At 37.9% G+C, this 288,358-nt stretch overlaps 1 non-coding gene across 1 annotated transcript; it reads right to left on the reverse strand.

The window, feature by feature from the left end:
* Window positions 1-97,071: 97,071 nt before the first annotated feature.
* On the reverse strand, window positions 97,072-97,207 carry LOC114222407 (U4 spliceosomal RNA). Its single transcript, XR_003611937.2, has one exon. It is a non-coding gene; the product is annotated as a U4 spliceosomal RNA (small nuclear RNA).
* Between the last annotated feature and the right edge of the window lie 191,151 nt (window positions 97,208-288,358).

Raw genomic sequence — 288,358 nt, forward strand, 5'->3', positions numbered from 1 at the left:
AAGTCTGGAGCCACAGAACTGAATGAAATCACTCAAGGAAAGAGTAGATAATGCAAGTAGATAAAGAAGGGATGCGGATCCAGGAGCAAGCCCTGGAAGATGAGTCAGAGGGAGATTGGCAAAACATGCATGTTAGGTAAAACACTAAGTGGGTGTGGAGGGGAGCTTGGAAACTCAGGGAAGAAAGGAAACAGTGGTCCACCAAGATTTAAAAAAAAAAACAAAAACTCCTAGAGGTTGAGCAAGATGAACCCATTCACTTTGACCTTGATAATAGCCACCATGGAAGAGTGGTGAGGATAAAAACCAAAAACCCGGTTGTATTGAGCTGAGCAGAATGGCAGATGCACCCTTCAAAGGCGTTTGCAGTGAAGGGAGCAAGGAACAAGGAAACACGGTGATAGCTGAAGGAAGTATGAATTAAAGGGAACTTTTCCAAAAAAGCCTAGTATGAAATGAGCTTGTGTATAATTTAAAAATGAAAGGACTTCAAGAGATGTTTTAGTGATATCACCCTATATCTGTACCAGTTATCTCATGCTGTATCACAAATTACTCCTAAACTTACTGGTATAAGTATTTATTATGCTCAAGTATTTTGTGGGCTGGAAATTTGGATTGGTCTATACAACAGGGATTGGCAAACATTTTCTTTTCTTTTTTTTTAAAGCGTTCCTAAGTGGGGTCCCAAGTTCGTTCGTTCGTTCTCTTTCTTTCTTTCTTTCTTTTTTTCTTTTTAAGATTTTATTTATTTATTTGACAGAGAGACACAGTGAGAGACGGAACACAAGCAGGGGGAGTGGGAGAGGGAGAAGCAGGCTTCCCACGGAGCAGGGAGCTCGATGCGGGGCTCGATCCCAGTACCCTGGGATCATGACCTGAGCCAAAGGCAGACACTTAACGACTGAGCCACCCAGGCGCCCCAGCAAACATTTTCTGTAAAGGGCCAAAGAGCAAATACTTTAGGTTTTGCAAGCCCAGTGATCACTGTCACAACTGTTCAACTCAGCCATTACAACATGAAATAAAGAAGGTAGTTGTGTTCCAAAAAACTTGCCTTACAAAAAATAGGTGGTGGGCTGGATTTGGCTTGCAGGTCCTCGTTTGCAGACTCCTGGCGCAGAATGTCTGAGGCCCCACCTTGACAGCTGGCCTGGAATGCTGTGGCTCCCCAGGTGTCTCTTTCTACTTCAGTGTGATCTTTCTACATGATCACTCAAACATGGCAGCTTCAGGTTAGTTGCACTTTTAAAATGGAGGCTCAGGGCTTGAAAGTGACTGTCCCAGGAAAACCTGGCAGAATCTGCATGGCTTTTTCGAACCTAGGCTCGGAACTCATGCTGGGTCACTTCTGCCATATTTTGTTTGTTGATGTAGTCACAGAGGTGGTCCACCCAGGTATAAGGAGAGGGAAAGGAAGGAAATGTCTGCCTCTTCCTGGGAGGAGAAAGAATGTATGGACATGTTAAAAAACCTCCATACTTTCTAAGAAATAAGCAAAAGGTCAGGAGACTTTTTTTTCTAGAAGGGAATTTTGAAATTTCATAATGACTCGTGATTTCAAAATATTGGTTGAAAATGGAACATTGTGGACAAACCGTCATTTTTAAAATTTTCTTGGGAACAGTACTGAAGAAAAAAAATGGCTCCTTGCATAATTCAACTATGATGGTGCTTAATTGCATTCAGACTGCCTGTTTCACTAAAAAGAGTACATATGTAATTGGCCTCCTTATCTTTTGAATGTGTAAATCTCAAATTACTTGATATGTTGTGGTTTTGGTTGGGCCACTAAGCATGAAAATGGATATCTGACTCTTAGAAATTATAAATAAATTTATTTGGGCACCTGTGGTAAGCCTAATAATGGCCCCCAAAATGTCTGCATCCTGGATACTTTCTATGGCCAAAGGACCTTTGCAGATACCATTTAGGATATTGAGATAGAGAAGTTATCCTTGATTATCCAGATGGGCCTTAAGCATAATCACAAGTGCTCTTACATGAGGGAGGCAGAGGGAGACTTGACTAGAAGAAGATGTAGGAGATGTGATGATGAAAGCAAGAGGTTGGAGCAATGCAAGGAAGAAGCCACAAGCCAAGGGTTGCAAGTAACCCCTAGAAGATAGAAAAGCCAAGGAAAGAGATTTTCCCTCAGAGCTTCCAGAAGGAAACTGCCCTGCCTATACCCTGACTTTGACCTAGTGAAACTGACTTCAGACTTCTGGCCTCTAGAATTGTATTAGAATAAATTTGTGTAGTTTTGAGCCATTAAGTTCGTGGTAATATATTACAGTAGTCATAGGAAACTAATGTAGCCTTCTATAGAAGTTCATGAAACATTTGGCTGACGTGTGTTTGCACATGACATAAATTATAGTGAGCTAGGAGTGCTTGCTCATAGCAGTTGCTCCAAAGATACAAGTCAAATAAGATATATGTTAAGTAAATGATTAGAAAGTAGGGTACATGGTGTGATGTGGTGAAACCAGAAGGTGAAACTGGTAAAAGCCACAAGAAGGAGAAGGCACTATGAAGCAAGGTTGAAACTGAAAAGGTCCAAGGGAACTGAAAATGGAATCTCTCCAGGGAGACTGAAGTGCATATCTCAGGGTTCATTGGAGGCAGGATGATGATGTCCTACCCTAACACTTGAGCCAAGCCCCACTATGGGGTGGAAGGATAAGGTGTGACATTTATTCATTCAATCCTAATGGCTCACTGTGTCCCAAGCACGGACTCTCTCTAGTTCCCAGGGCACAGAGTGAAGCAGGGTTGGCCCCAACAAATACATAGGGAGGTCAGAGTCTTCTTGAGTATCCTCACTAATTGAAAATTGTTTCAGTTCTTTTTACATGGCAGTATATTAAATGCCAAACACTAGCTTTAATGCTTTAAGGATATTTTTACATGGTAGCTAATTAAAGCTAAAGATTAAAGGGGAAAACACTTTCAGGTTCATAATACTTAGGTACCTTACAGCATCTTTGTTTACATTACATCAGCTGTCTCCTAGAAGCAGCAAAGCACAAGGCCCAATAACATGGGTTCTGAAGCAGGAATGCCTGGGTTTGAATCCCAAATTTGCCATTAGATTGGTGACTTTGTACAAATATCACTCAACTCCCTCATTTGCAAACAGAAAATAATAGCATCTATCACAAATTCTCATAAGAACTGAAAGGGTTAATAATTGTAAAGCACTAACAGTATCAGCGCACAGTAAGCGTTACATATTTGTTGACTAAAGATATTGAAAACTTTATGTCTTTAAGGTATTAAAAACTTCGTGAATGGAGTTCATAATAAATCACATTCATTTGCACTCTGTAAATTGCTTAACTTTTCCAGTGGTTAGTATTCTCCATGCTCACTTTCTCAAAGTCCCCATGACGAATTTCCACTTACCATTCAACAATTGCTGACAGGGCTCCCGCCTGTGAAAACCAGTGAACCCCTATGTTGCAAATGAGTGTCAGTAATGGCGATAGTAAGGGTTTCACAATCTGTGAGTGAGACTAAAGCTCACAAATGCAATCGGAAATGAGGCACTTCTGCCACTTCTAAATCACTTCAGACCCTTTCAGGCTATAACAAAGTGCTGGGGATGTGACTCATAGCTTTTGCCTCAGGGTGGAGAGGTGAAAAACTTACTGGCTTTGCTAGTCTGACAGAACTGCATTCAAATCCTGACCCAGTCCTTACTAACTGCAAAGCAGGCAACTTAATGAAACTTCCTTAATCTAAAAGGGCCACGTTGGCTGAGTCCTAAAATACGCATATATGCAACCCCATAATTTAGGAAATGGTCACTCTTCTTGGCTAAGTAGCAACAGACAGTATGTAGTTTGGGTGTTCAGAAACTGGAGTATCTAGGGATCAGATACACACATTTGTATTTTTCAGTGGAGAAAGGAAAGCAGTGCTACCTCAAACCTGTTTTTTTGGAAGCTTTTATTGGCCAAAGCTTTCTATCTTTACTTCTGTTTAGCCTTTTAGAAGTTGATAACATTCAGGCATTTCCTTTGGCAAATCTGGCACATACTAAAGAAAAAGGACATACATATTTTTCAGTTTTTCTGGTGAAAGTGGATGTGCAACATATAAAAGAATGGTGACTAGTCAGACACCACTTACCAGTAACAAGATGCCAGGCACCAATTACAGAAGATACTATTCCCTGCTTACTCCACCACTGACCCCAGAGGAGGAACTGACTCTGCAAACAGCTAAAATCATAGTCATTCTCTTCATTTCCTGTGTGGCACCCCCCCACCCCCCAACACAGGAATAATCCCATAATCAGTCAGTGTCAAGGTCCTGGGTTTATTTCGTTCCCAAGGAGATTGATGCCTGAAAGAGTTGTCTTTTAAATTTTGGCCTCTTCTTCCTAAATGAGAAAGCTTTTTAGAAAGACAATCATGGTATCAGGTTAGTCATCTAAACATGTGATTTCACCCTGGATATAAAGGAACATGAAAGAGGGCTAAATTAGGATGAATTACTATGGAACACCTCATTTTTTATTACTTTATATATTCGGTGATAAGAACGGTCTGTAACCTGGAGGTACAAATCATTGTTGGACAAGCATTATTATCCATATAAATGATTTGTCTATGGTCACAAAGCTTGTTAGTAGCCAACTCAGAACAAGAACCTAGGGTATGGGATTGCAATTTCTGGACTGTTTTTCTTTGCCATTCACTCTTGGTAATTAACATAATCAAAATCTACTTAGAGATAAGTGGGTACAACAAAATAAATTATTGTTCCTTTTGTTGGATGAGTTTGTTTTGACCTGGATATTAAATTTCCCCAAATCCCACTGTCTTTAGTTATGTCTGTTCTGATTTTTATTTTTTTTAAACAATGCTTATAGCTTTTAGACTATTGATCTGTATTTAGGGAGATAGCTTTAGTAACTACCAAACAGGAAGTCATCCAGGTAAATCTGGGACACCTGTGGAACTCAGAAGCAAGGCTAACTAAGCACTTAAAATATGCAAAGAATGGAGGAAGCTGAAAGCAGACCATGTGATTTGGTTTACTCTTGGTTTTTCCTAAAGGAAAAAGAATCCCACCTTTTTAGACCCAATTTGGCTCTCATCTGTAAAGGTCAGAGATCCATCCTGCCTGCTTCTTTCCAATAGCATACTCTCTCTACCATAATTCACTCTCTTCTTTATTATTACATTTTTGTCTTGTTCTATTAAATAAGGGACTTTTCCTTTAGTCTTCTTCTGATATCCCAGGATCAACCAATAGTGATATAAATTGGCAAATGACCTTGGGTCCAGAGGTCTGGTGGGTCATTCCCTAAGACTAAAGTCAGGATAACATTGATGTGGCTATTAATCTCCTTTACAGTCCAGGTAAGAGGCTGATGACACCTTGGAATAGCAGGTAAGTAGGAAAGTAAATGAAGATTCTTGGAGAATTCTGAATTCCCAAAGCCACGTCACTATATTCTTCCATCTCTTCCCGTAAGTCTGCTCCTTGTCACTGTTACAATAACACTTTCCATTACGTGAAACTAAAACGGGAGACAGAACATTGCCACATTATCTGGGGACACTTTGTCTAGTAATGGTTGTTTAGTGTTTTGTTTTGCTTTATTTTGAAGTCTGGGCTGGGTGGTGAGGGGGTGAATGAATGAATGATAATGTCATTAATTATGAAAGAAATCTGACTTATTTGTTAATGTATATCCAGCTAAATTATGCAACTAAACTGACTATTTGTAACTCATTTATTTGAGTATATATTTTATAGATAATGTATTAGTGTGTAGTAAAAAAGATCTTGTACTATAAACTGTAGTTATGATTTGAATGACTGGCCTGAGCAGGTTGTGAAAGAAGATCACATATCTCTTGTTGGTAGCCCCCAGGTCAGCCTAAAAAGAAATAAAATTTCTTAAATCTTGGTTTGCAGTAATGGAAAGGATTCAGAGTAAATACAGGGTCTCCTATCTGAGTAGTGGAGTATTGTTAATTTATTGTTAATTTAGTATCAATGTCTTCTCCTAAGGATGCTGTAAATTGAAGACCCTTTAATGGATTTTTTTTAACCCATGGGTGTTAAAGAGTAAACTTACAAATCAGGCTCGATCCTGTTCTTGATAATGTTATGTTTTGAGACTAATTTTTGCAGATAGAGTGGAGTATAACTCACCACCATATTTTCTTCCTCACAATTTGGATTAATTCTTTAAAATGATAAGAAAAATAATAAAAAGTAGCCCAACCAAATACTCACTTCTTCACTTAATATTTTGTTGCTTGGCAGTTTTCTTCACTGTCATTTTTCAGTGGAAAAATACCTGAAATTTATCTACTGAAATTCAGCTGAACAGAGTAATTTAAAAAGAAACAATAGCATACTAATAATAAGATAAACATTCAAATGCAGTACAGCATTTGTTTCTAATTACCACTTCATCAAGTCCTAGTTACAAATTAAGTCGCTTTTATTTCAATTAACAATTTAATGGTGCTTTAGAGAGATAAAGAATGTTTTAAAAAAGAAACCAAACCTCTGATAAAGTACACCCAATTTTCTCCCAAAAGAAAACATGGTAAAGGTATCAAGCTATAAGAAAAAGCCTGGGATAAATGATTTGTGGACTGTACTGTCCACCACAGGTAGGAGATGTAGATAACGTAGATAATGTTTTTCTTTTTTGGGGGGGGGGGGTTGTTTGTTTGTTTTGTCTGCTGAGAACTTCTCTCCTATTCTGCCTAAGTTGTCTCTTCTGATATCCTACATGGGGGAAAGGCCAGCTAGGCAGCCATGCATCTATCTAACAAATATTTATTGAGCATCTACTTTGTGCCAGGCACTTAAGTGCCAGGTCATGAGGATTCAGTGATGAATAAAATCTAGTTCCTTCTCTCAGGAACGTCTCTTGTGTAATGGTAGAGACAGATATATAAACTAATAGTCACAGTGTAATGTGTCTAAGACAATAACTGAGTGAGAAGAGCTATAATGAAGATGGATAAATTCATTTAATCTAATGTGTTATAGGATTTCATCCAAAGGTTATTTTTTAAAATTTTTAATTGTTATGTTAATCACCATACATTACATCATTAGTTTTAAATGTAGTGTTCCATGATTCATTGTTTGTGCATAACACCCAGTGCTCCACGCAGAACGTGCCCTCCTTAATACCCATCACCAGACCAACCCATCCCCCCACCCCCTCCCCTCTAGAACCCTCAGTTTGTTTTTCAGAGTCCATCATATCTCATAGTTCATCTCCCCCTCCGATTCCCCCCTTCATTCTTCCCCTCCTGCTATCTTCTTTTTTTTTTCTTAACATATATTACATTATTTGTTTCAGAGGTACAGATCTATGATTCAACAGTCTTGCACAATTCACAGCGCTCACCATAGCACATACCCTCCCCAATGTCTATCACCCAGCCACCCCATCGCTCCCACCTCACCCCCACTCCAGCAACCCTCAGTTTGTTTCCTGAAATTAAGAATTCCTCATATCAGTGCGGTCATATGATACATGTCTTTCTCTGATTGACTTATTTCAGTCAGCATAACACCCTCCAGTTCCATTCATATCGTTGCAAATGGCAAGATCTCATTTCTTTTGATGGCTGCATAATATTCCATTGTGTATACATACCACATCTTCTTGATCCATTCATCTGTCGATGGACATCTTGGCTCTTTCCACAGTTTGGCTATTGTGGACATTACTGCTATAAACATTGGGGTGCACGTACCCCTTCGGATCCCTACATTTGTATCTTTGTGGTAAATACCCAGTAGTGCAATTGCTGGATCGTATGGTAGCTCTATTTTCAACTGTTTGAGGAACCTCCATACTATTTTCCAGAGTGGTTGCACCAGCCTGCATTCCAACCAACAGTGTAGGAGGGGTCTCCTTTCTCCACATCCCCGCCAACATCTGTCGTTTCCTGACTTGTTAATTTTAGCCATTCTGACTGGTGTGAAGTGGAATCTCATTGAGGTTTTGATTTGGATTTCCCTGATGCCGAGCGATGTTGAGCACTTTTTCATGTGTCTGTTGGCCATTTGGATGTCTTCTTTGGAAAAATGTCTGTTCATGTCTTCTGCCCATTTCTTGATTGGATTATTTGTTCTTTGGGTGTTGAGTTGGATAAGTTCTTTATAGATTTTGGATACTAGCCCTTTATCTGTCATTGGCAAATATTTTCTCCCATTCTGTCGGTTGTCTTTTGGTTGTGTGGACTGTTTCTTTTGCTGTGCAAAAGCTTTTCCTCTTGATGAAATCCCAATAGTTCATTTTTGCCCTTGCTTCCCTTGCCTTTGGCGATGTTTCTAGGAAGAAGTTGCTGCGGCTGAGGTCGAAGAGGTTGCTGCCTCACATCTAGGTCTTTCAACCATTTGGAGTCTATTTTTGTGTGTGGTGTAAGAAAATGGCCCAGTTTCATTCTTCTGCATGTGGCTGTCCAATTTTCCCAACACCATTTGTGGAGGAGACTGTCTTTTTTCCATTGGACATTCCTTCCTGCTTTGTCAAAGATGAGTTGACCATAGAGTTGAGGGTCCATTTCTGGGCTCTCGATTCTGTTCCATTGATCTATGTGTCTGTTTTTGTGCCAGTACTATACTGTCTTGATGATGACAGCTTTGTAATAGAGCTGGAAGTCCGGAATTGTGATGCCGCCAGCTTTGCTTTTCTTTTTCAACATTCCTCTGGCTATTGGGTCTTTTCTGGTTCCATACAAATTTTAGGATTATTTGTTCCATTTCTTTGAAAAAAGTGGATGGTATTTTGATGGGGATTGCATTGAATGTGTAGATTGCTCTAGGTAGCATTGACATCTTCACAATGTTTGTTCTTCCAATCGATGAGCATGGAACATTTTTCCATTTCTTTGTGTCTTCTTCAATTTCTTTCATGAGTATTTTGTACTTTTCTGAGTACAGATCCTTTGCCTCTTTGGTTAGATTTATTCCTAGGTATCTTATGGTTTTGGGTGCAACTGTAAATGGGATCGACTCCTTGATTTGTCTCTCTTCTGTCTTGTTGGTGTATAGGAATGCCACTGATTTCTGTGCATTGATTTTATATCCCGCCACTTTACAGAATTCCTGTATGAGTTCTAGCAGTTTTGGGGTGGAGTCTTTTGGATTTTCCACATAAAGTGTCATATCATCTGCAAAGAGTGAGAGTTTGACTTCCTCCCTGCCGATTTGGATGTCTTTGATTTCTTTTTGTTGTCTGATTGCTCTGACTTTGAATACTATGTTGAAAAGCAGTGGTGATAGTGGACATCCCTGCCACGTTCCTGACCTTAGGGGGAAAGCTCTCAGTTTTTCCGCATTGAGAACGATATTTGCTGTAGGTTTTTCATGGATGGCTTTTATGATATTGAGGTAGGTACCCTCTATCCCTATACTCTGAAGAGTTTTGATCAAGAAAGGATGCTGTATTTTGTCAAATGCTTTCTCTGCATCTATTGAGAGGATCATATGATTCTTGTTCTTTCTTTTGTTAATATATTGTGTCACGTTGATTGATTGCGGATGTTGAACCAACCTTGCAGCCCAGGCATAAATCCCACTTGGTCATGGTGAATAATCCTTGTAATGTACTGTTGGATCCTATTGGCTAGTATTTTGGTGAGAATTTTTGCATCCATGTTCATCAAGGATATTGGTCTGTAATTCTCCTTTTTGATGGGGTCTTTGTCTGGTTTGGGGATCAAGGTAATGGTGGCCTCATAAAATGAGTTTGGAAGTTTTCCTTCCATTTCTATTTTTTGGAACAGTTTCAGGGGAATAGGTATTAATTCTTCCTTAAATGTTTGGTAGAATTCCCCTGGGAAGCCATCTGGCCCTGGGCTTTTGTTGGGAGATTTTTGATGACTGCTTCAGTTTCCTTAGTGGTTTTAGGTCTGTTCAGGTTTTCTATTTCTTCCTGGTTCAGTTTTGGTAGTTGATACATCTCTAGGAATGCATCCATTTCTTCCAGGTTATCTAATTTGCTGGCATAGAGTTGCTGATAATATGTTCTTATAATTGTTTGTATTTCTTTGGTGTTGGTTGTGATCTCTCCTCTTTCATTCATGATTTTGTTGATTTGGGTCATTTCTCTTTTCTTTGTGATAAGTCTGGCCAGGGGTTTATCAATCTTAATTCTTTCAAAGAACCAGCTCCTAGTTTTGTTGATCTGTTCTACTGTTCTTTTGGTGTCTATTTCATTGATTTCTGCTCTGATCTTTATTATTTCTCTTCTCCTGCTGGGTTTAGGCTTTATTTGCTGTTTTTTCTTTAGCCTTTTTAGGTGTAGGGTTAGATTGTGTATTTGAGACCTTTCTTGTTTCTTGAGAAAGGCTTGTATTGCTATATACTTTCCTCTTAGGACTGCCTTTGCTGCATCCCAAAGATTTTGAACAGTTGTGTTTTCATTTTCATTGGTTTCCATGAATTTTTTTAATTCTTCTTTAATTTCCTGGTTGACCCATTCATTCTTTAGTTGGATGCTCTTTAGCCTCCATGTATTTGAGTTCTTTCCGACTTTCCTCTTGTGATTGAGTTCTAGTTTCAAAGCATTGTGGTCTGAAAATATGCAGGGAATAATCCCAATCTTTTGGTACCGGTTGAGACCTGATTTGTGACCTAAGATGTGATCAATTCTGGAGAATGTTCCATGGGCACTAGAGAAGAATGTGTGTTCCATTGCTTTGGGATGAGATGTTCTGAATATGTCTGTGAAGTCCATTTGGTCCAGTGTTTCATTTAAAGTCTTTATTTCCTTGTTGATCTTTTGCTTAAATGATCTGTCCATTTCAGTCGGGGGTGTTAAAGTCCCCCACTATTATTGTATTGTTGGCAATGTGTTTCTTTGCTTTTGTTATTAATTGCCTTATATAATTGGCTGCTCCCATGTTAGGGGCATAGATATTTACAATTGTTAGATCTTCTTGTTGGATAGACCCTTTAAGTAGGATATAGTGTCCTTCCTCATCTCTTATTACAGTCTTTGTTTTAAAATCTAATTTGTCTCATATAAGGATTGCCACCCCTGCTTTCTTTTGGTGTCCGTTAGCATGGTAAATGGTTTCCCACCCCTTCACTTTCAATGTGGGGGTGTCTTTGGGTCTAAAATGAGTCTCTTGCAGACAGCATATTGATGGGTCTTGTTTTTTAATCCAATCTGATAGCCTGTGTCTTTTGATTGGGGCATTTAGCCCATTTACATCAGGGTAACTATTGAAAGGTATAGATTTAGTGCCATTGTATTGCCTGTAAAGTGACTGTTACTGTATATTGTCTGTATTCCTTTCTGGTCCATGTTGCTTTTAGGCTCTCTCTTTGCTTAGAGGACCCCTTTCAATATTTCTTGTAGGACTGTTTTCGTGTTTGCAGATTCCTTTAGTTTTTGTTTGTCCTGGAAGATTTTTATCTCTCCCTCTATTTTCAATGACAGCCTAGCTGGATATAGTATTCTTGGCTGCTTATTTTTCTCATTTAGTGCTCTGAAGATATCATGCCGGTCCTTTCTGGCCTGCTAGGTCTCTGTGGATAGGTCTTTTGGCAGTCTAATGTTTCTACCATTGTAGGTTACATATCTCTTCTCCCGAGCTGCTCCAGGATTTTCTCTTTGTCTCTGAGACTCGTAAGTTTTACTATTAGATGTTGGGGTGTTGACCTATTTTTATTGATTTTGAGAGGGGTTCTCTGTGCCTCCCGGATTTTGATGCCTGTTTCCTTCCTCACATTCGAGAAGTTCTGTGCTAAAATTTGCTCCAATATACTTTCTGCCCCTCTCTTTCTTCTTCTTGTAGGATCCCAATCATTCTAATGTTTCGTCTTATCATATCGCTTATCTCTCGAATTCTGCCCTCGTGATCCTGTAGTTGTTTCTCTCTTTTTCTCAGCCTCTTTATTTTCCATCATTTGGTCTTCTATATCGCTGATTCTCTCTTCTGCCTCATTTATCCTAGCAGTTAGTGCCCCCATTTTTGTTTGCACCTCATTAATAGCCTTTTTGATTTCGACTTGGTTAGATTTTAGTTCTTTTGTTTCTCCAGAAAGGGTTTCTCTGATAACCCCATGCTTTTTTCAAGCCCAGCTAGTATCTTTAAAGTCATGATTTGAACTCTACGTTCGACATTGTACTAATGTCCGTATTGAGTAGGTCCCTGGCAGACGGTACTACCTCTTGTTCTTTTTGTTGAGGTCATTTTTTTCGTCTTGTCATTTTGTCCAGAGGAGAATAAATGAATGAGAAATCAAAATGGTAACAGGGTAACAATGTCCCCAGAAAATATACTCTAATCAAATCAGAAAAGACCTGAAACCAGGGGAAAAGAAAGGGAAAGAAAGAAAAAAAAAGAAAAGAAAAAGATAAAAACAAGAACAGAACACAAGAAAAAAGAAACAATATGATCAAATATGATCAGGCTGGTGCCTAGATCAGTGCCACACACTAGATTTTCGGTGTATTTTAGTCTGTTAGAAGAAAGTGCCTCCTAAAATTTTAAAGAAAGAAAGACTTATATGTGCACAAGATAAGGGTTGATACGATGAAGGGATGGAATATGACTGTAAAGATGAAAATTATAAAAAATTTTAAAAAAGGAATTGATAAGATATTTGAAAAAAGAAAGAAGAGGATTAAAAAAAAGGAAAGAAGGAAAGAAAAAAAAGGGGGGAGAGACTGTGATCAGGCAGGAGACTAGAAGAAAGCCATACACTAGAGATTTAGGGTATATTTTGATCTGTTAGAAGAAACTGTATCTCAAAATTTTAAAGAGAGAACAACTTACATATATATCTGCCAAAAATAAGGGTAACTACTATGAAGGGATAGAATATGACTCGAAAACTAAAAAATTTTTTTAAAAAGGGATTGATAAGATGGTTGAAAAAAGGAAAAAGAAAAATTCAAAAAAAAAAACCAGTTAAAAAAATTAACTTTGAAAGACTAATGAATCATTGTAAAAAAGCCATGAATTCTATGTGCAGTATTCCCCTAGCGCTGGAGTTCTGCTGTTCTCATTGATCGGTAAACTTGGTATTGGCTGGCTGTTCTTGCTGATCTTCTGGGGGAGGGGCCTGTTGCCCTGGTTCCCAAATGTCTTTGCCGGAGGCGGAATTGCCCCGCCCTTGTCGGCCATCTGCTCGGGTTTGCTCCTGGGAGCTTTTGTTCCCTGCGAGCTTTCCGTACAGCGTTGGAGGATGACAGTGAAAATGGTGGCCTCTCAACCTCCAACCCGGAGGAGCCGAGAACTTGGGGCCGCGCTCCTCAGTGCACCCCCATAGAAGAGCAGTCAGTCACTCCTGTCTCACTGGTCTCTGGCCGCACTCCCTGCTCACCCGACCTGTGATCGAGCGTTTCTATCTCTGGCACCCCACCCCGTGTGGAGTCTCCAAACCCAGCAGATCCCTGCGGTGCGCTCCTGTGCTGCTCCTCCCAGGGTAGGAAGGGAAATCTCCCCAGATCTGCCACTTGTTGGGTCCCTGCTGTAGGAGCAGTGGCCCGACTGTGCCGCGGATCACAGTTTATGGCAACCCCAGCTGAGAGCCCACGCCTCGGCTCCGTCTCTGCAGCTGGCTTCCCCACACCAATACCTGGGAGCTCTGCTGCACTCAGACACCCCTGGTCTTTCTGTGACCCTGAGGGTCCTGAGACCACAGTGTCCTGCGAGGGTTCTACCCCCGCTTAGCCACTGGAGCGACGTCCCTCAGTGGAGCCGACTTCTAAAAGTTCCGATTTTGTGCTCTGCGGCTCTATCACTTGCCAGAAGCAGCCAATGGAGGCCCCCTCCCCCGCCGTCTATCCTCCCGAATATCGCCTCGGATTCACTTCTCCTCACGTCCTACCCTCCAGAAAGTGGTCGCTTTTCTGTTCAGAGAGTTTTTGCTATTCTTTTCCTCTATCTCCTGTTGAGTTTGTAGTTGTTCAGAATGGTTTGAACCCTATCCAGCTGAATTCCTGAGACCAGATGAAATCCAGGTCTCCTACTCCTCTGCCATCTTGCTCTGCCTCTTCATTCAAAGGTTTGTAAATGGACAGGGGAATATTCCCCCCATCTCTCTCTCTCTCTCTCTCTCTCTCTCTCTCTCTCTCACACACACACACACACACACACACACTGCTGTGGGTGAAATTTCAGGTGTATTTGGTGAAGTTGGTGATATGTTGATACTTATATAGGGAACCGGAAACACTAACTGTCCATAACACTGAGCTTATTACAGATTTGAATTTCAACTATTGACTGGATAAAGCCATAGAATGTTAGAGCTTCAAGGAATTGCTGAGTATATCTAATTGACACATTTTATGGTGAGGAAACTGAAACCTAGAGAAACTAAGTCATTTGCTCAAGAAGACCTAGATAATCATTGGAAGTCAACATTAGAGATCAGCTCTCCTAATCCTTAGTACAACATGTTGGAGATATTTTGTCTTTATTCACAATGCAGGCATTTGCTTGGCAGTGTCTAATTTGACCTCCCTACAGACTCAAGATCCATAACCCTTATTCTCTCTGTTATGCTCATGAAACCTTCCATGTCAGCAGCCACATCTGCTAAATGAAATTAATACTTTGCATTTTTAAAATGGGAGCAGAGAAACTCAAGATAGAAAACAATTCTGAAAATTCTTGAGTAGTGTCTTGTAGCGTTTTTGAAGGGTGTCATCAACCTGAAATAAATGTCTACTGGGCTTGTATTGGTAATATATGTCTGATTCATGGATAGTGTATTAGTTTCCTATGGGCACTATAACAAATTATCACAAACTTGGTGGCTTAAAACACTAGAAATTAATTCTCCCATAGTTCTGGAGGCCAGAAATTTGAAATCAGTATTGCTGGGCTAAAATCAAGCTATTGGCAGTGCCGACTACTGGCTATTGTGTGGAATATGGTCCTTGCCACTTCCTGCTTTTGATAGCTACTGCTATTCCTTGACTTGTGGCCAAGTCACTCCAATCTTTCCCTGTGGTAATATTGCCTTCCCTCTTCTCTGGAGGACACATGTAAATACCCTTAGGATCCACCTAGATAATGCAGGATTATCTCCCCATTTCAAGATCCTTAGCTTAACCACATCTTCAAAGTCCCTTTTTGCCAATAAGATAGCCCCAGTTCCAGGTTTTAGGATGTGGATATCTGTGGGGGGCCATTATTCAGCCCACCAAAGGTGGCTAACTGGTTATCCATTCTTCAGTCAGAGACCATGACACAGAATTTCTTCTTGCTTTTTTTTCTCATTCATTTTGCACATAATTATTTTGCTTGGATCTTTCAGAGACTTTTACTAGATTTTTTCTTTTTTGCTACATCTCTCAAAAATATCTTATGATTTTTCTCATAATCTGTCATTCATGAATTTTTTTTCTAAGTGTTTGGCCATCTGTCTTGGTCAGTGCTCTAAAGTAATCAAAATCACTTTGGAACTGAATAAGAAATCAGGAGGAAGAATCAAGAGATCTGTGTGTTTTACATGTTAGAACTGTGTTGTTGTTTATGTCTATTTTTAGAGTTGGAGGTAATCTGCTGACCATGACTACTGTTTTCAAGGAATCAGTATTGTTATTCCCAGCCACATAGGCAGATAAGATGGCTGGGTGCTTTAATAATCACCATTGATTCACTGTCAGATGGATCCATGCTCTATGACAACTTTTCAGTATTACAGACTTAACCAGCTAAAAAGGCATCCCCTCTTCCTGTGTACAGAAAAAACATTGGTGAATGGGGACGACAGCCAGAAGCCCTGTGGCAGGAAAATAAATTTAAATGTGCCCTTTCATGCTGTGTAAGAACTCCTGTGCTAGAGGTGGACTCTTCAGTGTGTCTTGTCTGGTTTTCTGATTCCAGTTGATATCTAGGCATATAAGGCAGCTTTGTTATAGGACCAGAGGGCACCACAAATTGTTACGCATGAAGCATGGAGTTCAGCACACAGACCATTCAAGAATAAGACTTAGTATTGGTCAAGGACATTGGACTGAGAACCACCATGAGAAGAGAGATGCGGCCAGTTCTGAGACTGGTTTCCTAAGCAGAGCGACTGGGTTCCATCCTCACAGGTGACCTCTGGCCCAGTTTGGAACAGAGCTCCCTGCAAGTGGCAAAGACAGAGAGGAGTTATTGGGAAAGACTGAGAACCATGCCTTTATTGACTGCATTAATCCCTACAGCTGTATTCCCCAACTTCCTACTGATTTTGTTTGTGAAACAAGTTCCACTCCTCCCTAAGAGGGAACATATAGTAAATTCATCTTCATTCACAGCAACTCAACTCATACTGTAAAAACTTAGTAGTGCTGTTTGAACTTTTTAATTCCTTATCAAATTTGGCTGCAAGTTCATTGAACGTAGGAAAAAAATAGCCTAGGACTTTAACATTTCTTCAGACAATGGAGAACATACAAAGAAGTTATTTTTGATGTATCTACCACACCCTCCAAATATGATGGTGGATATTTTTCCTATATAAATTCCTTTCCTATATAAATGGTACTTAATCTTTTCTTGAAGGGTAAAGATACGATCATATTCTTTTTCCTCCAGTCCAAAGATAACCAGATTTCTTTCAGATTATAAGTAATTTAAATTTGATATTCTTTCAGGAGAATTTCAAGAATGATAAGCGGTAAGGTCCTGCTGCTGTTTTTACTTTGGAACATGACAAGCGATAAAATGAAGGGAGAAGAAAGGTTGATTGTGGTCTCTGAAAAGAGAGCTTTAGTATATAGCAAAAAGCATACTAGAATGACTAGAAACCTTGGTTACCTGCATGACCACAAGGGTTAGCCGAGCATCTGTGTCCTGATAGGTTAAATGTAAAATAATACTGAACTTGCTGTGTTGTAAGGATGCCATCTGTTTGTAAACTGGAAATCCATGTTAGATGTTATCTGCGTGGCTTAGTTATAATGGAGAAATGGTCTTCAGCTCTGTGATGATCCTTTTATAAATGAGTAGACTAGATCAACATTTACATTCAGGTTCTAGCTTGCCCATAATTTTCCTGGCTCCTTTTCCAAATCAAATGTGGCAGCAGTTGTGACTGAATTAGTCTAACTGCTCAGACACCTGCACTTCTGTTTGGTCACCCTTGTCTCTTTTCCAAGGCCAAGTGCTGTGATCACTTATTCTCGTCAGCATTGGCTGCTCTTATTGAGCACTAATAGGCAGGACATCAGCTCGTCTCTCAGAGAGCAGCTCCAAGGTCGGTACCCTGTTATAAACCTACCAAGTCAGGAACACCTTCCAGGCTTTCTTCTGTCAGAGGCTGGAAGAAGAGAACAAGATGCTCAGGGCTGGGAATGACGGGCTTCAGCCCTGCACAGTCTCTACCCTTTGCTTTATCCTTCAAAGGGATAAGGAATGTTGTTATTGCTGCTATGGCCACTCCTCTCTTGGCTTGTTCTCAGGGCAGATTGGATGCAATATATATGGCCTTACTGGTTGTTGAAACAGATATTCTTCTATAATGGTTTGTAAATAACTGTTGCCTGGTGCTCTGAGTAACTTACACTACCCATGTGGTAATTGCAGCTTCTCCAGTCCCTCCTTCCTCTCCAACAATGCAAAGGTCAGCCTGGCACAGTAGGAGGTCTCCAGACATTTCTGGTGGCCCTTTCTGATTGTAAATGGTGATTTGAATACCTCTTCTAGCTGTGTCCTTGGGCTCTCAGGATAATGCAGGAAATTTCAGGATAATATAGAGGATATATTGCTTTCCATTTGAAAATGTTTAATTTCCACTCAAAAATAAATATTGATCAAGAGCTTACCATGTCTTAGGCATTATTCCAGGTACTAGTGATTTTTCAGATCTATATCTTGTTGTTATTACAGGAGAAGACTTTGGCTCAGTCCACCTTGAACCAAAGGGAAAAAAACACCTCACACAAAGATTTCTAAATCTGGTCTTTTCTACTGATTATGTTAACCTCTGTCACATGACAAACCACATTCATTAACTAATGAGGTCAGAGGACAGCTTCACTTGGACCTTTTATTTCTTCATCCCTGAAATCATACTTTATGCGAATTTATGTTTTGAAAAGTCTAGGTAGTTTAAAGTTCACATATCATATAGAAGTGAAGGGACAGGAACTTAAAGCCCTATTTTCCTGGGAAAATGTAAAATACAGTGGATGTGTTCCAAAGCTATTTTAGGGAACAGAAAGATAGCCACTATGCATCCACTGGTCAATGCAACATTAATTGCTTCCTTCAGAAAACAAGTCATATCCTTTGTTCAACCTCAGAAAACTAGAAGTATGGTGATTTAATAAGTTTCCTGCCTGTCCTCGTATTTCCCTCTATTTTTTTATGGTGCTAGATGTGTGCAAAAGTAATACTCCTTAACACTCTGTCACACTTGGGCAGACACTTTGTGAATTCAGATGCCACACAAATTCCAGGTATATTGTGAGGTCTCTGAGTCACTTGATAAGATTTGTATACGGTTCACACCTAGTTAATATATGATTAAATAAATATCCAGTAAAATACAAACTAAATTGGCTTTCATCCACAAACAACAATGTTGCAAGAATAACTTATAAAACCTGCACATAGGGAAAAAGAGCTTTGTCACAGTGAGTGTGTTTGTCAACCTTATAGCACGTCATAGATTTTCTTTTAAGATTGGAAATATTCCAGTAAAAGAAACAGTTTGGAAGGCTATGGAAAACAACTGGACTATCTCAGGTCTTCAGAGGCAACATTGTGTTCAAAACCTTTGGGTTGTTTTAAAGATGTGTGCTGGGGGCTGAGGGGTGGGGGAGAGAGAAAGAATGGAGAGAAGGAGAGACAGAAAGAGAAAGAAAGCATGCACGCTCAAGTCTCCTTCATTTAAGCCTGACGTCCTCAATGGCATCATGGATGCCAAACACTATGATATCCACTGCATTTTAGTCAAGAAGTTACAGACCAGCCCTTAAGAGTCTCATTTCTTTGTTTGACTATTCGGGATGTGTCTTTATGACACAACAATTTTTTTGCCACGTTTATCCAGTGTTTTTCTTTTTCTCAAAGGGAATACTATTCTTTTGCTCTACAGTTGACACAGTGTTCCTATCCCCTGTGGCATACAATCCTTATCTTAGAGTTACTGTAGGTCTCTTTGGGCTGGTCATAAAACTACCAGTAAGCCTGAGGGCTTTTTGGCTCCATGGAAGGTAACAGTTGAGCTCATCCTGGAGCTCAAAGCTAGAGCAGGACAAAGCAGGGCAGCTGACTTTCTGGGGTTTTGCCAACCATAGCATCCTTGGCTGATTGGATTGTTATTGGGAATCTTCTGATTCAGACATAGAACATCATTGTCCAAAGCCTCACAAAATCAAATGTGGTATAAAGTTTTTGCTTTAGAGCTAGAGCATGGCTCTTGTAGCGTTAAGGAATAGATACATTTATTGTCTCAAAGAGCCCTTCTTGCGGGACCCAGAAAGTGGTTGTGGTAAAATTGAGTTATGCCATAGACCCAAATACTCTATGCAGCCAAGGCTAAGTCACTTCAGTTATAGCCAGTGTGACTGCTCTCCTCACAGGACTATAAAAATTAAGGAATCATCAAGAATTCGCAAACATAGGCTCGTGAAAATGTCTAACAGATATGTCAAACATAAATGATCTTTTTCTGGTAGGAGAATGAGAAAGAAGCATATTTTATTAGATTCTTATGACCACTGAGAGCCTAACCAGATTGTGAGTGCCTGGCTTCCATTCACTGAATCACAAAATCTCACAGCTGGCAGTGGGTACCTTGAGAGCATCTGGTTCAAATAACTTACATTGCAGATGAGAAAACAGAGGTTCCAATATATTAAATTACTTGCCTAGATCATACAGCTTGTTTATGGCAGTGTCAACACTAGAAGCCCAAGTTTTATGGTGCTGTAACTAGTTTCTTTCCTGGAAGTCCAGATGGACCTATAACCTGGAATTAGTATCTAGGAGAAAGATGGTAAAGATGTCACCCTGAGTCTTGACAGATTGGTAGGGAACCCTGACTGCCTGGCAGGGAATCCTGGAGTTTGTGTTAAGCAGGATTTTGGAGCCACATTCAGGTTTATCATAAAAAAGCTCCCAACGTTAAATACAATTTCTGTCATGGAAAAAAAAAAGGAAGAGAGGCCAGATGCGACATATTTCTGATGTTAGAGCACCCAGTTTTCTTATAGTCATTTTCAGATGTGTTTAAACTATATGTGATAATTGTAAGAATTGATTTTATAAAATTTTAATGGGAGGGGACTGCAAGGAACAAGTGTCGACTTAAAATTGGTGATAAAATATTGTCAAGTCACAAGTGGCTGCTGTTTGCTCCAGCCTGTGCTGGGAACTGTGAGAGCTACAAAAGAGAGTAGAAGAAAAACGTTTATTTTCTAGTAACCTATACCATAGCAGAGGGAAAATCATTTAGTCATCCTAATGGTATCATGGAAATTTTATAGCAACACAGTTCTTTACATTTTCAAATTGCTTTCAATGCACTGTCTTATTTTATATAGAGAGGACAAAAGAATATATGATTGTGTGCTTAAATTTCATGGTCCTCTAAATTTTGTGGCATTTGTAGATGTTTTAGGGGAGAAAAGGTTTTGAAGGGGGGGAGAGAAGGAGGAAGGGAAGTTTGCGTAAAGTATTCAAATGAGAACTTCGTCAATAAAAAATGAATAAATGGAATCAATAAATTTACTGTATACATTTTATTTCTCAAAAAATTGTTTTAAAATTCTCTTCATATCTCATGGTTAGTTGCTTGGCAGTCTAAGTGATGGAGTGGCACGATGCCTTTAGAGTTCTCCACATGCCTAAATGAGAAGCCAAAGTTCAAATAAAGCCATCCAAGCTTTATTTGAATCATTTGAAATGTCCTCAAACAATTCTCTGTGCTGCTGATGTCAGTCATTCAATGAACAGAGAAAAAGAAAACGCAATTGGATCTGCATTTCGCTTATTTTCCATTGAATGCAAAAACTTCCTACTGCCTGAAAAGCATGTCAATACCAAAATTTGCCACAGAATGCATTTCACCAGGAGTTATTATCACTGTGATCTTCTCAATGGCCAGAATGTTACAGGGAATGAGCTGCAGTCGGTCAGTGCCTCAAGTGGGTCCAGTAGATTCATGTTTCTCAGGATACTGTTCCCAAAGTCACTTGGAGTGCTTTTCCTGCTGAAAATGTTAAATTCACTGGATCGGGACCTCTGAAGGTGGTTTCTGGGAATTTCATATACCCCCCGGGGATTCATATATCCATTGAAGTCTGAGAACCATTATACTAATGTCTCCTGATATAGTTTGAGAGATCCCAAAGATGCTAGCCAGGCTCTTGTCTTCCCTACTAATATGATAAATCAGAAAAATGGCCAGTTTTCTGCATGTTCTAAAGCCTATATATAGATGTAAGGCTGGGCATTAGTCAACTAACAGAACCAGAGGTGTCATATTTTGTTTCCTAAGATCACCTCTTCAGATGAGAAGAAGCATGCCTTTACCCTGAAGCAAGTTATGAACTAGCAAATCGCAGTCTCTTGCAACACCTGCAATCACTGATTTCTTTCTTTTCTTTGAATCCTGGCCTCTAAATATTCTTGATATGATAGATAGATAGATAGATAGGAGATAAATAGACAAAGACAGATAAAGACACCTTACCTCCACTACCAGTGACAAAACTTATTTTGCAACCCAGAAACTACTCATTAGTTTTGTTTTGTGAGGGTTCATTTGAATTGCCCACTACTTTTTTCTTTTTTTTTTTTAGAGAGAGAGAGCACTCATGCGTGAGAGGGTGAGGGGCAGAGGGAAAGGGAGAGAGAGAATCTTAAGCAAGCTCCATGCCCAGTGCAGAGCCCAACACAGGGCTCAGTGTCACAACCCTGAGATCATGACCTGAGCCGAAATCAAGAATCAGACGCTCAACTGACTGAGCCACCCAGGTACCCCAAATTGCCCACTACTTTTAAAGGGAAGCTGTCACACTCTGAATATCCTGAATTGCAGGGCTGTTGCTTTTCTTACTTCTTCATTTTTCTTCTTTTCTCTTACTTCTCTGTTACTGAATAATATTGTATTGAACCAAGGAACCCACTTTTTAGCAAAGAGGGTGTATAGTACGGTTCTTTAGAGAAACAGAACCAATAGGGTGTGTATGTGTGTGTATGTGTGTGTGTGAAAGAGAAATTGATTGATCAATTATAAGGAATTGGCTCACACAATTATGGAGCCTGGCAGGTCCAAAATCTGCAGAGCTAATGTCCTCGTTCAACTATGAAAGCCAGCAGGCTGCTGTAGGACACCAGAAGAGCTTGATGCCCCAGTCTGAACAACTTCAGGCAAGAAGAAACAATGTTCCAGTTTGAAGACCATCAAGGCAGGAGAATAATCTCTTACTCAGGGAAGGGTCACCTTTTGTTCTTTTCAGGCCTTCAACTGATTGGATGAAGCCTACTCACATTAGGAAAGGCGATTTGCTTTACTCAGTCTACTGATTCAAATGTTCAAATGTTCGAATGTTAATCTCATCCAAAACACCTAACAAACAGAACACAGAAACACCTAGAATAATGTTTGACCAGTGAAATTGATGCACAAAATTAACCATCACATAGAGTGTAGCAGTGGGTGTATAACCATAGGATCTACATACACACAGAAGCTGTCAGCTGTATAGAGGGATAGATAACCTTTTGACAGAATAAATGAGGCATCACCTTGAAGATAATACTCTGCAAAGACAGAGTACAACCTTAAATCAATGATCTTTATGGGGTGCTATGTTCCCAGTAGACTATCTGGGTACAGAGACGAGTGGTGTTTTCAGGGACCCATGTTTTCTATCACTTAAACTTAGGGAATTTTGGTTTAGAAGTCCTGGTTCCTTTGTAGGAATAATGTATCCTCCAGAGATAACTGAAAGACTCCTTCTATTAAACTTTAAACATGGTTGCCTTTTGGTCATTTCAGACTCTTTATACCAAGAAATCAGCAGGCTAGGAAAGAAGTCACCTGGAAGGTAATTGATCCTAGTAATCAGGTATAAGTGAGTCTCCTACTGGGACAAGAAGCCCTACATGGAAGCAAGGAAGAATACATTGACAATGGAGTGATCCACTGGAGCATATCTCGGTACTACCCTGCATGATTTTTATGGTAAATGGATAAGTGCAACAGTCACGGTATGAAAGGGCACAGTGACAAGGGGCTCAGACCATTCATGAATGAGTCTGGGATGCCTCAGTAAACAAAGTGATGTAATAAATGAAACAGCTCTTTTCATATCTGTAATCCACAGAGTTCTTAATGCAAATGTCACATATTAAGCAAAATATGGAAGTAGCCATGCTCTAAGTAGATCTCACATGATTCATATAGTACTCAGGGTTTTTCTCAAGGCCATTCTGAACTAAGGATTTGCTTAGGTTTGTAGGAAAGACGGATTTTGGAGCTAATGCTGGGTTCAATTTATGTGTCCAAAATAGAGCAAGCTCTCTTGCCAGAAGCATTTAGAAATATGGATATGGTTTCCCTCTTTCCTAGGGGCCAATTTATTGGGTCTTTATCAACATATACGGGATTATTTTGTAGTCCCAAAAAGGGAGATGGGTAAATCTCACAGTGTTCGAAGTTTAACAGATACCTCAAACTGTTTTTCAAATTGACTGCAAACATAAAGTCACAAAGCCTTGAGGCAAATGTAAGCTGAATCTCGCTGACTATTTTTAAAATACAATACATCCAAATACTGCTATTTTTTAAAATGTCTGGGACAGCTGGAGATATTTCAAGAGGAGAATTGGAAAGATATTTTTTTATACCTTTAGGCAAGAGTGAATTATTTCAAACACCAAGTGGTTCAAAATCCCATTGAGTTCAAGAGGCTAGCCTTTCTTGGATTTCTAGTGGGCACTGCATTTGGCATAATAAACTTCCTCTACTGCTTCATTTCCTTTGCCTCAGATAGCCACATGCCCTCTAACCAGCCCTTGAGACAGACCTCAGTTCTGAATGATGGATAATCGTCATTTTCACCAATTCGCTTTAAGAACTATGTTTAGTTTCCAAGTACTAAAGCAACATGAACGGCTCCCTTAGGAAAACAGTAAAAATACAATCAAAACAGTTTAAATTTCAAAGGTCAAATTCATAATTCTACACTGCAGCCTAGTTTTCTCCCCATAGGCAATGTGGTATTACATACACTATGAAGCACTGCATTCACACGTAAGGATTAGTCATAGGCTGTCAGAGCTGCCAAGGACCTTGGAGATTATCCATTTCTATGCCTTTCTTTTACAGATGAGACAAAAGGCTCTAGGGAAGTGATAGAATGGAGAGGAAAAGAGACAGAGTTAGATACACAGAGTTCTTAAGTTTGTAGACAAGTTGTAAGCAGCCTACTTAATTGAGAGAATTCTCATATGCAGTGATTTTTTCCATTTCCTTCCCTTGTGCTCTACCTCTCGCCCTCATTCCCACCCCACCCAGCCAACCCTCAACCTTTTTCTGCCTTTCTCAGCAAGCTTACATCTCTGTGAAGGCTTAAGGTGTTAAGTTAGGACAGTTCTTGGGGGTAGTTACCACTTCTATTTAAAGATCTTTTGCATCAACCTCGTTTACATAAAATGGTTGAGAGCAAAGCCCCACTGATGCTGGCTGGGCCTGTAATACAGAAGCAGGAAGCTGATTGTGTCTCCTCTTTGTTAATTACCTTGTATGTGGTTCCCAACAGCAATGCCCTCCTTCTCTTAGGCAGAACTGAAGAGGTCTCATCATTATTTTCTAATCTAAATCCAAGCACTGTGATGCCTGGGTTTACCTACTCTAACCTGTCCTGTAACACTTTGTTCTTTCTAAGACTTCCTGAGCTTTCAACATATCAATTGGGATATGTCCCAATATCCCTTCACCTCTGTTCCTCTACCTCAACAATATTCTTTTCTCAGTGACAAAGGTCATGTTTCATTTTTTTTAGTTCAGGGAAGTCTTAGATAAAAATCTCTTGTATTCCTGGACAAAGATCTGGGGTCTCGGGGTGGGAGACTGGGATCTATTCTAAAATGGAGGGTTGAGGGGTCCCTGGAACACTGAGACTTCTGTGAAAAAGATCAAATCGTGAGAGGTCTTCTATACATATTTTTCTAATGTTGCAAATTTTAAATGCTTTGAAGTTGTGATTTCACCACAAAAAATAGTTTTCTATCAGGCATTTTGTATGGGGCAAATAGTGAAATGTAGTGAATAACCAAATAAATAGATTACACATGTTTTCTTTATAACAGAGACTTTGTCACATGCAAAAGAAGGACTGTTTGGCATTGCTACTTGTTTAATAAAAGAGCTGCTGCAGTGGTCATTGACATAGCAGATCCATTTAGGAGGCGTGGATGAAAAACCTGTGCTCTAAAGGCACTGCCGACAGGAGGGAATGGTGGATAAAAAGCAGGGGCCTTGGAGGCAGAAAAATCCCAGGGACCAAACCTAATTCAACTACGTCTTGCATAACCTTATACAAACAGTGGAACCTCGCTGAACCTGTTTTCTTATCTGCAAAATATTTTAACAAAACCTACCCAGTGAGCTTGATATAAGGATTCAATAAGAATCTATATGTAGGGGCGCCTGGGTGGCTCAGTTGGTTAAGCGCCTGCCTTCGGCACAGGTCATCCCGGAGTCCCGGGGTCGAGTCCCGGGATCGAGTCTTGCATCGGACTCCCGGCTCAGCGGGGAGCCGTCTTCTCCCTCTGACCTTCTCCCCTCTCACGCTGTTTCTCTCTTGCTCGCTCTCTAACAAATAAATAAAGTCTAAAAAAAAATCTATGTGTAATAATGCTATATGTAAAAAATTTTGAATTTTACATAGATTTATGTTTTATAAAAATATATTTTACATATAGGCACATATATTAACATATATATATTTATGATGTCTATTACATGATTTATAGCCAATAAATGGTAACAATTATTTTTAGTAATCAAAATAAGTTTTTAGAGATTCAGGTTAGCATATACAATGGCAATACTTTGACAATCTTAAAACTATACTACAAAATAAATTTTTAAGGCATATTCCATTCTTTTTTCCTATCACTATCAGTGCCACATTAAAAAAAAAAGAACACAGTTGTTTTTCTTTTGTTTCCACATCTGCTATGGGTAAACAGTCTGGAAGAGAAGAGCTGAAGTCTAGGAAACTCACAGGCTAGATAATTAGGTGGTGAATAATTGAGAGTCAACTGAGATCAATATGATTTTTTTTAAGTGACATCACACATTGAGATCACATCTACCAATCAGATCATAATATCATTCAGTAACGCATTTGATTTCAATTAAAATTTGAGGAAAAGTCAGGTAGATGTTCTCATTCACTTTGTAGATGAGAAATTTGAGGCTGGATGAGACTGTGATTTGTCCCCAGTAAAAAGGCTTGCTAATGCAAGATAATAGGGCAAGAACTCAGATTTTTGTAAACTTTTTCTTGAGTTAAAACTTATCTATAGAAAAGTGTACAGACCTTAAGTGCACAGTGCAAAGAAAGGTCTTTCATAAACTGGGTCCCCACTACCTAGATCAAGAAATGGAGTATAACTAGTACCCGGGGGATCTTTTATGCTACTCCCAGTCACTATACCTCAAATCCTCACTTCTATCACCACTCATTAGTTTACATGTTTTTTTTTTTTTTAAAGATTTATTTATTTTTTTGACAGAGAGTGCAAGCACAAGCAGGGGGAGCAGCAGGCAGAGGGAGAGGGAGAAACAGGCTTCAGGCTTCCCGCTGAGCCGGGAGCCCGATGCGGGGCTTGATTCCAGCACCCTGGGATCATGATCTGAGCCAAAGGCAGACCATCAGTTGAGCCAGCCAGGAGCCTCTAGTTTACATGTTTTAAGAATTTATATAAATTGATATAAATGTACTCTTTGATGTCTCATTTCTTTAGCTCATCATTTTTTTGAGATTCACCCATCTTATTACATGTACCAGTTTTTTTTCAAATTCACTGCTGTATAATATTCCATTATATAAATATACTGCAATTTACCCATACTTCTATAGAAAACATCTGTGTTATTTATAGTTTTTGGTTGCTGTGAACATTATTGTATATCCACTTTGGTGTATATATGTACATCATTTCTGTTGAGTATATAATTAGGGGTACAATTGCTGACCAATGAGGTATGTATAAAAGAAGCCAGATTTTTTGACTTTGGAATCAATCTCAACCTATAATTATCCTCAGTGTAACTGGACTTTCTTCTGATACACAGAGTGACAAGATCTGGAAGTGAGGAAGCTAAGATGGACTGAAAGTCTTTTGGATGCTCTTGGCACCGAGTAGTAATACAGGGCAAGTACCATAGAAAGAACACTTAAAAAGGTCCTGGGAACCAGTTTCTTATGCTGGTCTGATGCTTATTAGGTGTGCCATCTTCAGTAAGTCTCAGAGCCTTCACAGTTGTTCCCTTTGTCCAGATTGCTCATCCCCTTCCTTTTGTCTTGAGTAACTCCTACCCATCCTTCAGGACTCAACCTAATTCTCACTTCTTCAGCACAGCCTTTGCTCATTTCCCCAATCCAGATTCAGTTTGCTGTTACTTTGTTTCTCATAGAAACCCACACTTCCTTTTTTTTTTTAAATGTATTTATCTTAATTGTAAGTTTCTAAGTGATAATTTTTCTAAATATTGGTTTATCTTCTACATAATTAGATGGTAAGTTCTCTGAGGGCAGAACCATCTCTTTCTTGCACACCACATGTATTTGGGGTCCCCAGTGCCACCCTCTGTTTCAGTAATTTGCTAAAAGGACTCACAGGACCCATAAAATGCTACCAAGCAAATCAGCAGAGGGAAAACCAGCCACAAGCTTCCTTGCCTAGTGAATAACACAGGTGCAGCTGATTTCCCCAGAAATGTGCTGTTGCAATATGTAAGGTGTTACCAACCAGGGAAACTTATTAAATAACAGTGTCCAGGGTTTTTATTGGGGTAATGTAGGTACCCTCTGCCTGGCACATACCTAAATCTCAGACTTCCAGAAAGAAAGCAGGTGTTCAGTATAAATCACATGGTTTATAGAAATAGTCAAGTTACAGTGAGCTACTCTTACCAGTTCAGGGATAGAAGGAACCATCCCAAAATTCAGGTTCCCAGATACCAGGAAATCAATTCCTCTAAATAAGGGTTTAGTTCAGGAAAATATCAGGAGATGTTGGTTAAAAAAATTTAAATACTCTTTTGGCCTTTTTTTAGTTGCAGGAATTTCAGAACCTTTAAGTTGTATAAATCTGCAAGGTGGGGTGGGGAGATCAATATGTAATGTGTCCTCAATTCTAAGTTCCTTGACCATGGAATACTTTCTTTCCTCTCTTATTTTTAAAGGATTAGTGTTCTGTGAAGAACACGCTGACAAATGCTGTTCTAATTCCAGCCCTTTCTCTCAGGCCAGTCACCTTTCCACCTCAACATTCTGCTGACAAGGCTCAGGATGCAACAGTCCAAAGCACACCTTTCAGGTTTCATAGAACATATTAGAGTTACAGTTGTTTGGCCTATTAATTCTCTTACTTCCTTCTCAGCCACTTGTAATCATGACCTTAACCCTGTAACACACATCAGTGATTCTGAATCACAGATAATGGAAAATTAAAGGGGTTAAGCATATATATTCACTGATAACAAGACAGTATTTATTCAGCATCCCACCTTCTATGACCCAATATCTGTTTCTTGGCAGAATTTTCCAAAGGTAACTTAGTTTTGCAAAGGTAACTTAATTGAAACTCATTAGCATGTTACTGACCATACAGCACAAGTAGTGTAGAACAGATGTAATTAAACACAGTTCCAGTTGAAAACCTACATTCAGTTCCTTTTCTATTTTCTTCACAGCTTTTGGAGTTGAGACTACTGAGGTGAAGACTGTGTCAAAGAGGTCATAAATAAAGCCACTGCTTTGGATAATTAATATATAGTGCTATGATACTTTTCAGGTTGAGACTATTAATTTTTGATAAAATGCTATGTATATTCATACAGGAACTCATTTAGAAAAATGGCTTTCATACAAACATTTGAGGAACACCTTATTTTCCTTCTCAGCTTTAATTGAATAATTTTAATACAAGCAAATTAAGTAAAATAAGGTCTAGGCTTCTTTGCAAAGCAATAGTTCACTAAGTTTAGCTAGATGTATGCTTAATGAAAAACCTTAATTTTTTTCATAGGTGGAGAAACTGAGACAATAGTTGTTTATGAAATAATTCAGACTACATATTTAGATTTCCCAGCCACTTCTGAATGTATTAGTAAGTTAGCTGGCATGAAGTCTCAACCATGAGCAATGAAAGAAAATGATGCCCCAAAGACTAACAATTTTTTTTTCCAGGCCTAAAGATAAGGACCAAGGCTTATATTTTTATAATGAGAATAAAAAAGAACTGTCTCAAAAAATAGTATTTGGTTGGAGTCTCTTTTTGCCACTTGTATGACCTAATCACTTACCCAAGGCCCCATCTCCTAGTACTGTCACATTGGAGATTAGGTTTCAACATATGAATTTGGTAGTGGCAGGGTGGGAGGGGACACAAACAGTCTGTAGCAGGAATGGTCTACAAACTTGGTGCATCAGAATTAGTGGTATTTTGTTTTAATGGAGGTATGGAGCCCCATTCCAGATCTGCTTAATCAGAATCATTGGGAGTAAGGCCTAGGAATCTACAGTTTTAGTATGCTTTACATGTGATTCTTATCACATAAAATTTGGAAGTAACCTTTTCAGATGACCACGGATGGATAAGATCATATCCTATTTTCAGGGCCATGTTAGATGATTTGTAGCCAGGGTTTTGAAAGTGGGGATGACTTGAGAGTTAAAACTGAAAGGCAAGGACATTCTAGTTGGAAACAATGGCATGGGTGGACACAGGTAGAAAAATTATATTTATTGAATGGTGAGAAGACCAGTTTTGTTGGGGACAAGGTAGAATGTAGGGGAGCAGTGAAAAGAAAACTGAGAAAGCCACAGCAGTCAAACTGTGACTGGTTGTCTTACTGGAAAGCATCCCCTTCCCATAACCAAGAAGACACAGAAGATCCCTTGGGTATAGCTGACGTAGGCAAATGAGCAAACTTTATAGGTTCAAAGAAGGAGATTCTGTTTGGGGTTGGGGCGGGGGGCAGTGAGGAGAGGAGAGTTTTCTGTGGAGCATGCTTTGCTTTGTTTTGAATTGTCTGTTTACTTATTAATATTCAGCTTTGATCCAGAAATTTAGGAACAAGCTCTGATGATCTAATTTTGTTCACGGAATTAATAAGTGAGCCTTGTTGATGTGTCTGCATTCTAACATCCTCTGATAAAGCACTGCTAATCGGCTGCTGTGGTGGATGAAGATAAGCACACAAAGACTGTGATATAGTTGCCCTCTCTTTTTATAATTAACTTTTGAATTTGTTGTGCTTTTTCGGGTCTAAAATAAAATGGTAGGCAGTGAAAGTTTGATCATCAATCCCATTTAATGGTGCCAATGAATAGTTGGTTTTGCTATCCTATTTAATATTTTATTTTATTTTTTTAACTTTAAACTGGTGATCCCATCAAACCCTACATTTTCATGCTTTTTCACTCTTAAACTGCTGTAGCTCTAGATTCAGGAATGTTTGCCGATTACTGTTATTGAGCGCATGGGTTAAACTTTGCATCAGCTGTCTAGGTGGGAGGCCTCTCAGCTGTGAGAACAGTGCAGAGCCGCAGGCCGCTGTGGCTGCAGTGCTGGAAGGACCCTGTAGCCACACTCGATGATTTTTCCTTCTCAGATACTTTTTGCATCAAGCTGTGTCCGCACTGCAGTGCTCCCTGCCGCCTCCACTGTTCATGGCACACAAGCCTAAACCAGTGTGAGACTAGTTGTCTTTGTTCAGATGCCGGCATGAGCACGGGTTCTGGGTTGAGTGTGGAAGAATAACTCCAGGTCATGTTAGCACAGAACATGGCTCCCTATAGAAGTAATCACCCCTAGCTCCTCTGGACTCTTTTGTAAGGGAGTTGTGGGCATGATAGTTTACACTGCTGGCCCTTCCTCTGCAGGATATTAGATATTCAGCACAGGAATCTTTAGACTCGGGCAATCTTTATATAAGAACTGCATACTACATGCTTAAAAAGAGAGACAATTCATCCATGCTCAAATAATGAGGGCTTGATTTTGGAAGTTTGACCATGAGTGACTGAACTCTAATCCGTTGCAGAGAAGTGGCACTTATCTGATTTGAAGCATAAATAGTGGTATAGGAAACGATTTCAGGTTTAAATTTTGTGGTATCAAATTCAAATTTATCAACAAAATATATAAAACCTCCAGGATGATAAATCTGTGTGAAGCTCAATCAGTAGACCATAGAGAGCACAAAATTGAATATCCAAGCCTGAATGCAAAAGTGACTCCACAGCTCCAGTGCTTCATCCCCCAAATAGAAAAAGTGAGATTAAGCAAGTCATTATGTGGCTGGAGGACCAGGTCCTTTTCATCACTTCCAGGGATTCTTAGCCACTCTTACTGCAGTGTCGGGTTCTCAGGAGCCACTGCCAGCAGCAGTGGAGCCTGGGCCCTGGGCTTCCATGGCGTCTGCGCACAACCCAGGGATGGCACAGTGCAGAGCACTCCAGAGCTCGCATGGCTTTGCGCTTTCCCTGCTTTCCTACCACAGTTTCGCTTCAAATTTCAGAGCCTTTGCTGATGCTAATGTTGTTGTGACTGAAACAATTGATGAATGATTTGAAGCCATTTTCGAAAAGCATGAAGCAGCTTGTCATTCTGGTTTAACACCCAAGCTGTTATTTGTAAAAACTACTTTAACCTCCTGGTTCTCTCCATATTTTCTCTCTGCCCAGAAGCCACAATCAACAGGGAGCAATCTTTCTGTGTCTCCCAGTGTATTTATGTAATATCTCCTGCACCAGGCATGGAACAACTCCATTTCTACCCTCATGACTGAGGGAAGTGTGAATTTTAGACAGACTAGGCAGAAGTCTCCTCAAAGAGTATATTTTCCTTGGTTCTGGTATATTTTTTTGTTCAGGACTGCCCCTGCCAGGCAGGTGATTTCTGCTCCTCTTTCCCTATACTTAGAAAGAAGCCTGAAGTGGCTCGAGGGAAAATCATGCAATTTAAGATCTAGCTGGTGAGCAGGTATTAGTTGTGTGACTGTGAGCACATTGTTAAACTTGGTTGCATTTCAGTTTTCTCCTCTGTGAGACTAGGACTGGGTGTGAGAAGTATCGAATGCAGTGCACAACACAGAGCAAGTACTCTAGCGATGGCTGTCGATGTCCGCATTATTGTTATCTTTACATATTAGAGAGAGGGACTTAATTTTTAGAGAAGCTGGACAGCACCTGGGAGTCACCAAATCCCCATATCCTGCATCCCACAGATCTATAAAATAAACCATCTCGGGTCAGCTGTGGGGTAGATGGAGTCCCTGAACTTGTTCTGGCCCCTGAAGCTGTCCCAGAAATTAGGGTTGGGTTGGAAGAGATATTGGCCAGTTAGCAAACAATCTTCCTCTATGTTGGGTGGGGTGTCTGAATGCCTGGGTTCTAATGGTGATATACTGGTAAACCTGATGTTTGGGGAAAAAAATGGTTTGTAGTGATTGCCAATTTCTGTGGTGTAAATATTCCCACAGTGGCTTATATCAAGCTTTCAACCTGACATTGCTAAGCACAGGATTGGAAAGAGATGAGCACCCTGGTTCTTGTGAATTGGTACAAACCAACTCTAACACAGTAGTAGTTCTAGATCAGCTCTGTCACCTCTAAAATGTGTTTTGTGAACCAAAAGTTACTGTCTGGGTTTCTGTTGTCCTTTCTGTACAACAAAATTAAGCCACACTAAAGTTTCCCAATCTGGATAATAAACAAAAAATAGGTTCTTGGCTCAAAGAAACTTGGGAAACTGGATTCAGCAAAGTAGGTCAGTTAGAGAGGTTTCTTTATAACAGAATGCCTTAGAGACTTATTATGACTTTAACATTTATACACAATAATTTATTGTGACTCTGTCAGAGGGAGCTGTACTATTTACCTTTGCCCAAGCATTTTTAAAGGCATAGCTATTTACAATAACCAGAACTCTGTCCTAGATGATATTCTTGTAGCTCTAAAATCAAAAGGAAGAAAGGAAGAAAAAAGAAAAGAAAGAGCCCTTAAAGTTACCACCTTCTCCCTTACTCTTACCTTTTAACTTCATACCTCACTTTTTAAAAAAGATTTTATTTATTTATTTATTTATTTATTTGAGAGAGAGAGAGAGAGACAGTGAGAGAGAGAACACAAGCAGGGGGAGTGGGAGAGGGAGAAGCAGGCTTCCCGCCGAGCAGGGAGCCTGATGTGGGGCTCGTTCCCAGGACCCTGGGATCATGACCCGAGCTGAAGGCAGACGCTTAACGACTGAGCTACCCAGGCGCCCCATACCTCCCTTTTTAAGGTAAGGGAACTAACCTTTGTTGAGTGCTTACTCAATGCTCAGTATGAAACTCAGCTATACCAAGGTTCTCTAAAACTAACAACTATCCTAAAAAACAGGCATGGTTTCCTTCTATCCAATTTCCAGATTAGAAATCTGAGACTTACTCAGGGTCAGGTCAGTTTGTTTGAAATGAAGGAGGCAACTAATAGTGCCAATCAGAAAGTGCCTTTTCCAAAGACACTCCTTAAAAACAAAATGAAAGCCATGTTATATATACATAATAACAATTGAGCCTGTAGGTGGAGATCTATTTTAGCAATAGTGACACCTTGTGGCTACATCTACCTCAACTTAATAGCCGGAAAGAAGAAAAAGATCCTTTCCTAGGCAGGTCACCCCTTGAGAGCAGAGAGTAGCAACAGGAAGAGAGCTCTTGAGAATTTTGTGGATCATCATTTTGTCATTTCAGAAATAACCCAAGATGAAAAGAACCAGGGCTGTCTTTTCTCTTTGTCCCGTTTTTCTTCTGTCCACTTCTTTTCTTTGATTCATATGATAAACTCAGAAGCAAGTAAATTTAAGTCCTACCCCACCCATAACCAAAACAAAATAGTACATTTTTAAATGCATTGATGACTCTTTGATGTTATGAAAAACGCTAATGGGCCTTAATTTTAATGGGACTTTCAGATTCTGGGAGGCCCTCTGTATGTTCCTTTCATGTGTTTTCAGAGAGGTTTCAGATGCTTCTTAATGAGATGGAAAAACAGACACATTTTTCTAAAGCAGCCAGAGTAATATTAGGTTCTTAGAAGATAACAGGGCTGTTGTCAAGTCATTTGAAGAAAGAAATCTTACAGAGATATGAGGGAAGAAAGGAAAGCCCAAATGGAACAATACAGTGAAAATGGAAGGAAAACAAAAAAGATTTTCTACTGGCCTTTTATTATAAAATCAAGGCCACCCACGGGATCCTCAGATCCAATGGGGAGCCAAAACATTGTGAAAAGTTCCATTTGAGGGGTTGAAGAGTAGAGAGTTGGAGATGCATGTGGACTTGTTGCAAACTTTCAAGGGTTCAGGTGGTGGGGAGAGGAGGTGTTTAATTTTTCAGAGGCACCGTGATTCACAAGGCAAAATGAAGTAGAAAATGAACATTTGTGACTCATACTTATGTCATGCTGTATCCATATCAACTTTCAGAGCTTCTGTTGTGCCAGTTACAGGAAAGAGATGAATACTGGAGAGTTAGGAGAGTTATTCTAAAGACCACCTTGAAAGTACTTTGTTTTGTAGGAAAGCTTAGACTAGCTTGGTGGTCTGGTAACATACCTGTGCCTTATCCCTTTAGTCTGTAGGCATAAGGATGAAGTAGGGAGCTCACAGTAAGAAGCCATAAGGTTAGATACGAAAGTGATGTGGTTTTGGAATGTAGATGAGGTTTGGTGGGGTGGGGTCTAGAGCCGACAGCCAAGAAAGAATTCTTGAGATGTCTTTGGTGCAAAAATGTGGTTTTATTAAAGCATGGGGACAAGACCCGTGGGCAGAAAGAGTGGCTACCCCGGGGTGGTGAGGGTTCGCTGACTTATATACTTGGGAGTTGAGGAAGGTAAGGAAAAGAGAGGTTTCAAAAGGATTTTCACATACTAAAGAAGAGTCACAGGATACCGGAGCCCTTGCCATTGTCAAGTTAAGGTTGTTTTTCCCTCTAGGAAGGCATTAACATTAAGACAGTTGGGAGCTTCCAGGATATGTCACACATATCCCATCCAGGAGGAAGGAGGTTGTGGGGTGTCAGCTTGTGCTTTGTCCTCAGTTAGCTTTCTGCTTCTTCACCAGAAGAATGGGAGTAAGGGAGAGAAGCAAGCAGATGCAAGTTCATGAACAACATTAGAGTTAGGAGATCAACTAAGCTGTTTTCACCAGGTAAGTCTTGTTTTCAACTACCTGTACAGAAATCCCTCCTCAAAATTCCTGGATAAAGGGGAAGTCAATGAGTACAGGAAGTTGGGCAGGGATTATATATCTCTGAGCTATTGCACATGTTGGGTTTTTTTTTTTTTTTTTCTTTTTGGACTAGAATTTCCAGCCCTCGTCTCTGTTTCTCTAGTGGCACTTCACCTGACTATAAGCTCTCCCATTTCACACCACTGCATATCCCTTCTCCTAAATAATGGCTTAGCAAACACTGCTTGCCAGACCTGCATGAGGCACTGGGATGCAGAGAACATGAAGTCACCCCTCACTTTGTTAGGAGCACCCTGGGTGTGTGTTGTGGAGGTAGTTCAGAGGGGGAAATTCTCTGATTGTCCTTTTTTCATAACACATTGCTGCATTTCTCTTGCTGTGTGTACTATTATCCTTCACAACAGTTGCTCTGTCCCCAGGACAGGTCCCAAAGTACCCAAGGGCAGAGACTATGTTTCAATTCTTGCATCTCTATACTCTCCCAGGGCTGTTACAAGCAATAGATAACCTACTAAATGGTCATTTAATTGAGTTGAATATATCCGACTGACTGAGCATAGGACCTATAGCTGTTGCTTCCATTTCAGCCTTTTGAGATAGAGGTAATATTTTTCTGGCTGGCTTTTGGCTGGGAAAAGCCAATGTCCAGCCTGCAGAGATTTAGTAGAAGGGTCACCTGGGAGTGTCATGGGGAAACAGGTCAGTGGGTAGGTAGCATCAAGTCTGATTAGGAGGCAAACAGAAAGGGAAGTGGACCCAACCAAGGGCCACAGCAGGGATCCTGCCTGCCTTTGAGCTTGATCAAACCATTCATTTCCTCTTCTCTTGCTAGGCCCACTCCTTATGCCCAATCCCCCTAGCCCGTACTCTTGGTAGAATCACTGCAGCTGCTATTCCAAGTATTGGAAGCTGTCTTCTAAAGAGTAATTTGCCCATATCAAATGTGTAGGACTAGAAACAAGGCAATACATGATAACTTAATTAACACATTTTCAGATGAGACAGCCATATTTTAAAATAACTAAAAAGAGGAAAAAAAAGTCTTCATAATTCATTCCTGGAAAATGAAGCTCCTTATAACAAGACAACCAAGCTATCTGTCAGAAGGTGCCTTTGCACCGCTCCTTAATCAGAATAGGTGGAAATGGCCTGTGGGGGTAAAGAGCACAGGCAGACTGGCTTGTCAGTAGATCCCTGAGCTTTCCTCAGAGTGCAGTGTTTACCCATCAGTGTTTCTCTGACCCTGGTTACAAATCTGGCCTCCAAGATTCTCTTCTCTCCCATCAGGAAAAACATAAACTGATAAAGTTAATTCATTATATTTTAAAAGAATTTCTGGGATTAGTAGCGGAGAGAAAGGAAATGGCAAGAAACTCCAACACCCCCCCCCCATGCTATTGTACCTGGTGAAGGCTGACCTCATTTAGTCCCTTTAGGGTATGTTACTCCCCTGAGGAGGGTGAGCCTAGATTAAATGGGTCTACTAGCTGTGTTTTCAGCTGTTTCCAGCTTTTTGAAGAACTCAGTTAGCTCTGCCCTGCCACTGCATTGTCCAACCGTTTCTTTCCTGAGTACCAATATATTTGTTCCTCTTCCCCATGCAAGATTCTCAGAGGCATTGCCTGTACTTGATGGAACATTTTATACTATTTTAATTGGTATCTAATGATATTTTCACACTGTCATTATATACTTTTCCCTTTCTTTTTAGACGTCCTGTAATGATGTTTCTATGCCTCTTAGTCATTATTTTGTTTATAAATTGTTATAAATTAGAAATATTCATTCTAGAAAAATGTGAATCTTGAAAAATAATAACATATAGTGGAATATGAAACTCGCCCCAAATCTCACCACCTAGAATGGAGAGTTAAAGCTACTAATGTTTCTGTAATTATACTTCAAGCCATCTATTTTCTTCCATGTATATATGATATATATATAAGTATATATATATATTCCATATATGTAAGTATGTGTACATATATGTATATATACACTTATTTCTCTATCTCTGAAATTGCCAAATGAACATACCTATCCAGTCTCTGTCTCTTACAGAGTTTGCTAAAATGCACTTTATTGAGATACAGGAACACGGTATTGGGCACCAAGAAAGGTTTTAAAGCCCCTTTACTCCTGAGAATCTCCACTACGAAGCAGGTTTATGAGGAAGCCACTCTTCAACGCAACTACCATTTAGGAATTTCTTACCCTATTTAGTTCAACTTCTCACTGGCCTCTTGATACCAATGAACAAGTTGTTAGGAAACAAAACTGGTATGACTGAACAAAGTGACAGGTGCATAAAGTACCAGAATATCTCAAAGTTCATCAAAAATACTGTCTCGCAAATGGAAATGAAATCCATTTTTCCTTCCCAGTGAATATATGGCAAAAGAATTTCCTTATCAAATATTCATTTTGAGATAAGGAGTAGTGAGACAGAGATCTATAAGCATTTGATTTTGGATGGGTTTTTTTGAAGGTTACTTTGGTGGAATTGCCTACTTTAAAGCTATGACAGTCCTTTATCAGAGCACAATGAAGTAAATGACAAGCAGTCATGGCAGAGAAAAATTTGCAGTCATAGAAAAAGGAAAAAAATGTACAGAGATACACTGTAAGAGCAGACTGGGTAATACTGGGGATTCTTCTCTTCTAGTTATCTCTTAAAGCGAGGGCAGTTTACTTGTTCAGGCTTTTTTAAATCAGAGTTTTTCAAATTGTCAGGGAGGGAAAGAGAATAAGTCTTCCACAGACAGCATTCCTATCCTTTGGTTTATTATTATTAGCATATATAGTTTTAATAATAGCAGCATAGAATAAAAGATTCCTGGGGAGGGGATATAGGAATTAAGTTAAGGAAATAGGTTTTTGTGATGTCAGCCTAAAGCTGAAACCAGGTTCCCCATATTCTTATCGAATTACCAAGTTGACTGGCCTTGATCTCATCTGTATAATGGAAAGAAAAAGCTCCAAAGCTCTTGTAATAACTAAAGGTGGGAACCTAGCTGATTCAAACTCTCCCCCACCTTTTTGAACGCAAGTATCCACATATCTGTAGCATTTGCAAATTTAGGTCCACAAACTTGAGTGTACAGGAACAATTTTCCTTATGTCATCCTTCAGGCAGTAGAGAATTTTATTCCAGTTTATTATAGGCTCTCCTTTTGTCCCCTCTTCCTTGGTCATACCAGACTCTCAGAGGTTTGTGTGGTAGCTAGAAATGGGAGTGGGCTGCTGATGTCCAGTATATCCTGGTTGCTACTGACTTCTCATGGTTTTTGCCTGCTGTAATCCCTTGATGTTCCCTGACTTATTGTACTCCTACTCATGTAGATAGAATCTTAGCTAATGCTGGAAACCCTATGTCAAGGTTCCCTTCCTGAGATGCCTACTCACTTAGAGTAACAGCTCCATCTCAGAGCCCTTTGCTCTGCTACAAGCTCCCTCTCCTCTCATCTTCTGGAATTCTAGCAAAATATCAACTGAAGGCTTTTCATATAGAGACTGCTTTGGGCTTTTTCTGCCTTTTATCCTACTCAAATTCTGAGTAGGGAATTTGGGAGATGGAAAAGCTTAGGGATGATAGGACAAAGTAATACTTCAGTTAATTATCTTGCCACATACACAAGATACCATCAGGATTTTTAACTCCAGGGTAGTCAAATGGGAAATTTCTTCCTGCTGCATCCAACCTTGAAAAAAATATCTTCCAAAGAATGTAGTATGAGAACTCCTCGTGAATGTATTTAGCCACTTCCTATCCATATGCCTTGTGGGTCTGCTGTCCTACCCATGGACTCCCAGCACACAGGAACACACAAGCTTCCGCTCACTCATCTCTCAGTTGCAGGGGCATTTACTTTCATCTTGTCTCTAACCTCTCTTTCTTAGTTCTCAAGCCCTGGAACAAATGCCTGCTGCCTCTTCCATGCAGTCCTTTGTAATTTTCACATCATCCTCTTCAGTTATAAGGAATCGCTTCTCTCCCCTGCAGCTCTGTATTTACACCACTATTGAGCATTTATGCCTTCTGCATCTTGGACTACTTAGTTTTTGTTTCTGCTTCCACAAGGTCATAGCACATTGAAAGCAAAGTCTTGACAAATTTTTATTGAAAAGAATTTAAATCAATTTATATTAAAGTAATAATGTAAGAGAATGGGTTGCTATGGAAGTCTGGTAATTTTCTTTACATTTAAAAGGAAAGAATGGGGGTGGTGAGGGGGGTTGGTATTTGATTTTATTTTTTATGTTTTTGGTATAAGACAATGATTCTCAAACCTGGTTGCAGGATAGAATAATCTATATAATTTTCTGAAAATAGCAGTGCCCGGGCCCTACCCTCAAAATTCTGATATAACTGGTCTGAGGTGGAATGCAGACATTGGTATTTTTTAGAAGCTTCCCAGTATCTGAATGTATGGACAGAGTTGAGAAGCACTGGTGTAGAGATTAAAAAGCTAATGGTGGGATCCCTGAACCCATTTCCTGGTTATTTATTTAGGATTTTTATTTATGTTTCTCATTTTTGTATCTCCTCAGTTTCCTGATTTATCATCCTTTTGTATTGTGTGCATTTTTGAGAGCCAACTCAAATGCTTTTGGGAACAGGCAGAGTTTAAATAATGAAGTCACTAGAAAGATGAACCAATAATCACCAATCCAGGCTACCCAATATACTAAGATGTTTTCATGGAATCTTAAGGAAAATATGAAAGTCTCAAAATAAATTTTATTTAACTATAAAACTTATTTATCTCTCTTGCCGTTTCCTTTTGCTAAAAGAATCAGTGGAGGTATGGGCTGGAGGGTGGGGAGGAGAGGCAATGGTTTTTATTCTTTAAAAATAATAGGTGTATATCAAAACTTCAAGAAGTTTGGATGTTTTTAAAACTTGCATAATTTTCCTAATTCTTAGTAGCCTAAACTTTTGAGTGTAGAGTTTATTAATTTATTGACTAAGCTCTTTATGAAGAGGGGAAAGCTGCATCAGAATTGGGTTACTGCAGTAGCACAGCTATAGCACTTCTAAAATTGTGAGATGGAACTGAATTGAGTTGAATCACATGGTTCAACCTGTGTGTTTGGTCAGAACTCCCTGTTATATAGTCAAGTCTCTGATTAGTAATTAAATATTACAGTAATCTACTATAGTTTTATCTTAATGAAATGTGAGTATATTAAGCAATTAGAGCACCATGAAATCTAATACAAGTAGAAAAATTACATAAAATCTTCTGTAATTGATCAGATCCAATTCCATAGCACCAGAATTTACTACTGTAATTGAATCAGGACATAGATAGGGTGACTGCCTTTTGAGCCCTTCAAAACAGTCTAAATATAAAAGATCACAGTCTTGACATAGCAAAAGGAAAAACTGCTCTAACTGAAACTCTGGAAGTCCAGTAATACTTCACTTATTAAAGTTTATATTTAATTTTAATTTCTTCCCTGTTTAGATTGCACAGAACTTCTAACACCTGATGTTTTGGCTTCGTTTCTGACTGTGCTCAAGCATTATCCTAAAAAACTACTAGAAAATAAATCTTTTGAAAACTTAATAAACTATACTTTTCAGAACAAAACAAAATAAAGAAAAAGATAGACCATTTTCCTGCCAGAGAGCTCACAGGGATGTAAGAGCTCCAACTTGATCATATTTCAGGCTTGCTGGCGAATTATAAGATTGCTGGAGATGTCACAATGTCTTTGTGCTATGGTCTCTCCATTTGTGAAATAGAAATGAGAGCATCTTCTACTTCCCTCTAGCTGACATGGAAGTTACACAATATTGAACTCTATTCTTTTTGGTGAAGAAAGAGGAGAGAAGGAAGAGTTGTCAATAGTCGTTAATTTATACAGTAAGAACTTCACAAATATCAAAATTATATACATTACAAATTAATATTTTTAAAGCTCATTAAAACGTTTCTCCAGTATGTGACTATCTTTGTATATATAAGACTTTACTTTTAAAATTACAGTAGCAAGTTCAAAGATGAATTCATTTTCCCTCATGTGCTCCATCTTGTAACCTCTGGGATGCAGCACATTTCTATTTCCCTGAATTGCTTTTTTTCTTTTCTTTTCTCTTTTTCCTTAATTGGCCTCTCTGGATAATTCCACAGGATAAAGAGGAAAATAGTCTCAGGGATTAGTAACACTGAACAGGTGCAAAATGTACCATTTAAAAGCTAGTTAAACCTCAAAGGTGGAAGCTCCAACTATAAATTAAATGAGAGACACATAGCCTCATCAGTGCCCATATGTTGGTCAACTGGGGATGCTCTTATCAGAACAATCTTTGTAAATGTAACAAGCCTGTTTCAATGCTACCCACAGCATGAAGCTGATTTCTATTTTACATTGTAATAGATTATACAGCTTTAATTTTCGATGGACAAGCCCTAACATATTGGGTCTCTCAGGAGACACAGCAGTGGCATTGACAAGGAGGGACAGAGGGTTAAGCAGTATCATGCAATATTTAAAATGTTTTTTCTTGACAACCAGCAAACTGTGATTACCAAATAGGATGATTCACCACTTCCAGCTGTCAAAAATAATAGCCTCTCCTATTAGAGACTTGTTACAGAATGACCATCTAAATTTCCAGTTTCTAAATATGTGTATTCACATATTGATTATAAGATAAAATATTTAACTTGTTAAGTATGGGAAAAGATGTTGCTATATAGATTTTCTTTTTATAGTGAGAAATAGGGTAAGGGAGAATGTAGCATCAAGAAGCAAACTCAACACTGCACTACAAAAAAATCAAGATAATACTTGCTGCTGTTATATCACCTTTGTTAGACTGGTCTTTAGGTAGTCACTGAACTAAGCTAGAATTTAGTTTGCCCAAGATTGAGTGGTTTCCTGGGACTCAGGACTTTCAGTGCTAAGATAAAGAAAGTCCCAAACAAACAGAGACAAGTTGGTTAAGCTACTAGAAACTCTTTACTAAACATCAGTGTACACTTCGATCTGAAATAATGTAAAACCATATATAATTACCCAGCAGCTGACAACTCTGCTAGGTGACTCTGGCATTTAAAGGAAGACAAATTAATAGTAGACAAATTAATAGTAGAGTCTCTAAGATTACCTAACTGCTGTATTTTGGCAAAAAAGTTAAGGAATTCTGTCACTGTTTTCTGAGTGTGTGTACTAGAGTTTGGGTGCCATGATCTCTGAGGTGAGTGGGAAGACTTAGCAGTGTGATTTCATATCAGACAAAAGGAACCTAAAAGGGTATTGGGTTGGGCTTGACTCATCTCATTTAGATTAAATTGTTGATGTGACAATCTTAGAGTAATGTAAGACCAGATATCATAGACTTGAAAACTGTACTGCATCAGACTAGGACATTCCAAGAGAATTTTCCCTTTGGAGGCCATGAGGCAAAGTCATACACTGAGCACTGAACATCTGGAGGGAGTGGGAATTCCCATGGTCAGTCACCCTGGAAAGTGGCAGCTCCAGGACAATGAATGAAATTGGAAGGGAGAAATGTGAAATCTAAATCACAGACATGTCTAGAACTCCTGGAGAGAAGGTAGTAACATGGATGAGAAGAAAGCTGACCAGGAAGTAGGCAGAGAGGCACATTGTGAGGTGCCCTAAGCGAGGGTTTGTTCTGAGTGGGGCCATATTTAGCACTCTCCCAGGATATCCATCTTCTATAACCTCCCAAGTTTTTGGTAAATCTTGTAAACACCTGCGGGTTGGTCTCAGGCTATGAAAAATTAAGGGAAAGGGCTATTTCTATACTTGGGATGAAAGGTTAGAGCAGTGTTTCTCAACCTTGTTTTTGTTTTCCTTATCAACTCACTAAGGAAACTCGTTAGGCATTTTTCCCCCAATTACCTCCCTCCTCATGAAATTTTAATACCACAGATAGACCATATGTATATCTGTTTATGTACTATATGCATTTCTGTGCTTTATACATTAAAAGAGCAAGATGAGTAAGATGTTTTCACCCCCCAAGAACCAATTTTCACCCCTGTGGCGCAATATCACTCCCATAGAGAATACATGGAGAACGGATAATAGCTTGAGAGATGCTGCATTCTGACTATCAAGAGGTGACCTGCATAGAGCAAGTAGCAACTCACTGGGCAGAGTAGAGATTAGAAAGCTGATGAGACCCAGGATAGCTTGGATACATAGAGAACATAAACATTCCCAAGTAAGAGACTGGATTCCCTGCACATGAATAGAATGCCAGTTCTAAGTCATTGTATGGTTATTAAAGAAGCGTAATTTCATTTTGTAGTTGTAAGCTGGTAAGGCCAGGGGACATTTGGTTTACAAATGTAAATAAAACATATTTTGAGAAGAGTTGATGAAAAAGATGGGGTTTAAAGTTCTTAGTGAAGATGGAATATCATATACACTCAAATCTACATACAAAGAGGCACGTATGATGAAATACAGACAGAACGTAAGAATTAGGATGATTACTGTCTCTGAAAACAAAGGTCAGAGTTTAAATTATTAGCTGATAACAATGCTGTAGAGTGTCTCAATGGCTGAGGCTGGACTGGTGTTATGGTAAAGAATAACCAGAGACAATAACATAAGAATCAAAATGCACAACAAAGATGCATCTAGTATAAACTCTATCTACTTTCAGTCTTTTGCAGTCTTTCAATCTGGAGACTATGTTGCCTTCTCAGCAGAAAATAGCATGTTGCATAGGGGGAAATGGATTTTGGTCAGGAGATCTGAGCTCTGTTTCCTGGTATGTTGCCCAAGGCTACCCTAGGTTCTTCACTTGCTGGTCATGTCCTATAATCTGTAAAGTGTAGAAGCTAAAGTAGAAGGTGTCTAATATACTCTTCCATTTCCTACGTTATTTGAAAATATAAAATTATATGCTTTGCTTTCCTATGCTTCAAATATTTGAATATTTGATGAGCAATTCAACAATCAGCCATTAAATATTTACTAAGAATCTCTTAACTTTCCACATTGTACTGAACACTGAGACAGGGCAGGATTAACACAACTCATTTGACTGACTCTCCTTTTCCTACTGACAAATATCTAAAATTTGTGCTATCCATAAGTAATGCAGGGAGAAGTAATGCAGTGGCTTAAATTCATACCAAGATATAAATGTCAGATCTTTTCCTAAGAGGAAGGTTTGCCAAAGAGAAAGGGGAGAAAGATCAGGAGACTCAGAACATTCTGACCTGGAGGTAGGACATGTGAGTAAAGAAGCAACTCTCAGGGAAGTGAACGTTGTTGCGCTGCTGATACCCTTGGCTTGATATATTTACGTATATCCTGAGCACCCCATTAGGCTAGTGTGACAACATTTTTGGCTTGGGTTTTATTATATTTAATGTACTTTTCTGAAGATAGACTCAAACCCTCAGCCACCATTCCAGCAGGGAGGGGGAAATGATGAGTTGGCTTCGATTGGTTAAAACATGGAGTACTAAATCTATGCTTAACATGACTTTCAAGCAAGTAGAACATATCCAAATTGATGAAGTTTATGATACAAAATCTTCCACATATTTCATTTCAAGCTTTTAGTTTTTTTGTAACACTAGTGAAAGTTGTATAATAGTAGGAGAAAGGAGTTTGCAGTTGAAACCAAAAGTATTAAATAACTAGAGAAATTATTTTTGACTTGGTAATTTTATTGGTAAATTATACCACTGGCCAGACTTGAGTTAAGATAAACAAACCAACAACAACCTGATTTATCTTGTTTTAATAAAAAGTAGCAAAAAGTACTAACCTAGCTTTTGTATAACTCCAGAATGTAACTAAAAAGAAAACCACCGTTATAGCCATCTTCTCTTACATCCTCCCACTGTGACCTCCAGCCACACTGCACAACTGCTTGCTGGTCTCCCAGTCCGTGGCCTGTGTTCACATGGCACAGTATGTATCTCTTATCACTTTGTACTACCATTAGTCACGTAACTCTCTGTTTCCCTCATGAACTGCGAGCTCCCCAGGGGCAGCGACCATGATTATTCATCTTAGTCTTTCCTGGCACCTGGCACAACATCTGCATAATATATATGCTTAATTAGTGTTAATTGAATGAAAGTAAACTATTTTATTTTCAGTGGCCTTATAATTATGTAAAGAAGTATAGCTATAATGAATACCAGAATCCTGCATGTACCATAACAGCATATCTCTGTTAGAAATTAAAAAAAGATGAATTTTAATCAAATACATATTTCTAATTTATATAAGCAGGAGATGTCCTTAAATTTTTCTAAGTTTCTCAAGCCTTTTTTTATGTGAATACATAGGAAAATGGAGCTTCTGTTAGTTTTTATTTGTTCTGTTTGGTTTTAATTAGTGTTGTTAACATAGAACAAAACATGCAAATTTAGGAAACAGCTACATGATGTATTTTTCATTTTTTTTATCCTCCCATTTGAAGGCCTGTAGATACAGCCAGTTGGTGTCTAAATATTTATTTACAGAGTGTCAACAGACAGAAAAAAAAAGTGTAAATAGAAATGCTAGTGATTTTAATGAGAACTAGCTCTGAAATCTAAGATTAACTAGGTATCAGATACTACAAATAAATACTTATTCTCCTAGACCAATACTTATCTGGATCCAACATTAAACACAGAGCTATAAAAAGCTTTCTTATGACATTTTCCTAAATAGTGGATAAAAAGACAAATATAGTGAAGGACAAATGTTAATGCTATGGTTCTGTTCCCCTCCCCTTCACTTGCCCAGTTCTGTATAATTTGTTACTTGTGTAGTGTCCACAGATAGTATCATGCACTAAAGAACTATGATGTGGTTTTGAAGAATTGTTGATAATGCTAGCTCAATTGTTAGACAAGGAAACAAGCTCAGGGTGGCAGGTCGTTTTACAGATCTCAAAAAGTTGTATTGAAGTGAAGGATCTGTTAAACTACTTTGGAATCTGTTGATAATTATATAAAGACTCGATCAGTTTCTGAATATTAATATATTAATTGACTTATCATAAAGTTGTAATGTTCAAATGTGTTTGTAATTCACAACTGTACTTCCATGAACAGTTGAAGTGGTTCATAACTAAAATACTTACGTGAGACTGTGAAGTGTGAAGTCAGAAGAGGTAAGCAATCATGTAGTGCAGTGGGCAGTTTGTCCTCCAGGGGACATTTGGCAAAGTCTGAAGAGTTTTTTGGTTGTTGGAGTTGGAGTGAGGGGAGCTGGGCAGGTGGATTGCTACTCGTATGTAGTAGGTAGAGGCCAGGAATGCTGCTAGATGTCCTGCAGCGCACAGGACAACTCCTCCTCCTTCCCCAACAAAGAATTATCTGCCCCAAAACATCAGTAGTGTCAAGATAGAGAAACTGTGATGTAGAAAAAGGAACAGTAATTATACTGGAAACCAGGTATAATTGATATAACTAAGCATTAAAGTTATCTTTCAGCTACTTGGCTCTTAAGTCACAATCGGTAGAATATTGATAGAAAATGATAATTTTTCAAAGATGTTGAAGTGTTCTCTGTTTTTTATTTTGTTATTGTTTTTGGATCTTCCACAAAGACAAAAACTCAAGATTAGTTTGTCAGTTATAAAAATACTAGAGAGCCAAAGTAAGATATTTTAAGGGTAGAACTTAGTAAGCATATAGTGATAGTTCTTGAACTTTAGTATACATAAGATTCACCCAAGGAGCTTGTTTAAGATACAATTCTAACTTCTTGGGGTTTTGTTTTTTAGATTATTTTAAAATTTAAACTCAGTTAATTAACATACAACATACTATTAGCTTCAGAGGTAGAATTCAGTGATTCATCAGTCTTATATAATACCCAGTGTCCATTACATGATGTGCTCTCCTTAATGTCCATCACCCAGTTCCCCATCCCCCACCCCACTCCCCTCCAGTAACCCTCAGTTTGTTTTCTGTGATTAAGAGTTTTTTATGGTTTGTCTCTCTCTCTGATTTCATCTTGTTTTATTTTCCCCTCCCTTCACCTATGCTCCTGTTTTATTTCTTAAATTCCACATATAGTGAGATCATATGATAATTGTCTTTCTCTGATTGATTTATTTTGCTTAGCCTAGTATGCTCTAGGTCCATCCATGTTGTTGTAAATGGCAAGATGTCATTTTCTTGATGGCTGAGTAGTATTTCATTGTGTGTGTGTGTATATACATATATACATGCACCCCATCTTCTTACCCATTCATCTGTCAATGGATATCTGGGCTCTTTCCTAGTTTGGCTATTATGGACATTGCTGCTATAAACATTGAGGTGCAGGTGCCCCTTCAGATCACTATATTTGTATCTTTGGGGTAAATACCTAGTAGTGTAATTGCTGGGTCCTGGGGTAGCTTTGTTTTCAACTTTTTGAGGAACCTCCGTACTGTTTTCCAGAGTGGCTGCACCAGCTTGCATTCCCACCAGTAGTATAAGAGGTTTCCCCTTTCTCTGCATCCTCACCAATATCTGTCGTTTCCTGACTTGTTAATTTTAGCCATTCTGACTGGTGTGCGGTGGTATCTCATTGTGGTTTTGATTTGTATGTCCCTGATGCCAAGTGAAAAATTGTTGAACAGTTTTTCATATGTCTGTTGACCATTTGGATCTCTTCTTTGCAGAAATGTCTGTTCATGTCTTCTGCCCATTTCCTGATTGGATTATTTGTTCTTTGGGTGTTGAGTTTGATAAGTTATTTATAGATACTTGATATTAGCCCTTTATCTGATGAGACATTTGCAAATACCTTCTCCCATTCTGTTGGTTGTCTTTTGGTTTTGTTGACTGTTTCCTTTCTGTGCAAAAGCTTTCCTTTCTATGCAAGTCCCAATAGTTCATTTTTGCCTTTGTTTCCCTTGCCTTTGGAAGTGTGTCTAGCAAGAAGTTGCTGCAGCCGAGGTCGAAGAGGTTGCTGCCTATGTTCTCCTCTAGAATTTTGGTGGATTCCTGTCTCACATTTAGGTCTTTTGTCCATTTTGAGTCTGTTTTTGTGTATGGTATAAGAAAATGGTCCAGTTTCATTCTTCTGCATTTGGCTGTCTGATTTTCCCAAAATCATTTGTGGAAGAGACTGTCTTTTTTCCATTGGATATTCTTTCCTGCTTTGTCGAAGTTTAGTTGACCATAGAGTTGAGGGACCATTTCTGGGTTCTCTTTTCTGTTCTGTTGGTCTATGTGTCTGCTTTTGTGCCAGTACCATACTGTCTTGATGATTACAACTTTGTAATAGAGCTTGAAGTCTGGCATTGTGATGCCACCAGCTTTGGTTTTCTTTTCAACATTCCTTTGGCTATTCGAGGTCTTTTTTCTGCTTCCATATAAATTTTAGGATTATTTATTCCAGCTCTGTGAAAAAAGTTGATGGTATTTTGATAGGGATTGCATTGAATGTATAGATTGCTCTAGGTAGCATAGACATTTTAACAATATTTGTTCTTCCAATCCATGTGCATGGATTTTTCCATTTCTTTGTGTCTTCCTCAATTTGTTTCCTGAGTATTCTGTAGTTTTTTGAGTACAAATCCTTTGCCTCTCTGGTTGGGTTTATTCCTAGGTATTTTATGGTTTTTGGTGCAATTATAAATGGGATTGACTCCTTAATTTCTCTTTCGTCTGTTTCATTGTTAGTGTATAGAAATGCAACTGATTTCTGTGCATTGATTTTATATCCTGCCACTTTGCTGAATTCCTGTGTGAGTTCTAGCAGTTTTGGGGTGGAGTCTTTTGGGTTTTCCACATATAGTATCATGTCATCTGTGAAGTGTGAGAGTTTGACTTCTTTGACAATTTGGATGCATTTTATTTCTTTTTATTGTCTGATTGCTGAGGCTAGGACTTCTGGTACTATGTTGAACAACAGTGGTGAGAGTGGGCATACTTGTGATGTTCCTGTTGAGAATAATATTCGTTGTGGGCTTTTCATAGATGGCTTTTAGGATGTTGAGGTATGTTCCCTCTATCCCTATGCTATGGAGAGTTTTAATCAAGAAAGGATACTGTACTTTGTCAAATGCTTTTTCTGCATCTATTGAGAGAATCATATGGTTCTTGTCCTTTATTTTATTTAAGTAGTGTATCACATTGATTGATTTGTGGATGTTGAACCACCCTTGCAGCCCAGGAATAGATCCCATCTGGTCATGGTGAATAATCCTTTTAATGTACTGTTGCATCCTGTTGGCTGGTGTCTTGGTGAGAATTTTTGCATTCATGTTCATCAGGGATATTGGTCTGTAATTCTTTTTTGTGAGGTCTTTGGTTTGGGGATCAAAGTAATGCTGCCCACATAGAAAGAGTTTGGAAGTTTTCCTTCCATTTCTATTTTGTGAAACACTTTCAGAAGAATAGGTATTAATTCTTCTTTAAATGTTGGCTATAATTCTCCTGGGAAACCATCTGGCCCTGGACTCTTGTTTTTTGGGAGATTTTTGATGACTGCTTCAATTTCCTTGCTAGTTATGGGTCTGTTCAGGTTTTCTGTTTCTTCCTGTTTCAGTTTCAGTAGTTTGTACATCTCTAGGAATGCATCTGTTTCTTCCAGATTGCCTAATTTGTTGGCATATAGTTGCTCATAGTATGTTCTTATAATTGTATTTCTTTGGTGTTGGTTGTGATCTCTCCTCTTTCATTCATAATTTTATTTATTTGGGTCTTTCTCTCTCTCCCTCTCTCTCTCTCTCTCTCTCTTTTTGGATAAGTCTGGCCAGGGGTTTATCAATCTTATTAATTCTTTTGAAGAACCAGCTCCTAGTTTTGTTGCTTGGTTCTACTGTTCTTTTGGTTTCTATTTCATTAATTTCTGCTCTAATCTTTTTTTTAAGATTTTTTATTAATTTTTTTGATAGAGAAAGAGACAGTGAGAGAGGGAACACAAGCAGGGGAAGTGGGAGAGGGAGAAGCAGGCTTCCTGCTGAGCAGGGAGCCCAATGCGGGGCTTGATCCCAGGACCATAGGATCATGACCTGAGCTGAAGGCAGACACTTAATGACTGAGCCACCCAGGCACCCCTATGCTCTAATCTTTATTAATTCTCTTCTTCTGGGTTTAGGCTTTATTTGCTGTTCTTTCTCCAGCTCCTTTAGATGTAAGATTAGGTTGTATACTTGAGAACTTTCTTGTTTCTGGAGAAAGCCAGATAGTATTGCTATATACTTCCCTCTTAGGACTGCCTTTGCTGCATCCCAAAGGTTTTGAACAGTTGTGTTTTCATTTTCGTTTTTTTTTCCATGAGTTTTTTAAATTCTTCTTTAATTTCCTGGTTAACCCATTGATTCTTTAGTAGGATGCTCTTTAGCCTCCGTGTATTTGAGTTCTTTCCGACTTTCCTCTTGTGATTGAGTTCCAGTTTCAAAGCATGGTTGTCTCAAAATATGCAGGGAATGATCCCAATCTTTTGGACCTGGTTGAGACCTGATTTGCGACCCAGTATGTGATCAGTTCTGGAGAATGTTCCATGTGCACTCAAGAAGAATATGTATTCTGTTGCTTGTTGTTGATCTGTCCATTGCAGTGAATAGGGTGTTAAAGTCCCCTACTGTTATTGTATTATTATTCGATGTATTTCTTTAATTTTGTTATTAATTGGTTTATACAATTTTCTGCTCCCATGTTAGGGGCATAAATATTTACAATTGTTAAATCTTGTTAGATAGACCCTTTAATTATTATATAGTGTCCTTCCTCATCTCTTATTACAGTCTTTGGTTTAAAATCTATTTTGTCTGATATAAAGATTGCTACCTCAGCTTTCTTTTGATGTCCATTAGCATGATAAATGATTTTCCACCCCCTCACTTTCAATCTGGAGGTGTCTTTGGGTCTAAAATGAGTCTTTTGCAGACAGCATATTAATGGGTCTTGTTTTTTATCCCGTCTGATACCCAGTGTCTTTTGATTGGGGCATTTAGCCCATTTACATTCAGAGTAACAATTGAAAAATATGAATTTAGTGCCATTGTATTGCCTGTAAGGTGACTGTTACTGTATGTTACCTCTGTTCCTTTCTGGCCTGTGTTACTTTTAGGCTCTCTCTTTGCTTAAAGGATCACCTTTAATATTTCTTGCAGGGCTGGTTTAGTGATCACAAATTCTTTTAATTTCTGTTTGTCTTGGAAGCCTTTTCTCTCTCCTATTTTGAATGACATCCTAGCTGGATAAAGTATTCTTGGCTGCATATTTTTCCCACTTAGCTCCCTGAATATATCATGCCAGTCCTTTCTGGCCTGCCAGGTCTCTGTGGATCGGTCTTCTGCCAGTCTAGTATTTCTACCCTTGTAGGTTATGAACCTCTTGTTCCGAGCTGCTTTCAGGATTTTCTTTGTCTCTGAGATTTGCAAGTTTCACTATTGTATGTCAAGGCGTTGACCTACTTTTATTGAGTTTAATGGGGTTCTCTGTGCCTCCTGCACTTGAATGCTTGTTTCTTTCTCCAGATTAGGGAGGTTCTCTGCTATAATTTGCTCCAAAATACTTTCTCTTCCACCCCCTCCCCTTTCCTCTTCTTCTGGGATCCCAATTATTCTAATATTGTTTTGTTTTATGGTATCACTTATCTCTCAAATTCTTCCCTTGTGGTCCAGTGGTTGTTTATCTCTATTTTTCTCAGCTTATTTATTCTCCATTATTTTGTCTTTTATATCACTAATTGTCTCTTCTGCCTCATTTATCCTAGCAGTTAGAGCCTACATTTTTGATTGCATCTCAGTAATAGCCTTTTTGATTTTGACTTGATTAGATTTTAGTTCTTTTATTTCTCCAGAAAGGGATTCTCTCGTGTCTCCTATGGTTTTTTTCAAGTCCAGCTAGGATATTTATAATCATTATTCTGAACTCTAATTATGACATTTATATCCTTACTGATTAGGTCCCTGGCAGTCAGGATTGCCCCTTGTTCTCTTTTTTGAGGTGAGTTTTTCTGTCTTGTCCTTCTTGCAGAAAATGGTCACTTTCTATTTGTAGAGTTACAGCAATTTTTTTCTTAGATCTCCAGTTGAGTATGCAGGTGTTCAGAATGATTTTATAGTTATCTAGCTGAATTCCTGGGACCAGACAAAACTAAGGTCTCCTACTCCTCCACCATCTTGGACTCCTCCTCCTCTAGGACTTCTTGTTGAAAGATTTTTATTTAGTGGGCTTTGGCTCTATAGACCATATTTTTAGAAATATTAATTTAGTGGAGTGAATCATTAATATAAACCTTAAACCAGCACTTCCCAAACCTGTACCATAAGTATTATCTGGGGAATGTTTTAAATTATAAAATATAAAACATATATGTATTGAAGTTATTCCCAGAAATACTGATTCAGTAGATCTTGGATTAGGACTTACACAGCTATGTATATTTTAAAGCCCCCAAGTTGATTCTTTTTATCAACCAGGGAATACATTTGCCACCATAGTCTATTATTTTAATAGAATTTGGCCTAAATTCATTTTTGACAGAAGCTAGATGAAAGTCTATTCAAAACTGAATTTCTGGACAGTGTGAGGGCTACATATAGGATGGGCTTTTGATTTATATTTAAACCCCAGTTGCCCAGTTTTCTAGCTGTGCGATCCTGAGTACTTCATTTAAGCTCTCTGAGTTTCCTCTTTAGTAAAGTGGGAATAACGATGCCCACTTTGCACTGACTTCTGTGGATTGGTTAGTAAAGTGCCTGGCATAGAGTAAGCACTCAATAAACAACTCTAAGCTTTAAAGCATACTAGTTGTCTAGATGTATATAGATAATATATATATATATATCTATACATCTATATGTGAGGTATTAGTTATTCTGGTATTAATATTAATACTCTTCATAAAAATTATAGAGCTTGAAACTATATCCTTGCTTAGAGAGTTTTATGTACCTCTATCAAATAGATTGGCTGTCAGAATCACTCCATAGAAAATATTCCCAACATATTTACAAGTCAGTTTGCATACTTCAACTTCAACATACACTGTGGAGAAATGAAGTAGTAATTAGTCTCTAAAATAGTCCTTAATGATTCCTGCCTCCTGGTGTTCACAGCCATTTATTATCCCTTCCCTTTGAGTGTGAGCTGGACTCACTTCTAATGAATAGAATATAGGAGAAGTGATGAGATATCATTTCTGAGATTAGGTTACAAAAAGATTTGGCTTCTGTTTCAGGTGCCCTCTCTCCCATCACTTGCTCCAACAGAAGACAGTTCCCATGTTGTGAGCTGCCCTACAGAGAGGCCCATGTGGCAAGGAACTCTGGCCAAAAGGCAGTGAGGTCTTGAGGACTGCCAATAGCCACATGAGTGAGCTTGAAAGTGGATCATCTTTCAGTCAAGCTTTGATATGACAGCAGTCCACCTTGACCCATTGAGTACAGCCTTATGAGAGACCCTGAGCCAGAGGCATCCAGCTAAGCTGTGTTTGAATTCCTGACCCACAGAAAACTGTGAAATAATAAATGTTTGTTGTTGTTGTTGTTTTACATATAGTAATTTTATTCATTACATGCTTTTTATTGAAGTATAGTTGACATACAATATTATATTAATTTCAGGTATACAACATAGTAATTAAACAATTATATACATTATGAAAATCTCATCACAATAAGTATAGTTACTGTCTGTCACCAAAGTTAACACACTATTTTTGACTATATTCCCTATGCTGTACTTTTCATCCCTGTGATTTATTTATTTTATAACTGGAAGTATTTATCTCTTAATTTTCTTACCCATCTCCCCATCCCCCTCCCCTCTGGCAACCACCAGTTTGTTCTCTGTATTTATGAGTCTATTTCTGTTTTTGTTTGTTTATTAGTTTTGTTTTTTAGATTCCACATATAAGTGAAATCTTATGGCATTTGTTTTTTCTGTCCGACTTATTTCACTTAGCATAATATTCTCTAGGTCCATCCATCTTGTCACAAATTGCAAGATTTCATTCATTATTATGGCTGAGTAATATTGCATTGTGTATATACACTCCATCTTTGTTATTTGTTCATCTATTGATGGATACTTTGGTTGTCTCCATCTCTTGGCTATTGTAAATAATGCTGCAGTAAACTTGGGGGTACATATATCTTTTTGAATTAGTGTTTTTTTTTTCTTTGGGCAAATATCTAGAAGTGGAATTATAGGTCATATGGTATTTTTATTTTTAAGTTTTCGAGGAATCTCCATACTGGAAGTTTTACATAGTGGCTGTACTAATTTGCATTCCCCCACCCACAGTATGTGAAGGGTCCCGTTTTTCAACATTCTCACCAATAATTGTTATTTATTGTCCTTTGATTTTTTAAAAAATATTTTCTGACTGGTGTGAGGTGATACCTTATTGTGGTTTTGATTTTCATTTCCCTGATGATTGGTGATGTTGAGCATCCTTTCATGTGTCTTGGCCATCTGTATGTCATCCTTGGAAAAATGTCAATTCAGGATCTCTGCCCATTTTCAATCAGATTATTTGGGGGTTTTTTGGTTCTAAGTTCTCTGAGTTCTTTTTATATTTTGGATAATAACCCCTTATAGGCTATTTCATTTGTACATATTTTTCCCATTTAGTGAATTGCTTTTTATTTGGTTGATGGCTTCCTTTACTATACAAAAGCTTTTAGTTTGATGTAGTCCCAATTGTTTATTTTTGCTTTTGTTTTCCTTGCCTAAGGAGACAGATGCAGAAAAATATTGCTAAAGCTAATGACCAAGAGATTGCTGTCTATGTTTTTTCTAAGGAGTCGTATGATTTCAGATAATACATTTAGGTCTTTAATCCATGTTGAGTAAGAAATTGGTTCAGTTTCATTCTTTTGCAAACATGCTGTTTTCCCAGCACTATTGAAGAGACTGTCTTTTTTCCCATTATATATTCTTGCCTCCTTTGTCGTAGATTAATTAACCATATAACTGTGGGCTTGTTTCTAGGCTTTCTATTTTTGTGCCAGTGCCAGACTGTTTTGGGCATTATAGCTTTGTAGCATAGTTTGAAATCTGAGATTGGGTTACCTCCAATTTTGTTCTTCTTAAGATTGCTTTGGCTATTCAAGGTCTTTTGTGGTTCCATGCAAATTTTAGGATTGTTTGTTCTAGTTCTCTGATAAGTACTATTGGTATTTTGATAGGGATTTCATTGAATCTGTAGATTGTTCTGAGTAGTATGGATATTTTAACAATATTAATTCTTCCAATCTATGGGCTTGGTATGTCTTTCCATTTATTTGTGTCATCAATTTCTTTCATCAGTGTCTTATATAAATGTTTGTTGTTTCAAGCCACTAAGTATCGGGGAAATTTGTTACACAGCAATACATAACCAATACAAATGATATTGATGTTCTGCTTATAAATAAATTCAAGGATGTAAGTTTAACCTTTGAAAGAAAAAGAGTTACCATGAAAGAGAATGTATATCAAATATTCCTGGATGAAACCAAAGAACCATCATGGTAATTTCATATCATTTGACATGATATAAAATTTATTATTTGCAGATGTGAAACATAAGGGCTATACCATAATAGCCAGGTCTGGGCCCAGTGGTAGATGTAGCAAATATGGAAGTTACTGTGGTAGTGCTCATAAGGGGCCACAACATAAGAAAATAGTTGGTTCTAAAAATGGCATAAACTGGTAAAGATTACAGTGATTTTTCAGGGAGTTGATAGCTAAATTGTTTGACATCAACAACAATGTTTTGAGATATTGGTGATTACAGAACCATTTAATGTCAACAGAAATCCTAAGGTAATCATAAAGGAATTTGCAACTTAAACAGGAAACTAGTTCACAACATTAAGAAATACCTGATATGAAATCTTTGACTAGGAATTCTTTCCAGTGTCTTAGAACTGGTTTTGTTGAGGGCACAAAGGAATGTGTTACTTACCAGGCCAGTTAACACACTCTTTCAAGTTTTGCCCTCCTCTCTTGTGGGAAATTAAAATTCTGTAGTGATAATTTGAGCCATATGGTTCCAGAAAGCAAATCTGCCCTTACTTACAGGAATATAAATTATCTTTGAAAATGCCTTATTACCTTTATACAAATAGTCAACTGAAAGGATGATGGAGATTGACCAACAAGATCTGATTGATTTCCTCCTATAATTTCATGTTCAACTGAGGGGCCAGTGTTAGTATTTCAACCACCATCTCATATTGGATAAGATCTTAAAAGACAACAGGCATATATTCTGGGTACAGCATGTGTACACCCATAGTTTTGCTCAATTTTAACAGAAGATGTAGTCTTGTTTGGAATGTGTGACACTGAACTACAGGGTGTTTCTTTTAGTGATTAGGAGTAGAGGTTTTGGGGGTGCCTGGGTGGCTCAGTGGGTTAAATGTCAAACTCTTGATTTTGGCTCAAGTCATAATCTCAGGGTCATGAGATGTATAGCCTGTGTTGGGCTTTGCCCTGGGCATGGAGCCTGCTTCAGATTTTCTCTCTCACCCTCTCCCTCTGCTCCTCTACCCACTCTCTCTCTCAAAAAAAAAAAAGTAGAGGTTTTGAAGTCAAACTAGTCCAACTACCTTTCTGTGTTTCCCAACTCCACTATTTAATCCCTTTAGAGTTTTGATATCACCTTACTTCTCTTAAGTTTTAGGTTTTTTCATCTGTAAAAGAGGGTGACTAATAGAACCTACCTCATGTAATCATAAGGAATAAAATCCAAATAATGTATTTATTATAATGTTCCCAAGTAACTGCTTTATAAATTCAAGTTAGCATAATAAAAGTAATAATTATTGTGTCATCTCAGATCAGGTGTATACATGAATTAGTGTACTTTCCTTTTTGAGCAACTGTGAATTGTTTTCAGAGTGCTAATGGAAAATCACTTGGAACCTAGAACTTCATGTAGCTAAAGGATTATTCAATTGAGAGAGTGATGAAAGTCGCAGAATTTATTATATATACAAAGTCACTCAGGGTTAAAACTGAAAGTCTCTGAAAGACTTACTAGAAAATATGCTCCAGTAAAATAAAATGAGTCCAGAAGTAGATGCAATAAGCAATGATACGTAAAGACTAGTAGAACTTATTTTTAATTTTAAATAAGTATGTTTTTAATCAGTATATTTAGCAGTATATTTAATAAGTGGATTTTCTGCCCTCTCCAATATAATTTGGTTCTTTCATGTGGATAGAGAAAAGATATGAGCCAATGTAGTTTATGAAGAACAACTGAATATTGATGTTTGTTTTTTTATGACATAAAAATATAAAAAGGAAAGTTAACCAGTACTCTTGACAATTCTCAAAGAGACTACCTTTAATATTTGTAACCATCTTTTCCCAATGTTCCATGTGTAATTTTAAATAACTGAGATGTATGTTATACATGCAGTATAAATATAAATTTCAGTTGCCACTTGGGAAAAAGAAATCCAAAAACTGTCAGCATGTGATGTTGTAGGGAGAGATGAGGGAAAGAAGAAGGAAATAAAAGCATACTAAGTTTCCTTTTCAGAAAAACAATATGGGGACTGGTGAAATGTTGATGTTGATTATAATGTACAGATTAAATTATGTGTTTTTAAAAGTTAAGAATAACTGCTAGAAAAAAATAGCTACTAGAAGTTTAGTAGTGTTCTAGTATATAACTACATAAAAGAAGTTTAAAAGGTAAAAGATGTATATACAATATTATACTGATAAGTATGAAATGAAATGCATAATTTACTAAGAAAATTTAAATTATAAAAACGGGCACAACATAAGTAGAATACCTGATTAGACCATCATCCATTGAATATATTAAAATCAAAATTAGGGGCACCTGGCTGGCTCAGTGGGTAAGAGTATGCGATTCTTGATCTCTGGGTCATGAGTTTGAGTCCCACGTTGGGCATAGAGATTACTAAAAATAAAAAATCAAAATTAAAAATGTATGTTCTGACCCTCAAAAGTGCTCAGTCCTAATTCCTTTGCAGGTGATGTCTACCAAACTTTCAAGGAATGTGGAATTTCCAACTTATACAAACTGTTCCAGAGAATAAGAAAAGATGGAAAGCTACTAAATATATTTTATGATTCACATAAAGCACTAGAATCACATCTGACTAATGTTAGCAAATTATAACAAATTACAGGATACTCTCATATGTACAAAAATTGATAGCTCATCTAGAGAGTTGCATAACCCATTATAAAGTATAAAAAGGAAAAATAAGCCATTTTCATAGGCACAAAAGCAACAAAATAGCTGGGAATATAACCAAGTAATATTTTAAAATCCATGGAAAAATATAAAGTGATACTGAAGGACCTAAAAAATGCTTTAGTATATGGAAAGATATATCAGATTTAGAGATGTGTAAATAATATTTCTGACCATAGATTCTCACCATATTAATTTATCAGTTCAATTAATCCCAAATAAAATCCCAATACAATTTTTCACAGCAGTTGAAAATTTAATTTTAAAATTCATGTACTAAAGTAAATGCAAAGCGGTAGCCAAGACAATATTTAAAAAGAAAAGACGGATTGTTTCCTATGTGATATTAAAACATATTATAAAGTATAGTAATTAAAACTATGTGGAATTGGCTAAAGAAAGACAAATACATCAGTGAAATTAAATAGATAATGCAGAGCCTAGTCCATGTATACTTGGGAAATTAGGCCATGATAGATGCAGTGTTTCATGTCAATGGAGAAAAGATAGATTATTCAATATATACTTCCAGGCAATAGTGTCATCATTTAAAAAAATAATTATATTCTTCCTTATGGCAATTGTAATATTAAATTCTGGATGAATTAAATAACTAAATATAAAAGACAACACAATGAAAATAATAGAAGAATGTATAAATGATTATGTTTACATCCTTAAAACAGGGAAGATCTTGTGACAAGACACCAAAAATTGATAAGTTTGGCTGTATCAAATGTTAGGACTTCTCAATGATGAAATATATCACTAATAGAATAAAAAGATGACATTCAGGCAGAAAATATTTGCAATGTAATGATTAGGGGTTTTCATCAAGTGTATACAAAGAATTTCTACAAATCAATAAGAAAAACAAAAGAAAGGGGCAGTTTATAGAAGAGAAAATATAAATGGTTAATGCAGGTATGTAAACTAATATTGTCCTCCAGGGAAGCAAATAATAAGGAAGTCCACTGCAAATTCTACATATGTAATTAAACATTCTTATTTTAAAAAAGCAAAAAGATGTATTTGGGCTTTAGATTTAAATCTTGTCACTTCCTAATAATGTTTTCTTAGACAAATTCTTCCCTCCAAATAAGTTGAACATCATAGGGTAATTTTAAAGGTTAAATAAGATTAGATATATAGATAATCTGTCTAGTACTTGGTATATAACAAGTGTTTGATAATTGTTATGTAGAGTTACTTGTTACTGTGCTAGGAATATGACATAAAGCTAACAACGCCCAAAGATACTGGTGATTATCACTTTGGTTATTAGGAGACAGTAATGTATAGCTGGTTGTTCTATGATTCAGTGCTAACTTTTTTTCCCCCCAGCTTCTACCATTTTATGGGGCAAAGATGATGATGTTGCTAGCCTATAGTAATTTGTCTACAATAAAGTCTTATTTCCCTGAAGGCTGCTTATCTCTTGCAAGAGAGGTTGATTACACTGATGGCCCAAATAATGGTCTCTCTATATCCATACCCTTTATGATGTGAGTTTGAAACTCCTCCCATTAAGAGGTGGAGTCTGTTTTCCCATCCCTTGGTTATGAAATAACCTTCTGATTTGTTTGGACAATAGAATATAGGGGAAGCAATAGTGTACCAGTTCCAAACCTACATTTTCAAGAGATCTCACATATTTCCACTTTCTCAAAACCTGGCTTCTACCACCACTAAGAATAGGTCTGGGCTAGCCTAATAAGGGACCATGTGGAGAAGAGCTGAGACCCTCCAATTTCTAGCCAATTGATGCTTGATTTTGCAATAGGCCTGGGCTAGTCTAATGAGGGACCATGTGGAGAAAAGCTGAGACCCTCCAGTTTCTAGCCAGTTGATGCTTGATTTTGCAATTGGTGCTTACCCAACCTTCTGCTGACTGACCAAAGATTCATGAGTGAATCTCTCTGAAACTAGAAGAATCGCCTAACTGCCATAGATGCTTGAGCAATAATAAATAGTTAGCTATACAGTGATAACAAATTAATTCACCTTGTCTATAATATGTACTGAACTTCCACACATTTGCTTTTTCTTGAAAAAAACATGTTCAGTTTCCCCATTTCTCTTCTGTAAGTCCTTCATTAACAATAAATATTTGATTTAAGTGAGTTATATAAAAATTCTAACAAAGTAGGGGATTAAATGGTATTCTCTAAATTTTGGTAAAACTAGCATCATCACTTTGGACCAACTTTTGGTGGGCATTTTTGAGTTCATAAGAAAAGGTTTGTGCCTTTTTCTTGTGTGTTTTTGTTGTTATTGCTGTTCAAGGAGAGTATAAATATACAAATAACCAGGCAAAATACGCATCATTTTTCTAAAAAAGTGTCAACCTTAAAAAAAAAAAAAAAAAAGAAAGAAAATAAATAATCCTTTGACTTACTTTCTTTCCTTCAGGAATTGTTTTGTTTTCCATCTGGGATGTTCTCCACAATTTCAGTTGGAATTGGTTTTAGTTGTATTCCCACAACATTTAACTCTTAGACCAGTATGTGACTGAGCATCTTCCACTTTAATTGATCTAATTTGCACACATAATTCTGATGGAATTATTCATTGTAAAGTGCACCTTTGGGCCTTCCAGAATTCTGCCTTTTTTCTGTGAATCCATTGCATTAATTTACCTGCAAATTCTTCCTTACTCTAGAGGCTTCTCTTGGTTATGTAAATACTTTTGTACAGATTTCCCATTACAAACTGTTCTGAGACACTGTTCTCTCATTTTTTTCCTGCTTAGATTTGAACATAGACCTTGGAAGCTTCATAGTTGCAGTTCTCAATGATCTTTTTTTCTGGTAAATCAGAGATATTTGTCATAGATCTGATTCATTAATAGCATGATTATTATAATAAACACTAAAATGTGGATAGAGAGTTCTAGCCTTCAAAGGTCCTAATTTCATTTCCAACACAATTTAATTTTTAGTTTTTTGAAGGTGCATTAGTGATAAAGATACATGTTTTTCAAGGTAATTTTACCCTGATTTATTTACCACGAATTAGAGTTATAACTGATTGTGAATAGAGGAAAGAGTTGTGATGGCAGCACAATTTCATTATTTTAATTCTGTGTGGCATCAGTATCTTGTCACTAGTAGCTGTTTCTAAGATATTTGAATTGTGACCTTATAGCAGCCTTGTAAATAGGCTAAAGTATGTGGAGACCAGCAACTACATTTGGCCTATCAATCATTATAGTTCACTTTTACTATTGCATCATCCTGTAATTCTTTGTTCCCTTGTTTCTCTCCCTCATAGACTGGATGCTCTCAGAGGACAGGGTTTTGCCTGAAATGCACTAGATAATTCAGTTAATTATTTAAGGAAACAGGGAAGGAAGAAAGGAAGGAAGGGAGGGACAAAGGGAGAGAAGAATTCAGCACATGTGCATACTGTGACTATAAGAAAATAATGAAAGAATAATCATATTGCAGATATTGCAGCTGGACTTAAGATCAGAAGGTTATATACATGAGTGGAGAGGACCAGTCTTTGGTAAAGCACACTGCAAACACCACTCTGAGTCTCGTGTTACAAGTTTTGTAGGCTGACGATAGTTTCTCAGGCAGGCAGAAAGGAGGGAGGAGTAAGTTGTCACATTTAACTGTGGAATAGCAACTGGATCCATACCTCAGGCTCCTTTTGGCCCTTGATGTTTACTCTAAGTCCATTTTTCCCGTCTGGTGGGAAAAGAATGGAGGAGATAGTTCAACTCTCATCCTCTCTTCCCTCTCACCTCGCTGCCTTCTTTCTCCCCTCCCTCCTCTTTTCCTTCTTTCCTTCCTGCTTGACAAATCTGGAAAAAGTCTCAGGATAGATAGTTCTGCCTTTATGTTAAATATACTGACTATATGCTCGAGAAACTAGGAAGTTCCTTCATATTACAGAATTACTATGATTTTATATACAGCTAATGATACTTGAATGCTTATGATCGATTAATTTTAGCAGTTTCTGATCCATGAAGAAAACATCCCAAAGCATCATTTATGCTTAGTAGAATGGACCTGTATTGAATAAATAGGAAACAGTGTAAATTGGTGAATTGTCCTCATAGTGCCTTCTGATCTATATTGGATTATATCTTGAAATATTAATATTCTGGCTGACAATGCAGTGTGACTCATAGGCTAAATTGAATATGGATGAGTTTTATTAAGGAGCTGAATGATTTGCAGCAAATAAACAGCATCATAAATGTTGGTGCTTATTTCTGGGACAGATGTAATCATCAGGAAGAGATAAAGCCAATGTGTATATTAGGAAGGAGGTAGTTTGAGGTATTGCTGGGTAGTGGCTCTTTTTAATTTACTTGATGATATGACATCATACTCTAAAATCAGGATAAATATCTAAAAGAAAATTCTCATGACCCCAACCTTTACTGGTTTGAACATAAGTGGCATGTTAAAATGCATTATCTTACTGTTTGTCACAAAGAAAATCATGATAATTCTTCCCATATGGTGCTGTGCATTTAATTCTCTTTAACAGAGCCACCTGAGTATGTACAAAGTGAGTGATGGAAATGGAAGCTATTTACTTTGACGGCATTACTCCTGAATCATTTATCACTGCCAATACTCCACAAAACTGCTGGGACCAGATCCTGTTGATAAGTTATTACATTCTGAACCTGCTACCTTATTTCTAGCATGCAATAAAAATGATCTCAGTATCTGTAACTTTAATATTAGTTTTCTTCTCTGTTGGTAATGGTTATCTTTAATGTTTACTACATAGAATGATGATTGTAATAAGCCAGAGGCACTCATCTTCTGCTCTGACCTTCTTGTCATCCATACACCATTGCTGCCTTGCAGCTCTGCTCCCCTACCTGGGGACCTCAAAATGCTCAGAGTGCCTTTACTTTCTTGGTTGTTCGCTTCCTTCCAACCTCTTCCACACTTCTGACTGCCTTCACCACCACTTCCAGAAATCTAGCCAGAGTCTAGGTCTGTCTTCACCACCTTTCTCTATAAGGTAACGACTACAGCATGGACCTGAAGGGAATCAGAGGGCCAGCAGTCATATTCCAATGGCTTAACGTTGGAACGAGCGATTTAGATAATGTGGCCTCAGATTATAGTGCTAATTCTAACCAAACATGTTAGAAAATCTTAGTTTTGTCAAACTGTTTTCTCTCAGCTCTCCTGTCTTCCCCTCTTCTATTTTTGACCTACAAAACTTAGAAATTTTCTATAGGAAAATAAGAGTATTTTTTGAGATCCTCTCTCCTTCTAGCATCAAGTTGTTCCCCCAGATTTAATAGTCACAATTCTTTTAGCTCTAAATTATCTGTACCAATAATAAAAGAGCAGGTAATTGAGAAGTTTCAAAATTTAAGTTGGAGAAAATATGTAAAAGGATTCTATTTCTGATAGCTGGAAACTGGTAGGGTAGTTACTATTGCCTATAATTTGGTAATACAAAATGTCTATTTAAGTCATTAATTCTGACACAATATCCTCAGATTGAGGGAATGTTTTCTTTCTTTTGGAGGTTAAAAAATGCTGCCTAGTGGCATGCCTGGGTCTGTGAGCTGTATATTAGATATGAGCTATAATTTATTCCTTTAGGAGCCGAAAAAAATTAAAGACAGGATTCTTCTGCATCTGTTACACATTTTAAACACATACTAATTGAACCCGGTGGTTACTAAGTGTCACAGAAATATTTATTGTGTTTACCTGCTTGTGGGATGGCTGGGGGCAGCGAGCTGAGGATAAACCCTTAAGTCTGAGAGACAGAGAAGTAATTACCTGTTTGCCTCAAAAGTGTATGAAGTAAATATGTGTGGAGTTATTATACTGTCTCAAAGTAATTTTGTTTCCTGATTGACGGGTGTATGATGAAAGAATTAAAATCCAAGGTGGAACACAAGAAAACTATGTCGAAAATGCCATTTCCCCAGGCTTACTACGTTGTGTTGAAAGGAAAGTTAGGTCTGACTGCCAGTAATAGTCTTAAAAAACAAAATAATCAAACAAGTGGGACTGGGGTGGTGGCCTCACATAGGTTTGAGACTGTTCGGTTATATGGGATGATTTAACTAATGATTATGATGCTGCCAGTGGCTGCTTATTAGTTGCTTACTCTAAGCTGGGCCCTACTAACTCATGTCATCTTGAAAAGAACGCTATTGGTAAGTTAGTATTCACCACTGGTTTTTTTTTTTTATCATTTCTATTTAACTAATGCAGAAATTGAGATCTATAGGATTAATCCAGGCCATGGAGTTAATATTTGAAATAGTCATTCTGACTTGCAAGCCCATATTTTTCAATACTATAATGTACTGGTTCTATAGCAAGATATTGAGAGTAAGTAACAGAAACAAAGAAAACCCCTTTAGTTGAGTAAATCAGTTGCCTTCTTTTTCTAATTGAAAATGGTATTCTTGAGCTTGATCATCCACTTCATCTTGAGTCATTTTCAAATGTTTGCAAAATCCATATCCATTTTACCACCGTTAAGCATAATCTGACAGAAGTCCTGTAAGCAGTAAAGGAAATTCCAAAGGAGCAGCGCCAAAGGTGTTTAAAGCATTTGTAGACAGGCACCCCCAAGGTGACAGTTTTGAGGACGAATATTCTGGGTTTTTTGTTTACATCTAATATATTGATTTAAAAAAATCAGTCATATTGTCTTATTAACATGACTTTTAGTGAAATTGTATATATAAACACCAAGGAAAAGCTACATATATATTTAAAAGTAAACTAAATGCACTAAAAATTTAAGTATGAAAAGTAAAACCTAGAAGAAGAAAAATAGCTAACAGCTAATAGAATAGCCTTGAGGTCTTGGTTTAGAGAGGCGGTGCTTTCCAAAATATTTGAAAAAGACCACAAGTGTATGGAGGTTGACAACTGATAAGTTGTATTACATTAATATTACTTAAACGTTCCACGGACATCCTTGTTAAAGTTAGCAGACAGGTGAGGTGACAGGCCAACAGAAGAAATTTTCAGTCTAAAACTTACAAGGATTTCATTTTTAGAATATGTGAGGGATTTCTTCAAACCTGCAAGTAAAAGACAATCAACCTAAAAGAAATAAAGAAATAACGGACGTAAATAGACACTTGAAAGAAGGGGAGATCCAGGTGGTTAATGTGTGTGTGTGTGTGTGTGTGTGTGTGTGTGTGTGTGTGTGTGTGTGTGTGTATGAAGAAATTTCCTAACTCTTAAGAGAAATTCGAAATGTCATGATCTACTCTTCCATGACCATCACATTAAGAAAAACCTGGACAACTGGAAAACATGGGCAGTGCTTTAGACAAGGATATGAGGAAGCAAGGACCCTTATCCAAGGTTGGAAGAATAAACTGGCACATATATTCTGAAAGGCAATCCAGTTGTGCTAATCTCTATTGATCAGGTATTGCTACATTGTAATCCACTACAAAACCCAAGGGACCTACAACAGACATTTATTCTTTATGTGATGGAGTGTCTGTTGGAGCAGCTCTGCTGATCTCTCCACTGGGCTCTTGTGAATCTGCCATTGTGAGTCAACTTATCAAGGCCGGGCATGGCTGGCATCCATTTGAAGCTGAAGGTTCTCTAGTCTGGGCTCTCACTATGGGTTGAACCGAGGTCTTCTCCAAATTTCTTTATCCTTCTTGGACCATCAGACCAGATGGGGTGTGTTCTCATCATGGCAATGGCAGAAGCACAAAAGGGCAAGTGGAAGCTTGGAAGGAGTCTTTATGCCTGGGCTTGAATTGGAACTGGCACACTGTCGCTTTTACCCACAGTCTCTTGGCCAAAGCAAGTCAGGTGATAGTACATACATTCCACTTTAAGTGGGAGGATCTGTTAAGTTACAAGAAAAAGGGTGTGAACACAGCGAGGAGCAAAAAATTGGGACCAATGAGCCAATGATTACATTTACCACAATGCCTTATGACTGGGCTGCCTATTTCTTGATAACTATTTCAGAGCAACTCCCCCCACATGTCTACAAGGAAATAAGTATAACAAAAATTGCAACACTGTTTAAGTAGTAAAGGAAACCCTTGCAGAAGGAGTGAATAGCTAAAGTGTGGTATATGCCATCAACGGAATACAATGCAACAGTCAGAAGTAATTAATTAGATTTAAATATAGTAGCATGAACAGATCTCAGTAACTTAATGTTGATTTTATTTATTTTTTATTTTTTAATGTTGGTTTTAAAAAACAATAAACAGTATGAAATTCATTATATAATGTCAGTTATGTAACCTCCATCCATATAATAGTACTCTATATTTTAAAGGTACACATATACCTGTTAAAAACATTTATTAAATAAATAAGAGTGTGTGCCAAGAGGAAGCAAGGAATAGAATTGAGTATGAGGAATTAAGGCAGAGGGAAAAATTAATAAAATAAAACAAAAATGGGGGCTTTGTAATACATTTAATCAAATCAATTTTGTGCCCCTGTGATTTTTAAACATAAAAAATTTCATAATAAAAGACTCTAAAGAAGTGAGTAAGATGAGCGTAGCACATTTGGAAGATTTGTAAAGAAACAAAGTTTTAAGCAGAGTTTTGGAGTTAACAGACATTCTAGTTTGAGAAAGGATGTTCCGGGGAGGAACATGTCATGGTCAAGGCAGGGACAAGAGAAGGATGTGTGAAAATTGTATGGGGCTTCTTCTGGCAGAAATTTAATGAAAGCTTGACAGGGTGTAACAATAGATGAAAGCATATTGCAGTTTCTTGTAATCTGTCATTGGGGCTTTTGTTTTGATCTTTCCATACTTTTGGAGGCCTCTGAAAGCACCTGGAAACAATTAAGCAGAGCCTGATAAAAATGAACCCTCTGGAAGAGAAGTTCTTGAACATTTGTATGCTATACCACTATCCTTCAGAAATCACAGCTATCAGAGGTTCTGTGATACTTTTTTGTTCTGAGACACTGATAATAACAGAAGTCTTCCAAGAGTATTAGGAATTATTCTCCCCCTGGCATATAAAAAACAAACCAACAACCACCAACAACAAGTACAATGAAACAAAACTTTTTGTTGGTGTTGCAGGGAACGATAACAGCTGTTCAGTCCACATCAGGAGAAATATTGAAGGGAAGGAATTGGAAATAGACTCTGGGTGGCTCTCTATTTTATTATCTCAGGGTCACCTAGCGTAGCCTCTCGAATTATTAACACCTTTTCTTTAAAGTAAAACCTTCCACCATTGGAAACATATTTGGGTTTAAAAACAAAATGTACTTTTAGTCACTGTTGAAGAAACTGTAAATTGGCAGGGAAAATTATGAAGGGTAATTTGACAATTTCTATTGTTTTAAAATATCAATATTTTTTAACTTAGTAATTTAACCTTTAAGAATTTTATAATTCTAATTTCTAAAGAAATAATTAAATATGCACAAAACCATATGTGCATAAAAATTAATCACAATATGATTATAATAGCAAAAAACAAAATCTAGTTTAATGAGCAAGAACAAAGAATTAAAGGAGTTAGGCACTTTTGTGTGATGGAATGGTACTAAGTCATGAAAAAACATCTCAAAATAGTAACATGGGAGAAACACTTCAAATATATTGGCATGTGAAAAAGCAAGTTATAAGTATATACCAAAATTGAGAAAAATATACTTAATACATTTTTTTTAAGATCTTATTTATTCATTTGACAGAGAGAGAGACAGCTAGAGAAGGAGCACAAGCAGGGGGAATGGGAGAGGGAGAAGCAGGCTTCCTGCTGAGCAGAGAGCCCAATGTGGGGCTCAATCCCGGGACCCTGGGATCATGACCTGAGCAGAAGGCAGATGATGCTTAATGACTGAGCCACCCAGGTGCCCAAAAACTACTTAATATTAATGGTGTTTATCTCTGAATCTGAGACAACATACATAATAATTTCTTGTTTCTTTTCCAAATTCTCTTAAGAAATTATTCGCTGCTTTTATAAGACAAAATAAATAATACGTGTTATTTATAAAACTGCACTGAATAAATAAGTTAAATATCGTTGAAACTGGTCGTTCAAATAACTCAAAATCATTCTCTCTATTTGTAAAAATGTATGTTTGAGTTCCTTCAAGCAGTCTTTAAGAATGGGAATTTTAGGTATACATCTGTATTTTGGAAATTCTCCAGGAATATTCGAGGTACATATGCTACCTGGACATAGAGGATTCGATTAAAAGGAAATGGCCAAATTAGAAGTATATTTTACATCCTTAAAGAAGTAAAGAAAGTTGAAAAGGCAACAAAAGCCATGTTTTTGCACAGGATAGTCAAGTACCTTTTTCAAAAGGGTATTTATTCTAGTTCATATACCAGGCCTCAGGATGGAATCACATTCTCATTCACTGCTCACAGTATCCAGGGCATTTCTCAAGCACCAGGTGCACGTTGTGGTGTTTTTAATAATAGATAGCGAAATGAAGAAGCAGCTCCAGCCGGAAATTAAGAGGGGAATTTAAAGAAATAAATAAAGCCTATGAAGATGATGACCATACCTAAACCTATTAAATGCCGGTCATCTCCTGTTTTCTCTTATCTTTTCCCCAGGGTGTGTGTTTGTTTTTTAACAAAATGTCCCCAACAACAGTTAATATTACATTCAGCCATGTAATCACCTGCAGAATTTCTGATTAGCAGGAATCAGAGTATATTTTCATTTGCAGGAACCAATCCTTTAATCCTCCAAACAGTAAAATGAGCCACAAAGTAGGTCAGACTGCAAACACAGTGTTGATTTTTCTTGCTTAAATGACAAATAGCCGTGGTCATCTAGTGTGATTTCATCAGATAGTTCTAGAAGGCTCACAACTGCAGTTGGATCATTAAGGTACTCACAAAGGAATGAATTTCAGTCCCGCATGTTCTTTTCCTTGTATTCAGTGTTTCCAAAGCCAAATGTGTGCGTTGCTGGGTTCCTCCGAGTATAGGAAAGTGGTAGAACTTAGTCCCATGGTTTGCTCCATCAACACCACGTGCCTACTACTTCCAAGACTGAGAATGCACCCTGTGTCCCTTCTTGGGAAGTTTGCCTCAGGAAGTGATCTCACGTCAAAGTACCAACAGATCTGATCCGACAGATACTCCCTATTCCCAAACAAAAGGAAGAGTGTTTCTCCTCACTCTTACTTGAAAATTACCAGCCAGAGATCACATGAGGATGATTGGGTTGCTTCATGATCTGTCAGAAGAAACGAAAAATAAAATCATTCCTTATGATGGGAATATTTGAATTGCATTTTCACACAAGTTTCCCAAATTGTAATACTTGCTGCCACAGAAGAAACACTTGCTAATTTACTGAGGAGTCTGAGGCCTGGAATGCACATTGACCTGTTCAAACTGGAAGTAGACATTTAGATTGGTGTTTCAAGTAAGTACCAATTCAGACTAGACGGCATAAAAACATACATTATAGAGGCCATAAAAACATCATTGGAAACCTAATAAGTATAAGATGGGTCAGGACTGACTCTGAGGTCTAAAAACCAAATGAGAATTAGCTATGGCATCTGCAATTTGTTTCTTTTTTAGTAAATGGGAATGGAATCACTATACTTGGGTGAGTAGAGCAAATATCCTCTGAAATGCCATCCTTGTTTTTTTCCCCAATATTGCCTTGGCATATTTTAGCTTTTACTTCTAGAGTTAAGTTTGAAGATCATCTAGGGTAAAAGCTGAAATGGATTAAGTTTTGACAAATAAGTGCTGGAGGAGGAAGAGAATTGCCCTGAACAAGAAAAGTAATCAAAGACATAGGGGATGGAACAGGATCTGTTTTCTATCTCTAGTGGAAACAGATAAAGAGAAAAGAATTTAACTGGCAATTGGAAGGTTTAAGTTAGATATCTTGAAGATTTTACAGGTTTTCCCGTTACTAATAGTCGCTACCTTTTAATAAGACCTAAATTCTTTAGATGCATTATAGGTATGAATTTCAACATCACAATTTCAAGTGTGCAGAAAATGTGATTTTCTTGATTGTCATAATTGTCAGCTCTCTGATCTGAGGTCCCAGCCTGCCTCATGTAGGAAGCTTGATAGAGTCATTTTTCTGATCTTTTTTTCTCTTTTCAACAGAGTGATTTTTTTTTTTTTTTTGGCCTATTCATACCTAGAGGGTCAGAAACCCTGTAGCTCAATCTTCCTTCCTGTTGTTCTGTCCCTTCTGTCACCCAAAAGCTTACAGGGACAAGAGCAGGGGAAGACTGGCATGCTCTGCACCCTTCCTTTGGTCCAAACAACTCCTCCCCTTTTACCCAGGGGCTGGCTTGGTCTTTGGCTTCCTAGGATATCTCCCTCTCTGTCCTTGGCTGAGCTCTCTACCTCACAGCCCATCTGCAATGTCCCAGATTCAGAAAACTGAGCTGAAACACTCCGCTGGTCCTGGAACATTTCCTGAACTGTTCTCAATCACACCTCTTTTATTTTCAAGCACTTTCCTACATTTAATTTTATTCAAATCCCATCCATTCTTCAGAGCCCCAAATATTTCTCCCAATCCCCTCACCTGAAGGGATTTTTCTTTTTTGAATTCACAGTCTGTTCCTCTCCTCTGACCTTTGTCACCTTTCATTGGCACAAACATTTGGCTGGCAAACACTCATACAGGTGAACCTGTTGTTGACTGTTGGCATCTGTACGATTGGGAGGATGTCTATTCTGATTGACTCTTGGCTATGTCCTACTGGTTTTTTGTTTTGTTTCATTTTTGCATTTTTAATTCCACCTCTGCCTTCTGCCCTAGATTATAATAAATTATATCCATGCTTTTCTCTTCCACTATAAACTCCTTAAGGAAGGAAATGTTTCTATTTGGTAGAGCTCATTCAATGCCTTGCACATAGTAGGCAATCAAAAATACTTATTAAATGAATCGTCAGGTAAAACTAGACGAGGCTACAACATTTCCTTTGGTGTAAGGATGAAAAAGACAGGAGGCATCATTCATCATTGGCATATAAATACAATTTACTTGCCAGCATTACTCTCTTCTGTCTACTCCCTGATGCCTACTCAAAGTCTCATAATTTTTAATTTGAGAAAAGAACCAGTGGGGTACTTTGGTTTTAATTTGTGGAGAAAAAAAGAAAATAAAATTATTCAAACTTTGCTCTTCTACCATTGACAGTTAATAATATCACTGTCATCACACTGAGCATTTTTAAAAGGCCTTTGAGAAAATCATCTTTTCCCTGATTTAACATTTTAACATTTTAATTTCAGTTCCCTCTCAGGAGTATTAAAACTCAGCAGCACTTTGTCACTTTTGTGCTCCTCCATTACTTTGATATAAAAACAGAAATAGTAAATACAGTTTAAGAATACTTCCATTTTTACAAGGACCAGATCCTGAGACCTTCATAAAATTTTAGATTATTATACAGCATCACTGTTCAAAGACTTGGCTTTATTTCAGAACTATTAAGTGAAAATAAAATAAAAAAGATCCCCTCCCGCCCTATTGTAGATAACTGAAAGACTGTTTGTCTTTTACTTTGGAACATTTAGTTTGTGAGAATAGAGAACAACAAAAAGCTTTTGAGATGTAGATGTTGGTTGAAGGGTTTACTCACTTCCTAGCTATGAGACTGGTGTTTATACCAGCTTTCTAGAATACAGATTTCATTTCCTGTCTTCACGAGTTACAGATGAATATGTGAGGTACCCATGAAATCAATTGTAAATTGTTGAAACTATGAATGTTAAATCCACAAATGCTAGAGGCCTGCTGTTAAGGCTGTCACCAACTTAGCTCTAAGTTAGGAGTTCTCCTTGTTTAAATGGTTATAGATACTACCACTGCTCCAATTTCCCTGATGACCCTCCAAACTCCTAGAGGAGCTGCCAACTCCTATGTCATCCTCAGTCTCCCCAGAGCCTAGTGTTCAGAGGAGCTTGGAATTTGGGAGTTTAGGATTTGATAAGATTCAGACAGCTCAATGTCTGGAAGGGGCTGGACTGTGGATTCAAGTTTATAGTCATGATTCTCAGAACCTGGGCCAGAGTCAAATGCAGATTCTTATTCTTAACACCTGACCTACTGGACTAGACTCTCTAGTGGGTCAGCCTGGGAATCTGCATCTTAAAATCCCTCCTCATATGATTTTTTTTAGATTGAAAAAAAGTCTCAGTGTTAGGGGCACCTGGTGGCTTAGTCGGTTAAGTATCTGCCTTGAGCTCAGGTTATCATCTCAGAGTCCTGGGATAAAAGCCCGGAGTTGGGCTCTCTGATCAGCGGGGGAGCCTGCTTCTCCCTCTCTCCCTGCTGGTGTGCTCTTTCTCTGTCTCTCTTTTGTGCTCCCTCTCTCTCTCAAATAAATAAAGTCTTTTTAAAAAAAACTCATAATGTTAGAGATATCATGTAAATTTCAGATTGCCCACAGTCCCAGAAAAAGGAGTTCCCAACATAAATAGCTTTACTGACAATTTCAGTCAAGAAACCAAGATTGCCTTCCTAAGTAGTGCTTCACCTGAGTAAAAACCCATGGATGGCATTGTAAACCTGCTTGTAGAACAAAATTAAATTTCTAATAATCTCAGTACAATTCACCAACATTTTTTGAGGAATATTTAAATGATTCCTTTGTCTCTCAAAATCCCAAGGAAAGAAGCCCATTCATCTGTTGTTGAACTAGAAACTGGTAGATCAGGATGACCCAGATGATTATGCATTCATGATGTGGTCTGAGATGGGGGTGCTTTTGCTCAACTCTGTCAGGTTAAAATTATTTGGATAACTTCTACACAAACGGCACATCTATAGTAGCTTTATTTATTGTCAGTAGCCTTGAATGATGATTGCGATAAAAACATACTCCTATCTGAAACCAAATAGAAGAGGCTACCGTTTTTCACTTAGCGCTGAAAGATTCTGTTTTAGAGAGGAATTGAAATCTTTTGTTTTTCAAGTAGCACATTATAAACATCACTTGGAGCATTTCCTTGTTCTGTTTTGTGCAACTAATAGTTTCTTCAAGTTAGTTAGGTGATTGCTAGCAATTAATTAGTAAGGTTAACATTGTTCTTATTGATCAGCCTGACAGCAGTGATTGACAGCATTAATATAATTGCTTTATTTCTCAGAAAACCTTAGCATGAGAACCTAATAGTAGTGGGAAACAGTTGGGAGATAAGGAAAAATAGATTATATGCTTTAGATTGGGCCAATTACCTTAACATGCTGCCAGGGCTTTGATAACTATATTAAGGGCTAAGGCTTCCTACCCTTAGGCAGCCAAGAGCTTATTTTCTGTCCTTCCCCTATACCTTGGATGACAATGAATCTCCACAGGGGCCAGAGAAGAAGTTGGTCTATGATCTGACATAAACCCTGCATTACTATTTCAGTTATAATCATGATGAGCAAATAACGGAATAGTTTGCAACCAAAGTTTGAAAATTCAAAGTTCAATTTTAACATCTTTTCTTATGTTAAACATCTTTTCTTATGAAATAGGATATCGAAAGGGAAGACAAGTTTGCTCCACTTTCTACTTCTCTAAAGTTCTAATAAAGTTACATATATTCCCTCCTAGTTGTCATTCAGATATGGAAGTAAGATGTTCCAGAATGATTCCAGATCTGGCTACAGTATTTTTCCCTTAAGTCATCCTTGTTCAAGGGATACTAGGAAGAGAAGATAAAACCTAAGGATCAGGGCCATCTTGTGACTGATCCAGAGTTCCAGTGTTTTCCCTGGGAACTTAATAGAAACCTTCAGTCCTTTGTTGCTTGACCTACTCCTGCAACGTGACTAGTTTTTGTTTTTTTTTAATAAAAGATTTTATTTATTTATTAGAGAGAGAGCACAAGCAGGGGGAGCCTGAGGCAGAGGGAGGGGGAGAAGCAGGCTTCCCATGGAGCAGGGAGCCTGATGTAGGGCTCAATCCCAGGACCCTGGGATCATAACCTGAGCCAAAGGCAGATGCTTAACAACTGAGCCACCCAGGTGCCCCACAAATGACTAGTTCTTTATTGTACTCAACCTATCCTTCAGAATGACTGTGTTAAACCTTCATAATTACCATAGCTGTCGAAAATTTTAAAGATAGCTTTTCTTCTTGTTAAAGTGATTAGGAAAATAAGTATAGGTTTTGTTTGGATATTTGTTCAGGATGTTATGGCTATTCTAAAAGATGTTCAAATACATGTTTCAACTTAAAAAAACATAAAATTGTAGATCCCTTTCATTAGAATTACCACTTACTGAGAACATTCTGTATTCTAGATAACTTTAAGGTAAAATAAGTACACTATCTTCAATTCTTACAGCAATATGACAAATTGTAGCCCCAGTCTGACAGATGAGGAAACTAATAGAATAAAGAACGAGTACAAGTTCAGGCAGGTAATAAGGGACAAAATTCAGATTTATCTGGTTTCACAGCCTGTGTCCTTTTTTCCATAGCAACTTCCACTTGGTGGAAGCCCTTAGGTTCCATTTAACCTTCCTACATTCAAAGGTATAATTGTTCCATTTATTATGCTCTAACAGAGATTTAGAGGTCACTCCTGTTGGTGTTGCTATCAAAAAGAAAAGTAATATAGTGGTTGAAATTTTAGGTCTATTGTCAGCCTTGCTGGGTCTGAATCTTGGCTCTGACCCTTCCTAGCTGTGTGTCCTTGTGTATATAACTCTATTTCCTCCTCTTTAAAATGAAGGTAATAGTACTCTACCTCACAATGTCATATAGATTAAATGAATATGGATTTTCACATTTCACAATGTCATATGAATTAAATGAATTAATGCAGTGCTTCTCAAACTTCAGTATGCATACAAATCATTTGGAAGCCTGGTAAACCTGTGGATCCCAGTTCCAAAATCTAGGGTAGAACCTGAGATTATGTGTACAGGATGCATAGAACAGTGAACAGTGGCTGACTCGGAGTAAGTTTTCAATAAATGTCAGTTGTGATCATTTAATGATCAGATGAGGGAGGGTCTCTTGGAGAAAGTACTACCTTTGAATGATTTTTTGAGGGAATGATAATTGAAGAGATCCTACATTGTGCAGGCCAGCTCACCATGCCAGAACCTCTAAAAGATTCCATCACTATGTGGCTAACAGGTCAGGTCAAGCCACCATCTTACTGGAAACTGTATAATTTTGAAAATTCAGTTAGGAAGAATAGGCTGTGATGTAGCCGCCTGAAAACCAACTCATTTATTGAACAAATATTTATTAAGCTTCTTGTGTTTTAACTGTAAGAGATTTGGGGTCAGTTAAGCATGGAGTGTATGTCAGGCATTGAACTTGACACTAGGAATACTTGGCCATGCCTTATTTTAAAACATTTTCCTCCATAGGAAATGCAGCATATACCTCCCAGCAATAGTTGCAAGGTAAATGGTTTTGTTTTATAGGGAGTATCTGTCCTTCCCCTGCTTCAGTGCTCCTTTCCACTTGATATCTGTCATTCCCAATTTACTCTCTATAGTGCCTCCATTTCAATCTGTTTATTGTAAGTATATCACTCTTCTGGATAATTCCTGAACATACTCATTTTCTCATCCACCCCACACATTTTTATTGAGTACCCAATTCATGTATAATCAATAGTTCTTAGCATTGTGTGTGTTGGAAAAAATAATGAACAGGTAATTAACCATAATTTCACGGTCTATAGTGTTTTTATTTGACTGCTACAAAATAAAACCTTGTTTGCTTGCATGCCTAGCATATCTGCAAGCAAATAAAAGAGAACTTCTAGCCATAAGAATATACAGTCCACCTTAAAATACACAATGATACTTTACATCCATGTTTAACTCTATAATATAAAGATGTTAGAGACTCAGCTGAAAACAAACTTCCTTTTCCCATGTCCCCAAATTGGGAATCCTCCTCTAGGAACTCAGCTGCCTCAGTGTTAACACTTTGCTAAGGGCAAAAGACAATCTTAGCCCCAACCCCCCAGGATCCTGTAAGTTTACTTGAACATATAAACATTCCTTTGGAAACTTCCTTTCTCTCTACCCCCCCAAGATACACGTTGGCAATCATCCCCCAAGCATATGACCCACCGATATACATCTGAAGGGTCTCGTGACTCTGGTTTTATTAGACAGTAATAAATGACCTTTCCCAACAATAGCTAGCCCCCTCAAGGTCCTGAAAACCTTGCTTCCAAATTCCTTAGAGACTGAGGCTATCCCTAACCCCCTCCCAACTTGAAAGTATATATATTTGGCCATTCCTCCTCCCCGGTGCTGCTTTCCCTGCCCATGGGTCCTGCCCCTATGCGTTAATAAAGCCACCTTGTTGACCAAAAAAAAAAAAAAAAAAACCCAAAAAAAACCACTTCCCAAGCAGGCCCTCTGGCTTGATAGATGCCTTTTCATGAAACATATTTATATTAATGTATTTTTGTCCACTTTCATTTGTCTATCCTAGATCAGCTTAATCGTTCTGGACATCATTCTTGTATTACTTCTTAGGAGGTAGTAATAATGGTTTCACATGTTAGAATCCCTAAGATTTTCTCATTTGCTATGGAACCTTTGGGTATTCCAGCAAGTTTTTGGCACATAGTCTGCTAAATGCTCAAAATAATAAAACAGAAGACAGCTGTTGTTTTTCCCCCACTAGCTTTATTGAGGTATACTTGACAAATAAAAATTGTATATATTTCAGGAATACAAAAAATATATACACACACACACACACATATTCTGAAATTATCACAATCAAGCTAATTAACATCATTTCACATAGTTACGATTTTTGTGTATGTAGGGAAAAAACTTAAGATCAACTCTCTTAGCACATTTCAAGTATACAGTACAGTAGTATCATTACTATTAAAAAATTTTGAGTATAGTTGACACAATGTTACATTAGTTTCAGGTGTATAACATAATGATTCAGCTTCTCTGTATGTTATGCTATGCAAATGTAGCTACTATCTGTCTTCGTACAATGCTACTATAATATCATTGACTGTATTCCCTGTGCTATGCGTTTTATTCCCATGACTTTCTAATTCCATAACTGGAAGCCTGTATCTCCTACTCCCCTTCACTCGTGTTGCCCATCCCTCCACCTCTTTCCCTTCAGTAACCATCAGTTGTCCTCCGTATTTATAGGTCTGATTCTGCTTTTTGTTTGTTTATTCATTTTTTTTAGATTCCATATATGAGTGAAATCATATCATATTTGTCTTTCTCAGTCTGTTTGACCTCACTTAACATAATATATTCTAGCTTCATCCATGTTATTGCAAATGGTACAGTCTCATCCTTTTTAATAGCTATGTAATATTCCATTACAATATAGTGTTACTAGCTATAGTCATCATGCTGTACGTTAGATCTTCAGACCTTTATTCATCCCACATAACAACCTTTGTACCTTTTGACCAACATTTCCTCATTTCTCCCACCTCCAGATCTTGGCAATCGCCATTCTACTCTCTGCTTTTTTTTTTTTTTAAAGATTTTATTTATTTATTTGAGAGAGAGAATGAGAGACAGAGAGCACGAGAGGGAAGAGGGTCAGAGGGAGAAGCAGACTACCCGCTGAGCAGGGAGCCCGATGTGGGACTCGATCCCGGGACTCCAGGATCATGACCTGAGCCGAAGGCAGTCGCTCAACCAACTGAGCCACCCAGTCTGCTTTTATGAGTTTTACTTTCTTTTCTTTTTTTTAACCTCAATCCATTTTTTTTAAATTTTAATTCCAGTATAGTTAACATACAGAGTTATATTAGTTTTAGGTGTCCAATATAGTGATTCAGCAGTTCTGTACATTACTCTGTGTTCGTCGTGGTAAGTGTGCTCTTCATCCTCTTCGCCTATTTCACCCATCCCCCACCCACCTTCCCTCTGGTAACTGTCAGTTTGCTCTCTGTAGTTAAGAGTCTCTTTAGTTTGTTCCTTTTTTCATTCATTTTTTTTGTTGTTTCCTAAGTTCCATATATGGGTGAAATCATACTTGTGTTTGTCTTTCTTTGACTGACTTATTTTGCTTAGCATTATACTCTCTAGATCTATCCATGTTGTTGCAAATGGCAAGATTTCATTCTTTTTAATGGCTGAGTAATATTCCATTGTATATACCACATCTTCTTTATCCATTCATCCAACGATGGACACTTGGACTGCTTCCATAATTGGGCTCTTGTAAATAATGCTGCAATAAACATAGGGATGCATATATCTTTTTGAATGAATGTTCTCATATTCTTTGGGTAAGTACCCAGTAGTGGAATTACTGAATCATATGGTAATTCTATTTTAATTTTTTGAGGAACCTCCATACTGTTTTCCACAGTGGCTTTGCACTCCCACCAAAAGTGCACAAGGGTTCCTTTTTCTCCATATCTCACCAACACTTATTTCTTATGTTTTTGATTTTAGCTATTCTGACAGATGTGAGGTGATAATCTCTTTGTAGTTTCAATTTGCATTTCCCTGATGATGAGTGATGTTGGGCATCTTTTCATGTATCTGTTGGCCGTCTGTGTCTTCTTTGGAACAATGCCTATTCATGTCTTCTGTCCATTTTTTAATTGGGTTAATTGTTTTTATTGTTGAATTGTATAAGTTCTTTATATATTTTGGATACTAACCCTTTATCGATATAATTTGTAAATATCTTTTCCCATTCAGTAGATTTCTTTTAGTTTTGTTGATTTCTTCCTTTGCTGTGCAAAAGCTTTTTATTTTGATGTAGTCCCAATAGTTTATTTTTGCTTTTGCTTCCCTTGCCTCAGAAGCCATGTCTAGAAAGATGTTGCTATGGCTGATGTCATGGAAATTACTGCCTGTGCTGTCTTTGAGAATTTTTATGGCTTCAGGTCTCACATTTAGGTCCTTATTCCATTTTGAGTATATATTTGTGTGTGGTGTAAGAAAGTGGTCCAATTTCATTCTTTTGCATGTAGCTGTCCAGTTTTCCCAACACCATTTGTTGAAGAGACTTTTTCCCATTGGATATTCTTGCCTTCTTTGTCGAATATTAATTAATTGACCATTCAATCGTGGGTCTATTTCTGGGCTGGCTACCCTGTTCTAGTGATCTGTGTGTCTATTTTTTGTGACAGGACCGTACTGCTTTTATTACTAAAGCTTTGTAGTATATCTTAAAATCTGGGATTGTAATACCTTCACTTTTGTTCTTTTTCAAAATTGCTTTGGCTCTTTGGGGTCTTTTGTGGTTCCATACAAATTTTAGGATTGTTTGCTTAGTTCTGTGAAAAATGCTGTTGGTATTTTGAAGGGATTGCATTAAATCTATAGATTGCTTTGGGTAGTATGGACATTTTAACAGTATTTGTCCTTCCAATTCATAAGCATGGAATATCCTTCCATTTGTTTCTATGGTCTTTAATTTCTTTCATCAGTGTTTTATAGTCTTCAAAGTATAGGTCTTTCACCTCCTTGGTTAAGTTTGTTACCAGGTATTTTATTATTTTTGGTACAATTGTAAATGGGATTGTTTTCTTAATTTCTCTTTCTGCTGCTTCATTATTAGTGTATAGAAATGCAATGGATTTCTGTATATTGATTTTGTGTTCTGTGACCTTCTTGAATTTATTTATTAATTCTAGTAGTTTTTAGTGGAGTCTTTAAGGTTTTCTATATAGAGTATCATGCCATCTGCAAATAGTGAAAATTTTATATAAGTTTGGCTTTTTTAGATTACACATATAAGTGAGATCATGGAGTATTTGTCTTTCTGTGTCTATCTTATTTCACTTAGCATAATGTTGTCAATATTCATCCATGTTTTTGCATATGGCAGTCTGTCCTTTTTTAAGGCTGAATAATATTCATTGTGTGTGTGTGTGTGTGTGTGTGTGTGTGTGTGTGTATCACATTTTCTTTATCCATTCGTCTATCAATGAACACTTAGGCTGTTTCTATATCTTGGCTGTTGTCAATAATGCTTCAAGGAATCTGGGAGTGCAGATATCTCTTCATTTATTTTGGATATATGCACAGAAGTGGGATTGCTGGATCATATGGCAGTTCTCTTTATAATTTTTTGAGAAAGCTCCATACTGTTTTTCTGTAAGGCTATCCTAATTTGCTTTCCCACCATTGTACAGAGGTTTCCTTTTCTCCACATCCTTACCAACATTTGTTACCTTTTGTCTTTTTGATAATAGTGATTCTAACAGGTGTGAGGTGATATCTGTTGTGGTTTTGATTTGAATTTTCTTGGTAATTCGTGATGTTGAGCCCCTTTTCATATACCTCTTGGCCATTCATATGTCTTTGTTTGCAAAATGTCTATTCATGTCCTTAGCCCATTTTTTAATCATGTTGAGTTTTTTTTTAATTTTGTTTTGTTGTTTTTGTTTTTTGCTATTGAGATGTTTGAGTAACTTATATATTTTGGATATTAACTTCCAATGAGATATGTGGTTTGCCAGTATTTTTTACCATTCTTTGGGTTGCCTTTTCACTATGTTGATTGTTTCCACTGCTGGCAAAAGCTTTTTAGTGTGATGCAATCCCACTTGTCTATTTTTGGTTTTGTTGCCTGCGCTTTTGGTGCCACATCTTAAAAATCATTGCCAAGACCAATGACAAGAAGCTTTTCTCTATGTTTTCTTTTCATAGTTTAATGGTAACAGGTCTAACATTTAAGTCTTTAATACATGTTGAATTGATTTTTGTATATGGTGTGAAATAAAGGTCTGATTTCATTCTTCTGCATGTGGATATCCCAGCTTTCCAACATGATTTATTAAAGAGACTATCTTTTCCCTATTGTGTGTTCTTGATACCTTGTCAAAGATCAGTTGACTGTAGATGTCTGGATTTATTTCTGGCCACTCTATTCTTTTCCTTTGGTCTGTATTTCTGTTTTTATGCTGGTACCATACGATTTTGATTACTATAGCTTTGTAATATATTTTGAAACCAGGAAATGCAATGTCTTTAGCTTTGTTCTTTTTGTTCAAGATTGCTTTGGCTACTCAGGATCTTTTGTGATTCCATATGAATTTAGGATTGTTTTTTCTATTTCTGTAAAAAATGCCACTGGTATTTTGATAAAGATTGCATTTATTCTTAATTATATAGTTGTTGTTAATTAAACCTTTTGAGCAACAGATTTCTTTGAGTGAGAAATTTGTGGATCTTTACCCCAGAAAAATAATCATATGCACATACTTGGAGATTCTACATATATATATATATATAATTTTAGTAGTTATGTAGACTTCCCAAAGCATATTTATTTGATGACTTTGGGTTGAGAATATTTGTTGTAAAAGTTCTCCAGCCAGTCTATAAACATCAGTATATGTTATAGCAAAATCCATTGCTCTCAGCCATTCACATAGGGAAGATGGGAAGGAGGAAGGCATCAAGTAGCTCCAAAGGAAGATAGGGCCACATTTCACAAATAAGACACAAAAACCAAAAACTGCAATCAAACAGTAACTTGACTTAAAGGATCTGAGAACATGGTTCTGTTAAACGTAGACCCATGCAAACATTCTCAGGGAAAAGAAACATAAGAGCAAATAGTCAGTGCTTACCAGAAGTCTTCAAAGAAAGGCTCTGGGCACATGGGCTTTTGTTTACACACGCACACATGCTTATGCAGGCACATCCTGCCGTAATGTCACTAGCACTTTCCTCTTTGGAGATAAAGGCATAGGTATAGCTGTGGTGTTAGGTGATAGACACAACATCTGTCTGTTATTAAAGAAAGAATTGTGACTCCAGGAAAGAAGCCAGGATTCTAATAATGATTGCTATTAAATCCACAATCTTAAGTCATTTATTTCCCTTGGCCTGAGTTTATTAATATGTTGAACTTGTGCAATGGCATGTGACTTTAATACCTTACATACTGTTCTAAGTATAAAAGCACGGGATACTCTCCCTCTGCCTGCCACTCTGCCTACTTGTGCTCTCTCTGTCTCTCTGTCAAATAAATAAATAAAATCTTAAAAAAAAGGCGGGGGCGCCTGGGTGGCTCATTTGGATAAGCAGCTGCCTTTGGCTCAGGTCATGATCCCAGGGTCCTGGGATCGAGCCTGTGTCGGGCTCCCTGCTCAGCGAGAGCCTGCTTCTCCCTCTCCCTCTCCCTGCCGCTCTGCCTACTTGTGCTCTCTCTCTGTCTCTCTGTCATATAAATAAATAAAATCTTTTTAAAAAGGGGGGGATAAAAGGCATTTTGGAAGAAGTACATAAAAACTTACACAAAAGCATCATACATAATGATTATTTTCAAAACACCATCAAAGTTGTTGGGAGACTCTTTTCAGTTCTTACTATTGATTCATGTTACTATTACTACTCTTACCACCCACAATATATTGGCAGGAAGTTGCTTTAATTGCTTTGATATTTAAGTTTCTCTGTTTGAAAACAAGGGTACTAGATGGAACTTCTCTTACATATATGTGGAACTGTGTTTTTAGGTCTCAAGAGTATGCTTTATCACTGAAGTCCTGACTGTTTTCTAAGTAGATTAAACTAATTTAGAAAGTATGTGAATGTAATGTTGAATGTATCATTCATTGTGATTAATAAAGAATCTTGAACCAAAGTTCCTCTTGATTGTGAGAAAGAATTTCAAACTCCAAATGCAAGTTTATCACTCTTTATTAGAAAAAGAAATATAGCAGAGATGTACTTTTGTTTCAAATTGCTTTTATAGTAATGGACAGATAAGTTTGACATTGTTCTGTTTTCATATTTTTTTTTATTGGGCCTTAGTGGGTGTAGAAAACTCCTGCTGTGTTACCTTATCTAACAAGGATTTTTAAAAAATATTTTTTTGGTTTTATTTATTTTAGAGAGAGAGTGTGCACATGAGCACAGGCCAGGGGAAGGGCAGATGCTGAGCATGGAGCCTGATGTGCGGCTCAGTCTCATGACCCGCAGATCATGACCTGACTCGAAATCAAAAGTCAGACACCCAACCAACTGAGCAACCCAGGCACCCCCTCATAAGAAATTTTTTAAAGGTAATGACTGTCATAGAGCCTGTTTCTCCAATTCAGAGTCTTCCCTGATTATTCGTCTAGTTTGGATTCTCTGTAATTATATGGCATTTATATTCTCTCCTCAATATACTTCTATTACTTTTATGTCAATTGACAGAATTCTTTAGGGCAAAATAAGTTGGGCCTTCATTTCTCTTTGCTGCTTCCCTAGTAATTGTTTGAAGAGTACTGTGAAGACTCTTTTTTAATTCCTCTCACTTTGAGGTAAGCCTTTATAAAGGTGGTCATAATGCAGAAAGCAGAGGCTTGTGCTGAGAATGACATTGTTTCATAAAAATGTCAGTGATTATTAATTCATAGAAGATTTGTGAGGCAAGTGGAAAGACCTGATAAGCCTCATTTCCTTGACCATATTCATTTTTCACCCTGGAAAATAAATTTTGCTAATCACTACTTAAAATTGCATTTGCCTTTTACCCATGTTCATTTTAATTAGTTCAAGTTTGTGGGATGTAAAAATGTTTTCCTATTCATCAAGATGTTACTAGAATAATACTGTCCAGAGTCCTAGGCATTCCTGAGAAAACAGGCTTCTAAGGGCACTTTCTCAAGTACGTGTACCAAGAGTCCAAAAATATGTAATCCCAAAGAAAATAACTTATTTTCAAACCTCTTATCCCTGAAAATCTAGTAATTCTAAGGAATAATTACATTTCCCTACATCTAATTCCCTAACATCCCTACTCTAAATTTTCTCAACCAACCTCCAAGAACACAGAGTGCTGTTTTAAAACAGTCCTGTACTAACCCAAAAGACTGTTAAACTGCAAGTAATATTTCTTTCCATACCAAATTCTCACAACTAGCTTTCAAATGCTGGGAATATCCTCTGAGGCTCCTCTTTGCATCCAAAGGTCAAGGAACTGACATTTCAGTATCAGCAACATAACTTCGGAAGCTAGGAGAAAGATAAACACAGTGAGTCACTTGTCCAATCTTGACAAGTAATATTACTCGTGCAATGTGAGGCATCCCAAGTGAAAACAACAGATGTTAGTATCTGCTTTGGGTAAGAGATCCTGGCAGGTTATAGCCAAGAATCAGAATGAGCATCTTGAAGTCCCTTAAAAAAAAAAAAAAGAGGTATCATGTTAAGAGAATCTAAATCCAGAAATTATATCTACCCATAGAATTCATATCACGAGCTCTGAGAATGGACAGAATTAAATGCCAGTCTTTGGAGACATTTTTCAGAACCACAGATATTTTTGTGTCAATCAGTGCTGCAATTGACTTTTAAGTGGATTTGAACCAAAAGTGGAGAAGAATTTTTAATGAAGGCTTTAAGAGGGTTTACATTTAACTTAATAATAAGACTTTCTCCCCAAACTTGCTGAAGTGGTCATTTAAAATACATATCTATTCAAATACCTCTTCCTAAAACAAAACTTCTTAAATAGGGTCTGATAAATTCTAAGCTTTTTCTAGGTCAAAGAGTTTAACTAACTCATCTTTCCCTCACAGCACTAGGCAAAATGACTTGTCCAAAATGGTGCTCAGTTCCTATATGTTGAATAAAGAATGCTTTTAACATATTATTCCCTTGATGAAAAACCCATAAGAGAACCCAACCCCATGCCTGTTCTCTTCAAGTTGTTTTGTGTCCTTTAGTGTTGTTTTCCACCACTCTCCCCTACTGTTGTGGAACTTGTTTCTTCATGAAATTCTTGCTACTGTGACTGTGTTCCCACTTTCCCTTTGTCTTCTCACTCCTGCTAGCCACCATCAAGTCCTGACTCAAGTCCTACTTTGTCCATAAATACTTCTCCTATTGCTTAGCCCACAAAACTTTCTGTATGATTGTTTCACCCTTTAGAGTCTGGTAACTCTCACTTAGATCTTCTCTAATTACTGAATGTATGTTAGGCTTGTGATACAATCAGAGGGTAAGGCCCAGATCTTCTTGGCTCTCTTTCCCCTCAGGTTCCAGACTAGAGTGAGGAATGAATGCAAATATTCATATGAATAAATAAGAATAAGGATATGATGGTATCCTGAAGCACTGGATTAAGAGAGTCTCATGGAGCCATGACAGCCCATGAGATTCAGTTCACTTCCGTTAATTAATAGATCAGGCTTAGATTTAGGCTCAGATCATCAGGGATACTCCAGACCCTCTCTAAATAGGACAAATGTGTGATTTTCTTATAGAGTTATTGCTAACTTTCAATAATATATGACCACAAGCCCACAAAACTCAATCTTTTGGGTTTATACAAATTCTGTGTTAATAGTTATCTCTCTGTCTCTCATTAAAAATCAGATGTGCCCATCTTTGTATTGCAAGAATGAATTGAGAGAGATGTGTAAAAATATCTCTTAAAATTATTGGGGACTGTGTGAAATTCCTTTTGGAGAATGAGTTTTGCATTGTTGAGATGTCTGCATTCTATTTCAAACTAGCTTCTGCTTGAAGATCTTCCAAAGATCATAGGAGGAAGAAAGAAGAGTTGCATTATAGCAGGTTTTCTTTTCCTGCTGACTCATTAAACTAAAATGTCCACATAGCAGGAGAGTGAGCCAGTTTCACTCAAACCCAGACATTTCTGACATTACCATTCACTAAAGGAGTCAACTAGACAAAATGGATCACCATCCCTACAGGAGGATAAGGACTGATAATTTATACACACTGGATCGATAAGAAATGCAAAAGAAAACCAGAAAGGAAGAGTGAGGAAGAAAAGGAAAAAGAGATACAAGATAAGAATAACATATGATGTGAACTAGAAACTAGCTCTAAGTTGACACTAATATATACCTCTGCATGGAGGCTTTGTATCTCTTCAGCTAATATAGAATAGGATCCAGTCCTCACTATAAACCTGTGTAAAGCTCCAATTTTCTCAAGTTATTTCAAACCCTGGATTTTAAGATATCATTCCCTTGATGAGAAACTCATGAGAAACCCCAACCCTGTGCCTATCCTATTCAAATCAAAACTCTCCTTCAGTTTTCTTTTCCACTACCCTCCCCTGCTGTTCCAGGACTTGTTTGCATATGGAGATCTTGCCACTGGGATTGGGCTCCCTCTTTCCCATAATTTTTTTCCCATCATTTTTTTTTGAACTAATAAGTTCTAAATGCTGATGTATCAGTGAATGAAACAAAGTCTCTATCCTCATGGGATTTATATTCTAGTGAATGACCAAAACCTAAATATCAGTCAAGATAGTAATATTCTTTAATTGAGCAACTTCTAGGTGTTAGATGATTATATGTCATTTTTGAGTTAATCCTCGAAATAACTCTAAGAAGTAGAGATATATCACTGTCCTTATATTTATAGAGATAAAAAACCCTGAGGTTAAGAGAAAGCTAAATAATCTCTGCAGTGTCACATACTTAATAAGAAGTGGAACTTGGATTTGAACCCATACTCCCCTGACTGCTAAGCAGGACAGTCCAAACAGGCTTTGAATACCAGGGTGCTAGCCTAAGTGATCAAGAATATTTTGCACTTTATACATGTTATGTGTTACAGTGAAAATCCAAACTAAGATATGACTTTGTATATTAAATTTATATCATGAGTTTTATTTCATATACAGCTATTGGGATAGTAAACGACAGGGTATTTGTTTTCATGTTAAGCCTTTTAATGATTAAGTTAATGCACCTTTTGCAGCTTCTCACAGTGTTCCCAAACTTCTATAAGGACAGCATTTTGCTTATCTACAAAATATAATTTAAAAACGTTTCTAAAAATTTTCAAATGTGATATGATATTGTAGTGATGGAAAAAGACTGTTGTACTCTTTTCCCTGTGAGTTCTCTTTGGCTTCCCTTTGGTTGGTTCTTACCCATCAAGTTTCAAGGCATCTGAGCCTCGGTCCAGGGAACCTACTGACTGTGGCAAGTGGAGCTCTCAGCGGTGCTAATACTCACTGCCAAGCAGGAAGCTGGCAGCTTGAACATCATCATTTCAGAAGTTTCCAGAAATGAGTGCTATTCTCCAGAATACTGGGATTCTTTTACATGGACAAGTGCTTAGCTGCCTGAGAAGTGTTAATGAGAATTTTGCAAGGGGGTGGGGGAGGCCAAACCTCAGGGTCTTTTTTTTTTTTTTTTTTAAACTCTCAGCTCCCAGGACTCACATATATTTCCTAGAAGCCCTGTGGGGAAATGAAAGACAGAAAGAGCCAGACAGTAAGACCTGATGAGGACCTGCAGCATACAGAACATTGTACTACAAACATAAGGAAAACAAGTGCGTTGTCTCTGCCCCTGAGGATTTTATATTCTAAAGGAGGAAGGGAAAACATTTTGAAATACCCAACTCAGTCAATAAGTCATATGCCTAATTAGAGCTATGTCACCACTGGAGAAATGTATAATAACTATAGCATTCTCCCTCCCTGACAGTTTCTCTCCAGAAACCACATAATATCATGATTGAAAATATGAACTCCAGAACCATATGGCCAGGGTTAGAATCCTTACGCTGTAACTGCTTAGTCCTCTGGCCTCAGCTTCACTGTATAATCTCCTGTGCCATGGTTTCCTTATGAGTAAGGTGGGGATAAAAATAGTATTTCCCTGTAGCATGTATTAAATGAGCTAATATATAGAAAGTGCTCGTAATAGTATTTGATTAAAGTAAGAGCTATAGTAAGTGCTGCTTCTAGCCAGTGTCACATTCTGTTTGTTTTTAAGACACAGTTGAAGATTGAGTGAGTTGTTTCTCCATTCTAATAGTAATAATAATAATTCTCCTTTAGTGAACGCTCAGTGTGGAAATGGGACATGTCCTATTTCATTTAACTGTCATAACAATCGTATGTAATCCATACAGTTTTAAACTCCATTTGAATACAAAGAAAACAAAGCTTGGAGAGGTTTAAATAACTTCTCAAACTCAGCTGACTCTTCTGAAACCCATTTTCTATTATGACCTGTTGGTTCTTCTCTACCGTGAAAGAATGTCAGAGAATAATATTCTGCTGTTTGAGATAGGTCATAATACTGAAAGGAATTTGGGAAGGGGGTAGAGGAAGGAATTTAACAGCTCTCTAAATCTTAAAATTAAAAGCAATTGAAGTGCAGGTGTAGCAGTAGAGTTTTGTTGCCCCTAAAGTTTTTTTAATAATATGAACCACACATTGGAAGTCCACTCAGATTATGTTTCCCATTTTTGAATATCTTTTACTGATATTTATTTGAAGAGGAGAGATTGATTTAAAAGTCACCATTTCTGAGACCACAGTTACTAGAATTTTACTCAGGTTTTGATCTGGAAAAATATAAAGACTGATGGAGTGATGAGAAATCTGTTGAGGCAAGAAAGAGGGAGAAAACGGATCTGTGTCCTAGAGACAGACACTCTGGGCTGTAATAGAGCAACAGGTGGCTCTTTACAATTGGTGACTGAATCCTCCATGGTCAGCCCAATCCAGTTTTTAAAAGATCTAAATTGAGAAGAGAGCTGGTGATGCTCCAAGAGGCGTCAAGATAATGCTGAAGTTTTAGTCCTTTGGGGAAGAAAAAAGGAATAGGTTTATTAAAATTGCCTCTGTATTATGCTATGAAAACTTCTACAAGGATGTACAGATGGGCTTCAATTTGGACAACTCTGTTGCTGCATATTAAAGGCCTTTGATTTTAATATCCAGTAATGAATAAAACTACTGGTGGGTGTCCTCCTGAGTCATAATGTAATCAGAGGAGAATGGCTAAGTCTGGCTCTCATTTCTTTTTGCTATTGGATATTTGCTCTCAGCCAGATGTACCTATGCTGAGAACACAACAACAAATCATTGTATATGTAGTGGAGGAAACCAAGGGGATTTTGTCAGAAGGGAAGTAAGAACTGATTAGAGTCAAATAAAAATATGGTTTTGACATTACTGAGTTTTCTAGAAGAGATCAACTCTAGGTTTCCAGGATCCTCTAAGCAAGTCAAAACTTTACTGTAACGCCCCCCCCCCCCCCAAACAAACAAACAAAAACCAAGCACATAGTTTTTTGAGAACTGCCAACTCCACTCTCTATCAATAGGCCCAACCCTATGCTGGTCATAGAGAATTCTAAAGGTAGAGCTTAACGCTAGGATTTAGCACTACCTACCTTTTTAAGTGCCCCATCATTGGCTGCTGATGTTGGTGATATCTGAGTTAAGGCTTTTCCTTCTGGTACTAAAGACATTGTTCCCTGAATGGTGGTCAAGATTTCTATGTGCTCTGCATCCTATACCTTTCTCACTTGGCAAACTGTGTTGTCTTGGTTGAGTTGGTTTGGAGTCAAATTTTGTTTCCTTCATATTTCTTCCTGTCCCCAAATAAAACCATTGTGTGGCCCCAATTTGTCACTCTTTCCTCTGTGCACATTCTTTTCAATGTGGTTTTACAGTTCCTCCCTTCAGATGGTGGAGTTTATTTCTCTACCCTTTGACCTGACTTAACTGCCCTTTTGACCTGTTTTTGCCAATAGAATGTAGAAGTAAATATGTAGAATACCAGCTCTGAGCATAGTCCCAAGAGGTCATGGACACTTTGGCTTTTCCCCCTCCTTTCATGATGAGAATAAGAACAGGCTAGCCTGTTGTAAGATGAGAGACCACATGAAGCAGAGCCAAGTGAACTCAGTTGTCCCATCCAATGTTCCAGATAGGTCTTCCCCAAATCAGGAAAATCACCCCACTGACTTGAAGCTGACATAATTGAGTACCATAATTAGCAGAACCACCCAGCCATCCTGATAACTCTTAGGGAAGGAGGGAACGATAGTTGTTTTAAGTCACTAAGTTTCAAGCCCTGCTTGAGTATGAGCTGGCATCTTCAGCTCCTAGCACAATATCTGACACTCAGTACTTTTCATAGCAAAAATACTAAATAAATGATATCTTGGAATTCACATCAGTGAACATTTGGATTTCTCTCTTAATTTCTAGTCAGATCTAAATTTATTTTTCTTATTTTTTTTAAAGATTTTATTCATTTGAGAGAGAGCAAGAGAGAGAGAGCAAGCATGAGCAGGGGGGAGGGGCAGAGGGAGAGGAAGAAGCAGACTCCTCACTGAGCAGGGAGCCCGATGCAGGGCTTGATCCCAGGACCCCGAGATCATGACCTGAGCTGAAGGCAGACACCCAAACGACTGAGCCACCCAGGCACCCCCCCCTTTTTTTAAATTTATTTTTCTTATTAATCAACATCCTCTTTTTTGGACTGTGTCACTTTTGTATTCTTAATTTGGTGTCCTCTTGGTTTCTGTTTTATTTTCACTTAGAAATGAATAATAAATTTGAGAGAATAAACTTTCTAAATGCCTTTGGTATTTTTTTGGTAGAGGACTTTAGAAAGTAAAAGGAACCATATGAAGAGGAGGACAAATAATTCAAAATCAAATGAGAATGGAAGATTTGCCTTGATCTTATGAATTTGATGATGAAATTCTGAGTCACAAAACAATTGTTAGGGGTATTATTGCATAACAACAAATCCTTGTATTTTTATTTATGTGATTTCAAATAGTTGCTACCTGTTCTACATTTTACATGTTCTCTAGTAGCTTTTGATTTTTCTTAAAACTTCATTCAGAAGCCCAGGCATTAAAAGTAACTGTAAATCTTTTTTATTTGGTGACTAGGTCTTTCTGGTTAGTAGAATTCAGGATATAGCTGTATTTTCTCCCATCTTCTAATAACTTGAGATCTTCAACCAAGGAACCACTTTTTTATGATTGCCAACAGTATTCATTTATAAAATGTGCAGAGATATTGGGCATGAAGTCTTCAGATGTGAGAAATTTAGGACGGGACATATACCACACTTTTTTTTTGGCATTACTTCTCCTTTGGGATAAAATCTATCAAATTCCAATATTAACTTTATGCCACAAGGCAATGAGCACTTTTCGATTATTTGCCCCTTCTCTGCATGTGAAGCAGTAGTAAAGTGTTAGCATTAGAAAGCTGTTGTACTCCGTGGAGACGTTGAGGATGTTGTTCTCTTGGCATGGCTGAGGACTGGCTGCTTGTTTCCTCTTTTTACAGAGACAAGTGATATTACGATCCAAATGGGTAACTCAGAAAGGGAAGAATAAAAAAGAAGTAGCCTACGTTGTTCTTTTAATTATCACATTAGACTGCAGCCATTTAAGGTTTAGCGCTTGATTGCATTCCTTGTCTCTCGAGGTGTAGGAACATTTCCCATCATGGCCTGGCTGTTGATGCAAAGATGCTGTGAAAGCCTTGTTCTTGTCTCATTCTTTCTCTGCCTCATTAACTTGTTCATTTTAATGATTACATCTTCATAAAATCTAACATTTCAATATCAAATGTTCCATTCTTAAATTAAGCATTAAAAAATAGGGAAGGGAAGGTTGATCATCATACACTCTGTCCGTATCTGTTTCAACACTTGCAATGATTCCGGTTCATTATTTTGGGGGTGTGCAGGGGCTGATGCATCCATACCTGTGTCCTTACTGTCTGTTAATACAACTCCATTCGTCCCTGTATTCAAAACACATTTATTGAGCTCTCTCAATGTCCAGGGCCCTGGAGAGAGGCTTTGAGGGAAAGAAACAGAAACTTCGATCCCGCCTGAAGAGCATGTATCTCTTTCCCTAGAAGGGACCAATTTTGAGGAAATCCTGATGAAGAAAGGTAACACAGTAACATAAAGGAAAAAAAGACTTAAATAAAGGCCTAGAAGACTAGGAAAGGAAAAGTATATTATATTTATAGTTAAAAATATCAATAAAATGAGAGTATGCTGCTAATACTTTAAAAGGAGAGACATGGGGAATAGTTACCAAAAAATGGTTAGGAAACTAAGGACAGTTAATTTTTAAAAAGACAATTAAATTGGTACTTCATTTCAGTATAAATTAGACCCATGGTGAGGTTAGAGGATTCAGGTATGATTTTATTATTCTACCCAAAGAATAAAAATATGGCCTATGTATAGGTGTCATAAATTAGCTTTAGTCTTATATCCTACTCTAAATGTATATGTCATCCAAGTTAATAGATATTGAATATTTGATCCATTAAAATATGCTGGTTTAACTTTATATGGGAACAAATACCTCCCTATCCTATACCATTGGTTTTTTTCTTCAAAATCCAGGTCTTTACAATATCTGTAAAAATTTGATCTGTATAATTCCAATCTATCTAGATTATTTTTAAAATTTTGATTCTGTGTGTCAATTATTCACTCTACCTATGACTGTTTTATCACCACTTATTAAATTCAGTAAGTATTTATTCAGTGCTTACTATGTACTAGACACAATTTTAAGTGTTGAGGATATAGCAATAAACAAAAGACAGTTTCCTGTCTTCATAGAACTTAAATGATAGGAGAGGAGACATATAATAAAAAGAAGACAGTAAAGTAGAGAGTACATGAGTCAGTGATGTGAAATTTGGAGACATATAGAGTAGAATAAAGGGAATAAGAAGTGTAGAAGCCTCTAGATCCTTGTACCAGCCTTGGGTTTGGGGAGTCATTGGCTGTAGCATGGAGAGTGAAGAAGTAGGAAATGAATACAAAGATATATAGAGAGACTATCCCCTATAGGGCACTGTGGACCATGGAAACTTTTCAGCTTTTGCCTACTTAAAGTGAGAAGCCATTGAAGAGTTTAAGTCAAGCTGTAACATACTTAAACTACATTTTAATAGATTTTAAATTTTTTGGAAAGGTTGCTATGTTGAGAATATATTGAAGAAGTGCAAGAGTAGAAGCAATTTAGAGCTCCTATTGCAGCAAGCTAGGCAAAAGTTGATATTGGTTTGGACCAGACTATAGCAGTGGAAGTGACCAGATTCTGAATATATTTTGAAGGTTGAATCATACATATAACTTGCTGACTGGATATGAGATATGAGAGAAAGAGAATTCTAAGTGGACTACATGGTTTGGTATTTGAGAAACCACAAGGATGGAATTGCTTTTTTACTGAGATGGAAGGGCTGCAGGAAGCAAGCTTGAGGGTGAGAGCCAGAAGTTGGCTAATGGATGATTTGAGATGTGTAACACATATACAAGTGGAGATGTTAAGTATACAGTTGAATAATTGAGTCGAGTTTAGGGGGAGAAGTTCTGGCCTGAAATATAAATCTAAGAGTCATCAGCATAAAGAAGGCTTTTAAGTCCAGGAGGAAAAATGGGAGTACATAAGAAACCAGTGTAGACAGAGAGATGATAATATCCCAAAGCAAAGCTTTGGAGAATGAAAATGCTGACAGATCCGAGTTGAAGAAGAATCAGCAAAAGTGACTAAAAAGGTATAGCCAGTATAGTTGTATGATTTGAGATATGCTCTCTTGTATTTGAGCAGGGTTTCTCATTGTATAAGTATTTTTAATGAAATATTTCATTAGATTTGTTTAAAATAGAATATGATGGGCTGCCTGGGTGGCTCAGTTGATTAAGTATCTGACTTCGGCTCAGGTTATGATCTCAGGGTCCTGGGATTGAGCCACATGTTAGGCTCACACTCAGTGGGGAGTCTGTTTGTCCCTCTGCCCATCCCCCCACCTGTGCGCTCTCCCTCTCTCTCTCTCTCAAATAAATAAATAAAATCTTAAAAAAATAAAATAGAATAAGTTTATAGCAGCAGTGTCCGCAATAGCCAAAATATGGAAAGAGTCCAGATGTCCATCAACAGATGAATGGATAAAGATGTAGCGTATGTGTACACACACACACACACACACACACACACATATACACACACACTGGAATATTACTCAGCCATCAAAAAGAATGTTTTGCCATTTGCAAAGGACATGGATTGAACTAGAGGGTATTATGCCAAGCGAAATAAGTCAAAGACAAATACTGTATAATTTCACTCATATGTGTAATTTAAGAAACAAAACAGATGAACATAGGAGAAGAGAAGGAAAAATAAAAAAAGATAAAAACAGAGGAGGAAGCAAACCATAAGAGACTCTTAACTATAGGAAACAAACAGGCTTGCTGGAGGGGAGGTGGATGGGGGGGATGGGGTAACTGGGTGATGGGCATTAAGGAGGGCACTTGATGAAATGAGCACTAGGTGTTCTATGCAACTGATGAATCACTAAATTCTACCCCTGAAACTAATAGTATGCCATATGTTGACTAAATTGAATTCAAATAAAAAAAAGAAATAAAATAAAATGGAGAGAATATACAGTGAAAATTTTTATAAACCTTTCTCCTTTATTGAATCTTTATGTTTTTTAGTGCACTATAACACTATAGCTAATGTGGACACCTCCATGTACCCTTCTGCTTCCGTTCCTTTTACTCTCCCTTCAGAAGTCACCACCCCTCCTTTGAAATTAATGTTTTTTATTATTCATATTTTCATATGTAAATGTATGTAAATATTTTTTTGGTCTATACATGTGTATATTCTGTAGGGGCCAAGAGCATGTTGCCCCAAAATGTACCACTTTGGCGTATTGATTATTTTAAATAAAAATTACTTAAGAGACAGCCTGTGTAAGAAGAACACTAAGACTCTCCTCTGTCCCCCTAAAACAGGAAATAGATCTCCCATGTGAAATGTACCATCCCTGTACCAGGAGGTAAAGAGACATCCTTATCACCAGAGATAGGAAATTTAGAGCTGAGAAGCTCTATAAACAACCCTTGTAACTTTCTACTACCCCAGTCCAAAATCTGTTCAGCATTCCTTACTAATTGAAGCTAGGAGTTTTCTTTGTCCTGTCAGTTTCTCACAGATTGCTTGTCTCTTTGTCTAAACAGTATAAAAACTTCTTTTGGTCACTTCTTTGGGTCTCAATTTTATTATTGAACCTCCATGTGCATGTAACGAAACTTTGATTTTTTTCTCCCGTTAATGTGTCTCATGTAAATTTAAATCTTAGTCCAGCTGGAAAAACTTGACGGTAGAGGCAGAATTTTTCCTTCCCTTCAATACATACTATAGGGTGGGAAATGTTGGAGTTCAGGAGCAAACGGTCAAGAAAGAATTCTTGAGACATCTTCGGGGCAAAAAGGTGGTTTTATTAAAGCAGAGGGACAGGACCTGTGGGCAGAAAGAGCTGCTCTGGGATTGTGACAGGTGACTGATTATATACTTTCAAGTTGGTGGAGAGGGTTAGGGATAGTGGAAGTCTCAAAGGAATTTGGAAGCAAGGTTTCCAGGACCTTGAAGGTCCAGCAGTTGTTAGGTTAAGGTCATTTACTACTGACAAGTAAACGTTTTGTCATGAGACCCTTCACATGTATATCAGTGAGCTATATCTTTAGAGGATGATTGCTAACATATATCTTGGGGAGGGTAGAGATCAAGGAAGTTTCCAAAAGGATTTTCATATGTTAAAGAAGATTTATAGGATCCTGGAGATCTGGCTAATGTCAAGCTAAAGTTGCCTTTTGCCTTTAGCTGAGTATTAACGTTGAGGCAGTTGAGTTCCTGGAAGAAGGTCATTCTGCCTATCTCAAGGACTTATCAATGGACTGTAAGTTACATGGAAGTTAAATTTTTTTCCATTTCTTTTGCCTTTTTCTCTATATCATTGTATATATATATGTTAATATTTAAATATCTGTAATATTTACTTATAAATATTTATATATAAATAAAATATATTTTCCAGGTTTTTAAGCTTTTCTGTACAACCTGTACATTGCCGCCTTCACCTCTTGATTTGTGTTTGCTTAGTAGCATATTTTAAAAATATCCCATCATAATGTTTTGCAGCATATTTTTCTAAACATTTTATGCAAGGTATTTAGGGCTGTTTCCAGTTTCTGCTATTTTCAATAATGATGCTACAGATAGTCACATACTGTCTTTAATGTACCAATGTGTGTGGTTTTATCTAGCATATAAATCCAGGGGTGGAATTGCTGGTCATAGAGAATGTGCATTTTTCGTCTTATTGAATATCACCAAATCCTCTTAAAGTGATTGTGTCAATTTATACTGCTACTAGAAATGAATGAGAGCTCCCTTTGCTGGACTCCTTGGCAGTCCTTAAATCTGATGGGACCAAATGCAATCTCATTGTTTTAATGCATTTTTTTTTTCAAATTCACTTTTTCAAAAGTTTATTGTCCTTTTGGGTCTCCTCCTTTGTGAATAGTCTGGTCATATCTTTGCCATGTTGCGATTTTGTTTGTTAATGCTTTACATGTAGGAAAATTCACATTAAATTCTGGTTTTTATTTTTCTTGAAAAGCAAGATCTGGCAATAGTTGCCAACTTTTTCATAAGGTGACAGCTGACAGGAAATCTTGAGCTAGACCATACACCTTTTGGTTTGCCACAGTCTGAAATACTCCTTATCATATTACAAGTAGCCTCCTTTACTCATTTATTTTATCCATCTGGCTCCTAGTAGCATCTGAATTAAGGATCCTGTCCTAGAACCACATGAACCAGGTTAGGAATCCAAGATTCTCCTAGGTTTCTTTAGAAAATATTGTTTAACAAGATTAAACACTTTGTTTAAATGACACACACAGAAATGCTATTCTTAAAAACAAAAAACCCTTAAGTTTGTTTTACAGACATATCCCTGCTTTAGGTAATTCCAAAGTATAAAAGTCCAGATTTTTTAAAGCAGATGGTGATTATTCTCTGTTCTAAATACCTCTGTAGGTCCATTTTAACAATAATCGCGCCTCGGATAAACCTCATTGGCTACGATACTGCCACTGCGCAAAGCTTGTAGGTCCATTTTAAAATTTACCAAAACTCACTATGGGGTTTATTTTACAAAGCAACCTCCCCTAACACACTTAAAACATATATAATTATTCAGCCAACATATACTTAATAACCTATCATTATAGCTCACTTTCTAAAACACCTACTATATAAAGGGAGTTACATGTACACTTCGTGACATTTTCAGCTAATTAAAAATATATATACATTCATTAGTCCCTCCTTACTTAAAGATTAGGGTGATGGCAACCCTGGAAAAAAATAGAAAACTTGGAATAAGAGGGAGTGGAAAAGTGTGAGGGGTTTTGAGTGACGATTAACAAATGAGATATTCTGGGGCATTTCTTCACTGATGAGTATCTGGGATGCAAGGCTGATCCGAAGGAAGTGAATTATTTCCCTGGGGCACTATGTCTGCTCTTGTGGTAGCTGCTACCACATAAATATTAATGTCTGTTGCGGGTAGCATAGCCTCAATGACTGTGCTCACTTCAGGCATGGATAATGCAGAAAAACAAGGATATAATACATTATTAACTTCCCAGTGTTCTTTGTACAAAATAAACTTGAAAAGTGAATCTAACTAAGGGCACCTGGGGGGTACAGTCGGTTAAGCGTCTGACTCGGTTTCAGCTCAGGTTGTGATCTCAGGGTCCCGATCTCAGGGTCTGGAGATGGAGCCCCATGGGGCTCTGAGCTCAGTGAGTCCACTTAAGGCTCTCTCTCCCTTTCCCTCTGCCTATCCCTCCCTGCGCTCATATGCTCTCTCTCTCTCTCTGTCTCCCTCTATAAAATAAATAAAATCTTTAAAAAATAAAAAAATAAAAGTGAATCTAACTCAACTGATTTCTACTTTGATGTTATATTGTGATATTATTATATATTACTATATCATCAGAGCAAAGTATGAAAACAAATCAACCTCTTAAGTTCAAATTGAATACTGTTATCACTTATTTATTTATTCCTCCAACAAATATTTTTTGAGTACCTACTATGTGCTAGGATCTAGAAATAAAACCACCAAAACTCTCTGCTTTGTAGAGCTTATCCTGTGGTTGTACAGGTCATGTTTTATAGACCGTTGCCCATGCATGTATATTCAGATATATCCCAGCTACTGCTTACTAGCACATCTCCACTCCTCTTGGAAGCTTCGTGTTCTGTCTTCTGTGCTATTACTTTTTGGCTGTCACTCAACCCGTCCTCGGTGGTGGCAGAAGTAGAGGCCTGACAGAAAGATGGGGAAACATTGTCTAAAACTGGTGCCATTTAAAAAAGATAGAGAACAAAAATAATAAATCCATTTCCTGTTGTACTCTAAATATTAATACTTTATCATCTTCCAGGTAGACCTCAGAAAGACACATGCTGTGTTCACACTTTTGAATACATTTTCCTCTGTTGAGCCAAGGCTGTATTAGGGCAATAGTTTGAACTTCATCTGATGATTCCAACAATTACACTCGAAGTCAATAGAAGATGTAAGACAAAGAAATCCAAGGGAAAAAAGTAGAAGGATGCAGAGGTCAGTGAACAAACAGCAAACAATGTAAACAGTTGTAAAGATTAGGAAGACTAGTAGGTGGGATATTGAATTGGTATTGAATTGAGATGTTAGCAGAAGCAAAGTGCCTGTGGGCCTGTAACTGAAACAGAAGCTTACTGTCTCCTTAATGGAAAAGAGTTGAGTATATTGAATTTAAAGGAGTATTCAAGGATATTAAAGAGGAGTTTGAAAATATCTGAGTTTTCTGCTTGCTACAACACATTTGATTTGGTTATCTGAAGAAACATTCCCTGTGTAGAATACCTGAAATGCTTGATAAAATGTAAACAGCATCTTTTTAAAAGCATGGCTGAGCTTTTGGGAAAGTTGGAGAAAATCACTAGAGACCAGAGCTGTAAGGAATCATGAATTCAGAAAGATAAATAAGCACTGGAGCAAGTGTTTATTATGGAGATATCTGAAAATTCCTTTGTGGTTGAGAAGCTAGGGTTTTGAAGGTCTATCCATGCAGGAGACAGAAGTCAGATCCATAGGCTATATTAGAGACCAAAACTAAAAAAGTGGCATTCTTTTGGAAATCAGCAAGCAAAAAAATGATGAAGCTGAGGGAAAAGCTCAACATACTTACCTCAGTTTTGGCTCCAGGTGAAGTAGATAGATAGATGGATAGACAGATAAAAATCTCTCCATGGACAATGCCTAACCATGAATTGTAGACAGTCCCCATACAAATTTGGAGTTGGAATCCATAGTAATTACATGACCAAAAGCCAGAGTAAATATGAATTTTAAATGGTTCCAAATTACCTACAAGAGTGACAATTGAACTGACATTGTATCGGTAATGATAAAACTGGAGAAATATAAAAAAAAAATCTTTAAAGATTTTTAAAGAGAAATAAGAGAAAATAATTATCCTCGAATTGAATACCCAGATAAGTAATTGTTTTTATTTGGAATCAGAACAAAAGAAATAGGCTTTCAAACATTAGTAGCAACAACAAAAACTGAATTTACCAATAACCTTCATTAAAATAAATTCTAAAATTATGCTTCAGGAAGAAGGAAAATGATCCCTGAAGCGAAGTCTGAAATTCAAGAGATAATGGTGAACACAAACTGGTAAAGCTGAGGAGAAAACTAAATGACATTGACTATTTAAAATAATAATATAATGACATCTTAATGTGGAGTTGAAATATTGGGAGGAAACTGCCAATATTTTGGACAGGACTAGGGGCGCCTGGGTGGCTCAGTAGGTTAAGCGTCTGCCTTTGGCTCAGGTCGTGATCCTGGGGTCCCTGTTCTGTCTGCCTGCATCTCCCCCTGCTTGTGCTCTCTCTCTCTGAGTCAATTAAGTAAAATCTTAACAAAAAAACGACAGGACTAGTGCTATGAGGCAACAATACTTAAAAAAACCTAATGATTTAGACAGTGCCATAATGGCCCATGAAATGAGGCAATGAAACAAGAGAGTCCAGAAACAGAACAACATGCATGTGAAGCTTGATATTTGTTTTGACAGATCAGTGGAGAGAAGATGGACTGTTTAATAAATTGGTTTTACAGATGGAAAAAAAAATGAACTAGGACTATGACTCACACCATACACCAAATTCAGTTCCAGATGGACCTACATGTGGAAAGCAAAACTCTAAAATGTTGACAATACAAGAGAATATTTTTATGCCTGTGATTCACACAAAGATTTCATTAAGACCTTTTTTGAAAAGCACAGAACATAAAGGAAAAGGTTGAAAAATATGTCAAAATTTATATCTGGCATTGATTATCATCAAAGACCCCATAAGGAGAATAAAAACACAAGCCTCCTACTGGGAGAAAGTTATTTGCAAAATGTATAACTGTCAAAGACTAGAATCAGAGCATAGCAAAGACTTCTATAAATCAACCATAAAAAGTCAAACCAAGAGAAAAGGCAAAGACGGTTCATGGAAGAGGAAACATGAATGGTTCAAGAGCAAATCAAAAGATGTTTAATTATATTAGTAATCAAGGAGAAGCAAAATGAAGTCATCATAAAATACCATTCCACCTCCAACAAACCAGGAAAACAAAGAAATATCTTACAGTAGCCAGTGTTGAAAAATATGTGGGGCAACAAGAGTACCCTTGGAGTACCGGTGGGAGTGGAAATCTGCACATCCTCCTCAGAAACATTTTCCTTCCCTTCTGCATGTTTAACAACTCTTTGGTGCAGCAATAACTCTCTTAGGAGTATTCTCTACAAGTAGAGAAGAACATATCCAGTTTGATACCATACTTATACTATAAAATAAAAGTAAAGCAAGAAAACACTATATTGGGTATATTCCATTTCTTAAGGGAGGTGGTGGTTACATGGGGTGTTTTATTATTTTTCTGAAATTTGTACCTAAATGTTATATGTAGTCTTTTGGAAGAAGTGAGGTCAATATTAGAAATGATTTATGTGTTCTATATTATCATGCATAAGTAAATCAATTGGTAAACTGTAATTCTCATTTTATAATGTCTTCATAGTATGGATATAATGGTTCTCAATGCTATCTTCCTATAGTCCTTTGTCAAAGATTGCCTCCTCCCGAGATAGAAAGATCTTGGAATTGGGAAGACACCTCCTCTCACTCCACGCCTGCCCTGCCTCATTACCTAGCTGAGAAATGGATTCGTATTCCTATACTCACCATAAGCAGATGAAGCATGCAGTTTTCCTGGGCACTATCTCCATGTTGAGGTGTTACAGTTTGTTGATTTACAAATACTCAGCACCTCCAGAACACACGTACAGCCAGCATGCCAAGGTATGATCTATGCAAATACCAATAACCTCATAAAACCTGGAACAACTCTCATGTTAGAACCTCAGATACTGCTTCTGGGTCTGGCTTCTTGTACCAGATGTCTACTTTTATGCTGGTTTCTTTTATAGACATGCTCTCTGCTCCCCACCACCATAACCAGTGTCCTCTACCAGAAGGTCCCTCCATTTCCAAGCATTTCAGTCAATGCAGACAGCTCCTGGAGAGATAGGTTCACTGGTTTCACACACCCCATCTTTACTTGGGTCCTGCAGGAATAGCCCACAGCAAAGATATTATCTGTCTTGGTAGAGTGAAAGAAGTGAAAGTTTAGATTTTGATTCTATTAGATTAAAAATTTTCCAATATCTTCAAGTTTATTTCAGCTTTGGAATTGGATTATTTATTAATTCTTACAATTATTTTATCTTTCCACTTTGATATGTATCATTTTATAATTTTGATCAAGTTGTGATACCCACGTCAAGTAGAATTAATCATTATTTACTGGCAGATGGTTGCAGAGAACATTGAATGGGCAGAAGCTACAAAAAAATCCCCAAACCTCTTGCCACCTTCTCAAAAAGTATTAGTTACACATAAGTTAGAAGCTTTAATTTGAATATGGATGATTCACTGCATCTGTGCCTCTGTAATCCCCTTCACCCTTAAGATTTTCTGTGGTCTGACATCAACATCACTTTGGCCTGCAATAACAAGTTAGTCATGTTGCTTTTCCAATTTATATAAAGACATACTACTTTCTGAATTGATCCCCCTGGACAGTGGTTTGCAGACTTTTAGCTTACAACCCTGTATTTGTTTGATATAGACTCATAGCTTTCCAAAAAGTGCTGAATGCTACATAAATATTTAAAGAAGATAAAAAGGAGTTTTGAGAATTTGAGGTTAAGTTGTTGTATAGCTAGAAAATATGGTGGAAAAAATCACTGACAAAATACATGGAAAAGCACAAGAGTAGAATGCAGACATGTCCCAATTAGGATGTCATTGTTTTGGTGTACAGTCCTACAAAATGAATATCACTGTGCCCAACATTATCTCCAGTTTTGAATTACAAAGCGTGCAGCTCTACAGTGATATCCTCTATTCCATGCGCTCTAAGCATTGTTTTATTAGTTATGTTATTCCTCAATATCACAGCCCTAATCTGATTCATATATCAGTAATGAAAGAAAAACTTAGCTGTGGTTCTAAAAAAACCCTGTCTCTACCCTCAGCAGTGTTTTCTGTATTCTTCATAAAATTTTGGATTCTTCACAGTAAAGAGGAGTATCAGTTGTAGCATCCTCATTAGGGAGATGCCTCTGTTTATACTAGTTTTTTTCAACAAATATAGGAAGTGTATTAAAAATGCAAAATATGATCTCTGTATTTGCCTCTCATAGAAACTGCTAAATGTTATCATCCATAATGCACAAGAGTTGGTAACTTTCTGCATATTTCCATTTTCTCATTACTTCCTTTCTCAAATTCAGAAAATTAAGTTGGCAAACTGAAATTTATCAGAAGCTTCAGGAGGTGGTTTCTTGGTCTTGGAGCCATTGCTTTAATTACCAGCAAATAAACTGTAGAAAAAGGGAAGGTCTTGGTGAACATGATTTATATACACAACCATATATAGTAGTCCAAATCTCCCCCTTTCCCTCAAATAACCTTTATCAAGGCTCACACAATTACCACATTTTCCATTCTACTTAGCTTCATGAGTTGGCTTGTGTTAATTGCTATGAATTATTTTCTTTTTGATTACAAAATGAGTCTTGTTCTTTTTTTGAACATTTGAAAAATATAAGACACTAAAGAAAAATATTAATATCTCCTGAATAACCCACTTTCTAGAGACAGTAAAAGCTTCTGCACAGCATAAGGGAAATTAAGAAAATGAAAAGACAACCTATGGAATGGAAGAACATATTTGCAAACCTTATAGCTATTAAGGGATCAATATCCAAAATATATAAGGAACTCTTCTAACTCAATAGCAATCAATCAATCAATCAATGACCTGATTTAAAAATGGGCAAAGAACTTGAATAGACATTTCTCCAAAGAAGATGTACAAATGGCTAACGGGTATATGAAAAGATGTCCAACATCACTAATCAATAGGGAAATGAAAATCAAAACCACAATGAGATATTACCTCATTCCTATTAGGATGGCTATTATTAAAAAAAAAATTGTTGACAAGGATTGGTTTTCTTACCACAATAAAAAACTGGTGCAGCCACTGTGGAAAACAGTATGGAGGTGCTTTGAAAAACTAAAAATAGAACTACAGTAGAATCCAGCAATCCCACTTCTGGGTCTCCAGAAGAGTTGAAATCAGGATCTCAAAGAGAGATCTGTACTCCCATGTTCACTGAAGCATTATGCACAGCATCCAAGATGTGGAAACAACCTAAGTGTCTGTAAACTAATGAGTAGATGAAGGACATGTAGTGTATACATACGGTGAAATATTATTTAGCCTTAAAAAAAGAAGTAAGAAATCCTGCCATTTGCGACAACATGGATGAAGTAGAGGACATTGTGCTAAGTGAAATAAGCCAGTCACAGAAGGACAAAATACTTCATGATCCCACTTACATGAGGTACCTAAAATAGGCAAACACAGAAACAGAGAGTAGAATGGTGGTGGCCAGAAGTTGGGGGTGGGGGGAGGGAAGGGAGAAAGTGCCGTTCAACAGGCATAAAGTTCCAGTTGTGATTAAGTCCTAGAGATCTGCTGTCCAACATAGTGCTTGTAGTGCTTCATAATACTATATGGCACACTTTAAAATTTGTTGAGAGGGTATATTTCATGTCAAGTGTTCTTACCACAATAAAAAAGAGAGAGAACCAAATGGATCTCTCTCTCTCACTGTTGGATTTTATTTTGCTTTGTTTTGTTTTCAAAACAGAACTTGAGCTCTTTAATACTGCATTACTGCTGAATTACCTTGAAATGTAAAGTTGATACTTTTTGTGAGCTGGCACATTGTTTTTCCTCTTGAATTTTAAAATTTGACTTTGCTGAGGGGAATTTCATTTTCTCTCATCTGAAATTACAAACAGATCTCTTCTGTGCCAGAGTTAAGCATGAAATTAAGGTAATTAAAGATGAGTAAAGCTAAAAGTTCCCTGAGCAAAATCAAAGCAAAGGAAAAAAATAAAGACTGTCGTGACTGAAGTAGCATTACTCATAAATCCTCTGGGGCTTGTGCTTTTGTTTTTGTTTTAATTTTTTCCCTGTTTTCTTTTTCAGTGTAGGATTAGATCAAAATTTGAGACCAAGAGAATGGTCAGAAAGGAATGTAAGCAGGTGGATTATTGCAGTGGTCTTCGTTTCTGTAAATGCTTGCTTGTTTGTCTAGCAAATGTTTATTGTGTGCCTGTGGTGTCCCATTCTACAGTACTAAAATGCTAGTGCATCACATTTAGGCAAGCAGTTGACAGTTTATGAATTCCTAACTTACTACTGTCAATGCCTTCAGCCAAAGACCACCAGGAGCCACCTTGTTCAAGTTGGGTTTATTACTCATTGCAGTGGGAAAGAACACACAGCTTGGGGAACCATGGGGCACCTCAGTAAGGGATTTACAAAGAATGTGCTAAAGGATTTGGGTTGGATTGAGTGATTTGAGAGAAGGTATAAGGAAGAATAGTTTGCCCTAGACTGGATGCTGTTAGAAAAAGAGAGCATTTCTGTGTTTTGGGTGTTCTGTGGGTAACACAATAACTGTGTTTTTTGTCTGTGCTTAGACAAAATTATGAAGTGGTCTTGCTCTGTTTCATTTTATCATTGTCTCAGGGTGACCTCATCTGAGGTTAGAAATTGTTTATGTCCAGCAGGAGAATAAAATGACCTCGCTGTGAATGTGAGACCAGCTTGTAATAACATAAGGTCTACCTGTGAAAATCAGATCAGTTTCAGATGTCAGGAGCTCTTTTTTCCCCCCTCTCCTCTCCTCTCCTGTCCCTACCACGCCCCTCTCCTCTCCTTCCTTGCTCTCTCTCTCTCTTTCCTCCCCAACACCCCCGCCCCCTCTTTCTCTTTCTTTTTGTGTTTTCTGTTTTGGCATGACCAGGAATTCTCCTTTCTGGGTACAGGCCCCCCAGACTCACTCTCTTCCTTCAGGCTGCTTTGCTTACAGCGGCTCACTTAACTACCCTTGCCTCTGCTGTGGCCACCTGCCCAGGGACTCCTTTCCTGTACTGTGACCAGTGCCTAAACAGGGACAGAATCAAACCCCTTTCACACTGCCTGGATCAGGTGAGGAAACAGATACGCTGCAGACATACCTTGTTGGAACTTAGAGGGTCCTGGGCATCCCCAGCTCCTCTTTCTCCCTTACTTCCCACAGTTCATCAATCTCAAATCATTCATTCTACAGACTTGCTACCATCGTCTTCCAGTCCATCTCCATTGCTGATACCTTAGGCTAGGCTACTGTGCAATTTCATTGGCGGTATTAGCCACCTGTCTTCCTGCTGTCACTTTTGACCCTTATAACCCCTCCCCTGCACTGCTTCCGGAATAATCTACAAATGCAAATCTGAGAGTATTACTGCTTAGCTTTAACTCTCCATGACATTTAAGACAAAGACCAATCTCATTACAAAGCTTGCCAAGATGTAACCTTTATATATCTTTTCAACATGTAACTTTCTTTCACTTTATCTCCAGTACTCTAGCCATATTGCAGGTTTATCTGCTACTCAAGTGGGCTCTATGTGCATATTTCCTCCCATGTCTTGACCTTTATATATGATCTTCCCTCTACTTAGAACTCACCCTTCCTCCTTCTTCCCTCTAAGCTCTAATTTACAACTAACTTGCCCTTAAGACCTCAGTCTAACGCTGCCTTATATAAGTCCCAGCCTCTTGTTGAGTGCTACCATAGCATGTTGCAGTTCCCTTCATAACACTGTCTCCCTTGATTATGAGCCCTGTTCAATGTTTTCTTTGCCCAGAAGACTGTGTGTTGCATGACGATAAGGAACTTACTGAGTTCTTCACAGCTATATCCCACTGCCTGGCATGTGGTGAGTGCTAATCAAAACAGTTATTGACTATTTGAACATATTAATTAATTAATTGAATTTGACATACAAATAAAAATGCTACAGTAAGTGCTACTACATTATATATATCACTGTTAATACTAAGGCTTATTTTAATTTTAATAAACAGAATTATATAGGCTGTCTAGGGAAATTGGTTAATATGTTAAATACAGTTTCCTGAGAAGATGTGTCTAGAATTCTGGACAAAAACCTCATAAATAACTTTTTGTAACACACCCAATTATAATAAGTGAGCTGTCCAAGGAGTGTCTGGGTGGCACAGTCGATTAAGCGTCTGATTCTTGGTTTTTGGCTCAGGTTGTGATCTCGGGGTCCTGAGATCAAGCCCTGTGTCGGGCTCTGGGCTCAGCACAGAGTCTGCTTGAGACTGTCTCTCCCGCTCCCTCTGCCCCTCCCCTTCATGTGCTCTCTCTCTCAAAAATAAGTAAATCTTTAAATAGGTGTCTATGATTTCTCATGTGTTTTTATATTAAATACTATTAAATACTATTTTATGTTGTGCCATTTAATTTCTATATTTTTTGTTTTCTATCTCTTCAAATAGGTCATGGGAGCCTTAAAGACAAGGAATATATCTCTCATTTATTTGTATTTTCCACAAATCCAAACAGTTTCTGACACATACCAGGACTGGAGTAAATGTTGTTCTATTAGATTTGATTTCTGCCCTTAATAAATTGGGCATGTTTAATAAGATAATCAGTTTCCATGAAAGGAATAAATGACATCTGCCTTCCCCCTGGTCTTGTGAATTATTGCTCATTCATTATTCATTTGGTCACTCAATGTTTATAGGACCTTTGCATACTTGGCTTTGTGTTAAGGGTTGGTTGTACAATGTGAATGAAAAGCAGCTATCTTCCTTTGAGGAGTTCATAAGTAAATAGATAATATGATATAAATGCTAAGGTATAAGCACAGAAGAAGCATTAACTCTGATTAAGGGAGTATATGGGGTTTTGAGGTGTGGGAAAAGAGTGTGCCTGGGTTATTGTTTTCAAGAGCATAGAGCCATACAAGAGCAGGGGAGTTGATTGGCACTACAGGTGGAAGTAGAATAATAGCAGAGAATAAATCTAGAAAGGTAGGTTGGATCTGGCCTGGGATTGCGAGCTATATTAATGAGTTATGATCTCATCCTAGTAGGTGGTATGTAGATAATGTAGTGTGCAGCCCAGATCCCCTTTAAAGAAGAAGTAACTTAACTTCCCCAGCTGCTGGAAGAGCTGCCAACAGAAAGCCCTTAGCAATCCATTGTTGGCCCCCTCAGGGGATTTCCTCAGGTGGAAAAAGCCATCTTGTCCAAGGTCATGCCTCTTTCCCACATTGTCCCACATTCCATGATTGATTGATGCAGGTGGATAAGGCCTCCTTCCTTGACCCCAACTGAGGACAACTCAAAAGTGTTAACCCAACCTGGGAACTCCTTAGCTGAGACCCCACTGAGACAACTTCTCAGTTTCACTTCTCCCTCTGCTTAATTCTGCTATTTTCCCCTTCCTTTCCATTGGCATAGATCCTAAAATTGTTCCTCAATAAAACTCCTGCTTAGCAACATAGTTTCCAAGTCTGTTAAACTGAGGAAACCAACTTACAACAGGTGGTAGTAGGGAGTCACCAAGGGATCTGAAGCAAGAAAGTGATATAATGAAATATATATTTCTTCAACATGAGCTTTCCCACACATACAAAAACTAATTAGGCTTTAAAAAAAGACACACATCAATTAATTTATTCCATCAGCGATTATTCCTGTAGGGCTGAAAAAGCTGGTATGGCAGCTGCAAAAGCATGTAGTGTTGATATTTTTTGATAATGCATCATTTTTCTTCATTATTGACATCATATTCATCTTTTTTAGGGTATTTTTTAAACATCAGAATTCACTAAACTTTGTCACAGAGCAAAGGAACTACAAAGTAAAATCTTTATATTCAGAACTTAATAATCAGGAAATTATCCTGATTAAGAAGTAAATATGTATTCCTGATTTTTAGAAGATCATCCTAGGTATAAAATGGAAAAACAAGAGATCTTTCACAACATGTACATTAATTTCTAAAACTTTTTTACTTTACTATGACAAAATTAACGTTTAAATTCTACAAGGTGGGAGAGTTTTGTTCTACCATCAGATGATTGAAAATTGCATCCTTTTAATTTTGTCCTTCAAACGTTCAAATCCTAAAAACAGAATAGGGAAGCCAATGGAGAATCATACAAATAAGCGTTGCAGTTGATCTTTTATATTCCATTTTTTTCTTCCAGTTCTGTTGAATATTATCAGATTACCTTTGTATCATCCATTCAACCTACAGTTATAATTTATTATAAGGAAGGCACAGAGAATGGTCATAAATAAAATCTATCTAAACCTACTAATGAAAGACCCAGTCCCTGACTTTTCCTCCTCATGCATTATTGGGAGTGCCTCATGTTCCCATAAATCCAACACCATGGGGTCAGCTGCCATGCCAGGTTCCTGTTTCTTTCCTCTTTTGCTCAGACTTCCTAAAGTTGAGCATCACCACATTTACTTCATGGGAGTTCTCCACATCGTGGAAGCACAACAGCCTCCTGCAGGAATCACTGAGGTTCCCTAAGGACTTGAAGAGTGAAAATTCTCTTATGCCAATCTCTCCAGATTGTGCTCAGCCCATGGGGAGGCACCGGAGCCCTGCACTTGACAAAACTCTGCATTTAGTTCAAAAAGAGAAAGCCTCTTTCCCTGTTCTGTGTTACACTCTATAATGGGGGTTTCCATTTTACTTATTCAGACATTAACCATTATATTATTACAGGATCTGAGCTGGGACGTGGACACCATAAATGCAGACTTGCTCTTCCCTTCAGTGACTAAGGCTTTGTCAGGCTTTTCACGGCTGACTTCTTCTCTTGGAATGACATTCCTTCCCAGGAGTTCTCTTAGTTCCTTGTATACATAGACTCATATGGGTCTGTTTCATAGTTGACTCAATATTTCTAAACTCTGTGGTGGTCACCATTGAGATTGGGGTACTACAAAACAATAAGTGATTATGAAATATCTGCTTTAAGAGATTCTGGAGTTTCTCTAATTGCTAACACACTTCAAGATGAAGTCATCAAATATTTGTAAATTTAGAGCTAAGAGAACAAATTGCTGCTATTTCCAAATAGTCTCTTTTTTTCTCTTTCAGAGGATCATAAATTCTAGATTTTATATTAATATATTTTTAAAAGAAGAACTGATTCAGTACTAATCCACATTTTGAGAATTGTCTTAATATCTCATATAAATAAGACAATCTTTGTATGAATGAGAGAAACTTATTTAAAAGATTACTGAGAAGTTTGTGTAATACTTTAGAGTCTTTCTTGGCAAAAGATGAAGGTAAAACATTAGAGGGCTGTCATCTTAAAAATGGAAAGAGGGTTTGTGACACTTAAAGCCAGGCAAAAACCTTTAAAAATTGAATCTCAGGGAAAAATTGTAATTTCTCAACAGAAAAAAATAATCCCTATTCATCATTCAATATATCATCATTTAATATGAAAGACAACAGAGTGCACTTATTAAATGCTGAATAAATTTGCATTTTAGAGTAATTTAATTTTCACTAACATAATTTGGATGGCTCAAGTGAAACATAAAGGAGTTAACAGATCATTTCAAGTATTAAATTTTATAGAAAAAATATATTGGCAGGTATAACAGACATTCTTATTCCTAAGATAAATTTTGAACACTTTAAAATGATAATTAGAAAAATAATATAGTTCCAGTATACTTAAATGATTTAATTTCATTAAGACTTTCTTTTCTTCCTTTGCAAGCATGAGTTTAACTTCTACCTCTAGAACTTTTATTGTTCATAAAACCATTCTATTTCATTCACAATTTTTTTTTCATACACTGGTGGTTTATTACAGAGAATTACACAATTAGGAGGGAAAAAATAGTGAAAATTATCTTGGAATAGACAGCAACACCAACATTTGCTATCTGGATTTCCAATTCCAGACATTTGGAGCACTTAATTTTCAAACATGTAAGGAAGAAGTCTATAACCTCCCTTTATCACCACTTCCAGCAACTAACAACCCATATTGCAGGAAGTTTGACACAAATGCTTGTTGCTATACGTGACTTAACCATGTTTTTCTTTCAAGAAAAAAAAAAAAAAGAAAAAGAAAGTCTGATATTATCACCTTGTCTTTTCTTGAAAGACTAGAGGACTAGGAATTAAAGGCCTGGGAGAGGGACGTTAAAGGATTGGTGAAACCTAACAGAAGCCAAGTTCTTTACAGAAAAACAGCTGAACTTTAAGAGATATTTTATTTGGCTTGAATTTGGAAGTTGGTCTTAAAAGAAGTTAGAGTACCTAAGAATGGGATGATCCTTTAAAAAAAGATTCACTTGGAACTGTACCACCATATTTGGAACAATTGGACTAATATTGCTATAAGCCAACCGTTTGTTTTTTTTTTTTTAAACAGCAAGTGGAGTTTGCCAAACCCATGCTATTTGTAGGTTTCTAGACACATTTATGTTACACCATACCACTTGAATACATGGTCAGAAGACAGCTCATTCTTACTTTTAGCACATAAAGAAGTAGTTATATATCTAGACCAAAGTGAAAATATATTTAAATTATACATCCAAGGTTTTTATCTTCCAGAGGCCACTTAGTTAAAATTAAGTGTGACTATTAAGTTGTTATTGGGGGGGAGGGTATGTAGATTTATATATAGGATATATAAAAGATATGCATACATTTGCAACATATGTCTTTTAGCCTCCAGAATTTGAGACTAATTTTAGAAAGGTGAGCTGTATTGTTTTTGCTTTATGTTTGCCTGATTTTAACCTTAGATCATGTATAAAAACTAATGCCATTTTTATTTAGGTCTCCATGCCATTTTAATTTAGCAACAATGTATCTGAACTTACGAATGTTTAGAGGTAAATGAGGCTTCCTCTTTTCTATTTAATTTGAATGTCTCAAATACTTTATCAAAGCCATCAATTTAAAGTTAACTTATTTTGTGTTGCCTGGGTAGCTCAGTCACTTAAACATCTGCCTTCAGCTCAGGTCATGATCCCAGCATCTGGGGATCAAGTCCCGCATCGGGCTCCTTGCTCGCCAGGGAGCCTGCTTCTCCCTCTGCCTGCTGCTGCCCCTGCTTGTGTTCTCTCTCTCTCTCTGACAAATAAATATATAAAATCTTTAAAGTTAACTTATTTTACTATAGTAACAACCCCAAAGGGGAAAAAAATTAAAAATCTGCCCCCATGTTGTACACAGAATTTTCCACCTTACAATGCTCCTCACCAAAACAATAGTAAAAATAAAGTTAACATTTGTTAGTGTAATTGAAATATATTGCAAAAAATATTGAAAAATTACTTCTATTTCATCAGCTAGTCTATAAATACTCAAAATTTAAAATTAGCTGAACACTTGCTAACATTAAGTTGAAGTGTACTGTATTACTTTAAAATACTTCTACTTTATCATGTAATTTTAAAAGTGTTTCAGAATTGTTCCATGAACTAGCCAAAAGTTTTCAGAATGCAATAAAACTGCTTGTAATCATTGTTCTGATATGCCAAATATAGAGAAAGCAAAAACTGAGTAAATGACCCATAACAAATGATAATTATAATTATTTTTACAATTTTAACATACAGTTTATAATTATTACTATTATATATTATTAAATGTTTATTATACAATAATTACAAAATTTTAATCTAACAATAATATTCCAATATATTTCTGACTTCTAAGGCTAGCCTATGTATACTGCAATGATACCATACAACAAAATACTTCTCTTCATAACAAGTTCTGTGTATTTTTCAGATGTAGGACATACACCATCTTTATTCTAGTCATGTTGAACAAAGAACATTATGAGAAATATAAAAATTGTTTATGTTTTAAAATAGAGTATTAGCAACTGTGTTAGTTGACAGTAATGTATAAAGAAAGTCTTTTCAAAGTTTGTTTCATGTTTCCATTGATAAAATACAACTAATATTATTTGACATGACTGTACTTTTTTCAGTTGAAAATATTTTTATAGGGGTGCCTGGGTGGCTCAGTCGTTAAGTGTCTGCCTTCAGCTCAGGTCATGATTCCAGGGTCCTGGGATAGAGCCCTGCATCAGGCTCCCTGCTTGGCAGGAAACCTGCTTCTCCCTCTTCCACTCCCCCTGCTTGTGTTCCCTCTCTCGGCATGTCTCTCTCTGTCAACTAAATAAAATCTTTAAAAAATATATATATATTTTTATAGGAAAATAATTCTTCATATTTTCATGCATATAATTTATTTAATAAATTAATATCTATGTAGAATTAACATTATATTTATAACATGTTCTAGAACTTAATATTTATTAATTTATTATTAAATTCATTTAATTCTCTACAGCATTTTTTAAAAAGATTTTATTTATTTATTTGACAGAGAGAGAGAAAGAGGGAACACAAACAAAGGGAGAGGGAGAAGCAGGCTCCCCGCTGAGCAGGGAGCCCGATGCGGGGCTGGATCCCAGGACCCTGAGATCATGACCTGAGCCAAAGGCAGTTGCTTAACCTTCTGAGCTACCCAGGCACCCCTCTCTATAGCATTTTAATGACCATCATTTCTGTGGTCTCCTCTGTTGATATATAGTTTACATAGTTTTGAATTTTATAAGGATACTTTATAAGAAGCAATGGCTGGGTTTTGTTCTTGTGGCCAGATCTACTTTTTAGTGCTCATATTTACACATAATTTTCACAAGTCACTTTGTAGAGAGACAATTTTAAGATAATTTATATTCCAAAAATCCAGGACGTTTAAGCAGATTTAAATACTCACTTTGTAACAATTAACAATGAACCTCATGCTGTGGTCAACCACATTTAAATCTTACAACAATTCTTATGACAAGAATTTGTTGTGTTATTTGTTTTTTTTTTTTATTATGTTAGTCACCATAAAGTAAATCATTAGTTTTTGATGTAGTGTTCCAGGATTCATTGTTTGCATATAACAATGAATAACAATAACACCCAGTGCTCCGTGCAGTACGTGCCCTCCTTAATACCCATCACCAGGCTAACCCATCCCCTGACCCTCCTCCCCTCTGAAACCCTCAGTTTGTTTCCCATAGTCCATAGTCCCTCATGGTTCGTCTCCCTCTCTGATTTCCCCTCCTTCATTTTTCCCTTCCTCCTCCTAATGTCCTCCATGCTTTTCCTTATGTTCCACATATAAGTGAAACCATTTGATAATTGTCTTTCTTTCTTTGACTTATTTCACTTAGCATAATCCCCTCCAGTTCCATCCATGTCGATGCAAATGGTGGGTATTCATCCTTTCTGATGGCTGAGTAATATTCCATTGTATATATGGACCACATCTTCTTTATCCATTCATCTGTTGAAGGGCATCTTGGCTCCTTCCACAGTTTGGCTATTGTGGACATTGCTGCTATGAACATTCGAGTGCATGTGCCCCTTCTTTTCACTACATCTGTATCTTTGGGGTAAATACACAGTAGTGCAAATCCTGGGTCATAGGGTAGCTCTATTTTTAACTTTTTGATGAACCTCCATACTGTTTTCCAAAGTGGCTGTACCAACTTGCATTCCCACCAACAGTGTAAGAGGGTTCCCCTTTCCACATCTTCTCCAACATTTGTTGTTTCCTGCCTTGTCAATTTTTGCCATTCTAACTGGTGTAAGGTGTTATCTCAGTGTGGTTTTGATTTGAATTTCCCTTCTGGCTAATGATATTGAACATTTTTTCATGTGTCTGTTAGCCATTCGTATGTCTTCTTTGGAGAAGTGTCTGTTCATGTCTTCTGCCCATTTTTTGACTTATTTGTTTTTTGGGTGTTGAGTTTGAGAAGTTCTTTATAGATCTAGGATAATAGCCCTTTATCTGTAGTGTCATTTGCAAATATTTTCTCCCATTCTGTGTGTTGCCTCTTTGTTTTGTTGACTGTTTCCTTTGTTGTGTTATTTGAATGTTTTATGCTTTGTGTATTCACTTAGTTTTGGTTTTGAACATGATAAACCATTATTTCAATTATTATCTTCACTTATTATGTCTTTGATTCAGTAAGGAACTCTCATTCCGTAGTCATTAATTCATTAGTTAGGCCAACAAATTTAATTGTGCATCTCTAAAATAAATATGAAGTTGAAAATATTTTTTGAGGAAAATGTACTAATATTTATTAGTAAATTTACTAATAATTACTGGTATACTGCTATTAATGAACTGTTACGGGTTATATGCAAAAGACATAATTCACACATCACATCTTCTTTCAATGAAAATATATTTCTAACTACTACAAAGATTACTCTTTTGCCTGTGACAAACCCTTAATACACTCTGTCAAGTAATGGCTCATTTCTCCTACCACTGGGTGTTCTTGGTATGTTACTTAACTTCTCTGTGCCTCAGGTTCCTAACATGTAAAATGGAGATAATGGTAACAATCCACAAGCTACTATAAAAATTTGTATTGATTTTCTATTGTTGTCCTAACATATTATCACAAATTTAGCTTCTTAAAGAGCACCCATTTATTGTATTTCATGGTTCTCTAGGTCAGAGTTCTGGGTGGAGCATGACTCAATGAATCCTCTGCTTAGAGTCTCATGAGAGCAAAATCAGCAAGACTATGTTCCTTTCTGGAGGTTCTGGGGATGAATCTGTGTCTGAGCTCAGTTAGGTTGTTGGGCAACTTCAGTTCTTTGCGGGAACAGAACTGAGGTCCTCATTCACTGTTGACTCTCAGCTGGGGGTCAGTCTTTGATCCTACAGGCTGTCTCCATTTCTTCTCACCTCTCCAGGTGGCTCTCTCTAACAATAGTGGGTTGAGTTTCTTTCATATTTTGAATTTCTTTTGCTTCTGCTGCATCTCTCTGATCTCCAGCCAGAGAAACTTCTCTGCTTTTAAGGGCTCATTATGATAAAATTGAGTCCATCTGGATAATTCAAAATAATCTCCCTATTTAATTAAGGTCCATAAACTTAATTACCTCTGAAAAGTCCCTTTTGCCATATATGTAACATATTCATATGTTCTAAGATTTAGGATGTGGACATCTTCGAAGGGCTATTATTCTGCTTATACCACAATATTAGAGAAATTAATTCATAGAAAATGCTTAAACAATGTTTGATGCAAGTGGTTCTTATTTTTTATATTGTAATAACTGTGAAAATTCGTATGTGCAATGTGCCATGACATTATCTGTATTCAACGTTTTGTATAAACCCATATCATTAGCATTTACTAGTATGATTGGTTGTAGCTGTCTTATTAGCCCACAACATTAAAAAAAAATTAGTCTGCCATAATAAGTTTTGTGTGTCAAATCATAAAGTCATATTTTAAAATATATTTAAAAGCTGAAGTCAAATTAGGATATATCTTTCCATTGTGAATTATCACTTTGGAAGAGAAATTTTGTATTTAAACTAGGAGAATAATTCAGTCTGAATATTCATCAGACTTTGGGCTATTGCAATCACTTTGACATTAGGAAATTAGCAGCAACCAGGCAAGCTTATCAATGCATTAAAATCTTTTTTAAAAACCTATCAGTTTAAGGTACCAGCTTGATCAAAAACTCAAACACAGACATATTTTAAGTCTATAGTAGTTCTTAATTACAGGAAAGTCATCCCAATGTTCTGAAGTAGTACTCTATTAATATTTCCAAATAATTTAAAAATTACAAAATAAAACAAGATATAGGGAACTAGAAGATTCTTGATAGTACATAGAGTCTAGTTGGAGATATATTTAGGCCTGAACTAGGTTATTTTGTAGAAATACAACATGTTATAGTTACTAATGTGAATCCTTTTATCTGGTTTAAGCTCTTTGAAGAAAGAAACTGCTCCTCTCCACATTTTGAAATTCTTCATTCTACATAGAAACCTGCTGTGTAAAGTTAGTTAAGTTAAATTTAACATGTTGCTTAATAAGCATAGCAAAGTAAAAGGAAAATTAGCTAGGCTTCAATATCCATAAATATGCGAGGGTTTTCATTTTGGCTTACGAATGAAGTATGGTTAGTTCTTCAATGTGCGTATCTAGAGTGTTACATATTTTCCAGATGCTTTTCAAGCTCTTAATTTTCTGTTTATTGCTGCTTAGAGTCTGTCATTACTTTGATGCAGCACATGAACAGACCAAAATACTATTTAACATGTTAAAAGCTAGTAGCAGAGCCAGTAGACAAAACAAAACAAAAATATACACACAAAAAGCCCTCATGACCAGTATGGTCCTCACAGACTTTTAGATTAACATCTCTCAAATCCTTTAAGTAACAAGATGGCTGATAAATAAATACATACCTTGTTAAATACAATGGCAAACTGACTTGTCCTGAGAATAACCTCTAGAGCTAAGAGGAACTAAGACTCCTCAGGGGTTCTGACTGAAATTTATAGTAAGTGGAAAAGTTCAAATGGAAAAACAAAACTTCAGTAAATGGGTTGACAGAGAACTAAAAAGGAAACATTAAAAAAGAGAGAAACAAACAAAAAACCAAAACTGTTCAGAACATGTCCTGGAGCCATTTATAATTCCTTAGTATAAATCATTATTTAAATTACTTGTTCCTTAATTATCGGGGCTGTAACTTATCACTTGGTCACATGTTTTAGACACAAAAACAAAATAGTGATCAGTGCGAATTAGTTCCATGACATACAATTGATTGCTTAGAAAACAAGGAGGATTTAGCATTATCACATTGTGGAAAAGTGTTTGTTTTCTTCCACAGATGTGGCCATTAGTTAGAAGCATAACATATGGCTGGAGAGTAATTAAGAAGCTGGTGCTTCGAATATGAATAAATAAACTGGAGGGTGCAGCCACCACTTACATCCCTCTGTCTCTGCTGGTCTTTGTAGCAGAACTTTGACCCATGAATAGTCGTTCTGTTTAGTGACATTTAATGACATGGGGAACTCTGAGGAAAAAAACAAGTTTAGGGAAGAGAGGAGAGGAAATCCAGAATGCAGTTTGCACCTGCTAAGTTAAGGTGTCTATTACACATTGTATATACTGATCCAATAGACATTCTCAAACTCAAGGAAAAGGTTAGGCTGGAGATATGAATTTGGGGGCTAAGCATATAAATGATATCTAAAGCCATTGGGAAAGAATGAGAACCCTGGGAATAAATATAGAAAACAAAAGACAATTGAAAACAGAGGACATTTCTTTAACATTTGGTGTCAGGAAGAGGAGAAAAACCAAACAAGGAGACTGATAAGAAGCCGTAAGAAGAAAAAAGAACAATGCCTTGCAACAAACAGTTCAGAGGTATGAATCAAGAAGGAGACAGCGAGCAATAATGGCAAATGACAGTCAGAGTTAAATGAGGGTTAAGAATTGAGCTCAGTGTTTCGTAATGTGAAAGTCATTGGTGAATTGAAAAGAACAGTTTTGTGGAGTGATGGGGACTGGACTGGGGTAAAAAAGTGTTATATGAAGAAATGGACATCATTGCTTTTAAAAGATGTAAACCATAAAGAGGAGCAGAGAAATGTGGTAGCAGCTGAAAAGGATCTACTGTTAAAAGAGTAGAATGTAATCTTTTTTTTGATTGGAGATTTTGTATATGCTGAATTGGGAGTGGAAAGTTGATAATGCAGAAGAGAGGGATAGTCACTGGAAGAGCAGAGTTCTAGAGCAGGTGAAAATGGTACTCGTGAAGGGATTAGTCCTAAATAAACGCCAGAGAGTTCATTGTCCATTACAGGCAAGCAGTTATTGCTAATGACAAGGACAAGAAGACAAGAAAGTCTTGATCAGTAGGGTAGGTGACTAAGGCTGGGTGGAGAACAAGATCATTGGAAATGGGAATGTGTAGAAATGGGGTGGGGGGGACAGGCTAATGGATGAATCATCTTGGCTCAATCCACTCTTCACAGACCATAATTATTAGAACTTCCCATGCAGTGTTTAAACATACCCATGAATGAGAGCAGAGTGCCTCTTGCCTCTAATCATAGCTACTGTGAACTCTTCCCATGCTGGCCACAGATGCTTCCCAAACTGAGAGTGATAGGACAATTCTTCAGGCTGCTTCAAGACAGGAAAGGAAAAGGCTCCCTTCTCTATTGTGTTACACAGTTTAAGTGTTGGACCCGAAGGTGCTGCTCTCTTTAAAATCATAACATGTTTTCTCCCTGGGAGCTATTACGCTAGGGGAAAGACTTGGTCCAGGTGATTTTTAAAAAAGATTTATTGTTTATTTTAGAAAGAGAGGAGGGGCAGAGGGAGAGAGAGAGAGAAAGAGGGAGAGAAGCAGACTCCTCACTGATCACGGAGCCCTAGGTAGGGGGCTCCATACCATGACCTTGACACCATGACCTGAGCCGAAATCAAGAGTCTGATGCTCAACCAGTTGAGCCACCCAGGCACTCCTGGGTGCTTTGATTATCTTCCCTCTCCAATTTTCAGACCTTGTCACAGAATACCACTCATTGTGTCAGACTCTTTTCTTACCATAAGTTTTCTCTCTGGGCCCCAGGCATTGAAACTATTTACGTTTTTCCTACTGAAATAGTACCCAACCCTATGTGAATTAGTCATTGCAAATATAAAGTGGGTGATACCTGCAAGCTATATCTAAATATCAGTTATAGCCCTGCCTATCATACAAGACAATACAAGTACTAGAAAACATGCAGGTCTTAGGGGATAATAGTAGGGCTTAGTCATCGACATTGGAAGATGCTCTCATGCAGTTTCACAGAGCACTGCTTGGTTTGAAGATTTCAGCTTGCATAGCCTTGATTTTAAAAGTGTCCTCTTGCATATAGGAATAATCTCCTGCCTGGCCAAGGGCCCAGTTTTGATGGGAAGTACATGGAATGGTGAGAAAAATGGGGAAACACTGTGGCCAGATAGATAACCTCCTGAATAATGACTGACAGGTACTATAACTCGATCATACTCCCATACACAAGGCTGAATCCATTCTACTAAGCTCCAGGGGACAGCCGATATGAGAAGAAAAGCAGGAGTCACTGAGAGGAAGGCAGTTTGTTCTGGTCTCCTAAAGATTTCTTGTCTCACTCAGAACTAGATTACAGGGACAGAGACTGATAATACATGACCTTGACTCATTGTTAGTATTGCTGATGAGTCTTGTAAGGCAACTGATTAGAGGTATCAAGGAGGAGAAGATAAACACATTAGCAACTGATCTGAAATAGCATAATTTATGGATATTGAAATGTGTAATGGATATTGGGATGATTTTCAATATAATCCTCCATAATGAAATTAAAAATCACAGAAAATTGGAGGGCGGAGCAAGATGGCGGAGGAGTAGGAGACCTGGATTTTGTCTGGTCTCAGGAATTCAGCTGAATAGGGATCAAACCATTCTGAACACCTAGGAACTCAACAGGAGACTGAAGAAGAGAGTAGCAACAACTCTCTGAACAGAGAAGTGACCACTTACTGGAAGGTAGGATGTGCGGAGAAGTGAATCCGAGGCGATATTCGGGAGGATAGATGGCGGGGGAGGGGGCCTCCATCAGCCGCTTCTGGCAAGTGCTAGAGCTGCGGAGCACAAAATTGGAACTTTTAGAAGCTGGCTCCGCTGAGGGACGTCGCTCCAGTGGCTAAGCGGGAGGTGGAACCCTCGCGGGACAGTGTGGTCCCAGGACCCTCGGGGTCACAGAAAAACTGGGGGTGCCTGAATGCAGCAGAGCTCCCAGGTATCGGAGCAGGGAAGCCGGCTGCAGAGATGGAGCCGAGGCGCGGGCTCTCAGCTCAGTGTCGCCATAAACTGTTATCCACGGCCCAGTTGGGCCACTGCTCCTCCAGCAAGGACCCAACAAGTGGCAGAGCCGGGGAGACTCCCCTCCCTCCCCCGGGAGGAGCGGCGGAGGAGCGCACCGCAGGGATCTGCTGGGTTTGGAGACTCCACACGGGGTCGAGTGCCAGAGATAGAAATGCTCGGTCACAGGCCGAGTGAGCACGGAGTGCGGCCGGCGACCAGGGAGACGGGAGTGACTACTTTTCTCTGGGGGTGCACTGAGGAGTGGGGCCCCGAGTTCTCAGCTCCTCCGAGTGGAGATTGGGAGGCCACCATTTTCACCCTGGTCCTCCAAAGCTGTACCAGAGCTTGCAGGGAACAAAAACTCCTTAGAGCAAACCCAAGCAGCTTGCTTAGCCCGGACCGACAAGGGTGGGGCAATTCCGCCTCCGGCAAAGACATTTGGGAACCACAGCAACAGGCCCCTCCCCCAGAAGATCAGCACGAACAGCCAGCAAGCCAAGACCAAGTTTACCGATCAAGGAGAACGGGAGAACTCCAGCGCTAGGGGAATACTGCACATAGAATTCATGGCTTTTTTTTTTTACCATGATTCATTAGTTTTTCAAAGTTAATTTTTTTAACTGTTTTTTTTTTAATTTTTCTTTTTCCCTTTTACAACCAACATCTTATCAATCCCTTTTTTTTAAAAAAAAACATTATTTTTCATTTTTAGAGTCATATTTTATCCCTTCATAGTAGTTACCCTTATTTTTGGCATATAAGTTGTTCTCTCTTTAAAATTTTGAGATACAGTTTCTTCTAACAGATCAAAATATACCCTAAATCACTAGTGTATGGCTTTGTTCTAGTCTCCTGCCTGATCACATTCTCTCCCTTTTTTTTTTTAATTCTCTTCTTTCTTTTTTCAAACAACTTCTTATCGTATCAATTCCTTTTATAAAATCTTTTATAATTTTCATCTTTATAGTCATCTTCCATCCCTTCATTGTATCAACCCTTATTTTGTACATATATAAGTCTTTCTTCCTTTAAAATTTTAGGAGGCACTTTTTTCTAACAGACCAAAATACGCCCAAAATCTAGTGTGTGGCACTGATCTATGCACTAGCCTGATCATATTTGATCATATTCGGGTTTTTTTTTTTGTATTGTTCTGTTTTTGTTTTTATCTTTTTCTTCTTGTTTTTTTTTTCTTTCTTTCTTTTCTCTTTCTTTTTTCTTTCTTTCCCTTTCTTTTCCCCTGGTTTCAGGTCTTTTCTGATTTGTATAGAGTATATTTGCTGGGGACGTTGTTAACCTGTTAGCATTTTGTTCTCTCATTCATCTATTCTCCTCTGGACAAAATGACAAGACGAAAAAAATCACCTCAGCAAAAAGAACAAGAGATAGTACCATCAGCCAGGGACCTACTCAATACGGACATAAGTACGACCTAAGAGTTCAGAATCATGACTTTAAAGATACTAGCTGGGCTTGAAAAAAGCATGGAAGTTGTTAGAGAAACCCTTTCTGGAGAAATAAAAGAACTAAAATCTAACCAAGTCGAAATCAAAAAGGCTATTAATGAGGTGCAAAAAAAATGGGGGCACTAACTGCTAGGATAAATGAGGCAGAAGAGAGAATCAGCGATAGAAGACCAAATGATGGAAAATAAAGAGGCTGAGAAAAAGAGAAACAACTACAGGATCACGAGGGCAGAATTCGAGAGATAAGCGATACAATAAGACGAAACAACATTAGAATAATTGGGATCCCACAAGAAGAAGAAAGAGAGAGAGGGGTAGAAGGTATATTGGAGCAAATAATAGCAGAGAACTTCCCTAATGTGGGGAAGGAAACAGGCATCAAAATCCAGGAAGCACAGAGAACCCCTCTCAAAATCAATAAAAATAGGTCAACACCCTGACCTCTAAGGGTAAAACTTACGAGTCTCAGAGACAAAGAGAAAATCCTGAAAGCAGCTTGGGAGAAGAGATATGTAACCTACAATGGTAGAAATATTAGATTGGCAACAGAGCTATCCACAGAGACCTGGCAGGACAGAAAGGACTGGTATGATATCTTCAGAGCACTAAATGAGAAAAATATGCAGCCAAGATTATTATATCCAGCTAGGCTCTCATCGAAAATAGAAGGAGAGATAAAAAGCTTCCAGGACAAACAAAAACTAAAGGAATTTGCAAACACAAAACCAGCCCTCCAAGAAATATTGAAAGGGGTCCTCTAAGCAAAGAGAGAGCCTAAAGGCAGCACAGATCAGAAAGGAAAACAGACAATATACAGTCACAGACACCTTACAGGCAATACAATGGCACTAAATTCATACCTTTCAATAGTTACCCTGAATGTAAATGGGCTAAATGCCCCAATCAAAAGACACGGGCTATCAGATTGGATTAAAAAACAAGACCCATCAATAAGCTGTCTGCAAGAGACTCATTTTAGATCCAAAGACACCCCCAGATTGAAAGTGAGGGGGTGGAAAACAATTTACCATGCTAATGGACACCAAAAGAAAGCTGGGGTGGCAATCCTTATATCAGACAAATTAGATATTAAAACAAAAACTGTAATAAGAGATGAGGAAGGACACTATATCCTACTTAAAGGGTCTATCCAACAAGAAGATCTAACAATTGTAAATATCTATGCCCCTAACAGGGGACCAGCCAATTATATAAGGCAATTAATAACAAAAGCAAAGAAACACATTGACAGCAATACAATAATAGTGGGTGACTTTAACACCCCCCTGACTGAAATGGACAGATCATCTAAGCAAAAGATCAACAAGGAAATAAAGACTTTAAAAGACACACTGGACCAAATGGACTTCACAGACATATTCAGAACATTCCATCCCAAAGCAACGGAATACACATTCTTCTCTAGTGGCCATGGAACATTCTCCAGAATTGATCACATTCTAGGTCACAAATCAGGTCTCAACTGATACCAAAAGATTGGGGTTATTCCCTGCATATTTTCAGACCACAATGCTTTGAAACTAGAACTCAATCACAAGACGAAAGTCAGAAAGAACTCAAATACATGGAGGCTAAAGAGCATCCTATTAAAGAATGAATGGGTCAACCAGGAAATTAAAGAAGAATTAAAAACATTCATGGAAACCAATGAAAATGGAAAGACAACTGTTCAAAATCTTTGGGATACAGCAAAGGCAGTCCTGAGAGGAAAGTATACAGCAATACAAGCCTTTCTCAAGAAACAAGAAAGGTCTCAAATACACAACCTAAACCTACACCTAAAGGAGCTAGAGAAAGAACAGCAAATAAAGCCTAAACCCAGCAGGAGAAGAGAAATAATAAAGATCAGAGCAGAAATCAATGAAATAGAAACCAAAAGAACAGTAGAACAGATCAACGAAACTAGGAGCTGGTTCTTGGAAAGAATTAACAAGATTGATAAACCCCTGGCCGGACTTATCACAAAGAAAAGAGAAATGACCCAAATCAACAAAATCATGAATGAAAGAGGAGAGATCACAACCAACACCAAAGAAATAGAAACAATTATAAGAACAGACTATGAGCAACTCTATGCCAGCAAATTAGATAACCTGGAAGAAATGGGTGCATTCCTAGAGATGTATCAACTACCAAAATTGAACCAGGAAGAAATAGAAAACCTGAACAGACCTATAACCACTAAGGAAACTGAAGCAGTCATCAAAAATCTCCCAACAAACAAAAGCCCAGGGCCAGATGGCTTCCCAGGAGAATTCTATCAAACATTTAAAGAAGAATTAATACCTATTCTCCTGAAACTGTTCCAAAAAATAGAGATGGAAGGAAAACTTCCAAACTCATTTTATGAGGCCACCATTACCTTGATCCCCAAACCAGACAAAGACCCATCAAAAAGGAGAATTACAGACCAATATCCTTGATGAACATGGATGCAAAAATTCTCACCAAAATACTAGCCAATAGGATCCAACAGTACATTAAAAGGATTATTCACCATGACCAAGTGGGATTTATCCCTGGGCTGCAAGGCTTGGTTCAACATCCGCAAATCAATCTACATGATACAATACATTAACAAAAGAAAGAACAAGAATCATACGATCCTCTCAATAGATGCAGAAAAAGCATTTGACAAAGGACAGCATCTTTTCTTGATCAAAACTCTTCAGAGTATAGGGATAGAGGGTACATACCTCTATATCATAAAAGCCATCTATGAAAAACCTACAGCGAATATCATTCTCAATGGGGAAAAGCTGAGAGCTTTTCCCCTAAGGTCAGGAACGTGACAGGGATGTCCGCTATCACCACTGCTATTCAACATAGTATTAGAAGTCCTAGCCACAGCAATCAGACAACAAAAAGAAATCAAAGGCATCCAAATCGGCAAAGAGGAAGTCAAACTCTCACTCTTTGCAGATGATAGGATACTGTATGTGGAAAACCCAAAAGACTCCACCCCAAAACTGCTAGAACTCATACAGGAATTCAGTAAAGTGGCAGGATATAAAATCTATGCACAGAAATCAGTGGCATTCCTATACACCACCAACAAGACAGAAGAGAGAGAAATTAAGGAGTCGATCCCATTTACAATTGCACCCAAAACCATAAGATACCTAGGAATAAATCTAACCAAAGAGGCAAAGGATCTGTACTCAGAAAAGTATAAAATACTCATGAAAGAAATTGAAGAAGACACAAAGAAATGGAAAAACGTTCCATGCTCATGGATTGGAAGAACAAACGTTGTGAGGATGTCAATGCTAACTAGAGCAATCTACCCATTCAATGCAATCCCCATCAAAATACAATGCACTTTTTTCAAAGAAATGGAACAAATAATCCTCAAATTTGTATGGAAGCAGAAGAGACCCCAAATAGCCAGAGGAATATTGAAAAAGAAAAGCAAAGCTGGCGGCATCACAATTCCGGACTTCCAGCTCTATTACAAAGCTGTCATCATCAAGACAGTATGGTACTGGCACAAAAACAGATACATAGATCAATGGAACAGAATCGAGAGCCCAGAAATGGACCCTCAACTCTATGGTCAACTCATCTTTGACAAAGCAGGAAAGAATGTCCAATGGAAAAAAGACAGTCTCTTCCACAAATGGTGTTGGGAAAATTGGACAGCCACATGCAGAAGAATGAAACTGGACCATTTCCTTACACCACACACAGAAATAGACTCCAAATGGTTGAAAGACCTAAACGTGAGACAGGAGTCCATCAACATCCTAAAGGAGAACACAGGTAGCAACCTCTTCAACCTCAGCCGCAGCAACTTCTGCCTATACACATCGCCAAAGGCAAGGGAAGCAAGGGCAAAAATGAACTATTGGGATTTCATCAAGAGAAAAAGCTTTTGCACAGCCAAAGAAACAGTCCACACAACCAAAAGACAACCGACAGAATGGGAGAAAATATTTGCCAATGACATATCAGATAAAGGGCTAGTATCCAAAATCTATAAAGAACTTATCCAACTCAACACCCAAAGAACAAATAATCCAATCAAGAAATGGGCAGAAGCCATGAACAGACATTTTTCCAAAGAAGACATCCAAATGGACAACCGACACATGAAAAAGCGCTCAACATCGCTCGGCATCAGGGAAATCCAAATCAAAACTTCAATGAGATACCACCTCACATCAGTCAGAATGGCTAAAATTAACAAGTCAGGAAAGGACAGATGTTGGCGGTGATGTGGAGAAAGGGGAACCTCCTACACTGTTGGTGGGAATGCAAGCTGGTGCAACCACTCTGGAAAACAGTATGGAGGGTCCTCAAACAGTTGAAAATAGAGCTACCATTTTCCACAAGGGTATTTACCACAAAGGTACAAATGTAGGGATCCGAAGGGGTACGTGCACCCCAATGTTTATAGCAGCAATGTCCACAATAGCTAAACTGTGGAAAGAGCCAACATGTCCATTGACTTATGAATGGATAAAGAAGAAGTGGTATATATACACAATGGAATATTATGCAGCCATCAAAAGGAATGAGATCTTGCCATTTGCAACGATGTGGATGGAACTGGAGGGTGTTATGCTGAATGAAATAAGTCAATCAGAGAAAGACACGTATCATATGACCTCACTGATAAGAGGAATTCTTAATCTCAGGAAACAAACTGAGTGTTGCTGGAGTGGTGGGGGGTGGGAGGGATGGGGCGGCTGGGTGATAGACATTGGGGAGGGTATGTGCTATGGTGAGCGCTGTGAATTGTGCAAGACTTTTGAATCACAGATTTGTACTTCTGAAACAAATAATGCAACATATGTTGAGAAAAAAGAAAAAGAAGAAGATAGCAGGAGGGTAAGAATGAAGGGGAGTAGGTCGGAGGGGGAGACGAACCATGAGAGATGATGGACTCTGAAAAACAAACTGAGGGTTCCTGAGGGGAGGAGGGTGGGATGGGTTAGCCTGGTGATGGGTATTAAAGAGGGTACATTCTGTGTGGAGCACTGGGTGTTATGCACAAACAATGAATCATGGAACAGTGCATGAAGAACTAATGATGCAATGTATGGTGATTAACATAACAATACAAAATTTTAAAAAAATCACAGAAAATTGAAGTCACAGCTAAAAAGGTCAGAATTAACTAATTTCCTTTTCCTTTTTGAGGCAATAATCTTAGGCCTTTATCGTTCATGAAGACACCAAAATCTAGGTATACATTTCAGTGAATCTCAGTTTATGAGACATTTTGCCTAAAGGGAAAAATAAATGTACCTGTTGGAAGTGTATCTTTTTTCTTTTCCTTTCAATGGGAAAGGTGCAGTTAGCTTGAGAAAGAAAAGATTCAGAAGTCTACACTGGTTCTGTAATTCACATTGTGACATTTAACTGTCAGCTGTTATTTCTAAACTATTAACTTTTATGAAAGCTATTTAGATAATGATGTTGATGGTTAATAATATTTGTTTCAAAAATATCAGTGGATAAATGACACAATTCTCAGGGCAGTTTTTAAAAAAATTCTGAATCCATCCCCCCTCTCTCCCTCCCTCCCTCCCTTGTCTTTTTCTTTCTTTCTTTCTTTCTTTTTTTTTTTTTTAGGAAAAATTTGGGCAATAGTTTTGGCATCATCATATTTTCTTTCACTTTTAGAAGCATTCTTTTCTTTCCTCAATATTAAACACATTCAAAGATTGATGCTGCCCTGAGAGCGTTGTAAGAAGAATTTCAAACTTCAGGTTAGAATGGTCCCTGCAGGTAGCTTTAGTACTATGTACTTGGTGACCTACAGTGTCCAACACACAGTAAGTGTTCAAGAAACAGCTGCTGAGAGTTCTAGTAGCTGGAGCAAGTGCTTTATCCCAACTGAGAGTTAATAGTAATGCAGATATTAAGAAGGAAAAGCCAAAGGCAAAACTGACACAAAATATTCCTCTTACTGCATTTTTTTTTTTTTGGCTCTGCAATTCCTTTCACAGTTTCTACTTATAATGCTGTGAACGGTTTCAACATTCCTGAGCCAAGCCAGTTATTAATTCCTTGAGAAAATTAAATTGTTTTTTAAAAAAAAGCAAAAAATTTTTTCAGTCTTGTTAGGAGAGTTATTTAAATTTCACCTAATGTAACAATATAAACTCAGATATTTTTAAAAGTATTAACTATGGATACTCTTAAGGATATTGGGGATTTTATGAACCATAAAAAGGAGTTGTTACACTCTAACATTTTTAATTCATTTTCAAATATTAGTCCATTAAGACATTTCATTTCTCTGATCTGATTTTTCCCCAAAGCAAAAAGTGTATATTTGTTTATGTAACGGATCAATAGAAAAGTGATTCTCAGAAGGAAAATCATTAAATTCTCCTCCCCAGAGATAGATAGAGCTCTACTCAATAAGGCATGAAGTAGTTTTACTTCTTATTAATAACTCCAGATAAATGATTCTTGTTTCTGGATGTGCCTGTATCTCCCGGTTTAAGTTCACATTCCTGTTGGTGACTCTCAAAGCACAAAAGGGAGCCTGGGCTTCTGTACACCTTCACAGGGAAGCCTTAGGTTGTTCACTCAGGAGAGCTAATTCCTCTACCCATGATTGTAAAACAAGCCAGATTTCCAGGAGGAGAGTCCTAGGGGAGACAACGAGACCATCCCTAACACTTTGAGCACAGAGGCAATTTCAAGGCACTGGCAAGTAGCACTAAGAAGATAGGCAGAAGTAAACAATCCTCATTAAAAAGGTCTGCTAGAGGCTGAGTGAGTGGTGTCTGTTTAACCAGGGCATCATTTTTTGTCCCTTATACCAATCTTTAATAGTAAGTAAAAAAAAGTTAAAGAAATATCATCTAGAACTCATATAGCGACTATAAGTTTTCAAAAATATTTTTATTGATATCATCTTAATATGATCCTCAGAACATATCTGTAAGAGATATTTTGTAAATGGAATCATGTTATACAGAACAGTGAAGTGACTGTTCTAAAATCACATGGAAATTGAGTGTCCAGGTGCCATTCAGATTTCATAATTCCGAATATCAAGCTCTGTGTATAGTTCAATGCTGCCCTTTTGCAAGGAAAGAATTTAGAATGCTCATCTCTGCCCTCATGACAGAGACATTTGGAAAACACAGACTCACTAATTATCTACATCCTAAGGCAAAATTTGAGTTAATTGTCACCATTTATTTTCATGGAGGAATTTAGTCAAGTAATTATGAAAATTATTTCAAAGAACAAAATCTGTTGGCAATGATGGACTCTAATGAGCAAATATTAAGCTGCTACATTAGTTCTCCAAAATTAGTGCCCTTTCTATTCCTTCCTTAAATGTAACAATTTCTTCAAGAAGAATTAGATATTATTAGCCCTTGACATCAAAAGCCATGGGGAACCAATTACATAAAGTTGAATGAATATACTAACTTTGTTGTCTGGCAGGCCATGGCCAAGTTTCTTCATGGAAAGCCCCTAAGTAGAGGTAAATAGAAAATACCTGGACCCAATAGGCACAGAGAAGGAAGTGTATAATTCTGGTTGAAGATAGCCAGCCCCTCCGCAGAACCCATTTCCTCTTTCCCTATGCTATTCACTAAGGCTGCAGGTAGTCACGTGACTTAATGCTACACAGTAGAATCTGGAAACAGAAGTGATGGATGCCAGTTTCAGGCCCGGCTTATAAAAACTCCTCTAAGCCCTTTCCCCATTTGCTAGCTTGATGAAGTAGGCACAATGGTCTTGGAAGCCATGTGCTGAATATGACAAAGCTACAAAATGGAGCAAGCCCAGAGCCCTGAATCACCACATGAACAAGAGCTACCTACCAATCGGGAAGTTACGTAAAAGCTAAACTTCTGTCGTGTTTGAGCTGTTTCACAGTTTGGAGTTCATTTGTGACAGCAGATAGCATTTCTTTGTCTAACGTGTCTAACTCCCAGCATATGCACAGAAAAGACATTTTTGCATTTAGAATGTTCAGCAAGATTTCAGGCCTTGCAATGTGGACAGCTTGAGCACCATGATTTTGATGAATAACAGAATTATTGTCTTACGTGGAATCATAATCACATGGGTATTAGTGTGGCCCTTTTAGGAATGAATCTTAAAGTCTAGTGTAGCCCTCTGTTTTGGTTCCCTTCGACTAGAATATTCCTCTCCTTGAGCAGGGCATTGACCTGAATCACCACCAACCTGGGTACATCCTCATGAGGAATGAAGGGAGGGTGGGGAGGACATGATTACTCAGAGGTATCCTTGTTGATGCTCTTCTCATATCCGTTTGGTACTTGATAAAGCTTGCGAGTAGGACTATTTGGTGTTGGTGATTTCTGTTACCAAAAAACTGAGCCCCAGTCTTCTTTGATCATTTATATGAGCAACCACTGTGTATACGAAGCAGAATTTATTATATGATAATCAAAAAGCAACTTTATTTTTATTCTCATTGCACTTTTAAAAGTACACTGTGAGAGCTCCTTTGTCTTCTGCCCCTGAATTAAATTTAGGGACTGAGTATTATCATATAATACATAGGCTCAATTCAGTAATTACTATGCCTAATCCACTGTTGTGATTAAAATTTTTAAATTCCTTTTAAGATTCACATTTAGTCCGCTTCATTCTTCTGCAGGATAACTATCTGCAGTGGGAGAGTAGGGCATTTCTTTCCCTTCCTTGTACTTGAAACTAGTTAGAAGTATTCCTTGAGGAATAAAAGATCTGTTGATATTATCATGTGGAAATATAATATCTGATATCTAATAACCCAAAGGTATAAAGTTAATATAACAAAAGTGAGAACATCTACAAATAGAGGAAAATTAATTTTTTCTGATAATAGTTATAATCGCATAACCAGTAGAAACTGTTGAATAACAGCCAAATAATAATTTTAAATTTCAGACCTTAAATCTTAATTCCATCCAGAATGCTGGTGTTTGATTTTAGGAAAAAATAATATATTTTCTTACTGAATTATAATTCATTGTAAGAATGTGTTACCTCAGGCAACCATATAAGATACTATTAAAAATGCAATTTATTCTACTACATAAAAATAACTAAAAATGCTCCAAATCGCAGAAGTGACGTAAGCAATGAACTGAAACATATTTCAAATCCATTAAATTTCAAAGTATGTTCATTCTACTTCTACACATAAACCAGCACTCGAGAAAGTCAGTGTTGTTTATTAAAATCTAAATTTCATTATAAGAAGAAGACATTTTGAAAAACATTGATAATTGTTGAAGCTGAGTGAGGAGTGCATGGAGATTCGTTATATGTTCTCTGACTTTTTTGTGTGTGTTTGAAATTTTACATAATAAAAATTTTTGTTGTGATAATTGTGAGAACTCTACATGAACAAAAAGATATTTACACTTGAGCCAATTTATTTAACTACTGGTAGGAAATCAGTGTGGCTCTTTCTCTGAGAGTCAGCTTTCAAAAGAAAAATAAGGTAAGTGAAGAGGGTAAAGTATACCCATTGGAAATAGTTGCCAATCAAAGGGGAAGATTATTTCTAGAAAGTATAGAAGATTGGGTATCGCCCCAACACCCCAAGAACCAGAAAAATCTAAAGTTAACACATTAAATATGTACCTTCATCAAGATGAAATACCCCAAAGGTGCCAGTTGATCCCTTGTGCCAATCTAAATTTAAATGGCTATTTGTGTTTCAACAGCTTTGCAATGTATAACCACCTATATAACCACAAATAACCAGAATCCTGACTTTTATATTAAGCACTATGTTGTTTCTTGTTAATTTTACCATATATAGATGCATCCCTAAATGACATATGGCTTGGTTTCATCTACTTCTGAACTTTATGTAAATGAAATAATATTACATGTATACTTTACTGACTTGTTTCTTTCATGTAAAAAGACATTTGAGAGGTTCATCCAATGTTGATGTGCTCACCTGCAGTTCATTTATTTTTATTGCAATTCTTTGGTATGAATATATTGCCAATTTATTTTTGCTGCTTTTTCATTAACAATCTACTTTTGATGAACTTTGAGGATGTGTTAATTTTCTAGTTATTACAAACAATGCCACCTTGTTATTTGTACAGATATGAACCAATCTAGGATACATATAAGTGGAATTGCTGGGACAGTGAATAGAGGTTCTGTGTTTTAGGTAGTGTCAAACTGGTTTCCAAAATTTTTGTGCCAACACCCATCAGCATGTAGAAAGTCCCATGGCTTTATAGCCTTACTAATACTTTCATTTTTTGCCACAGGCATATTTTCTCTTTTAAATGAAGCAATACTGATAATGATAAATAAGCACCAGGAAAAGAGAAAAACGATGCAATCTTAACCCAGGTTTATTACTAGCCTCAAGAGTTTCACATATTTTTCAGAGTCTTGCCAATAATAATTTTAAAAAATAAAAGTAAAGCAGACCTGCTGGGAGTCACAAGACAATTACTTTAAAGTAAGTCAGAAATAACTGTTTGGAAGAGCTGCAATTAAGGGAGCAGAACTTTTTAATGAATAACGATTAATATTGACATTTGGGACATATTACTTGTATTAGATCTCTTCCATTTGTCCATTTTAGATTAACGTCCACCCTTCTGCATCCTGCTCTCCATTCTGGGAGGCTGACCTTTTTGGGACCCATTGCCATCTGGCTCCTGGTTGGATTCAGCCAATGGAGAACTCCAACAGAAAACAGGAAGGAAAAAGCTCCCTGTTGTGGGACCTGGTCTATGTGCCAGAGGTTTCAGCCCCCCTCAAGGGATCATCTCCACCAGACCCTCTCCTTTTGGGCTCCAGTGACCTCTTACTCCCGGTAGCCCTTCAGGCCCAGGTATGGTGACAGCTTTGCTGTTACAGTCTCCAAGGTCTCCCACCACCTCCTGTGCTTCCCTGGCCAACCTTTATAAATACTTCTGTTAGTAAACCTTTCTTGAGTCATCCTAACTTAATATATGCTGGCACACTGATTGATCCACTATTCCAGTAGTCCTAAGGCCTTAGTGTGTATTAAAGTCAGCTGGCAGACTTGTTAAACTACAGATTGTTAGGTACCACCTCTGGAGGTTCTGATTCAATAGGTCTGGGCTGCAACCTATGAATTTACATCTCTCACAGTTTCCCATTACAGTTTGATACTGAGGGGCCAAATTTGAGAACTACTGTAATATCTGTTTTAAGTTCAGCAGGGCTTAGCCACCATTGGTCTAAAAGACAAAAACTCCTTTGAGGAAGGAATGTTGCTTGAGTGGGGTAATATGCCAGAAGCCCTAGATATTTAAGAGCAGGGGTGGAGGTTATAAAACATCTTAGGTGGTAACAGAAATACTCTTTTTCTATCTCTCTTTCAATCTCTCTCTGATTCAGTGAACTAAAAAAAAAAAAAGGCTATTTCTTTTATGTTGCTCTTTTCTTCCCTGAAATAAATGAAATCTATTTTAGTTAGAAAAACTTCATATAAAAAATGCTTCTTGGCGCCTGGGTGGCTGAGTCATTAAGCATCTGCCTTCAGCTCAGGTCATGATCCCCGGGTCCTGGGATCGAGCCCCACATTGGGTTCCCTGCTCGGGGAGAAGTCTGCTTCTCCCTCTCTCACTCTCCCTGCTTGTGTTCCCTCTCTCGCTGTCTCTTTCTCTCTCTCTCTCTCTCTCTCTCTCTCTCTCTCTCAAATAGATAAATAAGATCTTAAAAAAAAATTGCTTCTTTAGGAACATAAAAAGTAGCATGTTAAATTACATAGCTTGGAAAATATTGTTAGTTTCTCTTCTCCAAATGGCAAATGGAATAGGGAGCGTGTAAAGAGAAAATTACCCAGGTGAAAAATATACTGTCTATTTAAAGCACTTTGGGCCATTGGAAAATGGTAGGAAGAAGCCGATATTTATTGAGCATCTACTACTTGCCAGTCTTGTATAAACATTAACTCCTTTTATCCTACCCCACCCACACCAAATCCATGTTGTAGATATTATCCCCTGCATTTTAAAATGAGGAAACAGATGATGAGAAGTGAAATAGCATGTCTAAAACCACATGGCTCATGATAAAGTTAGTACTGGAAACTGGGTCTATCTCCAATGACTGTGATTTCCCCACTAAGCCACACTGACCCCAAAGGAGAACATAAAGACTGTCATGGATGCTAGGTGGCCTTCAGGACTGAAGGACTTTGCCCTCAGAATATTGCCAGTTGACAGCTCTCAGCTCTCAGTTATCTCTGGGAATTGCCCTCAATCAGAGAACTGCTTTGCCTACTGTTATACTCCTTCCTGTGGTAGCCTATATCTAATCATTGAGGGGGATATTGAGGTAGTATAAAGTCTTACATCCCTTGGCAGACCTTTCTGTAATTGGACCACAGTCCAACTACTCCCTCTACCGAGTCCTACTTCCTCCTCTTCTCTTCCATAATGGCTGACCCTGACAACATTCTCTAATAAATTGTCAGCATGCTAATCTCCACCTCAGGGACTATTTCCCAGAGAACCTAACCTATGACAAAGATAGACCCTTCTGCTTTTTTAGACTGATGAGACAATAAGGAATGGCTCACAAAACTGTAAATTTCCTTATAATGTTAGATGATTTATAATTTGGGTGCTCAGAGCTCCATTAAAAATGTTAACAGTGATTTTACTGAAAAGGTCAATAACTCCTGTACCCAGTCTTGAATAAATAAATGACTTTCTAGCAGAACAAACAAAAACAGAAAAATTGAGGACCAGGTAGGATCTTTAAGAATATCAATACACATTTTATTGCCCTCTTTCTCTCTCTCTCTTTTTCTGACATTTTCTTGTTCTCATGCTCTCTCTCTTCCTCTCCTCCCTCCCTCTTCCTCTCTTTCCCTTCCACTTTCTCTCCCTCCCTTACTCCATCACCTTCCTCCCTCATGTTCGGTTTCTGTTTTTCTGATCCTTTCTTTTTTCTGAAGCATATATCTTGTGTTTCAGAGATTTATTTTTCGTTATGTTTCTTCTTTTCCAGTTTTTGAAGGGAGGCTCAGCATTTACTGCATTTTGATTGAAGTAATCTTTATGCCCTGTTTAGTAAATTCCAAAAATAATTATTTTCTTTGTGTTGTGGTGGCAGCAATTTTATTAGCTTTCTGTCCCTTAAGATACCTAATCTTTTTCCCCAACCACCTTAGTTGACCTTATAAATCCCAGGAAGAAGTTTTATAAATGCCAAAGTTGCTTACTTATGGAATATTGATTTGAACCTAGGTAAGGTAGGTGCTTACTTATCTAACATGATTGGAACTAGTAGTTGTTAAGTTAATCAAAACCCTGTATGAAATGAGTAGGCATACAAGTAATACATACATTTTAAACATTTTAACTTTAAAAATACAAATATATGTTCATTTGCCAGTCTTTTCAGTGGAGTTATGGTCTTTTTATTAAGCATGGATCAGGTGATCAGAGTTCCACATCATTTTCTTTCCCAAACCAGTCATGTATCATCGTCAAGTTTTAGTTTCATGTTCTTTAATGTGGAGCAAAACTCTTTAAGACACTTGTGAAGCAACTTAAAGAGAAAACTTGTCCTAATCACACCCCATATTTCAGTGTTCTTATCTACACCTGCTATGGCAAGAGCTATATAAACAATTCACTTTAATCGAGTATTTCTAAAGTATGCAACTTAGATTCCACAGAAGCCAGAACTCTTCAAACTTGTGTTTTATTGGTTGGTTTATACTAATTATCGTAATTTCAATGTCACACACATTTGGCCCTAACAGGTTTGGCACTAACAATCACAACTTACTCTTAGTAAGTATACAACTCACTTTGAAGTTGCACAAATATGTGGGTGGGCCAGAGAGTGGCCTAGTAGCCCATGAGCATGTCATATGCCATGGACATCAATTGGTATGATTTACAAAAGGAATAGAGAGTGGTAGTTAAGTCGGCAAACTGGTTAATTCGAAGTTGGTTAAAAGAACTACATTTCCAAACCTGAAGGGTTAACTCAGTTATTCTCAGGTTATCTGTGTTCTCTGAAAATTAATTAATTTACTTTTCTAAAATGTTACTTAACTTTCATAATTTTCATCCAGTGCCCCATCCCTACCATACTTGTCAGTAATACCTATTGTATCTAAAATATTGTGGAAGAATTTTGTTCTATGTGGTTATCACCATATTGTCTATTTTCATAGAATGACTACTTAGCCAAAGTTGTGTGTGTGTGTGTGTGTGTGTGTGTGTGAGAGAGAGAGAGAGAGAGAGAGAGACAGAGAGACAGAGAGAGAGAGACAGAGAGACAGAGAGATTAGTGGAGCCAAATTCAGGAGATATTTCAATCATAATAATTATCATAATACATTTTTTAAAAATCTCTGAATCCGTTTAAGAAATGTTAGTGTTTCCTGGTAGCAGATTCAGTTTTGACATTCTTCTCAGGATTAGGGATGAACTCACAAACTAATTGTAGTCAGTTTAGGATTATTTTATCACTAAATATAATTTTGCAAACCAGGGTCAAGTACCATAATTTTAGGAAAAGAACCATTTTTTTTCTCAAAAAGTCAGAATGGATGACAGCTTGGGCAAGATAAATACTAATCAAATCCTTTGACTTGGAATTAAAAATGAAATGTTTTAAGTAAATTTTTGAGGTATAAATATTAATTTTTTTTTCTGAAAGTAGAGCTATACAGTAGGAGAAAGGAAAGCTAGAGAGAGGTAAGCACCACCTCAATGTTTAGCACATCCCCCTTTCCTCAGTTTCCAAGTTGCCCCCAAATATGGATAAAGTTAGGGCAGAGCTTTCTAAGAATCCCAAGAAGAGAAAGATGAGTAGCAGTCACTCTCAAATAGGTCAAACTGACAAGCCACAGTAAAAATAACATCCCTCCCCACAGTGCAACTGTAAAAAAAATTCGAGATAATATGCATGTATTATCTGAAATTATGCATTGCTAGAAGATATAACTAAGCCTGTGAAAGTTCAGAAGCTCTGTCAACAGAATTCTTCTGTGTCTGTTGGCTACCTTGGTGGTTTAACCTCCCACTGCAACAGAGAGTATTTTAGTGAGCTCAGAGGGAAGGCTCAGAATGCCCCTCTTTGACCTTGGATAGCACTTCTTCCCCTAAAGACTAAAGAATGACTTGGCATTTGGAAGACTGCTCTCACAGTGAGGGGGCACTCATCTACCTTTGCCACAGGTGAAAGAGAGGTTAATGAGACTGTCCCATGACTTGGGTTCTACCACAGTGGTTCCAGTGTTGAAAAATTACCCACAGGAGACTGCACTGATCACATTTATGAAATCTAATAAGTCCTGGTAAATTATACAAGATACATTTAAAGAATCATTGATATTAACCTTTTCTTATTCGTTTAATATATGTTGGATATTTTGAAGTTGTCTAAAAATTCTAGCAGAGCATATGAGCCCCTAGCCAGGGCTCTGTTACTCCAGCCCATGAAAACGGACCCAGCATTGTGAGAAACACACAATTCCTCCTTTTAATACTCACTCAAACTGATTCTTAAAAAGAAAAAGTATTAAATTTTTTAAATGCTTAGAAAAGAAAAAGAGATCTATTGGCAGGAAGTAAGCAATACAAAAGTCTTTTTTAAAGACTTGTATTTATATAATAAGCAAATACACCAAATCCCAAATCAGGAGATGCATTGTGATAGACACTAATATATTTATGCCAAGATGAAGATAATAAGCTGGCTATATGAAATTGGGAGTGTGCCTGAACAAACAGATTCACAGAAGACAAAACTGTATAATCAAAAATTGGGACTGGAGCGCCTGGGTGGCCCAGTTGATTAAGCATCCAACTCTTGGTTTCGGCTCAGGTAGTGGTCTCTAAGTCATGAGATTGAGGCCCCTGTCAGGCTCCACACTCAGCGCAGAGTCTGCTTAGAGTTTCTCTCCCCATCCCCTCTAAAATAAATAAATAAATCTTAAAGAAAATTGGGACTAACAATTTTCAGACATCTTTTTGAAAATGTATCTTATGTTTGCAAATTTCACATTGATTTCCAAAATTTTTCAGAATCAGAATAAACCTATATTTGGTACATAATTTCAGTTCTCTCCATAATGCTAGGAGTCAGGCACATGTAATAGTAAGAGTTCTAGAATGACAGACCTAATTCCAGATCTATCGGTTATTAACCAGCTCTCATCTCAAGCCTCTTAAACACTGCCACAGTTCCTTCCATTTGAACTAAATAATAATTCCTATTTATAAAGTTAGAATGAGAATCAAACAAAATCTATAAATCTGTTTGAAAATGAATTATAGGTACAGAGATATAAAATATTATTATTACACAGAAGCCATTTGTTAAGGTGAGGATTAAAACTTAAAGGCATCTCAGCTCAGGATGTGGCACAGCCGGGATCCTGCATACATAAATATATCACTTCGTCACTATTTCCTTTTCTCCCCATCTCTCCTAATAAAGCAGATCTCACTTTTCTGGCTTCTTCCAAAGCTTCTTTGGTGATCACCATATTTCAAATCTTTTTACTGACACATTGACATATCCTTCTCCTAAAATGCTTCTCAGAGACATCTTCATTGATCCTTTAAGTCTTCTTCTGCTTGATATACTCCTTCCCACCTGGTCTCTGACACCGATCACTCCGTATTGATAAGTATGAGGACAAGAACAGCTTCCATGGATTAAAAATAAAGTATATGGTAGGGCTTTCTTTCAACTGCTTTCTTATTAAGAAAAGTTATTGTGATGTTTTTAAACCAGTACAGTTTTACATAAGTATAATAGGGTATCTAGATTTGTAAACATTTATTTTTGAACAGGGTAAAGGGCTTGATAACAGTGCAGGCAGAAGTCTTTCTTAAATCTCAAGCAATAAATTATCTACAATGATTTGGATTAAGAACCTTAACTAGGGCAGTAAGCATGGGAAGAAAGGGAGATTATGATAGGATCACAAGTCCTATGAAAATGGGATCAATAATACTGATTGTAATAGTATTTATTGGGGGAGGGAAAAGCCAGGTAAATAATTTAATAAATGGTAGTACTGTCAACCCCAGTATAGAATACTCATTCCTAAGCATCCAAACTTGCAAGCCATAAGTTTTCTTAGGTATGCCAATCTTTCTGGAACCTCTGTGCATTTCCATAAACTGGGCCCTTTGCACTGAATATCTCTTTCTTCCCTTGTCTGCCTAGAAATCTCCTTCAAAGTCATATGAAAAGTTTTCATCTCTTCTGGGAAACTTTCTATGAGCCATCAGGCAGCTACAGGCTCCCTTCTCTTGCTTCTTGATCTACTACTGATACTTCTATTATAATACCTACATTTTGTACTATAATTATTTACAAGTCCATCTCCGGGTCCTCAAGGACAGGGCTGTGTTTTATTCATCTGAATGTCCCCAGGGCAGCAAACCATACCTGAAATGTGATATAGATTCTACAAATGTTTACTAGAAACATGACTGGGAAGATAAGTTAGGTTTGGTGTCTTGACTATGAATGTGGAGATGCTAATTATGCAGTTGAAAATATGGATCAGGAACACAGAGATGGCACAAAGGTATAGACGCAGGATTGACTTAGATCACTGAGAAAAAATGTTTACCCAAGTGGGAGAAGCAGAGGAGTGGATCAAAGTAAAGGAGTGAGGGAATGAGAGCAAAAGCAGTCCCCAAACCAGGTGGAGAATCAGGAAATAGTCGTTTTATAGAAACTAAGAGAGGAAGACAGTCCAGATGGAGGAAGTTGTTTCCTCTTTTAGTTTCCATAAAATTACTCTTTCCTGATTCTCCACCTGGTTTGGGGACTGCTTTTGCTCTCATTCCCTCACTCCTTTACCTTTGTCCATTTCTTACCCTAAGAGAGGAAGATAGTCCAGATAGAGGAAGTTGTTAAAGGTGTCAAGCAAAGCTGCTTCCTTCTATATAAAATGCGGACTATAACACCTAATACACAGAGTTATGTTGAGGACTGAATGGAATATGTGACAATGCTTAAAATAGTTCCAGGGACAAAATGGTGGCAATAATTATTTCAAAATCAAATACAATGAAAATCGAGATGAGCAAACCAGTATGGCAATTGGGAAGTAGATGGAAGTGACCATTGTGGGAAGAGCATCACTAGAAAGGAAGGGACAGAGGCTGAATTTCTGTGAGGTAAGCAATGAAAATGGGGTGAGAAAATAGAAAACAAAAAGATACTTTCCTTTTAGGAACTGTATTGATGAAGGAGAGAGGAGAGTGAGCTTGGTGGCCTCAGGAGAAGGCAGACTTGTGTAAAGAATGTTTGGTTGTAGGGCTTGAGAATTTTGAGCACGTACGTAGCAGAGGAGGAGGAGTCAGTAGAGAGGAAGAAATATTAGCCCAAAGGAGGACAGAAAAGAGGGTTGGAGATTGGCGTACATTTAAAAGGAAAATTAAGGAAAGTATCGAGAGTTCTCTCTTTCCCATTGGTTGAGAGATTAGGTTTCCTGATAACGGTGAGGGTGGTTTCGGGGTATAAGAGAAGTCATAAATGGGTGAAATGGTCATCATGAGAATGGGAAAGGAAACCACTGAAGAGTAGGTAAAAAAAAAATTATTAAACTGCATGAATGTCTGTCAGTTCCTATCTGCCGCTCTTGTCTTGCCCTTCTAACCAGAAGTATTGCCTGCCACCCACAGGGTTAGCCCCTCATCATTGAGAGTCCCTTTATCTTGCTGAGGAAGTGGGTTGAGTCCAGAGATGATCTCTCATTGACCAGAATCTTGCCCTTTAGTACCAAAATCACAATGGGTCAGAGCCCTGGGCACTGAGAGCTGATCCATACTGCCCACAGGACTGGAACAAGCAGGAGAATTTCCAAGCAGTCAAGCCAAACTAAGGCTAGGATTCAAAGCACGGAATACTTTTTTAAAAATCTTTTTCAGTAAAATAGTATAAAGTGACCCTAGTGTTTTGAATATGAAGCTCCTAGCCTCCCAAAGATGATGCAAGGAATCTGACTTAAGGCTTCACAAAATCCTAATTTTAATTACAGGAAAGTTATTTTCATGTGCTTTGCTGTCTCCAGTTCATTTCAGTTTTCAGCAAAATCTCTGCCACAGGAGTCAAGGGTCCACAGCTCTTCTGTTCCCTTTCTATAATAACTTCCTTATGGTCCCACTACCTACCCCTCCCAATCAACTTCAGTCAAGGAACCCTTACGGAAGAGGCTTTTGTCTAGTCTTTTTATTTTTTCACTTGTTTTTGCAGGTTCCCAATATCAGTGATACCCAACTGATCAGTTGTTCAGGAAATTGTTAAGAATAAATGAAATAAGATAGGCCCATAAGGAGAATATGGCCTGCAAGGAGTAACTTTTCCATTCAGATATACAAAAGGTCCAAAGCTCTTTCTCAGATGCATCCAGGCTTTGGTTCACTGTCACAGGCCTAGAAACTCAGCCTGCTTTTTTCTCCTTCAGCTGAGGTGAGCAGCCACTCTACTGCTTGGGTATCTGGGCCTTCTCACACAGCTGGATATAGAACTAGTCAAACCACTTACATCCCTTCTACCCACCCTCCTCATCCTTTCCTTTTTCCCATTATAGACAAAACCCCTGTATTCTGACATTTAAGTAAGTATGAGACTACTTAAGAAAAGAAATCAATATAACAAATGGGTACATTATAAATTTTAAAGTAACTCACAAAGTTCTTATAGTGAGTATCCCTGACTCAGTGGGTGAGGTGGTAACTAGAAGCCTTTGGGTTTCAGCTCTCTGCTCTGATTCTCCCAAGGCTACATGGATGCCTAATGTCACCCAGCTAGTGGGCAGAGCAGGGTCTTGATCTCTGATTTGTCAGGCTCAGGCTCCAAAGCCTATGCTATAACAGTTATGCTATCCTGGTTCAAGCAGAGTTTGAAAACCTGCCACACCATATTACCTTTATTTACATGACAGGTACTACCTATATTTACATGACAAATGTAAATTTTACTCTTTTACTCTTGAGGATGGAAAAATTATTCTAACTTTCACATCTTTCTTCCCTGGTATTACTTATAAACACAGTTGATAGGAATCCAACTATATGCTGGTGTGGGTCCTCTAAACATCCTCATATAAATGTACCTTCTGGCCTTGCAGGATGAGTAGGTCTTCCATTGTCAGAGCACCTCAGGGTTGTACTAGAAAAACACAGCATGGATCCTCGTTTTCCCTTGGTCCAACTAAGTGACCCATTTCTAAGAAAATATACAAGTGGGCAGGAGTCGGGAGAGGTTGACAGGTGTTCTACCTGCCCCCGGGACCCAAAAGAACACTGGATTGGCTCTACATACTAGTTTTCTAATTGCTACTGTAACATATTACACAAATGTGGTAGCTTAAAACAATCTAGACTTATTATTTTACAGTTCTTTGGAAGTCCAACACAGATGTCACTGGACTAAAATTAGGATTTGGCAGGGCAGAATTTGTTTTTGGTGACTCTGGAAAAGATTCCATTTCCTTGCCTTTTCCAGCTTCTAGAGGCTGCCCCCGTTCCTTGGCTATTTGGCCCCTTCCTCCCACTTCAAAATTTCTCTCTGACTCTGTTCTGCCTCTCTCCTCCACTTTTAAGAACCTTTTCGATTACTTTGGACCTACCTGGATAATCCAGGATAGTCTCACTATTTAAGGCCCGCTGATTAACAAACTTAATTCTATCTACGACCTTAATTCCCCTTTGCCCTGTAAGCTAAAATGTTTACAGATTCTGGGAATTAAGACAAATATCTTTGGAGGCCATTGTTCTGCCTATCACACTTTTTTAGGAATCACACATGAAGAATGAGATCCTCCGGTCCAGGAAGGTTAAAAACAAAATCAGGGAGTACATAAGGGAGCATTCTTGTAGCAGAAGCTTGAAACCAGAGCATCTCTTACCAATTTTCTTCTCCCCTTTGCTGCCCTTTCCTCCTCTCCTCTCCCATATATGAAACTATAAGACAGTATTCCAGCAAAGAGTATATTTACAGCACAGAGAAATCCAGAGAGAAGAAAATAGGTGATTCACCTGGAGATGTGCAGAGTTGTGAACTGCCTACTTGAAACCAGAGTAGATAATTTGGAGGGTTCATCTTTCTCATCTATAAATGGACTTGCTGCCTGCCTCTGAGTTTGCATGAGGATCCAGTGAGATAATAGATGCAGTGCACCCCGGCACACTGTCCTGTCACATTCTGGGCAGAGTCCAAGGATGAGTCCAAGGATGTTACTGGTTTCAGATATATCTAAGGAAAAAAAAGAAAAAAGAAGAAAGGAAAAAGAAAGAAGAGAAAAAAAGAAAAGATTTTCTACTCCACAGTTTTTCAGAATAGCAGAATTTAAATTGCTGATTCTAAGCAGTGAATTATAAAAGTTGTTAATGGGCAATGACATTGACCCAGGGCTTATTGATTAGGACATCTTTATTGTATTCAAGTGGATACAAAAAATAAGTTTCTCAGGGCGCCTGGGTGGCTCATTTGGTTGGGCGACTGCCTTTGGCTTGGGTCATGACCCTGGAGTCCTGGGATCGAGTCCCACATTGGGCTCCTGGCTCAGCGGGGAGCCTGCTTCTCCCTCTGACCCTCTCCCCTCTCATGCTGTTTCTCTCTCTCTCAAATAAATAAATAAAATCTTAAAAAAAAAAAGTAAGTTTCTCCATATACTTAAGAAAAGTCCCATGGCTGGGGCGTCTGGGTGGCTCATTCAGTTGAGCACCAACTCTTGATTTCAACTCAGGTAATGAACTCAGGGTTGTGAGATTGAGTCCTGCATCAGACTCCACGCTCAGTGCAGAGTCTACTTGGGATTCTCTTTCCCTCTCCCTCTGCCCCTCCCCCGACTCATGCTCTCGCTCCCTATTGCTCTCTAAAATAAAAAATAAAATCTTAAAAAAAAGTCCCATGGCAAAGGAAACTTGCATAATCTTTAGGAAAGCCTGCATATAGTGAAAATAGGTATTTATCATAGTTCTTACTGGCAAGCATCTAAAATTAAATCATGTAGAGTTAGTAATGATGTTAAAACCCATAATATTCTTCAATTATTATAATAATATTTTACCTTGAGCAAGTATGCTATGTTTCAAAGCACTTCAGTTTACATTAGTTCACTTTTAATGTGTGCATATTTCGTGCCCTAACCTCATTTCCAGTTGGCCCATAAATTGATTTATTTATGCTACTTAGCCCTTGGGATTAATCAACTGTTCCAGTTGTTTGTGAATTTACCTAAATAAATAGGGCTTTCTTGATGCAATTAGTCTAGATATTATAAAGTAATATGGGATTTAACATGCAAAATGCATATTTTCCTAAGAAATGTCAGACTTTCAGCCGTATAGTCTGATCATTCTTAGCCTCCCTCCCCGGCCATTTAGCATTTACATTATATACATAATAGCAAACTATGCCACAGCTTCTAATGAGATAAAAGTTCCACATATCCGTTCTCACTGATTTAGGATTTTTAAAGACAGTATAGGAATTTGCTACTATATTGCCAAATCCCGTTGCTAAAATAGAGTTCTCTAACAGGAACTTCATGTACAGTTGAACCAGAAAGGATAGTCAGTTCTTCTGAACCAGCTTACTACTGACTGTGGCCACCTCTCCCAGGGTGTAGCTAATTGAATGGACTCCTCTCTTGAGTGACAGGTCGTTGGAGCTGACCTTGGTCCATATGACCAGCCTGGCCTATAGCACGTGCTAAGTTTTTGTTTCCTAACCCAAGAAGAGTCAGTGTGATAACGCAACTCTCTTGCTCTACATCCCAAATGTTCTACACGTAATTACAAAATATGTATGTGGAACCTTTGGCATGTGCATTTTTCCTGTGGGGTCAGCACTCTAGGCTGGAGAGGAATTGGGATGGAGATATAGGGTCAGGGCTGCCTCCTTCCTATTGGATCAGAATTCTTTGAGCTGTACCAGTTAGAGGGATGTTTTAAATCCATTTTGTCAGAAATTACTTTATACTTAGGATTAAAACTGAAAATGGATTCTCTCCACTGCATGGGACATTGGTGCAATGCCATTAGACATTTCCGTGGACGGAGAGTCTCAGAATGCTCCTGTCTAATACCTTGACACCCAGTGTAAAGGATTGAAGGCCAGAAAATGGTGTGCATTACAATGCAGAGCATTTAAATAATCACTTAAAAGAACTTTTTGTGGAAGAGCAACATGAATATGAAGCTTATTAGCAAACTATACTTCTTACTTTAAAAATTATCTTAATTTTTAAAATTCTGAATAGCCTGTCACCCAAGAGACATTTAGACTACTGATAATGTTGATAATTTCATCTCCTGCCCTGTTGTAGTAGCTGAATTCTTATAAATACTGTGTGTCTGAGTTATGAACACATGTATACACACTTGAATACACACACATGCATATGTAAACACATACAGTTTCTTGTGATAGTGTTTCCCTAAGCCATAATTTGTCATATGGAGAAAAATATCCAATATTATATAAAAATAGGATGTGTAGGTAATTATTTTGAGATTTTCTTATCAGTTCCTGGCATATTTTTTTCAAACAATCTAAAAGATTGCAGCTAAAATACATTTATTTTTAATATAACTATCTGCTTCTAGACAGTTCAGATTGTATCATTAGCAATTTTTTCCCCTATCCTCCCCTATTTAAACTTACCTGATAATGGAATGTCATTTTGTTGTCTTGTTTTAAAAATTTTTTAATAACAACACAGGAAGGTGAGAATCCTGTTGTGGAGAGTTTCAGAAAAGCATCTCAGGTCAATAAGCTGATATATCTTTTCCCAGGACCTAATTTGAAAACTTGTAGCAAATGAGGAAAGTAGACCTGTGAGTCACAAATGAGTCACCAGCGTCAGCCAGCCACCCCTGACAGGACCAAGAGCGTGACTCCAGCCTCTGCAGTGCAGTCCTGCCCCCGACTCAGTGCCACTATCCTCTGCCCTTTTGTTACTGATGGAATGTAAGAAGCTTCCTGCCCAAACCACATGTGCTTGCAGTTCCCTGATCTCTATAGTAACAATGAAAAAGAAAGCAAGTTGACTCCACTAGAGTTTAGCAGATGTTAGGAATTCTTCTGTGCTGATTAATCATCTTTCTGCTTTTGAACCTTCCTGCCTTTAATTTAAGAAAGCCTGTTTGTGTTACTCCATAAGTGAGATTTCAGTCAGTGACGTCTTTTGTAATGAAACAAAAAAAATTACGTGGAACACAAGGCATTCATGTGAAAGTTTACTGTTTATCAGTGGTGATAATTTGGAGTGGTGATAGTTTGCCAAATTCCCTATTATATGAATAGGCAATTTGAGAAAAACATTTGTTTTCATCAAAATACTGTTATATTCAGGATCTTTTTTTTTTCCTTAGGGAGTATGTTTTCTTTTTTTTTTTAATTTTTATTGTTATGTTAATCACCATAGATTAAATCATTGGTTTTTGATGTAGTGTTCCATGATTCATTGTTTGTGCATAACACCCAGTGCTCCATGCAAAACGTGCCCTCTTTAATACCCATCACCAGGCTAACCCATACCCTACCCCACTCCCCTCTAGAAACATCAGTTTGTTTTTCAGAGTCCATCGTCTCTCATGGTTCGTCTCCCCCTCCGACTTACTCCCCTTCATTCTTACCCTCCTGCTATCTTCTTCTTTTTTTTTTCTTAACATATATTGCATTATTTGTTTCAGAGGTACAGATCTGTGATTCAAAAGTCTTGCACAATTCACAGCGCTCACCATAGCACATACCCTACCCAATGTCTATCACCCAGCCACCCCATCCCTCCCACCCCCCACCACTCCAGCAACTCTCAGTTTCTTTCCTGAGGTTAAAAATTCCATTCCTCATATCAGCGAGGTCATATGAAACATGTCTTTCTCTGATTGACTTATTTCACTCAGCACAACACCCTCCAGTTCCATCCATGTCGTTGTAAATTGCAAGATCTCATTCTTTTTGATGGCTGCATAATATTCCATTGTGTATATATACCACTTCTTCTTTATCCATTCATCTGTCGATGGACATCTTGGCTCTTTCCACAGTTTGGCTATTGTGGATATTGCTGCTATAAACATTGGGGTGCACGTACCCCTTCGGATCCCTACATTTGTACCTTTGTGGTAAATACCCAGTAGTGCAATTGCTGGATCGTATGGTAGCTCTATTTTCAACTGTTTGAGGACCCTCCATACTGTTTTCCAGAGTGGTTGCACCAGCTTGCATTCCCACCAACAGTGTAGGAGGTTCCCCTTTCTCCACATCACCGCCAACATCTGTCATTTCCTGACTTGTTAATTCTAGCCACTCTGACTGGTGTGAGGTGGTATCTCATTGAGGTTTTGATTTGTATTTCCCTGATGCCGAGCGATGTTGAGCACTTTTTCATGTGTCTGTTGGCCATTTGGATGTCTTCCTTGGAAAACTGTCTGTTCATGTCTTCTGCCCATTTCTTGATTGGATTATTTGTTCTTTGGGTGTTGAGTTGGATAAGTTCTTTATAGATTTTGGATACTAGCCCTTTATCTGATATGTCATTGGCAAATATTTTCTCCCATTCTGTCGGTTGTCTTTTGGTTGTGTGGACTGTTTCTTTGGCTGTGCAAAAGCTTTTTATCTTGATGAAATCCCAATAGTTCATTTTTACCCTTGCTTACCTTGCCTTTGGCGATGTTTCTAGAAAGAAGTTGCTGCGGCTGAGGTTGAAGAGGTTGCTACCTGTGTTCTCCTTTAGGATGTTGATGAACTCCTGTCTCACGTTTAGGTCTTTCAACCATTTGGAGTCTATTTTTGTGTGTGGTGTAAGGAAATGGTCCAGTTTCATTCTTCTGCATGTGGCTGTCCAATTTTCCCAACACTATTTGTGGAAGAGACTGTCTTTTTTCCATTGGACATTCTTTCTGAGTTGACCACAGAGTTGAGGGTCCATTTCTGGGCTCTCAATTCTGTTCCATTGATCTGTGTGTCTGTTTTTGTGCCAGTACTATACTGTCTTGATGATGACAGCTTTGTAATAGAGCTGGAAGTCCAGAATTGTGATGCCGCCAGCTTTGCTTTTCTTTTTCAATATTGCTCTGGCTATTCGGGGTCTCTTCTGCTTCCATACAAATTTTAGGATTATTTGTTCCATTTCTTTGAAAAAAGTGCATGGTATTTTGATGGGGATTGCATTGAATGTGTAGATTGCTCTAGGTAGCATTGACATCTTCACAACGTTTGTTCTTCCAATCCATGAGCATGGAACGTTTTTCCATTTCTTTCTGCCTTCTTCAATTTCTTTCATGAGTATTTTATACTTTTCTGAGTTACAGATCCTTTGCCTCTTTGGTTAGATTTATTCCTAGGTATCTTATGGTTTTGGGTGCAATTGTAAATGGGATCAACTCCTTGATTTGTCTCTCTTTTGTCTTGTTGTTGGTGTATAGCAATGCCACTGATTTCTGTGCATGGATTTTATATCCTGCTACTTTACTGAATTCCTGTATGAGTTCTAGCAGTTTTGGGGTGGAGTCTTTTGGGTTTTCCACATACAGTATCCTATCATCTGCAAAGAGTGAGAGTTTGACTTCCTCTTTGCCGATTTGGATGCCTTTGATTTCTTTTTGTTGTCTGATTGCTGTGGCTAGGACTTCGAATACTATGTTGAATAGCAATGGTGATAGTGGACATCCCTGTCGCGTTCCTGACCTTAGGGGAAAGCTCTCAGCTTTTCCCCATTGAGAGTGATATTCGCTGTAGGATTTTCGTAGATGGCTTTTATGATATAGAGGTATGTACCCTCTATCCCTATACTCTGAAGAGTTTTGATCAAGAAAAGATGCTGTCCTTTGTCAAATGCTTTTTCTGCATCTATTGAGAGGATCGTATGATTCTTGTTCTTTCTTTTGTTAATGTATTGTATCATGTAGATTGATTTGCGGATGTTGAACCAAGCCTTGCAGCCCAGGGATAAATCCCACTTGGTCATGGTGAATAATCCTTTTAATGTACTGTTGGATCCTATTGGCTAGTATTTTGGTGAGAATTTTTGCATCCATGTTCATCAAGGATATTGGTCTGTAATTCTCCTTTTTGATGGGTCTTTGTCTGGTTTGGGGATCAAGGTAATGGTGGCCTCATAAAATGAGTTTGGAAGTTTTCCTTCCATTTCTATTTTTTGGAACAGTTTCAGGGGAATAGGTATTAATTCTTCTTTAAATGTTTGATAGAATTCTCCTGGGAAGCCATCTGGCCCTGGGCTTTTGTTTGTTGGGAGATTTTTGATGACTGCTTCAGTTTCCTTAGTGGTTATAGGTCTGTTCAGGTTTTCTATTTCTTCCTGGTTCAATTTTGGTAGTTGATACATCTCTAGGAATGCACCCATTTCTTCCAGGTTATCTAATTTGCTGGCATAGAGTTGCTCATAATCTGTTCTTATAATTGTTTGTATTTCCTTGGTGTTGGTTGTGATCTCTCCTCTTTCATTCATGATTTTGTTGATTTGGGTCATTTCTCTTTTCTTTGTGATAAGTCTGGCCAGGGGTTTATCAATCTTGTTAATTCTTTCCAAGAACCAGCTCCTAGTTTCGTTGATCTGTTCTACTGTTCTTTTGGTTTCTATTTCATTGATTTCTGCTCTGATCTTTATTATTTCTCTTCTCCTGCTGGGTTTAGGCTTTATTTGCTGTTCTTTCTCTAGCTCCTTTAGGTGTAGGGTTAGGTTGTGTATTTGAGACCTTTCTTGTTTCTTGAGAAAGGCTTGTATTGCTGTATACTTTCCTCTCAGGACTGCCTTTGCTGTATCCCAAAGATTTTGAACAGTTGTCTTTCCATTTTCATTGGTTTCCATGAATGTTTTTAATTCTTCTTTAATTTTCTGGTTGACCCATTCATTCTTTAATAGGATGCTCTTTAGCCTCCATGTATTTGAGTTCTTTCCGACTTTCCTCTTGTGATTGAGTTCTAGTTTCAAAGCATTGTGGTCTGAAAATATGCAGGGAACAACCCCAATCTTTTGGTGTCAGTTGAGACCTGATTTGTGACCTAGGATGTGATCAATTCTGGAGAATGTTTCATGGGCACTAGAGAAGAATGTGTATTCCGTTGCTTTGGGATGGAATGTTCTGAATATGTCTGTGAAGTCCATTTGGTCCAGTGTGTCATTTAAAGTCTTTATTTCCTTGTTGATCTTTTGCTTAGATGATCTGTCCATTTCAGTCAGGGGGGTGTTAAAGTCCCCCACTATCATTGTATTGTTGTCAATGTGTTTCTTTGCTTTTGTTATTAATTGCCTTATATAATTGGCTGCTCCCCTGTTAGGGGCATAGATGTTTACAATTGTTAGATCTTCTTGTTGGATAGACCCTTTAAGTAGGATATAGTGTCCTTCTTCATCTCTTATTACAGTCTTTGTTTTAAAATCTAATTTGTCTGATATAAGAATTGCCACCCCAGCTTTCTTTTGGTGTCCATTAGCATGGTAAATTGTTTTCCACCCCCTCACTTTCAATCTGGGGGTGTCTTTGGATCTAAAATGAGTCTCTTGCAGACAGCTTATTGATGGGTCTTGTTTTTTAATCCAATCTGATAGCCCGTGTCTTTTGATTGGGGCATTTAGCCCATTTACATCCAGGGTAACTATTGAAAGGTATGAATTTAGTGCCATTGTATTGCCTGTAAGGTGTCTGTGACTGTATATTGTCTGTTTTCCTTTCTGATCTGTGCTGCCTTTAGGCTCTCTCTTTGCTTAGAGGACCCCTTTCAATATTTCTTGGAGGGCTGGTTTTGTGTTTGCAAATTCCTTTAGTTTTTGTTTGTCCTGGAAGCTTTTTACCTCTCCTTCTATTTTCACTGACAGCCTAGCTGGATATAGTATTCTTGACTGCATATATTTCTCATTTAGTGCTCTGAATATATCATGCCAGTCCTTTCACGCCTGCCAGGTCTCTGTGGATAGGTCTGTTGCCAATCTAATGTTTCCACCATTGTAGGTTACATATCTCTTCTCCCGAGCTGCTTTCAGGATTTTCTCTTTGTCTCTGAGACTCGTAAGTTTTACCATTAGATGTCGGGGTGTTGACCTATTTTTATTGATTTTGAGAGGGTTTCTCTGTGCTTCCTGGATTTTGATGCCTGTTTCCTTCCCCACATTAGGGAAGTTCTCTGCTATAATTTGCTCCAATATACCTTCTGCCCCTCTCTCTCTTTCTTCTTGTGGGATCCCAGTTATTCTAATGTTGTTTCATCATCATATCGCTTATCTCTTGAATTCTGCCCTCGTGACCCTGTAGTTGTTTCTCTCTTTTTCTCACCCTCTTTATTTTCCATCATTTGGTCTTCTATATCACTGATTCTCTCTTCTGCCTCATTTATCCTAGCAGTTAGTGCCCCCAGTTTTTATTTCACCTCATTAATAGCCTTTTTGATTTCGACTTGGTTAGATTTTAGTTCTTTTATTTCTCCAGAAAGGGTTTCTCTAATAACTTCCACGCTTTTTTCAAGCCCAGCTAGTATCTTACAGTCATGATTATGAATGCTAGGTCCGACATCGTACTGATGTCTGTATTGAGTAGGTCTCTGGCAGACGGTACTACCTCTTGTTCTTTTTGCTGAGGTGATTTTTTTCGTTTTGTCATTTTGTCCAGAGGAGAATAGATGAATGAGAGAACAAAATGCTAACAGGTTAACAACGTCCCCAGGAAATATACTCTATACAAATCAGAAAAGACCTGAAACCAGGGGAAAAGAAAGGGAAAGAAAGAAAAAAGAAAGAGAAGGAAAAAAAAAGAAAAAGATAAAAACAAACAAAAACAGAACAAAACAAAAAAAACCAATATGATCAAATATGATCAGGCTAGTGCATACATCAGTGCCACACACTAGATTTTGAGTGTATTTTGGTCTGTTAGAAGAAAGTGCCTCCTAAAATTTTAAAGGAAGAAAGACTTATATATGTAGAAAATAAGGGTTGATACAATGAAGGGATGAAATTTGACTGTAAAGATGAAATTTATAAAAGGTTTTATATATGGAATTGATAAGAAGTTGTTTGAAAGAAGAAAGAAGATTTAAAAAAAAAAAGAAAAAAAAGGGAGAGACTGTGATCAAGCAGGAGACTAGAACAAAGCCATACAGTATTGATTTAGGGTATATTTTGATTTGGTAGAAGAAACTGTATCTCAAAATTTTAAGGAGAAAGGAACTTATATATACATGCCAAAAATAAGGGTAACTACTATGAAGGGATAAAATATGACTCTAAAAATGAAAAATAAATGTTTTTTTAAAAAAGGGATTGATAAGATGTTGGTTGAAAAAGGGAAAAAGAAAAATTCAAAAAAACCCCACAAAAAACATTTAAAAAAAATTAACTTTGAAAAACTAATGAATCGTGGTAAAAAAGCCATGAATTCTATGTGCAGTATTCCCTTAGCACTGGAGTTCTCCCGTTCTCTTTTGATCGGTAAACTTGGTCTTGGCTTGCTGGCTGTTGGTGCTGATCTTCTGGGGGAGGGGCCTGGGGCCGTGGTTCCCAGATGTCTTTGCCGGAGGCGGAATTGCCCCGCCCTTGTCGGTCCGGGCTAAGCAAGCTGCTCGGGTTTGCTCTCAGGAGCTTTTGTTCCCTGCAAGCTCTCCGTACCGCTTTGGAGGACCAGAGTGAAAATGGTGGCCTCCCACTCTGCCTAGAGGAGCCGAGAACTCGGGGCCCCGCTCCTTAGTGTGCCCCCAGAGAAAAGCAGTCAATCACTCCCGTCTCCCCGGTCTTCGGCTGCACTCCCTGCTCACTCGGCCTGTGACCAAGCGTTTCTATCTCTGGCACCTGACCCCGTGTGGAGTCTCCAAACCCAGCAGATCCCTGTGGTGTGCTCCTGCGCCGCTCCTCCTGGGGGAAGAAGGGAAGTCTCCCCAGCTCTGCTGCTTGTTGGGTCCCTGCTGGAGGCGCAGTGTCCCGACTGGGCGGCGGATCACAGTTCATGGCCACCCCAAGCTGAGAGCCCGCGCCTCGGCTCCGTCTCTGCAGCTGGCTTCCCCGCTCTGATACCTGGGAGCTCTGCCACATTAAGGCACCCCCAGTCTTTCTGTGACCCCGAGGGTCCTGAGTCCACACTGTCCCGTGAGGGTTCCACCCCCCCACTTAGCCACTGGAGTGACATCCCTCATCGGAACTGACTTCCAAATGTTCCAATTTTGTGCTCCGCGGCTCTAGCACTTGCCAGAAGCGGCCGACGGAGGCCCCCTCCCCCGCCGTCTATCCTCCTGAATATCGCCTCGGATTCACTTCTCCGCACGTCCTACCTTCCAGTAAGTGGTTGCTTCTCTCTTCAGAGAGTTGTTGCTACTCTCTCCTTCAATCTCCTGTTGAGTTCGTAGGTGTTCAGAATGGTTTGATCCCTATTCAGCTGAATTCCTGAGACCAGACGAAATCCAGGTCTCCTCCTCCTCCGCCATCTTGCTCCGCCCCACATTCAGGATCTTTTTACAATAAACTTTAAAGAACTGACTCTTAAGTTTGTTGAATAAAATATTGCTTGAAGTGGATGGAATTTCACCTGGAGATTGACCGTCAATTTGTTATATGGAGACTTTTTTGGTATTATTGAAATATAATTCACATACCATACAGTTCACCCATTTTAAGTATACAATTCAATGCTCTTAGTATATTTAGAATTGTGCAACCATTGCCACAGTTTTAAAACATTTTCATTACCCAAAGAGAAATTTTTGTACTTTTTAGCTATCACTTTCACAGTTGCTTTACAACATCCCCCACCCCAGCCCACAGTCCTAGCCAACCATAGCCTTCTATCTGTCTCTATAATTTTGCCTATTTGGAACATTTTATATAAAGGAATAATATGATATTTGGTCTTTTGTGATCGTCTTCTTTCATCATTATCCATGTTGTAGCATGTCTTGATACTTATCCCTTTTTATGGTCAAATAATATTCCATTATATGGATATGCTACATTTTCTACATTTTGTTTACTTGTTCATCATTGATGGACATTTGGGTTGTTTCCACCTTTTGGCTGGTAAGAATGACTGCTATGAGCATTCCTGTACAAGTTTTTGTGTGGACATGTTTTTTATTTCTCTTGGGTATATAATTAGGAGTGGAATTGCTGAATCAAATGATAATTTTTGTTTAACTTTTTGAGGTATTGCTGAAATATTTTTCAAAGTGACTAGCATTTTACATTACATAGAGAATTAATTTATCAGAATTTGACCTTGTGGGTAATTGCTGTTTCAATGTTCATACTTAGTCTAACACATCCTAAGGCTATTTGTGTGGTCATGTCAATTATCAAAACTCCAATGAAATCAGAAGAATAAGGGGGAAAACAAGCCCTAAGGAGCCAAAACCAATACCAAATGGCCTACCCACTAAAATTCGTTATCTATCCCTAGAAAAATCCCATAAGCTCTCACTCATAGTCAATTTACTTTTTGTTTGGGCTATAATAGCCTCTGATTTTCTGAAACCTTGAAGATTAGAAGAAAATCAGAAAATTGGTGAGAGTTTCTGGAGACCAGATTATTGACGGTAACAAGAAAAGACAGCTAAATGCCTCTTAGTAAGAAAAGAAACTGAACACAAAACGATAAAAGAAAATCTAAATCCTCTAAACCCTGGGAACTATTTGGTTTCAGGGGTAAGTCCCTACATACTTATAATTACTCCATGTTTCCATGTAGTAATGTAAACTACATAACATTAATGTAAGGTCATAGAAAAACCTAATAGGGGGACTATAGGGAACTGGTTGCAGGTTTATAGGTTTGTGAACTTGAGCACAGAATAGTAACTTTGGGTCTTGCATCATACACGAAGTGCTGGATCTGAAATGGATAATATACAAAGCTTCTTTTAGATTTTTTATTCTCTTCTATCTCCCCCTCTCAAGTAAGACTCCATGAAGGGTTAGGCATATTCTAATTTCCCAGAAGAAAATAAAAGAATAAGATACTTTGAGAACTTTGAGAATCTTTGTGAACTCATAGACTATTTAGAAACAGTCAATCAGGAAGCATTAAATATCTACAAAGTGTCAAGCTTTGTGATAGAATCTTGAGACAGAAAGATGAATGAATGAAACCTGGTTCTTACCCTCAAGGGTATGCAAACCATTTCTCATGTATGGATCATTACAAATAACAGAAGTTCTACAGAGTTAATAATGCTAACATATCTCATTTACTGATAACTTACTATGTACTAGGAATTATGCTGAGTGGTTTACACACTTCTATAATTTAATTCTCATAACTCTATGAGGTAGACATTATTATTCTCAGGCACAGAGAGGTCAAGTAAGTTGCCAAAGATCAAAGAGGTGGTGGTTGTTCTGATTCTAGAGGGAACACAATAGGAAGAGAGCAATTATATTTGGGAAGAGCCTAGATTTTGTTTCCTTAGTCCTTTCCTTTCCTAAGCCGTTCTGGCAGGACTACATTGAAATCATAGGATAAGAATATATTCTACTATCATGTAGAAGTTCAGCTGCAGGTAATAGAAAATATTTTAGCTATTTTAAGCAGGACAAAAATTAATATAGGAAATTAGAAAATAATTTAATACCGGCAATAAAGTATTTATAAAATTGTTACAAGAGCTGTAGAAGCAGGCTCTAGGCGAGCCTCTGGGAATGACTCCCAGAACCACACAGTAGAACTGGCCTGCCAAGAAAATTATGGCTTCTGGGAGGGAATTCAAGAGCCAACTCCTGATTCCAGAATCACTCTTGCCTTAGCTGTGATCTGGGTCCAAGAGCCCACTACTGCCACTCTTGGCCCCGGAGTCATGCAAATCTTGCTAAATCAGCACCCACAAAATGAGTGTCACACACTAGGCCTCGCTCTTAAGTTAAATCAGTTCTGAATGCAAGTGTCATTTGATAGTATCTGATGGGCAGGACCTAAGTCACATCTGGAATCCTCACTTCCAACACATCTGGGATTTTTGTCCAGCCTCTGCCTATTAGAAGGAGATTGAAATGGACGTTTAAGAACCAATCTAGCATATCCACTATAACCAAAAAAGAATTCCTGGGCAAGCTCAGTAGTCCTCATGAGTATTGCATTCCAATATTTTAAAAGTCTTTGTGGTTTCCTCCATTCTTGATGGATCATTCCACATTTCAAAATGCATTTCTTTTGAAACTTGTAGTCTCCAATTTTGTTTTATTTTTTCTTAAATATAATTTAAATAAAAGTATCTATTTGGTGTCTCATCCTCTAAATTCAACTGGAAAGTTATAGTATTTCTTTTTGAAAGAGTAAGCATTTTTTAATGTTTTTTTTAAATTATTATTATCACAAACTGTTATTTTTTCCATAGAGTTGTTATTTGTATTTGAATCTAGCAAGCTGCCTGAATTTTTATGATGTCCTAGGTTTGGGGAAAAACAAATGGGAGCAAGTTTCAGGTTTTTTAGGCCCCTTTTCTGGCAGAAGGACACTCCCATAGTGCCGACATTTACTTTTCTAATCCACTCTCAGGATCCTCACTGCAATGCCTGGTGTTCAGTGGGGTTACGAATTCCATCAGCAGTGGCCCCCCGACCCCTGGATATCATTAAGATCCTTCACTAGTCAACCCATATATTCTTGTGCTTTTACAAGTTCACGTCCTTGACCCAAACCACAAACATGTTGGGCGCCATATGATGTAGGAAAGACATTAGGGTTCGAAGCCGATGGCCAAGAAAGAATTCTTGAGACATGTTTGGTGCAAAAAAGGTGATTTTATTAAAGCCCAGGGACAGGACCCGTGGGCAGAAAGAGCTGCAATGGGGTCATAAGCAGTGGCCCATTATATACTTTCAAGTTGGGAGAGAGTTAGGGATACCGGAAGTCTCTAAAGAATTTTAGAAGCAAGGATTCCAGGACCTTGAGGGGGCTAGCTATTGTTAGGAAAAGGTCATTTATTACCATCTAATAAAACCTTAGTCATGAGACCCTTCAGATGTATATCGGTGGGCCATATGCTTGGGGGATGATTACCAACACGTATCTTGGGGAGGTTTAGAGACAAAGAAAGTTTCCAAAGGAATTTTTATACATTAAAGTAGACTTACAGGATCCTGGGGTGGGGGGGGTTGTTAGGCTAGGATTGCCTTTTGTCCTTAGAAAGTATTAACATCGAGGCAGCTGAGTCCCTAGAGGAATATCACTTTGCCTGTTTCAAGGACTTGTCAGTGGGCTCTAGGTAGTAAGGAAATTTGATAATTTTTCTTCTGCCTTTGTTTCCCACATCATTACATCTCGGATAAGAAGAAAAATGTATTAACATACAAAAGGCAGATGCACCACCTGAAGAAGCTCATCTTTAGGGAGTTACTGAATTGCTATCTCAAGAGCGCATGTAAAAGAAGACAAGGGTCCCGCAAATCAGGTTCAGTATTGATGAACTACTGCAATTTAATTTGGAGCTCCAAATTTTTAATGGAATATCTTCAAAAATTATAAAAAGTAAAATATATTCTGTAGAAAATGTTGATGATAGAAGGCTTATGCATAGTCCCTAAAATTTGGAAAGACAGTCATATCATTAAAACATAGAAAACCTGAAAATTGTGATAAACAGTATACTTTTTAGCAATATCCTCTTTACTTTTTTTTTTTTAAGATTTTTTATTTATTTATTTGACAGAGAGAGACACAGCGAGAAGAGGGAACATAAGCGGGGAGAGTGGGAGAGGGAGAAGCAGGCTTCCTGCCGAGCAGGGAGTCCAATGCGGGGCTTGATCTCAGGACCCCGGGATCATGACCTGAGCTGAAGGCAGACGCTTAATGACTGAGCCACCCAGGCGCCCCTCTCTTTACTTCTTATTTTATTAATTCTTTTCTTGATTTTTAAAAAAACTTGTGTCATTTGATGACAATATCCTGGCATGCCCCTCACACCCCATCTCTGCTGGTATGCAGGAAGGTAATGAGGAAGCAAATATGCTATTTTCCCATAGACTATTTCTTCTTTTCTAGCTTTATAGGGCAATTTTAAGTACTTGTGCTTGCAGCCAGAGTCACTATTTGCTTCTGATCTTTCCAAATGCCAGCTACCAAAAAAGAAAATAAATAAAAAGACTCCTGCGCCATTTTCATCAGCCTTAAAAAATGTGTATCCCTATCATCCCAGGTTCTGGGTGCTGCTAAGAAACTTTGGTGCCCTAGGAAACAGATGAAGATCACATGCCAACCAGATGTTCATGTCACTGAACATACCATTAAATGTTTATGAACTAGGTTCTATCCCCATTATGAATGAAGTTAAGCTGCATAAATAAAATTACACATGTACGTATGTGTGAATCTCTGTGTGTTACTTGGCTAATATCATTCAGTAACAAACAAGATTTAAAATCTTATGACAGCAAGGAAACTAACTGGTTGACGTGATGGGTTTCAGTCCTGATCTCATATAACTTGACTCATGTGACCATGGGAAAGCTCTTTATTCCTGCAAGATCTACACTTTCACATGTATAAAAAAGGAATTAAACTACATGCTAAGGTTCTATGTGTCCATAACTGAATATGGCAGAACACCTTTAACTCAAAAAGAGTATTTGAAGGGTCCCTTAGAGGAGTCTACCTGAGATGCAGGTATATCTATAGTGTGGTCTCTAACTGCTTGACTTGATGTTATGTACTCACAGTCTCTTTTAAAGCTCTTTCAATTCAGTAGGCTACAAATAGTATCCAAAATTCTTAAAGCTTGAAATCCACAAAAGAAAAATAATTTTGAGCATACTTCCACATCTTTGCTGCATCTTTTGAAATATCTAAAATAGCCATTAGGACTCACAAGGGCTCCTCTCCTCATTACACTCATCTGGGTTTTTAAAGAACAGAGTAACACACTGGGTGACCTCACTCATAATTTCCCATCATATGATTTCAGTTTTGTAACAGCTGTTTTTTTTTTAAGATTTTATTTATTTATTCATGAGAGACAGAGAGAGAGAGAGAGGGAGAGAGGCAGAGGGAGAAGCAGGCTCCCTGCTCAACAGGGAGCCCGGTGTGGGACTCGATCCCAGGACTCTGGGATCGTGACCTGAGCCGAAGGCAGACGCTTAACCATCTGAGCCACCCAGGTGCCAGTTTTCAGTGTCTTTCATGAGCTGTATTTCTTGAAAAACTTAGAGAATGTGTTCTTTTATCATCTTAAAACCTCTTCCAAGTTATGCCATCTTGATAAATTCAAATAAAGTGTTTCTGACATTAGTTTTATAGTATCAGCTATTTCCTATTTATAGTTCTCCTAGAATTTAATTCTTTTTTTAGAATGATTTAATGATTCTTTTCTTTCACATAATCATGGTTTTAGTAGCAAACAACATACATTGTACACTAAACAGCATCATTTATTTTTAAGGAACATTTACATAACAGTCGCCATATGGGTATTGAAAACAAGATGGGTAATGTAAGCCTATTATGTTGTTTAAAATATATTATGAGCATAACTAAAGGAAATATTGAGCCAATTTGTCACAGTTGTTTATTCTAAAGTAAAGGAAAAAAAAGCTTTTGTTTTATAATAAACAGATGCCCATGTCAGCATTGGAATTTAAATTACTTTGCTACTGCTATTTCAGATGGCTTAATTTATTCATTGTAGTTTTATCAATTAGATATTTTTCCAAAAAGGGATTTAATTCATAAATTCACTGAGTGACTGCTAAATTTTCACAATTATGGATGTGAACATAATACAATGATTTCACATAGCACATTGTTTATTTCAGAGTTGAGCAGATTGTTCCTCACAAGCCTACATCTCTTTTATATTTATGGCCTACTTGAACTTCTAAGGCACTTACATATTCAACACATATTTGCTGGGCACCTACTATGTGTCAGACATTTTTTGAGGTACTAGAGAATCAATAAATAAAAGGCTGAAAATCCTTACTTTCATGGAGGTATAATTCTTTTTTTTTAATAAGGCAAATATTTATATATCATTACAATTTTTTTGTTATGTTAATCACCATACATTACATCATTAGTTTTTGATGTAGTGTTCCATGATTCATTGTGCATAATACCCAGTGCTCCACGCAGAACGTGCCCTCTTTAATAGCCATCACCAGGCTAACCCATCCCCCCACCCCCCTCCCCTCTAGAACCCTCAGTTTGTTTTTCAGACTCCATCATCTCTCATGGTTCGTCTCCCCCTCCGATTTACTCCCCTTCACTCTTCCCCTCCTGCTATCTTCTTTTTTTTTTCTTAACATATATTGCATTATTTGTTTCAGAGGTACAGATCTGTGATTCAACAGTCTTGCACAATTCACAGCGCTCACCATAGCATATACCCTCCCCAATCTCTTTATCACCCAGCCACCCCATCCCTCCCACCCCCCACCACTCCAGCAACCCTCAGTTTCTTTCCTGAGATTAAGAATTCCTCATATCAGTGAGGTCTTATGATACATGTCTTTCTCTGATTGACTTATTTCACTCAGCATAACACCCTCCAGTTCCATCCACGTCGTTGCAAATGGCAAGATGTCGTTCCTTTTGATGGCTGCATAATATTCCATTGTGTATATATACCACTTCTTCTTTATCCATTCATCTGTCAATGGACATCTTGGCTCTTTCCACAGTTTGGCTATTGTGGACATTGCTGCTATAAACATTGGGGTGCACGTACCCCTTCGGATCCCTACATTTGTATCTTTGTGGTAAATACCCAGTAGTGCAATTGCTGGATCGTATGGTAGCTCTATTCTCAACTTTTTGAGGACCCTCCATACTGTTTTCCAGAGTGGTTGCACCAGCTTGCATTCCCACCAACAGTGTAGGAGGGTTCCCCTTTCTCCGCATCCCCGCCAACATCTGTCGTTTCCTGACTTGTTAATTCTAGCCACGCTGACTGGTGTGAGGTGGTATCTCATCGAGGTTTTGATTTGGATTTCCCTGATGCCGAGCGATGTTGAGCACTTTTTCATGTGTCTGTTGGCCATTTGGATGTCTTCTTTGGAAAAATGTCTGTTCATGTCTTCTGCCCATTTCTTGATTGGATTATTTGTTCTTTGGGTGTTGAGTTGGATAAGTTCTTTATAGATTTTGGATACTAGCCCTTTATCTGATATGTCATTGGCAAATATTTTCTCCCATTCTGTCGGTTGTCTTTTGGTTGTGTGGACTGTTTCTTTGGCTGTGCAAAAGCTTTTTATCTTGATGAAATCCCAATAGTTCATTTTTGCCCTTGCTTCCCTTGCCTTTGGCGATGTTTCTAGGAAGAAGTTGGTGCGGCTGAGGTCGAAGAGGTTTGCTACCTGTGTTCTCCTTTAGGATATTGATGGATTCCTGTCTCACATTTAGGTCTTTCAACCATTTGGAGTCTATTTTTGTGTGTGGTGTAAGGAAATGGTCCAGTTTCATTCTTCTGCATGTGGCTGTCCAATTTTCCCAACACCATTTGTTGAAGAGACTTGGAGGTATAATTCTAATGCGGAATACAATCTACACAATAAGCAAAATATATTCTATTTTAGAAGGTGACAAGTGTATAGGAAAAAATAAAGATGGGGAATATGATTAAATATAAGTGGAGAAAGCTATTACGGAATGAATGTTTGTGTTCCCCCAAAATTCACATGTTGAATCCCTCACCTCCAATTTGACAGTAAGTGGCGCTTTGGGGAGGTAATTAAGTTTAAATGAGATCATGAGGATGGTGCCTTCCTGATGGGATTAGTGCCCTTATGAAAAGAGGAAGAGAGGAGAGCTCACTCGCTCTCCATGTGTACACACCAAGGAAAGGCCATGTGAGCACTCAGCAGGGAGGCAGCTTTCTACAAGCCAGGAAGAGCTGTCTCACAGACACTGACCCTTATGGCACCTTGATCTTGAACTTGCAGTCTTCAGAAGTGTGAGGAATAAATTCCTGTTTTTTAAGTCACCCAGCTGAGCTGGGTTAGCTAACACAATGGCAAAGTTTGAAGTTTTCGATAGAGTAGTCAGAAAAGTAAAGATGTGAAAGAAGTGAGGAAGTAAGCAATGCAGATACTGGAGGAAGAGCATTCCAGGCAGAGGGAACAGCAAGTGCAAAGACCTTGGGGAAAAGAAGTTGAATTGGAGAAATAATAGAGAAGGCAGTGGGATATGAGGTCAGAAAAGTAATAATGAATGGACTTGTAGCTCATAGTAGCTATTTGGGTTTTATGTTGAGATGGGAAACCATTAGAGGGCACTAATCAGAGAAAGGAGAGATCTCTTAAAACCTGGTTATGTTTTAACTATACACATCTTGCTGCTATGTTGAGAATAGATAGCAGGAAACCAAGGTCAGAAGCAGGGAGACCTAGTTTAGATTCTATTAACATCATACAGGTGTGAAATAATAGTGGCTTAAGCCAGGCTAATGGCATTTGGGAAGGTAAGAAGTGCTGGGATTCTTAGTACATTTTGAATGTGGAGATGATAGGATTGCATCTGGGTTATGCAAAAGAGAAATTACATAGAGAGCAAAAATTAGATTCTAGTATATTCGAGAAAGTATGGAAAGAGAAGTTAAAGATAGTGAGCATATAGATTCTTCTTCCAAGGAGTTTTGCTATCAAAGGGAGCACAATATGGGGTAGTATGTGGAGAGGGAAGGTGATTTAAGAGAGTGTTTTTAGAGGGCAAAAGTAATCGCATACTTTTTATCTGGTAGGAAAAAATCAATAGTGAGTGAGAAGTTGATGGTGCCTTAGGAGAAGCATGATCAGGTGAAAGAGGATAGGCTGTAATGCACATATGCAGAGGCTGGCTCTAGCTAGTGGGAGGGATACTTCCCTCCATAGCATCTGGAGAAAAGAGAAAGTTAATAGGCATAGATGCAAATGAATAAGTAGTTGTGGTCGTGGGAGTCTTTGGAAATTCGCTTCAAATTTGGGGGGGGCAGGTATGTAAAAAAACAAGATTATCCATTGATATGAGGATGAGGAAGGAGATATGAATTTAATGTGAAGGAAAAGTTATGAAACTCATCTGGAAGAAGGTGAGAGAGGACAGGCTAATTATGAAAACTGAACAGTATGATTTACCATTTTTGCATGAGTAAGAATGTAGTAATAATACAACCATTTGCATAATTAAAAGCTTATTTAAGAACACAAATACCTCAAATCAATTTAAGGTCACTGGTTGCCCAGATTTTTCCCACTGTGGCCCTGTATTTAGATTAGGATATACATTGTTAACTGTGCCAAGAGGTGAAGTTGTATTTTTGTGTGTGTGGTCAATTTTACATATCTTTATTTGTATATCCTGAGAAATAGGCATTGTTTAATATCACAAAGTATAGAATGCTAATATTATGAACTAATCTGGGTGATTTCTCTTGTTTTACAGATGAGGGAACCAAACTACAGGATGATTAAGTGTTCCAAAATCTTGTATTCAGTTGCTAGTTCAGGCAAAACCAAGACACAGTTCTTCCAGCTCCTAATTCATTGCTCTTCTCTAAGCATGTTTATGCTGGTTTATGTATGAAAAGTGGAAGGATACATCTACACCCATATTGTTTATATTTTCAAAAGAAAGCAATTAAAAGAACAAACTAAAACCTAACAAAAATGATTACTATAAGTGTATGGGAGAAACATAGGATATAGAAGACAGAATTGAAGCTAGACTTTTAAAAATGTACCTGGTTTTATAGTTTGCCTTTCAAACCATGTACATATTTTATATAAAAAAATTAAAATGTTAAAAATCACAAAAAATTAAATCTAAGTCTGTGCTAATTTGTTTATATAACCATACAGAAAACTAATTATTTTAAGTGACTCCAAAATAGAGTATTTTGACTGTAAATGCTTAATCTTTATAGCCTAAGGACAAAAGGAATTGCAAAGTGATCTTGAACTATACTCAGTTAGTTATAATATTTTTGTTATTTTGAAGCTAGTATAGGCATATTATAAGACTGAGCGCATAAGTATATTAATATCATTAGGCACCATGATTATCAGTGAAAAAGGAATACAAGTCTAAAAAAGAAAATTAATTAAAAAAAAGAAAATTAAGTAATGTCCCATAAGTTTAACTTAAATTGAAAATATCAATATTCTTTATCTTTTCTGAAAATGCCTAATTCCTAGCTGTGTCCACTGAAAAGCCCTAGCAACAATAATAATTAAGGAAGATTGAGCTTCCTCAGTGGCCAGATTCTGATCTTTAAATACTATTTCCCACCCCCACCCCCCCAAAATACCAAAGCTCCTTGGGAAAATGGGTGAATCTAAGTCAAGGGTTAGAACTATATAAAGCTAGCCTAGGACATTTAGATGTGCCCCAAAGCATATCTTTTTTTTTTTTTTTTCCAAAAGACCAAAGTGTCTATTTGAGTGCATCAAAAGAATAATGACTGCAATGAATTGAAATACATTAAGAATATGAAAATCCACACGTTTATAATGATATAAGTACTACACACACAACGGTCACCATTAGAGGCTTCCTGGAAACCAGCCAATTATTCTAAAATATAACAAAAAAAGGAATAGCATCAAGCCAGTCTTTGCTGTACAAAATCTATTTCAGTGTAATCAATTAGTCTCGTAAGGGAAAGTTCTTTAAAGAATTCTAGCTAGTAAATGCAAAGGGAATGACAGAATTAGATTATCAGAGTTTTGTAATCCCTAATGAAATAATGAATCTGTATAACTATCAATATAGATATAAAACAATTAGTGAGAAGTTGTTGGAGAACTTTATAATGGATGCATCATGTTGACATCATCTGGATCCATCTGGATCTTAATATCACTTAAACAGAACAACGAGGCATTTTGCTGGGAAGTACGTGGCATCCCTTATGCGATGTTCTTGTCAAAAATTTTTAATTAAGCCTATATATCTACCATTTTACAATAAATATAAGGAAATGAAGAACAAGTTAAAATTGCATATTGGAAAGCAATCAGCTGACTTCTGTTTGTGGGAAATTCTACAGTACAAATGACTGAGTTTCAATAAACAGCATTTTTTTTTAAATGGAAGAATTGTTATATATTTAAAAAAAGAAACTAAAATACATAGTGAACCAAATGTAATATATGAAACTTAAGATCTTAATACAAACAAACCAATCCTAAACAGACATTTTTGAGAAAATTCAGGAAACCTAAACATGAACTGTGAGTATTAGGTAATGTTACTAGCTTATTCCAGGTATGTTTTATGACAAAGTCTTTATTTGTTCAGTATAGATACCAAAGTATTTATGGAGTTTATTATATTGTTTTGGGCTTATTTTAATATCCTCGGGCTCCACATCCAAATAAAAGTGCACTCAAATGATAGTACAGGGGTAGACAAAGGAAACAAGATTAGCAAAATGTTGGTAATTGTTTAAACTAGGTGATTTAATTAATGGTTCATTATACCATAATCTCTCTACTCTTGTATGTTCAAAATTTTTCTATAAAGAACCCTGTTTTTATAAAAAAGAAGAAATATAGCAACAGTGAACTTCGTTCATAAATTCTGAGCTCGTGTATATTTATCCACTTAGGATAATTGCTTATTAGTGTAATTGAGTATTTCAAGTTTTGACATATGTTTCTAATTTGTGTTCTGGAAAAAAGTGTCAGTTTACATACTCCCTCCAACAATACATGAGAAAGTCAATTTCCATTCTCTTGACAGTCTGAGTTTGATCAGTCTTTCAATATTTGCTAGTCAGAAAGATGGTCATATCTTATTGTTGTTTTTGCTTATGTTTATTAGATTACTAATAAGACTGAAATATATATATATAATCCCACTGACCATTTATATTTCTTCTTTGCAGATATTTTATTTTCGTTAGCCTTGTTTATGCTGTTTTTTGGAATGTGAAAGTTTTCAATATTTATGTATTCAACATTTTAAATCTTTAGTTATATATTTCCTGGCTTTTATTTTAGACTAAGAAAGGTCTTTACCTTTAAAGATTATAAAAGTATCCTTTCATATTTTCTTCTGGTTCATTAATAATTTTAACATTTCATCTTTGTCAATATGGAATTTATCTTTGTAAGGACCGTAGTGATGTTCTAGCCTTTTTTATTTTCTTTTTCATTTTTTAAAGTTTTTAAAAATTTATTTTTATTTTTTTTTAAGATTTTGTTTATTTATTTGAGAGAGAGTACACACAAGTGGGTGGAGGGGCAGGGGGAGAGGGAGAAACAGACTTCCTGCTGAGCAGGGAGCCAGGCGCTGGGCTGGATCCCAGGACTCTGGGATCATGACCTGAGCCAAAGGCAGATACTTAATGACTGAGCCACCCAGGCGCCGCTATTATTTTCTTTTTCAAATGTCTGTTTAATTATCTCAAACTATTTATTAAATAATCCATCTCTTTTTCTATCCATTTTAATGCTCTTTTTACCATATGCTTATTTCCCATATACACCTGGTTCTATTTCTGGATGCTTGTCTACTTCATTGATCTATTTAATAATTTATGCATCCAACTGACACTTTTAATTACTCTGGCTTTATTCCATGTTTTAAATGTAGTAGGTTAAGAGTAACTTCCTATAGCTTTCTCTTTTAATTCCTGATTATTCTCACATATTTTGTCTATATGAACATTGGAATAAACTTGTCATAGTTAAAAAACAAAGTTTCATTGGGAGTCATATTGTCATTTCATTAAAATCATAGATTGATTTAGAGAAATTGACAATTTTATAATAATGAATCTTTTTATCCAATAATAAAGATGCAAGATGAGTCTCTTTCTAGTTAAATCTTCTTTCATATCCTTAGTAGAGTCTTAAGTCTCTTCATAATTGTCCTTGATATTTCTTGCTAAGTTTATCCCTAGATAATCATACTCCATGTTGCTGTTGTAAATGGCACCTTTTTCTTTTATATTTATACTCAATAAACTGCACTTATAAAGTGTACAACTTGATAAATTTTGATATTTATGTACAGCTATGAATCTGACATCACAGTCAATATAGTGGACATATTTATCACCCCAAAAAGTTTTCTCATGCCTCTTTGTACTGCTACTTTCTTCATCCTCTGTACCCCTTTCCAGGCAACCACTAATCTTAGCTTTCTGTCACTATCAGTGAGTTTGCATTTTCTCAGGTTTTCTGCAAATAAAATAATACAGTGTATCCTCTTTTTTGCCTCATTTCTTTCACTCAGCATCACTATTTTTTGAGATTTATCCATGTTGTTAGGTGCCTCAATATTTCATTGCCTTTTTTGCTGAGTACTCTTCTATCATATGGATATACCACAATTTGTTTATCCATTTATCTGTTGATAGACATTTGAGTTATTTCCTCTTTTGCTATAACAAATAAAGCTACTATAAACAGTCTTTTTTTTTGTTTTTTTAAAGATTTTACTTATTTATTTGACAGAGAGAGAGACAGCAAGAGAGGGAACACAAGCAGGGGGAGTGGGAGAGGGAGAAGCAGGCTTCCTGCCGAGCAGGGACCCCCATGTGGGGCTCGATCCCAGGACCCCGGGATCATGACCTGAGCCTAAGGCAGTCGCTTAACCAACTGAGCCACCCAGGTGCCCCTATAAACAGTCTTATACAGGTCTTTGTATAGGCATATGCTTTCATTTCTCTGGGGTAGATACCAAGGAGTGCAGTGGCTGGATCATGTGTAGGTTTATGTGTGACTTTTTAAGAAACTGCCAAACTGTTTTCCAATGGAGCGTCATTTTATGTTCCTACCAGCAGTGTATAAGAGTTCCAGTTCCAACATATCCTCACTGATAACTTACTATGGCCATTCTTTCTATTTAGAGTTGTTTTAATAATTATGTAATGGTGTATCATGTTTTAAATTGCATTTCTCTTTTGACTAATGTTATTGAACATCTTTTCATGTACTTACTTCACATCTGTATATCTTCTTTAGTGAAGTGTCTATTCAAAACTTTTTTATATTTTGGTGGCATTGTTTATTATTGGAGTATTGAGAGTTCTTTGTGTATTCTAGATAAATCTTTTTTGAGATATATGATTTATAAATATTCTCTCCCAGTCTGTGGCTTGTCTTTTCATTCTCTTTACAGTGTCTTCTGAGGAACAGAAGGCTTTACATTTTGTTCATATATAATTAATCAAAATTTTTTTATGGTTCATGGTTTTGATTCTCATATCTAAGAAATTTTTCCTAACCTGTTGATTTTCAACCGGAGATATTTTGCTCCCCTGGGGATATTTGGCAAGTCTGAAGACATTTTTGGTCGTCGTAACTGGGAAGGTACTACTAGCTTCTAAAGGGGAGAGGCTAGGGATGCTACTAAACTACCTAAATACACAGGACAGCCCTCCACAGTAAAAAATGTCAATAGCACTGGGTTTAAGAAACCCTGGTCTATCCCAAAGCAAAAAGATTTTCCCTTTGTTTTCTTCTAGAATATCTACAATTTTAGATTTTACATTTAGGTCCAGGACCTGTTTTAAAAAAAGTTGCTTTTTTGTATATGTTATGAGGTATGGATCACAGGTTGTTATTTGTTTATTGTTGTTTTCCATATGGTTGTTCAGTTGTTTTGGCACAATTTGTTGAAAAGACTTCTTCCATAGAATTGCATCTTTGTAAAAAATCAGTTGTCAATATATACATATGGTTTTATTTCTGAATGCTTTATGCCGTTCCATTGTTTTTTCTATTTTTACTCCAATATCATACTGTCTTGATTACTATAGACTTAAAAATAAGTTGAAATTAGGTAGTTTTAGTCCTCTAAATATGATGTTATTTTTCAGAGATGTTTAGGCTAGTCTAGGTCCTTTGCATTTCCATGTAAATTTCAGAAACAGTTTGTCAATTTCTATAAAAAATGTTTGCTGGGATTTTGATTGTAATTGCATTTAATCTATGAAAAATTTAGGGAGAATGACAAAATATTGAATCTGCTCACTCAGGGTATAATGCTGCATTTATTGAGGTTTTCTCTAATCTTTTCAGGACTGTTTCATAGATTTCAGTGTACAGATTTGCATATCTTTTATCAAATTTACCCTCAAGATTTAATATTTTTGGTGCTATTGAAAATGATACTGATATCTAATTTCAATTTATGTTTATTGCTGACACACAGAAATACAACTGACTTTTTGAATACAGACTGGATGACTTGAACAACAGAAATATATTTTCTCACAATTCTGGAGGCCAGAAGTCTAAGATCAAAGTGTGAGCAGGACTGGTTTTCTTTGAGGCCTCCTTGTTAGGCTTTCAGATGTCTATCTTTTCTTGTGTTTGTATGGTATTTCTTTTGTATAGGTCTGTATCCTAGTCTTCTCTTCTTATAAGGACACCAGTCATATTGGATTATGGCCTGTGTTAATGAACTACATTGAACTTATTCTTTTAAAGACCTTATCTCCAAATATATCACATTCCGAGATATTGTGGGTTAGGACTTCAACATATGAATTTGAGGGCAACACAATGCAACCCATAACATTAAGTTAGCTAGAGGATTAAATGTTTTATTTTTAGTGTTTTATTTTGGAGTTCCTACCTAATTAACAAGCTCTTGGCTTTCCCTAACTACTTTTGTTTGGGTTTGAGTTTTTTCTCCCTCCTCCCTTCCTGCCCTCCTTCCTTCCTTCCCTCCTTCCTTCCTTCCTTCCTGCCTTCCTGCCTTCCTGTCTTCCTGCCTTCCTTTCCTTCCTTCCTTTCTCTCCCCCACTCCTCTTTCTCTCTTTATTTTACCATTGTATTAATACCCTTAATATGTCTAGAATTCTTTATTACAATAAAGTAATACTTTTAGGCACATTTCATCTTTCTTAAACCTCAAATTCAATGTTTTGATATAATGTTTTCACTCATACTTTTTTTTTTTTTAGATTTTATTTATTTGAGAGAGAGAGTGAGACAGAGTGCACAAGCAGGGAGAGTGGCAGGCAGAGGGAGAAAGCAGGCTCCCCGCTGAGCAAGGAGCCTGATATGGGGCTCTATCCCTGGACCCTGGGATCATGACCTGACCCAAAGTCAGACGCTTAACCGACTGAGCCACCCAGGCGCCCTCATACTTTCTTTCTTGCACCTCACATTTGCATTCTATATATTTTTCTCATCCTTTTACTTAGATTTTAAAGTAAAATCACTTTGCTTTAGGGGGGTCTCTTATAGACCACATAGGCTTTTTTTTCCCCCAAACTCAGTCTTATTCTTTTAATTAATGATTTTATCCCATTTTTATTTGTTATTATGACAGACATAGTTAGCTTTACTTTTGTTATCTCATAAGTTTTCAGTTTTTTATGAGTTTTCTGATTCTCTTTGTGTTCTTATATCCTATCAGATAGTTACTGTGCAGTTGTCATGACTGCTGTTGTTTCCGTTCCTACCTGAGCAGATTTGGAAGGTGTTCAAACCATTTGTGGTTACCTTTTGCTGAGCTAAAAACAACCACTAAATTATCTATAATGGAAACATGCCTCTTCACAGTCATTATTTTTCACCGAAATCTTTTTGTTGTTATTTAACTGTAGGGGCAGTTTCTGTTTTATAGTCACCATAATCAAGGGACTATTGTCTATGCTTATTCTATGGTTATTACAGCTTTTTGGACTATGCATTGGAACTTTCCTTTCAATATCTGGTTATGATGACAAAGCATCACTCAACGGCATTTTACATACTTCCCATAAAAGAATAATTTTTGCCTTGCTTTACTTCCAGCTCTTAAAATACAGACAACAGTTTTTTCCTCATAAAAGAGTTTCAAGGATCTTATCATTCTAAGGTGATTATGGCTTGTCCTGAAATGAATAATAACCATCATGGTCTATATCTAGCCAGATATAAGGGTTACATTAAAAAGAAATATATTCTATATGGTTGCTATCCTGACAAATATTCTTATCAGGTATCTGCACTATGATGAATATTGGCTCCTAATATAATTTATCTTTAAAAACTTGTTTTAGCAGATCAACTATTGTTTATTTAGTGAACAGAAATGATGGTCTTGGCTTAACACTCATATAGCTTTTGATTTCCATATAAACGCTCCACTTTCTAAGCAGACTACTAATTTCCTGGCTCAATTCTCTGTCAGAATCTAACTTTCAAAGAAGAACATGTGCTGTTGGTGGATAGTAGGGCTATCATCTCTTTAGGTAACTTCAGCAATTATCCTCAAAGCCCCCCAAAGGCTGAAGGAGAACAAAATATAGAAGAATTTAAGATTTGGGCACCTGGGTGGCTCAGTTGGTTAAGCGACTGCCTTCGGCTCAGGTCATGATCCTGGAGTCCCGGGATCGAGTCCCGCATCGGGCTCCCTGCTCAGCAGGGAGTCTGCTTCTCCCTCTGACCCAACCCCCTCTCATGCTCTCTCTCTCTCTCATTCTCTCTCTCAAATAAATAAATAAAACCTTAAAAAAAGAGAAGAATTTAAGATTTTAAGATTGGCTTTTCAGTCAAAAATAAGTTGAATAAATTAGCAAAGAAGTCTTTGAGAAAGTCTTCATTTGACAAAGTAGAAGTCTTCCATCTTCTCTCTCATTTACACCATGACTTAGAAAATACATTTATATTACAAAACATTCCTTAGACAGTGCATCCAGATAAACAGGTATCAGAAAGGGCACTTAGATAAATAGATATCAGAGTTGGCTCTCTTTTTGCTTTACCAGGCTTTATTTCCCACAGGCACATCAACAATGTGAACTAAATGGTATCATTTCACAATTCAACTCTCAGTGCTTAAGTCGGGTGGTGACAATCCTGAGTTTAGCCACCTTGAATAATAGGTTGGAAAAAGATGTAAAGAGGAGTTGGGAGCTGATAAATAGACTCAGTTCTTCTATTTCTTAGATGGATGGGCTAAAAAACAAATCAGGCTAATCTGAGACTTCACTTGGGAGCTATGTTAGTTCTAAGTTAAAGCTGCCACTGAATAATGCCTTGCCTAAAAATAAAGTCTTGCAGTCAATTCTTTAGGATATGTTTCATTCAATGGTGCTGCCTCCATGATTTTTGTGCTGGGTTGTCACTGTGATTGAGTTGTGAACTTGTTCTTTTTTACCTCCAGAAACTTTGAGAATTGTCTAAAAGATTTTTTAAGGTCAAGATTATATTCACAGATACTATTCCATGTAGATAAATCCCATAGAAACAAGGACAAAGTAATGAGTTAAAAGACATAAAAGAAGAGCAAAGATTATAGAAAGAAATATAAAGTCTAATACATGTAAAAAAAATGAGAATCCTCTATTTTTTTTTAAAGATTTTACTTATTTACTTGTCAGAGAGAGAGGGCACAAGCAGAGGGAACAGTAGGCAGAGGGAGAAGCAGGCTCCCGCTGAGCAAGGAACCCTACGTGGAACTCCATCCCAGGAACCTGGGATCATGAGCTGAGCTAAAGGCAGATGCTCAACCAACGGAGCTACACAGGCATCCCAAGAATCCCTTTAAAAAATCCCTTGTACTCCGAGGGAAGATAAAAGTGAAAGGACTGGAGAGCTTCCCCCAAATTATTATTATAAACTCCTTTACACCATAAATAGAAACATACTTAAATCCTTGACTGATATTTGAAAATTCTTAATTCAGAAATACAAAATTACTTGTTTCTGAGAAATTTCCCCAGGGAATTGATACTGCTCAATAAGAATATCTGTACATCTATTATTTAAGCTTTGAGTTCAGAAGTTAGTAGCTAGTTGATATATTGTATAATTTTTAGGCAAGAAAAAAAAGAATTAGCCTTTAATACTAATTCCTCTTCTCCAAGATTAGTACAACAGTAATCTCATGTCTGGAATTCCCATAAAATGTCATTGGAAATCCCCTGTATAGTTTTTGCACTGTGAAAAAGTCAGGAAATTATGATGAAGTTGTCAAAGTGATATAACTGCCAATATTTGCTCATTCCAAAGCTACATTGCCAAATCCAAATTCCTTCTAACGTATCTGTGTAGAAACAGGGCTTTCAAGACTGGGACTCCATGAATAAGACATAGATAATGAAGGAGCTGTGGTGAATGGGGTGGGAAAAAAGAAATTCTCAGACGTGATCTGATGATGTAAAGGACTCGATGCCAAAGATTTTAAAGTTAGAAAGTCAGAAGGTTTGGGATCGAGTGTAGCTCCACTATTTCTGTGCAGTGGAAACTTGGAAAATTTACTGGATTTCGCCAGGCTTATTTCTCCTTTAGTAAAATGGGTTTAATGTTATTTATCTTGCTTGGTTATTATGAAAATTAGGCAAAATATTTGCCTAACTTACAGATTGTAAAGCAGCTGCTGTTGTTTTTGCTGCCATTGTGTTCTTGCTGTTTGTATACACCTTATCAGTGCTTCTCTATAGGCTCTGCATAAACATCCACAGTGGAACAGCTTCAAAATGTACATGCCTGGACTCCATTTAAGTGTTGAAGGTGGGCTCAAACATACCTAGTTTGAAAAGGCCATCCGGGCAAGTCTGGTGTGCAGCCCTTGTTAAGAACCATGAGGTTTATTATACTCTACTCTCAAGCCTCCGACTTCCTGGTCCCTGATGTGTTATCACTGCCATGAACTAGAAGACCACAAGGAGGCATCCTCTCTGCTTACAGTCCCAGAATTCAATCAATGGTCATTTTATCCCGTAAGGTTCTAGTGAAGTGCTGAAATATGGCATTTACTACAATAGTGAAGAGTTGTAGTTTGGGGAATAAACAATTCAACAGTTTAAGGAAAGCCAGTATTTTGTTCCTTCCAAAACTAGCTAAATATCCATTTCAATTCTATGTAATCTGCCTATCACAAAGCCCATTCCCAGACTGTTTGACTGACAGTGGTCTATTCCTAAAGATTAGTCATCCTTTTCTCCATATTGTTAGAGGTATAGAGAAGTCAGGGTACAGGGCTCCATTTGCTGCTTACTGCATCTCTCAGTGGAAGACAAAGGAGTTGAAAACTGCCCTCTCAACACACACAATTGCCAATACTTATTCATTTCACTATATCCATATAGCCCACATATTATATGACAGGTACTGAATTTTACTTAGGGAATACATGTAAGTAGTGTTTGCTGTTGAGAAATTCCTGTCAAACAGAATCACCAGAAAGCAGATATAAAGGCCAACAATTATAATTTTGTGTAGACATGCGATAAAAGGAAAATGAATAATGTCTTCAAGTTAATTTAAACCAAAGGCAAGACGTGAAGAGTGCTCTAACCATAAAGAAAACCTCACACCCAAAGCTGTGGTGATTAATATTGCTCATATCTGCTGAGCATTCTAACCCCTTCCAAGGCTTATCTGTGTTTATTTTAACACCATTTATTATTCTTTACTGCATGTAAACTCCCCAACTGATATGATCCTTTCCCACCAACCCCATTTGTGCCATTCACTCATAATGGAATTTGTTGCCTAGCTAACTCATATCCATCCTTTCCATTCACTTCAAGAGTCTCTTCTCCTCTAAGTCTTCCCTGATTGCTACACTCTTCCCTAAACTTAGGTAGATACTCCTCTCTTTAACTCCTCCTTGCTGCACCCATAGCATGCTACTGAAAAATGCCTTCTAGATTTTTAGGTTTCATGGTACTGACTTAATAGTTCATGAGTATAGGAAATATCTTAATTATTTTAACTTTCTTTCATTCCTAGAATTCTCTGCCTTTTCCTTCATAACAATTGTCAAATTTCTATATTCCTTATTCTTATATATTTGGCCCGGTTGTTAGGAGATCTTTAAGCATTTCAATCACACAATTTATCTTTTAAACTGGTTCAGATTTTACCAACTAATACGTGACATCACATATTTTCACAAAAAGAAATGTATGAATTGACTTGTCTTTCAGGCTTAAAATATTGTTGTGCTTCACACTCTTAAAGAAGAGCATAACTTAAAGATAACTCCATTGTTCACCTTCATCTGATGGAAGCTGTGTGCATGTGTGTTTATGTGTGTGTCAACTATATAAGCAAAACAAAAAATTTGTCCCTTTTTCAAAATTATGACACCAAATCATATAGTCTGAATCAGTGATTCCAATGTCCTGTATGGGCCTGTCATCCTAAAAGGTGACATAAAATCAATATAATAAGATTAATTCATTTTAAGATAGATATGTGTATAGGTATATAACTTTTTATAAATATTTTATTATATGCTATGATTTGGTTGATGCAAAAGACAAAAAAATCAAAGCAGAATATCCCCCCACCTTACAATAACCACTGTAAAGAGTTTGGCATGCATTTCCAGACTCCTTCTGCTGTGCCTATGACATACACCACACACACACTATTTTACATAAATGGTTTCATACATCAATTTGGTAAGCTACCCTTTTCACTCAAGAATATATTGCGGACACATTACTATGTCATAAGTAATATATATTTATGTATGTAACAGTGGGATAACATAGTATTGAATATATTTTAAAACTTTTAGGAGAAATAACAATGATATACTGAAATAAGAGGGCATCAAAATTTCCGGGTAATCCCAGACCTTTGCATGGAAGGAAATTAGTGCATTGAGCCATCTGGGAAGGTTCTACATCGTGAGCCAAGCCAATATCCCATCAGCTGATAGTTGTTCATGCCTCCACTGTGTGAGGCCCCAAGAAAAGAAAAACAAATGCATGATTACACTGCCTAACTCTGAACTCCCTTTCGTCTGTTGGCCTCTTCATCATTCCTGTTTTGATTTAATCATCCATCCTCAGCTTTTAATTGTAATTTCCATTGATACCACATGGTCTTTAAATTAACTTCAGTTTTGGTTTCACACACACAACAGATATTCATAAATCCAGCTCAAATGAGCCTGCATATTTTGAAGGCTCCACCAGGGACAGAGCTAATGGGAACCAGTCCAATCAACCTAATCATACTAAATATTCAGTAAAGACAACAGTGGAGTCAGAGGACACACACACAGGGACAAGTCAGAATAAAGATTAGATCAAAGTCAATAAAAATCAAAAGGTTTTGAAGAATATTATATGTAAAGAAAGACTCACCACACTTAATAGGAAGTAATTTCTAAAAAGGAATGAAAAGAATCTTGGATCCTGTGACTATCTGCTTTCTTGTTTGTAGTCGCAAGTTCTAAGTCATCAGTCAACAAAAGCATGTGGAATATAGTTTCTGGTCCACTATGAACCTTCCAACGTGAAAAAAACCCAACTCGCCTGGCCACTGGGCCTAGTATTCACCTTCATCTGAGGTTTCTTGAGATTAAAACCTTCAAATAAATTCCCGACCTGTAAGACCTTTAGTCTCAATCCTCCACCGCATCATAATCTTCATGATACTGTCTACTTCTTTGGCTGAATCCAGCCTCTCTCTCTTATCCATCTTTTATACCCTGCCAGTGGGCCCTATCAAATTATCATTTCAGAATTTGTTAATTCCTCTATATTTTGGCCTCTTCTCTGAATTTGCTGTCTACTTCTTGCTGTCTCAGCAACCTGCTCTTACCTTAAAATGCCCTCAAGTTTTCTCAGGGAATAACATCACATTATTTTCTCTCATCCCATATACCCTCAATCTAGAAAGTAGGATTGATGTTCTCTTGTTCTTCATTGCTACTTTTAGGTCATTATCTCCTCATTCTCAAGAAGCGGAGAAGAAGTAGCGGGGAGAAAGAGGGGAGGGGAATAAAGGGGAGGGGAGGGGAGAAGGAGGGGATAGGAAGGTCTCTTTGAGGCTTACATCATTCAGTCACATCAAATTCTCTACCTCTTAAATGCTGCCATCTTCTGAAGTCTGGATCACTGTCTGTAGATCACTAGAGAATTTGATTATTGGCTTGTTATAGTCCCCACCATTCCCAAGACAACATCCTTGTCCCCTTGGGTCACCTGGCCCAGTACTTTGGTATCTCAGTTCCTCCGTCTCTGCATCTCCAATGAGCGTGATCTTGCCTTGGACTTCTCTATGTCCAAAGCAATAATTCACATATATTTCAAATATATTCTTTGAGCACTAACTCTTTTTCTCTCCCGTTTTTTTCTTAATTATTTCTGTTACAACAATTCTTTGACTTCATCATGATCTCCAATCTAATGTTAGCTCCCTCTACTTTGTCCCAATTTATGTCCCTCTTCCTTCCTTATTTCCCTTCTGAGACCATTTAGAATACATGCTCCATTGTTTCAGTAATTCTGTTGACAATTGCCTTTCTGCTTTATTCATTACTCCCCTCTAAAGAAACCCCATAACTGAATGTGTGTGACTATCTGCTTTCTTGACGCCACCCTCTCAGCAACAGCATGTAGTCAGAGAAAATCACACAATAGGCCAGATTGGCTCCATCATAAACCCACAGTCACCAACCTCAAATGGTGCCTTCAGCACTGCCTAATCTCATCCCCTCTCTCCAGTTTGGCTCCCTCACTCTTAATGCTCACCTCAAAGATTCTGTCCGAAATTTTCCCTTCTCCTGAAACCACTCACCTCATCTCCCCAACTCAGCAAAATAAGCTTTTCAGAAAGATATAGGAACTTTACAAAGAACCGGGAATTTACCTCATTTCCTTGGTATCAAACACCCATCTACATTTTCAATCATCGAAGCTTTCTTTTTTCCTGAAAAAAATAAAAAGGGGTCTTTTTTACCCAAGCTAAATCCGAATTCTCTACCACCTCTGCTTTGAACTCATTGTTTTCTTGAATGATTAAGAAGGTTTTGCTACTGACTGTCTTTCCTCTCTCCTGTATATTAAGCATCTCACATCTCGATTGAACTTTTCTGTTGAGTTTTACACAGTCTTAAGTTTCTTTCATCAATTCTCAGCAGTTCTTTATTCCTCTGCAGCTACTTCCCCAATCTCTTCTTTTCTTCACAGTCAGACTTCTCAGGTTGTCTGAACCTTTTGTCTATGTTTCATTTCTTCACTCCTCAGCCTAATCTATCATCTGGCTAAATGACTTCTCTGAAATGGCTCTCAATAAAGTAACAGACATCCGTAATAATGCTTAATCCAGTGAACATTTTTTATCTTATTTGATTCTGCAACACAATATGTTACCATAAACCACTTTCCTTCATGAAATACTGTGATCTCTTGATAGATGGAGAGGAGGAGAAGGCCTAGGAGTTAAACTCAAGAAGTCTCATTATCTATCGACCTCGGAGAGAAAGATGATGTTTTGGAATATAGCAGATAAAGCCTTTGCCTTGTGGTCTTTTCACTCATTCAGACTTCCATCCTGGCAACTTCATCTGCATCCACAGCCTTAATATCCAACACTCAGAGGACTGGAAAACTTTACCTCCAGCTGGTACATTTCCTCTGAGCTCAGAGTAACATATTCAACTATCTACACATCTCATTCAGGAATTTCAAAGACATTTCAACAGATGTCCAAAACCAAACAAAATATCCTCCTGAATATAGTAATTTTCCATTGTTTTTATTTTTATTTTTTTACATTTTTTATTAACATACAATGTATTATTTGTTTCAGGGGTACAAGTCTGTGATTAATCACCATTGTTTTTAAACTCAGGACATGGCACCATTACCCAAACAATTAAACCAGAAACCTACATGTTTTTATTTCCCTCCACCCTACATTCCAAATTCTTTCTCATCAGTTTCTATTCATATTAATTAATGCAATGGTCTTCTAACTAGCTGGTCTCCATTCATCATAACTTCTTCTAATCTGTTCTCTGTGGTAAAACTAGTGATCTTTTCAAATTAAAAAATTGATAATATTACTTTCTGCTGAATCCTTCAATATCTTCCAGTTACTCTTAAACTCAAGATAAAAATATGTAATATGACCTAGGGGGCCATGTGTGGCCTGGCTCTTACTTACCTCTCTAGCTGTATTTCATATTATACACCCATTACTCTCTCCTTCAAAGCTACACTGACCTTTGCAGCCCTTCAGACTGAGTAGAGCCTTCAAACACACGGTTTCTCCATCTATAATCCTTACCTACCCTCTCCTTTCATAATTAATGCCTATGTATCTCTCACTTCTCAACTTGAGTGTCACTTTCTCAAGGTGACCAGGGTTAATTCCATTATCTCTCTATCTTGGCCCTCTTCACAGTTGCATTTATGCACTTCTTCATGAAATTATGTGATTAATATCTTCTTCCCTGTGTTAGATGGCAAGCAACATAAAGGCAAGTAAAGATTTGTTTTCTGCCCATTGTTTTACCTCTGGACTTAGGACAGTGTTTAATAACAAGCAGTCAGTAAATATTGGTTGCATCAGTGAATTGCCTGAAGAGGATTGAAACTCTGCTAACTCTGGTGCAGCATTGTTTTATCCCAGAGAATTATTTTATGAACCCCTGAGTCAGGTCTCAATTCTGTGATTCTATGACTTATGATTCTTTCCCTCCTCTCAGAAGCAGGCATTTCCTCTCTCTACACTTGCCTATCTGAGAAGCATCATCAGTAGAGAACATAAGGGAGGAAAAAAAAAATCAATAAAAGACTACCCCTTTACTCTTCTGTTAAAAATATAAAAGTTAATCTTACTGTGTACCTGATTCAATGTCATCTACTCAATCTGTACTCAGGTACATGCCAGAGGACACTAGAGGCTTTGGGCCTCAGTTGGGCTATAGACAAGTTATTCCTCCATCCTGGGGGACAATTGAATGAAAATCCATGCATGGCATAGTTTAATCTATTATTTTAGGTAACAATAAGCTTGAAATACTCAGTACTATTTGTCCTTATGATATGGTGTGGGACTCTCAGCTCTGATTGTTTATCTAACATATTTGCAAACTCACATTGCATGAATTTAAACTTTGCCAGTCATCACTCCTACTTTACTCATTATTGATGGGCATGGTCTGCTTTAGTCTATTTAGCACATTATATTGGATGACATTCCAAAAGAGTAAATGTGCATTTTCTCTAAGCACACACAGTAGATTACAGTCCCAATAGCTTTTTAGGCACAAATGTTGACTCTGGTAATTTAACCATGACCCTATCTCTGAATTTGATTATACAGCCCTTGTGTGCTTTGGTAGAGCAATAAGTCTCAAGCAGCCAAAAAGAGGCCAGATACTAACTCTATAACATCCCAGTCTTGGAACCAGCCATTTCTAGCAGAAATTTCATAGGAAAGACTTTTAATTTAAAAAGAAAACAAGGTAAAGCTCAAGTAGCAGTGGGTACAAAATGGTGAACTAGCACCACTCCAGGCTGCTGCAAACAGAGATAGCACGTGAGAAGGATGTAGGTAGCAAGCTGGGTTTCATAACTCCTGTGCTGTGGTGGATGCTTTTGTCTTTCCAGCTCTAACTACCAGCCCATCTTCACGTGGAAGATAAGCCACCAACCAGCAGAAATTGGGACTGTTTTTCTGGGAAGAAGTGTAGCAGTATGCATCTAGAGACTTTAAAATATTCTTAGACTTTAACTCAGAATTTCCATTTCTGGAATTTATCCTGAGGAGGGGTTGTAGGAGAAATACAGAGGTAAAAGTACAGAGATTCTAGTTAAGGCATGGTTTAAAATAGCAAGGAAAACAAGTGGAACAAATAGAGAGTGGTTAAAATAATTATGAAATAATTATGAAAATGCAAATGATAAATATAAAAGGCCAAAGCCAGGTGTTAGAAAACCATTTATTTGGAGAATATTTACCAACTTAGGAAAATGTCATATATAATATTGAATTCAAAAATCAAGTGCTATAGTTATGATATTTGCTTAATAAAAGATATGTTATTACATATATGCACATAAGGTGTCAGAAAGGAAAATCCCCAAAGTACTAAGTGTTTAAGTGTGAGCAGTAAAATCATGAGGGATATTTATTTTCTTCAATAGACTTTGGCATATTTTCAAAACGTTCTTCAAAAAATAGTATTATTGTCAAATAGTGTTACTTTTTTAAATAAACAGGAATAATTAACTTTTAAAAATCGCCCCACTACCTCAGCAGGTATCGGTATCAGCTAGGGAACATGCAAAGTAAACAGAGAGGACTCCAGGGCTGTAGCAATAGGGATTATATCACCAGAAAAACAGTAAGTAGGGTCAGCCCATTAGGGTCAAGGAAGAGATTTGTCTGTTCATTGAGACTTGCCTATTGAAAACTTAACAAGTGCCAAATACTGTGCTAGCTGCCTTGGGTGCAAGAGCAAACAAAACAGATGCGTTCGTATCCATGGAGGTACAATTACACTGCCTGATAGAAAAGATTGAAGCATATGAGCAAGGAGGGAAACAGATAAATTGGGAAGAAGATGAAATGAGGACAATATGTGTCTTGCCCTTATCTGGCTATGATTTTATGAATTCTTATTGAGAAATGACTGAAAGTTACTATCGGAGCTCCACTGTATATTATTTGTTATGTTGCACATTAAATGTGCACAACTTGCATAGAGTTCATTGTTTAGTGCTAGTTCATCCAATCTCATTTAGTTATCTTGATGAAGTTCATAATAGAAGAACCCTTGGATCTTATTATAGATGATATTCAAGCACCTGATTTCAATCATCACTATAGTTATGATTCCAGTGCCTGCAATGAGTAAACCAGATAAACTGCTCCTCTTTTGTTACCGAATGACAATTTTCCTCTAGGTAGGCCAAAGTGGGCAGCAATTGCATGCTATCACAAAAAAGATTTTATAATCTACCGTTTTTTTTTTATAATCTGCTTACTATTCAAATACTGGATGAAGTTACAGTAGTGTTCCCTAGAGGAAATTGAGTTTGACAAACTTTTGAAAATTCCTAGAATAGTCTATTTCTAGCTGAACTTTGAAAACTGAAACTATATTTATCTTTCCAAACATAAGGAATATTAAAGTTAAGAACCACATTTGTTTCCTACAAAAATTAACCATTTCCTAAAGACCATCAAAGATTAGTATTAATGGCAAATTAAAGATTAGTATTAATTGCCATCACCTGTTATGTCCTCTCTCTTAATAAAGTCTGACAACTTCTATAACTGGCAGGCTAATTGCTTAGTAAACATACTACAGCAATGTTCTCAGCTACGGAGAAAAGTCATGTCACTGACTATAATCTAGTCCTAATAAGAGAGAAAGATTCATTTGCCATATCAAAGGAAATTTGTGCAATTGGTGCAGCCCTTGGACTTTAGTATTTTGAATAGACAGGAGACTCAGAAGAGATTTCAAGAATTGAGAAAAATTCTGAGACATAATTCAGCAAGAGGCATTCTGAATTCTGGTATTCTATAGTCCCCTATCCCACTGCCTGTATTATCTGCATGGAGTTCTTAATCCCTTCTTTTGATGGTACAATGCAAAACAGCGTGACTCTGCTCCAAAACTTCAAGGCTGGATTGCCTCCCAAGTTTGGATGTATGTTTGATGACCAGTAGATCATTTAGTCTGCTAATTCTATGTCCAATTGAGTATTCATTATCTATTTGTGTAATAGAAATGTTTTCCCTTTTTTAAAAATCAAAGGGCTACCACAATATACAGGGATATACTAACTTTGGTGCTTTGTTTAACTTGTAAGAACTGAAGAAATATTCATGTAAAAGAAAGCAGTATTTTCTATATGATGGGGAGACAGGGCTGTGGGGGACAGTGATTATCACAAAGTGGAGATGAGGGAAGGAGTTAGGTAGGGCTTTTCACAATTACCAAGTGCTCAAGATGACAAGAGCTTGAATAGATCTTAACTCCCCCACCCCCATTTTTGGCAGGTGGGGGGACAGGTGGTTGCAGACAATGTATTTTGCCTACACCTTCTGACTACTTCAAAAAGGCAGGTCCCAGTTTCATAGGTCAGAAATGAATCACTCTGTTAACCTCAAAATTCTATTATCTTTTATGGAATGGATGCAATAGTTAGGCCTCTCTTTTCTCTAATAACATTAAACAGCAAGCTGCAACTTGAGAAACTTCTCACTGGAAAATCTTAGGAATTAAATGGTTCATTTGTTACAAGATGTAAAATATATCTTCTGGGAAATATGCACAATAATCTTAGTGTGACTAATTCTAGAGCCATAGATGAAATTACCATTTGTTAATTACATTTGTTTCCAGGGAGAGAAAAAAAAAATCATTAATGGGATGGCAAGTGTTAGAAACCTTAGACCTATAAAGGAGCATTTTACCAAGGCTTTCCTGCAAACATCTGGTTTAGATGGTATTTGGCTAGTCATACACTAGGAAGTGGGATGGAGTAAGCAATGGCTTCAGTGATAGGATGTAAAGAGGACTCAATAGAGCTTTTCCCACTAGGACAATGTAATGCCTAAAATTCCCATCACTGATTATTCCTATGAGTGAAATGTTTTATATCTTACATTATATATTTTTTCAATGACTTGTTTCTCACTGCATGTTTTTGTCTTCATTATAATCCTAATAATTTTGGATTATGATTAATGAACCATCAGAAGATTCCAGTATAATTTCATTACTGACATAGGTGGTAAGACCTATGTGGTCTTTCTCTTAGTACAGACTTGATAAAGAGCATATATTTTGCAGCCTGACAGGCTGGCTTTGAATCACATCTCCACCTTTAACTGGATGATCCTGGACTTCACATTTCTCATCTGTAAATGAGAACTTAAAAAAACAAAAACACAAAAACCTAGGGGCGCCTGGGTGGCTCATTCAATTAAGCATCTGCCTTCAGTTTAGGTCATGATCCCTGAGTCTTGGGACTGAGCCCTGCATCAGTCTTCCTGCTCAGCGGGGAGTCTGCTTCTCCCTCTCCCTCTGCTCCTACCCCCCTCCCCCGCTTGTGCTCTTGCGCCTTCCCTCTCTTGCTTTCGCTCAAATAAATAAATAAAATCTAAAAAAAAAATAAACCTACATAGAAAGTTGTTCAAAGAGTAAACAAAATAATCCATAGAAAGACATAACATATACAAGATAAATATTAAATATCACATAGAGAAAAATTCCATTTAAAAATCAACGTATTTCTTCTTCTCTACAATTTGCAGAAACGTTAGAAAAAATGCACATAGCTTGGGATTTCATAAGTATTCAAAACAAAGAACAAAAAAAACACCTACAAATAATTTTTAGTTCCTTTTTGTTCTATACCTTCTAGGGAGGGCACATCTCCTTCAGCCAATAAGCCATGTCACCTTGCAACAGCTCAGTTCTCTCTTCTAATAAATGAGATGAGTAAACTGTGCAGTTTTTAAAAATTTTTATTGTTTCAGTTGAAGAGATGCTGTTCATTCAAATGAAAATTTCCCAGAAGCTTAACTATTCAAAGCTGTTCCATTTAAAGTTGGGGTTGGGTTGGGAGCAGAACTGTACCCACCCCAAATACAAATTCAAGGTTCTTTAAAACCATACAGGCAAAGATCGAAGGCAACTGCTGATAAATGAAGTGATAAACCATGAAGGAAACTTTAATAGCATTATTTACTTAGTGGCTTCATTCCGCTGGTTATTTAAAACTAGGTTTTAAAGAAATAGGCCTGAATTTCTTATTGCAAGACACTTCCACAAAGCTGTATTTCATCAGCAAATGAAGAGTGTGGCATCATGGAATAATGTCAAGCATTTTCATTTTTAAGTGCTGTAATTATGGGAAAATAATAATAATAGATGATAGATACTGAGGATCTAGTTATGTACCAAACAGATAGTTCTAAGCACTGTATATGGGTTAGCTATTTAATTCCCATGACAATACTATGGAATCAAATGCCTTTTATGATATTCTGTTTTACAAATGAGAAAACTTCAAAAATGTTAAGTAATTTGATCAAGGTTGTATAGTTTAGTAAGTAGAACTTCTGGGATTTGAACCTAGAGAATCTGGAACTCTACTAATATGTCCTTAAAAATATTTCAAAGATCTTATGTGATTTTGATAAATAAAAAGAAGAACCTGTAGAAGCATACATGAAATAATGATGTAAAATTATATAAATATAAATAAAATACATTAAGCTCCATAGAGGCTAGAGACCTTATTAGTTGGTGATTAAGAGGTTAAAAAAATTTAGTCGTTCTTTCATGATATGTGATTTTATTTCTATTTCATTTTCATCATTCAGTTTATTGAAGTAATTTTTAAAACGAAAATTTAACTGTAAATGTTTTTAACAAAGATTGTTACAAATTATATAAAGTATGTTGACCCTTTCAGAGGAGAACTGGACAAAGTGTTAGATTTCATGTTAGTAATGTTTTATTTCCTATAGTAAGCCTATAAATAAACTGAAGAGCATCCACTGTGTGATGTCCTTCCTTTGCAGAAAAGAAAGAATACTAGTTGCTTTGAGCTAAGGACATAGTGGTTTTCCCTTGTAGAGGGCTACTCTACTTTGCTTTGAGAATATCCCCATCTTGTGGAATCTCCGCTGCCCTAAGGGCCTGTCATGTGGAAACTCCCGTCTGCTTTTCAAACTGGTGGCTGGAGAGTCCTCAAATAAATACAATCCCTGATGATCTGGGCAAAACCCCCAACTTCCAAAGGGGTGTCTACACATGTTCAGTGCATATGCCCAAAGCATGTGCCCCAAAGTCTCAATCAGAGACACGTAGAGTTGTTCCAGTGGCTCCATACTGTCTTTTTGAAGTCTTATCTCCTGTGTGTTCTGATTACTTTGGCTTACCAGCAGGAAGACTGTTTTGCTAAATTAATGCACAGGAGATCCCAGGGAGATGAATGTCCTCCCCACTGAGAGGCAGCAGGAGGGCCTGCTGCGGTGGCAGATGCTGTCTGTTTAAACACCCCTGCTCCCAGCCTAAGTGCCAGAACCTTGAGGAAGACTGCCTGAGGCAGGAATCAAGGTTGTCAAACTCCAGCACACTTGCCGCCCTGACGGCTCTCCTGCCTCTTAGCAAGATTGTGTGCTTTGCGGTGCCTGCTCTCTGTAAGGGCGTTAAATTCACAACCCAGGGGGCGTGATAGTCAGGGCCATGCTAGGAAAGAAGTGAGGTTATCTACAGGAGAAGCAGTCCACATCTGAAAAAAGAAGAAATAAATCAAAACCTTCGGAGTGACAAGAAGGAAGATTTTCTTTCCAACAGGTCCAATTCAAGTTGTTCTACAACATGAAGAAAACCCATCCACTAAGCATCAACCACTTTAGCGCTTAAGAATAAAGACAGTTGACATCATTGTTCAGGACTCCCAGTGCACATGGGCGAGGGTTGTTCAGCTTTTTAGAAAGTAGCTTATGGCTTATTGGTGAACCATGAAATCAATTTTGTGAGGGAGAAAATAATCTGTTTAAAAAAATGAAAACAGAAGAAAGAATTAAAACATCTTCTAACCATGTATTGTTTACCATAACATACTAAATACACACACACACACACACACACACATAAATTGTGAAGCAAATTAAATCATGACCCACCCCCAACCCCTTTACTTGAATATTACCTATCCCTATATCGTGTTCAAAGTACCTGTGGTCCTTTCATATCCCATCTCTTGCCTCCCCATCATAGCCCAGAAGTAACTTCTATCCTGAAGTATGTGTTTCTGATTCTTTATGTTCAGGACTACAGTCCCTTATTTGAAAACCCTTAGAATCAGATGTGTTTCAGATTCGGATTTTTCCCCCAGAAAGATCACATAGGTAATATTTTCTGTATTATGAACACTCTCAACAGAGTCTGGAGAGAATTCTGTAGTCAAGCTCATTAGTATATCCAAGGCAAAATGGGTAAATATTTACATCTCTTATAAAGAAACACCACAAATAGCCTTGTATCTGTTTTTTTGTCACCAAATAATAAAGTTGCATATGAAAATTAACTTTCATGGGGCACCTGGGTGGCTCAGTGCGTCCCACGCTGTGCTTAAGATTCTCTCTCTCCCTCTGCCCCATCCCCCTCCCTCTCTAAAAAATAAATAAACTTTTGTATTTGAAAGCTGTCTGGATTTTGCAATTGCAGGTAAAGGACCTTGTGTCTACATTTAAATTTACTAAATGTTTCTCATGTAGTTAATCCTTTTTGCATTTTGTTTAAGAAAACTTTTCTACCCTGAAATCATAAAGATATACTTTTAAATCTTTTTCTCTTATTTGTAAAATTTTACCTTTCTTAATATGTTTAATTCATCTGGAAATAATTTTTGTGTATGTTATGAGAGAGTATTCTAATTTCTTCTTCTCCCCCCTATGGATAAATAATTATCACTATTACATTTGTAAGACTCCAGCTCAGTTATCTATCTTATTTCCATGTATGAGATCTATTTCTAGGCTGGCTATTCCACTGATCAATTTTTACCCTTGCACAAATATCACACTCTCTTAATTAGCTTAGCTTAATAGATCTCGTAACTGGGAGGGCAATTCTCTTAACCTTATTCTTATTCATCAGGAGTATCCTGACTCTTCTTGACCCCTTGATCTTCTATTCAAATATTATCATAAGCTAGTCAGGTTCCTCAAAAACCCCTTTTGGGAGTTCGATTGGATTTGCCCTGAAACTCTCATTTAATTTAGAGAAAATTGACATCTTAGCAATATTGATTCTTCCTAACCCCGAATATGAGGATATCTCTGCATTTATTTATTTTTTTATGTCTTTCAATAATGTTTTATAATTTTCTCCATACTAACATTTCACCAACAATATAATTGTTGCACTTATTCCTGAGTACTTTATGTGTTTATATATATATATATATATATATTTTAAAGATTTTATTTATTTGACAGAGAGAGCAAGAGAGGGAACACAAGCAGGGGGAGTGGGAGAGGGAGAATCAGGCTTCCCGCCGAGCAGGGAGCCCGATGTGGGGCTCCATCCCAGGACCCTGGGTCCATGACCTGAGCCGAAGGCAGATGCTTAACGACTGAGCCACCCAGGCGCCCCTATGTGTTTATATTGAAAATAGTTTCTTTTTTAAGTCGCTTTCTCTATTTGTTGCGGGTATTTAGAAATACAGTTGATTTTTGATTTGATCTCATATCCAGTCACTTTCCTAATTTTTCTTATTAATTATAATAAACTATCTCTACACTTGTTTAGATTTTCTATACAAGCAATTATGTTATTTGTAGATAACAGGTTTGTTTCTTTCTTTCCAAAAGTTACATTTATTTCTTGTTCTTAAATTTCACTGGCCGGAAACTCCAATGCAATGATGAAAAAAAAAAAAAAAGGAGGGGTGATAGAAATCTTTTTCTTGTTCCTAATTTTAAAAAGAATATTTCCAAAATTCATCATTCAGGATGTTTGCTGTAAACTCTTGATAAATATTTATGTTGCTAGGTTGGAAAGGGTGATAATCATGAATGGATGTTCAATTATATGAAATGATTTTCTGCTTCAACTGAGATGATCAAATGGTATTTGTCCTTTAATCTGCAAATGTGGTGAAACATATTAATTGATTTTATAATGTTAAAACACCTTTATATTCCTGGGAGAAGTTCAATTTGATCATGATATATTATCATTTTTATAAAAACCATTGGATTTGGTTTAATAATACTGTGTTTTTCATTTTGGCTTTGATGTTCACGAGTAAGATTGATCTATAATTTGCCTTTCACATACAGTCCTTATCTGCGTTTGGTAGAAGGATTATACTTGCATTAGAAAATAAGTCATGGAGATTTTTCCTCTTTGTTTATTATCTGGAAGAATTTTTGTAAGTTTAGAAATACCTGTTTTCCTTAAAAATTTAAAGAATTTATTGATAAAATTGGGCTTGCTATTTTCAGTGTGGGGCAATTTTTAGCTACTGATCTGGATTTCTATTTCTTATTGAGTTAGTTTCCATAAGTTATAGTTTTCTATAAATCTATTCATTCCATCTATGTTTCAGTGAAATTTTTGAAAAAAAATTATTACTCTTGTGTCTTGTCTTTGGCTTGATAAATTCTACCACAAGTTCGTCTTTATTACTAGTCTTTTAAAATAACTAACTTTTGGGGCACCTGGGTGGCTCAGTCGGTAAAGCATCTGCCTTTAGCTCAGGTCATGATTCTAGGGTCCTGGGATCAAGCCCCACATGGGGCTCCCTGCTCCACGGGGAGCCTGCTTCTCCCTTTCCCTCTCCCTGCTGCTCTGCCTGCTTGTGCTCTCTCTCTCTGCCAAATAAATAAATAAAATCTTTTTAAAAAATTAAAAAAATTAAAATGACTTTTTTCTTTGTTGATTCTCTTCATTCTATCTATTTCATTAATTTCTCTTATTATCTAATTTTTATCCTTTAGATTTATTTTGTTGATTTGTTTCTAAAATCTTAAGTTTAATAATCAGCAAATTAATTTTCAGCCTTTCCTTTTTTTCTGTTTTTAGCATTAAAAGCTGTATTCATATATATATATACATCACCTTCAAACTATTCATTATTCTTTGTTTTATTATGTGGTAGTTTTATTATTATCCTGTTCTAGGTATTTGTTATTTTCCAAAGAGATGATGATTGTAAATTTTATCCTTTAATGTATGATCTCTATCTTAATAGTATTGAAATCTATATGATACTGTCCTTTGAAATGCATAAAGACCTAGTATGTACAGCTTCATGTGTAATGCAGAAGAATATGTGTTCTCTAATTATTGGCAGTATGGTTCCATGCATGCCCATTAAATCAAACTTGCTGATGTTTAGTTCAAATGCTCCATATTGTTACATTTTTTCTTCTGCTTGTCCTAAACATAACCAAAGATAAGGGGAATTTGTGGATTTGTGAATTTCCCTTGTAGTTCTGTCATGTTCTGCTTTTATATATTTTAGTGCTCTTTAGACAGATCCATACAAGTTTAGAATTGTTATATTTTTCTGGTGCATTGAACTTTTTACAGTTCTATAGGGATCTACTTTATCCTCAATAATGCATTGTGTTTTACATTTTATTTTTACTCCATTTTTAAAAAGATTTATTATTTATTTTAGAGAGAGAGCACAAGCAAGGAGAGGGTCAGATGGAGAGGAAAAGAATCTCAAACAGACTTCTCACAGAGCACAGAGCCTGACATGGGGCTTGATCTCATGACCCTGAGACCATGACCTGAGCCAAAATCAAATTGGTTGTTTAACCAACTAAGCCATCCAAGCTACTGTACCTTGCTTGCTTCCTTGCCTTTTTCCTGCTTTTTTTTAGTTCACTAAATTGAGCAACAGAATATTCCCAGTTCTTCAGAAGCCCCTTGGTGTTCCCTATCAATCACTATCCCTCTGTACTCCCAAAAATAATCATTCACAACTTCTTGTTTTATTTTGTTTAGCATGTTCCTGGTTATCTTTCTTCCCATTCTTTTTTTTTCTTTTTTTTTTTTTGAGTTGTCAACACTTATTATTTTGTGGGTTTTTTTTTTTTTTTAATAAAAGCCATTCTAATAGGTGTGAGGTGATATCTCATTGGGATTTTGACTTGAATTTCCTTAATGATTAGTGATGTTTAGCATCTTTCCACATACTTGTTGGCCATCTGTATTTCTTCTTTGAAAATCCTCTGACCACTTTTTAAGTGTATTTTTTTAAGATTTTATTTATTTATTTATTCAAGAGAGAATGAGAGATAGAGAGCACGAGAGGGAAGAGGGTCAGAGGGAGAAGCAGATCCCCGCTGAGCAGGGAGCCCGATGCGGGACTCGATCCCGGGACTCCAGGATCATGACCCGAACCGAAGGCAGTCGCTCAACCAACTGAGCCACCCAGGCGCCCTTTAAATGTATTTTTATGATGATGATGATTTGCTACTGAGTTTTGCGGGCTCCTTATATATTTTGGATATCAACCTTTGTCAGATACATGATTTGCAAATATTTTCTCCTATTCAGTAAGTTTTCTTTTCATTTTGTTGATGGTTCCTTTGCTGTGCAGAAGCTTTTTAGTTTGATGGAGTCCCACTTGTTTAGTTTTGCTTTTGTTGCCTGTGCTTTTGGTGCCAGTTCTTTCCATTCTTTTATGATCAGTCTCTCCAGGTTTCTGTGTTTCTCTTAAATTTAATCTGATAATCTCTTTTAACTGGTAGTAGTTAAATTGCTGTAACTGGGAAAATCATTACATTTTTATTTATTTATGATATAAATAACTTGTGAATTTAATGTAATTACATGTATTGTTCTTTGTATCTGATTGTTGTTTATAAATATTTATGTTGTTACCTTCACATCAAGTGCCCGTTCCATCGATTTTGGCATTGGCCATAGGACTTGATTTGGCAAATAGCATGTATTAGGCTTAATGCAGCATAGGAATGAATTATGCTTGTATGTTTCTCTGCTGTAGCCATGAGGAAAACATCCCTAGGTTAGCCAGCTTGTTTTGGAGGGGGATGAGAGACATATGGAGCAGATCCAAACCAATTAGCTCAGGCACACCTTGATTACCAATCCTCAATCCATCTAAAGACCCATGAGCATGGATGCTTATGTGTTAATTCACTGAGTGGTAAAAGGATTTGTTACTAAGAAATTTGTGGCAATAGCTAAATAATATATTCTTATTGATATGCTTTTTTTGTTTGTTTGTTTCTACTATTTTGACTTTGTGCTTCTTATTTGTCCCACTATTATCTCCTTTTCCTTTAGGAAAGATGTCATAATTGAGATTCAGTTGGTTTGTTTATTTGCTTTTTCTCATTGTAATACCTCCCCCTATTTGTTTGGGGGCTGTATGTTCCTTTCCATTTTTTGATAAATATTCCTAAAATTTTATCATAAATATTAAACAAAGTCTAAAGTTAATATCTTATCCTTTCAAAAAAACAAACAAGAAATTCAGAATAATTTGATTTTAATCACTTCTTCCCAACATACCATTGTTTTATACTAGTTTAGTCATATCTTTTTTAACTCCGAAATTAGGTTGTCATTAAAATTAATATTTTGTATAAATATATACATAATATAAATAAATATATATAAATAAAAATGTTATTTTTTAAAATAATTTTTTAAAGATTTTATTTATTTGACAGAGAGAGACACAATGAGAGAGGGAACACAAGCAGGGGGAGTGGGAGAGGGAGAAGCAGGCTTCCCGCTGAGCAGGGAGCCCAATGTGGGGCTCAATCCCAGCACCCTGGGATCATGACCTGAGCCGAAGGCAGATGCTTAACGACTGAGCACCTCAGGCACCCCTATGCAGGTTATTTTTATCTAGGTTTTTGTCTTTTTTTTTTTTTTTAGATTTCTTTAAATAGCTCTTCTTTCTTCACTCATTTTTTTCTTCCAATTCAGGCCTTTTTTTTTTTTCCTAAAATATAGCCTTTAACTAAAAGTGAAGGTCTTTTAATGGTATGTTCTACCAGGGTTTCTTTATTTTAAATACCTTCATTTTACTCTTGTTTTTATTTTAATTTAATTTTACTTTATTTTTAAATTTTACTTATTCATTTGAGAGACAGAAAGAAAGAGAGTGGTCGAGAATCTGAAGCAGACTGTGCACTGAGTGTAGAGACCGACATGGGGCTCAATCCACAACGCCAGGATCATGACCTAAGCCAAAACCAAGAGTTGGACACTTAACCCACTGAGCCACCCAGGCATCCCGTACTCTTCTTTTTAAAACCTAGTTTTGATAAATGCTAGTTTCTTCCCACATATTGAAGATACTCCTCTACTATCTTTTGGCATCTATTATTGCTATAAAAAAGCCTGCTATTAGTATAATTGTTACTCCTTCATGTGTAATATGTATTCTTTTTCTGGCTATTATCAAGATCCTTTCTTTGTTACTAATATTCTACCATATTGCAAAAAATTTACTCTATATGGATTTATTTTTTATTTATCTGCCTGAAATAAAATGAGATTCCTATGTTGTAGATTTCTGTATTTTATCAGACATGAATTTTTTTAGCCATTATGTTTTTAACTATTTCCTCAATTTAGATGCATCTTAGTTTTTTTTTCCTTCTAGCTTCCATAATTATGGAACTTTCATATTCCATCTCCTCCTCTTTCTGTGCTGCTTTTTGGGGTGCTTATTTAGATTTATATTATAGTTCAGTCTCTCTCATTGACATTAACTTTGGTTAAGACATCTATTGAGCTCTTAATTTCAGCATTTACATTTTTTATATTTGGAGGCTCTGTTTGGAAGATTTTCAAATATGCCTGGCTATTTTTATATATTCTTGTTTCTTGCTTATTTTTTATTCCATATTTTACCTTTCAAAATATTTAGGGTTTTATATTTCATATCTGCAAATTCTAGTATTTGAAGTCCTTGGGGACACATATCTGTTGTTTGCTGTCCTTCCAAATCTCTCATGGTGGCTAGTTGCTAGTTGCTTTGGACATTTTTACTGTGAACTTATTTTGTTGAACTTATTCTGAATGCAAAGTGTCTAATATGGGCATACTTAAATTCAGAGAAGATTTGTACTTACTTCTGCTGAGAGTCAGAAGTTACTACTAAGCTAGGACACATTATCCCACTTCAAGGGCCCTGAATTAATGAGAATCTCAGGTTCATCTCTTCTACCCTGCTGCTTATCCAAGGCTTATTTTTCATTCACAAAACTGATACCTACTCTTGCCTGGACAACCCTAAATTTCACCTTTGAGGTTTTTCCCCCTCTTCTATATTTAACTCACTGCTCTTTTGTTTTATTTTTTAACTGTCATTTTGTTTTGTTGATTTGCCATAGAGATTTCCCTTACTCCCTAAGAAGAGCAATAATCCATTAAAAGTTCTAAATGAGAATTTGTCTAATTATTACAGAACCTAAATATATACTTAATGGATGGGACTTCAAATACTTAATGACCCACATTGTCCCAAAATATTTTCACTGCATAATCTTATTAAGGCTTTAAACAATTTTGTTGTGGATGGTGCTGCATTATCACCAATATCAGATAAGAAAGTTAAGTCTCAAGTGAATTATTACTCTAAGGAGACAGAATGCTCAGACTAAACATTTGTCAAGGCTGGTACTTTGGAGATAAAATAGAATTTATGCATTGTAAGACTCTGACCCAAAGAAGCTTTCAATGTAATGTGACATTCTTATCAAATCAATATTTTGTTTTCAAATGAAACAAACTTTTTTCCAGTTAATAATTAATAATATCCTTTTGATTTTTTAAAATTTAAAACAATTTTTAAAGGCGGTAGGTATAAAAATTTAAAAGTTCCTCAGATCTTGCAAAATTTGACCAAATGCATCAACAGGCATTAGGATTTAATGACAATTTAACTTTAAAAATTATTTTTAGCTATAACTTCATGGAGACTGAGATAACAAAAAAGCTGACTTTTTTTTTTTTTTTTCTCCAAAGAAGCCAGTGCTCCACAGTAAGTGATTTTGAAGCCAAAGAGGGATTTCAATTTCTGTATGGAGTCTTAACCATAACTTCTCTGGGGAATTTTCCAAGTCTGCAAAATAATACTTTAAAATAAGTACTTGCAAATCCATAGCACTATTCATGTGAGCCTGAGCGTCATTAAGCTTTACATGACATATTCCATCTTGCAGACATTGATATAGAAACACAGAAGCATTAAGTGATTTTGGCATTGCCACAGAAGGTCAGCCAAAGCTGAGTCACTAGCAATTATTTCATAAGTATCTAAAATAAGAATCAGTTCCAGGGGATTCTCAGGCTTAAGAGACTCTGAAATATCTTAGGATGGTCATTCTCAACAACATCACTTAGGAACTTTGATAGAAATGCAAATTCTCAGGCCCTATCTCACACCTACTAAATCAGAAACTGAGGGCGGATCCCAGCAGTCTGTGTTTTGACAAGACCTTCAGGTCATTCTAGTACACCCTACATTTGAGAACTATTGCTATAGACAAAAGTATGGACAAAAGACATGATTTTCCTCTTCCCACTTCCCTAGACAAACTGCAGTAACTTTCAGAAAGGAGATGAAAAGCAGTATAACAGATTGCAAAGTCCATAGATGCTACCTACAAGTATGGTTTTCTACAAAGATGCTTTGTAGGACTGGTCCTCAACCTTGATGTCAGGCTAAACTGGCCTGACATTATTTTTGAGGTAAGCAATATGTTACTAATAATAAAGTAATAACTTTTATAAATTATTGACTTCATGTAAATAGTAATAACTTTAGGAATATCCTTACAATAATGTCTTAATCATGTATATTCTGATGTATTTCTCTAAATTCAAGAGAAATATGCAGAGTTACAGCTTGAGTGCTACCAACTTGTCTACATTCTTAGGGTGTCTTATCTATGTGACAACCAATAGTGAGAAATCATTAATAAAGCATATGCTAACAGTTTTAGAAATTCAAGACTCTTAGAGTACTGTAATTCTCAAAAATTCTCTACACATTCATAGAATTGTTTTACATAAATAAAATTACATATTCTAGGCTAACAATCTCCCACAACCTTCTAATTTTAGAGTAATTTGAGTTTTAGTACAAGGCAATAAGGGGTATGGAAGAAAAAGCAAGCCATGACCTGGAAGAAGCCAAGTAACATTCTATTTAGCATGGAGGATTGGGAGCAGAGATAAAGGAATGAAAGATTATGTCTTGTATACTTTTCCCTACAGCAATAGCCCTCAAACTTTAGGGTGTACTAGAATGATCTGAAGGGCTTGTTCTCCTTTTCTCTACCCCAGCCACACAGACTGCCCCAGAAAAATCATGTAACATACCAAAGTTAGCTGCATTTCAGATATTGGACAGTATCATTTTAGGGGGGGTCCAGCCTTACAGGCAAGTATGGTCAAGAAAGAGAGTTGATGTTAACGAAGACTCTGAGAAAGTGAATCAGGGATCAGGAGTGCAGGAGACCACATGTGAGCATAGGATCACCCCCAGGGCAACATTACTGAGGGCTGAAAAATGGTTTAAGCCTAACTGTGCCAGAAAATTTGGAGTATACTGGTCAGAGGTCAAAGGCCAAAATAGTTAAAGTCTAAGATGTCCATGTTAGAAGTAGAAAATTAGTTCAAAACGAAGTAGAAAATTAGTTCAAACCAAGATATGGGAAATAAGATTCTATTGCAGGTATTATAGAAGAGCAGAGAGATCAGCAGAGATCTCTGAATGAAGAAAATAGAATTTTCTATAGAGGAAAGGAAAGAAAAGACAGTGACTGCAAGTGAAAGGAATTAAATTTTTGCTGCACTCTCTCACATCTGATTCTCTACTTCTCTTTATTCCTAAGAACGAAGATGGTCCCTCTAGTTCTTAACTTTTCCCAGATTGTGCATTTGCTATAGACAAAACAATCAAAAGCTGAGGTCAGGCTCCTGACTCCCAAAGTTTACATGATAAAGCAATAGCATTCAAAAATAAGAGAGAGAGAGAGATCTGCTTTGGGCTGTGACTGAGCAAGAAGTTGGTTTTAGTCTTACCCTACCACCATAAACTACCATAAAACTCATCACTTTTTAAAAAATTTTTATTTATTTGATTCAATTAACATATAATGTATTATTGGTTTCAGAGGTAGAGGTCAGTGATTCATCAGTCTTTTATTAATACCCAGTGCTCATTGCATCACGTGCCCTCTTTAATGTCCATCATCCACTTAGCCCATCCCCCCACCCCTCACCCCTCCAGCAACCCTCAGTTTGTTTCCTATGCTTAAGAGTCTCTTATGGTTTGTCTCCCTCTCTGATTTCATTTTGTTTTATTTTTTTCCTCTCTTCCCCTCTGATCCTCTGTTTTGTTTCTTAAATGCCACATATCAATGAGATCATATGATCATTGTCTTTCTCTGATTGGCTTATTTCACTTAGCATAACACCTTCTAGTTCCATCCACGTCATTGCCAAAAATTCATCACTTTTGTCAGGTATCAGTCAGTGCATGAAATTAGCCCCATGTTAGCTTGGGCTTTCTAGCTTAGGGCAATTTCCTGGCCTCAGCACAGAACAGTGAAGCTCAGCTGGAGAGTAGTAGTCTCACTGAGATGAGGAGACAGAAATAAGAGTTTAGTGCTGCTAAGTTGGCGGAGAGTTACAGGACAGGATACTAGGGAGGAGGAGGGGTTACTTCGGGCAAAAAAAGCAAAAGTTGGCCTGGGGCTTCTGCTTAGGTCGATGACTGAGAGCTGAGATGTCATGCACAGTGAGAAGTATCAGCAGACCAACCAGAAAATGTCTGTAATCAGGCTGAAAGCTGAGCAGAGATATTGGTGGTCATGCATGTCTGGGAGATGTTGGAATTCTGGCCCAACAAGAGTAAAATCCCAGTGGGCACCTCAGGCATTCACCTGGGGCCCCAAAAATATCATGCCCTGAAGAAAGGTCATATCCTAGGACACTAAGGACACTAACAAAATAGTAAAAGACCAACTATAAGAGTATTAAGAAAATATACCAGTAATTTGACTATCTATCACAACAAAATTCAACGGTCTCTAAAGGAAGACAACATTCCCCTGACTCCCTACTGTATGAAATCTACAGTGTTTAGCATACAATAAAAATTACCAGATATGTGAAGAAGCAGAAACTCTGACCTGTAATCAAGAGTAAAAGGCGGTCGGAGCGCCTGGGTGGCTCATTTAGTTAAGCGTCTGCCTTCGGCTCAGGTCATGATCCCAGGATCCTGGGATCCAGCCCCACATCAGGCTCCCTGCTCAGCGGGGAGTCTGCTTCTCTCTCTGCCTGCTGCTCCCCCTGCAAATAAATAAATAAAATCTTAAAAAAAAAAAAAAAGTAAAAGGCAGTCAATAAAAAGGGACCTCGAATGACCCAGGTGTTAGACATAGCAGACAAGGACTTTAAAAGAGTATTCACAAATATGTTTAAGGACTTAAAGGAAAAATGAATGTAATGAGAATGCAGACGCAGAATCTCAGGAGAGGAAAAATTTTTAAAGAAGAAATTCTAGAGTTAAAATGCACAATATACAAAATAAAAAAAAAACTGGGTGTGCTTGCTGGCAGTTTGGACACAGCAGTAAAAAAGATCAATGACCTTAAAGATAGATTAATAAAAAATATCTACAACATAGAACACAGAGGGAAAAGGTTAAAAAGAATTAACAGATCATCTGTGACTTGTAGGACATACCAAGTATCTTGATAGTCTTTATAGCCTTAGAGGAAAAGAATGAAAAGAATGGTATAGAAAAAAAATTGAAAAAATAATGCCAAAATTTTCCCAAGTTTGAGAAATACGTCAACTTCAGGAAGATCAGCAATCTCCAAACAGAATAAATACAAAGAAAATCATTCTTAAGCATATTATAGTCAAGTTGTAGAAAAACAAAGACAAGACAAATTTAACAAAGAAATAAAGAATGAAGAGAAAGAGTATCTTAGGAAAAGAAAGTGTGAAATTGACTGGGACTGAATTGCTTGCAAGTTTTAGTGCATATATCAGAATTCCAGGAACTGTCAATAGGCTGAATACACATCTTTGTCCTTGCGTAGAGATTGAGATCCTCAGCCCCTGGAGATCCTCCCCTCTGGAGAGAACCACAGACCAACCAGAAACAAATCACCACACCATATTTGACCCAGTATGAGTGAGCCTGTGTGCTGGACACTTGAGCCCTCCAGATAGTGATGTGTGCCCCTGTGATGGTAGAGCTGGAGGGGGAGACAGATTCCTTGCTCAGCACCATGAAAGAGCTCAAGGCCTGAAAGATCCCCACCATCATTCGCCGCTACCTGCCAGATGGGAGCTGTGAAGACTGGGAGGTAGATGAGCTCATCATCACTGATGAGCTGGAATCATCTTTCTGACTGTGCCTCATCCTAATTTCTATTTTCACATTCTTTATACATGTAAAGAGTAAAGTATTCAACATTTCACCTGCAAAAAGAAAAAAATTTAAGAGAAATTTATAAAATTCCTGGTGGTGAATTGGTTTATATGCTAATGTCCCCCATTGTTACTTCTTGTCTTTGTACAATTGGATACAAATGTGTTACAGGGCTGACACTGGAGTCCATACATCCCAGCCTGAAAAGCAAAGAATGCTCTACAGCATTACCCAGTAACTCTCTAGGACAGGAATTTAGAAATTCTTTTTTCAAGGGTCATCTTTACAGTTTTCCTCCTTGCTGCTGGGCCTGTAAATCAGATAAGGTTCCTTAAGCTTGAAGAATATCCACAAACAGTAAAAATAGGAAGCAAGAGACTTGATATGGTGCTAATAAGGAAACCTGCTATAACTACTGGTCATGGACCATGTCTTCGCCAATCAAGTCTTAAGGTATAAGATGATCTTGCTACGGTTAATGATGTTGATTGATGCAGATTCCTACTAGGATACAGGAGTTCTTCAAGTTGTTATCTCATTTATTTAAGAGTACCTCACTTCACTGACTTGGGATCCAGTGTTTCTGCCTTGTGATTTGCTTCTACAAATTAATACCACTTTAGTTTGGCCACCTCTAGACAGTGCCTGGTAAAACACAAACACTGGTGCTTATGGTACTACCACACAAAACCTTACTGTAGGAAAAATGTGCACCCCATACGCATTTATCAAGATATTTTTCCATATTTTGAACCAAGTAGAAAAAAAATTGATAAAATTTCTACAGTCAAAAACATGATGGCACATAAAGCCCTGCACTGCCCAGTCCCTTCATACACCATTGTAAACCCCCAGCTGTGGGCTAGGTGGAAGTGACTGTTCTCTTGGCATAATAATATAAGGCTATAAAGCAAACAAACAACAACCTGTCCTTAGTTAAAATTTTGGTATTTTGTTCATCTTGGATTTTCTGCACTTATTTTTGTCAAGCCAAACACTGTGCATTGGATCAATCCCAAGGGAGCAGAACATGGTGCACTGGTCACCAGTCCTGGGGAGGACTCTAAACTTCTGCCCATTGCATCTTGATGTCAGAGTTGCCAAGGAAAACTCAACACAGTGTGGCCCTGGATGTAATAGTGCTCTATTCACATAGTGAAGAGAGAGCAAAATCAACTCCATCAGTCCTTCATGGCTAGCAATTAGCCGATGTACCCTTCTTATACCAAAGTAGCACCCCAAATCTTCCCCTGTAGAGTTAGACATACTGAAAGCTGGGGATGTGCCTGAGGCACTGACATACATGTGTAAGCAGAGCAAAGGAACATACATCTGAAACAGAGAAAGGTATTTCCACACAAGGTGGTTACCCTGGCATGGGCTCTGTGGGTATTTCTTGGTAAGGATGTATTCAAGGCCAAAGGCCCATTCTTATGTAGCTAAATGAGGCTCAAAGTACCTGCTTGAGACTACCTTTCCCAACAATTTTGAGTTTTTAAAATATTGTTTTAAAATATTATTTATTTTGATTACTGAGTTTTGGCATCTGCCTAGATTTTGCACTTGAAGAGAGTACCTCACTCACTTCACCCTAATCCCACCCCTGGAATTTGTCTTAGAGATGAAGAGCCCACATACATCCTTACCTAACAACCAACTGTAGCCCATGACTCCGATGGTAGATGAAATAATGGGCTCCTAAAGATGTGCATACCCTAATCCCCAGAACCTGTGAATATGTAACTTTATGTGGCAAAAAGGACTTTGCTGAGATGATTAAGGTCAAGGACCTCAACATGGGGAGATTATCCTGTATCATCCAGGTGAGCCCAACTATTCACAAATCCTTTAAAATAGAGAGCTCTTTATAGCTGCAGAAAAACAGAGATGGCAGTGTGAGAAGGATTCAACTTATCATTGCGGCTTTGAAGATGGAGGAATGGGACCATGAGCCAAGGAGGCCTTGAGAAGCTATAAAAGGCAAACGAATCTTCACAAAGAAATACAGTCCTTTGATTATAGCCTTGATTTTAGCCCAGTAAGACCCATGTGGGACTCCTGACCTACAAAACTCTAAGATAATAAATTTGTGTTGTTTTTAAACCACTCTATTTATGGTAATTTGTTAGAGCAGCAATAGAAAAGTTATGCAGTCCCTTCATTCTCACTACTTGCCAATCTCTGCCACTAGGACCTGGGACCACCTGGGTTTACTCCCTGGATTTATAACTCAAAATTCTCATTCTTTGAAAGAAGAAATTGGTGTCTTGGTAGCCCTTTAATCCCAGAAATATTTCTCCTACAAATTTTACAAGTTCCTCCTCTACAAACTTTCAAATTCCTCAAATCAATAGCTTCTCTCCAAGGAAAACAACAGTACAAAAATACAAAAATATTCAAGTTCTAGAGATCCTGCTATAAAGTATTTTCTCTGAGAAATTCTCAAAATTTCTTGAGAGTAATATGAGTAATTGGGAGTAATATGTCCTCCCAATTGCATTCCTTTAAGTTAATTACCTACATAGTTTTATAAAATATTAAGTGAAGTGTGATTTTATAGAAGGCATACATACAGTAGGCACGGAATGAAGGACAGTAGGCATAGGATTCAAGTGTGGTTCTGCCCAGGTCACATTAATTCCCTGAGATAATATTTGTTTTTATGACTGAACCCCCATATTAACACCCTGCTCTTTTCCTTTGAAATCAAAATATAGCCTTTCTTACAGACGTAGTTCAAACCTTGACACTTCATCTCTCAAGGAAGATCAACTTAGAAGACTGGCTTAGAAACACACCTGCAGTCGTCAGGCTTCAGTAGACTCAATATAGAATAGTTAGAGAAAGGAGAGGAGACAAAGGAATTAAGAGGGGCCGACATAGCGGGAGATGGGGTAGGGGGCATGAGGCAGAGGATATCATTAACAATTTAGAATATTGCTTACACAGTTCAGCCCTTCACAGGGCCTGAAATGTCTAGATAAAAAGTGTGCTCAATCCAAGTTCAGCTCCTCATATAAACAGTGTTTTAGCTTAAGAGAAAAAAAATCTTTTAAACCCCCAAAAGTGATAAATTGCAATCTCTAATATTAAACTCATTCATGAATAGTTTGATTTACTTGATTTTCACTAAGCTTTTAAATATGAAATGCATCCACAAAATCAATTTCCCATCTGCATTTCTAGGTAGGAAATGGAAAGTACAGAAATAGTTTTAACTAGAGGTCCTTTAAAAAAAGGGGGGGAGGGGGTAATAAACTTGGCCATAGAACAGTATCTGCAAATTGTAAGGGACTATTTTACATGATAACAGAAAATTGTATTATCTTGGCCTGATGCAAGAGATCAGCAGATTGGTTCAAGTTTGCCACCTGCACTTCCTTGTTTTGGAAGTGATTCTCAAATGTATACTTTCACATGCATATGCAAATAAATGTTAAGTGTCACCAACAGCTTTTTTGTAATCTAGGGTATTCTTTTGTTTATTTGTTTGTTTAAGAACAGGGTTTAAAGATTTACCAAAATCCTGAAAACTGACACTGAATCAATATCCCAGGGTTCTCTTCCACTCAGGTAACCATCTTTTCCTTTCAATTCAATACCTAGAGGCCAAAATAATAATACTTATAGAAAACCCAGGAGTGCTGTGTTCAAAACCAAACAGAAAAACAAAACAAAGCAAAAAAACCCAACAGGCTCTCAGGTTAAAACCAAATTAATTGTATGTTTTGTAGAGTTTGATTCTTCACATTTCCAGGAAAGGGAAGACAGGGACAGAGATTCCTTTGGAGTTTTTAGAGAACGTAGTTTCTTCCCGCTGTTGGCTACAGAGAGCACTTGAGTGAGATCCCCAAGGCAGTTCAGCACTGCCAGGAAAAATCTCTGTCCCCCACAAACTAATGAGCCCTCATTCCCAACTCAATAGCAAATGTGGTCCTTTGCCTTTACTGGGAGAAAACAACGGTGGCCCAGGTGGACTTGAATATCAGAAAAGAAACACTGTAGATTTTCACTGTTCTAATTTAAATCTAACAACTGAGCTTCCTTTCCCACATATTTAACAAAAAAACTATATTGATAAGGTATGAAATGAAAATTTTTAAAACTTGACACAATCTTACAAAAGACAGTCTTACAAGAACATATATATGGGCATTTTCCACACTTGATGTAATATTCCTCCTCCAACTTTATTTGAGGAAACTGTGGGGTAAAGAAGCATTTTGTTTTTTTCTCTTGATGAATCAATAAAATCAATATAACCCTACAGTTATATTTTATGTGCATATGCTGCATATAAAATGTTCAGGTATGTTGTATTGATTTTTCTTTTTTAAAACCCTTATTCTGTTTCTGTTTAATGCTTTCTACTAACAAGAAACCTGGAGTCTGGGGTTCTGCTAATTGGGCAGGAGCTATGCACCAAAACACATAGGAGGCAAATTTCCCTACCTTTAGAATCACAGAGGTGTGTAGCTCTGTGAAGAAAACACATTTTCTGACCTAGGAAACCTTTCCCAGACCTTAAAAAAGAGAGTGGCTTTTTTTTTTTTTTTTTTTTGGTGTTCTACTAGAAAAGGTCTAATGTGTCTTCAGAATTTTTTAAAACTTATCATCATTTCTGTGTAGTGACAGCCCAATCATAGAGAAAGACTCCATTATCCCTTTCTGTGGTTTAACAGAGACTTCTGTTCAGAAGAATGTAGTACTAAGAAAGTTGGTCACCAACTTCAAAAGCTTTACACTTTAGATATACAGATACAGTGATATACACACATTCTTGTTTTTTCTGAAACGTTTTGGTTGTATATTTATACAACCAGTTTTATATTTATACAAACAGTTATATTTCTGGTATAAAGTAATGTCAAGCAAAAATTACACTGGACAAAGTTAAACAGGCCAGGGAGAGTTTATTCAAGCTATTGCAATAGGGGAGAGAGATTGAACTCAATTCTACAGAAAGAAGAGTTGGGAATTTGCTGAGAGCCGGGGTGAGCTAGTAGAAAAGAACTAGAGGACATTAGTGGAAGGTTGATCAGTTAGATTTGTGGAACACATTCCTGTGATGCACACATTTACAAATGTTTTCCTCTGTGATGAGGCCATGTTAGCCTATCAAAGTTTGGCTCGTACCCCTCACTCCTCTCCCCCACACAGAGACTGGGAGACAGAGGTGCTCCCCACTTTGATGTTTACATTTCAAAGACATGGTTCCCTGGTCCTTAAGAAAGACATGTCCTGAGTTGTAAAGCCAGCAAGAAGCTGGGAAAATTTACATCATTTCAAAGGAGCCGAGAAAGAATTTATAAGTTTTCTAAAGTAAATGCTCTAAGAAAAGGGAGATCATGGTCCTAGAGTCAGGAAGACTAGAGCTTCATGAAGGGAAACTGTAAGGCCATCTTGGTCCAGAACAAGAGAAGGGAGAATCTAACAATGAAAAAGTTACTTTTGAATAGTATCTTTAAAAAAGAAAGGTACATAACCTCCTGGGAAGGAGGGGAAATGGTGCGAGGCTGAGATGGGGCTCTGCCAAGAGCAAGCTGACAAGTTTCATCCAAGGCCTGGTAAACAGAGCCTGGGAGCCAGAGAGGAAAGTCTGAGCGGCAGTGAGTGGGGTTGAGGATGGCCCTTAGTTACAGGAAACCAGAGGGTGAAGGGCCTTGACACCTGTGATTAAGAGTGCTAATTTGGCTTAAGAGGTAATTGGGCATTGGTACAGGACTCTGAGAGGGGAAATAATGCAATCAAAGAGAGGCCAAAGGAAGATGGCTGTGACAGCTGTGAGGGATTTGAGGGTGCAGAGGCTGAGACGGGAAGACCAATAAGGAGGTGATTATCACGCTGCCTAGATGTTAGAGTGCTCCATCTCCCCACTTGCTCCCACTCTGTCCCTTTTTCTTTTGTGAAGCACTTTTCCTGTCTCTCCTCCTTAATTATCTTTTCACACTCCAGTCCCTATGACCACCTTTTAAAATATCCAACTGCCCTTCTTGTTTCTTTGAAATCTCTCCACAAGGCATACTTCAGCCAGGAGATTTAAGATGTAATTAAATCATCAGATCGTTAAGGCAGAAGATGTAAAGCAATAATTAAGATAGTGTCCTAAGTTTGCCTGATCATAAGACCCAACTTGGGATGGTTTTTTTAATACAACATGCTTAATGTGTTTTGGGGCTTTTTGAAATGTAAATTCCTGGGCCCCAGTGCAAACCCACTGAAGCACTGTTGTCCAGGGAAGGGGTACAGCAATGTGTTTTTTTCAAGAGTGTGCCCCAAATGATGGTTATGGTCTGGCAGTTTGGGAAATGGCAATGCCATGAGAGAGGCTTCATGGAAGAAGTGAGTGTTTAATGAGTTGTCTTTTAGACTATTTTTCTATTTTGGTTCCTGATGGCAATAGTACATTAGGCTAGTGGTGGCTACCTAATGAAAGGTATTACCTGGAAAACTGGTAAAACACAGTGGAAGTATTTCCTGTCAACCACTGACTGGCTTGAGAGGATAAATGCAATCAGAGAAGACGAACCTGCAGAGCACGTGAATGGCTCTGTAGGCAAAATCACCACACTGGGGATGGGCCAGAGACTGAACATGAGAGTGAGGTCCTGAACACCCAGCTACTGAAATACTTTTTTTAAGTTGAATTTCTGTATCTCTTTAGCCCTATCCCAGTATAAAAGGACTATAGTAGGTCAAAATCTGGATGAGGAAATAAAATTACACCATACTGATATTGCCAGGTTTTTTTTTTAATTTTTAAGATTTTATTTATTTGTTTATTTATTTATTGAGAGAGAGAGAAAGTGCAGGGTAGGGGAAGATCAGAGAGAGAGGGGAGAGTGAATCTCAAGCAGAATCCCCCCTGAGGGAGGAGCCTGCACAACCTGAGATCATGACCTGAGCTGAAATCAAGAGTCGGATGCTTAACCATCTGAGCCACTCAGGCGCCCCAACACTGCCAGGTTTTTATTGCTTTGCACCAAGTAAATCAACATTGAAAATGCTCCTTTAAAGCTTTGAACAAATGCAAAACAAAGTATCTCAAAGGAATAAGATTTAACCTCCAGTATTATCTTAATCAGCCCAATTTTCCCCATTAGGAAGAGACATTAGTATATCCATCTTGGGCCTTCGTGAAAGCAGGTTGAAGGAATCTGAAGGAAAGGTTGAAGGAAGCGCTTGTAGTCACACGTAAAACAAGGGGACGATCTGGTGTCATTTGCACTTTTCTGCTCAAGAGCTTACCCCCCCCCACCCCCAGTTTCCCTTGCCTAAACGCACCAGTAGCAGCTGAGCAGAGAGCTGGACAGAAAAGGACATCCAGTTTGAGTTGGGATTTGAAGGTTGGACAAGAGTAGAACAAGATAACAACTCTCACCAACATCTATCACCATCTGGTCAGCTCTGGCGGGGCACAGTGCTCATCTTATTGTTCAATGATCCTATTTGTCAAGACTACCATTCTCTCTTTCCAGCTGATCCAGATCATGTCCTGCTGAAACTGAATGATTTTCTTTTTTCAAAGTGCATCTTCTTTTGGTCAGGACCCTTACCTAATTTTCAAACAGAAACAAAATAATGAGCAGTCTCTACAGACCTTTCCATGTCAAAAGTTCTTATTCTCTAAGCACGTGGGGGAATTATGTATGCAAGTTTCATGTATAGATTGACATGCACTATGCTAACAATAGCCCCATGCTGTCCCACAGTGGAGAGCCCTCAGGATACTTAATTTGCTTTTCAAATGCAATGGAAAAATTGATGGTTTTTTTTTTTCCCCTCTTGTATTTTCTTCTAACACAAACAGTACAGAAGAAATGAAATGACAGAAAAGGCAGGATATTGAAGTTCCAGTATTACAATCTAATAGAGACATACTCTAGAAAAGATTTTTTCAGCTTTATTGAAGTTTAATGTGTTGATTTGATATACTTATGTATTGAGGAATGATTACCAAGTAGTATTAGTTAATACCTCTATCACCTCACATAATTATAATTTCTTTTTTGTGGTAAGAACATTTAAGATCTCTCTTCACAACTTTCAAGTATATAATAACATTGTTATTGTTAACTGTAACCATCATGCTGTACCTTAGATCCCCAGAACTTACTCATCTTTTTTTTCAATTTCAGTTTTATCGAGGACTAATTGACACATAAAACTGTAAGATATTTAAAGTGTACATTGTGATAATTTGATATACACACACATTGTGAAAGGACTCCCCCCATATAGTTACTTAACACATCCATCACCGCACATATTTATCTCTCTTTTTTTGTGAGAACATTTAGTTCTACTCTTAGCAAATTTCAGTTATACAATACAGTGTTATCTACTATAGTCATCATGTTTTACATTAGATCCTCAGACCTCATTCATCTTATAGCTGGAAGTGTGTACTTTTCTACCAACCTATCCCTATTTCTCCCAATCCCCTGCCCCTAGGAACTACCATTTTATTCCCTGTTTCTGTGTGTTGGACTTTTTTTTTCTTTAATTCCACATATAAGTGATACCATGCAGTATTTGTCTTTTTCTGGTTTATTTCACTTAGCATAATGCCCTTGGGTTCCACCATGTTGTCACAAATGGCAGGATTTTCTTTTTTAAGGTTGAATAATATTCCATTGTAGATGGGTTTTTAAGGCAGTTTGCATATGAATGCAACAGAAAAAGAAAGAATAAGGTATTGGTAGGAATGGTGATGGGAAGAAAAGTATATATGTCTTTTGCATAATATGCTGTATTTATTACAATAATAATTTCTGACCCCTTTTAAGAACTCCATGTATTCTTCCTTCGGTACCTTGATGCTAATTGCTGGTAATGGTAGTCTAGAAGACAATGCCTGCTCTCTTATTATTGTGATTAGTAAATATCAAATTAAATGTATTTAAATTTATTAAAGTATTAAAACGAATATATTAAAATAAATTAATTCTGCCTTATTAAAGCAAATATAATATTTGGTTGTGATATTTATGAATAAGGACTATATATCTTGATTTCAAAACATACGAAAAAGTCATAAGGAAATTTAAATTGCAAATGACAAGCTTGGAAGAATATTTCCCAAAGTTAAAACATCTATATCCTTAATATAGAAAGAGCTAATATAGAATACTAAGAATATTATTAATATCCTAATTAAAATATAGGCATAAGCAGATAATCCTCAGAAGAAAACTACTTATGAATAGGTTCAATGGCCAATTCCATTTTAAAATAATTTGCAAATTAAAAAAATGAAATATAATTACTTGAGAATATTTAAGATTGACACAGGTGAATTGATCTAGGCAAACTATTTTATGTCTTGCAAAAGTATTTTTTTAATTTTTTATTGTTATGTTAATCACCGTACATTACATCATTAGTTTTTGATGTAGTGTTCCATGATTCATTGTTTGTGCATAAACCCAGTGCTCCATGCAGAATGTGCCCTCTTTAATACCCATCACCAGGCTAACCCATCCTCCCACCCCCCTCCCCTCTAGAACCCTCAGTTTGTTTTTCAGAGTCCATTGTCTCTCATGGTTCGTCTCCCCCTCCAATTTCCCCCCCTTCATTCTTCCCCTCCTGCTATCTTCTTCTTTTTTTTTTTCTTAACATATATTGCATTATCTGTTTCAGAGGTACAGATCTGTGATTCAATAGTCTTGCACAATTCACAGCACTCACCGTAGCACATACCCTCCCCAATGTCTATCACCCAGCCACCCCATCCCTCCCCCGCCCCCACTCCAGCAACCCTCAGTTTGTTTCCTGAGATTAAGAATTCCTCATATCAGTGAGGTCTTATGATACATGTCTTTCTCTGATTGACTTATTTTGCTCAGCATAACACCCCTCCAGTTCCATCCATGTCATTACAAATGGCAAGATCTCATTCCTTTTGATGGCTGCATAATATTCCATTGTGTGTGTGCGTGCGTGTGTGTGTGTGTGTGTGTGTGTGTGTGTATACATATATATATATATATACCACATCTTCTTTATCCATTCCTCTGTCGATGGACATCTGGGCTCTTCCCATAGTTTGGCTATTGTGGACATTGCTGCTATAAACATCGAGTTGCACATACCCCTTCGGATCCCTACATTTGTATCTTTGGGGTAAATACCCAGTAGTGCAATTGCTGGATCATATGGTAGCTCTATTTTCAACTTTTTGAGGAAACTCCGTACTGTATTCCAGAGTGGTTGCACCAGCAAGAGTGTAGGAGGGTTCCCCTTTTTCCGCATCCCTGCCAACATCTGTCGTTTCCTGACTTGTTAATTTTAGCCACTCTGACTAGTGTGAGGTGGTATCTCATTGAGGTTTTGATTTGGATTTCCCTGATGCCGAGCAATGTTGAGCACTTTTTCATGTGTCTCTTGGCCATTTGGATGTCTTCTTTGGAAAAATGTCTGCTCATGTCTTCTGCCCATTTCTTGATTGGATTATTTGTTCTTTGGGTGTTGAGTTGGATAAGTTCTTTATAGATTTTGGATACTAGCCCTTTATCTGATCTGTCATTTGAAAATATCTTCTCCCATTCTGTCGGTTGTCTTTTGGTTTCGTTGACTGTTTCTTTTGCTGTGTAAAGCTTTTTATCTTGATAAGGTTCCAATAGTTCATTTTTGCCCTTGCTTCCCTTGCCTTCGGTGATGTTTTTAGGAAGAAGTTGCTGCGGCTGAGGTCAAAGAGGTTGCTACCTGTGTTTCCTTTAGGATGTTGATGGACTCCTGTCTCGCGTTTAGGTCTTTCAACCATTTGGAGTCTATTTTTGTGTGTGGTGTAAGGAAATGGTCCAGTTTCATTCTTCTGCATGTGGCTGTCCAATTTTCCCAACACCATTTGTGGAAGAGACTGTCTTTTTTCCATTGGACATTCCTTCCTGCTTTGTCAAAGATTAGTTGACCAAAGAGTTGAGGGTCCATTTCTGGGCTCTCGTTTCTGTTCCATTGATCTATGTGTCTGTTTTTGTGCCAGTACCATACTGTCTTGATGATGACAGCTTTGTAATAGAGCTGGAAGTCCGGAATTGTGATACTGCCAGCTTTGCTTTTCTTTTTCAACATTCCTCTGGCTATTCGGGGTGTTTTCTGTTTCCATACAAATTTTAGGATTATTGTTCCATTTCTTTGAAAAAAGTGGATGGCATTTTGATGGGGATTGCACTGAATGGGTAGATTGCTCTAGGTAGCATTGACATCTTCACAATGTTTGTTCTTCCAATCCATGAGCATGGAACGTTTTTCCATTTCTTTGTGTCTTCCTCAATTTCTTTCATGAGTATTTTATAGTTTTCTGAGTACAGATCCTTTGCCTCTTTGGTTAGATTTATTCCTAGGTATCTTATGGTTTTGGGTGCAATTGTAAATGGGATCGACTCCTTAATTTCTCTCTCTTCTGTCTTGTTGGTGTATAGGAATGCCACTGATTTCTGTGCATTGATTTTATATCCTGCCACTTTACTGAATTCCTGTACGAGTTCTAGTAGTTTTGGGGTGGAGTCTTTTGGGTTTTCCACAGAAAGTATCCTATCATCTGCAAAGAGTGAGAGTTTGACTTCCTCTTTGCCAATTTGGATGCTTTTGATTTCTTTTTGTTGTCTGATTGCTGTGGCTAGGACTTCTAATACTATGTTGAGTATCAGTGGTGATAGTGGACATCCTTGCTGCATTCCTGACCTTAGGGGGAAAGCTCTCAGTTTTTCCCCATTGAGAATATTTGCTGTAGGTTTTTCATAGACGGCTTTTATAATATTGAGGTATGTACCCTCTATCCCTATACTCTGAAGAGTTTTGATCAAGAAAGGATGCTGTGTTTTGTCAAATGCTTTTTCTGCATCTATTGAGAGGATCATATGATTCTTATTCTTTCTTCTGTTAATGTATTGTAGCACGTTGATTGCTTTGTGGATGTTGAACCAACCTTGCAGCCCAGGGATAAATCCCACTGGTCGTGGTGAATAATCCTTTTAATGTACTGTTGGATCCTACTGGCTAGTATTTTGGTGAGAATTGTTTCATCCATGTTCATCAAGGATATTGGTCTGTAATTCTCCTTTTTGATGGGGTCTTTGTCTGGTTTGGGGATCAAGGTAATGGTGGCCTGATAAAACGAGTTTGGAAGTTTTCCTTCCATTTCTATTTTTTGGAACAGTTTCAGAAGAATAGGTATTAATTCTTCTTTAAATGTTTGATAGAATTCCCCTGGGAAGCCATCTGGCCCTGGGCTTCTGTTTGTTGGGAGATTTTTGATGACTGCTTCAATTTCCTTAGGGGTTATAGGTCTGTTCAGGTTTTCTATTTCTTCCTGGTTCAATTTTGGTAGTTGATACATCTCTAGGAATGCACCCATTTCTTCCAGGTTATCTAATTTGCTGGCATAGAGTTGCTCATAATCTGTTCTTATAATTGTTTGTATTTCTTTGGTGTTGGTTGTGATCTCTCCTTTTTCATTCATGATTTTGTTGATTGGGGTCATTTCTCTTTTCTTTGTGATAAGTCTAGCCAGGGGTTTATCAATCTTGTTAATTCTTTCCAAGAATCAACTCCTAGTTTCGTTGATCTGTTCTACTGTTCTTTTGGTTTCTATTTCATTGATTTCTGCTCTGATCTTTATTATTTCTCTTCTCCTGCTGGGTTTAGGCTTTATTTGCTGTTTTTTCTCTAGCTCCTTTAGGTGTAGGGTTAGGTTGTGTATTTGAGACCTTTCTTGTTTCTTGAGAAAGGCTTGTATTGCTATATACTTTCCTCTTAGGACTGCCTTTGCTGCCTCCCAAAGATTTTGAACAGTTGTGTTTTCATTTTCATTGGTTTCCATGAATTTTTTTAATTCTTCTTTAATTTCCTGGTTGACCCATTCATTTTTATTTTTTAAAGATTTTATTTATTTATTCATGAGAGACAGAGGGAGAGAGAGGGAGAGAGAGAGGGAGAGAGAGAGAGAGGAGCAGAGGGAGAAGCAGGCTCCCAAGGAGCAGGGAGCCTGATGCAGGACCCGATCCCAGGACCCCGGGATCATGACCTGAGCCGAAGGCAGACGCTTAACCATCTGAGCCACCCAGGCGCCCGACCCAGTCATTCTTTAGTAGGATGCTCTTTAGCCTCCATGTATTTGAGTTCTTTCCGACTTTCCTCTTGTGATTGAGTTCTAGTTTCAAAGCATTGTGGTCTGAAAATATGCAGGGAATAACCCCAATCTTTTGGTTCCGGTTGAGACCTGATTTGTGACCTAGGATGTGATCTATTCTGGGGAATGTTCCATGGGCACTAGAGAAGAATGTGTATTCCATTGCTTTGGGATGGAATGTTCTGAATATGTCTGTGAAGTCCATTTGGTCCAGTGTGTCATTTAAAGTCTATTTCCTTGTTGATCTTTTGCTTAGATGATCTGTCCATTTCAGTGAGGGGGTGTTAAAGTCCCCCACTATCATTGTATTGTTGTCAATGTGTTTCTTTGCTTTTGTTATTAATTGCCTTACATAATTGGCTGCTCCCATGTTAGGGGCATAGATATTTACAATTGTTAGATCTTCTTGTTGGATAGACCCTTTAAGTAGGATATAGTGTCCTTCCTCATCTCTTCTTCCAGTCTTTGGTTTAAAATCTAATTTGTCTGATATAGGGATTGCCACCCCAGCTTTCTTTTGGTGTCCATTAGCATGGTAAATGGTTTTCCACCCCCTCACTTTTCAATCTGGGTGTGTCTTGGGGTCTAAAATGAGTCTCTTGCAGACAGCATATTGATGGGTCTTGTTTTTTAATCCAATCTGATAGCCCGCGTCTTTTGATTGGGGCATTTAGCCCATTTACATTCAGGGTAACTATTGAAGGATATGAATTTAGTGCCATTGTATTGCCTCTAAGGTGATTGTTACTGTATGTTGTCTGTGTTCCTTTCTGTTCTGTGTTGCTTTTAGGCTCTCTCTTTGCTTAGAGGACCCCTTTCAATATTTCTTGGAGGGCTGGTTTCGTGTTTGCAAATTCCTTTAGTTTTTGTTTGTCCTGGAAGCTTTTTATCTCTCCTTCTATTTTCAATGACAGCCTAGCTGGATATAGTATTCTTGGCTGCATAGTTTTCTCATTTAGTGCTCCGAATATATCATGCCAGTCCTTTCTGGCCTGCCAGGTCTCTGTGGATAGGTCTGTTGCCAATCTAATGTTTCTACCGTTATAGGTTACATATCTCTTCTCCCGAGCTGCTTTCAGGATTTTCTCTTTGTCTCTGAGACTCGTAAGTTTTACTATTAGATGTCGGGGTGTTGACCTATTTTTATTGATTTTGAGAGGGGTTCTCTGTGCCTCCTGGATTTTGATGCCTGTTTCCTTCCCCAATTTAGGGAAATTCTCTGCTATAATTTGCTCTGATATACCTTCTGCCCCTCTCTCTCTTTCTTCTTCTTGTGGGATCCCAATTATTCTAATGTTCTTTTGTCTTATGGTATCGCTTATCTCTCGAATTCTGCCCTCGTCATCCAGTAGTTGTTTTATCTCTCTGTTTCTCAGCTTCTTTATTTTCCATCATTTGGTCTTCTATATCACTTACTCTCTCTTCTGCCTCTTTTATCCTAGCAGTTAGTGTCCCCATTTTTTATTGTACCTCATTAATAGCCTTTTTGATTTCGACTTGGTTAGATTTTAGTTCTTTTATTTCTCCAGAAAGGGTTTCTCTAATAACTTCCATGCTTTTTTCAAGCCCAGCTAGTATCTTGAAAATCATGATTCTGAACTACTAATGCCCGTGTTGAGTAGGTCCCTGGCAGTCGGTACTATCACTTGTTCTTTTTGTTGAGGTGATTTTTTCCATCTTGTCATTTTGTCCAGAGGAGAATAAATGAATGAGAGAACAAAATGCTAACAGGGTAACAACATCCCCAGAAAATATACTCTAAACAAATCAGAAAAGACCTGAAGCTGGGGGAAAAGAAAGGGAAAGAAAGAAAAAAGGAAAAAGAAAAGAAAAAGATAAAGATAAAAACAAACAAAAACAGAAAAAAACAAACAAAAGAAACAGAATATGATCAAATATGATCAGGCTGGTGCATAGATCAGTGCCACACACTAGATTTTGGGTGTATTTTGGTCTGTTAGAAGAAAGTGCCTCCCAAAATTTTAAAGAAAGAAAAACGTATATATGTACAAAAATAAGGGTTGATATGATGAAGGGATGAATGACTGTAAAGATGAAAATTATAAAAAATTTTATAAAAGGAGTTGATAAGATGTTTGAAAAAAGAAAGAAGAGGTTTAAAAAAAAAGAGAGAATGTGATCAGGCAGGAAACTAGAACAAAGCCATACACTAGAGATTTAGGGTATATTTTGATCTGTTAGAAAAAAACTGTATCTCAAAATTTTAAAGAGAACAACTTATATATATATGTCAAAAATAAGGGTAACTACTATTAAGGGATAGAATATGACTCTAAAAATGAAAAATAAAAATGTTTTTTTAAAAAGGGATTGATAAGATGTTGGTTGAAAAAGGGAAAAAGAAAAATTAAAAAATAGTTAAAAAAATTAACTTTGAAAAACTAAAGAATCATGGTAAAAAAGCCATGGATTCTATGTGCAGTATTCCCTAGCTCTGGAGTTCTGCCGTTCTCATTGATCGGTAAACTTGGTCTTGGCTGGCTGTTCTTGCTGATCTTCTGGGAGAGGGGCCTGTTGCCATGGTTCCCAAATGTCTTTGCTGGAGGCGGAATTGCCCCACCCTTGCCAGTTTGGGCTAAGTAATCTGCTCAAGTTTGCTTTCGGGAGCTTTTGTTCCCTGCAAGCTTTCGGTACAGCTTTGGAGGATGAGAGTGAAAATGGTGGCCTCCCAATCTCTGCCCAGAGGAGCCGAGGACTCAGGCCCGCTCCTCAATGCGGCCCCAGAGAAAAGCAGTCAGTCACTTCCGTCTCCCCGGTCTCCAACCCACACTCCGCTCACCCGGCCTGCAACTGAGCGTTTTTATCTCTGGCATCTGACTCAGCGTAGAGTCTCCAAACCCAGCAGATCCCTGCGGTGTGCTTCCGCGCCACTCCTCCCCGGGGAGGAAGGAGAGTCTCCCCGGATCTGCCGCTTGTTGGGTCCCTGCTGGAGGAGCAGTGGCCCGACTGGGCCACGGATCACAGTTTATGGCAACCCCGAGCTGAGAGCCTGCGCCTGGGCTCTGTCTCTGCAGCAGGCTTCCCCTCTCCGATACCTGGGAGCTCTGCCGCACTCAGGCACCCCCGGTCTTTCTGTGACCCCAAGGGTCCTGAGACCACACTGTCCCGTGAGGGTTCCATCCCCCACTTAGCCACTGGAGCGACATCCCTCAGCGGTGCGACTTCTGAAAGTTCCGATTTTGTGCTCCGCAGCTCTAGCACTTGCCAGAAGTGGCCAAGGGAGGCCCCCTCCCCCACCATCTATCCTCCCAAATATCGCCTCAGATTCACTTCTCTGCACGTCCTACCTTCCAGAAAGTGGTCGCTTTTCTGTTCAGAGTTGTTGCTATTCTTTTCTTTGACCTCCTGTTGAGTTCGTAGGCGTTCAGAATGGTTTGATCCCTATCCAGCTGAATTTCTGAGACCACAGGAAAGCCAGGTCTCCTACTCCGCCATCTTGCTCCGCCTCTAGCAAAAGTATGAATGGGCATAATTTTTGTGAAAAATTATTTGGTAACAGGCACTGAAGGTTAGAGCTATTCACTCAGTAGTTAAACAGCTAGAATGCTATCCTAGGCAATAAGTGATGTGGAATGATTCATGCACAAGGGTAATTCTCATAGAATTATTTGTAATAATGAAAAACAAATACTCTAATTTTTATAAGAAGAATTGTTACAATAAGCTTATAGAAGATTTAATGAAACAGAGAAATACAGTATATGACATGGTTTAAATAAATAAAATATAAAATATATACAGATATATAGTTATAATCCTAAAGATATCTTTTAAAATATATTGACCCCCAAGATCTGTTACTTCAGGAATATATACTTTGGAAGTTCCCACATTTTTAAATATTACAATGGCATATGCTTTCCCCCAAATTCAGTTTTTTTTTAAAGATTTTATTTATTTATTTGAGAGAGAGTGAGAGAGCACAAGCAGGGAGAGTGACAGAGGGAGAGGGAGAAACAGACTCCCCGCTGAGCAGGGAGCCTGATGTGGGGCTGGATCCCAGGACTCTGGGATCATGACCTGAGCCAAAGTCAAACACTTAATGACTGAGGCACCCAGGCACCCCTCCCCCAAATTCAGTTTTTATAGCACGTAGAACTTATTACTCTGGTGTATACAGAGTGTGGGGTTTCTTAGACCCATTTCTATCACAGAATCAAGTCACTGCCAAATTCCCTAGTCCATTTTTAGCGAGTTTAAAATTTAATTTTAATTTAATTTTAACCCGGATGGTTCAGTCAGTTAAGTGTGCAACTCTTGATTTTGGCTCAGGTCATGATCTCAGGGTTGTGAGATCAGGCCCCATGTGGGGCTCTGCACTGGGCATGGAGCCTCCTTAAGATTCTCTCCCTCCTTCTCCTTCCATCCCTCCCACCCCTAAAAAAATAAATAAATAAAATTTTAATTTTCAAATGAACAACCATAAGATCTCATACTTTCCACTCTCCCTTCATGTTCCTGGCACTAGATGCTGGTTTTCTTTTCAGGATGATTTTCTACAAACAAATGAAATTTTTCTTACTTTATAAAAACTAAGAGATTGGAAAGAAACAGAATTTCTGCATAAGAAGAAAACTTCAATTTGTTCTAGAAAACTTTTAGAAAAAGTTGAATTTTAAATATCAAATGCAGAATGTCTACTAAATAAGGGTATTCATTTAAAGGGGCTGGGAGGAGCAAATTATGCTATGGTAATCCCCGTTGAAGGAGTACTGAAGATTGCATTATTGATTTATATAGGCTTTAAAAATTTTTTTAACAATTAACATGTTTAGTTTAAATTATAATGTATTATAAATATGTATATATTTATATATTATATAATTTATATATTATAGTTATAATCATAAATCAATCTTTGTTTCTGGCCCTAATAGACAGTATATTTATTTACTTATTTATTTTTAGATTTATTTATTTGAGAGAGAGAGAATGAGAGACAGAGAGCACGAGAGGGAAGAGGGGCAGAGGGAGAAGCAGACTCCCTGCTGCGCAGGGAGCCCGATGTGGGACTCGATCCCAGGAGTCCAGGATCATGACCTGAACCGAAGGCAGTCGCTTAACCAACTGAGCCACCCAGGCGCCCGAATAGACAGTATATTTAGATGAGTGGGTAAAAGCACAAATTCTGGAGCCTGGCTGCCTGGGTCCTATTCTGGCTCTGTTAAGATTATCTGGGTAGGGGCGCCTGGGTGGCTCAGTCATTAAGCATCTGCCTTTGGCTCAGGTCATGTTCCCCGAGCCCTGCATCAGGCTCCCTCCTCTGTGGGAAGCCTGGTTCTTCCTCTCCCACTCCTCCTGCTTGTATTCCCTCTCTTGCTGTGTCTCTCTCTGTCAAATAAATAAATAAAATCTTAAAAAAAAAAAAAGACTATCTGGATAATCTTAAGTAAGTTAAGTAGGTTATCTGTGCTTCAGTTTTCTCACCTGTAAAATAGGAGTGATCTGAGTATCTACATCATCCGGTTGTTGTGATGATTAAATGAGTGAAGTACGTGAAGGGCACAGAGTAGTTGGCAGCCAGATAGTAAGTGCTGTGTAAGTGCTCACTATAAGTATTTTGTTCTAAATAAATGTGTTTAGTTATGAAAACTAAATGGCCTAAAATTTAAAAATTAGAGCGAATTTTGGATAATAGATATTCCCGAGGACTGATTTAAAGATTTTATTTATTTATTTATTTGAGAGGGAGAGAGAGCACAAGTTGGGGGGAGTGGTGGGGAGGGCATAGACGAAGAGCAACAAGCAGACTCCCCGCTGCAAAGGGAGCCTGACGCAGGGCTCGGGCTCCATCCCGGACCCTGGGATCATGACCTGAGCTGAAGGCAGACGCTTAACAACTGAGCCACCCAGGCACCCCAAGGACTGATTTAAAAAGCAAAATGCCACTTCTAGTTAGTTGAATCATTTATTTGGTTTTTACCTTGTGCTAGAGACTATCCTAATCACTTTACAAAAATTTATTTAATTCTCACAGAAAATGTTATGAGTTATACATTATTATCCCCATTTATAGAAGGAAACTGAAAAAACACAGTTTTAGAAACTTCCCTAAGGTTACAGAAGAAGGAAGTGAAACACCAGAATTTAAAGTCAGGTCTTCCTGACTCCAAGATCAAGGTTCTTAATCATTATGGGCTATTAATTTTTCTGGTAGATATAGTAAATTAGCCCTAGCTATAACTAAAATATTGTTTATTTTATAATTTATTTTGTAATATTCTTTAAAATTTTGTCTGAATATTAGTAATTAAGGATCAGTAGATAATTGCTTATTATTTCAGCGAAGAGGTCATTTATTATAAGCAATCTTTAAATATTAGCCATGCCTATTAAAAAATCTAGCTGTTTGGATAATACATTGTAGCCCTGTCACTATATTTCTGTGCTGACTTTTACCAAAAGGCAATGCTAGGAGGAAATAAACAGCTCCTGATGGCTTACTCTCACAAACTCAACCCATACAACCATGAAAAGATATAAAAATTCCAATGATACTGTTACAGGCATAAATGCATCATATTGTTTTAGAATTGCTGTTCCTTATGTACTGATGTACCATTTTTTAAAAAGAAAAAAAATAATAAACCTGGTACAGTTTTGAATATTCAGGTAGTCTGACCCCAGTGGAGAAGAATGTCTATTGAGTGACCCACTTGGAAGGATTCATGATGAGGAATGTTCTTACTCTGGGAGTGGGTATCAAGCTCCACTCCCCATTCCCAAATATGTGTGCATTAATGGGGCTTCAAAATGCAGGACTAGAGAAGAAAAAGTCCCATGTACTGCTTTAAACTGTTAATGAGCCGTCAGGGAAGAGACACTCACCTTGGGACATCAACAACACCTCTCAAGGATGTGCCCAGTATTCGAAGCAAGACATTCTTGGAAAACTCTCCATCAGTAACAAAAGAATAGCAAAAGATTGATGAAGCCTTGAAATTATCTTGTCCCTAATATAAATTATAAGCTCTTCATTAAAAGCATCAGAATATGTTCTAACGAGGAGTTTTCAGCTTAGAGAGGCTGTTCTGCCACTCTCCATGTTGAGACCATTCCAGGGAGAGTAGATTCTATGATTAAGGTGATTAAGGTAATCAGCCAAGCTGATTCAGACACTCAGTCCAGCTGCTGCCAGTGGACCTGCTGGTAATCACCAGAAGAGTGCACTTTGGAGGAGAATTTCTCTCTACAAGTGCTCTTGTGTTTGTTCAAGTTGAAACGAAGTTGGAGTAAAAACTGTGCTTGAAAGTTTTCTAAGCTGTACATACTACGGCTTTCATTAAAGTGTGTCCCTGACTGGAAGGCCCTGACCACATACCAGGGATTATGCTCCTGAGTCCTGCATCACTTTCTCATGAACTGCTCTGCACCCAGTGAGCCCTGGATAAATAGTGATAAGGCGCCTAAAAAAACTCCAGCTTTAATTAATCAAGGTCCCTTAAATCTTATGTTTCTATCAATAAGGCCACCATCTTGATGAGGTGACTTGAGAGTTGATGAAAGCTACCACCCCTTTATAATTTCTTTTATGTGATATTAGCTGTGACAATTGCTAGCCATACTGACAAATTCCTCTTACCCAAAAGTTTTAGTCCCAGTGCCCTTCCCTTCTTCCATCTACATGGATATTCTTACTTGTGGAAACCCTTCCATTTTTTAAATTTTAGAGCTGGAAGAAAACTGAGAGAGAATTTAATCCAACCACCTCCCACATGGACTCGTGTTTTCCAGTATAGCAGCAAGTAACCACATGTGGCTCTTTAAGTATAAATTGGTTAAATAAACTTTAAAATTCAGTTCGTCAGTTGCACTAGCCACATTTCAAGTGTTCAGTACCCACATGCAGCTGCTAGTGGCTGCCATGCTGAACAGTAACAATATGGGATGTTGCCATCATCACAAAGTTCTGTTGGATAGCACTGATATAGACTAAGGAGGGTGCTACTAGTGCTACATGATTATAGGTGATATACAAAGGATCTTTTTTAACAGCTATTATTTTAACGTGCACTAAAAATTATATAACTTACAGGTCAAAGCCATTTTTTGCACAGGTATTATTGCTGAGGATAAAAGCTAAAATATGCATTTAAGTTTAAAATGAGAGTTGGTTCAAAGAAAAATACAGTGCAAGGGTTACTTAGATATAACAAAATTGTGAAAGTGCTAGGTGAATGAGGGAGGCTTAAAAAAAAAATGGGTAGAGCTTCCAGTATTATCCTGGAGCATCTTATGTCTTCCTAACAAAGATTATCAGATAAAGTGACCAACCAGGTAGTCCAGATGAGGAGTGAGATGCACAGGGCAGAGGAATGGACCTAGGGAGGGTAGCCCGAAGAAGCAGAGAGGGCCATGGTAGTGTGAGGAGAAGGAGCAGAAAGGCCATGTCTGGGCACATCAGGCATTTGTTGGGGAAAGCACGAACAAGGAAAGAGAGTACAGATTTTCAGTTTGGGCAAAGTCAGGAGCCTCATGAAATCATTCACTGTTATTTACCAAGTTTTGAAGTTTGATGTGTATAGTGAAAGTCTAACGTGAACACATTTCCAAAACTCTCAAAACTATAATCTTCCTCGCTACTTTCACTGGCTGCGAAATTTTATTAGAGAAGATTTGAGTGGAAAGGTAAGAGCAGTCACAATAAAAGATTATTTAATCTCCTAAGTAAATTTTCGAATTTACTGATCCTTGAGCTAATCCAATAAAACCTTCCGATCTTGCCAAGTCACATTTTGGGGAGCTACAGGTGTTGATGGTGCTCCTCCAGTGATCTATCAAACAACCACAAGTGTTCATTACATGGTCAGCGTGGCAGTACAAGAGGCTGTAACTCACATATTTGAATTCACTTTTCAAATCTAGTGTCCCCTGGAGAATGTTTAGTACTTTTAGTTAGAGTCAAGAAGTCCAAGGAATCTAAGGATCAGACTAACAGTGTATATGTAGAGAGCAGAAGCCGTGTCTTTACAGCAAAAGGAGCAAAAACAGCAAAAACAGCAGAGGGAGAGCTGTCTTCCTGGAGAAGCGGACAGACAAATGTTATCAACAAGATGTCCTCGAAGAAGGAAAGAAGCTGGCATCCGTTGTCGCGATATGAGAGGTTGCCCTGGGAATTCTAGAAACACTTGGATGGGTTTTTGGAAGAAAGAAAGCAAGGTGTGAGGTACTGTGGTTTTGAAGATGAAAGTAACTGGCCGGCAAAATCTGATGCTAAATGTTAACACAACCTGACTTGTCACCACAGAAATGCACATTCTCAGGTCGATTGAGTTGTACTTGGCAAATATGTCTGCCCTTAATCTCACACAAATCCTGTGAGAGTATTATCCCCTGTGAGGTATCATTGCCATTTCACACTAGAGGGTCTTGAGGCTCAGAGGAAATATGTTACTCAGCTTGGTGCATCCCATGGAACCAAGGGAATCTGAAGTCCATACCCTGAATTTCACTGCTATTTTAAGAAGATGAGCTAGGGCCTTCACTTAGGGAGCAGGGTGTGAGTGAGTTAGCAGGCACAGAAGATAAAGACCTTGGGTCACTGGGGCTGGGAGGCAATCAGATTGCATTTACCTAGGATTGGTTCTGCTTTCTATATGTAAGGACACGAGAGCCCCTCTAGGTCCAATGATTGGTATGAAAAAGCAAAAATCAAAAGAATTACAAAAGCCTAATGCCTGTCTATCCCCAAATCTTTATCACAAAAGATGGGCATATACTGAGCCTATTCTCATAGAAAAGAACCGATTCTAAAGGGACATCATCAGAAAAAAGTCGTAATGTAGTGTGATGATCAAAATGTTTCCCAAAGCTTCAACTCATATTTGCCTAGAAATATCTCCATACATTTTTACTGGGTCTAATGTTCACACCAGAAAGAAAGAAACTATTCCTCTTGAGTTTACTTTCTCTTTTTGGAAAAAAAAAAAATTGGAGGCATTTTTTTTCTTTTCTTTTTGGCTACATAGCATCTATTTTCCCCCTCTGACATTCCCGGGTCTCAGATTTCTTTAGAGGAATTAACTTCACCCCTCCTTTATGGGCAGAATAGCAAGTCTAAGTGCCTGCCCTGCTATGGAAACCAAAGAGACTCCTCCTGACAAAACTCCCTCTCATCACCATACCACCATCCTATGCAGCCAAGGAGTGGGCATATGACCCAAAGTTGGCCAATTGAACTTTCTTAGGATTTTCAGTCTTGAGTTGAGTTGTCCAAAGATGGAAGAAACAGAGTCCAGTCTTCCTAGCTGCAGTGCCTGGGATAGAATCAAACAGTTCCAACCACTGAGACCTTTCAAAACTGCCCCCTTTTCAGTAAATTTTATTTTTCACTTAAGTAAAAGCATCTGTTATTGAAACTGTTATAGATTGAATTATGTCCCTCCAAAACTCGTTATGTTGAAATCATAAACCCCAGGACCTCAGAATATGCCCTTATTTGGAAATAGGATCATTGTAGATGTCATTAGTTAAGAAGAGGTCAGGGGCACCTGGGTGGTTCAGTCAGTTAAGTGTCCGCCTTTGGTTCAGCTTGTGATCCCAGGATCCTGGGATGGAGCCCCAAGTCGGTCTCCTGCTCAGTGGGGAGCCTGCTTCTCCCTTTACCTCTCCCGCCCACTCCTGCTCTCTCTCACTCTCTCTCTCTCAAATAAATAAATAAAATCTTTATTAAAAAAAAAAGAAGAAAGAAAGAAGAGGTCAGGCTGGAGTAGGGTATGCCCCTAGTCCAATATGACTGGGTATGTTAATAAATAGAGAAATTTGGACACAAACACACATGCAGAAAGCATGCCATGTGAAGATGAAGGCAGAAGTCAGGGTGATGCTTCTGCAGGCCAAAGAAATCCAAGATGTTAATCTTGAGCTCAGACTTCCAGCTTCTAGAACTGAGACAATAAGTTTCTGTTGTTTAAGCCACCCCATTTGTGGTATTTTGTCACAGCAGCCCTAGCCAACTAATGGAGTAACGAAAACACCTAACCTGATGACTTTTCTTTTTTGAACATAAATATTCCTGGGGAGTTTAAGGGAACATATTTGCATGAAGTTATTGGTTAAGAAAGACCGGAATGGCCTGAGGAGAGGAGTTGCTAACCTGGGGAAATCTACATAGAAAGATAATAGGCTGGCCTCTAAATTTGATACGGATATTTCATAAAATGCCTGTTTTCCCTGCATTCACAGTCAAAAATTTTGAGGAGAACGAGCAGATGATTTCGCAGTTAACAGATAAAGTAAAGGCTGGAAATAAACAATAATGCAACTTGAACAGTTTGAGTTTGAGAAAAGGTATGTGATGCACAACTGTCAGGATAAGTTTCTCTGTTACAAGAATTAAGTTTTTTGCTTTTGCTTGTTGTAAAAAATGATGGATTATATTAACTATTCTCATGTTGATACCTTGATATAATGTTAGCATCTGCTCTGAGTCAGATGTTAATATGGTGTGGGCAGAAGGCCCAGGCTTGATCTGATTAAGGTAACTGACTTTTTCTTTTTAGTGCCCAAGGATTAAGTGGTCCCTAATTAACTCTTATTATTTTTGTTTTTTTTTAGCAAATATCTATTGAGTATATACTCTGGGACAGGATAGGTTGGTGAATAAGATGGGCAGGTTTCCAACTCCACCTTGGAGGGAGCACCAAATGAAACAGAAATTAATGGTCAGGTGTATTGTGGGGAAGTAACATTTCATCTGATAAGTGAAGGTCAAGTGAGATTTAGCAGGCCCAAAGCAGGATACGTTGTCTGAGGGAGGACTGTCTCTGGCAGAGTAGAAGGTACTATGAAAGCCTAGAAGTAAAAGAGAATACTTTGGCAATGGGAGACAGTGAAAGAAGTTCACCAGGGCCAAGAGGTGAGGCTGGGGAGACCAGGAAAGCTAAATTAGGGAGTCTGAATTATCCTAATGGTAACATGAGCAACCATCAAAGAATTTTATTTTAAGATTTTATTTATTTGACACAGAGAGAGTGAGAGAGAGAAAGAGACAGAGAGACAGAGAGCAAGCACAAGTCAGGGGAGCGGCAGGCAGGGGAGAAGCAGGCTCCCTGCTGAGCAGGGAGCCCGATGTGGGACTCGATCCCAGGACCCAGGGGTCATGACCTGAGCCGAAGGCAGACACTTAACCATCTGAGCCACCCAGGTGCCCCCCATCAAAGAATTTTAATCTGGGAAGTGACTTGATTAGATGTGCCTTCCTTAAGAAATCATTCTAGTCACTGGAGAATGACACATGGAACAACTAATCTAGATGCATAGAAACTGATTAGAAATCTGTTGGCATGGTGAGCAAGACAGAGATTAAACTGGGACAGTGGTCATGGAAAAGGAGAGGGTATCATGTCTGGGAGAGGAAAAGTACCATGTCACCTGACTGGGGAGGTTGCATTTCCTACCAGTTTGGCCAAGACTGCCATTCTGGCTTGTTGCCTATGGGTTCCATGAGAATACATGGTAGCTCCAATGTGCCTCACTATTAAAGATTAGTGAGGGGGCACCTGGGTGGCTCAGATAGTTGAGCGTCTGCCTTCGGCTCGGGTCATGATCCCAGGGTCCTGGGATTGAGCCCCGCATCGGACTCCATGCCCTGCGGGGAGTCTGCTTCTCCCCCTCCCTCTGCTTCTCCCCCGCTCATGCTCTCTCTCTCTCTCTCTCTCTGTATCTCTGTGTCTCGAATGAATAAATAAAAAAATCTTTAAAAAAAAAAAAAAGATTAGTGAACTACCCGGTAGATACCCTCATGAGACTTGGAGGGGGACTCTGATTTCTGGCAGATGCCCAGTAGTCTGGCCATGATCCAGTCCTTTCGCCCTTTACAGCACAGTAGGTCTGGCAAGCCTGCAGCCCCCATCTCATCTACTTTTTCCAGACAACTCCAAAACCAGGAAATGTTGATTTAGGGGAAACTAGGGTGTATATCTTAGCCCAGGCTTCCCTTTACCTGGGAGTTCTGCCACTTCTTTCCCGAATTGCCTTTTCCTTCTTTTAACAGTACAGGGGCAGGCAGCAAGTCAAGTCCAGCTGGGAAACAAGATGTAAACGCAGTGCAGCCATCTTCAGGAACACTGAGTTTCCCAAAAGGGAACTCTTTCTCTCCCCACAGAAGTCCTTTTCTATTCATTGGGGGTGTGGGGGAGTTGTGTTTATAAGGGTTATTTTCTGCAGAAAGTTGTTTGATCCCAGCAACTATTGGTTCCTTGCATTAAGAATTCTAGGTACCTGGTGTCTTTCCTGCACAGATTTGGGACTTGCTACAACTCAGAGCAAAAATTAAAATTTTGCTCAACCTCTTGTGATAATAACTCAAATGTTTTATTATAAAATTCCTTGGGGTCCTAATATGGGAATATAAAATTGTAGCAAGACACTTTAAAAATGGCAGGAGGGGTTAGCTATCTACCTTCCAAAAGCATTTGATTGAGTTTTGTTGTCTTAAGTATTGGAATGCTTATGTTTTAAGTATAGCTACTCAGTAGGCAGTGACTATTATAAGTACTTTATTTTTTTATTTAAATTCAATTTAGTTAACATATAGTATATTATTAGTTTCAGGGGTAGAATTTAGTGATTCATCAGTTGCATATAACAGTGCTTATTACATCAAGTGCCCTCCTTAATGCCCATTACCCCCTTACCCCATTCTCCCACCCACCTCCCCTCCAGGAACTCTCAGTTTCTCCCCTATAGTTAAGAGGCTCTTACGGTTTGCCTTCCTCTCTGTTTTTATCTTACTTTATTTCTCCTTCCCTTCCCCTATGTTCATCTGTTTTGTTTCTTAAATTCCACATATGAGTGAAATCATGTGGTATTTGCTTTTCTCTGACTGACTTATTTCACTTAGCATAATACCCAAAAGTACTCTACTTCCATAAGTACTTTATTTACATATATAATATATTTTATATATGTATATATATATATATATATGGGATTGGCAAAGAAGAGCATAACTAATTGAAAGAATGGCATTTAGGATATGATCAGGCAAAAAAAAATTGACTTGTGTGGCGCTCAGCTCCAAATCATCAATCCCCTTTTTTTTTCTTAGTGTAAGACTGATGAATCACAGACCTGTACCTCTGAAACAAATAATACATTATATGTTAAAAAAAAAAAAAGAAGATAGTAGGAAGGGAAAAATAAAGGGGGGGAATCGGAGGAGGAGACGCACCATGAGAGACTATGGACTCTGAGAAACAAACTGAGGGTTCTAGAGGGGAGGGGGGTGGAGGGATGGGTTAGCCCGGTGATGGGTATTAAGGAGGGCATGTACTGCATGGAGCCCTGGTTGTTATACACAAACAATGAATCATAGAACACTACATCAAAACCTAATGATATAATGTATGGTGATTAACATAACATAATAAAATAAAATTAAAAAAAAAAAACAACAGAATTGATCTGTAGACCAGATCAGCCTGTGAAAAAAATAAATTTTAAGGCAATATTTGAATCTGCTGACCTCGAAGTTCCAAAATTTCCACCAGTCAAAGGTTAGGTGGGCACGGAGTGGGCACTGAGTTTTCAATATAATTAAGGCTGCTGCTTCTGGCTGTATTTCTGAGGTCACCATGCTTACGTGGCTGATTAGATTCCACTCCTGAGAACAGACACTAAACACATTCCCAATGACAGCAATTGCTTTAAACTCCTTAAAGCCTTCAAAACAGAGAAAGTTTAATTTAGAACTCTTAGTTAAAATAATTAGCAATTAAGACTCCAGGAAATTACATTTAAATCACTCCTGTAGCATCCTTGAAAAGTTCCACACCAATTCAGAAGTTCCTATATGATAAAAGAATAGATTGTTCATTGTTAAAGTTTTTGAACTTCCTTCTTCTCCACCTTTTTATTAAATCTAACGCAACTTGAACGTAACTCTAAGGGAGCAGTAAGCTCTGGGTAGGTATAGTTCCAGGATAGTGGAACTGGTGAAGAGGCCCACCTGCTGGGGCATTTTCTTTGGCAGTTTGATGAATAATGGCTTCTCTTCAACGTCATCCTAAAACAGGAGTCTACCCTTCTCACAGATCCAAAGATTTCAAAACACCCTTCCTCATTACATAAAACAAACAACAGGTTTTTTTAAATTGCTCTGTGTGTTTATTAGCTAATATTAGTTCAGCAAAGAGGGAACAAAAGCTCACAAACACTCTACACAGTTTCACAAGACACATTGTAGGGGGAAAAGTGACTTAGAAGGATCGACAATATTCTAGGGTCTTGGGGGATGCGTTCCTGGGGAAGTGAAACTCTAATTCCTGGTGGAAGGGGTCTCATTCCTGGAGGGGGCATGCCTGTTGGCGACCTTCGAACAGGGGGAAGCCCAACTGGTGGGCCCATGGGGGATCTCGTACCAGGTGGAGGAGCCATAATGCCTGGAGGTAGTGTTGCCCAGCCCACAGGAGGGAGTGAGGTCCCTCCCACTGCTGGGTATTGAGTTGAGGCTCCAGCAATGTTGACAGTAGCAGCAACTGCAGCAGTTGCTACAGTGCCTTTTCCCTGTGGGGTCATTACCTGTTGGGATGGCCCCCCAACCCCTCGGACAAGGCTTGCTAATCCAGGGGAAACTTGGGGAGTTGGACCGCCAGCTGGCACTCCTCTGCCAGCTTCCCTGCCAACCCCAGGGCCGCCTGCAGCCCCAGCAAGTGGTACCTGAGCAATGCCAGTATCTTTGGGGGGTGGTCTTGTCAACTCCCCCTGCTTCTGAGAAGCAGTTCTTTCATCAACTGGAATTTAAAATGTGATTCTGGGAGCTGCCCTTGTGAGCTTATGGCAATTCTCAGTCTTTCATTCTGCTCCACCCTCCCCGTCTACTCTTTCCCCTATTCAGGGTCCATTATTCCCAAGCATATGGTGCCCTATGCATCCTTCCGAAGGAACAAGGACCCCACCTAAGACAGTGCTTTCAACACTCTAGCCCAATCCTGGCTCCCCTTTGCATCAAAACTACATGCCCTGTGTCCCAGAATCTTTCGGGAAGCCAGCAATTTGACATGCTTATTTTTTAAAATGTATTTCTACTATGGCATTAATGAACAACAATGGCATATCTTTCTCAGAAAACATTTGCTGTCCAATTTCAGCCTTCACTACCTTAATCTGAAACAGGGACACTCCGGCAAAGGCAGAGGAAGAGATACTCTGACACAGAGGAGCCCTTTGGCTCTTCCTCAGTTCATATATTCCAGTTACCACTTAGTTTTATAACTGGCTGCACTCACATATTTCATGAAATTACAAAACCTTAGAGCTGAAAAGGATTTCAAGGTAAGTCAACACTGCCACTTTAAAGATAAACTAAAACACAGAAAAGTTAAGAAAACGGTCCCACAGTTACTGAACAGAGAAGCCGGGACTCCTGGCTCCAGTTCTGACACATGTCCCCTTATCTCTTAGACTCTGTTAATGAGCTTTCCAGAAAAATACATGTGCACAGCTAATTCTTTCTATCTGTGATTTCCAATGGGAGGAGGGGAGTTGGGTTGGAGAGAGCATATATAAGCATTACCAAAAGGCATGTTCAGATTTAAGAGCATAATTAATATCAGAATATACTTCCAAATTGGGAAAGGAAAACGCTATTACTTTGATAACAAGAATTACAAGTAGTAACTTGTAGCAAGACACTGGCAAGTAACGATTCCATCCTATCCATGTCAGTGATTCTTAAAGACTGATGGTGGTGGGCACCGGAGGCACATCAAACCCTCCACAGGAAGAGTGAGGCACCTAGCTTTATCTGAAATATAGAAAATATTTATCTCTTGAAAATTGTGGTTCTGATTATGAAATGTTTCAAATACAAAAATACAGAAAAAGCATGACTTCACATATTTCCCCACCATATTCAAAATGCATTGTTCTATCACATTTGCTTAATAGGTCCCTTTATTGTTTAACTTTTTAAAAGAATACGTACAGGCACAGATAAAAATCCACCAGCAGTGTGCTTTCCTTCCCCTCTGTTTGAGCGACAGGCACCCTGATCAAGTATGTATGTATTTTTGCCTTTTAAGTATTTCTCTTTTACCACATATGCATAGATGCATAAATAATGCATATTACTGTTTGATGTATTTTTAAATTTTATTTAAATGATAGTACTAGTGCCTATATCTTTTTACAACTTTTTTTCATTACATATAATATTCATGAGAGTTTTTTTTATATTGACATCTGTAGATCTAGTTAATTCATTTGACTTGCTGTATAGTGTTTCTTGTATAAGTAAACCCAACTTACCTGTCCAGTCCCCTACTAAGGGACAGTTATATTTTTACTTTTTCACCATTGTAAACAGTGTGGCAATGAAAATCTTGACATATGACCCATTTGTGCACATGTGTGAGAGTTTTTCTAAGATGTATAACTAGAGATAGAATTTTAGGATACATGAGTTTCCATGCATACTAACTAATGAAATATTGTTTTCCAAAGTGGTTGTGCCAATATATCCTACTGCTAACATTACCCGAGTCCTGTTTCCCCACATCCTTACCAACATTTGGTGATATCAGACTTATCTTTCTTATCTCTTGAGGATGAAATTTTTTCTCATATTATTTTAATTCGTATTCCCTATATAACAATGAAGTTGAGTATATTTTCATACATGCATTAAATACTCCAGTTTCCCCTTCTGTGAACTGCTTTTTATTATTGTGTATCCATTTTCTAAAAGGTTGTTTTTCTTTTCCTTATTGATTTACAGAAGACTTTATGTATTCTGAATACTATTCCGCTGGCACTTATATAGATGGAAAATATCTTTTCCCAGAGTGGGTGTTTTTGTTTTACTTTATTTCTGGCTCTATTTATGGTGTATGTTGTCATGCACAGGTTTTTAATGAAATCAAATTTATCATCATTTTCTTTTATTTTGCTATTTTTTGTTGTTGTTTAAGTAATACCTCTCACTGGAAGTCATATAATATTGTCCTGTATTTTTTCTTGAACTTTTTAAAGTTTTGATTTTTACACTTGGTGTTCAGTCCACCTGCAGTTTGTTTTTGTGTATGGTATTAAGTAGGAGTCTGCCATTCTTTCCTCTGTGGATTAGCCTGATGTCACAGCAAACAGTTACAGACCAGCCCAACTTTCCCTCATGCTTTTGTAAGGCCACTCCACTTTACACGAAGTTCCTACATAGAGATGGGTCTCTCTTTAGGTACTCTGTTCTCTTCCGTTGATTTCTTTGTCTCTCCCCATGTCAAAAACACTGCCTTATTTAATATGATTATATCAAAGTTTACTCCTGGTTGGGTATGTCTCTGCTTTTTATTCTCCTTGTTCTCCTCCTGAGGCTTATTCTTCATCTCTTTCCATAAAATTATTTTAGTCCATCCTCAGTGCTTTTTACTTTTGTATGACATTTAGGTCCATTTTATAAAGTCCTGTGAAATTAGATTTGCTTTATAAATTAATTAGAAACTTACCATCCTTTTAATATTAAGTCTTTCAATCTTTGTACATGCCTTTTCTCGGTGTATTTAACTCTTCTTTTAGGTCCTTCAGTAGAATTTTGTGATTGTCTTCATAAAGATATTGCACTTCTTTTGTTATATTTACCTTTAGGTACATTTGCTACATTTTATGGAGGATATGAAGATACAATACTGATTTTGTACATTAGTCTTGCATCTAGAAATCTAGCTGCACCATTATTGGTACTAATAGTTTGTAGATTTTCCTACATTTTTCTCTGAGACAAACATATCATGAGTGATGTCTTATTTTTTTCTTTTTGATTTGTTCACATTTTAAAAGTTTTAATTAATTAATTTGTCTCATTGCACTGCCTAAAATCTCCAGTTCAATATTAAAATGAAGTGGTAATAGCGAACATAATTTTATAAGGGATTAAAATGGAGCTTCTAATGTTTCTCCATTGAATATGATTTTGCTGTAAGTTTTGGTTGATATTCTGTATCAGACTGAGGAATTCTCCTCCTATTTTAATTTTACTGTAAAAGTGTGGATTGCTCTTTTTTTTTTACTCTGAATGGGTATTGAATTTTATCAAATCATTTTTTAATCTGTTGAGATAATTACGTTTTTCATCTTCAGTTTCTTTATATAATGAATAAAATTAGTAGATTTGTTTATTTAAACCATCTGGGTATTTTCTAAAATGAACCCCACTTGGTCATTCTACATATTTCAATGCATTGTTGGATTTGTTTTATGAATATTTTATTTATGATTTTGCATCTTGTCACAAGTGATATTAGCCAACAGTATTCCTTTGTGGTACTGCAGTTCTGACAAGTTGGGGTTTCAAATGTTTACTGTACTCATGAAATGAGTGGTAAAGTAGTTTCTTCTTTCTACTCTGGAAGAGTTTGTATAAAAAAGTAATTATATATCTTTCTTAAATGTGTAGAAATTGGCTGTAAAACCCTCTCTTTGACTTTATTTGGATTTATTTGTAACTACTGATTCAATTTCTTTAACAATTATAAAACGATTCATCTTTTGTGTGGTCATTTTGGTAATTTTGGTAATTTTTCTAGAATTTTATTTTTTTAACTAAAGCTTTCAAATGTATCTCCATATAGTTTCTGAATACATACATACACACACATTAGTCTGCAATTATCCTTTTTATTCCAAATATGATTTATCTGTGCCCACACTCTTTATTTATTATTGTTGCTCAAAATCTTCCTATTTTTTTTCTTTACCACTGTTTGGCTTTTTTGACAATATTGTTTCTTTTTTTCCTGTTTTATTCGTTTCATTATTCTGCTACATTTTACTCATTTTTTGGACAAATTGCATATAAATATCTAGGCTTGGAGTTTCCCAAACAGAGTATTGCAAAATCATATCTAAGCTCCAGTGAAGCAAAGGCAAGGGCACTGGTGATTTCCAGGGGAGTTGTCTTCATTTTTATTTATTTATTTATTTAAAAAAATTTTTTTAAAGATTTTATTTATTTATTTGACAGAGAGAGACACAGCGAGAGAGGGAACACAAACAGGGGGAGTGGGAGAGGGAGAAGCAGGCTTCCCGCGGAGCGGGGAGCCCGATGCGGGGCTCGATGGATCATGACCTGAGCCGAAGGCAGACGCTTAACGACTGAGCCACCCAGGTGTCTTCATTTTTAATCAGCTTCTACATTTTCTTGTTATCTCTCCATGCTGCCTCGGTGGGTTTTTTTAATGCCACCTTTTCATTTCTCCAAAGGACTTGACTTTAGGCAGTACTCTCAGTGTTACCTTTCCTTCCTTGTCTGGACCCAAGGCTCCCTCTTCTGATTCCATCTAGGTGTTAGAACCAAAACATCGGGATTTCCAGGGCCCCATTTGCCCCTCCCTGAGGCAGGATTAGCCTCCCTCAGTTGCCATTCAGGTTTCTAGTTCTTTCTTCAGTAATAACTCATGGGGAGAATTCCATTTCTGTTTTCGGGGTTCAGATAGCCAATAATTCTGTTGTCATTATTTTATAGTTTCCCATTTTCTAGATGTTTATAGCAAGAGGGTATGTCTGTTATCCTAGTTGACCAGCTTGTTGAAACAGAAAGTTTTCAATTTATATTTTAAGACACATAAATTCAATATTTAGAGAATTCATACTTCTGTTTTTCTGTTAGATTATATTAATAAGTGCTACCATTTATAGAACATGCAACAAAGGTGCAAGATGCTTCATTTTGATTGTTGTATTTAGTTTTTAGAACTATTTTACAGGTGAAAGAATTGAGGATTGGGGTTGTTAAATCATTTTGCCCAAGTTCACACAGTTATTCAGCTCCAGAGGATGCAACTCACATCTGTCTGACCTCAAAAGAGATGTAACTGATTCTCAAGCCACTGGGATTTTCTCCCACCTTGGGCTGCTTTTTTGTTTTGTTTTGTTTTTTGGCTCTTCTGTTGTTAAGCATCACCCCTTTCTTATATAAACCTACTAGTTCCAGGGATTTCAGTAAAAATCTGAAGGGCAGGAAAAACTCTCTATGACTTTCACCTTAACGTGCCCCCTACACACTCTCTTTATCCCCTAAAAAATTAATAAGTATGTTTGAGTAATAATTTGTAATTATAAATATTATAATTTAAGGAGAGAATTAAGGAAAGAGAAGCATGGATTTCAACAACACCAATTGGATCATTTTTGAAGGTGAATTCCAAGCATGCAAATTTATTTCAAACCTTCCCTGAGGACTGAGTGCAAAGCAGCTGGCTGGTACTTTTAAGCCGCTCACAGTTCGGCACAGTGGCTCCTAATGCTGGCAGAGCTCCTGTGTCACCAGGATCTGCAGAGCGTGGCAAGCCAGATGAAAGAGGAAGTTTGCAATTAATTAAAAATAAATGAAAACAAAAATCTTCCCCCAGTGGCTTGCTTCTCATCTTGGTTGTAATCCACAGTCAACATGTGGAGGCCACGTGGGGCATTTACCAAATGGAAAAGGTAGAGGACTGTGTCGGAGAAACCACAGCCTGCCGCTCTGGACCACACTAATAATTCTTTTAAATCCTCTCATTCCACCTCGTCAGGAGACACAGCAGCATTTTAAATCTGACTGACCCATATAAATTACCTTTCTACTCATCCGGCTGTGAAATTAACAGTCGAGGAAGACAGGTCCTGTCAAGCTTGCTGTGCGGAGCTGCTTGCTGAAGGGTTCAGAATGAATGGGGGGTGGGGACAAGAGACATTGCACTTTAGGAAAACAAGGAGCTAGAGAGCTGCAGTCAGCTCTGATACGGCGCCTGCTGTTCTGGAGCCTGGTACCAGCTTGTGAAGGGGGTTCACCGAGAAGGCGCGACTTGTGTGGTGCCATCTGTTGTGCTGAAACGCAAAGTGCTGTGAGCCCTGGGGGCCTGCTGCAAAAGGGCCTGGGACAGATACCATTTACCTCAAAAAGGTTAAGCCAGTGGAACTTGAAAAATAAACAACCCAGAAGTACTCTCCCTTCTTAGTGTCACCTAAACTCACGAGTGTCCTGAAACAGGGCACTTAAACTTTCTTGGTCTTGGTTTCCTAAATATTTATGTAATACTATTTCTAGATGTCAATAATAATAAAAAAAGAACCTACCTTCTAATGAAGGTTCATCAGCAAATCATCCTGTAATTTTGTGTTGTTTGAAGATGTCATTTAGAAGAGGTAGAATGGACCTCTTACTCCTAAACCCCCATAATTTATTCCCTAGCCTCACCAGTCTCCAAAATGACAATGTCAGTAATTTCTTTCCTCTATCCTTCTAGTCTGATTTAAGAAGAATTGGCTTTATCTTTTGTTCTACATCAGAAAAAGACCAGTCTTACCATGTGGTAGATATTACACATTAAAAGATGGAAGGCAACAGAGTGGGAAGATCGCCTTGCCAGTTCTCCACTGGGCACGTGCCTATGCACGCATGCCCGCACAGACAGATGTGAACAGAAATCTAGGCTGATGTAAATGCAGCAGCACCTATGCACGCTTTGGCCTGAGGTCTGTGTGATTTGGCCACATGCCAGCATGGAAGTAAGTAGGCAAAGAATAGCTTTGATAACACTGCATGCCAGTATACCAGAGAAGCACAGGCAAGACAATTAGTTGGTAATTGCTGTTAACCACTTTATTAATATTATTGGTATGAAGGATTATGTTAGTGACCTTTCATTTATCATCTGATGTTTTCCTTAAAAAGATTTCGGACAGATTTTATTATCCCTCTTTCATAGATGAGACACTTTGGCCCAGTGATGTCGTGTAATATCAAAGATCGCAGCTTATAAGACAGAATTGGAATGAAAACCAATTTTGTGATGCTAAAATGTCACAAAGACTTTCAACTCCAGAGTCCATTGTAACTCAGAGAGAAGAGAGAAGACTAACACTGAAACAGTAATACTACTAATACTCAGGCATGATAGTCCTTTCCTCTTCTCTTTCCCAAAACCCCTACTTCTAAAAGAGAAAACAAAATCAAGGACATTCGAGAATGGATGACTTCTGCTCAGACTACTGAAACTGAAAAACCTTAAAGATCATTGCCCATACTTCTCTTTCAAACAGAGAAAGCTGAGGCTCAAAGAGCTACTTACAAATGGTTTCAGTCTCTAATGGCAGAGCCAGGACTAGAAATAAATAACACATATTCCCAGACCAGCGCTCTTAATTTCATACCAAAAAAATGAAAGCATTTTCAAGATCAGAAAGTTACTTTCCTCATTGTTCACCTGCTTCCATGGTCCTTAGTCCAGAAACCCTAGAATAATTGAGAGAATGGCAAAGTTGTCTTTCTTTGTACGCCCAATGCATGAATTTACAGTTAGTGCTTTCCCCCACCAGGAAGGAGAAAGTCAAAGCTATTATACGAGAAGATGTTGTATCACTTTTCAGAGAAGGCTATATTTTGACATCAGTATATTTTTCTTTTCATCCTTAGCTCTCTGACAAGGAAAGTTTTGAATGAGGTCAGTGGTGTTAATTTTACTTCAATTTTAACTTCCCAAGTGAGTTCATCATCTGTAGAGTTTCTATTTTGGTAATTTGAGTTTTAGCAGTTAAGTTGTACTCTGATATTCTGTATTCCATGAAATTAGACACTAGAGGGAATACATTTGAGACATGAAGATGTCTCCAAAGAAGAAATTCATAATCTTCAAGCTAGAGAAAATTTGATTTACAGGAAAGTTAAACAACAACGAAAAACCCAAGCAAAATAAATAGGGATGATGGGAGCAACTCTGCCTGTGCGGCTACGTATGAATAAATAGGCTAACATTCATATTAGAAATTTAATCCTACTTTGAAAATGTAATTGAAATTGATCCATCTTTATTTGAGTTTCTAACCAAAGTTAAGAAAAATGAGCTTCTAGAAGTAATTTTCTGGACTGTTTTCTCTCAGTTCCAAATACATCCTTCTTTATTCCTTACTCTGTTTTGGGAAACTGGGGCTGGAGGTCTGCAAAATGTATTTCTCCTTTGCCGGCTGCCTTCCCGCTGGGTTCTGCAGCTAGGAGGCCATGGAGGGAGGCTGAAGACTGGAGGAGGGGAGCAAGTTATTTCCTCTTCCTGTTGGGTTCAGCCTGAGGCTTCCTTCGGCACTCTCAGAACCAGGGTCATCACCCTCTCCCTAGTGGTAAGACCACGAGGCAGGCCGTTCCCCAAACTGAAGTACTGAGCCCCGGCTTAACAGAGGCCCTCCTCCAAGCTGCTGAGGGGCCAGCACCAATGGGCACCACTGCCTTCCCTGCTGTCTGATTGCCAGCATCACAGGGTTCTTTCTTGAGCTGATGAGGGGTGGCAGGAGCCTAGCACCTCTCCTCAGAAGTCTGAGAGCCAGCTCCACAGAGTTCCCCTTCAGGCTCCTGAGAAGCTGGAAACAGTCCAGACAGCATCATCTCTTCAATTCCAGCTCTGCAAGATCCCCCTTCCCAAACACTGGATTCCCCTGAGGATCCCCAGCCCTAGAATGATAGCTGCATCCTGCAGTCATTACATCTGTGTGTTTGCTTTTTGCTTTTTTCAATCCTCCAACTCCGGTTTAGCCAGTTCCCTATATTAAATTATCTTGTGAAATACCTTAATGTGTTTTTGGTTTTCCTAACTATACCCTGACATAGAAGTTAAAATGAGAGGATGTGTGGAGAAATAGGTGAAGTTGGTGGCCTAAAGGAATTGGACTGAGGAACACTAAAGCACAAAGCTCATGACCATTATTTTAAGTCTTATTGAGAAAATGAGGGAAGGAATCTCTCATTTTCTTAAATGCAGCCGTCTTTAGTCTTCCAAGAGCTGTCCTGTGGTGGAGAGCCTGGAATACTAGTAGATACCAAGAGGGTAGAACCAAGGGGTCCAGAACAGGACAGCATGGCAAAGCTGAACTTCCTTTTCCATGACAAAGACGTTTCTTACAGTCAGCGGAATCCTTAGCTAGGATGGTCAGATATAGGACTCTTGTAAAAGAGATTCGATTTAATATTCTCAAAACCCCAAGATTTGATGCTTCTAGCAACAGCTGGCAATCAATAGAAAAGTAGAGGAGGGCTGTGCGTTGGAGCATCCTTATGCAAGGTTTAATATTATAGTCCAGAAGCAACAGAGACCAATCCCATTCCCTGTGAGATCAAATCAATGACCCAGAAATTGATCTCTAAAATGCCCGGAAAAAAATGCAAATGATAATTGACTAATGGAGTCACCTCCTATCTGATATGCCAAAAGCAATGTGAGAAGTAAGTAATTTTAAGAATTAAATAATGCAGGGTTGAGGCACCAATTGTTTCCATAGTAGAGTGCCATCAGAGGGGTGAACTAGACAGCGTGTGATATCAAAGACTCTGGAAAGTGGAAGCACAACTCTTAAAAAAATATTCTTCCAGTATTCTAGTCTAACACTGTTCTGAGATTTCCTTGCTCAATTATGCATTTATGTAAACTTCCAGTCAGAAATATCCAAAGATAGCTGAGGGAGACTAATTCTCTAATCAAGTTTATAATAGAACAGAAAAGTAAAAATGAAAACATAGAGACCTTCTAGTCAGCAGGTGTTCCTGCATGCTGCCCGTTTTCTTTTTAAATTTTTTATTTAAATTCAATGTAGTTAACATAGAGTGTATTATTAGTTACAGGGGTAGCATTTAGTGATTCATCAGTTGCATAGAACACCTAGTGCTCATCACAGCAAGTGCCCTCCTTTATCCCCATCACCCAGTTACCCCTCCCCCCACCCTCCTCCCCTCCAGCAACCCTCAGTTTGTTTCTGAGAGTTAAGAGTCTCTTATGGTTTGCCTCCCTCTCTGTTTCCATCTTATTTTATTTTTCCTTCCCTTCCCCTATGTTCGTGTTTTGTTTCTTAAATTCCACATATGAGTGAAATCATATGGTATTTGTCTTTCTCTGACTGTCTTATTTCGCTCAGCATAATACCCTTCAGCTCCATCCATGTCACTGCAAATGGCAAGATTTCATTTTTTTTGATAGCTGAGTAATTGTCCATTGTGTGCGTGTGTGTGTGTGTGTGTGTGTGTGTGTATCACACTTTCCACTCATTTCCGTAAAGTCTTCTCCCCAAATCCATGCATTTACCCCAGTGCTCTGAATCTAAACTTTTAAGTTCTATGGTACAAGTTTGGTTGGCCTTTTCTTCTTAGCTCAGAAGACCTTCATAGTATTCAAGCCATAAGAAATTCCCAAATAACAGTGGCTCTTCGAGGCAAAAATAATTAGTTATAAAAGCTCCAATAACATGTATGTTCAGTGTTTCAAAGGCTATCTGAATGTATGTGTTTGCCCCTCAGTAAGTTTCTGAATATAGGTAATCAACAGAGACATAGGGGAAGGAAAAAGTCACACATCTTGCCTTCTTTTCATTCCATCTTTCTCTCATCATCCCCTTGAAGTCCTCTCTAAGTGCTATAATTCCCTAAAAGCAGTTTAGAATATATGCCCATCATGGGACTTTCATTTGATTTTGGGAAACATTTCTGCCCCCTGAAAACCTCTTGGGAAGTTTCAGTTTTCACCCAAAAGTTTCAGTCAGAAATCAGTGGGGGAAAAAAGTGCAATGCTGAATCAGCTGAAGTTGAGCACAAAGCCCAGAGCTTACGGATAAAGCTCTGTGCAATTTTAACCATACTCTTCACCCAATAAATATTTACAAATACAGATATGACAAGACCCATCCAAAGAACTAACATCATAATGTTATTTCTTTTTTTTAAATTTTTTATAGATTGTATTTATTTATTTCACAGAGAGAGACACAGCGAGAGAGGGAACACAAGCAGGGGGAGTGGGAGAGGGAGAAGCAGGCTTCCCACGGAGCAGGGACCCCGACATGGGGCTCGATCCCAGGACCCTGGGATCATGACCTGAGCTGAAGGCAGACGCCCAATTACTGAGCCACACAGGTGCCCCCATAATGTCATTTCTGAACAGCTGTTTCTTTTTTTTTTTTTTTTTAAGATTTTATTTATTTGACAGAGAGACACACAGCGGGAGAGGGAACACAAACAGGGGGAGTGGGAGAGGGAGAAACAGGCTTCCTGCATGCAGGGCTCGATCCCAGGACCCTGAGACCATGACCTGAGCCCAAGGCAGACACTTAACGACTGAGCCACCCAGGCGCCCCTGAAGAGCTGTTTCTTAACATACTCTGTGTAACAAGGAAGTCTCACTGCTTGTTTGCATCCTTTGGAAAATGGCTTCTTCTACATCTCTATAATACATTTACATATGATGGCTCATTGAAGTTTTGTTTTGATTTGGTTTGTTTTGTTTATTAACACAGTGGGCTTCAGGTTTGAGTTTCCTTTAAAACTTGCCTAGAAAGCACCAAGTGCTGGTTTGAGAGACCTGCAGTCAAGAAGTCAGGTCTGCATACCAAAAACAGAACATAGCTAAATGCGCAAAATGAGGGACTTTAATCAGCACCTTCATGGATTTGTTAAGAATATGGGTGGCTAGTGGGGCACCTGGGTGGTTAAGCATCCAACTCTTGATTTCGGCTCAGGTCATGATCTCGGGGTTGTGAGATCAGGCCTTGCGTCAGGTTATGTGTTGGGTGGGGAGCCTGCTTAAGATTCTCTCTCTCCTTCTCCCTCCGCTCCTCCCCACTTCATCCCCCGCCCCTACTCATGCACTCTAAAAAAATATGGGTTGCTAGTTATATCTCTTCATTTAAGCAAAAATGGAATCTTACATGAGTAGCCTGTGAATTCAAAGCCAATCTGAAGCTGACCTTCTGGAAGGCAGTTGCTGCTTTCCCTAAAAGTTCTTACCAACACATTAGGCCACCATGGCCAGTCTGGAGACCTACATGTCCATGGACCTAGAGCTGATGTTACACAAGCATGCAGGCTGAAAGCAACCACTAGAGTTCTTAATTTGATGCAAGGCATGTTAACCACATGTAAACACACTGGTACAGCATTCTTAGCTTTGATTCTGCAGAGTGGAATTAACTTTTTATCTTCACCTTTGTGAATCTTTCTCTTCTTTAAGACTCAGCTCAAGTTCTACCTCCCCCAAACAAATCTTCTTAATTATACTCAATCAATGTTCTCTTCATCTCCTGAAGTCTATAACATATAGTACTTGCCTGGGTTGGCAATTATCTTGTCACAGGCATATTGTCACCTCCCCAACAACGTATTACATTTCTTTATATCCTCTAAAATGCCTAGCAAAGTGATAAAGACATAGTAAAAACTCAAAAATACTTACTGATTAGATAATCCATTGGTTGAAGGTTTTATCCAAAATCATTTTAAATACTTCCTCCAACCTTCAATCTTTTTTCTTTGCGGGGAGGATCTGGATTTTTTTACTTTACCATTTTGGCTTTCCAGTTTACTCAAAAGTTGTACAAGATTTTACCTTGGTTTGCACGTGTAGACCAGGGATGATATTCAAAATATTTAAAATCATTATGTTGGGGTACAGACCAGTCAGAATGGAGCAGTTTACCAGAGGCCACCTAGTGTGTTGGGCATAACCCTTTAGTTGATGAATTACAGGCAAGGCTCAGGTATGTAAGGGGATGGCCCAGAACAGCCAGAACGACTAGAAATCCTAGCAGGGGCAAGATCTCTCTACCAACAGAAATGGAAGTATTTTAATAGTTTTCCAATAGTTTAACAACTAGTGGCTAGAATGGTACAAACTAATAATTACCAACCTTGCCCTGGCCCTAAAATCTTTGAAAGCAGCAATTGCAAGCAGGGAAAATAAGCAGTCATCAGGCAGGGTCTGTAGAGAATTGAGTCCCCACTCTTATATGTGGAGGTTTAAAAAAAAAAACAAAAACAGAAGAATTCCCCATCCTTTTTCCTAGCTTTGTGTGGCCAGAATTTACAGGTACTTTAGATAATTAGCTGAAACTATCAGAAATTTGTTTCTAAACTACAGCTTGGAGTAATTTATTTCAGTATTACCTAATGGCACTTAGCTTTGAATTCATATTTGTCATTTTCTATGCATTCAGTGACCCTGCAAACATTATTATGAATAATTGTTATCTATGTGCACTCCACCTTGTTTCAAGAAAAAAGCTTAGGAAAATTAAAAAAAGATCCCATGCAATCAGAGAAAAAATATTTGGTATATGTGGGATGAACTAGATAAAAGTAAAAGGAGAAAAGATAGAATTAGGAGTGATGTATGTATTCAAAGTACTTGCTATGAAGTGTGATACATTTGCAAAAAGTGAGCTATGAATTTGGGCTCTAATCTTTCTAGCAGATAAAATGCAGAGGGGAAACATCAGTTATAAAATATAGAGTCCATTGAGATAAAAACAAACAATTGCTCAGAGAAACACACTGATTCATTCTCCTGAGACTGCTATCAATAATAAAGGTGTTTGCTTAAAATGGAACTCTTTTACACAACTATTTTCTTTAATCAAAAGCTCGAAGTAAAAAGCTAGTAAACAAAAACCATTCCTTTTGCAGGTTTCCCACTTAAACTGAACTGAGTTTATTCAAGCCTCTCTTCTCCCAACAAAGTTCTGAAAATTATCTAAATCCTTATTAGTAAATAAACCAGTCTTACAATTTTGAATATTGGGCTAAGTAGTCCGATCCTATTGGAAATGTTTATCCCCTCTGAATTGTCAAAACCTGAATGAAATAGACATAGATTTTATAACACGTTTTTGGCCCTTGGATCTCCTAAAAGAAAACAGTAGTCAAGCATCAAGGACAAGCCCAGACCTTGTAAATATGCCACAGCATTGCCAACCTCAAGCCTGGAATCCCATTTTGAGCAATTACTAGTAGGCCTGTTTAATTTGAAATTCAATTTATGTGGCTCTTAACTCTAAGCAACACTGCTATGAGGGAGAGGCTTTTCTAGTATACATTTGGGATATGTCCCTTTGTGTTTCTGAAGAAGAGATGTGTTTTAGAACTTTTTGTGATAGATTGGTGTAATTGGCTTCAGTGATTCAGAAACAGCATTCATTGCTGAGGCATTTATGGAAAATACATATTAATAAGCAAAGAGTCTCTCTCTCTCTCTCTCTCTCTCTCTCTCTCTCTCCCCCCCTCCCTCTCCCTTCTTCCCTCCCTCTGTTTCCCAAGAGGCTTCTTGGAGGAAACTGGAAGGTGTGATTTCTTTCAGTCATTCCATCATGCTCTCTTTTCTCATACAATATGCTAAATCAGATAACCGCAAGGAGCAAAAATAGGGGCAGGGTTGGAAAGACATGGGCTTTACACATCACCGTGATCACACCTTCCTCCCTGAAGTCTCAGTACCCAAAAACCCAAAGTCCAGTGGCTGGCACTGCAATGGCTGGGAGGCATGCAATGAATGTGATGCAGTGGTGGCGAGTGAGAGAACAAAATGTGGGTAGTTTTGATCATTTTGCTATCCATCCGCCAGATCATCAAACCATCTGAGGCTCAGTGGATTGTTAGTTAACTTTCAGAATACATGATAAGGCTGAAGGAGGTACATTTTCAACTTTTTCTAAAATTCAGAATGTATAATTAGTATTACCTTGCTTACTTTAATTGTTCTGAAACTATAGAGGACTTGAGGAACTATACAAAATTATTTGGTTTAATGAACTCAGTTTTCAACTTACTTAAGTCACTAATCTTATTTCCTTTAATAAGGGCATGAATAAAACTCCCCTGGCTCATTAATCCTGAAATCAGAAGTCGACTCCAAAGGGAAAAGTACTTAATATACTTAAAATGTTGAACATTTTTACAGGCCTTTCTCATACAAAGTGTTATTTAAACCTATCTTATGAGAAAGTTTTTTTTTAGCTTTGAGAGTTTTTCCCTTAGCACAGGTGCCCTCAATGGGCATATAATAGAGCCTTAATAAGTACTCATTGGCAAAAAAGGAAGGAAGGATGGGTAGAAGGATGGAAAGGAAAAAGGAAGGAAGAGAGGGAGAGGAAGGTTCATTTTACATATGAGAAAATTCAGAGGAGTTAGAGATTTGCCAAAGCATATTGGGCTGGTGGGAATAACCGGAAGTCTTTAAATCCACCATTCTTTATTGCTCAAAACGGCTTTTGCTCTGCCTTGTATATAAAATAAAATTTTGCATTTTAAAATCACAGTGTCATTATTTGTGGTCTCCAAATTATTGTTCACTGATAACATTTGATTTCATTTCTTCTCCAGATTCTTATTCTGGTAATTTTTATTATTATTCCACTCACTGTAATGAAATATTAACTCTAGCTGCAAACATATCCCAAAATTAGACCAACATTGTTACTAGCGGCTTTAAGGCATGACTTCGATATTTAACTTTTTGTGCTAATTCTTAATTTGTTTCCAAGGCTTTGAGCAGACATTTCTCATTTGCAACTCAAACCAAAGGGGCATGATTCCTTACTTTTTTATTGTTGCCAGTTTCTCCATGTCACTCATTTTAGCTCCTAGGCAAATAACTGAATTTTTTATTCAAACCTCTCAGAAATATGGTAAAAATAAGAATACATAAAGGTGCAAGACATATACATGGAAGATAATGTGGTTTCCTCAGGCTTAACAGTGAATAATAAATGTGTGCTCATACTATTCATTTCATACTGTCGTTGATTGCACAATCCCACTGGTGTAGATTGAACTGTATTCCCTTAAAATTCATATGTCCAAGCCCTAACCCCCAGTGTGATGTCATTTGGAGGGTGGGACCTCTGAGAGGCAGTTACGGTTAGATAAGGTCATGAGGGTAGGACCCTCATGATGGAATTAGTGGCTTTATAAGAAGAGGAGAGAAAGATACCACTCTCTCTCCACCATGTGAGGATGGACACAGCAAGTAGGCTGCCACCTGCAAGCCAGAAATAGAACTCTCACTAGGACCAAACCAGCCTGAACCTTGATCTTGGACTTTCCACCCTCCAGAATCATGAGAAAATAAATGTCTGTTGTTTGTGCCCCCCCATCTATGGTATTTTGTTATAGCAGCCATGTGCCAACAATTTTAATTTAAAATCTAAATTGTATTTAGTCCCTAATTAATGAGATGATTAAGACTGTGTTTTAGGCCTTTTAACATTTAGCAAATATTTCCTGGTCATCGTCATTATTAATCTTTACCAATGTCACAAGTAACATGTCAAGAATCTCACCTCCTTTTCATAAGGTAACTTGATGCAGGCAGGGCTATTAAAATATCATGATAGCTTGCCAGATTAGCCACTGAGCCAACCACAGACACCAGACTTCAACTTGGGGGTCAAAGCTTGTTTCTTCAGGCTCACTCAGACTCATCCTTTATGAGTCATAGATTTCTGAAAAGGGCATTCAATGCTAAGGAATCAGTGGTACAAATTAAATTGCCCCTACTTCCTTGACCTTGGAAATTTTTCTATAAAAATTCCTGCAATATATTGTATTATATTTTTACTTATCAAATTCTCTCTCCTGGGCCCTGGACCGTGTCTTATTTGTTGTTGTTTTTCTTCTTAGCACCGGGCACCAAGGCTGGCACAAGATGAACCTTCACAATTGTTTGGTGAGTAAATAAAGAATTGAATGAAAAGTCTGAACTAACATATGAATGCAACATGAGAAAGCGATTAAGAGCGTGGACTTTGTAGTCAGGCAAAAACAATAGATTCAGATCCCAGTTAGGTAGTATCCTAGTGAGTGACCACACCTCACTGAAATTTCTTTTCCTCATCTGTAAGATGGGGCTGGTAACAGTACCTCACTGAAGTGAGGAAACAACAAGGTAATGCACATAAGACTTAACATAGTATCAGTATCAAAGATGTTACTCTTATGAGTTGCCCCACCTCTAACTATCTATGTTGTTTGGACACATTTCTTATCCCTCTTTACCCTAGTTCCTAGTGGAAGAATGGGGGGTCATGAGGTTTACCTTAGAGGGGTAAAATAATTCAATCAGAGAAGATAGTGAGTTTGAAAATACAATACAAATGCTAGGCACAAATATTATTATTTCATTGTCCAAAAACATCAATCTCTTGGGAAAGCAGTAGTAACAAAGTAGATTGAACATCAAACTGAAGTTTGAGAACCAGGTTCTAATCTTGATTCCACCATCCTAACCCTAGACAAGGCACATAAATTTCCTGGGCCTCTGTCATCTTTTCTAGAAAATAAGATGGTAATCTAGATCATTCTTCAAATCAGTTCTGCATCTAAAATTGTATAAGCTTAAATCACTGTTACTTATACATTCTGAATTTTTATCTCTTGCCTGAGAATATGGCTATGAAACATTACTGTATCTCTCTGAGGGAGCTGAGTAGACGATAAGTATTTTAGAGTTGGGTAAACTGAAATGCTGTGTGACCAGTCCCTAGTCTAGCAAAGGTCAGTGGCAGAGGACACAGATTTAGAAAAAGAGATGCCTATGCCCAGTTCAGGAATATGCTTTTCCACTGAGTTTCAACTGATTCTATATTTAAAATTCTCCTGGTTAAATAAGTTATGGTACCTGCCTAGGAATACAATAAACTCGTTAAAATGATGTAGTAGAAAATTTTAATTAGATATAAAGATATTGATGAAAAATTGTTACAAAATGAACATATTATATATCCATTATGGATACACACACAGGCACATGCACACACTCACCCCAGACATTAATAATAATGGCAGTTTCTGAGGATAAAAGGACTTGAAGACTCATTCAGATAGGGGATATGGTAAGGAATTGAAAATACATTAAAAGCTCTGAGTGCCAGGCTAATGGATTGAGTTAAGTGTCTCTCTACAGGAGCACAGATCCCTAATACTTCAGATTCTTTACCTTGTTTTGAAGCTGTAAATGTGGGAGCTATTGCTTGCTCAACAATTTTTTGAGAAAATTAAGGGAGAAAATATATACTAATGCCTCTAGCGCAGTGCCTGTCCACATTAAGTGTTGAAGAAAAGCTAATTCCCTTGCACTCTCTGTGTGAGGCTCTACTTAGTAAAGCACCCCACCCCCAAAAAAGTAATCCTTCATTCTTGCTCCGTAATTTAATCCCTTTTCCCAAAATGGCCTCCTGAAGAAGACTTCTAAATAAACCTACTTCCCTCTTGATTGTAGAGGCTGGGAAATAGTAGTTTATTACTCCATGCCTATCTAACTCTGTTTTGGTTTAGCGCTACACATTTACTGTCTGGACACATTTTGGGAGAAAGATTGTATGAGATGCAAAAGCAAAGCACTACTTTTCAGCTATGCCTACGATAGGGTTGCATAATATATTGATTTTATAACTTACTTTTTCATCTATATCTCTTGAGGTCATTAAGCATTTTTCTGAGTCCAATGATAATCTACTTCTTATTAATAAATTTATTTCTGGCATGTCCCCCCTGCCCATACATGTACTTATTCCTCAGTCCTTCTATACTTTGTTTTTCTTTTTCTTCTTTTTTTCTTTTTTTAATTGATCTCTTATTAACAAAAAAAATGAAGGCGATGTTTCAGGAATAGAGTAAATTTTAGAGGTAAGCATGGACTGAGTGGGTTACAATATACCATTGTTCATAAAAATATGAGAAGGCTTTTGTTAATTTCATTGTCTTAGTTACTTTATTTATCTAGGGTATTAGGTTCCTATTTCTTTTCCAGGAAACTACTATTCCTTCTGCCAAGGTACAGCCAATCAGTTCTTTCAAACTCATGACCACACCATCCATTTCATTTTTCAACATTAGCTTAGGCAGATGTCATAATAAGAGGAAGTCTATAACAGCTACAGCAGGTGCAACTGCAATCTGTGTGTTCCCTAAAATACTAACATTTGGATTTTTCTAACATCCAGTCCTCTTCAAAACTATGTATCAAACCACAAGCAACAAATCAGGGAGCAGGAGCAGGATTTAAGAGATTCATTTACTACTATGAAAACCTGTCAGCTGCCTACAATACCTATAGGTCTAGGATATTATGCTAAGCCTTACTCTCAGTTAAAGAAATACAAATTAAGATAATTATAAGGCAGTGGTTCTGAAGCTTTAGAGTGCTTGAGAATTGCCTTGAAAGTTTGTTCAACATGGGGATTTCCAGATCCCATCTCAAGAGACACTTTGAGAAGATCTGCAAGAAAGCTAGATTTCTGAAATTTTTAACAAGCATCCCAAGTGATTCTGATTCAGAAGCTTCATCTCCCATGCTTTGAGAAAAATTGCTTGGTAGTCCAAAAACACAACTGATGAGTTAAAAAAATAAGAAAATATTGTAAAATCCATAGTTGATCGGACTGTGAACAGGGACATTTCTAACTGTACAATGAATTTGCTATAAATTAGAGAACATGCACAGCAAAAACTGTCAAAACAGCCAGAGCCTGTTGCCTGGTATTTCTTTGGAGGGAATCATAACCCAAGGAGATATTCTAGAATATTTACTTTAATGTTAATATTTAAAGACAGTGAAGTACTATTTATAATACAAAAATATTAAACAACAAAAATTATTAACAATAAGACAGTTTATCTACTAATAAATGTTTATTTAGCACTACCATGAGAGACAAAATACTAAGCCCTGTATGAATAATACCATTTAATCCTCATTTTAAGAAAACCTTACAATGACTGAGCAAATAGATTTATTAACCTGAACATATACTATATAGGTATTTTAATCTCATATGTGTGGGTCATAATGATTCAGAGATATAAAAACTAACATCAGGTGAAAGTGGCAAAACACAATAACCTAATTACAATTTTAAATAGAGACATAGGGATTATCAAAGATTATCGAAGGGATTAGTGATATAAAAGAATAGCAGGGTGTGAGTATTAGATGTTTAATTAAATTATTCACTTGGCAATTTTTTAAGAACACATAATTCCGTATATTTACAAGCTAAAACAAGGAATGAAATAATTTCAGTGTCAACAATATGATAATTAGAGGATGGAAATTATAAAACAACCAATATATTCAAATGAATGGCAGTATTACATATAAAGAGAAAAGACAATTATGAGTTTTGTATGGTTTAGATTAAGATCTGAAGTTCTGAGTTAATTCTAAAGGATTTTTTGAAACTGAGAAATATTTTTCAAAAAGTCTAGGTATATTTTAGAAGTCAAATAATCACTGGATTTCACCACTTCCTTTAGTGTTTTTCATCAACTTTGGCTAGCAAATGCCGGTCAAGTTTCTCTTGCCATCAGCAAGACCACCTGGACTCCATCTCCTAGAACCTCTTCTTTCAGCAATGAGTCATGAGTTCAGTTATTCCCATACATACTGTCAAATAAAAGCCACAGGACAGCTGTAAAGCTAACCCCTAGGATGGCTCCGATCCAGAATTACATTTTATGTGAGATCAATCTTTCACTGAGATTTTTTTTAAGTTCTTTTGAATTGGCACATGGCCAGAAAGGGGCTGATATTCTTGATAATTTGTTTTAGCCTCAAAAAAAGTATATGTGTGTATATATACGTATATATATATACATATACATATAAATCTGATATATATATCAATTGAATATAAATCTATCTATATATATAAATCTAATTTTACACCCTCCCACACACACATACATACATATGGATTTGCACTAATATCAAAGTCCATAGGAAAGTTACTTTAAGTTTATTGACATTTAGCCACTTGGAGGAAAACTGGCAGATTCATTCCAAAATAATTAATTTTTGCTGAAAACACTCAGAGGTCTGTTTTCCCAAAGCAGTCCTATGAGCCATGTGCTGCACTGGTAAGGGCATACTTCATTGGGCACCATCATTGCTTTCCCATCTGGCAACAGGTGGCCATTAATATGAAATGTTATACTAACACTGAAATGAAATCCATGCATAATCAGTGATTTTGGAGAGTGCAGAAGTGTTTGAAACTCTGAAAACTGCTCATTTCTTTAAACAAGCAAACCTTCATTCCAAACTCTACAAAAAGAGAAAATGAGCCCCTGGTATCAGCTGTAATGAAGTAGTTTCCAAACTTTTTCCATTTGTAGAACTTAAATCACATGGAAAAGTGATATGTAGAATTGGAATCCTTCCGGTTAAAAGCAGAGTAAGCACTGTGATAGCCCACCACAATGAGGGTAGCCCTACTGGATGCTCTCTGGGGCACATTTTATTGGTCACTCTTCTGAAGAAACCTTTTGGACTCACCAGGCTTCTAAGTGTGGTAGCAAGGGAAATTAGGCAGAGGGCAACCCACATCCTCGACTCACTCTGAGAGAGAAGCTTTAATGAACAATGGCTTCAGGTCTTACACACCTCATCAGTCCATATATCTGGCACACTCAGCCAGCCATAATCCGAACTCAAAATGGGTTGGGGCACAAGTCAAAATCAGGGATTATCCTGAAGAAGTTATATCTGTGCCTTTGTTGAATCCTGGTTTGCACTATGCCTTACTTTTATCAAGGGTTATTATCTAAAATATACACAGAACTCTTAAAACTCAATAATAAGAAAACAAACAACATGATTAAAAAATGGGCCAAAGACCTTAACAGACACCTCATCAGATGAGATATACAGATGGCAAATAAGCATATGAAAAGATGTTCCACCACTTATGTCATCAAGGACATGCAAATTAAAACAACGAGATACTACTATACACCTATTAGAATGGCCAAAATCTGGAACCCTGACAACACCCAAATGCTGATGAGGACAGTTTGGCAGTCTCTGAGAAAACTAAACATACTCTTATAATATCTAACAATCACACTCCTTGGTATTTATCAAAAGGAGTTGAAAATGTATGTCTACAAAAAACCTACACACAGATTTTTATGGCAGCTTTATTTATAATTTCCAAACTTGGAAGCAACCAGGATGTTAGGGAAATGGATAAACTATGGTACATCCAGACAGTGGAATATTACTTAGCTCTAAAAAGAAATGAGCTATCAAGTTATTAAAAGAAGTAGAGGGACCTTAAATACATATTACTAAGTGAAAGAAGCCAAACTAAAAGGCTAGGTAATACTATGTGAGCATAACTCTATGACATTCTGGAAAAGGCAAAACTATGGAGACAGTAAAAAGATCAGTGGTTGCCAGGGTTTGAAAAGTGGGTTGGGATGAATAAGCAGAGCACAGAGAATCTTCAGGGCAGTGAAATAGTCTGTATGATACCATAATGATGGGTACGTGTCGTTACACATTTGTCCAAACCCATCGAATGGGGCATAATGTAAACTATGGACTTTGAGTCATTATCATGTGTCAGTGTAGGTTCGTTAATCAGAACAAATGTACCACTCTGGTGGGGGATGTTTATAATGAGGGAGGCTATGCACATGTGGGGGAAATTTGTGATGTATGGGAAATCTCTGAACCTTCCCCTCAATTTTGCTGTGAACCTAAAACTGCTCTAAAAAAATCGTCTTAGTAAAAAAAATTCCTAAGCACAGTAGAATAATTGGATTAAGAATTAATCCTCTCATATTGACTGCTTTAAAATATGTCATGCTTATTTGGATATCTAACCTACCCATGCCTTTGCATACCATGCTCACACCACTACAGCAGATCACATATATATTTGATTTGTATGTCCAATGAGCACAAATTAAAACTTGAGAAAAACTTGTAAGAAGCCTTCACCACTTCAGGCTGTTTAGAACTATGAAAAACAAACTCAAATGTTCTTTGAATCTGTAAAATAGTGTATTCAGTGAACCCTAATATGAAAATATTCTGCCCTTAACCTTATAGAATGTCTTGTGGAGAGCCAGGTTTGTTAAAATTATGTTCTTTGGTTTCAATACGTCCCTTTCATGCAAGTGAGCCTGACTACCTACCTCTTGTCTCTTCCCCCTGGGATGCCCATTGCTTATTTTTAATATGTTTGTCTCAAGTTTGAAAACTTTGCCAAGATCATAAGCTGCTAGAACAACTTTTTTCTTTTTAATTTCCTTCTTTCCCCAACTAAATCCTAATTGTCAAAAATATTAAAATGGAGATAATCTCTCACTGGAGCATTTGTGAAAAATTAGAGTCCTCAGTGACTTCCGATATGACTGGGACCAGCTGCTGATAGTAACTCAGATAACAACGTGTTTCAAACAGCTAATCTAGTGAGGCTTTCTAAAAATATTAATAATAAAATCCAAGTGATTTAATTTCTCTAGATGAGTATAACGCAAGCTCACTGAGTCCGTGCGTCATCGGGCTCTGGTTGCTAGGAAATCCATGAATAGAACTTAATATGCATTCAGCAACAGGCTGCAGACGCAATTTATCTCCATGGATGCTCCCTCAATTGCCTTTGAAATGACATTAAGATAACTTTGAAGCATTTGAGACAAGCCAGAGTCAGTGAACACAAAGGAAACAAACCATTTTTGGGCAACCATCTGGACTTCCTGTGTAGCTCTTTGAAGTTCACATTCCCGGGGCTATGCATATCTTAATGTATATTTTATATAGGTGGGGATTATGGAGCTATGGCCATACTGTGAGTAGCAAATGAGGGACAAAAAATGATGCAGAAGTATGGGCTTTGGAGACAGATGCATCTAAAATCAAATTTCAGTTCAGAATCTCACTCGCTTGGGTACATAAACTTTTCTGAGCTTGAGTTCCCTCTTTTATAAAATGAGAGTAACAGTACTCACCTTACAGAATGATTGTAAGCATTAGATGTGTGTATCTAAAGCCCCCTGGTATACCATACCAGCACAATTAATGATGTAACAAAACTAGCCATGGAGGGAAGTAGCGATAGTAGGTTTAGTAGAAGCACAGCAGCACAAATACAAGAGTAGTTATTGCTATCAGTCCTACCACCACTATGATAACTATTACTACCACTACTACTACTGGGAGTAACTATGTAAGAAGACAAGAATCCTTTAGCTTTAAAGTTCTGCATAATCATTGTGACCGAAAAACAAACTAAAGGGGAAGAATAGTTTATAAAGAACCCCAAAACAGGGTGGGTGCCTGGGTGGCTCAGTCAGTTAAGCGTCTGACTCTTGGTTTCAGCTCAGGTCATGATCTTGGGGTCCTGGGATCAAGTCCCACATCAGGTTCCCCACTCAGCGGGGAGTCTGCTTGTCTCCCTCTCCTTCTGTCCCTCCCCCACTCAACCTCACTTGTGTGTGCTCATGTGCACGCACATACACTCTCTCTTTCAAATGAATAAATCGTAAAAAAAAAGAACCCAAAACAGTCACTTTCACCAAATTTCACTAAATTTAGCATTATTATTAATATTGCCCTGGGGTTGTAGGGGAAGAAAACTTTTCCGTCCTTCTATTCTAGGTTCTTTGGCTGGCCTAATAATTAAATTTTTATAAAACAAATTAATGAGAGAAAAGCCAATTTAATTACATATGTACATGAGCCCCACAAAGACATGAGAGGCTCCCTAGTAGTCAGGCAATTGAGGTTTATATATGGCATCTTGAGCTAAGCAGAAGGGGTAGAAGTCTGGGGCTTCAAATGGAAGGAGACAGTTCACAGGAAGATGGGAAGAGTAACTGGTTAACAAATGTTTGCTGTACCAAGTGAGAAGTCTTTCTTATGTAAAAAAAAAACTAAAAATAAAAAAGAATTATCTCTGGTAGTAGCTCTCTTCCTGATACAGGCTCCCTATCTAAATTCTTTTAGGCAGTTAATGGGGAGGTAAAAAACTCTTCTTGAGTCTGTTGGGCCTTAATCATCTTCAGCTCAAAACAATCCACATGCCAAAGTGGCATGTTCTGGGGTGAACTGCCCTGAACCCCATCACTTAACAAAGGATGTGGATAATGGTGCCATCCACTGGTAGGACAATTTGTTGGTGGTAGAACTTTGATTTTTGTTTTGCTTATACTATGTAACCCAAGTCCCCTAATTTACATTATGAAGTCCTTGTTTTTATATCTGAGTAGTCTTCATGACAGAGATAACAAAGACTTAAAAAGTATATACTCCTTCCATCTGCACTGAGAGGTATCTTTCTCTTCCTTCATCAACTGGTCCAGAAAACATTGTAAAGGACTTAACTATTAATCTGTTTGGAAGGACTGTACAGGTTCCAATCAAAATTACCTTCAGGTCACCTGGGCGGCACAGTTGGTTAAGCATCCAACTCGGTTTAGGCTCAGGTCATGATCTTGGGATGTGGGATCAAGCCCTGCATCAGGCTCTGCACTCAGTGTGGAGTCTGCTTGGGATTCTCTCTCCCTCTCCTGCTTATGCTCTCTCTCTCTCTAAAATAAATAAATACATCTTTAAAAAATAACCTTCCATATAATGCATATAATGCATAACATCTACATAGCCAGCCAATAGGAAAAGAAGTTAAACAGTCCTATGATCTAGAAGAGTAAACTTCCCCAATATTTTCTTGAAATGACTTGAAACTCTATGCACCCATTTCTCACTCAGTCCTGGGGAAATTCTAGTTCTCTTTTCTTTCTAGAATTTGAACCAACATAAGCTTCTGAAAACCCTAAATAAAGACTTGTTTGATTTTAAACATGGAAACAAACACTTCTTTTCTTTAAAGACCCCAGCAGATAATACTGCATCAAAATTGTCTTATATACATGATTGGAAGGATTTTTCCCCAATTCTTCTGCTTCTCTGCCTGGAAATTCCCTCTTATAGCTGTACTCAGCAAAGCCACAATATTTAAAATGTCTTGGGCATGCAGTGCTCCACATCGGAGAAATATTTCTTAAGGAAAGATAGCTTGCCTCCTTTCTTTCTTTCTGACACTATTCTACTCATATTGAGGGCCATGCCCTGTCCCCCAACTCTCTGCAAATACCTTTGGCACACAGGATCCATCCACCCAGGTGTCTTGCTGGCCATATGTTCAGGTTGGTTTCTAATTCCACCACTGAAAATGAGGATATTTGAAAATATCCCTTCTCTTTTTAGTAATTAGGGAGTTTTGTTTGACTGTCAGTTTTACTTTCCACCCTCTGCAGAGAGAAGAGCATGAAGCATATAAAGAGTAGGAAGGGTATCAGAGGAGATTTGACCTACTCAAACAGAGTTTGCTAGTTCAAGGGTGGCAATTTCTGTTTAAATGCATTGGAAGTATTCACACGTATTGATCCAAGAAATAAAAAATCACAAGTGACATCTAGACAGCTGGTTTTAAAAAAGTGGTTTGGCTTGAAAACTTTCAATTTGACAAGGAAATTATAGAGCAGCAGAGTAAAATAGCAATGAGAAAGGAGTGGGTTTGGTCTGGGTCTGGCCTTCGCTGGCAGAGTGGCTGCCTGGCGGGCATGTAGCCTTGCCAAGCTGCAGTTCCCCATCTGAGAAATGAGAAAGCTAAACGTGCCCTCACAACCTTCCGAGATAGTTAATATATGTTACAGACAGGAACATTTAACTCTCAGAAAGTTTCAAGAACTGCCAAGTTCACAAAGCTGGTAAGAAAAGAGCCAAAATTCAAAATTCAGGTCAGCTCGCTTCCAGGATGACATTCTGTACTAATGATTCTTAATATGTGTCCTGTGGTCATCTGCAAGGTATTGGGGTGGTGATGGAAGTGGCCAATGAGTAGGGATCTAGAACCTTCTACTCTAGCTTAAGCAAGAGCAGCTCTGTACAATGATCATTTGTATATATTGACATTTCATTACATAACTTTGTTCAAGAAATTATTTTCTAGCTAAAAAATGCATTGACAACCTCTCCTATATTATACTGCCTTCCGACATATGCCTTAAGTTTCTCAAGCAGTGCTATTTCAATAAAATTTTTAGTGATAATGGAAATATTCTGTATCTGCTTTGTTCAGTACAATAGCCAGTAGCCATTTGTGGCTATAGTGCACTTGCAGTAGTGCACTTGGGGATAGTGTTAAAAGCAAATGAATTTTTAATTCTATTAAATTTTAATTAATTTAAATTTAAATAGCCACATGTGGCATACTATACTACTATATCAGACAGTACAGTAATCTACATCAATAGATGAGGAGGGAAGTCCCTAGGGTTAACCAAAATTGAGCTATGATAATGACAAAACTTTTGTTTTAAGCTTAAACACAATTTGGCAAGAGTAATGAGAAGCTGAAGAGCTTTCACTTCAAAAAAAAATGAAATAATCAGATAGTGTGGCTTCTATTACTGTTTGTTGTTGTAGTTGTTTCCTAGAGCTGATTAAATGGCTGTTCTCATCATTATAATATGCAGGCAAGAGAGAGCTATAGTTGAGGATATCTGTGTTCTCTGCATAGCTGTTTGCCTGCACTGAAACAGAAGTTCTGCTTGCCTTCATTAAGTTATTTTATATTCATCTTGGTATTTACAAACAGGTGATTTTCTAATGTAGCAATTTTTCCTGTCAATAAGATAATTGAAAGATGAATCTCAATTTACTTCCTCTCACATGCTTTTAAAGCATACCACCCTCTTCTCCTGGGCTCTCTTCCTCTCCCACCTCCATTGGTGAAAGCCCAGGCATCTGCCTGTCAACTGACCTCAATCTGAAGGGAGAAGAACCTGGGGCAATGGGACAGGCCTGAGAGAAACCCTCACTTCAAGGCACAGCTCACAGAAGTGAGAAAGTAGTCAAATCAAATGTTTGTCTCTAATGGATTATGTTACAGCTGTCTTCTTTCTCAGCCACTAAATAAACACAAAATCAGAGTTCATTTTTTCACCTGATTCCGGAGAAACCAATGCATTCATAGTTCAATTCTCTCCGCATAGGTGTAGCCTTCTGCACCCCCTCCATATCTCAATGAATCAGGAATCAGGCCACCTGACAGCAGAGGCTAGAGCAATCATTTCTCATATTGTCATATGATGAATAGTCTGAACAATGCTTCGTTTAAACAAAATCTGAGTCTCACAGCTTCAAAATGCCAATATGTTTTCCCCAAGCAGTTCCACAGTGGGTCTGCATTAATCCATTCAGACACACTAGATTTAGACATTAAAATAAAAATATTCTGAACCAGATTATTCCTCTCCATTGGAATAGAAACGGGTCAATGGATCAAACCTGGAAGATAGAATGTAGAACCCAGACAGAAATAAGACTTGGTAAGGTAGAATTCTTTAAGGATATTGCTTGCCTACTTTTACCCCACCAGAATCTTGACTGCAGTCTTTAGGCAAGGTCAACCAAACTCAGAGGGTCTGTATTGATTCTCTCATGTAACCAATATTTATAGTTAATGTAGGGATATTACGGCAGGCATCCTGACAAATCATTGGGTTAATACTAATAGGCAAGATACGTGTCTGCTCTCACAGACCTGTGGTTTAATAAACAGTTAAATAAGTAAGATAATTCATGATTCTGTGAACAATAAGAGCTATGAAGGAACAAAATAGGGTGATGTTGAGAGGGGGTGCGGCTGCCTTCAGTGGCGTGGTCCAAGAAAGTCTTTCTGAGAAGGTGATGTTGACAGTGAGACCTGAAGGTGGAGGTAAGTTATGGAGTTTGCTTGGTGATGAAGGCCCAAATGGAGCAACAGAAAGAAAAGAGCTGAGCTAGAGAAGATACTGCCATGATGGAGAAAATGTGACCAGTGTGGCCAAGCACAAGGAGGAGGTGACCAACAGCTGAATTGAGCAGTAGAAACCAGATTCTCCAGGACTCTGAAGGTCATAAAAGGAGTGTGATGTATTCCCAAGTGCACCTGTACTAGGGTTATAAGCAGGAGGGTAATAATAGCAGCAAGACTTCATGAAAACGAATAGGACTTTTTGAGAATGACAGAGCCAGAACTCTGTAGGAGATCAGGTTCTCTTCATGAGGCAGGAGGAAACTTGTAGTCCAGGTGCCTAAGGAGAAAGTTCTGGGCCCAGCTGTCTTTGGCTTCTGTGAGTCCCACATTTGGGGCTTGTCACACCAGCCTCCTGCAGAGCCTCATCCTTTGCGCTTGCTCATTCAACGGTCCTGAAGCTCCGAGGCTCATGAAGTCAACTGCTATTGCCTCCATCTGGAATGAGCTTCTCCAACTACCCGCATGCTCCACACTTTCTTGCTTTCTTCAGGTCTCTGCTCAAATTTCACATTATCAGAGGAGATTTCTCTGCCTACTCAATCTAAAACAGACCCCTTGTACTTCCCTTTCTCTCAATTCCCCTTACTCTGCTTTATGCATATTTATTTTTCTTCATGGCAATAGTCACCGCATGACATATTATATATTTATCTGTTCATCTGTTTTTTTGTCCATCTCGTGCAAATAGAATATAAGCTTCTGGAAGGTAGGGTCTTTGCATGTGTCATTCATTTGTTCATCCTCTGTGTCTAAATTAGTGTCTGGCACATCATAGGTGACTGATAAATATGTGATAAAGGAAGTGCAGCCATTGTCCCTTGTCCTTTTATACCTAAGAGCCTGGAATCTTGTACAGGAAAACCTCTCAACATCTTCTGTAGTGGCAGGAGGAGGTGAAGCCCATTTTGGAAAGAAAATCACCTGCTCAAACACTAAACTCAAAACAGATGCCCCATGCAACCCCTCAATTTTCCCCACTGAGCAGAAGCTCAGGAGCCTCATTGGATAAATATTTCATGCCAGTATCTTCTATGGAAGACACTTTTTCTTGGAGAGTGGAAAGGATTAATATGTGGGTCAGCAAGAAGTGAAAACATTCTAGTGTAGGTGCATTAAAAGCCAAAGAGAAAGCATAAGAACCAGCCTTTGTCTATTACACGATGATTTTCTCAATGGCAGACACCACAATTGTTCACCAAGACACCCACAGCACCAAGGAACCTAGTGGATTCTCATTTTGTGTTTGTTGAATAACAAACACTTTGGTTGAAGGGACATGATTTACACACATAGAAAACCAACTGGAGAGCCAGCCCAGCATGATAGGAGTTGAAAGCCAGAGTGTCCCCACTTTATCCAAGCAAAAGTCACACTCAAAGAAATGAGTTCTCTGAAGTACAAGGCTTGCCTCCTGCATCAAGGCTTCCCTAACAGATCCGGTCCAAACTAGATTTGTATTGCTTCCCTACTTGCTGCCACACCTTATGTCATTTAGCAGTTTTCCAGTGCTTTAAAACAAGGATCACCTCTCTCCAAGACCAACATCTTTGAGAGTTGGGTCTGCATCAAATAATCTTACACATGCCTGTGCAGTGCCCAAAACCATGTGAGGCAAGTAAACAGTAGAGAGTATTTTCTAGGTATGCTCTGGTTAATTAACAAGCAATGTTTTTCCATTTCCATTTCTCTAAACCATAAGCAATTTAACCATGTTTTTCCACTCTTATTTGCATATCTACTTACAATGTCATCATGTTTTACATATATATGTTCATTTTGCTTACACTAAATGAAGCTATTTTTCTGCAATCACCGGAATACTGTTAACATCCAGAGCCTAGAGTTTCCCATCTGGTAGCAAATCCCACAACAAAGAGCCTTTTTGGAAGCTTGGTTAATCCTCTAAGGAGATGTATTTCACAACTCAACTTTTATCTGATGTCAACAGAAACATATTTTTGCAGAATGTGGCTCATGTGCAAGTATGCTGAATTCCCAGTTTAAAATACAGAAAGATGGAAAGGGTTGTGGGTAAATTTGAAAAGGGAGAGTAGTTTCATTAGTTAAAGCCTCTGAAATGGCCTTGAGCCATGACTCCCTTGGCTAAGGCTATAAAGAAAAGAGCTTCTAGTCAATTAATGAGGCCAACATTTTTCAAGCCCTTTCTCTGGGGAAGACCTCCTGCCGGAAGGTCAGTGAAGGGAGTTCATTTGGAAAAGATTGACAAAAACCAATAGAAGAATAGAAGCAAAAAGAATTCCTTCCTTTTTCCTAGATCACTATTTCATTCTATTTTTTTCCTCAACTCTCTATGCCTCCTTCCTACCTCTCACTCTCAACTGAACTGACTTCTCATTTCATTCAGGGGGAAAAAATAACAGGAAGTGAGATTCAGATTTCCACAAGCACTGCCACCACCACCACTTTTACCTCCATCTACCAAGATATCAGCATCTGGGCCCATCTACTCTGACTTCCCTCCCATTACAGTGGATAAATGGTCCTATCTAAGACTAACCCCTCTCTTACCTGTTGATGCACACCACTGCTGCAGTTGTCCTCTTTCTCACCTGTGTCATCAAGGTTTCTGTCTCTACTGGGTCAGTGCATCACCACAAAAACAAATGTAGGATCTCCCATTCTTATCTCTTCTAGCCACTTCCTGAGTTCTCTGCCTCTCCATACTCTACAACATTAGAAATAATTGTCTATATTTGCTCCCTCCAATTCTTCTCCCATTCAACTCACTCCTGTCAGGCTTTTGACCCCATGAATCCACCAATGGTGGAATCTCCAATGACCAGATCATTGTTGATCAAAAGGCAAATTCTTAATCAGCAACATTGACACAGTTGGGCACTATCTTCCTTCCTGAAACAGCTTCTTCACTTAGCTCTGTCTTTTGGGTTTCCTTCCCTCTCACGGGTTGCTCCTGCAATCTCATGCATTAGCTTCTTCTTTTCTCTTCAACATTCAAGTGTTCCCAAGGGTGGGTTCTCAAACCTTTTCCCTTTTCTGTTCTCACTCCATCTAATGAATTTAAGGTGCGTTCTAGACATTGGCAGCTCCCAAATATGTACATTTCCCCCTGTATATTAGACTCATCTATCCGTTTACCTACATCATGCCTCCATGTATAAATCCAGTCGTGTTTCAAACTCAGCAAATCCAAAATCAAATTCTTGATTTTACTCTCAAACTTGCTCATCTCACTGTCTTTGTCCAGTAAATGACAAATCTATTATTCTAGCTACTCAGGCCAAAAGGTAAGAGTATAAGCTCCTCGGGGCAGGGTTCACAACATTTACATTCATCTCCTCTGCATACTTGATCCCATATGGTAATCAAATAGCCATTTTCCCACCATCCTGGCATTACTTTTAGGTGGGATTCCGCCATGCAGGGCTTAATTGAAGGTAGTATAAGCACCCTGCCAAAGATTGGAGGTGAGAAAAAACTTCATTATTACTGAATTTTCTCCGTAATCAGCCTGGCTTTCAAGAGAGAAAAGAAAATTTACTGTCTCCCCGTTGCACTGCATGCCTCAGTTCTGCCCTGAACCTCAATTCTTACTTGTCCTATTAGTTTTATATTAAGCTATATTATGGATTAAAGAGATTTGGAGGCAGAAGCTAGTTAGAAAACTCAACATCATTCATAAAACTATTAGTATTGAAAAAAATGTGTTGAGTTTCAAGCTACAAATTTATAAGTAAACTTTAGTACTTCATCCATTAACACAGGAAATAGGATTTCTTATTCTGTTCTTTGTGATTTGTATTTCCACTTCTCTGTCAATTATTCATTATTACACAGCTTCTAAGAGGGCATGAAGTTAACAATAAAAATTATATTAATAATAGAGTGAGTTATTAAAATTTAGTTTAATAGCCACTATATTTGTGATGATAATTATAGTTATGACTAACTATGATTATAGCAGTCATTGTAATCATAATAACCTCAAGGATAGTTTAATGCTAATTACTCCATCGTAAAGAAATGAGAATATAGAACTGTAAGTGAATATATTTATGATTGTAATGCAAAAGAATATATGTGGTTATTAATTATTAGATATTAGCCTTCTCCATGAAACTGGAGCAAAGAAAATTTTGGTGAATCCAGACTTCGTTCAGATCTGCTTTAGGTCTCCTGAGGGGGAAAAAGAAACTCTTGAAACTAAATGTCTTACATTGAAACTGATTTGAGATTTAGGGAATGTCCTGATAAGATATTGGGATCTTCTTTAATTCTGAGTGGGCTAGAGAAAGAAAATATCATGGACCATAATGCCTGAAGCCCACTAATGAAAGAAACTGGCCCTCCCATCAAGATCATATAAAAATACCTACAAATGGGGGCACCTGGGTGGCTCAGTCGCTAAGCCTCTGCCTTCGGCTCAGGTCACGTTTCCAGAGTCCTGGGATTGAGCCCCGCTTCAGGCTCCCTGCTCAGCAGGAAGCCGGTTTCTCTCTCTCTGCCACTCCCCCTGCTTGTGTTCCCTCTCTCGCTGTGTCTCTGTCAAATAAATAAAATCTTAAAAAAAAAAAAAACTTAAAAAAAATACCTACAAATGGAACTTCCTGGGGGTCATTTTTATTGAAAAGACTCCTAAAGCACTCTCCTCTTTTCATGTCCATTCCTACAAGCTCTAGGGAACTTGTCAATCTTATGAGAACAATGAAATATATGTGGCTAATAATTATGGAGATGGTTGGGTGAGATTTTACAATTCATAAATCTTATAAAAATCAGTATCCTTGCCCAGTGATTATTTGTCTTGAACTCTATCTCACCTTACTTTTCCTTCTATCCTGGAAAGATGCCATGACTAGCATAAGAAAGCTGGTAACTTGGAGTGAGTTAGTTCACCGTTAGGCATCCAAGGTAGAAGAGGACAAACTGAGCCAACATGATCTTTATTAGATAGAAGAAAATGTCAAGTACCACGTTTTTAAAAGAAACACAAGATATACTCATTTTCACACATATTTGCTACAGATGGAAATTTCATTTCATGATGGCTGGTTGTGGACCCTGGCCAGGGGCTTGTAAATACCAAGAAGACATTGTGTAAGATGGCCTCACTAATAAAGCAGCCACATAGAGACCCCAGGAACACCACCGGAGCTGGTTTCTAATGAAATATTTGACAATAATGATGACATCAAGTTTCTCCATTTGAACCAACATACATTTTTATGGAACCATAATAAAAACTTTGCATAATAAGAATTTTCGAGGAAATTAAGAATAAGAGTAATTCTTAACAGAAAAGTCCTATTGGAGAAGGGAAAGAAGGAAGAGAAGATTTATTGCCAATTTTCAATGGTATGAAGTTAAATAAGTTTCAGTTACATCATGAGTGATGAACATAAGAAATCTTGAATCGATTCTCAATCTGTAGTAAATATGCCAGCCAAGAATTTTCCAAAGCTTTGTTGGCTATCCACACTCAGAAGCCTTCTCAAGCCTCAGAGGCCCTCTCACCAGTAGAGGATGCTGTTCTTCCATACATAGCAAGTCCCCTCCCTCTCCCCTGGGCCCCCCCCCCATCATCCCAAGTCCATTGGGAAAACCATCCACACGGGAAGGGATTCCTATCGGGCCATTTTGTAAGTGTGGTTTTGTACTTCAAACAAAGAGAAGAGAATCTTTCATTTGGCTAAAGTTAATTTAAATATTTTAGTAGTGCTTTCTAGATCTGTCATTTGTAAGAAAATAAAAATAATGGAGGGAAGTGGGAATGAAGTACATGCGGCTGTCTAAAATATAAATATCAGGCGCTGTTTTCTCTTCTGTGAATTTCTAGCTCCCATTAGTGAATCTGAAAACAATGCATTTCAATGAAGGGAGGGTGCTTCTTGACTTGATCAGAATTTTTCCTCTGTTGAATAATGAGGCCAAAGTAGAGGCTGGGGGCTGAAGAACAAATGAAAAGAAAACTGTCCTTCAAATTAATAATGATAATAATAATAATAATAGTAATAATAATAAAAAGCTGAAGGGGGAAAATTTATCTCCAAGGGAAAATGAATCACCAAAAAAAATGGAGATGGGATTTGCCAGGAGGGAAGCAGAGATAAAGTATAAAGCCCAAGAAAATGAGTATAATAAGAAGGAAAATAAGAAAAGGACTCGTTCCTCTGAAAAGAAGAGCTTGTAAAAATACAAGCAGGATAAAATTATACTGGGACCTTTTCTCTCCCAGTAAGTAGCCTTTCATTCATTTGACAAGCTTTTCTTGAGTGCCTCGCACTTACAGAGAACACTAGAAGTGCAGGCACAGAGCTGAATGGCACCTGGTCCGATTTCCAGGAATCTTAACATCTAAGAGCAGAAATACACCATATAGAAATTATAATGTAGAGAAGAAAGCAGTAAGTGTCGTGAGAGAAATGGGTATCAAGTATTACACATGACAAGAAGAGGGGGAGTTGTCCCTGTGTTGATGGATGCCTCAAGGAAGACCTCATAAAAGGGACAGGTTTTCAGTTTGACCCTTAAAGGATGAGTAGGATTGCAATAAGAGGATTTGGGCGTTCTTTATAGCAAGAAGAAATGACATGATTAAAGGTTCAGAGTTGGGAAACTAATTTGTTTTTACTGTGAGTGCTTGAGGAGGGAAGGAGTGGGATGCCTGACTGGTGAGAGGCTCTTACAAACCAAATCAAGAAGTGTAGAGTTTGTTCTGCAAGCCAAAGTTTTTTAATCTGGGTTTGTGCATAATTTTCAAGGAGCCCATATAACTCCTGTGTATCATTGTGATTGTGCCTTTTTTTTTTTTTTCTGGGAAGAGAGCCATTAGTTTTTTGTTTGTTTGTTTTTTAATCAGATTCTCAAGTGAATCCATAGCTCAAAACAATTTAGAACATAGAGAAGACACCTCTCGTAGGGTATTATCTGCCCAGCTCACAAAGTCACCTCTTTTTCTGTATACTAACCTTAACATACAAGGATGTGGCCTCTAGTGGCCAGAGCTGTGTAGTCTGACCTTGCCACAATGGTCACAGTTTAATGAAGCTGGGGAAACAACCGATCCAGACTGACGCAATCAGATCCCAAGAGTATACAGATGTGAACTGAGAAACCTGGAGGCAGGGGGTATGGGAATTAGAACTCTTAGACAAAATAGTCATGAATTCCTTATTTTCAGGTATCTATCCTTACTTTGATTTCTGCCTTTCATGGTGCTAAATTGTTCAAATCTTCCTCGAATTCTGTGAGACAGCCTCAGTATCCTTGCAATATCCTTTTCTCTTTGATTGGCTAGCCAGAGTTGATTTCTTTCACTTGTAACCAAAAGAACTTCGACTGATATAGAAACTGTATTTCAAACACTGAAATGAGGCCGTGAGAAAGTATTGAAATGTTGGCACAGAGGCATGACATTATCTAAAAACTATTTCAGAAACATCAGAGTTGTCTGTACATTTTTTTCTCTATCTCCAGTCTTCGACATCAAATCAACACTGTCCTTTATCCATTTTGTCTGCCCAAGATGTCTAGTATCCATTCCCACTGTAGCCATCCTGGTTCAGGTCTTAATCATTCTCCTCGTAGACCATTGAAATGGGCTAATTCGGGCTCTAATCCATTCCTCACACAGCTGACAAGTGTCTTTTGCAACTTGTATAAGATCATATGCATCAGCTCAAAAATCTTAGAACACACATTTCTAGTAAAAATGTCTAAACTCTCCAGTCCAGCATTCAAAGCTCTTCAGAGTCTTGCCACAGTGTACCTTTCCAACATTATCAATCACAGATAATACTGTCAAAGTGACTAGACTCAATTTCAGATCAGATCTTGGACTCCAGGTCTCTACACACACTGCCCCCTGTGTTTGAAATGATATTTCTCTTCTTTTTACCCCGGTCATTCAACAGAGGTGTCATCTGTGTTGTCCTTCCCTGCTCCATCCGGGCAAAACTGTTCTCTCCATCCTTTGTTTTCTTGCAGCAGAATCTTCTATTACATTTCAACATAGTATAGCTATTTGCTCACCTCTGCCTCCCCTTCTATTCTCTAAGCTGTTCAAGAGCATGTCTTATTTCTTTATCTTTATATTTAGGAACAAACACAATGCCTTCCAAAAGTGGGTACTTGGTAAATATTTAATGAAAATGGTAGATGTAAGAATTAATGAAGGTAATAAGAAGACACTGAGGGAGAGGTATAGTGAGGGCCTGGTATGTAGCATGCTTAATCTCAAAACATTCCAAGAAGGAGGATTTGGTCAACAGTGTCCAAGACTGGACAGAAGTAAAAAAAAAAAAAAGGATCAAGGGTGGGAAAACCTCACTGAATTAAATGAGGAGGCAATTGTTATGATATATTCATAATGTGAAGAAGAGTGGCTAGAGAGGTTAAAATGCTGTTATGTGAGGAGGTGGGAACGAAGCAGAAGAAAGAGAAACAGTTTACTTCTTTGGGAAGTAGGGCAGTGAAATGAGGTTTACCTCAGGGGACAGTCTAGTCCAGTAAGGCAAGTAGTGAAATCAGAATGGTTCTACAGAAGAAGACGGAAGGTGGAGGAGTTAGCATTGTCAAGAGAGAGAAAAGCCTCCTCTTTGAAAGAGGAAATAGGTCTGGATACAACGATTATTTGGGAAGAAAAATGAGATTTCTTAAATCCAAGAAAAGAATAAATAGAAAGAACTGCAGTCCCTAGTGTTATTCGTTTTCACTCAGCAGTACAGAGTATTTCCGTTGCCTCTATCAAGAACTCTCCCCCAAGCAAAGTTCATCCAATATAGAGTCAAGACAAAGGTAGAATAACTATAATTTTGTAAAGGGGAGACGTTAAGGACATAAAGACAGCAAAGATCACTTGAATTGTATCCGTTTCACGTCAAGGGCACCCTTATAATCACATTTAGTTACACATGGATGGGCTGTGGAAACAGCTGGGTGGACCTTAATTTAATTTAACTAATTGATTTATTGGTTTCATTAATTGCTGTCAGAGGATACAAATACTGTCCCCAAGGGCCACAGTTTAGTTGGTCATCACTACAGATTCTAGAAAAGTAATTAGATTTCTTAGTTTAGCCCTCGAGGTGAGCTATCAAAGAGCTAGCAGGATTTAACAATATAGTGCCATGGAAAATAAAGACAGAGAACAACCTATTGATATAAACAGTGCCTCCTTCCTTCTCATTCTCCTCAGTGGCAAAGGTCTTTTTCCATTAGTCTTTTTTAATTCCTTTTTATCAGAGTTAATTTCCTTCATTTCTTCTCCAAGCACTCTTTCTACTATCCTTTTCTTTGGATTTCACCTTTCATTTTTAATTTGGCTTTTCTCTAATTATCTTAGGTGGCATCAAATCTTCATACATAAATGGGATATGAATCAATAAATAATTGATAAAATTGTTAACTCAGAAACTGACCATTTGGTTTTCCCTGTTATGTTGCAGTGTTTGGACATAATGCTGAAGCCCAGAACCTTGAGTTATAGATGTTTCTCTTTCTTTCTTAAGTAAAATTAACACTACTCAATTTTTTTTAAGAAAAATATCAAGTGTTGGAAAGAAAAAATAATTTAGAATCCCAGATTTCTTACTTTTGGATCTTTTCCCTATGTATGTAGATACTCCTGAATCTCAAGGAGAAAGAACTCTAAGTAAAATCTTCAATGGCTGTTTTACTCTGTAACACACCAAGGCATAAGCAGCACTTTTAACCATGAAACAAAATCAGGGAGAAAAATGTTGTCTTCCCTCCTTCCATCTTCCTTCCCTCCTTCCTTTCCTCCCTTCCTTCCCTACCCAGATTTGGCAGGCCTAGAACCTGTGTCAGTGCCCAGTAAAAACTATCAGTGCCAGACATAGTAGCTAATGTACCTGGGAGAACATAAGCGTCTCTGGATGGGGAACTATAATGCTAGGCAAAACAGAGGGTGTGGTGTGCAGAAGTGTAGCAGCATTCAAGGGAAGTTGCTTATCCCTGCACACATAGGACACATCCCCTTGAGAAACTTTTCAAAATATTTGATAGAAGAATGAACATTTTGAGCAGCTCGAGTCCAATATCAGTCATATAAATAAAATGAACCAATGAAATTTGAGTCATGGCCATCGATCGATATGACCTCATTCATCTGCAAAGTCTTATAAAGCCCAAGGAAATTCAGGTGTTAGGACAGTCTTAGACTTCAAGGGCCTAATACATTTGTGCCCCATTTCATAATGTGTGTTCTCCCTTTGCCATATCCCTTCTGTAATTGATGGATATATTCACTACAAAATGCAGATTTCCTTTTAAATATTTAAATTTTGATTCCCAAATTAACTTAGGACTCCATTTCTTCTGAGAGCATATATAAAAATTATCTTATGCTGGCAGGATAAATGCAACAACATGTATTGTGATTAATGCAGGAATAAAAAGGCTGAAGACATAGGGACAATCCCAGTGTATCAATGTCAACTCATAAGTCTAGAACAAAATTTTATAAGAGAAACTCTCTATGTCCTAAGGACTGCTAGAAATAAGCATGCCTGGCTTAAATCTATAGTTATAGTTCTCAGTTCTCCTATTTAATTTGTGGTTCAACACTGCCTTTCATGGCATTTTACACTTGAGTAACATACATATATATATACACACACACACATATACATATATATATGTGTGTGTGTGTGTGTGTGTGTACATACACCACACACATACATACTCTGGTGCCCTTGGTATTACACCATATTGTTGTTATAACATTAGGGAGCTGTTGAAATACTAGAGTTCAGTCTTTACAAAATAACAATAATGTTACTTAACTGCCTGTAAAATACAATTTGCTTAGTATAGTGACATTCACATTGAATTATAGCACAATTTTGCACTGTACAATTTCTTACAACCCTCAATATACTTTTAGCTCTATGACTACGATTTGATTTTAACTGTATATATAAAATGTAAATACAGTGACTACAGATGATATGTTCTATGTAGTGAATCAAATGATCTCTATAGACCAAGAAAGTCAAAAACCTTTGAAAACTACCTCAGTGTTTTCCAGCCAGTGAACTTTTTTATCAACATCACTGTTAATATCATCTTGTCAGTTGGGGGCCCTTTTACAGAAGAACTTGTTAGGCAGTGTCTGGTGCAAATATCTTTGTAGTAGGGCCTCAAGTGGCTGTGTGGCTACCTAGACTCTCTGGGGGAATCAGCCCTTTTGATAATAATTCTGAAAATTGATTCATGGGCTCTTATGACTAGAAAGGCCCTTAGAGATCATTTTGTTCAGCCAAACTCCCGCAATTGGGACCTACTTCTAGACACACAATGGATCTGGTTCTACCCTGGGTATTTGACTTAGCTTTGCTTGTGCAGTACCTCTTCCTGTTCTGAATCCAGAGCTACCGGAAATATAGCAGCAGTCCGAATACCTACCCCTGTGATGCTTCAAATTTTATTTCATGTCCATTAAACTGAAAGCTAGCATTTCTATGACATAGCTCTTTTTATTTAATGTGAAGAATGGGAGCCACCAGAACAGAAACTGGACTAACCAGAAACTAAGATTGCGCAGCTCCAAGGACTAGCTGCCCAGCGTGCTTTGGCTCTCCTTGGAAACTGTGAGTGAATTGGGGGTCAGTTACAGACCGAGGAACCATGAACTGCTTCCCATATGAGGACCCTAAATCCTGCTTGTTCGTCAAAACCCAGTTTAAATATCTCATTAATAATTAATATCACTTCCCCTGAGTCCCAAGTGCTTTGTATACATCTTTACTCTAGTTGTTTAAGAGGCTGTCTGCCAGGGAGATTACGTGGTTTATTGAGGAAAGTGACTCTATCTTATCATTTTTGTTATCTTCTGTGCCTGGACTAGAATAGTTGTTTAATAAATGTCTGAATGTAGAAGAAAATGTCAAAGAAAAACATGAAGATAGCATACTCTTTATTGAACATCAGGGAGCTTCAGGAAAGGAATGTAAAAATGCAGGAAATCTCTTCTCCTCTTTATATGACCTGAAAAGCCTATGAATAGAGTCAGATAATAATCCTAACCAGTGTAGTAAATTCATTTCTGGAAACGAGGCAGGTTTACATTGCCTCTGCACCCCTGATAACTCTGACTAGTGTTATTTAAATTGTTTATTATTTGTTCAGATAATTCTCAGAACAATGCACCCTCCAATAACGTTAACCAACTGCACACAATACGTAGATTGTAGAAAAATGCCTGTGTTTTCTTCTGTAGATACTCTCACGCTGCACAGAATTGTCATGGCAAGTCATTTTATTAATGTCATTTGAAAAACAGATTGACTTCAGGAGCTATTGTCTGTGCTATTCTGCGGCTGTTTTCCTCCTTTCTGCGTTCTCTACTGTAGTCTTCACAAAAGAACACTAGAGGGATCAGCTTCATATTTTTCAGAGGCCTTTGTGTTAACCAAGCCAAGTACAATTATGACTCTTCCCAGAAGAGGGAAAGAATAATGTTGGCAATAGGGTGTTACCACCCAGAACCACACAAAAAGCTGCAAATGTAACCAAAATGGCTTTCTCAGCCTTTATAAACCCAGAAAGCTACGTGGCATTTTCTCTGGCTAGCGGCAGCACTTTAAGAAATTACCTTTAGAAAACTGGTTAGAGGTCTATCAGAGCTTTGAAAAGAACTTGAAACCCGGGGAGGGATTGAAGGAATAAATAAGCAGACTTGTTGTTTAATGAGGCTGCCAATTTTTTTTTTTTTTTTTTTACTTCCAAGGGGCAAAATCAAGTAAATGTCAAATTTTTCCCAGCTGGTAAACACATTCAGATTTCAAACTAAAAAACCTCCAAGAGGAGTAGGGCTGACAATGACAAAGTAAGAAAATCATGAATTCCTTTTTTTTTTTTTTTCAAAATAGGATAGAGAAATAATTCAGTCATCCTTAATCTGGACATTTTTCCTCTTCACTTCGCCTAAATTGTGGATGTGAATAAAGACATAAATGGATGAAACAGTATAATTTTAGTGTTTATGGATGCATAAGAGAACTAATCAAGCTGGTGATCCAAGTCTGTCAGAACTAACACGGTTAACTGAATCAGATAAAATTAAGAGGGGAAAAAAACCCCTCTTGTCTATAGTGTCATTCTGTAACTTTAATCCATCGGTTTCAGAAAGACCTTGTCAGCTCCTACACTGATCTGGTTAGTGAACTATATACCTCCCTTGCTGATCCTCTCACCACCCCCATCCCTGTGGTTTGTCCTAATTAAAATAAAAACCATAGTGCTCTAATAATTTGACCCTACCATTTCTCTTCTCAAAACTTTGCAGTGGCTTTTAATTGCACTAAAACCTGGAATCCAATTTAAAATCAATTTGGGGGCTCTAAGTCCATGTCTCAAATGTACTCGTGGCGCTGACCCAACTGCTGGCCTCCCTGCTCCGCACAGCCAGGGATGTCACTCCAGGCAGTCAATCTGCTTGACTCCAATAACATCCTGACATGATTCGCCTTTTTCTTGATCCTACCTTTCTCTTCTCCAATAACTAAACACTCAGCTAGAGCGCAGCCGCAATGGCCTATTTCTATTGGTCATGCCAGGTTGTCATTTATAGGATTTGATGTGCAATATATCTTGTCTTGTTTCTTCTGATATCAGAAACTCCATGCTTTTTGACTCCTCAATAAGTCCACAGCATGGGGGCCTCCAGAAAAGTGGTGGACTCTTCCACTGGAGGAGATCTGAAAGGAGGCTCTTCAGTCTTTTGTTTTTATAAGCCAAGAGTGATAATGTAATTCAAAAATTTCTGGAAAGTCGCTATGATTCTCTTCAGCCATCCCTCTTCATTCCTCACTCCTGATTTGGTTGCACCCTGCTCTGTAAAAAATAGAAAAAGAACTCTGGCTTTCCTATCTTGTGGAACTTTCCAGCAATGTCCTTCCATAAAAGGGACGGGTCTTGTTTCAGAGCCAAAGGATCTGCCTCCAACAGTTTGGGCTGCATGGTGGTAGGGTTTTGTTTTGTTTTTTTTTTTATACTTTTAGACAACGTGGAAGTGTCTGGAATAGTGCCTTCAGTCCTAGCCATCCTAGGAATTACTCAGTGTTTCAGGGCCCTGAGCCAGTAACCACTGCCCAACCACCTCTGCCACGTTAGCTCTGACAGGGAGGTGGATGAGTTTGGGTTCAGGAAGGCCAGAGTGATGGGGTCTCCCATGCTGAGAAATCCACCACAAGATCAACAGTAATTCTGAGAGGCAAAAAGTGCCCACCCTCTAGTTCTTACCCCCACCCCCTATAGAACTCTAGCAAGTAAGTGAGTTGTTCAGATCTCACTCCCATCTGGGCTTCTCAAAGTCTAAGGCGCCAAAACTCTTCGCAAGGTCATGACCCACCTATCCAAACCCTGGGCAACCCCAACCCCGGGCTGCACCCATCTAGACAGGGCTCCCCTTTCTCTCTTTCTCTCCTTCCTTCCTTCCTTCCTTCCTTCTTCCTTTCCTTCCTTCCTTCCTTCCTTCCTTCCTTCCTTCCTTCCTTCCTTCCTTCCTTCCTTCCTTCCTTCCCTCCTTCCTTCCTTCCTTCCTTTCTACCTCCCTCCCTCCCTCCTGCCTTCCCTCCCTCCCTCTCTCTCTCTCTTTCTCTTTCTTTCTAAATTTTGCAAGATGGCATGCCTGTCCTCTGCTCTGGTGTTTGAGCCATCTCCTTTGCAGCTATCAGGCTGGTAGATGCTCCCTAATGTCACAAGCTCCCCAACCTAGAACCAGAGAATTTGAACGAGTACACATCAGTGAGGGTTTTTTTTTTTTTTAAGATTTATTTATTTATTTTAGAGAGAGAGCATGGGGGGAGGGCGGTACAAGCAGACTCCACACTGAGCCACTGAGCAGTGAGCCTGACATGGCACTTGATCCCATGACCCTAGGATCATGAGCTTAGAGTTGGATGCTTAACTGACTGAGCCACCCGGGGGTCCCAGGTTGAATTTCTAATGAAATTAAGTGTGAAGAAAAAGGTGAGGCTTTGTTAGACTGTGTGGATTCTGTAAGAAAAATGGATCTCTTTGGTTCCAGGCAGTTGGACTAGGTATCTTGCTCTAATCAGGTTTACTGATTTGTGTAAAGTGCTACTCTAACCAGGAGGTTGTAATGTCCTTTTTATACACACTTGTACAGACACACACACACACACACACTCTCTCTCTTTCTCTCTCTCTGTTCACTGTGAAGGGGAATCAAGATGGGTTTGAATCTTGCTTGCTTCTGACACTTATGACTCTGACATATTATGCATGAGTCTTAGTAAGTTCATCTATAAAATGTGGTAGAACTGATGGTAAGCCCACTCCACTCCCTTACAGTCTATCCTCACTTTTCTGATATTTTAACATGAGTGTTCCACAGTCTCCCTTGGTAATCTAGCTGAGTGTTAAATCTCTGTTCTGGTCATAATGTAATCTTCCTACAGGCAGGGACCTCATGTCTTGTGTTTCTCTGTATCTTCAATACCTTAAAATGTGCTTAGTACAACAAACATTGGTGGAATTAATGAAAGGCAGGAAAACCTCCTTAGTCTCCAATTTCAACCCTGCCACCAAAAAGCTGTAAGTAACCTCCAGCAAGTCATCTGAGTTGCTCTGGCTAGTTCCTTCATCTGTAAAACAAAGTGTTCGCAGTACAGAGACTTCAGTTCTCTAAGATACTATTTCTCAGTTAGGAGATTATTGTAACCTCCAGTTCCTTTGCTGAATTTTCGTCATCTCGGCATATTTCACATCAAAAAGGCATCCCGTGGTGATTCAGAATGCAGGCTCCAAGCCCACTGCTTGGTTTTGTATCCCAGCCCTCCCACTAACTAGCTCTGAGTTTGGGGGCAGGCTCTTCAACCTCCCTGAACTTGTTTTTTTTTAATCTTGAAAATGGAAATAATAATGGTACTATCTCAGGGAGTTGTTGGGATGAGTAAGTTGCTACATTCATGTAAAGAATCAAAAAAAAATGTGGGATAAAGAGCAGGTACTCAATAAGAGTTCACTTTAACTATATGATTGCCTTTCCTTCCCATATTTTGAATTTAGGTAAGTAAAAGTAACTGGTATTTGGGACTTTTGAACAGAATTCCAGTTTTTATTTCAGACTTTTCTGTTTCTGACCAATGATAGCCTAAATTCTACACAAAGCAATCTAACTGGGTGTCTAGTATAAGGAAAATAATTGGTTTTTAAGAAGCCCTACATGCAATATCCATCCAATTTATCAAGAATTTGACTAATAGCATCTTCTAAAAATCAGTGTAGCATGTGTCCTTATGCTGATCCTAAGCCACAAATCCACAGACTTCAACCAAGTTCAGCCATTCTTGACTTCTATATCTTTATCCTCGTGAGGAAGATTTTGATTTCCCTACATTTAAGATCAGTTTTATTACTTTCTTCTTTAAGGAGTGAAGAAACTTTTCACTTTAGAAGTAAAGAAACATTGACAAAATCACATTGCTTGTTCTTAAAGATTTTATTGTTACTATTATTAATCTTGTTCCGGCCACAGTACCGGAACATAATTTTCCCTGTGGTGGAACATGGTCATTTTGCTGTTCTGAGCAAAGTTTGTGAAGAGCGAAGTTGAAAGAGCTGTGAACTATGGATAACCCATACATTCCAAAATGGTTGTTACATTATTATTTTTCTCACAATTATCCAAAAAAAACCCCCAGATTTATTTAGTAAGGCTCAGAACAATGAAATAAATACAGTACTGATTTCAAATGCAAATGTCATGTCATTCCTAAATGAGTCAACCTTCAAAAGACAATGATAAATCAACCAGATAATTTCTGCGTGTCAAAGAGTTTTAAAGGTGATAGCTAGTAAATTGAAGTACACATCAAAGTTTCTCAAATAAAAATGTTAAATATAAGTTACTTCTTCATACACATCTAAAACCTGTCAGGTACAAGGGAAAATAATCTGTCTCACCCCCACCCATTAACTTAACGGATCACAGAAGTAATTGGCATCTTTCCACCTTCCAGGAGTGGCCCCAGAGTAGAGTGGCAGCATCATAATCCCAGCTGTGTGGGAGTGTCACTGAGTTCTAGCCCCTCCAGCAGTGATCATGGCAGGGCTGCAGTGTGTCCAAATCCAAGTGGCAATGCCCAGCACACAATTAGAATGCCAGATTCAAAAGCCATTTCTGGATGTGTCAAGGCTTGAGACTGTTGAGTTCTAGCTTATTGGTCATCTCAGCCGGAAAGGACAAGCGGTAATTTATAAAATATACGTGCATACCCCATGGCAATGCCCTTGGAGGAGGAGTCTCTAAAATACTGAACTTCTTGCAGCCAAGCAAGCAGGGTCTTGAGCTCTAAGATGTGGGTGTTTGAGTTAATGACAACACCTATTTTCACCAGCTCACGAAGCCTGAGCCCCCCAGGTTACATGTGTCTTACATATTTTGAAGAGAGATTGATGCTACCTGTTGTTAATTTATGAAGTGAGTGGGCAGAGAATTAAGGAGGAGGATAAATCGTGACATGCAAATGATTTTTCCTCCCCCTATGGATCAGAACCTTAATCATACAATAAATATTCTTATTCTTCATGCGGATGATGCAGGTGATCTCAACTCACAAGAGCATGTAAAATCCAATATGTATTTTTCCATTCCCAAGTGAAGAAGATTTTAAGTAAACTATTACCTTTTTACTGGAATTTGTGCTTATCAATGATGGCCACATAAACAACACAGCTGGAAATCACAGAGGAGCAGCCCAGTTACTTGATAGCACACTTCTCCTCTCTTAAGCCAGAGTCCATGCGCTGTGCCTTTAAGGCGGGGATGGGGCTGGGGCGGGGGGAGGGGTGGGGGGGTGGGGGGGGTGGCGCGGCTTGCTCCCAACTCAGGGCTGAACTCTGCCCTCCCTGGCCAGTGAGTCAGACTCCACAGGCTCAGACAAATGGAATCTCCCCCTGTGAGAGCCCACAGCATTCTGCAGGCGAAAAGACATCAGAGTGCCTGAGGGGAATATTTCCCTCTTCTGACTTGACCGCCCAGCTCAAGAGTATTCTTTACTGAAAGGTCCAGAATGTCCTGAAAGCCTGTGAAAATTAAAAAGTGTAATTCATGACACAAGCAAAACTTTTCCTTCCCCATCATCTAGGACAATCTACAGAAAATATAGAAATGGGCCAATGCCAGATTCAGAACTGAGGGGGTAGAACCATAGCCAACTTTCTTTTCATTCTTTCCATAGTACCTAAACTACACACACACACACACACACACACACACACACACACACACACACACTCTGTTTCAAGACAGGGATGAGAAGAGAAATTCTGTGAGAGACTACAGATCTTCCCCCAAATTGTGTGTGTGTGTGTGTGAGAGAGAGAGAGAAGGAGGGGAAGGAGAAAGAGTTACCTCTGAAAGCTGTAACTTTTAACAACTTCTTAGATGGAAAGAGATTTAGAGAGAGCTGAGGAGAAGGAGGAGGAGGAAGAAGAGGGAAGGAGGAAGGAGAAAGGAAGTGGGGGGAGGGACAGGGACAAGGGAGGGAGTGGGAGAGAAAGCAAGATGCTAAATTGAAAGAACAATCAAAACAAAGTTTCTTCTCCCTTCTTCCACACTTGCAGATTTTTTTTTTTTTTTTGGCAGCTTCCAACCTTGCTAACATTCCCAACAGCAAGTTTTAAAGACATGCTCAAGAGGCCCACAAAACTCAGTATGTGGACACACTAGCAATTTTCTAAGTTTCAGATGGCAGCTCTAAACCTGGGCCACGGAGGAGTTGCCTGTGAATGCTGCTCTTGAAAAGAATTCTATAGCACTAGGAGCTGCCCCCTCTCCCTCCTATGCCCCCAAGGAGAAGCGGTGTAGTTGCCCTGCCACATCCACCCAAACCATAAGCCAGGGATCCTGGCGAATCCAGCTCACCACCCAGCACTGGCTGGGGAAACCATCACAGACTTTTGTTTGTAAATATTTCTGTCTTGTTTGTTCAAATGTGCATAATAATATCAGAAAGAAACCAAAAAGGAACAGCTTTTTTTTTTAAGTACAAAGAAACATTTGATGTCAGCACAGATTAAGTGAAATAGGACCTTACTTTATATCCCAAATTGAGGAATGAGACGATTTATATAAGGAAAACTTTTTCCTACAAGCAGAAATTAAAGTTTACTTAAGCTTTACTTCATAAGTTTAGTGCAGTACTAGCTTGTAAACTAGTATTGATATTTACTTGGTTCATGTTCTGTAACGGTATTTTGATTTAAGTTTGAAACACTAAGGTGGAAATTAAAGATCTGCTAAATTTAGTCTTAATTTAAAAATGCAATCCAAGAATATGTAACTTTTAACAACTTAAGATTTTTTTTTGTAACAGCATAACCTTCTTTAGTTAATCTTGTTAGCCTAGCAACAAATTTATGCACTGATTAAATATATTAGATAATAATATGAAAAAATTCAGAAACCATTGCAATGTACTATTGATTTTATTTCCCTCCTGAAGAGATTTCCATGGGTTTCCTTTTCCAACCAATTCTTTGGCCTGGAATCCTTCCTTTCTCCTTCTTCCCTCCCTTCCTCCCACCCTTCTTCCTTCCCTTCCTCCCACCCTTCTTCCTTCCTTCTCTTCCCTTCTCTTTTTTTCTCTTACTAATGTCCTTATGAATTTGGATCTCTTCATGTCCCCATAGCTTTCTTCATGCTATTTCCTTTTTCTGGAATGATTCTCTAACCCTTTCACTCTGCCCATTTCAATCCTGCTCATCCACCAAAGTCTAACAAATATTGCCGTCAATTTCAATTCTTCCAATTGGATTTTCATATATAGAGGGTTAATGTATGACCTCCGTTGTGCCTGCTTGTATTTCTTATGCCCCTCAGTAGAAGATGTTTTCTCTGTCTTATTCTTTATCATAGTCATACCCCCCTCAACTATACCTGGCATAGCCTCCATTTTTGAAAAAATTTCCCTGCACATCACCCACCGCACCCCCCAACCTTGCAATGAGCAAGACAGAAAGCACCAGAGCAACAACCTAAAAATTTTTTCTCAGTCATCTGCTATGATCTGCTAACACGGAGATGGAGTTTTCTTTAGTGTACACAGATATAATTGCATACAAACAAAGCAAAACTTTAGGTCTCAACCACACAAACCTGTCAAGTAAAATGAGCAACTTGAATAATCGTATCAAGCCAGATTCCCAGAAGTCCTCCTCACCCTGGGTCTCCAGATCACCACCATACCATACAACTGTGGGGATGTGCCTCTGAAAATTGAATTGACCAAATGTGTCCATTTGTCTGATTTGGTTTGCCTAATCAATATAAAATAGGTTTACTACAAGGACCTTTTGAAAATGTTCTTGTCTATTCCTCTAAAAATCTTAGACCTTAATCTGTTTTCATAGGATCAGCTACTTGAACTCTTCTTTATTTTCCAGAGTCTTCCATTTGGCTTATGAAACACTCCACCAAGTTGCCTAAAGGTAGATATTAATTTACTCACAGAAACTGAACTGTTTTCCCCTTAATTAAACATTGCCTTCTCAACTGCATTATATGCTTTTCAAAAGAAAAAGACAAAACGAAACAAAAACCCCTCTGTTTGCTGAAAGGGTTGAGGACTTTTATGAAGCGTTTCAACTGATTTGTCAGAAAGCAATATGCAGTACAGCTGTTCTCTACCCCTAAAGCTGGCCTCTCAGATTTTTTCCAGTGCCTTTTTTTCAACTCTCTCCCTGCCTTCAGGCATACTTTTCTTCTCTGTTATTGCTCTTTCTTGCTTTCTGTCTCCCCTCACACTTTCATTCCCAACTCCTCACTTGTGTGTCCCTGAAGGAGGAGGCAGGGGTGTGAATGGAGAGCACAGTCACTTTGGCACTCATCCATATCCCTAATGGGCATCAGATTAATTCACTAATAATCACTCAAACACAACCAAAGTATTCAACACAGAAGAAAATGTATAAATACATTTTCTAAACAAGTTATCCTACCCTTTATGAGGTTAAAAAAAAAAAGTACACTGCTTGGGGAAAATAACATATACCTCAGATCTCCTACCAGATATAAATCAATGTGTTTCAGAAGTCTAGTTTTTCTGCCTAAAATTCAGAACTTGGAGTTCAATTTTCATATTCTTATTCAAAACAACCACCAAGTCTAAGAGACATTCACTTGAAATCAGGACATTTCATGGTATTTTTCATTAGTATTAACTGTTTTATGTTCTTTCTCAGGAGTAAATTAAGAAAACAAATCAAAGACAATTTTCAACCTTTCAAAAATGAAAGCTGAAATACTTGATCTAGAATTACAAGTGAGAGCATTTGGTTCAAGTTAGAAAGGGAAGGGGTCAGAATGAAATGACAGTGGCCTCCCCTGAGAGTTTATAGGTTCACAAGTGTCAAGGGTATTACAGAGTTTATCCAAAGCTAGGGAACAGAGCCAGGCATCCTGTGGCATCTTCCTCATAAAATGTAGTATATTTATCTGTCTATCCTCTATGCTTTTATATATTCATTCATCAGTGCTTATAACATTCTAGGCACTGTGTGGATTCTGAAGACATGGCAAAGAAGAAAACAAAGTCCCTGTCCTCCTGAACCCTATCTTCTAGTGGAAGAAGACAGAGAAGGGTGAAATAATCAGATAAACGGTATGGCAGATGGTGGTAAGTGCTAAGAGGGTAGGAGCTGTCCCTTTAAGGAGATTAGTTTTAAAAGCTCTCACAGAAATGACATTTGAGCAGAGACCTGAAGGGAGTGAATGAATGAGTCATGTGAATAACTGTGGGAACACTCTCTCAGGCAGAGAGAACAGCTAGTGCCAAGGCCCTGAGGCATGTCTAGTGTGTTTCAGGAACAGCAAGGGGACCTGTGAGGCTGGCACAGAGTAACTGAAGGGGAGACAAGTATGAAGTAAGAAGGTCAAAGTGGAGACAGAGCACATCCTGTAGAAGCCTGTCAGCAAATAAATGGACTCTGGATTTTACTCTAGATGAGATGGGAAGGTTTTAGATGGCTCTGAGAAAAGAAGAGGCATAACCTTAAATATTTTAAAAGGATCATCTGGCTGCATGTGTAGAATAGACTAAGATAGCAATGGTAAAAGTGGTCATAGGTGATGATGTACCTTGAAGACAGAGCTGCCAAGATTCAATAGATAGATTGGTGCAAAGGATGGAAGTGAGTGGGGACAGTGAGAGAAAGAAGGAAAGAAGATCCCAAGGTTCTTGGCCTGAGCAATGGAGAGATAGAGTTGCCATTTACTGCAATTTACTGCAACTCCTGACAGTGGAGTCAGGAGAAGGGTTTCTTTCTTTCCCTCCTTCCTTCCTTCCCTTTTATTATTTTTTTAACGAGAGAAAATTACACCATAATTATTCTGATGGGAATGATCCAATAGAGAAAGAGAAAAGTAACTGATACTGGAGTGTTATCCTCGAGTAAGGGAGAAGGGACAGGATTGGCTTTGGTTAAGAAGCTCGCAAGTTCATGCATAGGAACAGGAGTCAAGATAGATCTTGATGGGTTATCAGAGGTGGTGGTGGGAAGTTGCAGACATTTTCTTCCATTTGGTTCTATTTTCTTCAGTCTTCGACGAAGAATTAGGATAAAGGATGTTTCTCATTATCTCCCTCGCTTTATCCCTGACCCAGTTATCACCTCTATGCCACCATCCAAACCCTCACTGCTATCCCCCCTGGAATAGCATATCCATAACCAGCAAGCTGTCCCCTCCCTTCCACTTATTCAATGTTTTCTTTCAGCCCACACTTACCCTTCTCCACTTGGATCTACATTGCTGGGGCTGGGAGATTGCAAACATATTTCTGCAGGCCCCCTGCCAGTTGCCTTCCTTCTGCCAATAGAAGACAGTGTGGAGAACAGAAGGTGGAAGGGAGGGAGCAGTTTCTTGCTTCCGGCTCTGATGGTGTGGTAGTTCTTAGAAATTGTGGCAGTAGGAATCAGAGAATTCTGGACTCCAGCAGCCCAGCCAGGGCAGCACCTTCTTAGTGGTTCTAGCCCTGGGTGAGATGGATCCAGAACTGACTGTGACAGTTTCTCCAGTAGCACAGCAGCAAGCGTTGGCTTATGGGCATCAATAACTTCTGATCTCCGAGAATCCGCTTCTCCCCCTGTACCACTTTAGCCACCTCCTCTGTCTCCTTTTGTTCCTCTCATCTTGCCAGACGTTTTGTAACCATTTCCTTGAATTGAATTCCCACAGTATGAAAGACATGAAATAGTTTCTGTTTTCTTGACCACCAGTCCCTGTCTGATACACAACCAATACCCTCAACCCCCTTTTCAAGGGTTTCCTCCATCTTCCTGCCTTAATTAAAATGGACCTCAGTGACACTGTTGCTTTGCAACACACTTATAGGTCACTGTTTATCATCTCTTGCTTGAACTATTCTAGGGCCAGGAGATAGTGTTAATATCGTCATCTGTCCCTATTGCTGCATTCAGACTGCCTCCCAGCCTGTCTTCTCAGATACTGCTCATTTAGACCAATTCCATTTGATTTTACTAATCTTTACCATCCTATCTCTACCCAAGTTACTCCCTTTCTTTAATGAAAATTTTGGCATTCAGCCCCAAACTTGGTTTTTATCATCCAACCCCTGTTGAAAGCCTGAATGATCTCTGTGTCTACATGGATGACCTACTGACCCATCCTCAGCTTTCCTCAGCTTTCAGTTTTTGGCCTCTCTCAAGGTGTCCATTCCATTCAGCCCCTTGTTCTTGACATTGCTTCTATTTTTCCTCTTCCATAACCAAACTCACTAGTTCCCCTTCGTATTCACAAACCCTTCTACCTTTAGCATGCTGGATTGGGTACCCTTTGGCCTTTATTCAACCTCATCAACACTTCCAGTGCGTTGAGCCCTCTGTTTTCTCCTTCTTAATCATTAGCTTTGCCCCCCCTCCTCATTTTCCTCCTGAAATAACCTCATTTGATGACTCATGGTTTCAATAGCATTCTTGTCGATATCTTAACTCTCTTGCTATCTTTTCATTATACAGGTCCAGCAAAACCCCAATCCTGAGTTATCCAACTCTTTCTCCATGCCTGTACCTGCATAGGTAAACATAGCTAGGGAGAAAAAAAAGTCATATAAAATGGCAGACTGGTTAATTCCTTTAAAACTTCAGAAGCCCAATCTCAAGCATGCTGTAAACTTAACCAATTCTGACTGTCTTATCTCTAGTCTACACTTACTTTTTCCAATGACTTAAAAAATTTTTTTTAATTATCCTTAAGTCTTTAGTCCATCCTTCAGCCCATTTGTTTTCAGCACATGGTGATCTCACATGTTAATTCATAGAGAAAATAGATGTCCTAATAAGGGCTCTCCTCAACTTCTTGATAACAAATGCACAAACCCATATGTAGATGCCCACCTTTCTTACTTCCGGCCTCTTACCACAAAGGAACTGTGCCACATATTTATTTTAGATAATCTCTCTACTTTTGCTTTAATTTTATCTCTTCACAAATTCTCAGAAACCAACCACTCTTTATTAATGATTTTCTCTGCTTTTCATCTCAGGTTTCCCAGAAACTTCTTTCCTTTAAAAAAATTGAGGTAAAATTCACATAACATAAAATTAACTATTTTAAAGTATGCAACTGAGTGACAGTATATTCACAATGTTGGGCAACCATCACTTCAATCTAGCTCCAAATATTTCATCACCCCAAAAGAAAACCTATTTCCATTAAGCAATCATTCCCCATTTCTCCTTCCCTATAGCCCTTGACAAGCACTAATCTGCTTTCTAGCTCTATGGATTTACATATTCTGGATATGTTACATAAACAGAATCATGTAATATATGACCTCTGTGTCTGGCTTTTTTTCACTTAGCACAATATTTTTGAAGTCCAGTCAAATTGTAGTATGTATCAATACTTCATTCCTTGTTGTGACTGAATAATATTCCTTGTAGGAATATACCACATTTTATTTATCTGTTCATCATCCAGTGTACATTTGGGCTTTCCCACCTTTTGGCTACTGTGAACAGTGCTGCTGTAAACATCTGTGTATAGTTTTCGTTTAAACACCTGTGTTAAGGGGCATCTGGGTGGCTTAGTCATTAACCGTCTTCCTTCGGCTCAGGTCATGATCCCAGAGTCCTGGGATCGAGCCTGCATCGGGCTCCTTGCTCCGCAGGAAACCTGCTTCTCCCTCTCCCACTCCCCTTGCTTGTGTTCCCTCTCTCACTGTGTCTCTCTCTGTCAAATAAATAAATAAAATATTTTTAAAAAATAAATAAGTAGGGCGCCTGGGTGGCTCAGATGGTTAAGCATCTGCCTTCGGCTCAGGTCATGATCCCAGGGTCCTGGGATCGAGTCCCGCATCGGGCTCCCTGCTCCTTGGGAGGCTGCTTCTCCCTCTGCCTCTCTCTCTCTCTCTCTCTCTCGTCTCTCATGAATAAATAAATAAAATCTTTAAAAAAAAAAAAATAAAAAATAAATAAGTAAAAATAAACACCTGTGTTTGGTTCCTCTGGATATATATACCTAGGAGTGGAATTGCTGGGTCATATGGCAATTCTGTGCTTAATTTTTCCAGGAATTGTCAAGTCATTTTCCACGAGTGGCTTCCCATCAAATTTTGAACATGCTCATATCTCTCCAATTGGAAAAACAAACTCTAAACCCTATGCCCTTCTTCAGCTACTAATCTTTCTCTCACCTCCTCTAAGAATAACTTGGAAAAAGTTGTTTAGAGGCTTATCCTTTTCTCCCCAGCCATTAAATGTTGGCACTCCTCCAGACCCAGACCTATGTATTTTTCTCTTCTTTTCTCTGTTGTTTACTCCATTGATTCTGGCATCCCTCCAATTTGTTTCCCAAACTGCAGCAGTGTGACCTTTTCGAAATGCAAATCTGATCATGCCACCCTTGTTTCAAATAATCGGAAGATTTCTCTTGCTCTTGGGTAAGACAAAAATCCCTAACCTACCTCACCCTGCCTGCTCTCATTCGACTTCCTTTCTAGTTATTCCTCCCACCAGGTGCGCTGTCCCTCTAGAAACCCAGCCATATGTCCTCCTTTCCCCCATAGGCCTTTGTTCTCACTTTCTTCTTCAGGACAAGACCTTTCTGTACCACCATATCTTCAATTGTTAATTTCCATTCTTTGCATTTTTGTTCATTCGGCAGTTCTTCTTTGAAGCCATCCTGATTTCCATGATTTGATAAAATCCTGTTGGTTATTATGGCACTGTTGTCTTGGTCAGTTCAAGCTGCTATAACAAAAATACCATAGACTGATGCCTTAAAAAATAAACATTATTTCTCACAATTTTGGAGGCTGAGAAGTCTAAGATCAAGGCGTGGGCATATCCCATGTCTGGTGAGATCCCACTTCCTGGCTTACAGATAGCCACCTTCTTGCTGTTATCCTCACATTGCCAAGAAAGGAAGCAAGCTTTCTTATGTCTCTTATATCTCTTCTTATAAGGACACTAACCCCATTCATTTCATCCCCATGACCAAAATACCTCCCCAAAGCCCCACCTCCAGATACCATCACATTGGGGATTGGGCTTCAACATATAAATTTTGAGGGATACAGACATTCATCCCATAGTAACCATAATAAATCAGCTGAACTGTGATCCTCCAAAATTCATATGTTAAATTCCTAATCCCCGGTAACTCAGACTGTGACTGTATTTGGAGATAAGGCCTTTAAGGGAGGAAATTAAGGTAAAATAAGATCATATGGGTGGGCTTTAATTCAATGTGTTCTTATAATAAGAGGAGATTAGGGCACAGATAACACACAGACCAAGGGTGTAACCATGTGAATATACAGGGAGAAACCCACCATCTCCAAGCAAAGAAGAGAGGCCCCAGAAGAAACCAAACCTGTTGGCACTTTAACCTTGGACTTCTACCCTCTAGAACGGTGAGACAACAAATTTCTGTTGTTTAAGCCACCCATCTGTGGCATTTTGTTATAGTAGCCCTAGCAAATTAATACAATCACCCAGAATCTTTCTGTTTTGATCTTCAAAGTCACCTTGTAGTTCAAGATGGCAGCTGGAAAAAAAAAAAAAAAGGCAAAAAGATAAAAAAGACTCTATTCCCAGATAAGTCATTTTCCTTTAAATAGCTCTCCTAGAAGTCACACACAACACTCCACTTCATTGGCCAGATGTTGAGCTCATGGCCACACTTAGATGCAAAACAGATTGGGAAATGTAATTTCTTCAGCCTACTGCTACCTGAGAAAAGCCAAGATCCCTCTTGCTAAGGAAGAATGAGAGACTAGAAACTGCATGACAGCTAGCAGTCTCTGCCTACAGTGGCTAAGTGTCATATAACCCTAGGGAATTAGAAATAATTGTTGAAGCAAAGTAAACCCATAGTATAAATTAATTTGAGAGTAATATATAAACATAATCTGTGTATTCTTGGTATTTTTATATTTTTAATACATAAGAGAATTTAGCATATTGGAGTATCCAATGCATTAGTTCTGTGATTCCCATTTAAATTGTATGATTAGATAATTTATTAAACTTTTTATTTCAATTTCAAAGGCATGGAAGTACTAAGTTTATAAATAGTACCAAGGCATTTTAAAAGAACTTAAATTTCATCATATTTTAAAGTTTAATTAATTGGATTTCTTAAGATTTACTTAAGTACTTATAAAGATTTTGCTTATTAATTAGACAGTTTCAGATCTTTAAAAATCAAGTATTTTAAAATTTATAAATTTAATTTAAAATGTTTAAACAATTTTAATTAATTAGGTTTAAAGATCCCCTTGAAAGTGGTTGCTGAAATAAGCTACATTGTTAATAGAATAATAAGCTTCCTAAGTTGAATGTAAAAGATTAAGGAAAAATTAAGTTGGATCCATAATACGTCAAATATTAATTGAAAATCCAAAAGAATCACAAATAGTCTTTTCTGGGCATAGAAACTGCCCTCAAGGACACTAGAAAAACTTCACATTGACAGACACATGTTTATAAAAGACTTAAAATGATGAGTTCTAAGTATTTAGTTTTTTTTTTAATTTAAATAATGTGGGTTCATTGGGATTTTTGGAGCAAAAGAATGTCATGATCACGTTTTTGTTTCACAGGATGATTCAGATGACAATGAAATGTCCTCTCCTGCTTTTCTGCCAGGTGTTCCCTACTCAATTCTTCAAGCCCTAACTCCAAGGTCACCTCCTCCATGAAATCAGAACCTATGCACAGCCCCCCAAGCAGCACTGAGGGCATCTGCCCAGTACAATATTACATTTTGCTCATCCTATATTATGACCATTTCATTTTATTGCGGTTATTTGTGTCTGTCTCCTCTAGAAAACCACGAGGCAATACTGCCTTATCAATTTTTAGATTTTTTTTTTTTTGGTGCCTAACATGGAACCAGATACATCATAGTCATACAGTATATATTTCAGTTGGATTGAATGCAATTAAAATGCAAATCATAGGACTTGATTCTGAATTCAGTACAGTCCCACCCAAGTATAGATAACATTCACATGACACCCTACCTCAGAAATAGATGATGAATTCTTTTCTACCATTTTCTCATTTTTATGGCAATCATAATTAAATAAATAAATAGCTAGTCATGATTATTAATTATTTGTGTCCAAGATATATCTATCACCACAGAAAAAGAACTGGCTCTTTCAGCATTTCCTATCAACAGGTTTTCAGCTGTGTACTCACTTGCAAATGATTACACATTCGCAGGAAAGAAATGTGTTTTAGCTGGAAAAAGTCCCAGGAGGCCCATTGGGTGGGCATTTGATTCCTTGATAAAAAGCCAAGTCCTGCTGTCTGGAAAGGAGGAAATTAGAAAAGGGGCAAAGGACCATTTGCTTCAGGGCCTGAAATAACACCAATTTCAGCAAGAACTATGAGCAGCAAGATAGCTGAATTAAACAGTGGAGAGAAAAATCGCTAAGACTTCTTTAGCTATAAAATAACTTAGAAAATAACTTCAAAATAATTTCTCAACCCACAACAGTATTTTGACCAAGAATATATTGAAAGGCAATTTAGCAACATGTTTTAGAGGACTTTAACATAGTAAAAGATCTAATCTTTTTAAATCCAGGAGAGATAAATAAATATCAATTCAATAACACACGTACCTTTCACGTACCTTTTAATCCTGAGATTATATTTTGTGTGTGTGAGTTATTTTCTTTGTGTATATGTGTATGTGTCTCTTCCCATCTGTCTCTCTCTTTTAATTATACTGTAAAAATCAAGCCAGCAGGAACTACTTCTTAATATTTAATCATTATCCACCCTAGCTGTTGTAAATTTTTTTCTTTTCTTTTCATGGAGAAATTTTTCTTTCTATTGCCTATACTTCTTTCCAGCACATTAATTATCTTTCCTGTGACAAGCCCCTAATCCATTTTTTTCCTGTGAAATCTGTCGCACTTAATGAAGATTATTCTCACTTTGTAAAGGCTTTAGAAGGGACTTTTCAGATCCTGTCTAAATGAGGGCCTCTTAAGTCATATGATGAGCTGAGATTGGAGCCCTAGTCTCTCAGATTTGATTAGCAGGTCCCGATGGCTTGCTACTACTTTGCTCAGCTCTGTGATTTTAGCAAGAAAAAAAGCAAAAAGAAAACAAGAGTAGCTATCTGGATAATAGCAGGAACAAGTCTGAGAGGGGAACAGTCACCTGCCATATGCACTATAACTGAATACAGTCATTAGCTACAGATGCCTGGTAATTTGAAATGGGGGCCTTTCTGCCTCTTATCCTAAGTAGCCTCAGTGTTGAGACCAGTATGTATAAATAAGAGCCTATTCATCTTCCACTGGGGCTTAGAATTAGTGATTCTAGCATGTGGTTTTCCCTTCCTGTATCTTCATGACCTTTCTGCCTTTTAAACAATCAGCACTTCATGATTATGGTATGCTTAGGTCTGCTTTCACTATTCTCCCTCAAGAAGAAAAAATATATAATGCATCAAATCCCAGTTCTGAGAAAACAGGGTCTAGGTCTAAAAAGCAGATGTCATTGTGACTGTCACTGAGGAGCTTTGATGACAGTCTCTCATCTTCTCTCACAACTGGGGGGAAAACCATATTCTAGCCTCATGCTGTCAGAAACAGAGACACCTTACCAGATGTAATTAGATTTGGAATATGTCATCACGTATTCCCCCAAATTAGTGACAAATACGCACCCAGGGGTTTTAAATCTGGGCTATACATCTGGTAATTATGGACCACCCGTGGCTGGGATGGTAAAATCAAAGTCTGGGAACAAGATTCCATGATTCTGAAATCAATCTAAAGAATAGAGAATAAGAGAAGTGATGGCTTTTTTCAGTAACAGTGAATAAACTGCCTTCTTCTACCCCTCTGAATCAGATGAGATAGGAATAATAATGACAAAGGCAACGTAACAATTAACATTATTCAGTGTATGTACTAAGGTGTTCCTCTCACTAATTCTTTGAATCATCATAAGGAACATATTTTTTTGTTACAGCTTCCGTGTAAAATGTATATGGGAAGGAAGTTGTAAATTTGTGTTAACTCTCCCAAAATCTTATATTTTGGAAGTAGAAAACTTGAGTTTTGAGGATTTTGTTATGTCAGAGCTGTACTCTTAGTTACTACCTCTTCTCCATCAGGGCCTTATCGTCCTGGAGCCCTAACCCTACCAGAGCTCCAGGGAGAACTTTGCCCACATCCCTCCTTCCAAGTCATATGGGGGCTTAGGCCCAGACCTCGGGAGGAGTCCCACCACCAAAAAGTATGAAAAGGAGCATAACGAGATGGCACAATTTTTGTAATACGGATGACATATGACCCAGAACACAAACAAACATAGGAATACTACCTCCTATAAAAAGTCCATGCCTTAACCTGATGCCCAAGCCTATCAAGATCCTGGAATATAGCCTAAAACCTTTTACCTTCCAGTCCTCACACACGCTTTCCTCTGCCTAGAAAATTCTCTTTTATTCCCCTTTCTCTGCCCCACCTCAAACTTGACTTCACTTGGAGACTCCTTATTTTTGCTTCAGACACCCTAAAATTTACTTCCTCTAAGAAGCCTCCCCCAATCCCCTAGTCTAAGTGAGAAATCCCCATAAGGGGCTCCTGTGGCCCTATATATTTTGCTTATTATAATATTTATCATCATTCATCATATTTTCTTTTACTTCCCTTCTTCCTTTCTAGATTATAAAGACCCCGAAAGGTGTAGAATCATATTTGCCTTATTGCCTAATACATGGTAGATCTGTATAAATAATTGTTGAATTTGCAAACAAGTAAATAAATGAAGAAGCAACACATCCCTTGGAAGGACAAACCAATTCTGAAATACCTTTTATAGATAAAAGAGAGAAATGTTCTTTTCCCAAAAACCCTAAAAAGCAAGATCCGTGGTTTATCTATCTAAGATTAGCTAAGAGTCCTTTCTAGGTCCCTTATAGTCCCCTAATCCACCTGCCCCCTTTTTAATAGCAAAGCTGCCAACACAATCTTTAGATGAATAATAGCATTGTTGACATTATTTCACCACTGTAGTGGATGAGTGCCTACAATGAAGCTGAATAGCAGGACTGGCCTTCATCTTAATCAAGCACCGAACAGCACTTGTCTCGAGGTGTGATGGCAACCATTCCACTTCTCGGCATTATTGCCATTAGACAAAAGAGGCAATGAAGAGATTTTTGTTAAGAAGTCTTTAATCTGTAGAATTTCACCCTCACTGCTGATTAACTTACTAACCTTACCTACTTTGTTCCAGGGCATACAGATTAAAAAAAAAAAAAAGTTGAATTCCCATGTTACCTATGTGAATTCTGCACAAATATTTTACTATGTTCATCTGACAAAGACAACTAATTCACAATATGCCACTTTAACCAGTTACCTCTGCCAATACTATTGATTCATCTGCAGGCTCTCATAGAATCAGAATAACTGGACTGAACAATTCGGTGGATACATTTTTTATATATATATTTATTTATTTGAGAGAGAGAATGCGATAGAGAGAACATGAGGGGGGGAGGGTCAGAGGGAGAAGCAGACCCCCCCTCGCTGAGCGGGGAGCCCAATGCGGGACTCGATCCCGGGACTCCAGGATCATGACCTGAGCCGAAGGCAGTCGCGTAACCAACTGAGCCACCCAGGTGCCCTCGATGGATACTTTTTAACAGAGTATTCAGCATAATTTTCTAGATTGATTAGGGGACATTGTGTATGGAAATTTATATTATTATTTTTCCATATGACCCAAATATAGGACTCGACAGCTTACTATCGAGTTTGTAAACTGAAATGGTCAACAAAAATAAAAATGAGGGGAGAAAGAGCATCAGTCATTAACATAAAATACTCCTAAATTCTCATATTCCCTGAAGGAGCCACCTGAACCCATTTACTTTATGTTAAATGAG

Source organism: Eumetopias jubatus, unplaced genomic scaffold (assembly GCF_037043125.1).
Source record: "Eumetopias jubatus isolate StellerSeaLion01/CBP00866 unplaced genomic scaffold, mEumJub1_p1.0 scaffold_14, whole genome shotgun sequence".
NCBI lineage: Eukaryota > Metazoa > Chordata > Mammalia > Carnivora > Otariidae > Eumetopias > Eumetopias jubatus.